The 278,028-nt window shown below is 46.3% G+C and overlaps 3 protein-coding genes, 1 non-coding gene and 2 pseudogenes across 23 annotated transcripts; 3 read left to right on the plus strand and 3 right to left on the minus strand.

The window, feature by feature from the left end:
- Positions 1-25,089: 25,089 nt before the first annotated feature.
- Positions 25,090-182,054, plus strand: ATXN2 (ataxin 2). Of its 18 annotated transcripts, none has more exons than XM_030939954.1 (26): positions 25,091-25,835; positions 69,716-69,752; positions 71,346-71,405; positions 72,596-72,667; positions 73,452-73,602; positions 102,352-102,476; positions 107,065-107,156; positions 107,953-108,150; positions 109,567-109,745; positions 111,592-111,801; positions 114,438-114,620; positions 117,082-117,279; positions 117,667-117,774; positions 118,045-118,115; positions 137,641-137,945; positions 140,238-140,301; positions 141,156-141,308; positions 141,688-141,748; positions 163,468-163,652; positions 163,971-164,103; positions 170,173-170,226; positions 177,236-177,381; positions 178,011-178,238; positions 179,149-179,223; positions 180,418-180,586; positions 181,431-182,054. In XM_030939954.1, the coding sequence occupies exons 1-26, from the start codon at positions 25,135-25,137 to the stop codon at positions 181,457-181,459; spliced, it is 3,987 nt and encodes a 1,328-aa protein (XP_030795814.1). In that variant the 5' UTR covers positions 25,091-25,134; the 3' UTR covers positions 181,460-182,054. The 18 variants fall into 18 exon arrangements, with proteins under 18 accessions (XP_030795803.1, XP_030795805.1, XP_030795814.1 ...); XM_030939944.1 differs by lacking the exon at positions 179,149-179,223 and adding an exon at positions 154,692-154,724 and having other exon boundaries at positions 25,092-25,835; positions 141,688-141,754; XM_030939943.1 differs by lacking the exon at positions 179,149-179,223 and adding an exon at positions 154,692-154,724 and having other exon boundaries at positions 25,090-25,835; positions 117,220-117,279; positions 141,688-141,754; positions 180,418-182,054.
- On the minus strand, positions 41,542-41,942 carry LOC104675117 (annotated as a pseudogene).
- Positions 59,522-59,584, plus strand: LOC115900163. Its single transcript, XR_004059833.1, has one exon. It is a non-coding gene; the product is annotated as a U7 small nuclear RNA (small nuclear RNA).
- A 588-nt stretch (positions 182,055-182,642) lies between the features above and the next one.
- Positions 182,643-228,471, minus strand: SH2B3 (SH2B adaptor protein 3). Of its 3 annotated transcripts, none has more exons than XM_030939956.1 (8): positions 228,212-228,471; positions 215,829-216,587; positions 187,378-187,479; positions 187,199-187,290; positions 187,013-187,110; positions 186,687-186,901; positions 186,419-186,590; positions 182,643-186,266 (listed from the first exon to the last, which is right to left on the minus strand). In XM_030939956.1, exons 2-8 carry the CDS (start codon positions 216,558-216,560, stop codon positions 185,971-185,973), a joined length of 1,707 nt encoding a protein of 568 aa, XP_030795816.1. In that variant the 5' UTR covers positions 216,561-216,587; positions 228,212-228,471; the 3' UTR covers positions 182,643-185,970. The 3 variants fall into 3 exon arrangements, with proteins under 3 accessions (XP_030795816.1, XP_030795815.1, XP_010377285.1); XM_030939955.1 differs by having other exon boundaries at positions 228,106-228,470; XM_010378983.2 differs by having other exon boundaries at positions 187,013-187,107; positions 228,106-228,468.
- A 20,939-nt stretch (positions 228,472-249,410) lies between these two features.
- LOC104674619 lies at positions 249,411-254,250 on the minus strand (annotated as a pseudogene).
- A 14,304-nt stretch (positions 254,251-268,554) lies between these two features.
- On the plus strand, positions 268,555-277,081 carry PHETA1 (PH domain containing endocytic trafficking adaptor 1). Its single transcript, XM_010379007.2, has 3 exons — positions 268,555-268,742; positions 271,417-271,561; positions 274,307-277,081. Exon 3 carries the CDS (start codon positions 274,343-274,345, stop codon positions 275,084-275,086), a length of 744 nt encoding a protein of 247 aa, XP_010377309.1. The 5' UTR covers positions 268,555-268,742; positions 271,417-271,561; positions 274,307-274,342; the 3' UTR covers positions 275,087-277,081.
- The last annotated feature ends 947 nt before the right edge of the window (positions 277,082-278,028 follow it).

Genomic DNA, 278,028 nt, shown 5'->3' on the forward strand with positions numbered 1-278,028 from the left:
CGGTGAAACCCCGTCTCTACTAAAAAAAATACAAAAAGCTAGCCGGCGAGGTGGCTGGCGCCTGTAGTCCCAGCTACTCGGGAGGCTGAGGCAGGAGAATGGCGTAAACCCGGGAGGCGGAGCTTGCAGTGAGCTGAGATCTGGCCACTGCACTCCAGCCTGGGCGACAGAGCAAGACTCCGTCTCAAAAAAAAAAAAAAAAAAAAAAAATTTGAACTTCATTCCATATGGGACAGGGAAACGAGAAATGTGTAAGGCAGTATGATTAGATAGATGTCAGAGAGAGAATTCTGATGTGTGGTGGGCTCATGCCTGTAACCCCAGCACTTTGGAAGGCCAAAGCAGGAGGATTGCTTGAGTTTAGGAGTTTGAGACCAGCCTGGGCAACAAGGTGAAACCCCATCTCTACCAAAAAAAAAAAAAAAGAAAGAAAGAAAAGAAGATTAGCCAGGTGTGGTGATATAAGCACATAGTCCCAGCTACTCTGGAGGCTGAGGTGGGAGGATCACTTGAGCCAGGGAGACAGGCTGCAGGGAGCCAAGATTCCACCACTGTACTCCAGCCTGGATGACAGAGTGAGACTCCATCTCAAAACAAAAAACACGCCTGTAATCCCACCCCTTTGGGAGGCCAAGACAGGTGGATCGCTTGAGCTCAGGGGTTTGAGACCAGTCTGGGCCACATGGCGAAACCCCATCTCTACAAAAAACAAAAAAATTAGCCAGGTGTGGTGGTGTGAAGGTATAGTTCCAGCTACTTGGGAGGCTGAGGTGGGAGGATCACCTGAGCCCAGGGAGGTCGAGTCTGCAGAAAGCCATGATTGTGCCACTGCAGTACAGCCTGGGTAATAGGAGACCCTCTCTCAAAAAAGAAAAGAAAAGAAAAGAAAAGAAAAGAAAAGAAAAGAAAAGAAAAGAAAAGAAAAGAGGCTGGGATCACACCTGTAATCTCAGCACTTTGGGAGGCTGTGGCAGGCAGATCACTTGAGGTCAGGAGTTCAAGACAATCCTGGTCAACATGGTGAAACCTTGTCTCTACTAAAAATATAAAAAATTAGCTGGGCGTGGTGGCGAGTGCCTGTAGTCCCAGCTACTGGGAAGGCTGAGGCATGAGAATCACTTGAACCCAGGAGGTGGAGGTTGCAGTGAGCCGAGATCACACCACTGCACTCCAGCTTGGGCGACAGAGCAAGACTCTATCTCAAAAAAATAACATAGACCGGGCGCAGTGGCTCACGCCTGTAATCCCAGCACTTTGGGAGGCTGAGGCGGGAGGATCATGAAGTCAGGAGATCGAGACCATCCTGACTAACACGGTGAAACCGCATCTCTACTAAAAATAAAAATAAAAAAAAAATTAGCCGGGCATGGTAGCATGTACCTGTAGTCCTAGCTACTCAGGAGGCTGAGGCAGGAGAACGGTGTGAACCCAGGAGGTAGAGCTTGCAGTGAGCCCAGATTGCGCCATTGCACTCCAGCCTGGGCAACAGAGCGAGACTCCATCTCAAAAATAAAATAAAATAAAATAAAATACAATAAAATGAAATAAAATAAAATAAGGCCAAGGTGACTTATGCCTATAATCGCAGCACTTTGGGAGGCCAAAGCAGGGTGGATCACTTGAGGTCAGGAGTTCAAGACCAGCCTGGCCAACATAGTGAAAACTCATGTGTTAAAAATACAAAAATTAGCTGGGTGGCCGGGGCGGGGGCGGGGGGTGGCTCATGTCTGTAATCGCAGCACTTTGGGAGGCCAAGGTGGGCAGATCACGAGGTCAGAAGATAGAGACCATCCTGGCTAACACAGTGAAACCCCGTCTCTACTGAAAAAAAAAAAAAAAAAAAAAAACCCCAAAAAATTAGCCGGGCGTAGTGGCAGGCGCCTGTAGTCCCAGTTACTTGGAAGGCTGAGGCAGGAGAATGGCGTGAACCCAGGAGGCGGAGCTTGCAGTGAGCCGAGATCGTGCCACTGCACTCAGGCCTGGGTGACAGAGTGAGACTCCATTTCACACACACACAAAAAATTATCTGGGCATGGTGGCACGTGCCTGTAGTCCCAGCTACTCAGAAGGCTGAGGCACAAGAGTTGCTTGAATCCAGGAGGTAGAGGTTGCAGTGAGTCGAGATCGCACCACTGCACTCCAGCCTGGCGACAGAGGGAGACCCTGTCTCAACAATAAAATAAAATAAGGCCAAGGACCTGACTGAGCAATGTGAATACCTGGGGAAAGGGCATTCTGGGCAGAGGGAGCCGCAAGTGCAAAGGGCCTGCTCTGCACAAGGTGCACAGTGGAAGATGGTGAAGGCTGAGAAAGTAGTGAAGGACTGGATATCTAGGACCTTCTAAGTCACGTTAAGACAGGTGGCACTGGCCAGGCATGGTGGCTCACGCCTGTAATCCCAGCATTTTGGGAGGCCGAGGTGGGCAGATCATTTGACCTCAGGAGTTCAAGACCATCCTGAGCTAATATGGTGAAACCCCATCTCTACTAAAAATACAACAAATTAGTCGGGTGTGGTGGCACACACCTATAGTCCCAGCTACTCGGGAGGTTGAGGCAGGAGAATCGCTTGAACCCGGGAGGGGGAGGTTGCAGTGAGCCGAGATGGCATGATTGCACTCCAGCCTGGGCCACAAAGTGAGACTCAGTCTCAAAGAAAAAAAAAAAAAAAAGGACAGGTGGCACTGGCCAGGTGCCATGGCTCACGGCTGTAATCCCAGCACTTTGGGAGTCGAGGCAGAGGTTGCGGTGAGCCAAGATCATGCCATTGCACTCTAGCCTGGGCAACGGAGTAAGACTCCATCTCAAAAAAAAAAAAAAAAAGGTGGCATTTACTCTGACAGGTGGCATTTACTCTGACATGGGAGACATTCAGAGGTTCTTAGCAGGGGATGCATGTCCTATGACTGGCAGTTTAAAAGGATTGCTCTGACTGCTGTTTGGAAAATGGACTTAGTGGGGCTAAGATTGGAAACAGGGAAACATGTTAGAAGGCTCCAGCAACCTTCAGTGGGGAGGATGGTGGTGGTTGAACAACGGTGTTAGTGACAGAAGTGGGAGAAATTGCAGAAAGCCAAGCCAATCATATTTGCTGATACATTGGTGAGAGGGAATGAGAAAAAGAGGAGACAAGGACAAGTCTAGGTCTAGGTTGTTGTTTTATTGAGCAACTGGAAGACTGGAGGTAGAGTGTCTTGAGATGGGGAAAGTGGGAAGAGGAGACTGGAGCTCTAAGTCCTAAATTCAAGGAGTCCATTAGAAATCTTAGCGGGGGCTGGGCGTGGTGGTTCATGCCTGTAATCCCAACACTTTGGGAGGCTGAGATGGAGGATTGCTTGAGGCTAGGAGTTCAAGGCCAGCCTGGGCAACATAGCGAGTCCCCATCTCTAAAACAATAATATTTAAATTTAAAATTAAAAAAAAAAAAAGAAATTTCAATAGGAAGACTGGGCATGGTGGCTCACGCTTGTAATCCCAGCACTTTTAGAGGCCCAGGCGGGTGAATCACTTAATCTCAGGAGTTTGAGACCATCCTGGCCAACATAGGGAAACCCTATCTCTACTAAAAATACCAAAAAAAAAAAAAAAAAAAAAATAGCTGGGTGTGGTGGCACATGCTCCAGCTACTGGGGAGGCTGAGGCACCAAAATCACTTGAACAAGGGAGGCAGAGGTTGCAGTGAGCCAAGATCACGCCACTGAACTCCAGCCTTGGTGACAGTGCAAGACTGTCTCAAATAATAAATAAATAAATAATAAATAATAAATTAGCTGGGAGTGGTGGCACATGGCTGTAGTCCCAGTTACTTGGAAGGCTGAGGTGGGAGGATTGCTTGAAACTGGGAGGTGGAGGCTGCAGTGAGCCAAGATTGCACCACTGAAATCCAGCCTGGGTGACAGAGAGAGATCCTGTCTCAAACAAAACAAAATAAAACGAAACAGCTCCTTGCCTCAATGATGTTATTATTACATATTACGTGTCTGTATCAAAATATTTCATGTGTCCAGTCTCAATGGTCCATGCCTGTAATCCCAGCACTTTGGGAGGCCAAGGTGGGTGGATCATTTGAGGTCAGGAGTTTGAGACTAGCCTGGCCAACGTGGTGAAACCCTGACTCTACTAAAAATACAAAAATTAGCCAGATGTGGTAGTGCGCACCTGTAATCCCAGCTACTCGGGAGGCTGAGGCAGGAGAATTGCTTGAACCCGGGAGGTGGAGGTTGCAGTGATCCAAGATCACGCCATTGCACTCAAACTTGGGCAACAAAAGCAAAACTCCATCTCAAAAAAAAAAAAAAAAGAGTTTTGCTTTGTCACCCAGGCTACAGTGCAATGGCACCAACCTCACTCACTCTACCCTCTAACTTCTAGCTCAAGTGATCCTCCTGCCTCAGCTTTCTTTTTTTTTTTTGAGATGGAGTCTCACTCTGTCACCCAGGCTGGAGTGCAGTGGTGCAATCTCCACTCACTGCAAGCTCCGCCTCCGGGGTTCACACCATTCTCCTGCCTCAGCCTCCCGAGTAGCTGGGACTATAGGTGCCCGCCACCGCGCCTGGCTAATTTTTGCATTTTTAGTAGAGACGGGGTTTCACCGTGTTAGCCAGGATGGTCTCGATTTCCTGACCTCATGATCTGCCCGTCTCGGCCTCCCAAAGTGCTGGGATTATAGCCGTGAACCACTGCACCCAGCCTACCTCAGCTTTCTTAGCAGCTGGGACTACAGGCATGCACCCCAATGCCTGGCTAATTTTTCTGATTATTTTTTGTGGAGACAGGGTCTCGCTACATTGTCCAGGCTGATCTTGAACTCCTGGCCTTAAGCAATCCTCGTACCTTAGCCTCTCAAAGCACTGAGATTACAAGGAGTGAGCCACCATGACTGGCAAAAATGTTCTAAAATTATACTGTGGTGATGGTTGCAAAGCTGTGTGAATATACTAAAAGACTCACTGAACTATATACTTTAAATGGGTGAACTGTATAGGGTGTGACTTATACCTGAATAAAGCTGTTTAAAAAATAGTCCATGGTGGCCGGGCATGGTGGCTCACACCTATAATCCCAGCACTTTGGGAGGCTGAGGAGGGTGGATCACAAGATCAGGAGTTCAAGATCAGCCTGGCCAAGATGGTGAAACCCTGTCTCTACTAAAAATACAAAAAAAAAAAATTTAGCTGGGCGTGGTGGTGGGTGCCTGTAATCCCAGCTACTTGGGAGGCTGAGGCAGAGAATTGCTTAAACTTGGGAGGCAAAGGATGCAGTCCAGTTGGGCCAGATGCAGTGGCTCACAACTGTAATCCCAGCACTTTGGGAGGCTGAGGCAGGCGGATCACAAGGTCAGGAGTTCGAGACCAGCCTAACCAACATGGTGAAACCCTGTCTCTACTAAAAATACAAAAATTAGCTGGGCATGGTGGCGTGTGCCTGTAGTCCCAACTACTTGGGAGGCTGAGGCAGGAGAATCGCCTGTAATCCCAGCTACGTGGGACGCTGAGGTAGGAGAACTGCTTGAACACCAGAGGCAGAGGTTGCAGTGAGCCAAGATTGCACCACTGCACTCTAGCCTGGGTGACAGAGTGAGACTCCATCTCAAAAAAAAAATCTGGTTGGGCATGCTTAGGGAAATACTGTAAGTAGATTCTCTTTATTCAGTTGCCTTTCTTCTTTCTTTTCTTATCTTTTTTTTTCTTTGAGTCAGGGTCTTGCTCTGTTGCTCAGGCTGGAGTACAGTGCTGTGATCATGGCTCACAGCAACCTCAACCTCCTGGGCTCAAGGAATCCTCCCACCTCAGCCTCCCAAGTAGCTGGGACTACAGATATGTGCCACCACGTCTGGCTAATTAAAAAAAATTTTTTGCCGGGCACGGTGGCTCAAGCCTGTAATCCCAGCACTTTGGGAGGCTGCGACGGGCGGATCACGAGGTCAGGAGATCGAGACCATCCTAGCTAACATGGTGAAACCCCGTCTCTACTAAAAAATACAAAAAAAAAATCTAGCCGGGCGAGGTGGCGGGCGCCTGTAGTCCCAGCTACTCGGGAGGCTGAGGCCGGAGAATGGCGTAAACCCGGGAGGCGGAGCTTGCAGTGAGCTGAGATTCAGTCACTGCACTCCAGCCCCGGCGACAGAGCGAGACTCTGTCTCAAAAAAAAAATTTTTTGAGGCCAGGCGAGGTGGCTCACGACTGTAATCCCAGCACTTTGGGAGGCTGAGGCAGGCAGATCACCTGAGGACAGGAGTTCAAGACCAGCCCGGCCAACATTGTGAAACCCTGTCTCTACTAAAAAAATACAAAAATTAGCTGGGCGCAGTGGCAGGCGCCTATAATCCCAGCTACTCAGGAGACTGAGGCAAGAGAATCGCTTGAGCCCGGTATGCAGAGGTTGCAGTGAACGGAGATTGTGCCACTGCACTCCAGACTGAGCAACAAAGCAAGTCTCTGTCTCAAAAAAAAAAAAAAAAACTTGGTCTCAAAAAAAAAAAAAAAACTTGGTCTCACTATGTTGCCAGGGCTGCTCTCAAGCTCTTGGGCTCAAGAGATCCTCCCACCTTGGCCTCCCAAAGTGCTGGGATTACAGGCGTGAGTCACAGCACCCAGCCTCCTGGCCTTCATTTATTTGAACATTTTCAAGCATCTACTGTATGACTCTTTCCCATTTAAGCTCTAGTATTATTGAAGACTCTGGTAACTATGAGTATGAGTGCCCTTCAAGCCATGGAGGACAGGAATAACTTCTTTTTTTTTTTTTTTTTTGCGACAGAGTCTTGCTCTGTTGCTCAGGCTGGAATGCAGTGGTGCCATCTTGGCTCACTGCAACCTTGGCCTCCTGAGTTCAATCGATTCTCCTGCCTCGGCCTCCCAAAGTGCTGGGATTACAGGCATGAGCCACCACGCCCAGCTATAACCCCTTGTTTTCGATGAAGAACAATGAGGATGACCTTCTCAAGGTCACACATTTCTGGACAACCAGCTTTGCAGAAACTATACCTGGTGCTATTTTCATCAGGATGGTTCTAATAGTCCAGGGTGAGATGACCAAGAATCTAGAGTTTAGAAGTCATCAGGTTGTCAAAAGAAGGCTTCTCAGCTTTGTTCTGCATTCTGGAAGGCATCTTGTTAAAAGAATAAAAGTGTTTGGCCAGGCGTGGTGGCTTACGCCTGTAATCCCAGCACTTTGGAAGGCCGAGGCGGGCAGATCATGAGGTCAGGAGATGGAGACCATCCTGGCTAACACAGTGAAACCCCGTCTCTACTAAAAATACAAAAAAATTAGCCAGGCATGGTGGCAGGCGCCTGTAGTCCTAGCTACTTAGGAGGGTGAGGCAGGAGAATGTCATGAACTCAGGAGGCAGAGCTTGCAGTGAGCTGAGATCGCGCCACTGCACTCCAGCTTGGGCGACAGAGTGAGACTCTGTCTCAAAAAAAAAAAAAAAAGAAAAAAGTATAAAAGTTTTTGTATTGATACTCAAATATCTCACCTCCAATTGTGATGATTACAGAAAAAAGCCACCAATTGGTTCCTCCCTACATGCCTATCCTTTGCAAAGTTATTTGGCAGTATATTTTCCCACCCTCAAATTTTGTGCTTGGCCACGTCTTGCTTGGGCTAATGTGACATTAGAAAATGTGACACAAGAAAAGACCTGAAAAGTGCTTGTGCAGAGTTCAAGACCAGCCTGGGTAACACAGGGAGACCCTGGCTCTATAACAAATAAAAAATTAGCCAGGCATGGTGGTGCATGCCTGTGGTCTCAGCTACTCGGGAGGCTGAGGCGGGAGGATTGCTTGAGCCCAGGGGATGAAGGATGCAGTGACTGTGATCATGCCATTGTACTCTAGCCTGGATGACAGAGCAAGAACCTGTTTCAGAAAAAAGGCTGGGTGCAATGGCTCATACCTATAATCCCAGCACTTTGGGAGGCTGAAGTGGCAGGATCACCTGAGGTCAGGAATTCGAGACCAGCCTGGCTAATATGGTGAAACCCCGTCCCTACTAAAAATACAAAAATTAGCTGGGCATGGTGGCAAACATCTGTAATCCCAGCTACTGAAGAGGCTGAGGCAGAAGAATTGCTTGAACCTGGGAGGTGGAGGTTGCAGTGAGCCGAGATTGCACCATTGTACTCCAGTCTGGGTGACAAGAGCGAAACTCTGTCTCCAAAAAAAAAAAAAAAAAAGGGCCTGTGCAGTTGGGCAGTGGGTCCTGCCTTTTCTTGCTGTTCTTGGGAACCTAGTATGTACAGCCATGTGAATATGTCCAGGCTAGCCTGCTAGATGACTACAGACCTGTGGCTATGCTACCCCTATCATCCACATGTTGCCCACAGCCAACTGCCAGACATGTCAGTGAGAACATCCTAGACCATCCAACCCCAGTTGAACTAGCTCAGAAGAGAAGTGTCCAGCCAACTCTCAGAAAATTTTTATTTTTTTGAGATGGAGTTTTGCTCTTGTCGCCCAGGCTGGAGTGCAATGGCGCGATCTCGGCTCACCACAACCTCTGCCTCCCGGGTTCAAGCTATTCTCCCACCTCAGCTTCTTGAGTAGCTGAGATTACAGGTATGCGCCACCATGCACGGCTTTTTTGTATTTTTAGTAGTGATGGGGTTTGTCATTGCACTTAAGCCTGGGTGACAGAGTGAATGTTTTTGTATTTTTAGTAGAGACAGGGTTTCTTCATGTTGGTCAGGCTGGTCTTGAACTCCTGACCTCAGGTGATCTGCCCGCCTTGGCCTCCCAAAGTGCTGGGATTACAGGTGTGAGCTACCATGCCTGGCCAACTCTCAGAATTTTTTTTTTTTTTTTTTTTTGAGACGGAGTCTCACTCTGTCGCCCAGGCTGGAGTGCAGTGGCCGGATCTCAGCTCACTGCAAGCTCCGCCTCCCGGGTTTACGCCATTTTCCTGCCTCAGCCTCCCGAGTAGCTGGGACTACAGGCGCCCGCCATCTCACCCGGCTAGTTTTTTGTATTTTTTAGTAGATACGGGTTTCACTGTGTAGACCAGGATGGTCTCAATCTCCTGACCTCGTGATCCGCCCGTCTCGGCCTCCCAAAGTGCTGGGATTACAGGCTTGAGCCACCGCGCCTGGCCTACTCTCAGAATTTTAAGAAAGAAATAACATCTGTTGTTTTCAGCCACTATGTTGGGGATGAGTGGTTTGTTACACAGCAGAAGCTAACGAATACACAAATATTCAGGAAGTTTTTAAAAGGGGTTACATAACTGAAAAATAAATTCACATGTCAAGATCATTAGAAATCACAGTAACGGGATTTCCTGAGTCATTTTCAGGACACCAGGAGACTATAAATTGTTTATTGCTGCATCAAGATTTGTCCTGCGTTGACCCTCTGAGGATAGAAATTAGTCACATGGGCCGGGCGCGGTGGCTCAAGCCTGTAATCCTAGCACTTTGGGAGGCCGAGACGGGCGGATCGCGAGGTCAGGAGATCGAGACCATCCTGGCTAACACGGTGAAACCCCGTCTCTACTAAAAACTACAAAAAACTAGCCGGGCGAGGTGGCGGCGCCTGTAGTCCCAGCTACCTGGGAGGCTGAGGCAGGAGAATGGCGTGAACCCGGGAGGCAGAGCTTGCAGTGAGCTGAGATCCGGCCACAGCACTCCAGCCTGGGTGACAGAGCGAGACTCCGTCTCAAAAAAAAAAAAAAAAAAAAAAAAATTAGTCACACGTACATGGAAAGGAACAAGAACCCTGATCAAAGAAGAGTGAGACCAACTCACAGAGAGCCTCAGTTCTAACCTCTTTCAAGCCTGCAGAAGGCTAGTGACCAAGAGTAGACCCCCGAAGGCTCCTGTGGTTTCTTGGTTCCAGTGTCTTCTGTGAACTTAGAATGATGATTTTCCCAATGCCTGCAAGATGACATCACAAGCTATTAACTAACTGCAAGAAAAATTGGCTTCATCCAGTGGGAGAATGAAAATTCTGGGCCAGGCACAGTGGCTCACACCTGTAATCTCAGCACTTTGGGAGGCCAAGGCAGATAGATCACGTTGGCCCAGGAGTTTGAGACTAGCCTGCACAACAGGGTGAGACCATGTATCTACAAAAAAATACAAAAATTAGCTAGGCATGGTGGTGTGCAACTATGGTCTCTGTCCCTGTGCGCATGTATCTGCTTGGGAGGCTGAGGTGGGCAGATCTTTTGAGCCTGGGAGGAGAAGCTTACAATGAGCTGAGATTGCAGCATTGCACTTAAGCCTAGGTGACAGAGCCAATCCCTGTCTCAAAAAAAAAAAAAAAGGAAACTTCTCCACTGAAATCACATATGATGGAAACGCTTGGGTAAAGAAGGTCTCCTAACTGCCTGGAATTGCTTGGGTCATTGTGGGTAGCGCGGGGTGTTGGCCCCGTCATCCTGGCCCATGGCTGACAGCCATTAGCAGGTGCAAAGGAAGCATGTGCCATTGCAGGTCCAAGTAAACATACTTGCAAAAATTGAGAATTAGTCTCAGATCAAATTATTAAGTACCTACTATGCTCATATTGACTCCATGTAGGTGGCAGTGGGAGCAGAGGGCTCTGCCTGCTTCTGCTGCTCCTATATTTGGCCAATATGACATTTCAGCAGAAAAAAATCCAAATGTGGCAGAAAAGCATGCAGGATTAACTTTCCTGCTGGGCATGGTGGCTCATGCTTGTAATTCCAGCACTTTGGGAGGTTGAGATGGGCGGATCAAGAGGTCAGGAGTTTGAGACCAGCCTAGCCAACACAGTGAAACCCCATCTATACTAAAAATACAAAAATTAGCTGGGCGTGATGGCGCGTGCATGTAATCCCAGCTATTCAGGAAGCTGAGGCAGGAGAATCATTTGAACCCAGGAGGCAGAGGTTGCAGTGAGCTGAGATCATGCCAGCACTCCAGCTTGGGCTGGAGTCTAGACTCTGTCTCAAAACAAACATAACAACAACAACAACAAAAACTTTCTGAAAGTGGCCTTTCCTTTCTATTTCTGTGTGACTTAGGATTTCCTGCCCAGAGTTTGAAAATAGTAGTTTCTGTTTGAATAACACAAAAGTAAAGTGGTATAGACAGTAAGATATTTGTTCTTTTCTTTTTTTTTTTTCTTTTTTGAGATGGAGTCTTGCTCTGTCACCCAGGCTGAAGTGCAGTGGTGTGATCTTGGCTCACTACAACCTCCACCTACTGGGTTCAAGTGAATCTCCTGTCTCAGCCTCCCAAGTAGCTGGGACTACAGGTGCATGCCACCATGCCTGGCTAATTTTTTTTGAATTTTTTGTAAAGACGGGGTTTCACTATGTTAGCCAGGGTTGTCTCGATCTCCCAACCTCGTGATCTGCCTGCCTCAGCCTCCCAAAGGGATTATAGGCATGAGTCAACGCACCTGGTTCTTTTCATTTTTTGAGACGAAGTCTCTCTCTGTCACCCAGGCTGGAGTGTAGTGGCCTGATCTCAGCTCACTAAGCTCCGCTTCCTGGGTTGAAGCAATTCTCTTGCCTCAGCCTCCCAAGTAGCTGGGATTATAGGCACCCATCACCAAGCCCCGCTAATTTTTGTTTGTTTGTTTGTTTTTTGTTTTTTGAGATGGAGTCTCACTCTATTGCCCAGGCTGGAGTGCAATGGCATGATCTTGGCTCACTGCAACCTCTGCCTCCTGGGTTCAAGTGATTCTCCTGCCTCAGCTTCCCAATTAGCTTGGACTACAGGCGTGCAGCACCACATTTGGCTAATTTTTAGTAGAGACAGGGTTTCACCATATTGGCCAGGCAGGTCTCAAACTCCTGACCTTGTGATCCGCCCGCCTTGGCCTCCCAAAGTGCTGGGATTACAGGTATGAGCCACCACGCCCAGCTCTAATTTTCTTTTCTTTTTCTTTTTTTTGAGACAAGAGTTTTGCTCTGTCGCCCAGGCTGCAGTGCAGTGGCGTGATCTCCACTCACTGCAAGCTCTGCCTCCCGGGTTCACGCCATTCTCCTGTCTCAGCCTCCCGAGTAGCTGGGACTACAGGTGCCCGCCACCATGCCTGGCTAATTTTTTTTGTATTTTAGTAGAGATGGGGTTTCACCGTGTTAGCCAGGATGGTCTCGATTGCCTGACTTCGTGATCTGCCCATCTCGGCCTCCAAAGTGCTGGGATTACAGGCGTGAGCCACCGTACCCGGCCTAATTTTTGTATTTTTAATAGAGACATGGTTTCACCACCATGTTGTCCAGGCTGGTCTCAAACTCCTGACCTCAAATGATATGCCCACCTCAGCCTCCCAAAGTGCTGGGATTACAGGCATGAGCCATGGTGCCCAGCCTCTTCTTTTGTTTTGAGACATGGTCTCGCTTTGCTGTTCAGGCTGGAGTGCAGTGGCACAATCATGGCTCACCGCAGCCTTGACCTCCCAGGCTCAAGTGATCCTCCCACCTCAGCCTCCTGAGTAGCTGGGACCACAGGCATGCACCGCCACACCCAGCTAATTCTTTTTCATTTACTTTATTTTTACATATTTTTTGAGATGGAGTTTCACTCTTGTTGCCCAGGCTGGAGTGCGATCACACCATCTTGGCTCACTGCAACCTCCACCTCCTGGGTTCAAGCGATTCTCCTGCCTCAGCCTCCTAGGTAGCTGGAATTACAGGCATGTGCCACTAGGCCTAGCTAATTTTGTATTTTCAGTAGAGATGGGGTTTCTACATGTTAGTCAGACTGGTCTCGTGCTCCTGACCTCAGTTGATCCACCTGCCTCGGCCTCTCAAAGTGCTGGAATTACAGGTGTGGGCCTCTGCGCCTGGCCTATTTTTTTATTTTTATTATATTTTTGAAAGAGTCTCACTTCGTCATCCAGGCTGAAGTGTAGTGGCGCGATCTCGGCTCACTGCAACCTTGGCTTCCCGGGTTCAAGCAATTCTTGTGCCTCAGCCTCCCAAGTAGCTGGGATTACAAGTGCCCACCATCATGCCCAGCTATTTTTTTTGTATTTTTAGTAGAGACAGGGTTTCACCATGTTGGCCAGGCTGGTCTCAAACTCCTGACCTCAGGTGATCCACCCACCTTGGCTTCCCAAAGTGCTGGGATTTGCAGGTGTGAGTCACGTGCCTGGTGTTTATTTATTTATTTATTTTTAATTAATTTTTTTCCTATAGGAACCAACATGCATGCACTGTCAGGTTTTTTTTTTTTTTTTTTTTTTTGAGACGGAGTCTGGCTCTGTCGCCCAGGCTGGAGTGCGGTGGCCGGATCTCAGCTCACTGCAAGCTCTGCCTCCCAGGTTTACGCCATTCTCCTGCCTCCGCCTCCCAAGTAGCTGGGACTACAGGCGCCCGTCTCGTCGCCCGGCTAGTTTTTTGTATTCTTTAGTAGAGACGGGGTTTCACCGTATTAGCCAGGATGGTCTTGATCTCCCGACCTTGTGATCCGCCCGTCTCGGCCTCCCAAAGTGCTAGGATTACAGGCTTGAGCCACCGCGCCCGGCCAGCACTGTCAGTTTTTAAGGCACTGCCAACTTGTCCCCTGCAGGTGGTGAGTTCTACAATAATCACTTATTCCTTGAATCAAGAAACTGGCAGTCATCAGTGGTGCCAGTTCACTAGAGCCCTGTGTTTGATGAGACACAGGAGAGAAGCTGATTTTTTCAAGAGACCCACCTTAGGCCTTTCTTTCTTTTTTTTTTTTTTTTAAGATGGAGTCTCACTCTGTCGCCAGGCTGGAGCACAGTGGCACGATCTCGGCTCACTGCAACATTCGCCTCCTGGGTTCAAGCAATTCTCCTGCCTCAGTCTCCTGAGTAGCTGGGACTATAGGCGCGAGCCACCATGTCTAGCTTATTTATTTTTTTTGGATTTTAGTAGAGATGGGGTTTCACCATGTTGCCCAGGCTGGTCTCGAACTCCTGAGTTCAGGCAATCCTCCTGCCTTGGCCTCCCAAAGTGCTAGGATTACAGGTGTGAGCCACCATGCGTGGCTAGGCCTTTACTATTTCATATAGGAAAGCAGTTTAGAGCCCAGATGTTGGAAAAAGACTTTCTGGGTTTGAATCCCAGCTCTACCATTTACTAAATGTGCCCTTAGACAAAGTGACTCACTTGCTCTATGCCCCATCTCCCCATCTGTAAAAGGGGCATAATAATCCTATCTACTTCTGGCTGGGCGCAGTGGCTCATGCCTGTAATCCCAGCACTTTGGGAGGCCGAGGCAGGTGGATCATGAGGTCAGGAGATGGAGACCAGCCTGGCCAACATTGTGAAACTCCGTCTCTACTGAAAATACAAAAGGCCGGGCGCGGTGGCTCAAGCCTGTAATCCCAGCACTTTGGGAGGCCGAGGCGGGTGGATCACGAGGTCAGAAGATCGAGACCCTCCTGGCTAACACGGTGAAACCCCGTCTCTACTAAAAATACAAAAAACTAGCCGGGCGTGGTGGCGGGCGCCTGTAGTCCCAGCTACTCGGAGGCTGAGGCGGGAGAATGGCGGGAACCCGGGAGGCGGAGCTTGCAGTGACCCGAGATCGCGCCACTGCACTCCAGCCTGGGCGACACAGCAAGACTCCGTCTCAAAAAAAAAAAAAAAAAAAAAAAAAGAAAATACAAAAATTAGCCAGGCGTAGTGGCAGGTGTCTGTAGTCCCAGCTACTCGGGAGGCTGAGGCAGGAGAATTGCTTGAACCCGGGAGGTGGAGGTTGCAGTGAGCCAAGATCGTGCCACTGCACTCCAGCCTGGGTGACAGAGCGAGACTCCCTCAAAATAATAATAATAATAATAATAATAATAATAATAATAATAAGCCCGGCGCGGTGGCTCAAGCCTGTAATCCCAGCACTTTGGGAGGCCGAGACGGGCGGATCACGAGGTCAGGAGATCGAGACCATCCTGGCTAACATGGTGAAACCCCGTCTCTACTAAAAAATACAAAAAACTAGCCGGGCGAGGTGGCGGGCGCCTGTAGTCCCAGCTACTCAGGAGGCTGAGGCAGGAGAATGGTGTAAACCCGGGAGGCAGAGCTTGCAGTGAGCTGAGATCTGGCCACTGCACTCCAGCCTTGGCCACAGAGCGAGACTCCGTCTCAAAAAAAAAAAAAAAAAAAAATAATAATCCTATCTACTTCTTAGGGTTACTGCAGGGTTTCTTAACCTCAGCACCATTGTCATTTTGGGCTGTATAATTCTTTGTGCTGGGGGGTTGTCCTGTGCATTGTAGGGTGTTCAACAGTATAAGGATATAGAAAAAAAAATTTTGGTTTCTCCTACACTCTCACAGTACAACATAGAATGCTTCTGGGCTGGGGCAGTGGCTCACGGCTGTAATCCCAGCACTTTGGGAGGCCGAGGCGAGTGGATCACCTAAGGTCAGGAGTTCAAGATCAGCCTGGCCAACATGGTGAAAATACAGTAATTTTGTGCGTGCCTGTAATCCCAGCTACTCAGGAGGCTGAGGAAGGAGAACTACTTGAACCCGGGAGGCGGAGGTTGCAGTGAGCTGAGATTGCGCCACGGCACTCCAGCCTGGGTGACAGAGGGATACTCTGCCTCAAAACAACAACAACAAAAAAAGAATGCTTTTGACACCAGATGTGTGGGGGCTTTTCCCTGCCACATGTCAAGCAAGCACTTCTGGAGTGCGCACCTGGACACCTCTGATTCAATTCTGGCACTATCGACCTGGAGATGGCATTGGATCACAACCCCGACTTCAAATGCCAGTCACAAAAACAGGCTGTAAATCAGGGCCCCAGTAAGAGACTGGGGTTCCCACGATCCCCTCCTTATGTTTGATTACTTTGCTAGGGTGGGTCACAGAACTGAGGGAAACACTTCCATTATTACAAAAGATACAGCCAGATGGAAGAGAGGTACAGGGCAAGGTATGTGGGAAGGGGCAAGTCACACTCCACGAACCTCCACCTCTTCAGCTATCTAGCAGCTCTCAGGGATGGGTATGGTGGCTCATGCCTGTATACCCAGCACTTTGAACAGTTTAGGCAGAAGGATTGCTCTAGCTCCCAGGAGTTCAAGACCAGCCTCGGCAACATAGAGAGACTCCCAACTCCACAAAACATTAAATAAAAAAGTAGCCAGGCTAATGTTTAGTGGTGGTGTGTGCCTGCAGTTCCAGCTACTAGAGAGGCTGGGGTGGGAGAAATGCTTGAGCCTGGGAGGCTGAGGCTGCAGTGAGTCATGATCATGCCACTGCACTCCACACTGAGTGACAGGGCAAGACCCTGTCTCAAAAAATAGGCCATGCACTGCTGGGCACAGTGGCTCATGCCTGTAATCCCAGCACTTTGGGAGGCCAAGGTGGGCGAACCACCTGAGGTCAGGAGTTCGAGACTAGCCTGACCACCATGGAGAAACCCCTTCTCTATTAAATATACAAAAAATTACCCAGGTGTGGTGGCACATGCCTCTAATCCCAGCTACACAGGGGGCTGAGGTAGGAGAATCGCTTGAACCTGGGAGGCGGAGGTTGCGGTGAGCTGAAATCACACCATTGCACTCTAGCCTGGGCAACAAGAGCGAAACTCTGTCCCCCCTCCCCCCCCCCCCCAAAAAAAAAGCCCAGGCACAGTCGCTCACGCCTGTAATCAAGCACTATGGGAGGCCCAGGTGGGCGATCACAAGGTCGGGAGATTGAGACTATCCTGGCTAACACAGTGAAACCCTGACTCTACTAAAAATAAAAAAAAATAAAAAAAAAAAAAATTAGTCAGGCATGGTGGCAGGCGCTTGTAGTCCCAGCTAGTTGGGAGGCTGAGGCAGGAGAATGCTGTGAACCCGGAAGGCGGAGCTTGCAGTGAGCCAAGATCGTGCCACTGTACTCCAGCCTGGGTGACGGAGCCAGACGCCATCTCAAAGAAAGAAAAAATAATAATAATAATAGGCCAGGCGCAGTGGCTCATGCCTATAATCCCAGCATTTTGGGAGGCCGAGGTGGGTGAATCACCTGAGGCCAGGGGTTCGAGATCAGCCTGGCCGACATGATGAAACCCCATCTCTACTAAAAACACAAAAATAAGCCAGGCGTGGTGGCGCATGCCTGTAATCCCAGCTACTCAGGAGGCTGAGGCATGAAAATCACTTGAACCCAGGGAGGCAGGGGTTGCAGAGAGCCGAGATCACGCCACAGCACTCCGGTCTGTGTGACAGAGCAAGACTCCATCTAATAACAACAACAACAATAATAATAATAATAAATAAAAGCTCTCATAACCCAGCTCTTCTTGGTTTTTATGGAAGCTTCATTCTATTGGCATGATTGATTAAATCATTGGCCAATGGTGATCAAGTTAACCTTCAGCCTCCCTTCCCTCCCCAGAGGCTAGGGGATGGGGCTGAAGAGTCCCAACCCTGTCATTATTGTCTTTCCTGTGACCAGCCCTCATAGTGAGGCTGTCCATCACTTTGGAGATTTTGAGTATTTTAGGAGTTGTGTGCCAGAAAACCAGAACAAACACCAAATACCTATATTTAACAATATCAGGCCGGGCGCGGTGGCTCAAGCCTGTAATCCCAGCACTTTGGGAGGCCGAGACAGGCGGATCACGAGGTCAGGAGATTGAGACCATCCTGGCTAACACAGTGAAACTCCGTCTCTACTAAAAAATACAAAAAACTAGCCGGGCGAGGTGGCGGGGGCCTGCAGTCCCAGCTACTCAGGAGGCTGAGGCAGGAGACTGGCGTAAACCTGGGAGGTGGAGCTTGCAGTGAGCTGAGATCTGGCCACGGCACTCCAGCCCGGGCAACAGAGCGAAACTCCGTCTCAAAAAAAAAAAAAAAAAACAATATCACAAACAGCATACCTGGTCTCCACTCACAAGATGCCAGGAGCATTCCCCTCCAATCGTAACAAACAGAAATGTGTCTAGACATTGCCAAATGTCTCCTGAGGGGCGGTGGAGCTGGAGCAAAACTGTCCTTGGCACTGAGAAGCAGCAGGTTGTTGCAAGGATTCAATGAGCAAGTTATTGTGCAGGAAGCACTTAGAACATGGTTGGCACATAGTAAATGCCATGTAAAGGTCTACAATTACTATTTTCATTATTGTTCTCTACCCCTGCCTTACCTTGTGGAAAAGAAATATTTTTGATAATATGATGGCTTAAGCACAACGGTGTGTATTGTTAAGCCCGTATGTGATTCTACTATGGAACAAGTATCCAAGTCCCTATTCTGAGATCAAAGGTCAGCAATGTCAGTATTCATTAGAGTCTGACTCCTCTGGGGTTCCACTGTAGGACTCACTGTACCCTGTAGCAAACAAACAAGATCCCATGCTAATGGCCAGTTCAGCTGTCACTGGTCTGCACACATCCATTTTAAATCCCTTCCTGCATTCTGCAAATCGTGCATACTTCAGATCTTCGGCTTTCCATAAATCTGTGGCCCTGAAACAACAGGCTGCTCACCAAACTCACCCCCAAAAAGACAGTGAATAAAAACAAAAAAGGGAGAAAGAGGAAAAACAAAAGGCTGAGTTTCTTTAAATTTCTGGCTCTGCAGAGCCCAAGCATTTCCAATGAAAAATAAAGAATTCTTTCTTCTGTGTCTATTTCAGCTGGCAACCAGCTTTTGCCTTGTGAATAATGTTACTGCATCATTATTCTATCCCACAAGGTAAAACAAAACGAGCAACTTAACAACCAGGAGTGTGCTCGTTTGGAGGGAATGGCTCATTTAAAAGCTCTTTAAATAATATTGCTGTGTTCTCTACAATTTTGCAGCCCCCCACCCTCCAGTTTTTTCAAAGCTATGGGAAAGTTATTACTTTGCACACAAGGTATATAAATAATGCCTTCCTGGAAGCCCCTACCCCCAAACATTTTTCCTTTTTATAAAAACAACATTTATTATTGCATTTACTCTTTTGGGATTCCTGGAGTGTCTACAAATAGATGAGCCTCTATGAATTCTGAGTAACTGTGGTTAGGAAAAAAACTTTGGTTTAATTAGCCATGGTCCTATTTTTGAAATTACATCTTTTTTTTTTTTTTTTTTTTTTTTTAAATAAATGAGGATTGGTCTATACAAAAACTTGAAGAGGATGAATTTGGGGGGATGCAAGTTAATTCTGATTTGAATTAATTGTCACACTTTCGAAAGTGAAATCAAGAGTATTTAGTGAATAATATATCATCATACATTAAGCAAGATCAAGTGAAGAGAAATTAAAAGACATGATTGCAGAAATGCGAACTGCCAGAAATACTAGATCACGTGATATGTGCTTCTGTAGTGAGTGCAAGCAAATCACTCTTCACAATTCTGCTTCACATGGCTCCATCAGTTTGTCATCCCCAAATTCCGAGACTCGATTAATCACTGAAGTGATAAAAATTAACGGGCTTGGCCGGGCATGGTGGCTCATGCCTGTAATCCCAGCATTTTGGGAGGCCAAGGAGGGTGGATCACCTGAGGTCAGGAGTTCAAGACCAGCCTGGCCAACACGGCAAACCCCTGTCTCTATTAGAAATAAAAAAATTGCCAGGCGCAGTGGTTCACGCCTGTAATCCCAGCACTTTGGGAGGCTCAGGCAGGCGGATCACGAGGTCAGGAGATCAAGACCATCCTGGCTAACATAGTGAAACCTCGTCTCTACAAAAAATACACAAAACTAGCTGGGTGTGGTAGCGGGTGCCTGTAGTCCCAGCTACTCAGGAGGCTGAGGCAGAAGAATGCCGTGAACCTGGGAGGCAGAGCTGGCAGTGGGCCGAGATCGTGCCACTGTACTCCAAAAAAAAAAAAAAAAAAAATTGGCCAGGTGTGGTGGCGCATACCTGTAGTACCAGCTACTCGGCAGGCTGAGGCAGGAGAATCACTTGAACCCAGGAGGTGGAGGTTGCAGTGAGCTGAGATCGTGCCACTGCACTCCAGCCTGGGTGACAGAGCAAGACTCTGTCTCAAAAAAAAGAAAAGAAAATTATTAACAGGCTAATAAAAGGACCCTGTGGCTTGCTGAAGGGTCAATGAAAATCAGAAAGCAAGTACAGAACCTACAGGACTAGATTCCCAAGTCTGCAGGTCTACGGGACTAGATTCCCAAGTCCGCAGGTCTGTCTCTAAGCTTTCTCACTTGAGATATTTTTTCATTTCTGAAATAGTGGCTGAAATGACCATAGCTATTTTTGAAGTTTAAATTTTAGCAACACTTCCCAATATCAGAACTCTTTCAGGAGAGTACTGTTCACTGCCTTTGCAGACAACTCTCTAACTCTCTGCTTTTGTTTAAAGGGGTGTCTGATGATCATTTGGGGGAAAGGAGAGCATTCTAAATGTTCACTTGTTGGTTGGGTGGTGTGGTGGCTCACACCTGTAATCCCAGCACTTTGGGAGGCCAAGGCAGGCAAATCACTTGAGGTGAGGAGTTCTGGCCAACATTAAAAAATGTTGTCTCTACTAAAAATACAAAAATTAGCTGGACATGGTGGTGAATGCCTATAATCTCAGCTACATGGGAGGCTGAGCAGGGAGGATCACTTGAACCCAGGAGGTGGATGTTACAGCGAACTGAGATTGCGCCACTGCACTACAGCATGGGCAAGACAGCAAGACTCTGCCTAGAAACAAACAAACAAACAAACAAATCCCCAAAACTAACAAAAATAGCTGGATGCCGTGGTGCATGCCTGTAGTCCCAGATACTCTAAAGGCTGAGATGGGAGGATTGCTCGGGACCGCCTGGGAGGCAGAGGCTGCAGTGAGCCAGATTGTGGAACTGCACTCCAGCCTGGGTGGCAGAGTAAGACCCTGTCTCGGGGAAAAAAAAAAAAGTTTTGTTTTAAAATTCAGGTGGGGAGGATTTCACAGTGTCTGGACACCAGGAGGGAAGAATCATTTGGGGCGGCCATAGAGGCTGCCTGACACACCACTTCTTTTAAGGTGCATTACTCTGATCTATATGTGTATATATACATGTATGTATAGATATATATGTGTGTATATATATGTGTGTGTGTGTATATATATATATATTTTGAGATGGAGTGTCACTCTGTTGCCAGGCTGGAGTGCAGTGGCATGATCTTGGCTCACTGCAACCTCACCTGCCAGGTTCATGCGATTCTCCTGCCTCAGCCTCCTGAGTAGCTAGGACTACAGGTGTGCGCCACCATGCCCAGCTAATTTCTATATATATATATATTTTTTTGAGACGGAGTCTTGCTCTGTTGCCCAGGCTGGAGTGCAGTGGCGCCATCTCAACTCACTGCAAGCTCCACCTCCCAGGTTCACGCCATTCTTCTGCCTCAGCCTCCTGAGTAGCTGGGACTACAGGTGCCCGCCACCATGCCTGGATAATTTCTTGTATTTTTAGTAGAGACAGGGTGTCACCGTGTTAGCCAGGATGGTCTCGATCTCCTGACCTCATTATCTGCCCACCCCAGCCTCCCAAAGTGCTGGGATTACAGGCGTGAGCCACCACGCCTGGCCAATTTTCGTATTTTTAGTAGAGACAGGGTTTCACCATGTTGGTCAGAGTGGTCAATCTCCTGACCTCAGGTGATCCACCCTCCTAGGTCTCCCAAAGTGTTGGGATTACAGGCGTGAGCCACCGGCCCACCCTACTCTGATATTTTCATATAAAGCTTAAGCCTCCTGAAGTCCAGAGAAAAGGTAGTTTCCATAAATAAATAAATAAAATAAAAATAAATAAACTTACCACATCACCCAACAATTTTGTTTGTAGAAACCTACCCAAGATAAATGAAAACATATATCCACATGAAGATATATGTTCACAGATGTTCATAGCAGCATTATTATTTTTCTTTCTTCTTTTTCTTTTGTTTTCTGTGTTTTAGCAATTCTATTAACTGAACGAGACAGGGTCTTGATCTGTTGCCCAGACTGGAGTGCAGTGGTGCATTCATAGCTCACAGCAACCTCGATCTCCCGGATGCAAGCGGTCCTCCTGCCTCAGCCTCCCTAGTAGCTGGGACTATAGGTGCATGCCACCATGACCAGCTTTTTTTTTTTTCTTTTTTTTGAGACAGAGTATTGCTCTGTTTCCCAGGCTGCAGTGCAATGGTGCAATCTCGGCTCACTGCAACCTCCGCCTCCCAGGTTCAAGCAATTCTCCTGCCTCAGCCTCCCAAGTAACTGAGATTACAGGTGCCTGCCACCATGCCTGGCTAATTTTTTGTATTTTTAATAGAGATGGGGTTTCACCATGTTGGCCAGGCTGATCTCAAATTCCTGATCTCAGGTAATCCACCCGCCTCAGCCCCTCAAAGTGCTGGGATTATAGGCATGAGCCACCACGCCCGGCCAATCAGCTGATTTTTTATTTTTAAAGTTTTTTTCATAGAGATAGGTCTCTCTCTGTGTTGCCCAGGCTGGTTTCAAACTCCTGGGCATTCAAGTGATCCTCCCATCTCGGTCTCCTAAAGCGTTGTGATTACAGGAATGAGCCACCAATCTCAGCCCCAGCAGCATTTTCATAACAGTCAAAAAGTTGACACAATCTAAACATCACCAATTGGAAAGTGGACACAAAATGTGGTATGTCCATACATGGAGTATGATGTAGCAATAATAAGGAATGAAATACTGCTACATGCAACAACCTTATATAAACCTCAAAAATATGATGACAAATGAAAGAAGGCAGACACAAAAGGCCGCATGCTGTAAGATTCTACTTATATGAAAAATCCGGACAAATCCATAAAGAGAAAATGTAGATGAGTGGTTGCCTAGGGCTGAAGATTGGAACCAAACTGCCCACGGGCAAGAAGGATCTTTTTGGGGTAATGGAAATGTTCTGAAATTAGTGGCAATGGTTGTGCAAATTTACTGTATAAATTTACTGAGAATCTTAAATTGTACACAAAATAGGTGAATTTCATAGTATGTAAATTATATCTTGATAAAACTGTTAAGTTTTTCTTCAATTGTAGTGAGTTAAAACAAGGTTTCTCAGCTACCTCAGCTTCAGGCCTTCTCTTCTTTTTTTTTATTTTTAAAAAACTTTTATGTGGAGGAGTGTCTCACTATGTTGCCCAGGCTGGTCTCCTACTCCTTGGTTCAAAGGATCTGCCTGCCTTGGCCTCCCAAAGTGCTGGGATTACAGGTAGGCCACTGTACCCAGCCTAGGCCTTCTTATTCAACTTCCATTTTCCCTTCCACTGGCCTGAAACTTGTTCTTTTTTTTTTCTTTTTTGATACGGAGTCTCGCTCTGTTGCCCAGGCTGTAGTGCAGTGGCGCTATCTCCACTCACTGCAAGCACCGCCTCTCGGGTTCCCGGGTTCACGCCATTCTCCTGCCTCAGCCTCCCAAGTAGCTGGGACTACAGGCGTGCATCACCACATCCGGCTAATTTTTGTATTTTTAGTAGAGACGGAGTTTCACCACATTGGCCAGGCTGGTCTTGGACCTCAGGTGATCCACCTGCCTCTGCCTCCCAAAGTGCTGACCGGGGTGAGCCACTGCGCCTGGCCAAAACTTGTTCTTAAGATTGTATTCTGGAGACCAGGCGCGGTGGCTCACGCCTGTAATCCCAGCTCTTTGGGAGGCCAAAGCGGGCAGATGAGGAGGTCAGGAGATTGAGACCCTGTTGGCCAGGCTGGTCTTGAACTCCTGACCTCAGGTGATTCACCCGCCTCGGCCTCCCATGGAGCTGGGATTACAGGTGTGAGCCACCGCGCCAGGCCAAGTGATTGTATTTCTATTAAGACCCTTCTATTTTTTTGTTTCCTCAACTGTTTTTTTTTTTTTCCCCAATTTCCTTTAGGTTACTATTTATTTATTTTTTGAGACGGAGTCTCGCTCTGTCACCCAGGGTGGAGTGGGGTGGCGTGATCTCAGCTCACCGCAACCTCCGCCTCCTGGGTTCAAGCAATTCTCCTGCCCCAGCCTCCCGAGTAGCTCAGATTACAGGTGCCCATCACCATGCCTGGCTAATTTTTGTATTTTTAGTAGAGGTGGGGTTTCACCATGTTGACTAGGCTTGGTTACTTTTTAAAGGGTTTTGCAATGGTCCCTTGATCTACTTTCTACCTTAGACGGGAAATAACACTAATTTCCTACATTGGCAGAGTACAATGATCATTTTTGCCCGGACTACCTAGGAGGTTAATTTCATTTGGGCTCCTGAAACTGCTGGTTCAATCATTCTCCACGTTTATCTAAGTCTTTACCTTTATCTGGGCAGTTCTAGGACATTGAGGGGAATTTTGGTGTTTCTTCCCCTATTATTTCCTGAAGTCCTTTCACTTAAAAAAAAAAACAATAGATTCACTGCTAAAAAAAAAAAAAAAAAAAAAAAACAGTTATCTACTTTCTACTTGCTTCAGTTTAATTGCAACACATTTTTAAAAGGGTCTACTGTGCTGGCTGGTAAGTTAAATTAAAACTTCTAAAGGGTGCAAGGTCTAAAGTTCACACATTCTTGTGAGGTCGGCTCTGTCTCTACCGAGGGAGATCCTATTATCCGTGGTTCTACCAGTCCCAGTCCCATATATTTCCTTCAGAATCTCATGAATGAGGAAAAAGAAGTTCAAATGAGGGAACGTAGGTTCAAATGAAGGTCAGATACCTAAAAGAGTTTTCTGGTGACTGTGTGAGGCTGGGGTGGAAAAAGTGGGGAAAAGGTACCCAGATGTGGGTGGCCCCCGAGGGTTGCTCCACTCCAGCCCCGGCAAGGGCAGGACAGCGCGGCCTGCCTGGGAGATGCCCAGAGCCACTGGAGCGCCTACTGTGTGCCGGGCGGGGGACGGCAGGAAAACGGCGGGATGCTGTGTCCCCTGAGTCTGGCAGGGTTCTAGGCGCTTTACACGTAGCAAGACACATTCTCCGCCTCAAGGCACTCGCAGTCCGTTTTCTGGGTTGCATCAGGTGGGGGCAAACGAGGTCCCCGCAGAAGTGAGAACGCTGAAGGAATATAGTGGGGAAAAGCAAGGCTTCCCTCCTGTCCTACACACCAGGCAGGCCCCAGAGGCTAAGACCGACACGCCCTCCCCGAAGGGCAGACCCGCCTCGAGGAGGGCGGATCCGGGCAGGGCCCGCTGCCGGGGCCTCACCCGACCCCCGCGAATGCGGCCCAGCTCGGCGCCCTCTCCTCACGTGTCCCTCCCGGGTCCATCCCACGTTCTGCTTCCGCCCGACCCCTCCGACTTCCGGTAAAGAGTCCCTACCGCACCTCCGCGCTCCTCCGGCGCCTCAGCGCGCCCGGCCTCCGATGCGCTCAGTGGCCGCAGCTCCTCGGACTCCCGCGGCGGGCACCGAGTCTCGCCCCTTCGCCGCAGCCAAGTGTCCCGGGTGGCGCTCGCTCCAGGAGCCGGCGCCGCGGAGCGGGCGGGGCGACGGTGGCGCGAACTCTGGACAGTATCCCTCCGCCGCCCCTCCCCGGCCCGGACCTGGCCCCCCTCCCTCCCGGCAGCGCTCGCCTCCCTCCGCCTCAGACTGTTTTGGTTGCAACGGCAACGGCGGCGGCGAGTTCCGGCCCGGCTCCCCGCAGCTCCTCGGTCTCGGCGGGCCTCCCCGCCCCTTCGTCGTCCTCCTTCTCCCCCTCGGCAGCCCGAGTGCCCCCCCGGCCGCGCCAACCCGCGCCTCCCCGCTCAGCGCCCGCGCGTCCCCGCCGCGCTCCGGCGTCTCCTCGGCGCGCCCGGCTCCCGGCTGTCCCCGCCCGGCGTGCGAGCCGGTGTATGGGCTCCTCACCATGTCGCTGAAGCCCCAGCAGCAGCAGCAGCAGCAGCAGCAACAGCAGCAGCAGCAGCCGCCTGCGGCTGCCAATGTCCGCAAGCCCGGCGGCAGCGGCCTTCTAGCGTCGCCCGCCGCCGCGCCTTCGCCGTCGTCGTCTTCGGTGTCCTCGTCCTCGGCCACGACTCCTTCCTCGGCGGCCGCGGCGACCTCCGGCGGCGGGAGGCCCGGCCTGGGCAGGTGGGTGTCGGCACCCCAGCCCCCTCCGCTCCGGTCCCGGCGTCCCCTCCCCCGCGGCCCGCGCCGCCGTCCCCGCCCCGTGACCCGCCGGGCTGCCCGGGGTGGGCCGGGGGCCGGCAGCGCGAGGGGGATTCGCTTGGGCCTGAGCCCCGAGGCTCGGCCGGGGGGCGCAGCCGGGGTCCTCTAGGATTGTCAGGCTTGTCCAGCCTCCCGCAGCATCCCCGCCCCCTCCCCCAGCGGTCAAGATGGAGGGAGCGGGCGGCCTCCCCTCCCCACGCGTGTTGGGAGGGGTTTTCGGGTAGCGGCGATAGTCAGCCCCGGATCCCCCTGCCGCACGATCCTCCGACCGCAGCGTGGGGATGCTCGGGCAGCGCCCCCACTCACAGTTTAGATGTGAACGTTAAAGGGGTCTAGAGGCTTTGATGTCGTTTTCTGGAACATGTGTCTCCCCCCCCCGCCATGGGAGACATCTCGGGAGGGTAGAAGTTAGGTCTGCGTCCCTCGTGCCGGTTAAAGGGGTAGGCACCGGGCTCCTCCGGAATCATCAGGGTCTGTCGGGCTCTCTCCCCGCCCCCTCCCAGTCCTGGGAAAGATCGGAGGACGGGGTGGAGACAGGTGGGCCTTGGCCCCCGCACCCCTCTGCGTTCTAGTCCGAGGCGGCGGCGGGGGCTCCAGAACTCTCTTGGAATCGTGGGGCTCCGTGTGGCCTCCCGCAGCGTTCCGCCCTCCCCCACCTGGGGAAGGGAAGGGGTGGGGAGTGCCCGGTCCTCTCCCGGCCTTCCTCCTTCCCCCGCCAGGCCTCTCCGGCGCGCGGGTGGTGGCCAATCCGCATTGCTGTTCGAGGCCACGGTGGAGAAGGCGCCTGTGAATAGCGGTGGGCGAGGGCCGGACCCAGGCTGGACCCGGGAGATCCGGGGCGGCGGTGCTGGTGGCAGGGGGCGGGCACCCTGCGCAGTTATCCCAACTCCCGCCCCAATTTCGGAAATGCTAGGAGAGAGAGATTGCAGCAGGGGACGTGGTGGGGATCCTGAAGGCAGAAATGCGGGTGTTTACTGGCGTCTTTTTTCCTCCCAAGCTGGGGTTGTGGTAGGGGCTGGGGGCTCAGTGTTGTCCCGACTAGCTGGGTTTGACTCGAGGGTGTGTTTGTGCAGGAGCGCCTGTTGGGGGTGGCGGGTGGTTGTCAGTTCGTATTTCACGAACTAAGAAAATGCTTAGTGTTCAAAGGGAGAAGCAAACGTCAATAGACTCCATTCCATTGTGGCCGGTGTCCTTAACTTCGGGAGTGCCGCCAGAGCTTACCAAGGGCACGCAAGTCCATTTCCCCTGTGCCTCAAGTCCATCCGTGTTGCGGACACTGCTGTGCTTTCCTTAGGCCTAGGCCGCCGTCTTGACAGGGCCGGTCACCGGCGTCCTCCTTAAATAGGCATCTTGGGCTTTGGAAGGTGAAATAAGAGGATTTTTCATTCACCTGCGTATTCTTTTTGAAAACACATTTTCAGCAACCCCTTTCCAAAGAATTTTTATTTACAGCAGAAATTCCCCATCAAGAGGAATCAGCTGGTTTTTAAGGAATTCTGCTGCTTTCAAAGGGGGCGGAAACAGTCGGTTATTTGACTTTACACGCCCCGCCAACCCTTCCCCTTCTCTGAGTCTGAAGCATCCCAAACACTGCTTAGCCAAACTAGTTCAGATGAAGTAATCATTTCCCCAGGTAGAGGGTAACTTCAGTTTCCTTTTTTCGTTGGCATCTAGCGAAGAACGAAAAAATTTAAAATACAGTGTTTATAGAAAAGGATGCATTGTTTTTACTTTCTTAGGTATTAGCAAGAGATTTGGGAGATATATTCAACATGTTCAAGTATATAAACGTTAAAACTAACGTTAAGTTGCATTGACTATGAGGCTTAAAAATTAGACTACAATAGAATTTGCACCTGAGTAGTTTGAGTGATCAAAGATATTTGGAATGTTTTAGTACTCTAAGGTCTTTTTTTCTGTTCCTTGAGGCTTTACAACAGTTTAAGGTTAATTTAGATTTTTCCTTGCTTTAAGTTCCGTTACTTGAGACCTAAATGGTAGCCCTTATTCTTTTTGATGAATAGGTGAAATTTTGTTTACTGTGTTGGATTTGCATAATGTGAAATTTTATTCTTGTACAGATCGTTAATGTACTTGTAGAATTACTTTGAATTTGAATCACTTTCCTGCGTTCCTTATAAATAAGTTTCAACTTCTAGAATCGTCTCACTTATGTTTGTGTGTATCAACAGTGAAAATAAGTTTCTGAGAGCAAAGGTGAAAAAAGAAAATGCAGCATTGGATTTGACAAGTTTCGAGATAGCAAAATATTTTTGAAAGTCTGGAAATTCACATCTGCTTTAAGAAACATTTCATAATTTGACTTTTTGTATGTGTGAATAGTTTTTCATGACTTTCAGAAGTGATTTATTCTATCTTTGTTATACACATGTTTGAAGGTGGCTGTTTTAGGAAAGATAATGTAAACGCAATGTTAGAACATAATTTTACTTTAACATAATTTTTTTTTTGAGACGGAATCTCACTCTGTTGCCCAGACTGGAGTGCAGTGGCCTGATTTCAGCTCACTGCAGTCTCTGCTTCCTGGGTTCATTCAAGTGATTCTCCGGCCTCAGCTTCCCGAGTAGTTGGGATTACAGGTTTGTGCCACCACACCTGGCTAATTTTTTTGTATTTTTAGTGAGGACGGGATTTTGCCATGTTGGCCAGGCTGGTCTCAAACTCCTGACCTCAAGTCATCCACCTGCCTTGGCCTCCCAAAGTGCTGAGATTACAGGTGTGAGCTACTGCCCCTGGCCAATTTTTGTATTTTTAGTAGAGACGGGGTTTCACCATGTTGGCCAGGCTGATCTCAACTCCTCTAACCTCAAGTGGTCTGCCAGCCTTGGCCTCCCAGAGTGCCAGGATTACAGGCAGGCATGAGCCACTGCCCCCAACCATCTGTCTAATTCTTATTTTTGCTTTTTACCTTTTCGTTTTTATGTAGTAGAGGTGATTGTGTATGTTATTTTGTAGTTAGCTTTTTTCTCCTAAACATTGTATTGTAAATGTAAATTTTTTTTTTTTTGAGACGGAGTCTGTTGCCCAGTCTGGAGTGCAGTGGTATGATCTCAGCTCACTGTAGCCTCTGACTCCTGGGTTCAAGTGATTCTCCCACCTCAGCTTCCTGAGTAGCTGGGGCTACAGGAACATGCCACCACGCTTGACTGATTTTTGTATTTTTAGTAGAGACAGGGTTTCACCATATTGGCCTCAAACTCCCATCCTCAGGTGATCCACCCGCCCTTGCCTCTCAAAGTGCTGGGATTACAGGTGTGAGCCACCGCACCTGGCTGTAAGGTTTTTACTTAACCATTCTATTGTTGGGAATTGGGTTTCCACTTTTTTGTTGTAGATAGTGGTGCAGTGAACATTTTTAAATAGCTTTTTGCTTCAGTGTAATTATTTCCTTAGAGAAAGTTCCCAAGAGTGGTTTTACTAGGTCAAAGGGCTTCAGGATTTTAATGGCTTTTGCTAGCGGTGCTCTATTCTTCTTCTTCTTTTTTTTTTTAAGAGACAGAGTCTTGCTCTGTCACTAAGCCTGGAGTGCAGTGGCGCGATCTCGGCTCACTGCAACCTCCTCCTGAGTTCACGCCATTCTCCTGCCTCAGCCTCCCAAGAAACTGGGACTACAGGAGCCTGCCACCATGCCCAGCTAATTTTTTGCATTTTTTAGTAGAGAAGGGGTTTCACCATGTTGGCCAGGATGGTCTCAATCTCCTGACGTCGTGATCCGCCCGCCTTGGCCTCCCAAAGTGCTGGGATTACAGGTGTGAGCCACTGCGCCTGTCCACAGTGCTCTATTATTCTTTAGAAGACTTGTGTTACTTCCAGTGCCAAGAAGGTTGCTCTTCCATAGAATGGTTTCTTTGTAGTTTCTCAGATATTGTGGGGAATTTTCAAAGGAAAAATTGCATTTTTACTGTCAAGTGCATACATTATTAAGTGCTTTTGTTGCTGGATTATTTATATTTGAGTTTAATTTGGTTCCTCTGAGGATTTAATAAGGTAATATATGTGAAGATGTTTTGAAACCTGTAACCACTGTTATTAATGAGGATACTTGGTTTATCTATTGTTACAGTATTGAGTTAAGTGCAGGAATGAAATTCCTGAGGAACTGTTCTAAAGCTTTGTTGTTGTTAACCTCTCTTTTTCATCTGAAAGTGTTTTTTATTAGCTGCTAGCCTATGACCAAGTTATTTTTGGTAACTTTTATGTAATTTCATGGCACTGTTGGGAATTTTCACTGGTTAACTTGTCTTCTCCTTCTTCTACATTCCCTTCCCCATTAAAAATAAAAATAGGGATTTACAATTCTGTTACTCTATTCCTAAACCTAAATAATACGACATTAGAATTGCTTGGGATACAGGATTCAGTGTGAATACAATATTTTTCTTTTAGTGATTTTCAGCTTAGTATTTTTACTGCTTCTTTCTTTTGAGGCATTGCAACTTAAAAATTGTGCTGTTTAGCCAGGCGCCTGTAATCCCAGTTACTCGGAGGCTGAGGCAGGAGAATCACTTGAGCCCAGGAGGCAGAGGTTGCAGTCAGCTGAGATCGCGCCGCTGCACTCCAGCCTGGGAAACAGAGTGAGACTCTGTCTCAAAAAAAAAAAAAAAACAAGTGTGCTGTGGTTTAATGTAGTTGTTCATCATGCTTTCATTTACATTTCAATGAGACCGTTCATCTTTTGCAGTTAAATATCTTGTAGAAGGACCAAAAATACCTACATTGAACACAGCTCTAGTGAAGCATCTATGTACACAGGGTTTTGGGGAGGAATCAGTGAACAAAGCAAATATATTGTCCTTTTGGAGTTTACCTTCTAATGTGACTAGGCAGACAATGAAACATTAAATTACCAGCCTGTGTATAATAGTGTATAAGAGCTATGGGATTAGAAGAAAGCAGATTAAAGGTATAGGGAGTGTGGGGAGGGGAATGAGTTACAATTTTAAATGGATTAGGGGGAGCTTCATTGAGGAGCTAACATTTGAGCAAAGATTTGAAGGTCGGGTATTTAGCCATTTGCTTTTTATCTAGATTAATTAGTCTTGTGGCCTCATTAGTAATTTATAAGGTTTAAATGGTATTATCTTTTGTTATTCTTTTATGTGGATGTTGATACTAACCATCTCTGAAGTTAGACCAAAAAAGTTAATTGACATTGAGGGTCATTAGAGGTAAATTGTAGATGGCTATTACTAACCAAAGAGGCATGTTTTGTTTTTCTTTTGGGCTTATGTATTTTACCTAATTAGTTTAGTTTTTGTTTCAAGTATGTGGAGAAAATAAACTTTTTAAGTTGCCAAAACTTGTATTGGTTTTCTTTTTCTTTTTCTTTAAGAGAAAAAAGTAAGTCTGTAGTTGCTTAAAGATTTCACATTCTGAAACAGTGAAAACATTTATGGGATCAGTCATGGTGTTCCTTTTTTTGGTTAAATGTAAACTTGTATTTTAAGTGTTACTCTAATTAGCGATGGTATATAATTTTACATAAGGGATATTAACTCATATTGTAGCTATATAGTAGCCGTATGTTTTGACTTAAAGGAGGATCTCATGGCTAGGTGCGGTGGCTCACACCTGTAGTCCCAGCACTTTATGAGACTGAGGCTGGTGGATCACCTGGAGTCAGGAGTTCGAGACTAGCCTGGCCAACATGATGAAACCCTGTCTCTACTAAAAATAAAAAAATTAGCCAGGCATGGTGGTGGGTGCCTGTAATCCCAGCTTCTTGGGAGGCTGAGGTAGGAGAATTGCTTGAACCTGGGAGGTGGAGGTTACAGTGAGCCAAAATCATGCCATTACACTCCAGCCTGGGCAACAGAGTGAGACTTTGTCTCAAAACAAGAAAAAAACAAAGGAGGATCTCATTTTTTTGTCCTAAATAGCTACAGCTGTGTTAGAACTGTCACCTTAGCAAAGTACAGTTTTTTGCTTTGAAAGGAATTTTAACATTTTAGAAGATTGTCCTCTAGAATTACTATTTTCTATTTTGACTAGATAGTGATAGTATTTTGATGTTGTGTAAAAGTTAAGCATGAAGAAAACCCTACTTTTTTTTTTTAGGTATTTCAAGTGATTGTGACAACTTCAGTGGAGATGTAAACAGTTTGTTAACAGGCATACCTGCTACTGTCTTTTTTTTTTTTTTTTTTGAGACGGAGTCTTGCTCTGTCGCCCAGGCTGGAGTGCAGTGGCACGATCTCTGCTTACCGCAACCTCTGTCTTCTGGGTTCAAGTGATTCTCCTGCCTCAGCCTCCTAAGTAGCTAGGACTACATGTGCATGTCACCACGACTGGCTAATTTTTGTATTTTTAGTAGAGACAGGGTTTCACCATGTTGGCCAGGATGGTCTCAAACTCCTGACCTCAGGTGATCCACCCACCTCGGCCTCCCAAAGTGTTGGGATTACAGGCGTGAGCCACCATGCCTGGCTGCTACTGTATCTTTTTAAATGAAAGTACTTGGGTTTTATTTTTTTTGTTATTTTCTTTTCTTTTCTTTTTTTTTTTTTTTTTTTTGAGACAGGGTCTTGTTCTGTGTGAGCCACCCCACCCAGCCTCATGAGCTAAGGTGGTGTTTTTTTTTTTTTTTTTTTTTTTTTTTTTTGAGACAGAGTTTTGCTCTTTCCCAGTTTGGAGTGCAATGGCGAAATCTCAGCTCATTGCAACCTCTGTTTCCCGGGTTCAAGTGATTCTCCTGCCTCAGCCTTCTGAGTAGCTGAGATTACAGGCACCTGCCACCCGCCCAGCTAATTTTTGCATTTTTAATTTTTGCAATTTTGCAACATGGTTTCACCATGTTGGTCAGGCTTGTCTTGAACTCCTGACCTTAGGTGGTCCACCGCCTTGGCCTCCCAAAGAGCTGGGGTTACAGCGGTGAGCCATCGTGTGCGGCCTACTCTGTTCCTTTTTTTTTTTTTTTTGAGGTGGAGTCTCGCTCTGTCGCCCAGGCTGGAGTGCAGTGGCTGGATCTCAGCTCACTGCAAGCTCCGCCTCCCGGGTTCGCGCCATTCTCCTGCCTCAGCCTCCCGAGTAGCTGGGACTACAGGCGCCAGCCACCTCGCCCGGCTAGTTTTTTGTATTTTTTAGTAGAGACGGGGTTTCACCGTATTAGCCAGGATGGTCTCGATCTCCTGACCTCGTGATCCGCCCGTCTCGGCCTCCCAAAGTGCTGGGATTACAGGCTTGAGCCACCGCGCCCGGCCCCCGGCTAGTTTTTTGTATTTTTTAGTAGAGACGGGGGTTTCACCGGGTTAGCCAGGATGGTCTCGAACTCCTGACCTCGTGATCCGCCCATCTCGGCCTCCCAAAGTGCTGGGATTACAGGCTTGAGCCACCGTGCCCGGCCTCTGTTTCTTAAATAACGGTAACATCAACAACAAAAATTGCTAAATCTTAAAAATGGAAGGCAAAAACCCTAAGCTTTGAGAGATTAGGGAACTTGCCCAAAGCAACATTTGTAGGATTTTATTACACCTCTCCATTTATTTTTTTTCTTTTTAGAGTCAAGGTCTCCCTCTGTCACCCAGGCTGGAGTGCAGCCTCAAATTCGAGGCTCAAGCATTTCTCCTGCCTTAGCCTCCTGCGTAGCTGGGACTACAGGTACACACCAGCGGGCTAACATTTAAATTTTTTGTAGAGACAGGGTCCTGCCATGTTGCCCAGATTGGTCTCAAACTCCTGGACTCAAGCGATCCTCCTGTCTCAGTTTCCCAAAGTGCTGAGATTACAGGTGTGAGCCACTGCACCGAGCCCCCTCCCTTTATTTTTATTTTTAAATTTTAAGTTCCAGGGCCCCTCCCTTGAAATAAATGGAGATGTAGTATATACACAAGAGCCTGCTGTGTATTTTAAGGCGGTGGTCCCCAACCTTTTTGACACTAGGGACCAGTTTTGTGGAAGATGGTTTTTCCACAGGGTCAGGGGATGATTTTGAGATGAAACTGTTCCACTGGCCAGGCGTGGTGGGTCACGCCTGTAATCCCAGCACTTTGGGAGGCTGAGGTGGGCGGATCACGAGGTCAGGAGTTCGAGACCATCCTGGTTAACACGGTGAAACCCTGTCTCTACTAAAAATGCAAAAAAGTTAGCTGGGCGTGTTGGAGGGCGCTTGTAGTCCCAGCTACTGGGGAGGCTGAGGCCGGAGAATGGCATGAAACTTGGGAGGCGGAGCTTGCAGTGAGCCGAGATCGAGTCACTGCACTCCAGCCTGGGGGACAAAGTGAGACCCTGTCCCAGAAATAAAAAAACAAAAAAAGAAACTGTTCCACCTCAGATCATTACGCATTAGTTAGGTTCATTCTTATAAAGAGCACACAACCTACATCCCTCGCCATGCGCAGTTCCCAGTAGAGTTTGTGCTCCTATGAGAAGCTAACGCTGCACCTTATCTGACAGGTGGGGCTCAGGTGCTAATGCTCACACAGCTCGTGTTGTGCAGTCTGGTTCCTAACAGGCTTGTGCAGTCTGGTTCCTAACAGGCTTGTGCAGTCTGGTTCCTAACAGGCTTTTTTTTTTTCTCTTCAGACGGAGTCTCACTCTGTCACCAGGCTGGAGTGCAGTGGCGCGATCTCAGCTCACTGCACCTCCGCTTCCCAGGTTCAAGTGATTCTCTTGCCTTAGTCTCCCATGTAGCTGGGACTATAGGTGCAGGGACAGAGGTTTTAACTTGTTGCCCAGGATGGCCTTGAATTCCTGACCTCAAACAATTTGCCCTCCTTGGCTTCCCAAGGTGCTGGGATTACAGGTGTGACCCACTATGCCTGGCTGATTTTTAAAATTATTATTATTATTATTTGTGTGTGTGGTTGTTGTGGGGTGTCATCCTGTCACCCAGGCTGGAATGCAGTGGTGTGATCTCGGCTCACTGCAACCTCTGCCTCCCTAGTTCAAGTGATTGTCCTGCCTCAGCCTCCTGAGTAGCTGGGATTATAGGTATGTGCCACCACGCCTGGCTAATTTTTGTATTTTTAGTATAGATGGGGTTTCATCATGTCGGCCAGGCTGGTCTTGGACTCCTGACCTTAGGTGATCCACCTGCCTCAGCCTCCCAAAGTGCTGGGATTACAGGCATGAGCCACTGTGACCGGCTTGGTTTAGTTTTTGTTTTTGTTTTTATTGTTTTTTTTGAGCCGGGAGTCTTGTTCTGTCATCCAGGCTGGAGTGCAGTGGTGTGATCTCAGTTCACTGTGACCTCTGCCTCCTGGGTTCAAGCAATTCTCCTGCCTCAGCCTCCCAAGGATCTGAGATTACAGGTATATGCCACCACGCCCGGCTAATTTTTGTATTTTTAGTAGAAGCGGGGTTTCACCATGTTGGCCAGGCTGGTCTCGAACTCCTGACCTCAGGTGATCCGCCTACCTCGGCCTCCCAAAGTGCGGGGATTACAGGTGTGAGCCACCGTGACCGGCTTGGTTTAGTTTTTGTTTTTGTTTTTGTTGTTTTTTTTGAGACAGAGTCTTGCTCTGTTGCCCAGGCTGGAGTGGAGTGGCGCCATCTCGGCTCACTGCAAGCTCCGCCCCCCAAGTTCATGCCATTCTCCTGCCTCATCCTCCTGAGTAGCTGGGACTACACGCGCCCACCACCATGCTTGGCTAATTTTGTGTGTGTGTTTTTAGTAGAGACGGGGTTTCACTGTGTTAGCCAGGATGGTCTTGATCTCCTGACCTCGTGATCCACCCGCCTCATCTTCCCAAAGTGCTGGGATTACAGGCATGAGCCACCGTACCCAGCCTGGTTTAGTATTTTTATGAGTCTGGGTTGTTAATTAAAACTTGTCGGCCGGGCGCGGTGGCTCAAGCCTGTAATCCCAGCACTTTGGGAGGCCAAGACGGGCGGATCACGAGGTCAGGAGATCCAGACCATCCTGGCTAACACAGTGAAACCCCGTCTCTACTAAAAAAATACAAAAAACTAGCCGGGCGAGGTGGCGGGCGCCTGTAGTCCCAGCTACTTGGGAGGCTGAGGCAGGAGAATGGTGGTAAACCCGGGAGGTGGAGCTTGCAGTGAGCTGAGATCCCACCACTGCACTCCAGCCCGGGCGACAGAGCGAGACTCCGTCTCAAAAAAAAAAAAAAAAAAAAACAAAAAAAACAAAACTTGTCACAGCTGTTAACCTTAACTTTTTATTTTTTATTTTTATTTTTTTTCCAGACGGAGTCTCGCTCTGTCACCCAGGCTGGAGTGCAGTGGCGCGATCTCGGCTCACTGCAACCTCTGCCTCCCGGGTTAAAGACATTTTTCTGCCTCAGCCTCCTGAGTAGCTGGGACTACAGACATGCGCCATCTTGCCCAGCTAATTTTTGTATTTTAGTAGAGACTGAGTTTCACCATATTGGCCAGGTTGGTCTCGAACTCCTGGCCTCGAGTGATCCACCTGCCTCAGCCTCCCACACCTGGCAACCTTGACTTTTTATTTGCTGGTAATTATCTGTGTTTGTATTCATGTGAAAATTTGAAATTCTCATTAATGTTTAAAGATACTTACATAGATTGCTTGTAATTTAAACCCTGAAATTGTGTCAAGTGACTATAAAATGTCAATTTATTTTATTTATTTAATTTATTTATTTTCGTGATAGGATCTGACTCTGTTGCTAAGGCCGGAGTGCAGTGCTGCAAATACGGCTCACTGCAACCTCTGTCTCCCGGGTTCAAGCCATCCTCCCACCTCAGCCTCCTGAGTAGTTGGAACTACTGGTGTGCCTCACAGTGCCCGCCTGGTTTTTTTGTATTTTCAGTAGATGTGGAGTTTTGACATGTTGATCTTGAACTCACAGCCTCGAGTGATCCACCCACCTAGGCCTTCTAACATGCTGGTGTTACAGGTGTGAGCCACTGTATCCAGCCCGAAAATGTCAGTTTTGTGCCATGATTAATAGCTAACTACATTTTGGGAATGGAGTAAAATGTCATTCTGTAATGAAGTCTTTTTAAAACTCATTAGTTGTGGTATGAGGCTTGTTGGCAATATGAGTGAACATGGTTTATTTTTATTAACTGTATCAGAGCTTTAGAATATTGGTCTCCTGAAGCCATTGCTTTGAGAGGCTTTATTGAACAGTGTTGCCAATGATCATTTTTTTTCCTTTTTTTCTTTTTTTGAGACTGGATCTTACCCTGTTGGCTAGGTTGGAGTATAGTGGTATGGTCATGGCTCATTTGCAGCCTCAATATCCTGGGCTCAAGCAGTCCTCCTACCTCAGTCTCCTGAGTAGCTGGAACTACAGGTGCATGCAGCCATGCCCGGTTTTTGTATATTTTGTAGAGACAGGGTTTAGCCATGTTGCCCAGGATGGTCTCAAACTCTTAAATTGAAGTAATCCATCCACCTAGTTTTCCCGAAGTGCTTTAATTACATGCGTGAGGCACCGTGGCTAGCCAGGTCAATTATTTTTCATTGATATTTTTCATACTGCTTTTTAAAGTCATGTTAAAATATTCTTAATAATTTTTCTAAGTGGAATTAGTCTTGATTATAATTTTAGTTTTTTATAAAGGGCTGGTTTTGAAACAAGTACTGCATTTTTCTTTTCGGGTTTGTAAACATTTATTGTGGACTTTGTGCAGTTAACTATTTTCATTCCTGAAATGCATTTGGAAATCAGTAATTAAAGACTAAATGTCTTTTTCACTGAAGCTTGAGCAGATTATAGAAAGGAGAGTTGTTTTGTTTTTTGTTTTTTTTTTGGTACAAATGGGGGTCTTGTTATGTTGCTCAGACTGGCCTCCAACTCCTGGGCTTAAACTATCCTCCTGCTTCAGCCTCTGGTCTGGAGAGTTCTTTATGGCCTCTTTGAGAACTTACTTTTACTTTACACATGATTCTATCTAGCTTTCTTTTCTGATATACATATTGGCAGCAAGTAGAAAAGTATTATTTTCAGAGGCAGATATATTAACCACAATGAGAAATAACAGTAGCGTGATAGAAAGTTGAAAGACTTGGCTGGGCATGGTGGATCACTTGAGGTCAGGAGTTTGAGACCAGTCTGGCCAATGTGGTGAAACCCTGTCTCTACTAAAAAACAGAAAAAGGGTCGGGCTTGGTGGCTCACCCCTGTAATCACAGCACTTTGGGAGGCTGAGGAGGGCAGATCACAAGGTCAAGAGGTTGAGACCATCCTGGCCAACAGGGTGAAACCCCATCTCTACTAAAAATACAAAAAAATTAGCTGGGCGTAGTGGTGTGCGCCTGTAGTCCCAGCTACTCAGGAGGCTGAGGCAGGAGAATTGCTTGAACCCAGGAGGCAGAGGTTGCAGTGAGCCGAGATCGGGCTACTGCACTCTAGCCTGGCGACAGAGGGAGACTCTGTCTCAAAAAAAAAAAAAAAAAGAAAAAAAAAAGCCGGGCGTGGGGCAGGGCGTGCTCCTGTAATCCTAGCTACTTGGGAGGTTGAAGCAGGAGAATCGCTTGAACCTCGGAGTCCAAGGTTGCAGTGAACTCAGATTCAGATTGTGTCACTGTGCCCCAGCCTGGGTGACAGAGCGAGACTGTCTGAAAAATACAAAAAACACGTTTGGAAGACTGGTGGCTGGGCATGGTGTCTCACACCTGTAATTCCAACACTTTGGGAGGCTGAAGCAGGCAGATTACCTGAGCTCAGGAGTGCAGGTCCAGCCTGGGCCACAAAGGGAATCCCCGTCTCAACAAAAAATATTTATACTAAAAATTTAGCCGGGCGTGGTCATGCACATCTGTAGTCTCAGCTACTTGGGAGGCTGAGGCGAGTAGTTCACTTGAGTCTGGACATTGAAGTGAGCCATGATTGCACCGGTGCACTCCAGCCTGGGCATTAAAATGAGACCCTGTCTCAAAAAACGAAACAAAGAGACTGGAGAATTACTAAAAAACGGACACAAGAGCTCAAAAAATATACCATTCTGGGAGGTTTTTTTGTTGTTTTTGAGATGGAGTTTCGCTCTTGTCACCCAGGCTGGAGTGCAGTGGCACCATCTCTCACTGTAGCTCCGCCTTCTGGGTTCAAGCAATTCTCCTGCCTCAGACGTCTGAGTAGCTGAGATTACAGACGTTGGTCACCATGCCTGGCTAGTTTTTGTATTTTTAATAGAGACGGGGTTTCTCCACATTGGCCAGGCTGGTCTCCAACTCCTGACCTCATGTGATCTCCCTGCCTCAGCCTCCCAAAGTGCTGGGACCACAGGCGTGAGCCAATGCACCTGGCTTTTTTTTTGACATAGAATCTTGCTCTGTTGCCCAGGCTGGAGTGCAGTAGCACAATCTTGGCTCACTGCAACCTCTGCCTCCCAGCTTCAAGCGATTCTCCTGCCTCTGCCTCCTGAGTAGCTGGGATTACAGGTGCCCGCCACCACACACTGTTAATTTTTGTATTTTTAGTAGAGATGGGGTTTTGCCATTTTGGCCAGTCTGGTCTTGAACTTCTGACCTCAAGTGATCTACCCACCTAGGCCTCCCAAAGTGCTGGGATTACAGGCATGAGCCACCACTCCTGGCCTGGGAGTTTTGACTAAGTTTGTAGCTGTATACTTTAGGCCCTAAGGGCATTACTGTTTCATAGCACAATGTAGTTAATTAATGTGCTCATAATGGTGACTCATAACGCCAGGTTAAATGACTTTTTTGTATCTCCCAAAGAAGTATTTTTCAATCTGCAGGTCATGACCCCTTAGTAGATTGTGAAATCACATTAGTGGATTATGACAAGCATTTTAGAAAAAAGAATAGGAAGTGTTAGGACACACTGCATTATTGAAATAATTGTTTTTGAGATGGAGTTTCGCTCTTAGTTGCCGAGGCTGGAGTGCAGTGGCCCGATCTGCCTCCTGGATTCAAGCAGTTCTCCTGCCTCAGCCTCCTGATTAGTTGGGATTACAGACATGGGCCACCACGCCTGGCTAATTTTGTATTTTAGTAGAGACAGGGTTTCTCCTTGTTGGTCAGGCTGGTCTCGAACTCCTAACCTCAGGTGATCCGCCTTCCTCGGCCTCCCAAAGTGCTGGGATTACAGGCGTGAGCTACCATGCCCGACCTAATTTTTGTATTTTTAGTAGAGATGGGGTTTCACCATGTTGGCCAGGATGGTCTTGATCTCTTTTTTTTTTTCTTTTTTTTTTGAGATGGAGTCTCGCTCTGTCGCCCAGGCTGGAGTGCAGTGGCCGGATCTCAGCTCACTGCAAGCTCCACCTCCCGGGTTTACGCCATTCTCCTGCCTCAGCCTCCTGAGTAGCTGGGACTATAGGCACCACCACGTCGCCCGGCTAGTTTTTTGTATTTTTTAGTAGAGACGGGGTTTCACTGTGTTAGCCAGGATGGTCTTGATCTCCTGACCTCGTGATCCACCCGTCTCGGCCTCCCAAAGTGCTGGGATTACAGGCTTGAGCCACTGCGCCCGGCCTAGTTTATTTATTAAAAGAGAAAGAATTCCTTCCTTGGCTGGGCACGGTGGCTCATGCCTGTAATCCCAGCACTTTGGGAGGCCGTGGCGGGCAGATCATGAGGTCAGGAGATCAAGACCAACCTGGCCAACATGGTAAAAACTCATCTCTACTAAAATACAAAAAATTAGCTGGGCGTGGTGGTACGCATCTGTAGTCCCGGCTACTTGGGAGGCTGAGGCAGGGGAATCGCTTGAACCCAGGAGGTGGAGGTTGCAGTGAGCCGAGATTGCGCCACTGCACTCCAGCCTGGGTGACAGAGCGAGTCTCTGTCTCAAAAAATGAAAAGGAAAGAATACCTTCTTTATAAAGCGAGATACTAAAGTCTTAATATTTTCTGTTTTTATGTATTCATTTTTTGAGACGGGATCTTGCTATATTGCCCAGGTTGGAGTACAGTATTGTGATCATGGCTTATTGCAGCCTCAAGTGATCCTCCCGCCTCAGCCTCCTGAGTAGCTGGGACCACAGGCACATGCACCATTACACCCTTCAGGTTTTTTTTTGTTTTCTTGTTTTGTTTTGGAGACACCGTCTCGCTCTGTCACCCAGGCTGGAGTGCGGTGGTGCAATTTCTGCTCACTCCAGCCTCCACCTCCCGAGTTCAAGCAGTTCTCCTGCTTCATCAAGTAGCTTGGTACCACATGCGTGCACCATCATGCCTGGTTAAGTTTTTGTATTTTTAGTAGAGACAGGGTCTTACCATGTTGCCCAGGTTGGCCTCAAACTCTTGAGCTCAAGTGATCTGCCTGCCTTGGCCTCGCAAAGTGCTGCTTCCTACAATTTAAAAAATTTTTGTAGAGACAGTCTCACTGTTACCCAGGCTGGTTTTGAACTTCTGCCCTCAAGTAGTCCTCTTGCCTTGGCCTCCCAAAGTGTTGGGGTTAAGGCTGTGAGCCAGCACACTCAGCCTAGATTATTCTTATGTTCTGTTCTTGGCACATAGTAGATATTCAACAATGTAGAGTCAAACATATTTGGAGTTGGAATGACTCTGGTGTTTTTTTTGTTTTATTTTGTTTTGTTTTGTTTTTTAACCAGAAACACGAGCACTTTATTGAATGCCTTTGTAGAAAAGTGTGTGAGTATAAAGGGCTGATACAGGACTTGGCTCTGGGGGCAGGGCGAGGAATGGAAGGTGGAGTACGTGGGATTCAGATCATGGGCAGAGCTCCTGGCCTAGATGATGCCTCCTGATCTATTGATAGACATGAAAGATCAACACTAGGATGATGATGAGCAGAATGGTCATGATGATGTGCACAATCAGGTCCCAGATGTTCAGGCACTTGGCGTTGGAGGTGTAGGCCTGGGCCCTGGTCAGGTCGCCAACCATTTTCCTGTCCCTAGACTTCACGGAGTAAACCAGTGCTATGAAGCCCAGGCAGCAGGAGTTCATGAAGTGGGTGTTGAACAGGGACCAGACAACATGGTCGGGCATGGAGTTCTTGCTGTGGATGTGTATCACAGTGGACATCAGGGGAGCATGGTTGTGGGGCACCCCCAGCAGAGCCACCTCTTGCTCCTCCTTGAGCATCTCATAGTTAGGGGGATGGCCGATGTTGGTGGGAGTGAAGAGGTTTGGACGGTGTGGTTCATGGTGTCCAGGGAAGACCAGCTGTGGTCGGGTTGCTGGGCTGGTTCTCAGTGGGCCCCTCCCTTTCCCTGATAGTTTGGATTTCTCTGGCTCTGGTGATTTTTTAGTACTCATTCTATTTACAGGTGAAGAAATTGAGACCAAGAGGGTTATTTGCCAGTGTCTCATAACTGGCTGCATAACTGACATTAGAATCTGATGTACTTTTATTTCTAATACATTGCTTTTTTTTTTTTTTTGAGATGGAGTCTCGCTCTGTTGCCGAGACTGGAGTGCCGTGGCGCAACCTTGACTCATTGCAACCTCCCTCTCCCAGGTTCAAGCTATTCCCCTGTCTCAGCCTCCCAAGTAGCTGGTACTACAGGCTCCTGTCACCATGGCCAGCTAGGTTTTGTATTTTAATAGAGATGGGATATCACCATGTTGGCCAGGCTGGTCTCGAACTCATGACCTTAGGTGATCCACCTGCCTCGGCCTCCCAAAGTGCTGAGATTACAGGCATGAGCCACTACGCCTGGCTGCCTGGCCTTTCACTGTCATTTTTCTTTTTCTTTATCCTTCCTTTCCTTTCTTCTTTTCTCCCCTCCCCGCTGCCTCCTCCCTTCCCTCCCTCCCCCCCCTTCCTTCCTTTCTCTGCCTCTTTTTATTTCTTCTTTTGTTTTTCTTTCTCTGTCTCTCCCACCCCTTGCTCTCTATCTCCCTCCCTTCCCTTCTCTCCCCCGCCACCTACTTTCTCCCCCTCCCGTTTTGTTCCTAAGAGACAGGGTCTTGTTATGTTGCTCAGGCCGACCTTTAACTCCTGAGCCCAGATGATTCTGCCTCCTGAAGGTGTAGGGTGTAGCTGGGACTACACCCACCTCCCGTTGTCATCTTTTGTTTTTTTGGAGACAGTCTTTCTCTGTTGCTCAGGGTGGAGTGTAGTGGCACAATCATAGCTTACTGTAACTGTGTAACCTCGAATTCTTGGGCTCAAGCATTCATCCCACCTCAGCTTGCTGAGTACCTGGGGCTACAGGTGTGTATCACCATGTCCAGCTGATTTCTTTTCTCTTTTTTCCCCCGCAGACAGGATCTTGCTCTGTTGCCCAGGCTGGTGTCGAACTCCTGGGCTCAAGTGAACCTCCTGCCTTGGCCTTCCAAAGTGTTGGGAGGGATTACAGGCATGAGCCACTGCACCCAGCCTCCTCTTTCTTCCCATTTAACTCCTAACCACACCGAACTTTCTGTCTGCAAAGAGGAGCATTGGTCAACAGTTCACAAAATGGCTAGGCATGATGGCGTGCACCCATAGTCCCAGCTATTTGGGGAGCTGAGGTGGGAGGATTGCTGGAGCCCGGGAGTTCAAGGCTCTGGGCAACACAGCAAGACGTCATCTCTGACCGGGCCCGGTGGCTCACACCTGTAATCCCAGCTACTCGAGGGGGCTTGAGACAGGAGAATCGCTTGAACCCAGGAGGCAGAGGTTGCAGTGAGCCAAGATTGAGCCACTGCACTCCAGCCTGGGTGACATAGTGAGACTCTGTCTCAATAAAAAAGAAAGTCATCTGTACTATTTCATGTTACTCAATAGTTTCTTTCTCTTTATTGTTGAGTAGGAGTCTATTATATGCATGTACCAGTTTGTTCATCTAGTAGTGGACATTGAGTTAGCAGGTTTTGGCTATTAAAAATAAAGCTAGATGGAGGCAAGGTGCGATGTCTCACGCCTGTGATCCCAGCACTTTGGGAGATCGAGGCAGGCGGATCATCTAAGGTTGGGAGTTTGAGACCAGCCTGACTGACATGGAGAAACCCCATCTCTACTAAAAATATGAAGTTAGCCAGGCGTGGTGGCGCATGCCTGTAAACCCAGCCAGGAGGCTGAGGCAATAGAATTGCTTGAACCCGGGAGGCGGAGGTTGCAGTCAGCTGAGATTGCACCATTGCACTCCAGCCTGGGCAACAAGAGCGAAACTCCATCTCAAAAAAAAATAAAAAATAAAAAAAAATAAAGCTGGTGTGAATATTTATGTACAGGTTTTGTGTGAACATACGATTTTATTTCTCTTGGTTGGCATGCATGGAAATGAGATTGCTGGGTTTTGTGGAAAGTGTTTATTTTTCCAGGGTACATATAATCCTGTGAGTGTTTATTTAATTTTAAAAGTAATTGCTAAACTATTTGCTAAAGTGACTGTACTATATTTTCTTCCCCTAGCAGTGTATGTTTTTTTTTTTTTTTTGAGACAGGGTCTTGCTCTGTCACCCAGGGTGGAGTGCAGTGGTGTGATATTGTCTCACTGCAACATTGACCTCCTAGGCTCAAGTGATCTTCCAGCCTTAGCCTCCTGGCTGGGACCACAGGCATGTACCACCACACCTGGTAATTTGCTTTGATTTTTAGTAGAGAAGAGGTCTCACTATGTTGCCCTGACTGGTGTTGAACTCTTGGGCTCAAGTGATTCGTCTACCTCAGCCTCCCAAAGTGCTGGGATTACACGTGTGAGCCACTGTGCCTGGCCTCATTGTGGGTTTCTTTTGCATTTCCCTAATGCAAAGTGATACTGAGCATCTTTTCATGTGTTTATTTGACATTCATACCATCTTCGGTGATGAGAAACTGTGTTTATGCATTGCTTAATGATGGGGATGTGTTGTGAGAAATTTTTTTTTTTTTTTTTTTTTTTTTTTTGAGACGGAGTCTTGCTCTGCCACCCAGGCTGGAGTGCAGTGGCCGGATCTCAGCTCACTGCAAGCTCCGCCTCCCGGGTTTTGTACGCCATTCTCCTGCCTCAGCCTCCCGAGTAGCTGGGACTACAGGCACCCGCCTCGTCGCCCGGCTAGTTTTTTTTTTGTATTTTTTTTAAGTAGAGACAGGGTTTCACCATATTAGCCAGGATGGTCTCGATCTCCTGACCTCGTGATCCGCCCGTCTCGGCCTCCCAAAGTGCTGGGATTACAGGCTTGAGCCACCGCGCCCGGCCTTTTTTTTTTTTTTTTTGAGACGGAGTCTTGCTCTGCCGCCCAGGCTGGAGTGCAGTGGCCAGCTCTCAGCTCACTGCAAGCTCCGCCTCCCGGGTTCACGCCATTCTCCTGTCTCAGCCTCCCCAGTAGCTGGGACTACAGGTGCCCGCCTCGTCGCCCGGCTAGTTTTTTGTATTTTTTAGTAGAGACGGGGTTTCACCATATTAGCCAGGATGGTCTCGATCTCCTGACCTCGTGATCCGCCCGTCTCGGCCTCCCAAAGTGCTGGGATTACAGGCTTGAGCCACCGCGCCCGGCCGAGAAATTTTTTAGGTGATCACATCATTACACAAGCCTAGATGGTATACCTACTACACACGTAGGCTGTGGTACGCAGTATTACTCTTAGGCTACAAATCTATATAGCATGTTACTGTACTGAATATTGTTGGCAGTTGTAACATAATGTTAAGTATTTGTGTATCTAAACATATCTAAACATAGAAAAGGTAAGTAAAAATACAGCATAGAAGATAAAAGTGGTATATCTGAATAGGTCACTTACCATGAATGGAGCTTGCAGGACAGGAAGTTGCTTGGAATGAGTCATTGTATGAGTGGTATGTGAATGTGCAGGCCTAGGATATTACTGTATACTACCATAGATGAACACTGTACAGTTAGGATACATTAAGTTGATAAATATCTTTCTTAGTTTGTTTTTTGAGACAGAGTCTTGCTCTGTCGCCCAGGCTGGAACGCAGTGACATGATCTCCGCTCACTGCAGTCTTGGCCTCCCAGGTTCAAGCGATTATTCTGCCTCAGCCTCCTGAATAGCTGGGATTACAGGTGTGTGCCACCACGCCCAACTAATTTTTGTGTTTTTAGTAGAGATGGGGTTTCACCATATTGGCCAGGCTGGTCTCGAACTTCTGACCTCAGGTGATCCACCTGTTGCAGCCTCCCAAAGTGCTGGGATTACAGACGTGAGCCACCGCACCCGGCCAGAGATGAGGTCTTGCTGTGTTGCCCAGGGCGTTGAACTCCTGGGCTCCAGCAATCCTTCCACCTCAGCTTCCCAAGAAGCTGGGACTGTGGGTGCACACCATCATGCCTAGCCGTTTTGTGAACTCTTGACCAGTACTCTCTGCAGACAGAAAGTTCAGTGTGGTTAGGAGTTAAGACTTGTAACCTCTGACCTCAAGTGATCTGCCCACCTTGACCTCCCAAAGTGCTGGGATTATAAGTGTGAGCCACTGTGCCTGGTCAAAAATACCTTTCTTTAAGAATAAATTTAATTTAACTTACTAGTTGATCATTGTATATAGGTCTGTTGTTAACTGAAACATGCGGTGCATGTCTTTATTTGGGATCTGACTTATGTGGAAGTATTTGCATTATCTTCCTTCTAGATGTAGAGCATCTTGATAGTAGAAAGAAGTGCCTTTTACAACTTTGTATGCTCAGTAAGTTATCAATTTGCTGTGGCCAGGTGCAGCGGCTCATGCCTATAATCCCAGCACTTTGGGAGGCCGAGGCGGGCAGATCCCCTGAGATCAGGAGTTCAAGACCAGCGTGGCCAACATGGTGAAACCCCGTGTTTGTTTGTTTGTTTATTTATTTTTGAGACAGAGTCTCACTCTGTCGCCCAGGATGGAGTGCAGTGGCACGATCTCGGCTCACTGCAACTTCCAGCTCCTGGTTTCACGCCATCTCCTGCCTCATCCTCCCAAGTAGCTGGGACTACAGGCGCCTGCCACCACGCCCGGCTAACTTTTTGTATTTTTAGTAGAGACGGGATTTCACTGTGTTAGCCAGAATGGTCTCAATCTCCTGACCTCGTCATCCACCTGCCTCGGCCTCCCAAAGTGCTGGAATTACAGGCATGAGCCACTGCGCCTGGCCTACCCTGTGTTTATTAAAAATACAGAAATTGGCTATTTGTGGTGGCACATCTATAGTCTCAGTGACTCAGGAGGTTGAGGCAGGAGATTCTCTTGAACCCAGGAGGCAGTGAGCAGAGATCGCGCCAGGGGACTTCAGCCTGGGCGACAGAACGAGACTACATCTCAAAATAATAATAATAATGTGTTGAATATGTGACTATTGGTTTTATTTTTTTTTTATTTTTATTTATTTATTTATTTATTTATTTTTTTTTTTTTTTGAGACGGAGTCTCGCTCTGCCGCCCAGGCTGGAGTGCAGTGGCCGGATCTCAGCTCACTGCAAGCTCCGCCTCCCGGGTTCACGCCATTCTCCTGCCTCAGCCTCCCGAGTAGCTGGGACTACAGGCGCCCGCCACCTCGCCCGGCTAGTTTTTTGTATTTTTAGTAGAGACGGGGTTTCACCATGTTAGCCAGGATGGTCTCGATCTCCTGACCTCGTGATCCGCCCGTCTCGGCCTCCCAAAGTGCTGGGATTACAGGCTTGAGCCACCGCGCCCGGCCGGTTTTATTTTTTTATTTTTTTATTTTATTTTATTTTTATTTATTTTTTTTTTTTGAGACGGAGTCTCGCTCTGTCACCCAGGCTGGAGTGCTGTGGCCGGATCTCAGCTCACTGCAAGCTCCGCCTCCCGGGTTCACGCCATTCTCCTGTCTCAGCCTCCCGAGTAGCTGGGACTACAGGCGCCGCCACGTCGCCCGGCTAGTTTTTTGTAGTTTTTAGTAGAGACGGGGTTTCACCGTGTTAGCCAGGATGGTCTCGATCTCCTGACCTCGTGATCCGCCCGACTCGGCCTCCCAAAGTGCTGGGATTACAGGCTTGAGCCACCGCGCCCGGCCTCGGTTTTATTTTTATTTTTATTTTTTCAGCTGGAGTCTCTCTGTGTTGCCCAGGCTGAAGTACAGTGGTGTGCAGTGGTGTAATCTTAGTTCACTGCAACCTCTGCCTCCTGGGTTCAGGTGATTCTTCTGTCTCAGCCTCCCGAGTAGCTGAGACTACAGGCATGCACTCCTGTGCCTAATTTTTGTATTTTTAGTAGAAATGGGGTTTCACCATGTTGGTCAGCCTAGTCTTGAACTCCTATTCTCAAGTGATCTGCCTACCTCAACCTTCCAAAGTGGCGGGATTATAGGCGTGAGCCATGGTGCCCAGCCAGACTATTGGTTTTGTTTTGTTTTGTTTTATTTTATTTTGTTTTACTTTATTTATTTTAAGATGGAGTTTGTTTCTCTCTTGTCGCCTAGGCTGGAGTGCAGTGGCATGATCTCGGCTTACTGCAACCTCCGCCTCCCAGGTTCAAGCGATTCTCCTGCCTCAGCCTCCTAAGTAGCTGGGATTACAGGCGCCTACCACCGTGCCTTGCTAATTTTTGTATTTTCAGTAGAAACGGGGTTTCACCATCTTGGCCAGACTGTTCTCGAACTCCTGACCTAGTGATCCACCCACCTCGGCCTCCCAAAGTGCTGGGATTACGGGCATGAGCCACCGTGCCCGGCTGTTGGTTTTATTATTAGGCAGTAGGAGTTGACCCTGTCAAGAAAAAGCTGTCATGTAGAAAGCATGGCATTTAGAGGCATACCACGTTTAATTCCCTCCCCCTTTTTTTTATTTTTGGTGTACCTCCTGCTTGTGAGGCTTGGGAATACAGTAGTGAATAAGCCAGATGAGGTCTCTCTCTTTCTGGAGCTTATGTAGTAGTATAGACAGAAAGTTCACATTACCCCTGCCACCTTATGGTATTGAGGTGTTTGAGATGGTACTGTTTACTTCTGCCTCATAAAATCTTGAAAGGAGTTCTTTTAGATGAAGAGAAAAACAAAACAAAACAAAAAACCAGAAAAAAAAAACCATCCGAAGAATGGGTCTGGGTCATGTCTGTAAACCTCCCCACGTCATGGGGAGACTGAAGTGGGAAGGGCCAGGAGTTCAAGACCAGGCTGAGAAACATAACAAGACCCCATCTCTACAAAAAATATTTTTTAATTAATGGGGGATGGCAGCACACACCTGTAATCTCAGCTACTCACGAGGCTGAAGCTAGATGATTGCTTGAACCCAGGAGTTCAAGATTGCAGGAGCTATAGTCACATCACTGCGCTCCAGCCCCTGTCATCAGCAGTCTGGTATGTTGCTAAGGGTCTTGTTCTTTTTAGTGCTTCAGGGACAGCCACTGGCTAGGCACAGAAATAAGTGTGTTTGAGAAGCTTTCTGACCTCAGCTTGTAAAAATTGATTAGGGTCATAATTAAAAAGGAGGGAAACAGGATTGAGTGGACTGGGCCCTACCCTGAGTTTATTCTCCCAGGGCATACATAATCTCATGTGATTACCACATAGCCCTGTTAGATCATCTGTTATCCTGTCCCCATTTTACCCATGAGGAAATGAAGGCCCAGAGAGGTTAGGTGACCTATTTAAATTCACTCAGAAAGTGGCAGAGACGGAATGAATTGGTTACTATCATTGTGTTTTGGATCTCTGAAAGGTATATGCAAGTAAGAACAGGAGAAGAAAACTAGTGATGGTATTAAAAAATGTTATGATTGGTTTCTTTTAATCAATCAGGAACTTGAGTCACTAGCTTCTCTGGGTGAAGGACTATACTTCAACAATGTGAAAAATGGAAAGAAATGAGGAATTTTGGCTGGGCGCAGTGGCTCACACCTGTAATTCTAGCACTTTGGGAGGCCAAGGGAGGAGGATTGCTTGAGCTTAGGAATTCAAGACCAGCCTAGGCAACATAGTGAGGTCCCATCTCTATAAAAATAAATTAGCTGGGCATGCTGGTGCATGCCTATAGTCTCAGCTACTTGGGAGGCTGAGTCAGGAGGGTCACTTGAACCCAGGAATTCGAGGTTGCAGTGAGCTATGATTGAGCCACTGTTTACCATCCCAGGCGACAGAGACCCTATCCCCCTACCGCCAAAAAAAAGGGAAGAAATAAAGAAAATGAGGAATTCACATTTGTGACACATAGGGAATTTAGTCATTCATAGTCTATAAATGCTATAGGAAGTCTCCATACCTTTTTTTTTTTTTTTTTTTTGAGACAGAGTCTTGCTCTGTTGCCCAGGCTGGAGTGCAGTGGTGCGATCTCGGCTCACTACAAGCTCTGTCTCTCGGGTTCACGCCATTCTCCTGCCTCCGCCTCCCGAGTAGCTGGGACTACAGGCGCCCGCCACCGCACCCAGCTAATTTTTTGTATTTTTAGTAGAGACAGGGTTTCACTGTGGTCTTGATCTTATGACCTCGTGATCTGCCTGCCTCGGCCTCCCAAAGTGCTGGGATTACAAGCGTGAACCACCGCACCCGGCTGGAAGTCTCCATACTTTTTAACCCAATCTAAAAGGGTAAGGAAATATATAAGAATGTCTATTTATTATTAAAATTTTTTCTATATAAAACATTTTAGAAAAAAAAGACTAGCATATCTGAGCCAAGTGGTAGTAGTGGCCATTCTTTCTGAAGAAAAAAACCACATTTAGCTATCTATGATGTGAAAAGAGATGATGAACATTTTATTTATGTAATAAATGTTATGTAATAAAATAAATACCATTTATTGTGTGCCTATTAGGTTTCAGGAGAGCTGTGCCAAGAGCATTACTTGTATATCTTTTAAGTCTTACAACAGCCCTGCCTGTCAGGCTGGTAGTGCCATATCCTTTTTACAGATGAGGAAGTGATGGATATGAGAAATTAAGGAAATTGCCCTTAGGTCAAAGAGATAGGAAGTGACAAAGCTGAGATTTTTAACCTTGTGAGATTTCAAAGTCTTTGCTTTTTAATAACTGTGTTCCACTGCCTGTAATATAGAGATACGACAAAAGCCACTAAAAATCAGTGAAGAAGACTGGGAGTAGTCGCTTACGCCTGTAATCCTAGCACTTCGAGGGGCTGAGGCGGGTGTATCACCTGAGGTCAGGAATTTGAGACCAGCCTGGCCAACATGACTAAACCCCATCTCTACTAAAAATACAAAAAAATTAGCCAGGCGTGGTGGCAGGCACCTGTAATCTCAGCTACTTGGCAGACTGAGGCAAGGAGAATCGCTTGAACCTGGGAGGTGAAGGTTGCAGTGAGCTGAGATCACTCCATTGCACTCCAGCCTGGGCGACAAAGCAAGACTCCATCTCAAAAAAAAAAAAAAAAAAAAAATCAGTGAAGAAAACAATCCAGTCAATATTGTCCACCATAAAATTTCTTCAGTCAACCATGCTTTAGTCCTGGCAGTTCTCTATCAGTGAGTTTCGATCAAAAAAAGTTTATTTATAATTCTTTTTTTTTTGAAATTTGGAAACAGCATCATAAATAATGATTAGTTTTCTGCAGCTGCCTATTTTGGCAGATAGTCCATTGTTACTCATAATTAATTTGAACTAAAAGTAGTGTTGTACGGTATCATGGGCTGTGAATGTGTTCGCGACTTGATCTAAGAACCCACACACCACTTAGGTTGTTTTTGTAGGAAAATTAGAGTATGGAACTCGCTTGCCCACGCTTTCCCTGTCTCAGTCCATTTTGGTAGGCTTCAAAGTCTGGGGCTAGAAGGACACTCAACAAGACTTCAGCAGTACGTGTTAGTCTTCCAGAGGGAATGAATGTAATAGTTGAGGAAATAATTTCTTTCCTCTGTGGCTTTATGCAAATTCCTGGCTATACTGTTACTTATTTGGGCCAAACAATAATATCAGGTGGTTGTACATTTTATTCTTAATTACTACGATACATTGATTTTATCCATGGGTTTAGCCTAGCCTACCTTTTGCTGTTAGGCTTCAACTCTACTTGTGTTGGGTAACCCCTCTGCTTAAAAATCACCCTATTCCCAAGCCTGAGGGAGTCTTCTCCTTCACAGCTTTCTGTGACCTAATCCATGGCCTGGCAAACTTCATAAAGGGCCAGATAGTAAATTTGTGTTTTGTTTTGTTTTGTTTCGTTTTGAGATGGAGTTTTGCTCTTGTTGCCCAGGCTGGCGTGCAATGGTGCCATCTTGGCTCACTGCAACCTCTGCCTCCCGGGTTCAAGCGATTCTCCTGCCTCAGCCTCTCAAGTAGCTGGGGTTATAGGCATGTGCCACCATGCTCGACTGATTTTTTTGTATTTAGTAGAGATGGGGTTGATTCACCATTTTGGTCAGGCTAGTCTCAAACTCCTGACCTCAGATGATCCACCTGCCTCAGCCTCCCAAAGTGCTGGGATTACAGGTGTGAACCACCGTGCCCAGCCCGATAGTTAATATTTTAGGCTTTGCAGGCCATATATAGTCCCCTTTTTGTGAGTGTTTGCATGTTTTACTTTACATACTTTAAAAGCTCTTTTTTTTTTGGAGACAGTGTCTTGCTCTGTTGCCCAGGGTGGAGTGCAGTGGTACAATCTTGACTCACTGCAGCCTCTGCCTCCTGGGTTCAGGCAATTCTCCTGTCTCAGCTTCCTGAGTAGCTGGGATTACAGGTGCATGCTACCACGCCCGGCTAATTTTTGTAATTTTAGTAAAGATGGGGTTTTGCCATGTTGGCCAGGCTAGTCTCCTGATCTCAGGTAATCTGCCCACTTCGACTTCCCAAAGTATTGGGATTACAGGCGTGAGCCACCGCGCCTGACCTAAAAGCTCTTTACAGTGTAAAAAATGTTCCGAGCTTTAAGCCATATAAAAATAGGCCATAGGCCCATGGGCATTTGCTGACCCCTGGTAGAACTCCATTTTATCTTTCTGATCATGTTTCCCATTAACTCTTCAAAAATAAGACCTCCATTTAAATCAAGATGGTCTCCTTCCTCACTGCTTGTGGAGGATCAGTGCCCAATGTCTGCCTCTTGCTTGCTTCTCCATCATTGTTCTGCCATTCGAGATCCTCATACTTACCCTTTAAGATCTATCCCAAATCTTCCATGAAACTAATTCTAATAATTAAAAAAGAGTTCCTGTAGAACTTAACCTTGTCTGCTACAAGTTAGCTTTCTTATTCAATAGTAGCTTACTATGAATTACAAGAATAAAAAGATTACCATTTTCCCTCACACTGTTTTATGGAGAATGCCTAAAGTTATTTTTTCTTTTTACAGATCAGTATTCCTATTTCGCATCCTAATCCCCTTTCCCAAATCTGAATTTTGGGATTGGAAGCTTGCGTTTGAGATCATTATGATTTGACTTCTTTATTGTACACAGGAGCAGGGACTTTACAACTAATATTCGCATCCCTGCTCCTTCATATTTTGTGATGTAAGGTGAGTTATTTTCACTTATGCTTAAGTTTCTTCCCCTGTAAAAAGGGGATGGAAGAGGATTAAATGAATTAAACGTGTAACACGCTTAAATCAGTGTCTGGCAAATAATAAGTGCTCAGTAACTTTTAGCTGTTCTTATTAGCATGTTTGGAAAACAGTAGAAACTACACCAGCAAGTTAAGGTTGAAAAGTGGTATTGATGGGCTTGGGGTAGTACAGTATGAATGGATGCAGTTTAGCATTTCATTGAGTTTGTATATTCATTAATTCATTACACAGTTGACGCTGTCAGACTAGTACAGAGACAAAGATGAATGAAACATTATCTGTGCTTCCAGGTTACCCAATGTAGAGAAGGCAGGCGTGCAGATAGTTTAAACTGGTAGCACTGGGAGGGGACTGCCATGGGTGGGCAGTGAAGAAAAAGGGCTTCAAAATGATGAGAGTTGAGAAGGATCTTCAAGGATGATAAGCAGTTTTCAGTGAGGCCATGTAAGAGAGGAGGAAGTTCAGGCAGAGAAAAGTTTGTGCTAAAGCACAGGGATGCTATACACTTGGTGTATGTAGAAAAAATGGTTCATAGTGTGATAAAAGAATTGGAGGGGGTCCTCACTAAAAGTAAGGAAACACATTTGAAAGAATATGTTTCAGTTAGAAAATGAAATGAGCTTGAAGTAAACACTAATAAGGTTTTTAAAATATAAAATTTCAACGTATTTAAAAAGAAAACAGTTGGATGAATCTTATGTACCTGTCACTCAGCTTTAGCAATTATCAGTAAATGGCCAACCTTGTGTCAGCTATACTCCCCTCTCCTCCACTGATAGTCTTTTGAAGGGGAATACAGTTGTTTTGTGGCCTCCAGGAAGGGATACATTTATGAGCGATGGGTAGATCATTGGGAGAGACTTGAGTTTCCTGTCAGGAAGCGTTGGTGCGTAAGTCAGAGGTAATATGAATGCTGTGGAAGGTGGGTGGCTTGCTATCTGGAGAACTCGAGAAGATGGGAACGGGCACTGTCCAGTACTGTGGCTACTTCCACACATGGTTCTTTAAATTTAAAATTATGTTGATTAAAATTTAAATATTTCAGTTCCTCAGCCATACTAGCCACATTTCAGGTGCTTACCTGCCACATATGCCTAATGGCTGCAGTATTGGAGAACATGACATGGGACATTTTCATCATTGCACAAAGTTCTGTTGGACAGCATGGGACTAGAGCCCTAAGATCCTTTTCTACCGGAGTTGTTTGGATTTTTTGGTGTGTCTAGGTAGATCTAATTGTTCATGGCTTCATGACCAAGCCTCTTATCCCTTTCTCTAGAGGGACTCAAGGGGTAAAGGCACTGAAGGGGTAAAACTTCATATAAAGAGGGGGTGGGTGGTGGTGGTGGTGGTGGTGGTGGTGGTTTAAGACAGCGTCTCGCTCTGTCACTCAGGCTGGAGTTCAGTGGTGTGATCCTGGCTCACTGCAGCCTTGACATCCTGGGCTTAGTGATCCTCCCACCTCAGCTTCCAAATAACTGGGACTGTAGGCATGATCCACCACATCTGCTTAATTTTTAAATTTTTCTGTAGAGACGAGGTTTCGCCATGGTGCCCAGGCTGGTCTTAAACTCCTGGACTCACCTTGACCTCCCAGAGTACTGGGATTGCAGGTGTGAGCCACTGCAACTGGCCTTTTTTTCTCCTTTACTACTCTAGTGTATGCTGGAATATGAGGAAAATAATTATATTAGCTAGCAGTTATTAAGCACTTAACGTACCAGGCACTGTTTTAAGTTGTGCTGTCTGTGTGGAATATTACTTAATTTCCACAACCTTATGAGAAGATACTATTTTTTTTTCTTTTGAGAGGGTACTATTTTTATCTTCATTTCGTAGATGTTGAAATTAAAACACAGAGAGTTGAAGTCACAGGATTAAGGCCACAGAGCTGAGAAGTGATGGGGTCAGAATTTGAACCCAAGCAATTAATGCGGATATAGTTCTTGTGTGAATGGTAATTGTTTTGAAACAATGATCCTAGATGATTATATGACTGGATTAATCTGGCAGTTCTGTGTGAATTTAGAGTTGCCTTCCCACCTCAGTTTGCTAAAAAACAACAACAACAACAACAAAAAACCTCTAGCTTTACTATGTTTGGGTTGTCATGGCCCACCCCCTGCTGCCACTTCATTTGACTCATCTTTTTAGGGAGAAAATATTCAATAAGTGGTATAGGATTTCCCTTTCTAATAATAATTTAAACAACAAGAAGCCTGAAATGGGAAGAACAAAATGACTCACCTAAGTGAATTAACCTTGAGAGGTGGAACTTGATTTCTAGATTTTAGTTAATTGTCTAATTGATGTACTAAATATTAGTTACTTAAGATTAAAACAGGTAGACATAATAGTAGTTAAGGAGCTGCTGTAGATGGTATAGTTTGAGAAGACCTCTCTCAGGGACATTTAAGTTGTTAACTAACAAGAAAGGGGCAGCCGTGTGAATAGCTGGAGGGAAGAGCATTTTTACAGTTTTACTGGAAGGGGGTTAGAGGTATGTAGTACCCTTATGCCAAAGAAAATTAGTTACTTCTATACAACCAGTCTGATTCTAGAAACCTGGATCAATGAAATATTTTGATTATATAAAAAAAACCTGTTACCCAGACCTTGTTGAAATAGCATTAGAAACTACTGAAGGACATACAGAAGAGTAGTGTTGAAAAATGGTGATAGATGAGCAGAATGGTGAAAAATAAAAAGACATGAAGCTCTATACTTATATTGTATGGTGACAGTAACAGTAAAAATTGCAGGGTTTTTCCCCCCCAATTTTTTTTTTTTGTGTTTGTTTTTTTGAGACGGAGTCTTGCTGTGTCACTCAGGCTGGAGTGCATTGTCATGATACTGGCTTACAGCAGCCTCTGCCTCCCAGGCAAGTGATTGTCCTGCCTCAGCCTCCCAAGTAGCTGGGATTACACGCGTGTGCCACCACGCCGGGCTAATTTTTTTTTTTTTTTGAGACGGAGTCTCTCTGTGTCGCCCAGGCTGGAGTGCAGTGGCCGGATCTCAGCTCACTGCAAGCTCCGCCTCCCGGGTTCCCGCCATTCTCCCGCCTCAGCCTCCGAGTAGCTGGGACTACAGGCGCCGCCACCACGCCCGGCTAGTTTTTTGTATTTTTAGTAGAGACGGGGTTTCACTGTGTTAGCCAGGAGGGTCTCGATCTCCTGACCTCGTGATCCGCCTGCCTCGGCCTCCCAAAGTGCTGGGATTACAGGCTTGAGCCACCGCGCCCGGCCCAATTTTTGTATTTTTAGTAGAGAGGGGATTTCATCATGTTTGCAAGGCTGGTCTTGAACTCCTGACCTCAGGCAATCCACCTGCCTTAGCCTCCCCAAATGCTGGAATTACAGGTGTGAACCACTGCGTCTGACATCCCCCAGTTGTTGAAACAATAATGGAAGGTAATTTTATTCTTAGATTATTTAATGTTTTTCAGTTATCAGGATACATTAGATTGTATATATTGTTTTGCTTGTTAATTAACACAGTGAGTAAGACAGACAAACATATGAAAATGTACATTTATGTTTTTGAGACAGAGTCTGTTGCCTAGGCTGGAGTGCAATGGCACAATCTCGGCGCACTGCAACCTCTGCCTCCCGAGTTGAAGCGATTCTCCTGTGTCAGCCTCTTGAGTAGCTGGAGCCATGAGTGCACACCACCATACCCAGCTAATTTTTGTCTTTTTAGTAGAGATGGGGTTTCACCATGTTGGCCAGGCTGGTCTTGAATTCTTGACCTCAGGTTCTTTTTTTTTTTTTTTTTTTTTTTTTTTGAGATGGGGTCTTGCTCTGTCTCCCAGGCTGGAGTGCAATGGTGAAATCTCAGCTTACTGCAACCTCTGCCTTCTGGGTTCAAGTGATTCTCCTGCCTCAGCCTCCCGAGTAGCTGAGACTGCAGGCACATGCCACCATGCCAGGCTAATTTTTGTATTTTTAGTAGAAATGGGGTTTCACCATATTGGTGAGGCTGGTCTTGAACTCCTGACTTCGTGATTTGCCTGCCTCAACCTCCCAAAGTGCTGGGATTACAAGCGTGAGCCACCGCACCTGGCCCGTTTCTTGAATGTTCATAATCTTGTTGTCATTTCAGCAGTGCTCACAGCAGCTTCACCAGGTGTAGATTCCATCTTAAGAAACCACTTTCGGCCGGCCGCGGTGGCTCAAGCCTGTAATCCCAGCACTTTGGGAGGCCGAGACGGGTGGATCACGAGGTCAGGAGATCGAGACCATCCTGGCTAACACGGTGAAACCCCGTCTCTACTAAAAAATACAAAAAAAAAAAAAAAAAAAAAAAAAAGAAACCACTTTCTTTGCTTATCCATAAGGAGCAACTCTTCATCTATTCAAGTTTTATCATGAGATTGCAGCAATTCAGTTACATCTTCTGACCCCACTTCTAATTTTAGTTCTCTTGCTTTTTTTACTACATCTGCAGTTACTTGCTCTACTGACGTCTTGAACCCCACAAAATCATTCATGAGGATTATAAGCAATTTCCTGGCCGGGCACAGTGGCTCACACCTGTAATCCCAGTACTTTGGGAGGCGAAAGAGGGCAGATCAGCTGAAGTTAGGAGTTCAAGACCAGTCTGACAAACGTCGTGAAACCCCGTCTCTACTAAAAATACAAAAATTAGCCAGGCATGGTGGCGGGCGCCTATAATCCCAGCTACTCGGGAGACTGAGGCAGGAGAATCACTTAAACCTGGGGGGCGGAGGTTGCACTCCAGCCTGGGCAACAGGAGCGAAACTCCATCTTAAAAAAAAAAAAAAAAAAAGGCAATTTCCTCTAAAACTCCGTTAATGTTGATGTTTTAACCTCCTCCCATGCTCATGGATGGCATTCTCCATGACATATAGAATGGTGAATACTTTTCAGAAAGTTTTCAATTTATTTTGCCCAGATCCATCAGAGAATGACTATGAATGGCAGCAGTAGCCTTACAGAATGTCTTTCTTTCTCTCTTTCTCTTTCTCTCTCTCTCTCTCTCCCCCCCTCCCCTCCCCTCCCTTTTTTTGAGACGGAGTCTCGCTCTGTCCCCCAGGCTGGAGTGCAGTGGCGCCATCTCAGCTCACTGTAAGCTCTGCCTCCCAGGTTCACGCCATTCTTCTGCCTCAGCCTCCCGAGTAGCTGGGACTACAGGTGCCCGCCACCACGCCCGGCTAATTTTTTGTATTTTTAGTAGAGATGGGATTTCACTGTGTTAGGCAGGATGGTCTCGATCTCCTGACCTCATGATCCACCCGCCTCAGCCTTCCAAAATGCTGGGATTACAGGCGTGAGCCACCGCGCCCGGCCCCCCCCCCCCCTTCTTTATGAGGCAGCATCTCACTCTCTTGTCCATGCTGGAGTGCAGTGGCATGATCTCAGCTCACTGCAACCTCCACCTCTTGGGCCCAAGTGACTTGGGAGTAGCTGGGATTACAGGCGCCCACCACCACTTCTGGCTAATTTTTGTATTTTTAGTAGAGATGGGGTTTCATGATGTGGGCCAGGCTGGTCTCGAACTCCTGGCCTCAAGTGATCCACCTGCCTTGGCCTCCCAAAGTGCTGGGATTATAGGTGTGAGCCACTACGCCTGGCCTAATTGACCTAATTTCAGTATTGTTGTGTCTCAGGGAATAGAGAGGCACGAGGAGAAAGGAGACAGACAGGCTGACTGCTGGTTCGTGGAGTAGTCATAACACGCAACATTTATTAAGATTGCTGTCTTATATGGACAGTTTGTGGTGCCTTAAAACAAATCAGGGTAATGTCAACGATTACTGATTACAGATTAGAGATTACTATAACATACAATAATAACTGTAAATTATTATTTACAATTATTGTAAAATACAATCTGTATTCTAACAGGTACAATAATTGTAAAGTATTACAATTGGGCAAAGTTTGATAATATTGTGAGATTTATGAAAATGTGGGACAGTCGCAAAGAAGGCACATGTTACTGAAAATACGGCACTAATGGACTTGCCCGACTCAAGGTTTCCACAGACCTTCAGCTTGTCAAAAATGCAGCATCTGTGAATTTCAATAAAGCAAAGCAGAATAAAATGAGATGTGCATGTATTGCCATCATATGTACGCTAGTAAAATACCGTTTTTTCTTCAGTAGGTGGATCAACCTCAAATTTTAATATAAAGCATTACTTAAATGAGAACATGGGGACTTTCATGACATTTCTTACTTGTGTGTGCATAAAACTTCCATGAAAATAATTTAATGCTATCCAGCAGTTTATTTTAGAAGTAAGTACTGGGGGCTAGGCATGGTGGCTCATGCCTGTAATCCCAGCACTTTGGGAGGCTGAGGTAGGAGGATCACTTGAGTTCAGGAGCTGCAGACCAGCTTGGGCAATATAGTGCGACCCCGTCTCTACAAAAGAGAAAAGAAGTACTAGAGTGTTACAGCTCTTACAGAATTTGTCTAGCAGGTTTTCCAGTCTTTACCAGAAATGCCCCCATGCAGAAGTAGTAAATACTGATTCATGTAAAATAATAAACAACTTTATCTTTCATTTTTTAAAAGACAGGGTCTTGTATTATTGCCCAGACTGGCCTTTAATTCCTGGGCTCAAGTGATCCTCTCATCTGAGCCTTGTGAGTAGCTGAGACTACAGGCTGCACTACTGCACCTGGCTCTGCTTGATTTTTAATTGTTGTGTTGCTGTTGCAGCTATTGTTTCTTTTTTTTTTTTTTCTTCAGTGCAAGGATGGGCAAACTTTTTATGTGAAGTCTCAGATAATAAGTATTTTAGGCTTTAAGGCCATATAACTTCTCTGTTGCATATCCTTTTTTCTTTAAACAATCCTTACTATTTTTTTTTCCCATTTCCCCTCAAATTCCTTTTACCATAAGCAACTCTTGAAGAACTTAAAAATCATTCTTAGTCCGGAAGCCAGACCAAAACAGGTTGTGAGCTGTAGTTTCCTGACCCCTGACTTAAGGATTGATAGCTTTGAAATGGAAAAATTTTTTTTTTTTTTTTTTGAAATGAAGTCTCGCTCTGTCGCCCAGGCTGGAGTGCAGTGGCACTATCTCGGCTCACTGCAAGCTCTGCCTCTTGGGTTCATGCCATTCTCCTACCTCAGCCTCCCAAGTAGCTGGGACTACAGGCGTCTGCCACCACGCCTGGCTAATTTTTTGTTTTTTTAGTAGAGACGGGGTTTCACTATGTTAGCCAGGATGGTCTCAATCTCCTGACTTCGTGATCCACCCGCTTCAGCCTCCCAAAGTGCTGGGATTACAGGCGTGAGCCACCACGCCTGGCCCGAAACGGAAAGTTTTTAACTTTCTTCTTTTTCTCTTTCCCCTGTTCTGATTGGGCTGTTAATTCATTAGCTATTTACTGAGTATGTATCGTATGAGGCATGATTCCTCTGCTAATTTTGGTAGTGGTAGAAAGATACTTTCGCCAAGCTTGGTTGTTCAGGTTTTCATTTGTCCAAGAGTTCCTGACCAAGTGTGAATGGATGTTGAAATCAAGATGTTTGGCCACACAATGTGCCTTTGGGGCCTATATCTATGTGCTTCTGGTGCCTCCTTTTAATTTTCACAAAGACACTGCTTGCCAACCACACTGTTTTCTCTAATGTGGGGCTATGACCCCCTGGAAGAGGCATCATTTTCTGATTTTCACAGAAGCATAATATGGTCAGGTGATGGTCCTGAGTAGTGGGCATATGACAGATACACTAGTAATTATAATACAGATCTAAACTGGAGAGTTGAAAACAGCATCGTGTAAGGCTTCCTGAAAAGATGGCATTTGAGTTTCAAGGCTGAGTAGGATTAAGTATTATTACTTAAAAAATGCGTTGGACAGTGCACTAAATAGAGTTAACAAGTCACATCACTTATAGTTTCCAATTAAAAATATTTTGCTTACACGTAATTTTAGACTTTTAGAAAAATTGCAAAGATACTACAAATAATTCTCTTATATATTTCACCTACATTCTTCAAGTAACATTTTACCATATTCCCCTTTATGTTTTATCTGTATTGGTATTTGTATATATAAGATTTAATGTAAAATAAAAATTACCTTATTAAACATATGAGAGACATGATACCTCTTTAGCCCTAAATACTTCAAATTGTATTTCCTAATAACAAGGGCATTCTGTTTCAAAACCACAGTACGGTTTAAGGAGATTAATATTTGTGTCAAACTGTTATCCTGTTTACAGACCTTTTCTTCTAATGTCCTTTAAAACAGTCAACAAATCAACATTTTTTTCTGGTCCAAGAACCAGTAAATATATATATTCTACATATATGTATATACGCTATATGTACATATATATGTAGTATATATATATATGTATTCTACATGTACATGTACCTACATATACGTAGAATATATGTATTTACTCCCCTGTCCAAGAACCAATCCAGGATTGTTACCTTTAGTTATCGTGTATCTTTGGTCTCCTTTAATCCAAAGCAGTTCTTTTGTCTTTTATGACTTGACACTTTTGAAGATTACAGGTTATTTTGTAGACTGTCTCTCAATTAGGGTTTATTTTAGGTTTCCTTATCATTAGATTCAGATATTTAGTTTTGGCAGGAATACAACAGAAATGATTTGTGTGTTTTTCTCATTGCATGAGATCAGAAAGTGCATTATATATATTTGTCCCATTACTGGGGTTGTTAACTTTGATCACTTGGTTAGGGTTGTGTCTACTAAGTTTCTTCACTATAAAGTTATTTTTCACTTTGTCATTTCATCAGTATCTTGTGGGGAGTTACTTTGTGGTTATATAAATACTCTGTTTCTGCTTTCCCTTACTATATTTAGCATCTATGGACACTTTTGCCTGAAAGTTATTTACTATGGTGTTACCAAGTGGTGATGCCCCTTTCTTCCATCACTCTGTGTACATTTTTTTTTTTTTTTGAGACGGAGTTTCCCTCTTATTGCCCAGGCTGGAGTGCAGTGGCGCAATCTCAGCTCACTGCAACCTCTGCCCGCTCCCCCCGCCAGGTTCAAGCAGTTCTCGTGCTTCAGCCTCCTGAGTAGCTGGGATTACAAGCATGCGCCACTTCGCCCGGCTAATTTTGTATTTTTAGTAGAGATGAGATTTCTCCATGTTGGTCAGGCTGGTCTCGAACTCCTGACCTCAGGTGATCCGCCCGCCTGAGCCTTCCAAAGTGCTGGGATTACAGGCATGAGCCACCGCACCAGGCCTCCTTTTTTTCTTTTTTAAGAGATAGAGTCCTGCTTTGTCACCAAGGCTATAGTGCAGTGGCATGATGATAGTTCACTGCAGCCTCAAACTCCTGGGCTCAAGTAAACCTCCCACCTGTAGCTGGGACTACAGACACCCACATAACACCTGACTGTTTTTTAAAACTATGTTAGAGATGGGGTCTTGCGAAGTTGATCAGGATGGTCTTGAACTCTGAGTCTCAAGTGGTCCTTCTGCCTCAGTCTTTGGATTAGTTGGCATTACAGGCGTGAGCCATTGTACCTGGCAGGTGAATATTTTCTTTCTTTTTTTTTTTAAGATGGAGTCTGGAGGCCGGGCATGGTGGTTACGCTTGTAATCGCAGCATTTTGGGAGACTGAGGTGGGTGGATCAAAAGGTCAGGAGATCGAGACCATCCTAGCTAGCATGGTGAAACCTTGTCTCTACTGAAAATACAAAAAATTAACTGGGCGTGGTGGCATACGCCTATAGTCCCAGCTACTTGGGAGGCTGAGGCAGGAGAATCGCTTGAACCCTGGAGGTGGAGGTTGCAGAAAGTCGAGATCATAGCACTGCACTCCATCCTGAGCGACAGAGGGAGATTCTGTCTCAAAAAAAAAATAAAAAAATAAAAAAAAAAACGGAGTCTCACTCTGTCACCCAGGCTGCAATGCAGTGGCATGATCTCTGCCTCTGAGTTCAAGTGATTCTTGTGCCTGGGATTACAAGACATGTGCCACCATATGTGGCTAATTTTTGTAGTTTTAGTAGAGATGGAGTTTTGCCGTGTTGGCCAGGCTGGTCTTGAACTCCTGACCTCAGGTGATCCACCTGCCTTGGTCTCTTGAAGTGCTGGGATTACAGGTGTGAGCCACTGTGCCTGGCCAAGTGAATATTTGCTAATGTAGCATTTTTTATTTTTATTTTTATTGTTTTTGAGATGGAGTTTTGCTCTTGTTGCCCAGGCTGGAGTGCAGTGGCACGACCTTGGCTCACTGCAACCTCCACCTCCTGGGTTCAACAGTTCTCCTGCCTCAGCCTCCCGAATAATTGGGGTTACAGGCGTCCGCTACCACACCTGGCTAAGTTTTTGTATTTTTAGTAGTGATGGGAGTTTCAGCATGTTGGCCAGGCTGGTCTTGAACTCCTGACCTCAGGTGATCCACCTGCCTTGGCCTCCCAAAGTGCTGGGATTAAGGCGTGAGTCACCATTCCCGGCCAGAGACTGTTCTTTTTTTTTTTTTTCTTTTGAGGCAGAGTCTCGCTCTGTTGCCCAGGCTGGAGTGCAGTGGCGTGATCTCGGCTCACTGCAAGCTCCGCTTCCCGTTTTCACACCATTCTCCTGCCTCAGCCTCCCAAGTAGCTGGGGCTACAGGTGCCTACCACCACGCCTGGCTAATTTTGTTTTTGTATTTTTAGTAGAGATGAGGTTTCACTGTGTTAGCCAGGATGGTCTCCATCTCCTGACCTCATGATCCACCCGTCTCAGCCTCCCAAAGTGCTAGGATTACAGGTGTGAGCCTCTGCACCCGACCGAGACTATTTATTTTTATTCATACTTTATTCCCTCTGTTCTTTGGATTGCGTAATCTGTCTCAGTCTACAAAATTGTTATTTCGTCAGTTCAAATCTCTGTTTAGCTCTCTAGTGAATTTTTCATTTTAGTTACTGTACTTTTCAACTTGAGGATTTCCATTTGGTTCCTTTAAAATAATTTCTCTTTGTGAACATTCTTTATTTGATGCAATATGATAATCATACCTTCTTTTTTTTTTTGGATGGAGTCTTGCTCTGTCATCCAGGCTGGACCTTGGCTCACTGCAACCTCTGCTTCCTGGATTCAAGTGATTCTCCTGCCTCAGCCTCCCAAGTAGCTGGGACAACAGGTGCATGCCACCACACCCAGCTAATTTTTGTATTTTTAGTAGAGACTGGGTTTCACCGTGTTAGACAGGATGGTCTCCATCTCCAGACCTCATGATCAGCCCACCTTGACCTCCCAGCGTGCTGGGATTACAGGCGTGAGTCACTGTGCCTGGCCAATCATACCTTCTTTTACTGCATTAATTATGGTTTTCTTTCGTTCTTTAAACCTGTTTATAGTGACCACTTTTGAAGTTCTTTTTTTTTTTTTTTTTTTTTTTTTGAGACAGTCTCGCTCTGTCACCCAAGCTGGAGTGCACTGGCCAGATCTCAGCTCACTGCAAGCTCCGCCTCCCGGGTTCACGCCATTCTCCTGCCTCAGCCTCCAGAGTAGCTGGGACTACAGGCGCCTGCCAACCTCGCCCGGCTAGTTTTTTGTATTTTTTAGTAGAGACGGGGTTTCACCGTGTTAGCCAGGATGGTCTCGATCTCCTGACCTTGTGATCCGCCCGCCTCGGCCTCCCAAAGTGCTGGGATTACAGGCTTGAGCCACCGTGCCCGGCCTGAAGTTCTTATTAAATCAGACATCTGGTTATACAAGCAATTTCTATTGCCTACTTTTTTTTCCAGTGGGTGGGTTTATACTTTCCTGTGTCTTAGTTTGTCTTGTCATTTTTTGTTGAAAACTGGACATTTTGAATAATGTAGTAACTCTGGATACTGGTCCTCATTAGCCTATGATGGGAGGGGGGTTGTTACTGTTATTTGCTTATTTGTGTAATGACTGGCTGAATGATTTTAGTGTTCTATCCTTCTTCCCTCCCAGTACAGTGTGACGCGTCTGATGCTGCTTTTCTTGGGATGCAGCCTTGGGTATGCCTACCATCATTCTGGAATCACAGTGATTTTGGCATGGCTTTGTCTCTTTTCCTGACTGTACCCAGCTGTTAATCTACACTAATTACTAGATGATACTATATAGTCATTTTTTGGTGTCCTTGGGGGATTGGTCCCAGGACCCCCCTGTTGGATATAAAAATTTATGGATGCTCTAGTCCTTCATAAAATGGCACAGTATTTGCATATACCTGTGCACATCCTCCTGTATACTTTGTCATTTCTAGATTACTTGTAGTACCTAATATGGTATAAATACTAGGTAAATAGTTATATATTTTTTATGTGTTTGTTTTTATCATATTTATTTTTAAGTGTTTTTCATCTCGAGTGGTTGAATCTGAGGGTGTGAGATCCTCAGATGTGGAGGGCCTGCATTTTTTTTCAGTGATGCTTTGGGGCATAAACTGCTCCACAGACTGATCTGATCAAATTTTAGCTTCTTTGAAGGGATAGTTTCTGAGATCAGTGTTTGAAATTTGTTCTGATCCACGGAGGAGTCCTCCTAGCTCTCTTTCCCTAGTTTTGGCAACCTACAATTTAGCACTTACCTCCAATGATTCTACCAATCTCCTCCTACCAAGTGCCTTTGAAATCATCATGAACTCTTTTATACCTTGTTGCAAATGAAATTTCTTTGGGAAGAGATTCTGAGTTTTTTTCTCCTAAATTTTGGTACAATATATGTAATACACCATTTCAGCAATTTTAAGTGCATTAAGTTTTTTTTTTTGAGATGGAGTCTCGCTCTGTCGCCCAGGCTGGAGTTCAGTGGCCCAATCTTGGCTCACTGGAATGTCCGCTTCCCGGGTTCAAGTGATTCTCCTGTCTCAGCCTCCCCAAATATCTGGGATTACAGGTGCGTGCCACCATGCCCAGCTAATTTTTGTGTTTTTAGTAGAAATGGGGTTTCACCATGTTGGTCAGGCTGGTCTCGAACTTCTGACCTTGTGATCCACCCACCTCGGCTTTCCAAAGTGCTGGGATTACAAGCCTGAGCCATGACGCCCGGCCTATGCATTGCTTTTGTATGTATTTTAAAATTAGTAAGTTCTCCTCCTATGGTGTTTTTGTACGATGTGATTTATTTGTTAAAGAAACTGTCATCTTTGGCCGGGTGTGGTAGCTCACGCAGCACTTTGGGAGGCTGAGGTGAGTGGACCACAAGGTCAAGAGATCGAGACCATCCTGGCCAACATGGTGAAACCCTGTCTTTACTAAAAATACAAAAATTATCTGGGCATGGTGGTGCTCACCTGTAGTCCCAGCTACTTGGAGGCTGAGACAGGAGAATCGCTTGAACCCGGAAGGCGGAGGTTGCAGTGAGTCAAATTGTGCCACTGCACTCCAGCCTGGCGACAGAGTGAGACTCTGTCTCAGAAAATTAAAAAAAAAAAAAAAGAAAAACTGTCATTTTTTATGTTGCATTTACTACATTTTGGATTTAAACTGTGAGTAACCTCATGGTATCGTTAATATATTCTTCCATCTTAATGTTTCTCGTAAACTGGTAGTAGATCCGTAAGCTTGATTAGGTCTATCCTATTGTATTACATCAGAAGGTGTTTTTTCTTTCTTTTTTTTTTTTTTTAAGGGAAATTGTTTGAAAGTAGACAGAATGGTAAAGTGAACCCCTGAACACCTATCACCCAGCTTTAATAGTTATCAGCTCATACCATTCTTGTTTGATTTACAATCCCATTCATTTCTCCCTTCTGTATTATTATTATTTAGTTATTTATTTTTTGAGACAGGGTTTTGCTCTGTCACCCATGCTGGAGTGCAGTGGCATGATCACAGCTCACTGCAGTCTTGACCTCTTGGGCTCAAGTGATCCTCCCACCTCTCCCTACCAAGTAGCGGGGACTACAAACTTGTGCCACCACACCTGGCTAATTTTTCATTTTTTATAGAAATGGGGTCTTGCTTTGTTGCCCAGACTGATCTCAAACTCCTGCACTCAAGTAATCCTCCTGCCTCAGCCTCCCAAAGTCCTGGGATTACAAGCATGAGCTACCACATTCAGCATGTAAATTTCTTTATATTAATTTGACTGACATTTTAAGTCACACTTGAATTTCATATTTGGCAACTATTGAAAGCATAGAGTCCTGGATATTAGTGTTTTGTTAAACCTGATCTATCTAACCATAAATATACTTAGGTCTAAAATGTGCTTTTGGCCTTTTTGTTTATTGCAATTCAGTATTTGTTACTCTATTAAATAGTAAAATACTTGGTTTGAGATACTAATGAAAAGATTAAAAGTGAAGCATAACTTGAAGGGATACAAAAAGAAACAAGAATTTAGACTTTAATGGATTTCAGAGAATACTGCTTCGATATGCTAACATTCTTCTTGGGTGTCCAACCATGTCATAGATCAGTGGAAATCAGTGGTTTCTGCACTCTGTACTGTTTTTATATGATAATACTTTCCTGGTTGAATGATACGTTCTGTTGAGTAAACTCCATGGTCAAACAATTACTTTTTATTAGTCAAAGATGTAACCACATCATCACTAAAAAGAACAATGTGACTTATTTAAAGGGGATTATGTTTTTAAGTCTTTTACATAGCTTTGTAGGGAGGCCATATGAATTTAAGGACAGTTTGTGGCATTTGTTCAAGGTTTTGTAACTTGGCATCTCAGCAACCACCAGGATACCAGATCATCCTAAGTAAGATTTAGGCATTTTTGCCTTCATGTACAGACTATAAGTAACCACCCGCTACCCCCACCAAAGCCATAAATTCAAATGATGTTTGAAAAAGTACATAATTTCTGTTAGGTGAGGTAGTTTATTCCTTGTGATATAGTTTCAAAGAGGCAGCATAACCTAGAAATGAAAAACTTAGACACGGAATCAGATATACCTGGTTTAAATACCAGCTCTACTGCTCATGAACTGGATGATTTTGGTCAAGATATTTGATTGGTAAGACTCAGTTTCCTCACCTGTAAAGTAGAGGTGATAGAGTAGACATGTTCCATGTGAGGTACTTAGTATGGTGTCTTTTTTTGTAGTGAGATCTGTGAAAGATAAATTATTAGTCGTATTCCTTAGACTTCAGGAGTTTATCTCTGTGCCATGTTTGAGGCAAACAGTTACAGAATTAGAACGTTAGAAATGAAAGGAATCCTAGATATCATTTGATTCAAGTCATTGTTTTCTGGATGAGAGAAGAAAGTAAGGAAAGTGACAGAGTTGGAGACCAAGCTGGGACTGGCCTTCAGAATGTTAAGAGTACTCTTCTAGGAATGGACCAGTCATATTACTAGACTTTTTGGACCTGAATTGTGCTTTTCCTTGAATGTTTTGAATTTTGGTTTGAGTGTTATGATTATTTTATTAAAACGAGATTCCAGTCCTATTGTCATGACTAATGTTTATGAGAAATGTAACATTTCACTTTAATGATGTTTTTAAATTATTCTAAGGGGCCTAATCTTTTTCAGTGGAATAAGCTTTAGGTTGTATTATATTCTGTAATTCACTTAAAAATAGAGTTCGTCTTTACTTGACAGCCGAATTTTGTGTACTGCATCTTTTCTGAGGGAGAGAGTTGGCAAGGAAAGGCACTTGTTATAACAATCCACACATATAGACACATATTATTTAGAAATGAAAGTGCTTTGAATGATTTAGCTTATTTTCAGTTTTTTTTTTTCTTGTGGTTGTAATCATATGACTTGTTTTTCTTGTTTGGTTTTTTTTTTTTTTTTTTTTTTTTTTGGAGACAGAGTCTTGCTCTGTCACCCAGGCTGGAGTGCAATGGGGCAGTCGCGGCTCACTGCAACCTCCTTCTCCCAGGTTCAAGTGATTCTTCTGCCTCAGCCTCCCTAGTAGCTGGGAGACTACAGGCGCATGCCACCACACCCAGCTAATTTTTTAATTTTAGTAAAGATGGGGTTTCACTGTGTTAGCCAGGATGGTCTTGAACTCCCGACCTCGTGATCTGCCCACCTTGGCCTCCCAAAGTACTGGGATTACAGGCGTGAGCCACCTTGTCCAGCCCATACGACCTGTTTTTCTTTTATAGATGGGGGAGAAATATGGGAAGTGGCTTGGTGTCAGTCATCTGTGTTGGTTAAATCAAAAATATAATCTGTATTTTGTTTCTGAGTAGCTCTTTATAACAGTAATTGGCTACTTTGGGAGTAAAGATTATTATTTAGAGACGGGGTCTTGCTTTGTTACCCAGGCTAGACTGTAGTGGAATGATCATAGCCCACTGTAGCCTCAAACTCCTGGACTCTGGTGTTCCTGCCTCAGCCTCCTGAGTAGCTAGGACTAGAGGTGCGTGCCAGCATGCCTGGCTATGATTATTATTAATTTACATTTAACATTAGTTTTTTTCTTCCAGTAGACTATTTTACTTTATTTGATTTTGATAAAGTTTGATTATTTCTCGTTTCCTTCCTTCTATGACCCCTACCCATTCTGGGTCTCCAGGCAAGCAGTGCACAGGTAGAACAGCCATCCTTAGGTAGCCTTTAGACTTAATATTAGGTGAGCTCCTCCCACAGATAGCCTCTCCTTTATTTGAATGGAATTATATTTTAAGTTTGGAAATATTTTTCAGCTTATTTAGCTTGTTGAATTTAATAAAAATAATATTTAATCTTTTCAGAGGTCGAAACAGTAACAAAGGACTGCCTCAGTCTACGGTGAGTAACTTTAATGTTACTTATTGGGGAAAATTAGTAGCTAAAACATGATCTCTAACCACAGACCAAATGCCAAGGCAAAAAATTTCCTTCTCTTGAATTTTATCATAGGTAACTTGACTGTTTAAGTATATTATTATTAGCCTACATATGTTTTTTTTTAATGATTCTATGCATAAAATGTAAAATTATTTGTTGAATTAGTCCATTCTCACAGTGCTAATAAAGATATAGCCAAGACTGGGTAACATAAAGGAAAGAGGTTTAATTGACTCATGCTCTGCATTGCTGGGGAGGCCTCAGGAAGCTTACAATCATGGTGGAAGGGGAAGCAAACACATCCTTCTTCACAGAGCGGGAAGAGAGAGAAGTGCTGAGCAAAGCAGGGAAAGCCCCTTATAAAACCATCAGATCTCCTGAGAACTCACTCACTATCATGAGAGCAGCATAGGGGATACTGCTCCCATGATTCAGTTATCTCCACCTGGTCCTGCCCTTGACACATGAGAATTATTACAATTCAAGATAAGATTTGGGTAGGGACACAGAACCAAACCATATCATTTGTAAATAGTGTTTTTTTCATGCATAATAATAAGAACAAGTCATTTGTTTTTTTCTAAATGACTAAGTGTAAATCTAAGTGAAAAACCTCCAAGATACATATTATGAACACCAAGAGTGGAGTCTGCAGAGTTCTTTATGCTTTTTATTTTGAATTAATGTGCTTTTTTTCTGCTGCTTTCATTTTTCTCCTTTGGCTTTCTGGTCCTCAATTTTGGAATGTTATCAATGAAATTGAACTGGACCTAAAGGGCAGAAGGTATAAGTTCCACGTAATGGAAGAAATAAATGAGAAGCTATCACAAATTTTTGAGACGTTGCCTTTATTAGGCAGATTGTTTTACAAGAGTCAGGAAGATACACACGTATATAGTAGTAATATGGAATAGTGTGGTTGATCAGACTTAAGCACTGTCATTGATGCAGATATGCTGGGAGAACCTAGTCAGGGTTTTTCTGTGAAGGTATGACCTGGCTTCCAACCCCGTTTATTTATACTTTACCCTTCTTAGGGTATATTTCTGTGAGTTTTAACAAATGCATACAATCAGTGTAACTACCACCACAATCAAGATAATACAACAGTTTCATTGCCCACCAAAATCCCTCAAATCACTTTTTAGTGAATCCTCCTCTCTCTCCAACCATTGATTTGTCTTCCATCCTTATGGTTTGTGTCCTTCCTCCTTTATGGAAGTTGACTTTTGCTTTTTTATATCACGTTTAGTCAAAATATCATTAGTTGGTATGACTGATAACACTTGAAAACCTGACGTTCTGTTCCTTCTGTTCTTTACAGAAGCAAAATATTAAATAAACAAAATCTTCCTTTAATACACGTAAGATATCATAAACCTAACAACATTTTGCAACAAAATAAACATTAACTTTATATGCAAGTGTAAATACCAGGCTGAGTATCCCTAATCGGAAATGCTCTAGAATTTCACATTTTGAATTAGGGATGTTCAAGCACTAAGTATATACTACTTTCTAATAGTCTTTTTTTTTTTTTTTTTAATATTCCAGATTTCTTTTGACGGAATCTATGCAAATATGAGGATGGTTCATATACTTACATCAGTTGTTGTAAGTTATTAGATTATTGGGGATAAACTGCCTTGGGGGTAGAATAAAGTAATTCCATGAAGTTAAAATATGGATAAATGATTGTCAAAGTAACATTGCTTAGATCATGTTTAGTCAGGATGATTTAGAGAAATAGGTTAGAACTCCCTTTATCCAGTCTAATATAATTCATTGTAAAAGTGCAGTTGATCCTCTGCATCTGTGGGTTCCATATTTATGGATTCAGCCAACCTTGGATCAAAAATATTTGATAAAAAGGCCAGGCACAGTGACTCACGCTTGTAATCCCAGCACTTTGGGAGTTCAAGGTGGGCAGATCGCTTGAGCTCACGAGTTTAAGACCAGCCTGGGCAACATGGCAGAACTCTGTCTCTACAAAAAGTAAAAACACTAGCCGAGCTTGGTGGTGCGTGCCTGTAGTCCCTGTGACTTGGGAGGCTGACGTGGGAGGATTGTTTGAGCCTGGGAGGTGGAGGTTTCAGTGAGCTGAGATCATGCCCCTGCACTCAGCCTGAGCAACAGTGCCAGATTCCTTCTCAAAAAAAAAAAAAAAAAAAAAAAAAAAAAAAAAAAAAAAAAAAAAAAAAAATTTTTTTCTTTTTTTGAGAAAAAAGATGCAAGGTTGCATCTGAACCAAAGATGTACAGACTTTTTTCTTGTCATTATTCCCAAAACAATACAGTATGACAATTTATGTATCATTTATATTATATTAGATATTATAAGTAATTTAGGGATAAAGTATTTGGGAGAATGTGCTTAGTTATATGCAAATACTATTACATTTTATGTAAGTGACTTAAGTATAATGTAATTTGGTATCTGAAGGAGGTCCTGGAACCATTCCCCTACCAATAACAACAGACAACTGTATTCTTGTTAACCCTGCTGTGTGTGTAAAATAATATTAGTAGTTGATTGTCTTTTGTACATTATTTTGTCAAAATAGCTGGGGTCAGAAATGTTTGGCTTCAGTATTAAAATTCGTACTGCAAACTCTGAGTAGAGCCTCCTGAAGAATTTCGAGAGTTCCGTGTATTGTTAATGTTTTGAAATTTTTTTATTGTTTTGTTAGTGAATACCTAATATTGAAGGAAGCCTGATGAGGTATAAAAAGTAAAATGAAAACAATTATCCCTGGTGACCAGATAATATACTGTTTCTTTGAAAAATTAATTATGTGTTTTTAGGGCTCCAAATGTGAAGTACAAGTGAAAAATGGAGGTATATATGAAGGAGTTTTTAAAACCTACAGTCCGAAGGTAATTTTTACTTTTTTTTCTTTTTCTTACAAAGTAAAAGAACATTTTCATAGTCAGTGCTTTACCTAGTTTTTAAAGCCACTTTGAATGATTTTACTCCTCAGTTTCAAATACTGATTATTTTATAGGCTGGTTTGTGTAATCAGAAAGACTTCTTGATGTGTATGCTTATTAAAATATTTCAACCTTTTTTTTTTGAGACGGAGTCTCGCTCTGTCACCCAGGCTGGAGTGCAGTGGCTGGATCTCAGCTCACTGCAAGCTCCGCCTCCCGGGCTCACACCATTCTCCTGCCTCAGCCTCCCGAGTAGCTGGGACTACAGGCGCCTGCCACCTCGCCCGGCTAGTTGTTTGTAGTTTTTAGTAGAGACGGGGTTTCACCGTGTTAGCCAGGATGGTCTTGATCTCCTGACCTCGTGATCCGCCCGTCTCGGCCTCCCAAAGTGCTGGGATTACAGGCTTGAGCCACCGCGCCCGGCCTCAACCATTTTTAAGCATTGTGAACTAATAGAGGGATGTGGTGGTTTATTTTTTCCTCTTAAAAAATTATTATTAATGTACTTAAGACAAACCATAGCAACAAAAAACATTTAGATGTGAAGATTTTTTAAATGATGGAATGGATAATAGATCATATTCCTTGGAAAAAGGATATGATTATCAGGTTTTCTTGAGATTATTTTTGTCAAAGGCATATAAGAACTGGTACCTTGATGAGCTAAAGAATTCCTAACAAATGTTATTTTGTAAATGTTTTGAATACTTACTTGTGTTTTTTATTTTAGTGTGATTTGGTACTTGATGCCGCACATGAGAAAAGTACAGAATCCAGTTCGGGGCCAAAACGTGAAGAAATAATGGAGAGTATTTTGTTCAAATGTTCAGACTTTGTTGTGGTACAGTTTAAAGATATGGACTCCAGTTATGCAAAAAGAGGTGGGTTTTGATTTCCTAAATATGCCTCATGGTTTACTAAATTTATTCAAGCATAGACACAGTGCTGTTACAAACTTTTTTTAAAGAAATATCTGGGCCGGGTATGGTGGCTCATTCCTGTAATCTCAGCACTTAGGGTGGCTGAGGCAGGTGGATCACCTGTGGTCAGGAGTTCAAGACCAGTTTGGCCAATGTACTAAACATATAAAAATTAGCCGGGAGTGGTAGTGTGCACCTGTAGTCCTAGCTACTAGGGAGGCTGAGACAGAATTGCTTGAACCCAGGAGGCAGAGGTTGTAGTGAGCTGATATCACACCACTGCACTCCAGCCTGGGTGACAGAGTGAGACTCCGTTTCAAAAAAAAAAGAAAAAAGAAATATCTGCTTTCTAGAATAACCCAAGTAAGGCAATTTTTTAGAAAAATGGGAATTTTAATGCATTTTTGTTGGAAAACATTTAGAACTTTAGAGAAAAATAGAGTTTTTGTGATCTCTTAAAAAATTGGTTTGTAAAGCATTTTCTACAGTTTTGTGGTCAAGAACGCTACTGATTATATTCAACTGAAAAGTTCTTGTCCCATTTGTCCTACAATGCTTTCGTTTATAAGTGGGCATGTGGTAAATCTGGAAAGAAATCAAAGCATAGGGCTAAGGAAGAAAGGTAGAGAACGGCTGGTAGAAAACAGTTGTCTAATGAAAATGAAAAAGGGTGAAGAAGTAGAACATGTATATTAAAAAAATAGAGTATGAGGCAAGATTTTGAGAAATTAAAAGTGATTATGTGGTTATATTAAAAATTTAGTCTCTTTTTGAAAGTGTCCATTGACGAACAAAGTGGGAATTCCTGTTACTCATTTGCAAAGCATTATTGAGTGTTCAGTAACATGTTGCAAGGCACTTCTGGGCAATCCTGAACTTGGTTCTCAAATTCTTTTTTTTTTTGAGACGGAGTCTTGCTCTGTCCCCGGGGTGGAGTGCAGTGGCGCGATCTCAGCTCACTGCAATCTCTGCCTCCCAGGTTCAGGCGATTCTTCTGCCTCAACCTCCTGAGTAGTTGGGACTACAGGTGTGTGCCACCACACCCAGCTAATTTTTGTATTTTTTGTAGAGACGGGGTTTCACCATGTTGGCCAGAATGATCTCGATCACTTGACCTGATCCGCCCGTCTCGGCCTTCCAAAGTGCTGGAATCACAGGCGTGATCCACTGCGCCCAGCCGGTTCTAAAATTCTTTTATTTATTTGTATATGCCAAATTCTGTAGTGAAATATGTAATTCTGTTGTAAATTGTAATTCAGTGCAATTTGATTTTCAGTATTCAAATCTATACCAAAAGCTGTTTTTATTGTTGGGCTGATTCTTCTACACTGTTACGTGGAAATAATAATATACCAGGATTCTTTCTCTTAGACTTAGGAGTCTTTCTCTTGGCTTGCTTTTTCAGAGGCTAATAGTACTGAGTATTCTTTAACTGTCTTGATATGCTGATGAAAGCACAGTGTTCTGTTTTTGAATCTTCTAAAATGTCCTCCTTGTCTTTGATTCACAACTCTTTGTCTTAAGAGGCCTTCAGCATCCCATACAAAGAACCAAGTCTTTTTTTAGCAGCTACCTTTGGAGTTGATTTCTGTTTATGCCTATGAGTACTAAATTATTTGTACTTCTACTATTGAAATATTCCACTGTTATAAATTCAAAAATTGATTTTGGAAGATAAAATTTTAGTTGAATTTAATACGTATCACTCTAGAAAGAGTATTGGCCACAACAAAAAAAAAAAAAAGGTTCCCTACTCTGTTGGGTATCAGGTCATTTAATAGCCATTTACAGTATGCATTGTCTTTTTGTTTTTATGATGAATTGGTATTTCCCAAATGTGGAAGACTAAATATTACTTTGAGATGTTTGTGATGGTCCATTCCTTGCCCTTCTTCAAAATTAATGTCATTAAATTTTTATTACTTTATGTCTTCATTTCTCAGATAATTTTAGTTCATTATAGAAAGGCAAGAAAATATATATCAGAGTGACAACTTTGAAAATCTCACTATACTCATAAGGGGATGGGTATATTTTGCTATATATTATGAAATTAGTTTTCTTGATGAGTACATCTACCATTGGAGTAATTTCAGGTATCTTATTTCTTCTTTTCTTTTCTTTTTTTTTTTTTGAGACGGAGTTTCGCTCTGTTGCCTAGGCTGGAGTGCAGTGGTCTGATCTCAGCTCACCACAACCTCCACCTCCCGGGTTCAAGCGATTCTCCTGCCTCAGCCTCCCAAGTAGCTGGTACTAGAGGTATGTGCCACCATGCCTGGCTAATTTTTGTATTTTTAATAGAGATGGGGTTTCACTGTGTTGGCCAGGCTGGTCTTGAACTCCTGACCTCGAGATCCGCCTGCCTTGGCCTCCCAAAGTGCTGGGATTACAGGTGCGAACCACCACGCCTGGCCAGGTATCTATTTCAAAACTTAGAGTGCTTTAGTGAATTATACAATTGTGTCCAGTGTATAGTATCCTGAAAATAGTATTAAGTCATGTGTTTAGGACTTTTCAGGTCTCTTAAACTAAGTTAAGACTATCCAGGCAGAAATTGCTCTCTTCTATAAAAGAAGAAAAGTATTAATTTGGAAGTACAATCAGTATGGAGAAATCTGTTTTAGAGTTATTAATTGGCATGATTTTCTCTCTCTTTTTGTTTTTTTCGAGATGGAATCTCATTCTGTTGCCCAGGCTGGAGTGCCGTGGTGCGATCTTGGCTCACTGCAACCTCTGCCTACTGCGTTTAAGCGATTCTCCTGCCTCAGCCTCCCGAATAGCTAGGGTTATAGGCACATGCCACCATGCCCTGCTAATTTTTGTGTGTGTGTGTGTGTGTTCTTAGTACAGACAGGGTTTTGCCATGTTGGCCAGGCTGCATGGTTTCATTAATAACAAAATTAAGGCATTTAGTACTGCATCTGGATTTTTATTATTTTGTGTTAGAGACTTACTCAGGTTACTCCCAAAGTAAAGGAATGTATGGTTTAATCATTGCTTCTTAATGCTGGGTTCACGTTTAGTCACACGGGGAGTTTTTAAAAATGTTTTCACTTCTAAAGATCCTGGTTTAATTATAATTAGCTAGGTGAGGCTCTGGGCAGTCAAGGGTGTGAGCTATGGGTTTCATGTGATGAGATCCCAGGAGTGGCTCTATTCTGTGGCCTTGAGAATTTGTGCTTTCTAGGCCAGGTGCGGTGGCTCACGCCTGTAATCTCACTTTGGGAGGCCAAGGTGGGCAGATCATTTGAGGTCAGGAGTTCGAGACTAGCCTGGCCAATGTGGGGAAACCCCATCTCTACTAAAAAATTAAAAAATTAGCCGGGCGTGATGGGACATGTCTATAATCCCACCTACTCAAGGGCAGGCTGTGGCAGAAGAATTGCTTGAACCTGGGAGGCAGAGATTGCGAGATCGCACCACTGCCCTCCAGCCCAGGCGACAGAATAAAAAAAGTAATTTGTGCTTTTTTTTTTCTTGCCTCACAGTCCCCTTTCTGTCTCAGAATCAGCAACTGCCTGAAATAGTCTCTGCTGTTATCATTTGGTAGTACTTTACTACATCTTGAATGGATAGATGGATTGAGTGTTTTTTATAATAGAGGTGGGTGAATGATTAGTTTCCTAAAAGTTAGGAATTGATTTCATTTCTGAGCTTTTATCTTATAATTCTCTTCTGTAATAGTGCTGTCAAATTCTTAAGGTTGATAATATTACTACAATTTGAGTGCATATTCTATGTACCAGACTCTGTGCTAACAGATTTGCCTACACTTGTTCACATAATCATCACAACTTGTTTCCGTAGCAGGTACAGCTATTATCCACATCATAGATAAGGAAACAGAGGCATATTTAGGAAACTTGCTAAAGTGAGGACACAAATCTAGCTTTTCCACTCTAACTCATGTTCTTAACATTATACTGCAGTGACATAAGTTATGTGGTTTGGTTTGTTGTTTATCTCAGTTGTCATAAGTCGAGTTAATGTTTGTTTGTTTGTTTGTTTTGAGACAGAGTCTTGCTCTGTTGCCTAGGGTGGGTACAGTGGCATGATCTTGGCCCACTGCCACCTCCGCCTCCCGGGTTCAAGCGATTATCTTGCTTCAGCCTCCTTAGTAGCTGGGATTACAGGCACACACCACCACACCTGGGTAATTTTTGTATTTTTAGTAGAGATGGGGTTTCACCATGTTGGCCAGATTTGTCTCAAACTCCTGACCTTAGGTGATCCGCCTGCCTGGGCCTCCCAAATTACTGGGATTATAGGCATGAACCACTGTGCCCAGCCAGTAAGTTGCATGGTTGTTAAAGGGTTTTTCCACAAATAAAACTAAAACTAAAAGTTAAAAAAAAAAAAAAAAAAAACTCAAGAAATACAAGATGCAGACTATTATGTTGTTCAAGATTTTGTGTGTGTGTGTGTGTGTGTGTTTTAAATCTTTGACTTTATTTTTGGGGAAACCTTTTTTTTTCCTTTTCCTTGGGACGGAGTTTCTCTCTTGTTGCCCAGGCTGGAGTGCAATGATGCAGTGTTCGCTCACCGCAAGCTCTGCCTTCTGAGTTCAAGTGATTCTCCTACTTCAACCTCCCAAGTAGCTGGGATTACAGGCATGTGCCACCATGCCCAGCTAATTTTATGTTTTTATAGAGACAGGGTTTCTCCATGTTGGTCAGGCTGGTCTTGAACTCCTGACTTCAGGTGATCCACCTGCCTAGGCCTCCCAAAGTGCTGGAATTACAAGTATGAGCCACCATGCCCGGCCAGGGAAACCTTTATTTTGAGACGGAGTATTGCTCTGTCGCCCAGGGTGGAGTGCAGTGGCATGATCTTGGCTCACTGAAACCTCTGCCTCCCAGGTTCAAGCGATTCTTCTGCCTAAGCCTCTGGAGTAGCTGGGATTACAGGCGCCTGCCACCATGCCCAGCTAATTTTTGTATTTTTAGTGGAGACGGGGTTTCACCATATTGGCCAGGCTGGTCTCAAACTCCTGACCTCGTGATCCCCCCACCTTGGCCTCCCAAAGTGCTGGGATTACAGGCATGAGCCACTGCACCCGGCTGCTGGGGAAACCTTTTTTGCTTTCTTTCCTTTTTTTTTTTTTTTTTGAGACGGAGTCTCGCTCTGTCGCCCAGGCTGGAGTGCAGTGGCGCGATCTCGTCTCACTGCAAGCTCCGCCTCCCAGGTTCACGCCATTCTCCTGCCTCAGCCTCCCCAGTAGCTGGGACTACAGGTGCCCACCACCACGCCTGGCTAATTTTTTGTATTTTTAGTAGAGGCAGAGTTTCACCGTGTTAGCCAGGTTGGTCTCGATCTCCTGACCTCATGATCCGCCCGTCTCGGCCTCCCAAAGTGCTGGGATTACAGGCGTGAGCCACTGCTGGGGAAACCTTTTAACATGAGTAAGGTCAGGGTGACTTTTAAGTTCTTGATGTGAGCATCATTGATTTTAATAAAGTTTAAAAGTTATACTCATGCATATATGCAAATGAGTAAAAGGCTTAGAAATAGTGACTTCTTATGGTACGATGAATAAATTTCATTTGGTCTCTTGAATGTTATACATGTTCTAGTTGATTTACTGACAAACTGAAAGTAGCTTTACGTCTTATGAGCTATGAGAGTCCCCTTGGCACATTCATAATTAGAGGAGACCATCAGATTATCATTGGAAAATCAGTTTGTATTTATCCTTTATTTGAATTCCAGTGCAGACATATCTGAGATTCTCTTCATTTTGCCAGAACTTCTTATCAGCCGCTTTTGGCTCTGTGTTCGTGTACCTTTGGAACTGTCCTGTTATCTCTGCTTATTTTTTACTTGATTTTCCATCCATTTCCAGTATTCCTTTCTCCTCTATTTTTTTTCCTTCACTTTCTTTCTGCTCTTCCTGTTGCGCCATTATTCACGTTTTTCTCTTTACTCCAACTCAACTATGGCTTTACTTCTGTTTCCTTATTCCATTGTTCCTCATACTTTTTCCTACTGCTTCATTTTCTTAGTAGTATTCTCAGCCTAGATGATAGGGGTCAGCAAATCTACCCATCAGTAAATAAATTTTATTGTAGCATAGCTATGCCCATGCATTTGTGCATTATCTATGGCTGTTTTCATGGCTGTAGCCGTAGAGTTGAGTAGTTGTAGCTGACTGTAGGGCTTGCAAAGCCAGAAAATTTGACTGTCTCTTTACAGAAAAGTTTGCCAGCCCTTGGCCTAAATCATGTTTTCTGCTGCATTTAGGGCTATTTACATGCTATACTGGCTTTGGTGAAGTAACACAGAACATGCTCTGTCCTTTAAACTTACAACTAATTGCATGCTTTGATTCTAATACTGTATGATATCCTGCGATTCCTTATTCATGACCATTCTAATTAGATTTAGTCTGAAGAATTACTTTTGCTTAACAGATTCTTTGTCACATTTAGTGAAAAATCATATAAGGAAAAGATTGGTTAATGGAAAAGATCTCCATCAACTGACCATTCCCTTCCTTATCTACAAATTTATCTTCCTCCTCTGTGCCATCTTTTTTTTTTTTTTTTTTTTGAGATGGTCTTGCTCTGTTGCCCAGGCTGGAGTGCAGTGATGCAATCACAGCTCACTGCAGCCTCGACTTCCCAGGCTCAGGTGATCCTCTCACCTTAACCTCCTACATAGCTAAGACTATATGTGCATATTACTATGCCTAGCTAATTTTTTATATTTATATTTTTTGTAGAGATGGAGTTTCCCCATGTTGCACAGGGTGGTCTCAAACTGCTGGGCCTAAGAGTCTTCCAATAGACTTGGCCTCCCAAAATCCTGGGATTACAGACATGAGTCACCGCACCCGGCCTCATTATTATTTTTCCTCTGTTTTTAGTAGAGACAATTTTTAAGCCAACTTCTTCAATCATGCCCTTGACTCTCTCCCTTTTACCTACCTCCTCGCTCTTTTTTTAAGATAGAGTCTCCGTCTGTCACCCAGGCTGGAGTGCAGTGGTGCAATTTCAGCTTACTGCAGTCTCCACCTCCCAGGTGCAAGGGATTCTCCCCCCTCAACCTCCTGAGTAGCTGGAGCTATAGGCACCTGCCACCATTCCTGGCTAATTTTTGTATTTTTAGTAGAGACGGGGTGTCACCATGTTGGCCAGGCTGATCTCGAACTCCTGACCTCAAGTGATCACCTGCCTTGGCCTCCCAGAGTGCTGAGATTACAGGCGTGAGCCACCACACCCGGCCATCTTGTTTTCTCCTTGTTCTTTTATACCACTTCACTGTTTCTGGACTCTTCACCATCCCCCTTTCTACTTAATCTTTCCTTTTAGCCTGAAAACCTATTTGCTTCCTGCTCATCCTAAAAAGGATTTTTTTTTTTTTTTTTTTTTTTTTGAGACGGAGTCTCGCTCTGTCACCTGGGCTGGAGTGCAGTGGCCGGATCTCAGCTCACTGCAAGCTCCGCCTCCGGGGTTCACGCCATTCTCCTGCCTCAGCCTCCGGAGTAGCTGGGACTACAGACGCCCGCCACTTCACCCGGCTACTTTTTTGTATTTTTTAGTAGAGACGGGGTTTCACCGTGTTAGCCAGGATGGTCTCGATCTCCTGACCTCGTGATCCGCCCGTCTCGGCCTCCCAAAGTGCTGGGATTACAGGCTTGAGCCACCACGCCTGGCCTCTTTTTTTTTTTTTTTGAGATGGAGTCTGGCTCTGTTGCCCAGGCTGGAGTGCAGTGGCCGGATCTCAGCTCACTGCAAGCTCCGCCTCCCGGGTTCACGCCATTTTCCTGCCTCAGCCTCCCAAGTAGCTGGGACTACAGGCGCCTGCCACCACACCCGGCTAATTTTTTGTATTTTTATTAGAGACGGGGTTTCACCGTGTTGGCCAGGATGGTCTCGATCTCCTGACCTCGTGATCCGCCCGTCTCAGCCTCCCAAAGTGCTGGGATTACAGGCGTGAGCCACCACGCCTGGCCTTTTTTTTTTTTTTTAAAAGATGGTGTCTCACTCTGTCACCCATGCTGGAGTGCAATGTCGCCATCTCGGCTCACTGCAAGCTCCGCCTGCTGGGTTTGCGCCATTCTCCTGCCTCAGCCTCCCGAGTAGCTGGGACTATAGGCACCCGCCACCTCGCCCGGCTAATTTTTTGTATTTTTAGTAGGGACCATCCGTGTTAGCCAGGATGGTCTCCATCTCCTCACCTCGTGATCCACTTGCCTCAGCCTCCCAAAGTGCTGGGATTATAGGCGTGAGCCACTGCGCCCGGCCCAAAAGGATTCTTTTTAATCCTGAATTCTTCTAGCCATTATCCTGCCTAAGGCTACTGTTAACCTCTAATTGCCAGGTCCTGTGGAATCTTTTTCTGTCTTTATTGCTGCACTTAAATGTTGGTTTCACCCTCCTTCAGAATTTGCTCTTATGTATTTTTTATGTTTATTGATCATTCCTTGCCTGCCTCATTCCTGGGCTTCTTTTCCTTCACACACCCCTTAGATGTGTGTCCCCAGTGTCTGTTTCTTTGCCTGCTGCTCTTGCCACATGACACTTACACACTGCCAGCTACCACACACAAGTTGCTTCCTATCATGTGTATATCATTGCCCTTATTCCATGTTGTATTAAAATTATGTGCTTGTCTCCCCTGTTATACTTTGAGTTCCTTGTGCTCAAAGTAAAGACAGTGATACTGTCTTTATTATTTATTCTCATGGTCTGGTATAGTGCTTTGGCACATAGTACAGGCTCAATATAAATATGTTTGAATAAATGAAATTCAGTGCCTTAATACACTTTTGTAGAAGCATAGCTATAAGTGGTCTTACATATATAGTCATCCAACAGATACTTAGAGAGCTCTGGGATGTGTTCCTTGCTGTGCTTGTTGCTATGTACAGTACAGAGAAATATAAGCATCTATTTTGGGTCCCTTTTGAGAACCTTGTGAAACTGTATACCTAGTGAAACTGTATAGCCTCACCCTAGAAAAATTTACACCACACATGTAGATTTTGCATGTAATGTAATTCTTTTGAAAATTAATTTTTTTTTTTTTAAAGAAACAGGGTCATGTTCTGTCACTCAGGCTGGAATGCAGTGGTGTGATCATGGCCTACTATAGCCTCGACCTCCTGGCTCAAGCAACTCTCCCACCTCAGCCTCCCAAGTAGCTGGGACTACAGGTGCGCACCACTATGCCTGGCTAAGTTTTAAAATATATTTTAGACACTGGTTTTCACTGTGTTTCCCAGACTGGCCTTTACCTCCTGGGTTCAAGCAATCCTCTACCTTGGCCTTGAAAAGTGATGGGATTATAGGTGCAAGCCACTGTGCCCACACTATATGTAATTTTCATGGTGTTCACGGTTTCTTCAGGGAGTTCATGTACGCCACGTACTCTATTCTAAACATTTTTAGAGTTAGAGATACAAAAGCATGTGAATGAATTCAAGAAAAATGGAATACTGAACTGCGTGACATTGAATATCAAATGGAGTCAGTGATGCAAATAATTCTGTAGATTTACAAAAAAAATTAACCTGGTGTGGTGGCGTGCACCTCTAATCCCAGCTACTCAGGAGGCTGAGACAGGAGAATCATTTCAACCCAGAAGGCAGAGGTTGCAGTGAACTGACATCATGCCACTGCACTCCAGTCTGAGCGACAGAGCGAGACTCCGTCTCAAAAATAAAAATAAAAAATAAAAGATTTGTGTAGATTTTAGTAGTTGGAAGAAGTTGGAGTATGAATGTGTAATTATAGAACAGTGAGAAATAAAATTCTACAGATTGTTTTATTCTGGTGCTGTGCTGTTGTGTTCTCATATGGTTGCCTTTTTGGTCTGATAGCTCTTTGTGTTAAGTAACAGAATATGAGTAACAAACAGGGATCTCTTCAGAAGGGCGTGACATTAGAAATGCTGTATCAGTCATATAATGAAGAGGCAGATCGCAGAGCAGGATGTGACCTAGGAAGCCTTGGGGCCTGAGAAGTCTAAATGTGTTTCAAGTTCATTCATGGATGGTGCTTTACTAGGACTAGGGCAGGTAGGCCACAGCCCTGTAGCTAGGCAGGCACATCCTTGTAGCTAGGAGTGCATGCAGTAGGCTCTAGATGTGGCAGGCAGGCAGGCAGCACTAAAGCTGGGCAAGTGATCGGGATGGATAGCCTCTCCTTTGAGGTGCCCTGTGGTACATAGACAGATGAAATAATGGATACGCAGGTAGTCTTGTAGCTAGGTTGGTCCAGATCAGTGGGCAGGAAAGGAGGTTGAGTTGGGGCCATGGACTTTGGGAGTTGTCATTCTAGTGAGCTAGCTAGAACTCTCAGTGGTACAATATTCTTCTCTTAAAACTGACCCATTAGAAAGTTTACAGCCTCAACTTTGCTGTGGTTTATTAAGACACAGATATGTGTTCATTCTGGGGCCAAGCAGTAAATGGAGAGGGGCATTTATTGAGGCCAGTATGGAGGCAGTACAGAGATTACTGAGATAAAAGAAATAAATAGGTGGAACGGAACTATGTGATGGAAAGCTAAACAGAATAGTTGGTGGTACACAGTAGAAAAGTATTACTTGTTTATGAAGATATGGTCATCTTCCATTTATTCAAGTTATGTTTTATATTTTTTAGAGTATATAGAAATTCTCTGCCCTATCGCATGTTTGCCAAAGTCAAAACAATAACTTCATTTATTAAATATAAAAAAAGAAAAACCTCTAACATAAAATAGAATTTTATTTAGACAATAAAAAAATATTGTTTGGTACTAATAAGAGTAAGGTTGATTCAAGATACATGGGAGCAGAATCCAAAGTGTAGAAATAGGCCAGGTGCAGTGGCTCATGCCTGTAATCTCAACACTTTTGGAGGCTGAGGCCATAGGATGAGTTCAGGAGTTCAAGACCCGCCTTGGCAACTTGGCGAAACCCCGTCTCTACAAAAAGTACAAAAATTAGCCGGGTGTGGTGGTGTATATCTGTAGACCCAGCTACTTGGGAGGCTGAGGTAAGAGGATCACTTGCAGCCAGAAAGTCAAGGCTGCAGTGAGCTGTGGTTGTGCCACAGCACTCCAGCCTGGGTGACAAGCAAGACCTTGTCTCAAAAACAAACCAGCCTGGTGTGGCGGATCACCTGAGGTAAGGAGTTGGAGACCAGCCTGGCCGACACGGCTCTACTAAAAATACAAAAATTACCTGGGTGGGGTGGCGGGCACCTGTAATCCTAGCTACTTGGGAGGCTGAGGCAGGAGAATCGCTTGAATCCGGGAGACGGAGGCTGCAATGAGCCGAGATGGCTGTGTTGCACTCCAGCCTGGGTGACAGAGCGAAACTGTGTCTCAAAAACAAAAACAAATAAGCATAGGACATGGGGATAAACTGAAGATTTATGAAGACACTACTGAAGGAGAAATAAAAATATGTTTGGCTAAATGGAGAAACATGCCATACTTTGAATGGAAGTATTTAATACTACAACGTTGTCAGTTTTCCTCAAAGAAATCTCTAAATATATTCAGTTTTGGCTGGGTGTGTTGGCTTACGCCTGTAATCCCAGCACTTTGAAAGGCCGAGGTGGGCTGATCTCTTGAGGACAGGAGATTGAGACCAGCCTGGTCAACATGGTGAAACCTTGTCTGTACTAAAAACACAAAAATCAGCTGGGCGTGGTGACAGGTACCAGCTATTCAGGAAGCTGAGGCAGGAGAATTACTTGAACCCTGTAGGTGAAGATTGCAGTGAGCTGAGATTGCGCCATTGCACTCCAGCCAGGTGACAGAGCGAGACTCCATCTCAAAAAAAAAAAATTATATATATATTTACACACAAACACACACACACACACACACACACACACACACACACACACACACACACACATCTCTGTTTTTGTAGAAACTGACAAAATATTTCTAAAGTTTATTAGATGATGTGTAGTAACAGAAGAATTTTGGAAATTTCTTTTGACAAGAACACACACACATATCTCTGTTTTTGTAGAAACTGACAAAATATTTCTAAAGTTTATTAGATGATGTGTAGTAACAGAAGAATTTTGGAAATTTCTTTCGACAAGAGTCATAAAGGAGGACTTGCCCTACCAAATATTAAAATATATCAGAATTAAAACATAACCGTCAGCCAGGCGCAGTGGCTCATGCCTGTAATTCCAACACTTTGGGAGGCTGAGGTGCGTAGATCACGACAAGCATGACCAACATGGAGAAACCCCGTCTCTACTAAAAATACAAAATTAGCTAGGCGTGGTGGCACATGCCTGTAGTCCCAGCTACTTGGGAGGCTGAGGCAGGAGAATTGCTTGAACCTGGGAGGCGGAGGTTGCAGTGAGCCAAAATCGCGCCATTGCACTCCAGCCTGGGCAACAAGCTCAAAACTCTTGTTTCAAAAAAAAGAAAACATAACTGTCATAGTGGCTACGTATGGAGAATCCATAACTGAATTTATGTGGTATTTTGTTAATATACAATAAACATAGCACTTTAATTCTGGAGGAAAGGTGGATTATTCAGTGAATGATTCTGGGACATTGGGGACAAATTAGATTCCTACTTCACACTGATAAATAAAATCAAATAGATTAATGAGAGGACTGTAATTAAACAAAACAACACTCAAACTACACTGGAGCAGATTTGTGAATCTGTATAATTTTGAGTGGAGAAGGACTTTATAAGCATGACTGCCAGAGCAAAAAATATCAAAAGATTGATATATTTGATTATTAAAAAAGTAAAGATTTAGGCTGGGTGTGGTGGCTCACGCTTGTAATCCCAGCACTTTGGGAGGCCAAGGCGAGTGGATCACTTGAGGTCAGGAGTTTGAGACCAACCTGGTCAACGTGGTGAAACCCCATCTCTACTAAAAATAGAAAAAAATTAGTCAGCGTAGTGACACATGCCTGTAATCCCAGCTACTCAGGAGGCTGAGGCAGGAGAATTGCTTGAATCTGGGAAGGGGAGGTTGCAGTGAGCCAAGATTGTGCCACTTCACTCCAACTTGGGTGACAGAGCAAGACTCCATCTCAAAAAACAAAAACAAAAAAACTTAGATGTGTCCAAAAGTACCTGTACATTTAAAAAGACATGCCACAAACTGGGAAAAGTAGAAAAAAAGTTTTTAAAATAGCCAGTGAACATAAGAAAAGGTGGCCCTCCTCACTTGTGATGATTTGAGAAGTGCAGTTTATTTTTATTTTATTTTTAAGAAATTCAGATTGTCTATCAGCTGGTGCTGAATGGTAAATGTAAGAAAGATTAATACTACTTAGTGGTACTGAGGGAGTTGCAAAACACTTAACACTCTGCTAGTGGGATAGTTTAAGTAAAAAAAGTAGCATTCTTAAACTCTTTTTTTAGGTAAGTAACTCATATGTTTCCAGGACATTTTCAGTAAGACTTTACTGGCAGGGTTGTGTGATGCTAATATACTTACTGTCTGGTTTTAGTATTATTTTTTTCTCTTGCCTTGGATGGTCTCAATGGAGTCTTATGCATAGCAGATATATTAAAACTAGTAATAAAGCAAGAGAAGGAATGTGGATAAATTATCTCAGTTTAATTTCTACTTTGTTCTATTTCTGTTTCATACTCCTGGGAAAGAATATCAAGTGGGCATGTGTACTTGAATAGTTGTTCTGTTTTTTATTAGAGAAGAATCCAAATCTATAAAATGTTTTACATATTTGCCAGGGAAACAAGATACTTGTATAGCTGTAAGAATTGGAATTCGTTTCATTTTACTGACTTTTCCTTAACCTAATTCTGAACACTTTTGCCATAGGTTTGAGAATAAGTTGTTATAAAAAGACTACTATTCGGCCGGGCGCGGTCCCTCAAGCCTGTAATCCCAGCACTTTGGGAGGCCGAGATGGGCGGATCACGAGGTCAGGAGATCGAGACCATCCTGGCTAACACGGTGAAACCCCGTCTCTACTAAAAAATACAAAAAACTAGCCGGGCGAGGTGGCGGGCACCTGTAGTCCCAGCTACTCGGGAGGCTGAGGCAGGAGAATGGCGTAAACCCGGGAGGCGGAGCTTGCAGTGAGCTGAGATCCAGCCACTGCACTCCAGCCCGGGCGACAGAGGGAGACTCCATCTCAAAAAAAAATTAAAAAAAAAAAAAAAAAACAAAAAAGACTACTATTCTTCGCTAATAGTATGGACATTTCAGTTCCTAAGTTCTGTTTTTTTTATTCTTGAACATTTCTAAATTTACTTTTTTTTGTCTTGGTTCTTCTACAGAATCATTTTCTTTTTTTTTTTTCTTTTTAATTTTTGAGCTGAAAATAGTATTTTTTATAAAGAAGTGCTCAATGATTGGAGTAATTTCTCCTTGTTTCTCTCTTTCTCTTTGTCTCTTTTACTCTCTATCTCTATTTTTAGAATTCTTCTTTTTAAAATAGAGACAAGGTCCCACTATGTTGCTCAGGCTGTCTTGAACTCCTGAGCCCAAGTGATCCTCTTGCCTCAGCCTCCCAAAGTGCTGGGATTACTGGCTTAAGCTATCACACCAGGCCTAGGCTAATTTCATATTTTGAGATGGCAGAAATTTCTTTCAGGTAGCTTTTCCTCCTCCTCCCCACTTAAAATAGATCCTGATCCAGAAGCCTAATGGAGAAAATGAAAACAGAATGTTCACCCATAGGCAGTATCTTTGTATTGGAATCTTTTCTAAAACTTCTTTTGATCTTTTTAGGAGATAGTGTGGGAATCAGCAATCTAGTATTACATACGTGGAATCTATCACCTTGTTTTTTTTAATACAGCAAACCTCATGAAGTGAATTTCCGTATTTTGTCTTGTTCTTGTTAGTTTTGCACCACTCACGCTTTGCTGTAGAATTTGATGTATTTTTGATTCTGTAGAGCCTGGGCTATTGATCTTCACTCAGCTTCCAGAGGAACCTCATTAGTAAGTTTGAATTTTTTTTTTTTTTTTTTTTTTTTTTTTGAGACGGAGTCTCGCTCTGTCGCCCAGGCTGGACTGCAGTGGCCGGATCTCAGCTCACTGCAAGCTCTGCCTCCCGGGTTCACGCCATTCTCCTGCCTCAGCCTCCCGAGTAGCTGGGACTACAGGCGCTCGCCACCTCGCCCTGCTAATTTTTTTTATTTTTTTAGTAGAGACGGGGTTTCACCGGGTTAGCCAGAATGGTCTCGATCTCCTGACCTCGTGATCCGCCCGTCTCGGCCTCCCAAAGTGCTGGGATTACAGGCTTGAGCCACCACACCCGGCCGTAAGTTTGAATTTTTTATTTTTATTTTTTAGTTGATTTTGAAGTAAAATGCAGCACCATTTTAAGTGATACCATTTCTAAACAATTTTTAGTTCGAATTTTAAGTTAGCTAATTTAGAGCTTAAGAAAATTGCTTTAAAAACATAAAATTACTGGCTGGGTATAGTGGCTCATTCCTGTAATCTCAGCACTTTGGGAGGCCAAGGCAGATGAATTGCTTGAGCCCAGTAGTTCAAGACCATCCTGGGCAATATGGTGAAACCCTGTTTCTACAAAAAAATACAAAAAGTAGCCAGACACGGTGTTGTGCACCTGTAGTCCCAGCTACTCAGGTGGCTGAGGTGAGAGGATCACCTGAGCCCAGGGAGATTGAGGCTGTGGTGAGCCAAGTGAGACCCTGTCTCAACAACAACAAGAAAAGTTACTAATTGCAGTGCTTTTTTTCTTATTTAGTGGGCTTAGTCAAACTAAGATGATGTATCTTATCTTATAAATGTTTTTCCTTGAATTTTAACTGAAGAATCCAATTTGTACCTCTCACAAACAGAATTTATTAGTAAGGAAAATAAATACTGGTTTTTATTACTTAAACAGTACATATTTTTCGCTTAGGGATTTTTTAAAATTTTATCTCACTTTATCATAGTGCTAGAAAATTTAATCATTCATTTGAGATAGGGAGAAAATTAGGTTTTTTTTTTTCATTCTATTTTGAGACAGGGTCTCGTTTTGTTGTCCAGGCTGGAGTGCAGCGGCACCGTCATAGCTCACCATAACCTCAAACTCATGGGTTCAGGCAATTCTCTCACCTCAGCCTCCTGATTAAGCTGGGACTGCAGACATGCATCACCACTCCTGGCTAATTTTTGTTGTTAATTTTTGTACTGATGAGGTCTCATTATGTTGCCCAATCTGGTCTCAAACTCTGGGCCTCAAATGATCCTCCTGCCCCAACCTCCCAAAGTGCTGGGATTACAGGTGTGAACCACTGCTCCCAGCCCATTTTTCTTTTTAAATATATTCACAGCATTGTGCAACCATCACTACAATCAATTTACATTTTCATCACCCTGAAAAGAAACTCTGAACCCCTTAGCAGTTCCTCTCTGTTTGTTTCAATTTTCCGCAGCTCCAGGCAACTGTTGATCTATTGTCTTCATAGGTTTGCCCATTCTGGACATTGCATATTAATGGAATCATATATAGCCTCTTTTTTTTTTTTTTTTTTTTTTTTGAAACAGAGTCTCACTCTGTTGCCCAGGCTTGAGTGCAGTGGCATGATCGCTGCTCACCGCAACCTCTACCTCCCAGGTTGAAGCGATTCTCCTGCCTCAGCCTCTTGAGTAGCTGGGACTATAGGCTTCTGCCACTACACCTGGCTAATTTTGTGTTTTTAGTAAAGACGGGGTTGCACTGTGTTGGCCAGGCTGGTCTCGATTTCCTGACCTCAAGTGATCTGCCCGCCTCGGCCTCCCAAAGTGGTGAGATTGCAGCCATGAGCTACCGCACCCAGCCATATATATTATGATAGGCTTGTTTCACTTAGTATGTTTCTTCCGTGTTGTGGCATGTATTAGTACTTCTTTTTCATGGCCAAATATTCCATTGTAGAGGTACACAGGCGCACTACATTTTGTTTATTCATCAGTTGGTGGATATTTTCATTGTTTCCACCTTTTGACTTATGAGTAATGCTGCTATGAACAGTGGCTTTTATTTATTTATTTTTTTTAATTTTTTTTTGAGACGGAGTCTCGCTCTGCCGCCCAGGCTGGAGTGCAGTGGCCGGATCTCAGCTCACTGCAAGCTCCGCCTCCCGGGTTCACGCCATTCTCCTGCCTCAGCCTCCCAGGTAGCTGGGACTACAGGCGCCCGCCACGTCGCCCGACTAGTTTTTTGTATTTTTAGTAGAGACGGGGTTTCACCATGTTAGCCAGGATGGTCTTGATCTCCTGACCTCGTGATCCCCCCGTCTCGGCCTCCCAAAGTGCTGGGATTACAGGCTTGAGCCACCGCGCCCGGCCGCGAACAGTGGCTTTTAAAGTTTTTGTGTGGGCCGGGTGTGATGGCTCATGCCTGTAATCCAAGCTCTTTGGGAGGCTGAGGCCGGCAAATTACTTGAGACCATGAGTTTGAGACCAGCCTGCCCAACGTGGCGAAACCCCGTCTCTACTAAAAATATAAAAATCAGCTGGGTGTGGTGGCGTGCACCTGTAATCTCAGCTACTAGGTAGGCTGAGGCAGAGAATCACTTGAAACTGGGAGGCTGAGGCTACAGTGAGCCAAGATCATGCCACTGCACTCCAGCCTGGGTGACAGAGTGAGACTTCATCTCAAAAAAAAAAAAAAATTGTGTGTGGGCATAGGTTTTCAGTTTTCATGGGGATGTGTGTGTATGCATACTCATACATACATACACATACCTGCAAGATAATTGCTGGCTCATATGCTAAATCTGTGTTGAAGCTTTTATGTAACTGTTGGGCTATTTCTTTCCTTTTTATTATTTTTTTGAAAATAGAGGTGAGGTCTCACTGTGTTGCACAGGCTGGTCTCCTGGGCATGGTAGCTATATCATTTTACAATCCTACATAGCTGTTTCCAAAGTAGCTGTATCATTTTACAATCCTACTAGCAGTGTATGAGGTTTCTTATGTTTTTCACATCCTCACCAGCATTTGTTATTGTCTGTCTCTTTGATTATAGCCATCCTAGTGGGAGAGTAAGAAGTAGTATCTCATTGTAGACTTTTTTTCTGTTTACAACTTTACTTTAAAAAATTATATATGCACACATGGTAAAAAGTTCAAAAAGTGTATACCAAAAGATTTAACAGTGAAAATAGAAAATAAGGGTGGTCCCTGTTTTCTTCCACCAAGGCAAATACTGTTTGTTTGTTTGTTTGTTTTGAGACGGAGTCTCGCTCTGTCGCCCAGGCTGGAGTGCAGTGGCCGGATCTCGGCTCACTGCAAGCTCCGCCTCCCGGGTTCCTGCCATTCTCCTGCCTCAGCCTCCCAAGTAGCTGGGACTACAGGCGCCCTCCACCTCGCCCGGCTAGTTTTTTGTATTTTTTTTTAGTAGAGACGGGGTTTCACTGTGTTAGCCAGGATGGTCTCGATCTCCTGACCTCGTGATCCGCCCGTCTCAGCCTCCCAAAGTGCTGGGATTACAGGCTTGAGCCACCGCGCCCGGCGGCAAATACTGTTATAATCTCCTAAACAACTTGTCTGCCAGATTTCTCATTTTCGGTCAGTCTTGTGCATTGAGGTAAAGAACTTCTTAGACATTGCTTTATTAGATCATCTCATCCCTTGCTCAAAATCTTCAGTGGCCACTATTGCTTACAGAATAAAGTTGGGATGCTATACAGGGCTCTTCCCAGTGGAACTTCTCTTTTTCAACCTTATCTCTCATTATTTCCCAATGTTAATCCACTATTGACCTACTGTGGCATGTTCTGTGTGTTAGACATCACCAACTTTGTGCCTTCTTTTTTTTTTTTTTGGAGATGAAGTCTTGCTCTGTTGCCCAGGCTGGAGTGCAGTGGCGCGATCTTGGCTCACCACAACCTCCGCCTCCCGGGTTCAAGTGATTCTCCTGCCTGAGCCTCCCAAAAAGCTGGGACAACAGGCGTGTGCCACCATGCCCTGCTAATTTTTGTAATTTTAGTAGAGACGGATTTCACTATGTTTCCCAGGCTGGTCTCGAACTCCTGACGTTGTGATCCACCTGCCTTGGGCTCCCAAGTTGCTGGGATTATAGGCGTGAGCCACCGCGGCCAGCCTGTGCCTTCTTCTTTTACTCCTGCATTTAATCCTAACTTCAAGAATCTACCTTATTGACTGGAGTTTTAGATACTTTTTCAAAACCAAGACCACATCTGTCCTTTTTAGAGTCTTCTCTCACCTTCCCTGCTTATTGTGGTTTGTTTCTATTGCCTATAACAATGGCTATTAAACTTTACATTTTAAATTAATTTATATTTGTATGTATTTATTTGTTGGGAAAGGGTCTCTGTCACCCCTACTAGAATGCAGTAGTGCAATCATGGGTTACTGCTTCGTGAGCTCCAGCTATTCTCCCATTTCAGCCTCCCAAGTACATGCACCACCCTACCTGGCTAATTTTTTTGTTTGTTTTTTTAATTTAGCTTTTGTAGAGACAGATATCTCACTGTGTTGCACAGGCTGATCTTGAACTCCTGGGCTCCAGTGATCCTCCCATCTCAGCCTCCCAAAGTGCTGGGATTACACGTGTGAGTCATCATGCCCAGACTTTAGTATTTTCTTTTTAGCATAGAATAGGGGTCAGTTCTTTCCCTCTGATGAGATCCCATGCTGACTCTTAGTTAAAACAAGCGTGGTTGGAAGAAGAGCTAGTGGTGTCCTAGCTCCCTACCTACTCAGTTTTCCCTTGTCTTCTGGGGTGCCCTGAAGACATCATAGGATGTCATGAAGTACAGTTGGAGAACCAGTGCTTTCCGTCATGTATCAAACACTCATCTTTACGAAGCAGTGTGTAGTATCTTTTTGCCAGTATATTTTATCTCTCCCAATGCATTAAACTTTTCTGGAGTTCAGAAAACAAATTTATAGAATTAAGGAAATGTCCCCCCAACCATGGTGTCTAGTATATATATACAGTGACTTACAGTTACTAGGTGTTCAACATACATGTATTCCTTTGATTGATTTTTGAAAAGTTTACATATATGTATTTTTTATATACAGGGTCTCACTCTGTCACTGAGGTTGGAGTGTGGTAATACATCCACACTACTCGAGAGGTTGAGACAAGAAATTTGCTTGAATCTGTGAAGTAGAGGTTTCCATGAGCTGAAATTGTGCCACTGCACTCCAGCCTGGGCAACAGAGTGTGAGACTGTCTCAAAAAAAAAAAAGGAGGAAAGAAAGAAAATTATATGGGAAATGAAAAGCATCTATACTGAACATGTACAGACTTTTTTTCTTGTCATTATTCCCTAAACAATGCAGTACAACAGCTGTTTCCATAGCATTTACTTTGTATTAGGTATTGTAGGTAACTTAGAGATTTAAGGTATGCGAGAGTATGCAAATACTATATACCATTTTGTATCAGGGGCTTAAGCATCCATGGATTTTGGTATCCCCAGGGGGTATTAGAACCAATCGCCCATAGATACTGAAAGACGACTGTAGTGTGTGTTGCAATAATTTATTTTCAAATGGATCATTTGGAGAACACTATTCTTTAGGAAACATAGCCTCCTAAGTTCTCTTCCATCCGTCCCTTTCACCTTCACGGCGTTGTAGCATCCTGCTTTCATGACTGTGTCGTCACTCGGAAGGGACTGCTTCTCTTCCAGAATGCCTTCCAAGGTCCACTCTGACCACAGCTATAAACTTTACACTTCTATTCTCTTCTTGCCCCTCACAGCACTCTCTGTTCCTCTGAGATCTTAAACTCTGTCTAGTCCTAATCCAGCCTGCTGGGTGTGGCTGGAGAAAGTCCCACTGGGGGGCTGATTAGTTAGGAATGTAGGGTTTCCAGCTCTTGCCTCAGGAGAGCTCAGCAGACTTTTTTTTTTTTTTTTCCCCTCCCTTAAACCTGTTTCTGCAACCTTGATGACCACTCCTTCTAGTCCCTCACCTATTTGCTTTATTCATGGCAGAGGCTTTTTCTTCCTGCTTGTCAGTACAAAGAGGCAGGATTTTTAACCTCATCTGTGGATTCTCAAAGAATTTGTGGAGAGAATTCAGGGCATTGATGACCTTGGATGAAGAGGAATTTACATCTTTATTTACACTAACCTTCGAGTGAAATTTAGCATTTTTTCCCATTTAAAAATATAGGCAACAAACACTAGTGTTAGCAGTATTTATGACTTAAGCACCTATAGAACTCAGTTAATTTCATATTGCTTGATGTTATGGATATCTCAAATTGTTATATATATATATATACACGTATTTGAGATGGAGTCTCGCTCTGTCTCCCAGGCTGGAGGTGCAGTGGTACAGTCTCAGTCCATTGCAACCTCTGCCTCCTGGGTTCAGACGATTCTCTTGCCTCTGCCTCCTGAGTAGCTGGGATTACAAGTGCACACCACCATGCCTAGCTAATGTTTGTATTTTCAGTAGAGACGGGGTTTCACCATGTTGGCCAGGCTGGTCACCAACTCCTGACCTCAAGTGATCCGCCTGCCTTGGCTTCCAAAGTGCTGGGATTACAGGTGTGAGCCACCGCACCCAGCCTCAAATTATTTTTAGAAACACAATTTTGCTTTGTTATCCACTCTGGCCTTGAACTCGTGGGCTCAGGCAGTCCTCCCACTTCAGCCTCCCAAGTAGCTGGGATTATAGGCATGTGCCACTGCACCCGGCTTCAAATAATTATGTATGTTCATCACCTCTTTGAATTTATAGTAGTTATTAAACCTGTTACTAGGTCTTAGTATTTAATGCTTTAATTAAGAAGCATGTATGTTACTGTGCCAACAGATTTTTTTAGTTTTTGATAACTGCATTTCATTGTTAATTGTTCTCATTTGATTTCCTGTGTATTTTATGAATTTAAGTACATTCTGAATACGGTTACATAGTCTTCCCTAAAATGTCAAAGGGCCCATGTATTAAGAAAAAGGCTAAGAATCCCTAATCTGGAGGCTCCCCACAGTCCTGTTTTGTCATCATACCCGTACCCCATTCTAGCCTGAGGAGCGTGGCTCCACCTGTGCCCTTGGTTTTGTTGTTCCAATTCATACATCCTGCACCGTTACTGTGTTTCTTATCCCCAACTTGTTTATGTTATTCTTCAGTATTATAGTCTTTAATATAATCTGTATAATACATGATGTTTAGTATGTGCTCGTAGTATACAGTGCAGTTAGAACAGATGAGTATACAGTGAAAAGATAATCTCCCCTCTAACCCCCAGTCCCACTTCCCTGGGGCAGCCTGTGGTCTTGTGTACAATTCAGAAAATGTTTATATACATATTTATTTATTTATTTATTTATTTATTTATTTATTTATTTATTTATTTATTTTTTTGAGAGTCTCGCTCTGTCGCCAGGATGGAGTGCAGTGGCACGATCTTGGCTCACTGCAACTTCCGCCTTCCTAGTAGTTCAAGCAATTCAGGTTCAAACAGTTCTCCTGCCTCAGCCTCTCGAGCAGCTGGTACTACAGGCATGCACCACCATGCCTGCCTAATTTTTGTATTTTTAGTAAAGACAGGGTTTCACCACGTTGACCAGGATGGTCTCGATTTCTTCATCTCATGATCCGCCTGCCTCATTCTCCCAAAGTGCTGGGATTACAGGTGTGAGCCACCACGCCCGGCCTATTTAATTTTTAAATGGAGTTTCCCTCTTGTTCAGACTGGAGTGCAATGGCGCAGTCTCGGCTCACTGCAATCTCCGCCTCCCGGATTCAAGTGATTCTCCTGCCTCAGCCTCCCGAGTAGCTGGGATAACAGGCATGCGCCACTATGCCCGGCTATTTTTAGTAGAGATGGGGGTTTCTCCATGTTGGTCAGGCTGGTCTCGAACTCCCGACCTCAGGTGATCCGCCCGCCTCGGCCTCCCAAAGTGCTGGGATTACAAGTGTAAGCCACTGCGCGCCCGCCTATACACACATTTTTAATGCCACTCCAGTCTATGTTGGAATCATTTTACTTCCCCTTTCTTATTTTCTTCTTGTGTTCTTGAAGGCCTCGATCAGCTGCTGCTGATAGGCTGTCACTGTCACTTTAGAAAGCCAGAACCTTTTGTTCCTCAGAACTTTGTTCTTAATTGTATTGTAGCACTCACTGTATTCAATTCTAAAAGATTGCTTTGTTTCTGTAACTAATCTCTCACACCCAGGAGCTCCTACAGGAAATGCTGGGAATTATATCAGTCAAATGTGAATCCCTGCCTTGTCCAGACTTATGAGTGCATTGTAGGTACTCAGTAAGTGCTAAAAATGACTAAGTAGTCCCAGTTGCCAGGTTGTCACCCACTGATACCAATCTATATACTGATACTTTATATAGTATATAGATTGGTCCACATATAACTGATGACACATAATGAGAAACTGTCTTAAAAAGTTGTTGAAAATGCCGCAAGAATAGTAATTGATCAAAACAATATGATTTTTTAGGTTTATCTAGAATTTTGATGTTTGAGAAAAGGCTGATTTAGTTGAATTGAAATGGGTAGCTGAGGATTTTGATGGCTTCTCTGGAAGCACATTTGAGGGTTTCTGATGTTAAATCTGATGTTAATGACTATTTCATCCAATTTTATGTCATTTTATAGTTTTTTTTTTTTTTTTTTTTTTTGAGATGGAGTCTCGCTCTGTCACCCAGGCTGGAGTGCAGTGGCTGGATTCAGCTCACTGCAAGCTCCGCCTCCCGGGTTCACGCCATTCTCCTGCCTCAGCCTCCTGAGTAGCTGGGACTACAGGCGCCCACCACCTCGCCCGGCTAGTTTTTTTTGTATTTTTTAGTAGAGATGGGGTTTCACCGTGTTTGCCAGGATGGTCTCGATCTCCTAACCTCGTGATCCGCCTGTCTCGGCCTCCCAAAGTGCTGGGGTTACAGGCTTGAGCCACCGCGCCTGGCCCATTTTATAGTTTTTATACATTTAAGTTTATATTTATTTCTAATGTTTAAACACTAGCATTTTAGTTATTTGACCATTACTCTGGCACTTTAAGAGATGCTCAGACAAGTTTGAATGGTTTTTCAGAGGCATTATTGGCTCCTAGGTAAAAGAGGAAAGATTGAGAAGCTGAATACATACTCTTGTTTCCTGAGTATGGGGCTGGGGACACTCAGAAGACGTTCACACATTGGTTCAGACATTTCTTTATGACCACCACCAGGTGGCATCACTGGCCCAAAATGACTGGGTTTCTGCCCAGAATCAGAAGGGAAGGTGTTGAGAGCCCACTGCTATGGGGGTAGCATGGAGGTGGGATACAGGGGGTGGAGGTAATACAATTTCGTTCCTTCCTCCATCATCGCCTGCTAGTCTAGAGGCTTTTATAAGTTGGAAAACTAATTCTTTATCATCTCATCTGATGGTTTTTATGTTTTTCCTTTTTTCTCTCTATGCCTGTAGTTCCTTCAGAAACAGGTAACACGTTTCTAATAGTCACTTTGTATTCTTGCATCTTGTTCTTACAGTGCTTTTGTTTCTCACCATAGGGGATGATGGAAAATTAATATACTTTGACTTAGGGCATTGGTAAAATCTGCATGGAAATTCCCACAGTTGCCTGTAGATTAGAGCCAGTTGTTTTTTCTGAACTTTGCAGGAATCCTGGTTACAACATTGTACTATTTACTACCAACAATGTTTTTTTTTTTAAATCCAGACTTGCTGGGCATGGCAGCTCATGCCTGTAATCTCAGTGACTTGGGAGGCTGAAGTGGGAGGATTGCTTGAGCCCAGGAGTTTAGGGCTGCAGTGATGAGGCACTGCACTCCAGCATGAGTGACAGAGCAAGATCCCATCTCTTAAAAAAAAAAATTTAAGAAATACAAACAAAAATCCAGACTTGTAACCATTGTAAAACAAATCAAAATTTACGATAGTGGATATTGGTAATAGTGCAGAATGGATACCCAGATCTTGCTTCCTTTCTAGCTGATGATGCAGTGTTGACCTGAAATGCATTACTTATATAGCCAGGGTTTTCCTCAGCATCCTGATGCTACAGCCTCATTTTGTACTAACTCTCCACTTCTGCACATCTTCCCCTAAGTCTTAACTCATCTTCAGAAAGAGCTACTTTTGGTGAAATTTTAAAATCAAGGAATATTATTCTATATAGAATCACACTTCTGTGTTTTCCCCTTCCCCATTTCTGTCTCAAAACCAGACCAGACTGTTACATAACCTGTGAATACTTTTTTTTTAAAGTTTGGTATTGTTAACAGAAAATTTAAGATTAAAATGTAGCATTGAGAAAAATAGATTTATTAATAATGTCCTCTTAACACAGCTGTTAATTCTGGTCAGTGGAATAAAGCCTGAGCCACTGAAGTTTTAGATGCTTGCTTGCTTTTCCACACTGGCTCTTACTTGGGGATCCTTTTAGAAATTCGTTTATAAAGGCCGGGCGCGGTGACTCAAGCCTGTAATCCCAGCACTTTGGGAGGCCGAGACAGGTGGATCACGAGATCAGGAGATTGAGACCATCCTGGCTAACACAGTGAAACCCCGCCTCTACCAAAAAATACAAAAAAGTAGCCGGGTGAAGTGGCGGGCGCCTGTAGTCCCAGCTACTCAGGAGGCTGAGGCAGGAGAATGGCATGAACCCGGGAGGTGGAGCTTGCAGTGAGCTGAGATCTGGCCACTGCACTCTAGCTTGGGCGACAGAGCGAGACTCCGTCTCAAAAAAAAAAAAAGAAATTCATTTATTATAATATCATAAAAACATATTTAAGCTACTTTGTATGTAAATTTGGGATCTTTTGATTTGAAGACAGCTTGACTCAAGATTTTCTAAATATTTTCACACACATACATATCCTGTAGTGAGAAAAAATAACCATTTATATGGTTCTATAAAAATCTCTAACTGCTTTGAGCTTTAATTTCTTGAATCAAAAGAGTATTGTCTTTGATGCTGAGCTTCTATCTAAATAAATGCTTTATTTACTTAAATGTGTGCTTTTCAAAAACTAGTAAGATTAAAACATTGACAGGATCTTACATGTAAAGAACAGTCCTGTTGCTTCTTCCAGAAGATAATATGACTGGTTTGGAATTTTCCTGTAGTATAGTTTTTTGTCTAGTGTTGTAAGAATTAAAGGAATTTCAGGATCTTAAGGTAGGTTATTATTTGATGTTTTCTTGGAACATTTTACATTCTTGAAAATACACATGGCTAAATTAATTTTTGCCAACAATCCACATAACTTTAAGATAATGTAGAGTAGGACTTGATTCAGGTTAGTATCAAATAAGGTCAGATTTTTAGTGCCATCAGTAGCTTTCAGCAAAGATGAGGTGTTGGTAAGATAGCATTAGTCTCTTGAAATCTCTTACGGAGATTTTCCAAAATTTAGCCATTTCCAGTGAATGCTCCATTCCACCCCCATCTGAGTCCTGCTACTCTGGGGAACTCCCTCAGCACACTCTTGGCTCTTAGAATTGTTAACAGTGGGAGTAGTGCTGCTGGTGGAGCTGGCAGCTAAGCCCAGAGGTGGATTGATGCTTTTATTTCCTGATGTACAGGTACACACACTCATACTTACCCACACCTAGTTTGGGATAAGAAGAGGTTAGAATTAGTTAGGCTTGAAGTTCCATGCTTACATTTGCTGGCTCAAATTTCTTATTTTGGCATCACTTTGCCCATTAGGGAGACAATGACAGTTATATAAGCATTGCCAAATAAAAAATTCCTCTGGAATAACCTCTTGTTAGGAGTATTATTTATTTAGTTGTTGATTCGTCCCTTCCTCCTCTTAGTGGCACCTTGCAGTACTGGGAGGAAACAGTGACTGAGACCTTGATTCCTCAGCAGAGCCAAATCAGCAGAAGTATTACTCCTTAGTTCGTAGTAGGTGGTACCCTATGGGTCCAGTCATTTAAATGCAAACCTATATCTACAGAGCATTTCCTAATGCCGTCATTGCCCAGTGGTCCTTTATTTAGCTGAGTCTAACTCCCAACTAGAGAAAATTTCCTTTGCTAGACAGCAGTATGGTCAGCTAAACATGTGGATGCTACATTTGCTTTCATAAATCAGTACTCTTCAGTAACATTAGTAGAAGAGAAGAGGACACAAAGTGAGAGTGTGTTAATAGGAAGTCCAGATACACCTGCCACCTGAACTTTCTGAGACAGGTAATACTGTAGGGCCTGAACTTTTAGCAGAGTGGTTATATATGAAGAAGTGGGTTCTGGGAGGGGTTAAACTACTTAGAATGGCTTTACTTTATTAATGGCAAGAGTTTGCTTGGATATTGACCACTGCGCATAGACATGAATATGGAAAGTTTAAAACAAAATCCACATATATTTGGCTGCAAGTATTCGGAAGATGTATCTAATTAGTACATCCATTAAACAAAAGAGATATTTTAGGTCAGGCACGGTGGCTCACGCCTGTAATCCCAGCACTTTGGGAGGCCGAGGTGGGTGGATCACCTGAGGTCAGGAGTTCGAGACCAGCCTGGCCAACATGGTGAAACCCTGTCTCTGCTAAAAATACAAAAATTAGCTTGGCTTGTTGGTGGGCGCCTGTAATCTTAGCTACTTGGGAGGCTGGGACAGGAGAATTGCTTGAACCTGGAAGGTGGAGGTTGCAGGGAGCTGAGATGGTGCTGCTGGACTCCAGTCTGGGTGAAAGAACAAGATTCCATCTCAAAAAAGAAAAAAGAGAAAAAAAAAAAAAAAGAGTTATTTCTGATGCATTGATAGAAATTTTCTTTTTTCTTTTCTTCTTCTTTTTTTTTTTTTTTTTTGAGATGAGGTCTCAGCCTGTTGCCAGGCTGGAGTGCAGTGGTGTGATCTCCACTCACTGCAACCTCTACCTCCCGAGTTCAAGCAATTCTCCTGCCTCAGCCTCCTGAGTAGCTGAGACTACAGGCGTGCGCCATGATGCCCAGCTAATTTTTATATTTTTAGTAGAGATGGGGTTGTACCATGTTGGCAAGGATGGTCTCGATCTCTTAACCTCGTGATCCACCCGCCTCGGCCTCCCACAGTGCTGGGATTACAGGCATGAGCCACTGCATCTGGCCAGAAATTTTCTTGATCACTTCTGAGACACACAGAGTAATTATCTGTAATATAATTTAATGAATTATGTCAATACATTAAAATATGCTTCATGTGGACTGGGAACGGTGGCTCATGCCTGTAATCCCAGCATTTTGGGAAGCCAAGGTGGGGGTATCACAAGGTCAGGAGATCAAGACCAGCCTGGCTAACATGGTGAAACCACATCTACTAAAAATACAAAAAATTAACCGGGCGTGGTGGCACGTACCTGTAGTCCCAGCTACTCGGGAGGCCGAGGCAGGAGAACCGCTTGAACCCAGGAGGTGGAGGTTGCAGTGAGCTGAGATTGTGCCACTGCATTCCAGCCTGGGCAACAGAGTGAGACTCCATCTCAAAAAAAAAAAAAAAAAACTTCATGTGGCATTATGGGAAGATAATACCTTTACTGATAGTCATCTATGATTCCATTTGTTAAATTAAATGTGAAAGCATACTCTTACTGAATGTTTTATATTCCGTATCAGTTTAGATAGCAGTTTATCTTCACATATGTACATTTTAAGTTTACCTTCATTACAGTGCATTTGTCTTTTGTTTTCATCAACCTAAATTATGTTGAATAAATGTTTCTGTTAGATTCTAAGTTAAACAATTATGTGAAATTCATTTTTCGTAATTGTTTTTTAACATGTCTTTGTCGGTGATTCATATGTGTGAGTGTAGCTGATTGCCTGACTCTATGAACTTTAAACCAAAACCATTCTTTGCAGATGCTTTTACTGACTCTGCTATCAGTGCTAAAGTGAATGGCGAACACAAAGAGAAGGACCTGGAGCCCTGGGATGCAGGTGAACTCACAGCCAATGAGGAACTTGAGGCTTTGGAAAATGACGTAGTAAGTAAGATCTTTGTAATTAGTGCTAGACTCTGTGGTCAGTGTGGTATGCATATGACATCCTATCACTTGGTTGTAATTTAAGTGTATTTTTGTTGTTGTTGTTATTGTAGTGAGTGTATTTAGAGCAGCAAGTTTGTTGTATAACTAGAGACTTTCTCCTAAGCAGTATATAAAGAAAAATGTTTGTTATTTTACTTGTAGGAATTAAGCAGGAGTACTGTCTGTTCTTGTGGATGCTCATGAATTACTTCTTTGTGATTAAACTAAATAATAATAAGCAACTTAAGTTAAAATTAGAAATCATAGGAAATGCCGGTGTGTTTTGCTTTAACACCCTGCCAAATAAGGTAGCCTAAGGAAAGTGGTGTCTTAATTGTTGACTTCACCTAGAGATGAGGTTGAAGTAGGACATTTTAGGCTTCTTGTCTGAAGAAAAGGTTGTCATTATTAAGATAAATAATTAGGTTACATTGGAATTAAAGCATTACATAAATTTCTTGGTCTTAAATTGGGATTATTCTCTATAGAACTCTTTTATTTCTAAAATGCCTCTTGTCACGTACTAGTTTTGCTTCTCTCTTTAATGCATTATCTGTACTTGAAGTGCTTAGCTGGGTATGCTGGCACATGCTTGTAGTCCCAGCTACTTAGGAGGCTGAAGCAGGAGGATCACTTGAGCCCAGGATTTGGAGTCCAGCCTGAATGACATAATGAGACCCCTTCTCTACGAAATAAAAATAAAAACAAATGCTTAATAAAGACTCTATCTTTAGGATAGAGAGCATAGAGATACAAAGCAGTCTTTTGCCAAAAATGGGTGTTATGGTAGCAAAATTTGAGGAGAATGAAGAACCTTCCATTGAGTAGAAAGAGAATTTGTAACATATCTGTGTTTGATGTTTAAGGCTTCAAACTTAATCAGCTTAATAATGACGCTCTTCCTCCAACAAGAAGCCTAAAATGTCTTACTTTGACCTCAAGTCTAGTAATAAAACTGGACATACACAGGCAACATGTCATTAATTTTCAAACTTTACCGAATCATATATAACCAAATATGATGGTTCTCAAGTCTGTACATCACATCACCTGTATGAAAAATGTGAGGAAACAGAGACTTCTTTTACACTATTGGTGAGGTGGATAAATTGATAGAGGCTTTCTGGAGAGAATCTGGCAATGCTCATCAAAATTTAAAATGCACATACACTTTGTTCCAGCAATTCTACCTCTAGTAATTTATTTTTGTCCTCATATATCCATAAGACATGGGAATAATTATATGTGAGAATTTTTTTTTTTTTTTTTCCTGCAGAGACAGGGTTTTACCATGTTGCCCAGTGTGATCTGGAACTCCTGGGCTCAGGTAATCCACCCACCTCAGCCTCCCAAAGTGCTGGGATTACAGGTGTGAGCCATCGTGCCCGACCAGGATTTTATTTTATTTATTTATTTATTTATTTATTTATTTATTTATTTATTTATTTTTTGCAGCATTATTTCTTTTGTTGTTGTTGTTGTTGTTTTGAGAGATGGAGTCTCACTCCGTCACCCAGGCTGGAGTGCAGTGGTGCGATCTCGGCTCCCTGTAACCTCCGCCTCCTGGGTTCAAGTGATTTTCCTGCCTCAGCTTCCCAAGTAGCTGGGACTACAGGTGTGTGCCACCACACCCAGCTAATTTTTGTATTTTCAATAGAGACGAGGTTTCACTATATGTTGGCCAGGCTTGTCTTGAACTCCTCACCTCAGGTGATCTGCCTGCCTTGGCCTCCCAAAGTGCTGAGATTATAGGTGTCAGCCACCATGCCTGGCCATAGCATTATTTCTAATAGTGAAAAATTGGAAATATTCTAAGGGTCTATCAGTATACTCTGAGTTAGATTTATGATGTTACCATTCAGTTGAAACACTACACATCTCCCAAAAAGAATGGTGTTCCAATATGGAAAGATATCTAAGATTTATTAAAAGAAAAAGCACATTGCAGAACACTGGGATCCTATTTGATTTTTTTTTTTTGAGACAGAGTCTCTCCCTGTCACACTGCAACCTCTGCCTCCCGAGTTCAAGCCTCCTGCCTCAGCCTCCTAAGTAACTGTTGCGATGCCTGGCTAATTTTTGTGTTTTTAGTGGAGATGGGGTTTTACCATGTTGGTTCACCATGTTGGTTCAGGCTGGTCTTGAACTCCTGACCTCATGATCTGCCGTCTCGGCTTCCCAGAGTGCTGCGATTACTGGCATGAGCCACCTCTCTTGGCCATGAATGTTTTTTTAAAAAAGAGCTGTTCATATTCTTATTGCATAGAAGATGTCTGAAATTACACCCAATAAACTCTTTTTTTTTTTTTTTTTTTTTGAGACGGAGTCTCGCTCTGTCGCCCAGGCTGGAGTGCAGTGGCTGGATCTCAGTTCACTGCAAGCTCCGCCTCCCGGGTTTACGCCATTCTCCTGCCTCAGTCTCCCGAGTAGCTGGGACTACAGGCGCCCACCACCTCGCCCGGCTAGTTTGTTTTTTGTATTTTTTAGTAGAGACGGGGTTTCACCATGTTAGCCAGGATGGTCTCGATCTCCTGACCTCGTGATCCGTCCGTCTCGGTCTCCCAAAGTGCTGGGATTACAGGCTTGAGCCACCGCGCCCGGCCAATAAACTCTTTTTGAGACAGAGTCTCGCTCTGTTGCCCAGGCTGGAATGCAGTGGCATGATCTCAGCTCACTGCAACCTCCGCCTCCCTTGTTCAAGCAATTCTCCTGCCTCAGCCTCCTGAGTAGCTGGGACTACAAGTTCCCGCCACCACGTCTGGCTAATTTTTGTATTTTTAGTAGAGACGGGGTTTCACTATGTTGGCCAGGCTGGTCCCAAACTCCTAATCTCAGGTGATCTGCCCACCTCGGCCTCCCAAAGTGCTGGGATTACAGTGTGAGCCATTGTGCCCCGCTGAAACTCTTTTTTTTTTTTTCTTTTGAGACAGAGTCTCGCTCTGTCACCTAGGCTTGCGTGCAGTGGCGCCATCTCAGCTCACTGCAAGCTCTGCCTCCTGGGTTCACGCCATTCTCCTGCCTCAGCCTCCCAAGTAGCTGGGACTACAGGTGCCCGCCACCATTCCTGGCTAATTTTTTGTATTTTTAGCAGAGACGGGATTTCACCATGTTAGCCAGGATGGTCTCGATTTCCTGACCTCGTGATCCGCCTTCCTCGGCCTCCGAAAGTTCTGGGATTACAGGCGCGAGCCACTGCGCCCGGCCAGAACTCTTAGTAGTAGTTATTTACGCGCACTGGGATTGGAAGACATTTACTTTTTACTGGATGTCTTTCTGTATTGTGTGCTTTTTTTTTACGTAGGGCATACATTACTTAAGTAATTTTAAAGCCTCCATAAGTAATTGTAATTTCCTGCCCATGTGTTTGGCAAAAGGAATTGTGTTGGTGGTAGACTTATTTTATAGTCTTACCTGGAGTAGCACAGGAGGACCCAAGGTTAATAGGTGAACTTTGAGGCAAGCCTTAGCATTGAGGTTGCCATCAGCATTGCTTGGTTGATGTGTTCGTTCTTCTGGGATGGATTACAACCTTTACCGGACTTTATACTTTTCACCAGTAAGACTTTAAAAAAGGAGTTGAAACATTAGAGAAGTGATTTTCCAGACATTAATATTCACTGGTAAATAATCTTCCAGCCTGTGGCTCAATTGGTTGATTCTTTTAAGAATGCAGCCTCAGCTGCTGTGCCTATGGAGTAGAATTCTTTTATTTCTTTACTTTCTTAATAAACTTGCTTGCCCCCGGCTCCCCGCCACCAAGAAAAGAAGGCAGCCTCCCTTTTGCGAATGGTAATTTCCTATAGTTTCCTCGTAGAATTGTGGAGTTACCTATGCTGACGTTATAGGTTAGGGTATTGAGATCCAGAGTTGCCACCTCTGAGGTCTCACAACTATTAATGGTAAAACCAGTTCTAAAGCCCAGTTCTTGTGACTTTGTCCAGTGATTGCCTGTTCACCGTTTCATGCTGCCTTCCCATTTGGGCATTCCCAGGAAGAAGGGGAGGTTGCCAGGGACCTAGTACCATGGTCCCACCTTGGAATCGTTGAACATGGGGGAAAGCGTTGGTTTCTCCCTTTTTTCTCCCAAATGTTGGAAATATTTTTGGCTATTAAAAAGCACCCCTTGTTCCATGTGGAATCCCTTGTTTAAAAGAGGTAAAATATGTACCTCCTGTCCTTCACAGACCTGAGGACCAGTGATTTCAAGAAGGTTACAGGTAAACGCAGATGTCTCTACTGAAAGGTGGCTTTTACAGGTTAGAGAAAAGAGAGAACCCTGATCTGAAGGCTATTTTATGAAGTAATTAAAATGTTCTGAACTTTAAAAATAACTGCTCAAATAATTGTGTTGTATAGTTATTTATCAACTGGAAGGGCTGATAAGTATTTTTCTAAAACATTTTTAAGGAAATTTTTTCCTATTTTCTAATTTGCTAATTTTGCTCAAGTAGCTTGTTAGATATTGTTAATATAGATGTTGGTTATAACTGAATGAAAGGGAACAAATACTTTGTCATTTTGAAAAACAAGCTTCATTTTCTTCTAGTCTAATGGATGGGATCCCAATGATATGTTTCGATATAATGAAGAAAATTATGGTGTAGTGTCTACGTATGATAGCAGTTTATCTTCATATACGTAAGTTTAAAAAGTTTGTTTTTATTTTAGTGCATTTGTCTTTGATTTTCATCAACTTAATTTATGATGAATGTTTCTGTTAGTTTTTAAGTTAAACAATTCTGTGAAATAATTTTTCTCTTATTACCACGTGTGATAAATTTCCATTAAAAAAAGGGAATAAATGTAGTTTGCCTATACCTTATTTTTACGCTCTAAACAAATTTTGGTTTTGTTTTTTTTTTTTCTTTTGAGATGGAATCTCGCTCTGTTGCCAGGCTGGAGTGCAGTGGCACCATCTCAGCTCACTGCAACCTCTGCATCCCAGGTTCAAGCGATTCTCCTGCCTCAGCCTCCCAAGTAGATGGGACTACAGGCGCGCGCCACCATGCCCAGCCAATTTCTGTATTTTTAGTAGAGACGGGGTTTCACCATGTTATCCAGGATGGTCTCAATCTCTTGACCTCGTGATCCACCCGCCTTGGCCTCCCAAAGTGCTGGGATTGCAGGTGTGAGCCACTGTGCCTGGCTAGTTTTGTCTTTTAAGTTGTTAAAAAACACAAAATTTGCAATGGTAGAGATTATGGTGAGCAGTTGAATCAGTTTTTGAAATATGTTCCTCTGGAGAAAAAGTTACAGAAAAAAAGTTAGAATTTTGATTTATAAATAAACAGATCACTATAACTTTTAGTTTTAGTGTTTTTTTTTTTTTTAACCAATATTCTAAACTCTAAACTTTCTTAGTAGTTGATTAGGACAGATATATAAACTGTGGCTTTAAAGTACTCATTTTGCTTTTCTTTTCCTCATGTTTCAGGGTGCCCTTAGAAAGAGATAACTCAGAAGAATTTTTAAAACGGGAAGCAAGGGCAAACCAGTTAGCAGAAGAAATTGAGTCAAGTGCCCAGTACAAAGCTCGAGTGGCCCTGGAAAATGATGATAGGAGTGAGGAAGAAAAATACACAGCAGTTCAGAGAAATTCCAGTGAACGTGAGGGGCACAGCATAAACACTAGGTATTTAAAGGAAATCATGATGCAGTATTTTGGATACACAACTCAAGGTCTGTGTGAGACGGTGTATTGTTACTATATTTCCTCTTTCTTTAATATAGCTTAGGTAGAGAATGCAAGTAGAATTGGTTTAAGATCTGTTAGAAGGTTATGGCAATCTTGGAAAATACGCTTTTGAGAGTAAGCTCTGTGGTGTATCACGGTGAGCAATCCAAGGTCTTGAAGAGCTTGTTAAAATAGTGATCTGGTAGGGGATACGTGTAACAATCACAGCAGTACAATATGATTTGCTTGGTTAAAGGCATGTTCAAAGTACTAGGAACATACAGAATGAGGAGGAGCTAGCATAACCTGTAGAGTCAGAGAAAACCTCACTGAGGAGGTGACTTTTTGTGATAATAGGGTCTTTGACATTCAGAGAGGAGTTGGGAGAAGAATTTCTCACCTGATGAAAAGCCATGTACAAGCATGGCTGTGTGAGAAAATTTGGCCAGCTCAGGAAAGGGCTGGTTGTTGCGTGTGTCTGGAACACAGGATCTGTGTCGGGTGCAGCAGTGGCAGTTGATAGTAGGAACTGAGGTCATTGAAGGACTTGGCATGTCATGCTAAAGAGCACCCTGTTGGAAGGAGATGAAGTGAATAAACCCTGGGGCATTGAGGACTGGCTGAGATACAGAGAACAGTTAGTGCCTTGAAATAGTTCAACTGTGAGAATTTGGTAACCACCTAGTTCAGTGGTTTGATAACTAAGTGACTTAATGGATGTACTGGTGAGAGAGAGAGGAAACGTGGAGCAAGTCTGAGGGGAAAAACTATGACTCCATTTGTGCAGCTAATTGTATTTGTGAGGCTTGTGGGTCTTTCATTTATTCATAAACATGTGTTGAGAAATACCCGCTACCTATCTGATAAACTAAGAGATGCATCCTCTCTTCAAGGCAGTCAGCTTAGAGTCTGGTGATTTGAATTGACATGTCCACTGATAGATGTTGACAATGTGAGACTGGTGGTTCAGTTTGAGGTTTCATCAGCATTGCCGATATTGGAGCCATGGAAAACCAAAGAACAGCCAGTGAAAGAAGATACCTCAGAGAAAATAAAATTGAGAAAGTGAAGGACAAAAAATGTTGAAGATAGACCAAGATTGATAGAATCAGCCACAGAGAGGTCAAGTCGGATGAGAATGAGCACACATCTGTTAAACTTTGTGCTTAGGAGCAGAATCTAAGTGAAGGGACAGGCCAGAGGTTAGAACTCAGGGTAAGATGGAAGAACAGGGCATCTGGGAGTGAGGTAGTTTGGTTTAGTGTAGAACCTTTTTGTAACAAGCATTCCCTTCTGTCAAGATGACTTTTAGATATGTTTCATTGACTTGGTACCTTTTGGAATAAAATGATTTAGAGGATCTCTCGTTTTCAGGGAAAATAAATATATTCCTCCTGGACAAAGAAATAGAGAAGTCATATCCTGGGGAAGTGGGAGACAGAATTCACCGCGTATGGGCCAGCCTGGATCAGGCTCCATGCCATCAAGATCCACTTCTCACACTTCAGATTTCAACCCGAATTCTGGTTCAGACCAAAGAGTAGTTAATGGAGGCAAGTATTTTGACCAGACTTGTAAATATCATTGATCAAATAGTTTTCTAAATACTTAAAATAGTTTGCATAACTGATAAGAATGTGCACTTTAATGATTTGGGGAGTAGTTTTTCACTTCAGCATTACTTAAAATTGGCTTTTGTGGATATCACATTAGTAAAACATTGTGTACGTCATTGGCATATACATTATTTAGCATGATGAAATATTCATGATAAAGTGCTGCATTTAACCCAAGACAATCACTTGGCCAAAAACACTCCACATATAAAGAAATTGGAAACTTTGGGTAGGTTCTCAATTGTAAAAACACTGGATGATAAAATTATTTAGACATAGTTTATATGGAAAATTCTAACCTATGTGCAACACTGTAGTTAATATAGATTAATTCTCATTGTTTCTATATTATGCTTCAAGAAAGGATCTGAGGTAGCTTATAATACAAGACATGATCAAGAGTCATGTGAAGAAAGTAATTAAAGAAATGTGCTTAAAAAACAACAAAAACAACCCTTAGTCTAAGGGTGGATGTTACAGTTTAGCAACTTAAGTAAAAGAAACCTGAATCATTAGTAGGAAGACATTTTTTACTCTACCTCTAAATCTAGGTTGAATATGTTTTGTAGGTTGTGGATCTTTTCCATAAATCAGGGATACTGAACAACAGTTCTGTGGATGGTATGGGAATAGTAATAGCAATAGTATGTTACTATCTTTGGGACAAGAGTGGTCATTCAATTTTAGCTATTTAAATTTGGAAAGTTAGAAAGATGAAAATAGAGAACACTCAGTTTCCAATTTCATTTGTTTTCATTGAGTCTTTTCTCCAGAATTCCTCTCCAAATGGACACTCTTGAGTATTTTAAGTGCTTAATATTGGGGGTGAAATTTCTTTGCTCACTGAGGAAAGATTTTAGTTGTTTATAAACAGAATTTTAAAGCTAAAAAACCTGAAGGGGGCTGAAAAATGTATGATACTCAAGTGTGTGGAACCTATGGAGAGGAGACCTGGACTGTTTGATAAGATTAAGGTAAGTGATATGTAATGTTAAATACTACGTGTATCTTTACCTAGGCATATCCATCAATATAAATTTATTTGGTGATGACTGCTTTGTAGTTGCAGTATTTATTAAGCAATCGCTTAGATAACTGTGTAAATTATTTAGAAGGTCTCCCTTTTTCTAGTTTAATGAGGTGAAGACTTTTTTTTTTTGAAAGAGCAATGAATATTATCATTTGATACTCCCGTGACTCTAGAAGAGTAATGTTTTATTTCTACTTAAATGGGACTTGCTTAATGAGATTTCAAACTGAATTTTAGGTTCAAGTGTAAACCTGATGAAAATCATAGATGATTGTAAGGAACCAGCATTTCTAATTGGATATAATAGCTACTGCTTATTTTCATTATGCCTCAGAGTTAAAACTAATACGTAAATAATCTTATTCTTGAGTAGGAATTATTGTGATTTATTATGTGAAATTATCTAGTGTATGTTATATTCCTTTAAACAACTGATTACTGAGAAGCAGTTATAGAAGCAGGATTAATAGGCAAAGTCTTAACTGTCTTCTTTAATAGTGTGTGTAGATCCTAATTAACCCTTTGGGAACGTGTATTCATTTAAACAGACTTAATCTTAAGGAGGTTAAAGTAAAATGTGAATTTATGTCTGTTAAGTTATGCTAAAACTTACCACAAATCAAATGACTGTCCTCAAAGGGTTAAAATGTACAAGAAATCATTTTTGTCATTTTACTTTTTTTTCTGTTTACTTTTTTCCCTCATTTTTTTCTTTAGTTTTTATACTTTCCTTCATATCATTTGTTCTGTCAGGTGTTCCCTGGCCATCGCCTTGCCCATCTCCTTCCTCTCGCCCACCTTCTCGCTACCAGTCAGGTCCCAACTCTCTTCCACCTCGGGCAGCCACCCCTACACGGCCGCCCTCCAGGCCCCCCTCGCGGCCATCCAGACCCCCGTCTCACCCCTCTGCTCATGGTTCTCCAGCTCCTGTCTCTACTATGCCTAAACGCATGTCTTCAGAAGGTACAATACCACAATTTGTTCATGTTTTTGTTTGTCTTTGTTTAACTCCTATGTGAGTTTATAATTACAAAATAGTTTCCTCTTCATTATTTAATAACCTATAATTTCTGTGTTTTAACTTTAGTTTATTAAAACTATTTCTATTAACCTTTTGTTCATTAGAGAGAAATTTGATAAATGTTGTGTGAAGCTATAAACTCTCCTGAATTGTTGTTAAAAAGGGGGTTTATCTCTGCCTGATAATTACGCTTCTTTACAGCCCCAGAAAGGTCTGCCCCACAGCCTTCCCCCTCCTTATTTGCACTGTGTACAGGAGTTAAACAAATGAACTTTCTTCAACCAGTCTTGAACTTTGGTTCATTTTACAGCTCTTTGGTCAAGGTCCTAGTGAACCTTCCTATTGGCCATAAGCAGGAATGGTGTTTTCTGGGTCCTTTTTGAGAGCAACAGCCCATATAGCTGCCTTTGTGTGTCTGCCCTTCGATTAAAGTAGTTTGATTTTTAGAATGCCAGAAGAATTCTAAATTTAACTGAGTAATTTTTTTAAAGTTAGCTTTGCAATCTTACATAGTGAAAGGCTGCTTTAATCTGGGAGAAGTCCTTGATCTGAGATAAAATTATTGATAAGAATGACATGAATTTGAATATTTAGCTATTTTTTTCCTCATCAAAAATAAGAATAAAATCTTGTAATTCTTATTCAGTATTTGGTTCTTAATCCATCATTGCCACATATCGAATACATGGATACGTTGTAGAAAGGTAACATTCTAATTTTAATGCCACCCATGTATATATTAAAAACCTGTTTTCTGAATCATAATGTCCTTTTGATATTAGTTCTGAATATTTGTGTTAAAATTTTAATCTGATTTGTTCATTAAAATTAGTTAATATTGATTATGTTGGGACTAATAAAGTTTTCTGCACAAAATGTGTTTCTCCTGCTTCCCTGGAGAAAACTGTATTGGCTACTTTTAAATAAATTGTTACCATCTAAGCAGGCAGGTCATGTGACCTTGAAGCATCTAACCTTGAAGAGCAAGTTCCACTGATTTTCAAGGTGACTTCTTTGCTCAAAAGGGCCTTAATAGTGGTCACTGAATGCAAAGTTCTGTTGATGTTTTTCTTGCAGTCCATTATTTGAATAAGTGATGTTTATTTAATGAGAATATACTAAATAAGACATGGTCATTAATGACTGTGAACATCTTTATTACATTAAGATATAAGGACTGCTGATAGACTATAACTATTCACATAGAAATATACCTTCTGCGTCATTCAGAGATGTTGAATATTTCCATTTGAAAATTATAGTGCATAACATTAGCATTCTTCTAACGATCATGTTCCTGTTTAAATTCCTGTTGGGAGCCAGGCATGGTAGCTCACGCCTGTAATCTCAGCACTTTGGGAGGCTGAGGCAGGCGGATCACTTGAGGTCAGGAGTTTGAGACCCACCTGGCCAACATGGTGAAACCTCGTCTCTACTAAAAATACCCAGCTACTTGGGAGGCTGAGGCAGGAGAATCACTTGAACCTGGGAGGCAGAGGTTGCAGTGAGTTGAGATCGCACCAGTGCACTCCAGTCTGGGCGACAGAGAGAGACTCTGTCTTAAAAAATAATAATAATAAAAAAAACAATTCTTTTGGGAACACACATTAATTTGAAGTTCTAAAGAGTTTGGCAGCAGGGTGAGAGAGTGAGGAGATTTGGCTTTGACATTAGGAAAGTTTTTGCTTGGTGTTAACACCAGTAGACTTGTCTGATGAGGGCCATTCTGTCCACTCTTCCTAACTAATAGATTGGTCTAATGCACAGTAGGCTGATTTAGAAAGAGTAGTCACTAGTGGCATGGCAGAATCAATAATGCAGAATTTTGACAATTCATGTAGTACTGATTTCTTCCCCAAATGTCAGTTATATTGGTCATCTATTAATAGACTAATAGAAGTCATCTCCTTAATAGAATTTTCAGCTCACAGCCTGCTAAGCCTAAGAAACTGCTTACAGGTTACTGTTACTGCTTACTGTTTTAAGCCTAGTTTTAAAATTGATGATCATGATAGAAGAGATAAATAACCTAAAATTTTAGAGAAATTTAAGAAGGGTATGTACACATATTTTAGTAGTATCGAGTGTATAGGGATTAATAGTCTTCTGTTTAAATTTTTTTTTTTCTAATTTTAGAAGTAATGTAGAAAATTCGGGGTGGGGAAAGGTAAAATATATGGAAAGTTAAAAATATTTTATCATGTAGTCATAATTTCTAGTAACCTATTTCTTTACAAATAAGATATAGTTGAAACAGATTGCTACAGTTATTTTAAGAGTTGACATCTTATTGTTGATTTCTTACCACCAACTTCATCCCTCCCTTTCTTTAAAAATAAAGGGAAATAATAAAATTTATTTACAAAACTTTATGGCATTCCACAAAATAATTCTGAAAGAATTAGTATGGCCAAAAAATATGTAGGGTTTTTTTTTTCTTTCTATTTTTAACCAAGGAAAAACTGTAGAGTGAGTGAGAGTGTGTGTGTGCATGTGTGTGTGGATGGGTGTATTTAGCAGAAAAGTAGTACTGATGAACATCATGGCATTTATGTGATGTTCACTGTTTCTTCCTTAGGGCCTCCAAGGATGTCCCCAAAGGCCCAGCGACATCCTCGAAATCACAGAGTTTCTGCTGGGAGGGGTTCCATATCCAGTGGCCTAGAGTTTGTATCCCACAACCCACCCAGTGAAGCAGCTACTCCTCCAGTAGCAAGGACCAGTCCCTCGGGGGGAACGTGGTCATCAGTGGTCAGTGGGGGTAGGTAACACTTGGGCATAATGACGGTACTCATTTTGTCATTACACTAGATGTAAAGAGGGCTGAGCTACAACTCTGTTTGAGGAAGTGTAAGTATATATATATTAAAAATAGTAGAATCACCAGGAATTGGGAAACCCATATTTTTATTCTGGGCTCTGCCACTTATTCATCATATATTAAAGCAAGTCAGACATTCATTCTGAAGTTGAGATTTCTCAGTGAGTAAAGTGTTAATAATTTTTGCCTAGTCTACATTATGGGGTTGTGATGAGATTCTTGTAAGGTTCATAAATATGGATATATTATAAAACTATGAAGTTTTGTAAAGTACCTCTCGAATACAAGGCAAACACAGTATGTAACACTATTTGTAGGGATCGTATTTCCTTTTTAGCAGCTTTGTTTATCAGTACATTCTGTAAACATTTATTTTTGGCTTACATTGTAGTGTGTTTCTATAGCACCTGTATAGGGCACTAATTCCCAACTATATTTCCATTATAAGGAATATCAAATACAAATGAAGTGTCCAAGTTTTATCTGTGATTAGCATAAGGAATATGCTGACACCAGCTATAAAAGTATAAAAATTAGGCTGGGTGCGGTGGCTCACGCCTGTAATCCCAGCACTTTGGGAGGCTGAGGCGGGCGGATCACAAGGTCAGGAGATCGAGACCATCCTGGCTAACACGGTGAAACCCTGTCTCTACTAAAAGTACAAAAAAATTAGCCAGGCGTGGTGGCGGGTGCCTGTAGTCCCAGCCACTCTGGAGGCTGAGGCAGGAGAATGGCGTGAACTTGGGAAGCGGAGCTTGCAGTGAGCCAAGGTTGCACCACTGCACTTCAGCCTGGACGACAGAGTAAGACTCCATCTCAAAAAAAAAAAAAAAAGTATAAAAATTAGACGTTGACATGATTTTACAATAAGGCTGACTGCTTTTGCTACTTTGCCAATCAATCCTTAGTGCTTTATTCCCATAACTGTGGTGAGCAAGAGCTTAAAAAAACAAAACAAAACAAAAAAACTTAGTCTATTTAATCAGTCCGTAGAACCTTTAAAAGAAACAAGATCGACCAGGTGCGGTGGTTCATGCCTGTAATCCCAGCACTTTGGGAGGCTGAGGTAGGTGGATCACTTGAGGTCAGGAGTTCGAGACTGGCCTGACCAACATGGTGAAACCCCACCTCTACTAAAAATACAAAATTAGCCAAGTGTGGTGGCTACTCAGGAGGCTGAGGCAGGAGAATCGTTTGAACCCAGGAGGTGGAGGTTGCATGAGCCAGCATCGCACCGTTGCACTCCAGTCTGGGTGACAAGAGGGAAACTCCATCTCAAAAAAAAAAGAAAAAAGAAGCAAGATCTTCAAGCCTAAAGGAAAACAAAAACAAAGCAAAACCCAGCTGTTAAATCTGTTTTTAGTTGATATACATTTCTGCTCAGCTTCATGTGATGTACATTCATATAATTGTACCATAAATTCCTTTGTACTTTTTATTTTCTTCTTTGGTCTTCAGTTATCTTAAGACTACCAAGAAAACAAAAATTTTAAAAATGGGCTACAGAGCGAGACTCCATTTAAAAAAAAAAATCTGCTTCAACTATTCCATTAATCTTTAGACATTACTTAGATGGTTTCTGGAAATGAATTTTGAGAATAACATGATTAGAAGTGAAAGAGTATAAGCATAGTTTTGGAGATACACTCAGAATAGCATTATAGATTTGCTCTTTTTACTAATTGGAAAAATGGCAGTTGTTGAAGAGTAGTTTTCTTCTGTGACACTTGTGACTTACAAAAAAAAAAACACTAAAATGAAGTAATCAAACTATTTTCTCTAAACCTTTGAATCTGATCTCTGCAGATAGGTTTATAATGGTATATGAAACCTATTAGATACATACTTGAAAGTCGTATGAGATACAAACCCTGTTTTTATTATCTTCCCCTTTTGACTAACTTGGGTCTCGAGTTTCCTTGATTACTGCACAGTGAACCTTGATGTTGCTATAAAGAATGTATAGAGCTAGGCGTGGTGGCTCATGCCTGTAATCCCAGCACTCTGAGAGGCCAAGGTAAGCAGATCACCTGAGGTCAGGAGTTTGAGACCAGCCTGGCCAGCATGATGAAACTCCGTCTTTACTAAAAATACAAAAAATTAGCTGGATATGGTGGCGAGTACCTGTAATCCCAGCTACGCCAGAGGCTGAGGCAGGAGAAGCACTTGTTAACATTTAGTTAGGAGAGAAAATCATACTTAATGTATTAGTAATTGTTTTTCTTCAGATACTTGTGGTTTTGATTGCCAGCAAATTCCTAACATTTTGGAAAAGAAAACAGTAATGGGATAAAGGAAAAGGGCTAGAGAGGACTGTTTTACCCAGGTCGTAAGAGAAGCCTCTTTGAGGAAGTAACATTTGAACTGAGAATGTAATAAATAAATTTTCCCTTTCTTCTAGTTCCAAGATTATCCCCTAAAACTCATAGACCCAGGTCTCCTAGACAGAACAGTATTGGAAATACCCCCAGTGGGCCAGTTCTTGCTTCTCCCCAAGCTGGTATTATTCCAACTGAAGCTGTTGCCATGCCTATTCCAGCTGCATCTCCTACGCCTGCTAGTCCTGCATCGAACAGAGCTGTTACCCCTTCTAGTGAGGGTATGTAACAAAGGGCTTCTAGATCCATAATCTCAGCTGTGAAATTGAATGTTAGAGGGTAACATTATATGAAAAAATTCTAGCTTATTTTTATTCACAGACAAGTATTTTTAATGCACATTTAAAAGTTTATGTAAATTTTGATGATGTTTAATACTACTAATTTAATATAATGTCTGTGTTAGAAAGGTTAACATTCCTGGGTGTCAAATACCTACGTAAATAAAATTATTGGTGTTTCATATGACATCTGCAAAGGAAAAAAGCGTCTATTTAAATGAAAGCATTCTTTTCCAAAAACATAGGAAATCAAAATTATTGTTGTGTTTTCTTGTTTTACTTTTCTAACTTCTAACTCTGAATTTTTTTTTTTTTAATGTTTTCTAGCTAAAGATTCCAGGCTTCAAGATCAAAGGCAGAACTCTCCTGCAGGGAATAAAGAAAATATTAAGCCCAATGAAACACCAACTAGCTTCTCAAAGGCTGAAAACAAAGGTTAGAGTTTAAAGAGTCATTAGGCTTAACTGTAGAAATAGGAAGGAGTGTGTCTAATTTCATGCCTATACGGAATATTTTTGTTCAACATTTTTTCTTACTATTGTGATAGATAAATGTATTGCTTGACAAATTCCAAAATCCAAATTTAATATTTGAAATTATTTTTTGATCTTATATCTTATTCTAATTTCTATCATCTCATACTAAAAAGAATGCAGTGTTAAAGTTTAAAAATAAACCTGTGTCTAACAGTTCTTAATTTTATAGGTATATCACCAATTGTTTCTGAACATAGAAAACAGATTGATGATTTAAAGAAATTTAAGAATGATTTTAGGGTAAGTGTTGTCCTGACTGATTAATTTGAGTTTTAAAAAATAAACGTTACTAAAGATTTATCATCTATTTATAGAAATACATTATGTATACAATCAGAAACATCAAACCATATATGTAGAAAGCAGAACATTCTTAAAGTGGTCTTCCCTATCCTTTAAGTGGGATAACTAAAATCATGAGATTTGGTAACTAATATGTAGGTATCAAATGAGAGTATAGCCCTGACATTTGAAATCACCATAGCACAACTTAGTATTTGATGGTCATTTGATTACTTTGTTCAATGAAGCTAGATATTAGTAGAGCAAGGCCAAGTCATTAATAATCTAGTGTGGTAAATTGAAGATGTACTGGACTCTGATGTTCTGAAGTAGTTGGAGATTTGTACTTTGTACACAAATATATTATGTCAAAATCTTTCTGTAACATTATTTCTCTATCTTAGGACAGGCTTTGCTTACCATCTCTCCTTGATTGTCATTTCATTCTTTTGCACATTATATATATATATACTATAGATATCAAGGTAGATTTTGAGACCAACCAAGAAATCTTCTGGAAAGTTAACTTCTTAGAAAGGTAAATCTAATTACCAGCCTTTTAAAGAAAGGAGCTGAATTAAAGGATGAGTGAATCAAAGGCAAAGGCAGCCTTTCCTCAGCCTGTGTTTTAGCTTTCTAAATGTTAATAATAGCTTCATTCTTGATTTATTGGTAACATTCAAAATACTACTTATTATTTAATACTTTAGCACATGTATGTATTCAGCTTTAATGCTATTAACAGTTGTTAACTTAAATTTTAATTTGTTGACTGGGCATGGTGGCTCACGCCTGTAATCCCAGCACTTTGGGAGGCCAAGGTGGGCCAGATCACCTAAGGTCAGGAGTTCGAGACCAGCCTGGCCAACATGGTGAAACCCTGTCTTGACCAAAAATAGAAAAATTAGCTTGGCATGGTGGCGGGCACCTGTAATCCCAGCTACTCAGGAGGCTGAGGCAGGAGAATCACTTGAACCCAGGAGACAGAGGTTGCAATGAGCCGAGATCACGCCACTCTACTCCATCCTGGGCGACAGCAAGACTTCGTCTCAAAAAAAAAAAAAAAAAAAAAAGGCGTTTCAATTTGTTAAACAATAGTTAATGCATACACATGATACAAAGAATATTGAATATGATCATGTGCCCACTACCCAGCTTAGTAAGTTAAGCATTCTAACACAGGTACTCCTGTTATGTATTTGCCGCTCCTCAACTGCTTCCCCCTCTTCCCAAAGGAAGGGTTTCTTTTCTGTGCAGTTGTTTATATTTACACTGCATATGAATATATCTGTGAGCAATAGATGATATTTTTGCATAGTCTTAAATTTGCTATAAATGATGTCTTGCTGTAGGTATTCTTCCCCATTTGAGTTTTTTCCTCAGCATTATTTTTTTAACATCATTCAGCCCCCTCTTATACTACACTTGGATTGAATTTAATACCTCATGAAGAAAAAACATTTTTACTTTGAAGCATGTGAATTAGCATGTTTTTGTAACAGCTTTATTGAAATATAATTTACATATATAAATCAACCATTTAAAGTGTATAAATCAGTGGTTTTTAATATATTCACAATTATATTGTACAACCATCTCCTCAGTTGATTTTAAAACATACTCTTCACCCCCAAAAGAAACCCCATGCCCAGTTTAGCAGTTGTTCCACACTGGCCTCCAGCCCTTCTCTTTCCCTTACTCCCATCCCTGAGCAACCATTAATCTACTTTCTGTCTCTATGGATGGGCTTATTTGGGACAAATTTCCACTTCATACAAATGAAATAATAAAATATATGGTTTTCATGACTGGCTTCTTTCTTTTTTTTTTTTTTTTTTTTTTTTTTTTTTTTTTTTTTTTTTTTTGAGACGGAGTCTCGCTCTGTCTCCCCGGCTGAGTGCAGTGGCCGGATCTCAGCTCACTGCAAGCTCCGCCTCCCGGGTTTACGCCATTCTCCTGCCTCAGCCTCCCGAGTAGCTGGGACTACAGGCGCCCGCCACCTCGCCCGGCTAGTTTTTTGTATTTTTTGGTAGAGACGGGGTTTCACCGGGTTAGCCAGGATGGTCTTGATCTCCTGACCTCGTGATCCGCCCGTCTCGGCCTCCCAAAGTGCTGGGATTACAGGCTTGAGCCACCGCGCCCGGCCCATGACTGGCTTCTTTCACTTGGGGTAGTGTTATAAAGGTTCATCCATGTTGGAGCATGTTTTAGTACTTCATTTCTTTTTTTTTACTAATATTCCATGATATGGATAATACCACATTTTGTTTATCCATTCATCAGTTTGTAGCTATTTGTGGTGTTCTCACTATTTGACTATTCTGAATAACGCTGCCACGAACATGAGTGTGCAGTTTTTTTCTTGTCCTATGTTTTCATTTCTTTTGTGTACCTACCTAGGAGTTGAATTGCTGGGTCATATGGCAACAGTGTTTAACCTTTTGAGGAACTACCAAGCTATTTGCCGAGACATCTGCACTATTTTACATTCCCACCAGCAGGGTATGAGGGTTTCTGTTTCTCCACATCCTTGCTAACACTTATTGTCATGTCTTTTTTGATTATAGTGATCCTTGTGGGTGTGAAGTGTTACCTCATTGTGGCTTTAATGTGCAGTTCTTTCATGGCTAATGATGTTGAACATCTTTTGTGTTTATTGGCCATTTATGTATCTTCTTTGGATTGCTGTCTGTTCAGATCTTTAGCCCATTTTAAAAATTGAGTTGTCTTTTTATTATTGGGTTGTAGGAGTTCTTTATATATTCTGTGTACAAGTCCCTGTTAGATACGTGGTTTGCAAATGTTTTCTCCTATTCTGTTGGTTGTCTTTTTACTTTTTCATCCCTTGAAGCACAAAAATTTTTAATTTTGATGAAGTCCAATTTCTCTGATTTTGTTGTTACTTACGCTTTTGGTGTCATATCTAAGAAAACACTGTCTAGTCAGTCATTAAGGTTTATTACTCTTCTGGGTTTTTTTAAGAATTACATTTAGAGGTGTGATCCATTTTGAACAACTTTTTTTTTCTTTTGACACAGAGTCTCGCTCTTTTGCTTAGGCTGGAGGGCAGTGGTGCAGTCTTGGCTCACAGCAGCCTCAGCCTCCTGGGCTTAAGTGAGTAGCTGGTACTACAGGTGTGCACCGCCACACATCGCTATTAATAACTTTTGTATTTTTATTGCAGAGACAGAATTCTACCACGTTGCCCAGGCTGGTCTCAAACACTTGGATGCAAGTGACCCGCCCACCTCAGCCTCCCAAAGTGAAAAATTGCTTTCACTTTGCACTGCAGACTCGCACTGAATTCTTTCTTGTGCAAGATCCAAGAGCCTTCTCTTGGGGTCTGGATCAGGATCCCTTTCCTGTAACAATATTATTAGAATAACGTTTGATTTTTTTTTTAAAGTGAAATTGTTACTAAAAAATTTGAAAAAGGAAAGTTCATAGGAGAGTGACTTGGTGCTCAGCCCATTTTGAGCAGTTATTTAATATAGTATAAAGTGGGGTTCAAATTCATTTTTTATATTAATTTTTTATTTCTAATTGACACATAACCATACATTTATAACCATTTTTACTCTATAGAGTCCAGATTCATTCTTCTGCATGTAGGTATTAGTTGTCCCAGCACCATCTGTTAAAAAGACTATTCTTGGCCAGGCACGGTGGCTCTCAATGCCTATAATCCCAGCACTTTGGGCGTCCCAAACAAGGAGTTCTAAACCAGTCTGACCAACATGGTGAAACCCCATCTCTACTAAAAATACAAAAGTTACCTGGGCGTGGTGGCGCACACCTGTATTCCCACTACTCTAGTGACTGAGGCAGGAGATTCACTTGAACCTGGGAGGTAGAGGTTGCAGTGAGCTGCGATCATGCACTCCAGCCTGGGCAACAGAGTGAGACTCCATCTCAAAAAAAAAGACGACTTTTCTTTCCTTCATTGAATTACCTTCACATGCTTGTTGAAAGTCTGTTGACTACAAATGTGAAAGTTTATTACTGGACTCTGAATTGTCCTCCACTGAATCTCTATGTCTTATCCTTATAACAGTACCATACTGTCTTGATTAGAGTTACTGTATTTTAAAAGGCTATACTTTTTCAGTTAGCAGAAAACATTTTAGCTATCATCACAACTGTCTGTAAACCTTCATTAATGCTTGACTTAAATTCCAAGAAGGAGCAACATAAAAGTCTATCTCTTTGGGAGTTTTAGTCTTACTACCTTTAGGAGCCTGAATAACCAAATGTATTATTTAGCCTCTTACTAATAACTCCTTGATCCGTAGGGGCATACCAAGAAGAAAAGAAATGGTTTTTTTTTTTTTTTTTTTTTTTTTGAGACGGAGTCTTGCTCTGTCACCCGGGCTGGAGTGCAGTGGCCGGATCTCAGCTCACTGCAAGCTCCGCCTCCCGGGTTCACGCTATTCTCCTACCTCATTCTCCCGAGTAGCTGGGACTACAGGCGCCCACCACCTCGCCCGGCTAGTTTTTTGTATTTTTAGTAGAGACGGGGTTTCACCGTGTTAGCCAGGATGGTCTCGATCTCCTGACCTCGTGATCCGCCCGTCTCGGCCTCCCAAAGTGCTGGGATTACAGGCTTGAGCCACCGCGCCCGGCCAAAAGAAATGGTTTTTAAAAAATGAGAGTGGGCCGGGCGTGGTGGCTCATGCCTGTAATCCCAATACTTTGGGAGGCCGAGGCAGGTGGATCACTTGAGGTCAGGAGTTTGAGACCAGCCTAGCTAACATGGCAAAACCCTGTCTCTACTAAAAATATAAAAATTAGCCGGGCATGGTGACACATGCCTGTAATCTCAGCTACTCAGGAGGCTAAGGCAGGAGAATCACTTGAATCCAGGAGGTGGAGGTTGCAGTGATCCGAGGTTGCATTACTGGGTTACAGAGCGAGAATCTGTCTCAAAAAAAAAGAGAGTGGGGAAAAAAAAAGGTATGCCGGAACTTAAATTATAATTAAAAAAAAAAGTGAACTTTATAATTGTTCTCATCAGATAATACAATGTTATTCTCTTATGTTTTATTGCGTACCAGATGCTGTTCTTCGTGCTTGTATGTTAAATCTTTTATTGTCTAACATTTCTTTCAAGCAAGTTCTGTTTGTATCTGCACTGTGTGTATTAGGCAGCTTGGGCAAAGAAAAGTTAAGTAATTTGCCCAAACTCATGTGTCTAGTAAATAACAGGCCTGGCCATCTGGTGTTTAAGCTTCTAGCAGTGCTTTGAATAGTAACTAATGCATAGTGTATGCCTCATTGTTCAATCAGTGATTCATTAGAGCTAACTTCATGACGTGCTCATAGCCCCAAACTGCATTTGTTCACAAATATCTGTAGTCTTTCATTGAGGCAGAAATAGGAATACCTTGTGTGTTTGTTGTTCCTTTCCTTGTGAGTCATATGCAGGGTACAGATAGCTTTATTTGTGTGAGAATTGCTAGTAATTTTATCTGTTTTGGGTTAATATTTTGGGTTTTAGAGGTAAATGGACGTAGGTTTGAATGTTGGCCTCTATACATCATGTGCGTAACATTGTGGCATGCTATCTACTTCCCCAAGCCAAAATGGGTTAGTTTTAGAACCTGCTTCATAGTGTTTCTGTGAGAGCTCAATGAGATACTGCCTTTATAAAGCGTTTAGCATAGTGCCTAGCACATGGTATGTATTCAATACATGTTCATTCTTACTAGCAAAATATAGATGACCCAATCTTGTCATCTATATGACATAAGAATTTCACTTTTCTGCTGGGCACGATGGCTCACTCCTGTAATCCCAGCACTTTGGGAGGCTGAGGTGGATGGATCAACTGAGATCAGGAGTTCGAGACCAGCCTGGCCAACATGGTGAAACCCCATCTCTACTAAAAATACAGAAAATTAGTCAGGCGTGGTGGCAGGTGCCTGTAATCCCAGCTACTTGCGAAGCTGAGGCAGGAGAAACGCTTGAACCCAGGAGGTGGAGGTTACAGTGAGTTAAGATCGTGCCGCTGTACTCCAGCCTGGGCAATAAGAGTGAAACTCTTTCTCAAAATAAATAAATAAAGTAACTTCAGTTTTCCATTAGGTTTAGTATAGTGCAGAGAGGAAATACAGCAGAATGCTGTATTCCATATGTAGCAATATAGCATTATAACAATATATTCCAATATAGCAGAGTGCTATATTCAAATACCAAATAGTGGACTTGCTATTTGTAAGATGGCAATAATAATATCTACATCAAATAGGGCCGTTGTAAAGACTAAATGAATAAGTCTGTAACTAGTTTAGAACACTGTCTGGCCAGATGTAGTGGCTCATGCGTGAATATTAGCACTTTGGGAGGCTGAGACAGGTGGATATCTTGAGCTCAGGCATTAAAGACCAGCCTGGATAACATGGTAAAACCCTATTTCTACAAAAAAGTACACACATTAGCCAGGTGTGGTGGCACATGCCAATAGTACCAGCTACTCAGGAGGCTGAGGTGGGAGAATGGATTGGATTGCAGTGAGGTGAGCTTGCACCACTGTGCTCGTCTGTGCAACGGAGCCACACTCTGTCTGAAAGAAAAAAAGTGTCCATCTTTTTTTCTTTCAGTGAAAAAAAGTAAGAATGCAGATGTGTTTGACATTATAAGAAATGCAGATGTGTTTGACATTATAAGAAAAAGCAACACCAAAAGTCTAATTTTTGCCTTCACTCAAGGACCCTTATGATAATTAAACTCCGAAGTCCTTGGCAATATATATGTAGTTGGTCTATTATGTGGATAGTCTCTACCGAAGATTTTTGTGAACAAATGAAAGTTTAAGCAGTAAGTCCCTACATTGTGACTTACATTGCCAGTGTGCCCACATAAATGCCCTGTCAACATTTGCCCTCAGCCACTTGTCTCTTTTTTTTTTTTTTTTTTTTTGAGACGGAGTCTCGCTCTGTCTCCCGGGCTGAGTGCAGTGGCCGGATCTCAGCTCACTGCAAGCTCCGCCTCCCGGGTTTACGCCATTCTCCTGCCTCAGCCTCCCGAGTAGCTGGGACTACAGGCGCCCGCCACCTCGCCCGGCTAGTTTTTTGTATTTTTTAGTAGAGACGGGGTTTCACCGGGTTAGCCAGGATGGTCTTGATCTCCTGACCTCGTGATCCGCCCGTCTCGGCCTCCCAAAGTGCTGGGATTACAGGCTTGAGCCACCGCGCCCGGCCAGCCACTTGTCTCTTTAGCTATGTTGGTAATGCAGTAAAGCTTGAGATGGGCCTGAGTTGCATAAAGCTGTTTGCCATGACACCAAGAGCCTTGGTAATGAAACCATTGAAATTGATTTGCTCCAATTTTCAGGCAACCTTTTTGGCTGTGTAGGTTTCTCTTTAGTTTGCTTCTCACCACCTGGGGCTGTGGCTTAGGTCCGTTGTCCTAACCTGTGGCTTGGGTTCTGTTTTTGTTGCTTGTACTTGCTCCCCCTTTTCTTCAGCCATTCCTGTTTTCTTTCTTTTTTAGAGGATGCCATGTTAAATCATCTTCAGCCAGTGATAGCATTTATTTTTTCTGGTCTGCAGACTTAAAAACCTCATCATTTATTTCGCTAATATCTTTGTCTTCTGTTCTTTTTGGTGGTCCTTGGTTTTGCAGTCTACTTTAAAGGTTTTTATTTTTATAGTTTTATGGGTACATAGTAGACATATTATTCATGGGGTCTGTGAGATATTTTGATAAAGGCATACAATGTGTAGTAATCACATTAGGGTAAATGGAGTATCCATCACCATCATCATTCATCATTTCTTTGTGTAATGAACGTTGCAGTTTTACTCCCTCAGTTATTCTAAAAAGTACAACAAACTAATGCTGACTGTAATCACCCTGCTTTGCTGTCAAATACTAGATCTTACTCATTCTTTATTTAACTTTTTAAATTTTAAAATTATTTAATTTATTTATTTTAGACGGAGTCTCACTCTGTCACCAGGCTGGAGTGCAGTGGCACAATTTCGGATCACTGCAGCCTCCGCCTCCAGGGTTCAGGTGATTCTCCTGCCTCAGCCTCCTGAGTAGCTGGGACTACAGGCACATGCCACCACGCCCAGCTAAGTTTTGTATTTTTAGTAGAAACAGGGTTTCACTATGTGGGCTGGAATGTTCTCGATCTCTTGACCTTGTGATCCGGCCACCACAGCCTTCCAAAGTGCTGGGATTACAGGCGTGAGCCATCACGCCCAGCCTTTAAAATTCTTTTAAATCATTGTAATATCTTTTTCATTTCTACCTCCAGTCCTGCAAAGTTCTTATTCATTCTTTCTAAATTTTGTTTGTACCCACTAATCACCTCATTTCCCTCCCCCTCCCCACTACCCTTCCCAACTTCTGGTAACCATTCTACTATCTCCATGTGTTCAATTGTTTTTTTAGTGCCCGCAAATGAGTAAGAATAGGCAAAGTTTATCTTTCTGTCCCTGGCTTATTTTACTTAACATAATGTCCTCCAGTGCCATCTACATTGTTGCAAATGACAGGATCTCATTCTTTTTTATGGCTGAATGGTAATCTATTATGTATATATACCACATTTTCTTTCTCCGTTTGTCTGTCGACGAACACAGAGATTGATTCTAAATCTTGGCTGTTGTGTATATAGTGCTGTAGTAAACATGGGAGTGCAGATATTCCTTCAATAAACTGATTTCCTTTCTGAATATATACATGGCAGTGCAATTGCTGGATCATATGGTAGCTCTATTTTTGGTTTTTTGATGAATTTCCATACTGTTCTCCATAGTGGTTGTACCAATTTACATGTCTACCAACAGTGTGTGAAGGTTCCCCTTGATCCACATCCTCACTAGCATTCATTATTTCCTGTCTTTTGGATAAAAGCCATTTTAACCAGGGTGAGATGATATCTTGTTGTAGTTTTAATTTCCATTTTTCTGATGATCAGTAGTGTTGAATACCTTTCATATACCTGTTTGCCATTCATAAATAATGATGAGGTCTTGCTCTTTGGCCCAGGCTGGTCTCGAACTACCGGGCTCAAGCAATCCTCCCACCTTTGCCTCCCAAAATGCTAAAATTATAAGTGTGAGCCACTGTACCTGGCCTTGTATGTCTTCCTTTTTTTTTTTTTTTTTTTTTGAGACAGAGTCTCACTTTTTGCCCTTTGTTGACCAGGCTGGAGTGCAATGATGTGATCGTGGCTCACTGCACCCTCCACCTCCCGGGTTCAAGAAATTCTCCCGGCTGGGCGCGGTGGCTCAAGCCTGTAATCCCAGCACTTTGGGAGGCCGAGATGGGCGGGTCACGAGGTCAGGAGATCGAGACCATCCTGGCTAACATGGTGAAACCCCGTCTCTACTAAAAAATACAAAAAAAAAAACTAGCCGGGCGAGGTGGTGGGCGCCTGTAGTCCCAGCTACTCGGGAGGCTGAGGCAAGAGAATGGCGTAAACCCGGGAGGCGGAGCTTGCAGTGAACTGAGATCCGGCCACTGCACTCCAGCCCGGGCGACAGAGCGAGACTCCGCCTCAAAAAAAAAAAAAAGGAAATTCTCCTGCCTCCCGACACCATGCCCGCCTAATTTTTGTATTTTTAGTAGAGATGGGGTTTCTCCATGTTGGCCAGGCTGGGCTCGAACTCCTAACCTCAGGTGATTTACCTGCCTCAGCCTCCCAAAGTGCTAGGATTACAGGCGTGAGCCCCTGCGCCCGGCCTGTATGTCTTCTTTTGAGAAATGTCTATTCAGATCTTTTGCCCATTTTTAATTGAGTTATTAAAATTTTCCCTATGAGTTGCTTGAGCGCCTTTTATATTCTGGTTATTAATCCCTTGTCAGATAAGTAGTTTGCAAATATTTTCTCCCATTCTGTGGGTTGTCTCTTCACTTTGTTGATGGTTTCCTTTGCTGTGCAGCTTTTTAACTTGATGTGATCCCATTTGTCCATCTTTGCTTTGGTTGCCTATACTTTTGGGGTATTACTCAAGAAATCTTTGCCCAGAGCAATGTCCCTGGGAGTTTAATGTTTTCTTTTAGTGGTTTCATAGTTTGAGGTCTTAGATTTAAATCTTTAATCCATTTTGATTTGATTTTTTTTAATATGGTGGGACACAGGGGTCTAATTTCATTCTTCTGCATGTGGATATCCAGTTTTCCCAGCACCATTTATTGAAGAGACTGTCCTTTCCCCAGTGTATGTTCATGGCGTCTTTGTGGGAAACGAGTTCACTTAGACGTATGGATTTATTTCTGAGTTCTCTATTCGGTTCCATTGATCTGTGTATCTTTTTTTATTCCAGTACCGTGCCGTTTTTGTTGTAATAATTTGAAGTCAGATAATGATTCCTCCAGTTTTGTTCATTTTGCTCAGTATGGCTTTTGCTATTCTGTGTCTTGTGGTTCCCTGCACATTTTGGAATCATTTTTTCTACTTCTGTGAGGAATGTCATTGGTATTTTGATGGGATTGCACTGAATCTGTAGATTGCTTTGAGTATTGTGAACGTTTTAGCAATACTAATTCTTCTAATCCATAAACATGGAATCTCCATGTTTTCTGTGTGTCATCTTCAATTTCAATGTTTTAAAGTTTTCATTGTAGAGATCTTTTACTCATTTGGTTAAGTTTATTCCTAGGTATTTTATTATATTTATAGCTGTTGTAAATGGGATTGCTTTTAAAATTTTTTTCAGATTGTTTGCTGTTAAATATAAAAATGCTCCTGATTTTTGTATGTTGATTTTTATATCCTGCAACTTTACTGAATTTGTCAGTTATAATAGGTTTTTCTTTTTTGGAGTCTATGTTTTTCCAAATGTAAAGTCATATTATCTGCAAACAAGGATAATTTGACTTATTCCATTTCAGTGTGGATGCTTTTTATTTCTTTTGTGTGATTGCTCTAGTTAGGACTTCCAGTATTATGTTGAATAACAATGGTGAAAGTGGGCATCCTTCTCTTCTTCCAGATCTTAGAGGAAAGCCCTTCAGTTTTTCCCTGTTCAGTATGGTACTAGTTACGGGTCTGTTATATATGGCTTTTATTTTTATTTTGTTGAGGCATATTTCTTCTATACCCAGTTCTTTGAGAGTTTTTTTTTTTTTTTTTTTTTTTTTTTTGAGGCTCTGTCACCCAGCTGGAGTGTAGTGGTGTAATCTCGGCTTACTGCAAGCTCTGCCTCCTGGGTTCACTCCGTTCTCCTGCCTCAGCCTCCTGAGTAGCTGGGACTACAGGTGCCCTCCAACATGCCTGGCTAATTTTTTGTATTTTTAGTAGAGACGGGGTTTCACCCTGTTAGCCAGGATGGTCTTGATCTCCTGACCTCATGATCTGCCCGTCTTAGCCTCCCAAAGTGCTGGGATTACAGGCGTGAGCCACCACACCCAGCCGAGGGTTTTAATCATAAGGGGATGTTGCTTTTTGTTGCTTTTTATGTGATATAAATTATATATTTATATCATAATATATATTTATGTCACATATAATATAAATAATATATATATATATTTTGGTCTTGGTCTTTTATTCTGTTAAGATGTACCAAGTTTATTGATTTGCATATGTTGAACCATCCTTGTCCATGGGATTACAGGCGCGTACCACCACTCCCGGCTAATTTTTTTTTGTATTTTTAGTAGAGAGAGGGTTTCACCATGTTGGTCAGGGTGGTCTCGAACTCCTGACCTCAGGTGATCCACCCACCTTGGCCTCCCAAAGTGCTGGAATTACAGGCATGAGCCACCGTGCCTGGCCTCTAGTGTTATTTTTTTGTGATCAGAGAAGATAGTTGATATGATTTCAACTTTTTAAAATTTTTATTTGTTTGTTTGTTTGTTTGTAACAGAGTCTCCTTCTGTTACCCAGGCTGAAGTACATGTCACGATCTTGGCTCACCTGCAACCTACACCTTCTTGGCTCAAGCAGTCCTCCCATCTTAGCCTTCCAAGTAGCTGGGACTACAGGCACGTGCCACCACAAATGGCTGATACTTTTGGATTTTTTTTTTTTTTTTTTTTGTAGAGATGGGGCATCGCCATGTGTCCCAGGGTTGTCTCAAACTCCTGAATTCAAACAGTCTACCCATTTTGGCCTCCCAAGGTGCTGGATTACAGCCATGAGCCGCTGTGCCAGGTCAAATCTTTAGACTTGTTTTGTGGCTTAACATATGGTTTATCTTTGAGAATGATCCATATGTTGAGAAGAATGTATATTCTATAGCTGTTGGACACAGTGTTCTGTAAATATGTATTAGGCCTATTTGGTCTATAGAGCAAATTAGGTCTAATGTTTCTTTGTTGATTTTCTGTCTGAATGATTTTTCCAGTGCTGAGAATGGAGTGTTGAAGTTTCTGACCGTTACTGAGGTCTGTTTCTCTTTTTTGCTCTAGTAATATTTGCTTTGTATATCTGGATGCTCCAGTATTGGTTGCATATATATTTATACTTGTTATAACCTCTTGTTGAATTGATCCCTTTATCATTATACAATGATCTTCTTTGTCTTTTTTTGTAGACTTTGTCTTGAAGTCTGTTTTATCTAAGCATAGCTACTCCTGCTCTTTTCTGGTTTCCATTTGCATGGAATATCTTTTTCCAACTCTTCAATTTTAGTCTATGTGTGATTTCATAGGTAAAGTGATGGATCATTGTTTTTTTTTTTTTTTTTTTTTTTTTTTGGAGACAGACTTTCGCTGTTGCCCAGGCTGGAGGGCAATGGCGCGATCTTGGCTCACTGCAACCTTCGCCTCCTGGGTTCAAGCGATTCTCCTGCCTCAGCCTCCCCAAGTAGCTGGGATTACAGGTGCATGCCACCACGCCCAGCTAACTTTTTTATATTTTCAATAGAGATGGGGTTTCATTATGTTGGCCAGGCTGTTCTTGAACTCCTAACCTCAGGTGATCCGCCTGCCTCTGCCACCCAAAGTCCTGGGATTACAGGCGTGATCCACCGCACCCAGCCTTTTTTAAAAAATCCATTTAACCACTGTATGTCCTTTGATTAGAGAGTTTAGTCAATTTACATTCAGTGTTGTTACTGATAGGTAAGGACTCAACTACTACAACTTACTATCTGGTTGTTTTGTAGTCCTACTCCCTCCCTTCACCCTTCTTTTTTACTTCCTCTTCCCTCCTTTTTTCCCCTCCTTCCCTTCCTTGTTTTGAAAGTGATTTTCTCTGGTGGTACGTTTTAATTTCCTGCTTTATATTTTTTGTGTATCTGTTGTTGTTGTTTTTGATTTAAGATCACCATGACAGCCAGGTGCGGTAGCTCACAACTGTAATCCCAGCACTTTGGGAGGCCAAGGTGGGTGGATCAAGAGGTCAGGAGTTCGAGACCAGCCTGGCTAACATGGGGAAACCCTATCTCTACTAAAAATACAAAAATTAGCCAGGCATGGTGGTGCACGCCTGTAATCCCAGCTATGCAGGAGACTGAGGCAGGAGAATTGCTTGAACTCAGGAGGTGGAGGTTGCAGGGAGCCAAGATTGCCACTGCACCCCAGTCTGGGCGACAGAGCGAGACTCTGTCTCAAAAAGAAAAAAAAAAAAGATCACCATGAGGGTTGCAAATAACATTTTATAATGCATCATTTTAAACCAATGACAACTTAAAACTTATTGCAAAAGCAAGCAAGCAAAGAGAAAACTAATAAAAACTCTACACTTCAACTTAATCTGTCTGCTTTTTAACTTTTGTTGTTTATATTTATACATTTATTTTACTATATCTTAAAAAACTGTAGTTATAGGCCATGGGCAGTGGCTCACACATATAATCCCAGCACTTTGGGAGGCCGAGTTGGGTGGATCACGAGTTCAGGAGTTCGAGACCAGCCTGACGAACTGACCAACGTGGCGAAACCCCGTCTCTGCTAAAAATATGAAAATCGGCCGGGCGCGGTGGCTCAAGCCTGTAATCCCAGCACTTTGGGAGGCCGAGACGGGCAGATCACAAGGTCAGGAGATCGAGACCATCCTGGCTAACACAGTGAAACCCCGTCTCTACTAAAAATACAAAAACTAGCCGGGCGAGGTGGCGGGCTCCTGTAGTCCCAGCTACTCGGGAGGCTGAGGCAGGAGAATGGCGTAAACCCGAGAGGCGGAGCTTGCAGTGAGCTGAGATCCGGCCACTGCACTCCAGTCCGGGTGACAGAGCGAGACTCCGTCTCAAAAAAAAAAAAAAATGAAAATCAGCCAGGTGTGGTGGCACGCACCTGTAATCCTAGCTACTCAGGAGGCTGAGGCAGGAGAATTGCTTGAACCTGGGAGGCAGAGGTTGCAGTGAGCCGAGGTTGCACCACTTCCCTCCAGCCTGGGCGACAGAGCGAGACTCCATCTCAGAAAAAAAAAATTGTAGTTCTTATTTTTGAAAGGTTCATCTTTTATTCTTCCTGCTCAAAATATGAATAGTAGTTTATATACAATGTACTTATTGTTACCTGTCAGTTTTTGCACCTTCAGGTGATTTCTTACTGCTTTTTAACATCCTTTTCTTTCTTTCTTTTTTTTTGTTTGGGACAGAGTGATGCTCTGTCACCAGGCTGGAGTGCAGTGGTGCCATCTCAGCAGTACCATCTTGGCTCACTACAACCTCCGACTCCCAGGTTCAAGCGATTCTCCTGCCTCAGCCTCTCGAGTAGCTGGGATTACAGGCATGTGCTACCACGCCCAGCTACTTTTTGTATTTTTAGTAGAGACGGGGTTTTGCCATGTTTGCCAGGCTGGTCTTGAACTCCTGACCTCAGGGTGATCCTCCTGCCTTTGCCTCCCAAAGTGCTAGGATTATAAGTGTGAGTCATCACGCCCAGCTTGGTTGTTTATTTTCAAATAGCCTGAATTCAAGCTCACTAATGTTTTCTTCTGCTTGATACATTTCTGCTATTGAGAGACTCTGATGCATTTTTCAGTTTGTCAACTGAATTTTTCCACTTCGGGATTTTTGCTTGATTCTTTTTATTAATAATTATTGCAGTCTGTTTTTTAAATTTACAAGATTCTGAATTTGTTCTCTGTATTATCTTGGATTTCGTTGAACTTTCTTAAAGCATCTAGTTTGAATTCTGTCAGAAATTTCACATATCTCTTATCACTTGGGAATTGGTCACTAGTGCCCTTTATTTTTAGTTCTTTTGGTGGGGTCATGTTTTCTTGAATGGCCTTGTTGCTTGTGGATGTTCATCAGTGTCTGGTCATTGAAGAGTTGGGTATTCTATTCTTTGTAGTCTGGTTTTGTTTGTACCCATTTTTTTTTTCTTTTTTTTTCTTTTTTTGAGATAGCGTCTCGCTCTGTCGCCCAGGCTGGCGTGCAGAGCACAATCTTTGCTCACCGCAACCTCCGCCTCCTGGGTTCAAGCGATTCTCCTGCCTCAGCCTCCGTAGAAGCTGGGGTTACAGGCATATGCCACCACGCCTGCCTAATTTTTGTATTTTTAGTAGAGACGGGGTTTCACCATGTTGGTTAGGCTGGTCTCGAACTCCTGACCTCGTGATCTGCCCACCTCGGCATCCCAAAGTGCTGGGATTACAGGCGTGAGCCACTGTGTCTGGCCATTTTTCTTGAGAAGGTTTTTCAAGGATTCAAAGGGAATTAAGTGTTGTCATCTAAGTCTTTGTTCACTGCAGCCATACATGCATTAGAGGGCACCCCAGGCCTAGTAATGCTGTGACTCTGTAGAGGTATCACCTTGGTAGTCTTGGGGAAGATCTGGGAGAATTCCCTGTATTACCAGGCAGTCTCTTGTCCTTTTCCCTGGAGTCTCCAAACAAATGGAGTCTCTGTGATGAGCTGCCTGGAGTTGGGGGAAGGATGACACAAGCACTGCCTTGGCCACCATCACTGGAACTGTACTGGGTCTCACCCAAGGCCTGTGGCAGGTATTTTCTGGCCACTGCTGATGTTAATTCAAGGCCCAAGGGTGCTTTAGTCAGCAGGTGAAGAATCCTGCAAGGGCTGGGTGTTTACTTTCAGTGCAGCAGGTTCCCTTCTGGCCCAGGGTGCATCTAGAAATGCTGCCCAGGAGCCAGGGCCTAGGATCGGGAGCTTTAGGAATCTGCTTTATTTTACTGGGACTGAGCAGGCACCCACTTGCAAGATAAAGTCCTTTTTACTCTTCTCTCACCTCAAGCAGGTGTTTCTCCCCATGGCCACCACAGCTGGGAATGTGCTGGGTCATATCTGAAGCTGGCACAATATGACATGGCACCTTGTTTTTTATTCAAGGCACAAGGGCTCTTTAGTCAGCTGGTGGTAAATCCTACCAGGACTAGGTATCTCCCTTCAAGGCAATGGGTTCCCTTGTGGCCCAGGATACGTCTAGAAATGTCATCTGGGAGCTATGGCCTAGAATCGAGGCTTCAGAACTATGCTTGGTGCTTTATTTTACTGTGGCTGAACTAGTATCCACATTTCTAGACAAAGTCCTCCCTACACTTCCCTCTCCTCCCAGAGCTGAGAGCTGTGAGCTCTGGTACCTGGAGTTAGGGGAGGGCTGGCACAAGCACTCCCTTGGCCACCCTAGCTGGTGTCTCAGTGGGTCACATGTACCCCAAGTCCACTGGCTTTGAGCCCAGCACAGTACCATGACTTGTCCAGGAATAGTGGTCCTTGTGGTCTAGACTGCCTTTCAAGTTTATTTAGGACCCCAGAGCACTTTACTCATAGTGGTAGGGCTTACCAAAATTCAGATTCTTTGTTTTTTTTGGCAGAGTTTCGCTCTTATTGCCCAGGCTGGAGTGCAATGATGCGATCTCGGCTCACCACAGCCTCCACCTCCTGGGTTCAAACAATTCTCCTGCCTCAGCCTTCCAAGTAGCTGGGATTATAGGCATGCGCTACCACCCCGAGCTAATTTTTTTGTTTTTTAGTAGAGGCGAGGTTTCTCCATATTAGTCAAGCTGGTTTCAAACTCCTGACCTCAGGTGATCCGTCCGCCTCAGCCTTCCAAAGTGCTGGGATTACAGGCCACAGCGCCCAGCCCTAAATTCAGATTCTCATCAATGGGATGGACAATTCCCCTCTGACTAGGGCTGGTCTAAATACTCCCTCTGTGGGTGCTGGTTGAATTCTGTCCTGTGCTGCTTTCCACTATGACAGGGCAGCGCTGAGTTTCAATGCAAAATCCCACAGTCTCTCTCTGTCCCCTGAGCACACAGATTCTTTCTCCACCCCACACTGCATTGTGGGGGAATGGCAGGGGTGTTGCGGGGGCAGTTCAAGACTATCTTCCTTATCTTCCTCAGTGCCTTTTTCCTTGATAGGATGTCAAAACCAGGTACTATGATCGCTTACCTAATTTTTGGTTCTTATGAAGGTGCTTTCTTGTGTGGATAGTTGTTCACTTTGGTGCTCCTTGTGGGGGATGATCGCTGGAGGGTTCTGTTTGGCCACCACGCTCTGTCTCCTCTCCCCTGCCGTCTCTTTTTTTACTTAGGGGTTTAGAATGTCTAACTGACCAATATGTATAGTCAGGTCTCATTCTGAATTCATCTACTTATGACCTTCCAAGCCCACTAGGCCCAGTTGTTAGTCCAGCCTCCGTGATGGTCCCTCCACATCCTAATTTGCTTCCCTCCAGTTCATTTCGCACAAAGCTGCTGTGTTAATCTTTCTGAACTATAAATCTGCCCAGTACTCTACCCTACTTAAAATTCCTCATTGACTTCCCATTTGCCTTGAGAATTAAAAGCCAAAGTCCTAAACATAGCTTTTTAATTTTTAATTTTTTTTTTTTTTTTTAATTTTTAGATGGAGCCTTGCTCTGTCACCCAGGCTAGAGTGCAGTGGTGTGATCTTGGCTCACTGCAACCTCCGCCTCCCGGGTTCAAGCAATTCTCATACGTCAGCCTCCCAAGTAGCTGGGATTTACACGTGTGCCCCACCATGCCTGGCTAATTTTTTTTTTTATCTTTATTAGAGACGGAGTTTCACCATGTTGGCCAGGCTGGTCTGAAACTCCTGACCTCAAGTGTTTCCACCCTCCATGGCTTCCCAGAATGCTAGGATTACAGGTGTTAGCCACTGCACACAGCCCTGAACATAGCTTTTAAGTTCCTTTATTGTCGTATTCCTTTTGGCGAGTCTGTCATTTTCTTTCTTTTTTTTTTTTTTTTTTTTATTTTGAGACGGAGTCTTGCTCTGTCGCCCGGGCTGGAGTGCAGTGGCCGGATCTCAGCTCACTGCAAGCTCCGCCTCCTGGGTTTACGCCATTCTCCCGCCTCAACCTCCGGAGTAGCTGGGACTACAGGCACCCACCACCTCGCCCGGATAGTTTTTTTGTATTTTTAGTAGAGATGGGGTTTCACCGGGTTAGCCAGGATGGTCTCGATCTCCTGACCTCAGGATCCGCCCGTCTCGGCCTCCCAAAGTGCTGGGATTACAGGCTTGAGCCACCGCGCCCGGCCGAGTCTGTCATTTTCTTACTCACTTGTACATGTATGTGTCCCACCCTTGGTCCAGCCATTGGTGCTTTTCTTTACTTCTTTATTTTTGTTATTTATTTTATTTTATTATTATTATTATTTTTTAATGAGAACAGGGTATCACTGTGTTGCTCAGGCTGGTCTTGAACTCCTGAGCTCAAGCAGTCTGCTTGTCTCAGCCTCCCAAAGTGCTGGAATTACAGTGATGAGCCACTGTGCCTGGATCATTGGTGCTATCCTTCAACTTTTTTTTTTTTGAGACAGAGTCTCGTTCTGTCGCCCAGGCTGGAGTGCAGTGGCGCAATCTCGGCTCACTGCAAGCTCTGCCTCCCGGGCTCACACCGTTCTCCTACCTCAGCCTCCCGAGTAGCTGGGACTACAGGCATCCGCCACCATGCCCGGCTAATTTTTGTATTTTTAGTAGAGACGGGGTTTCACCGTGTTAGCCAGGATGGTCTCAATCTACTGACCTCATGATCTGCCTGCCTCAGCCTCCCAAAGTGCTGGGATTACAGGCATGAGCCACTGTGCCCAGCCCCCATTGGTGCTATTCTTTTATGTGATAGAGCCATCTTCTCTCTTTTCGTTGGATTTTTAAACATATTCTTCCTTTTACTTAGACTATTCTCCATCCCAAACACCTCTCCTAAACTTCTTTCACACCTTAGACTAGCTGAAACTTCCATTGAGAAACCTTTCTTTTTTATAGGTTGTTTTTTCTACAGAATCTCTTAGCATTTACTCATTTTGTTGTGAAGTGTCTGATCTTATTTAGATGACAAGTATAGGAGGATAGAAATTTTTTCGTATTTTTCTCACCCAGCAAGCACAATTTCTGATATGTGGTAGGCACTCAGTAAATATTGAACTTTAGAGGCTAGGACATTTGAGTGCTTTGGTAACTGTGGTTGTGCTATATAGGTATTCTGTTACTAGTTTATAGTAAAAGCATTACTCTTAAAGTATGAAAAAAGCCTTATTCAGAACATTTCATGCATATAGTTAATATTACTTTGCTTGTGCTCTTGGCAAAAATGGATTACTACAGTTATTTATTTAAGTATAATTGTTTCCTTTATTTAGTTACAGCCAAGTTCTACTTCTGAATCTATGGATCAACTACTAAACAAAAATAGAGAGGGAGAAAAATCAAGAGATTTGATCAAAGACAAAATTGAACCAAGTGCTAAGGATTCTTTCACTGAAAATAGCAGCAGCAACTGTACCAGTGGCAGCAGCAAGCCGAATAGCCCCAGCATTTCCCCTTCAATACTTAGTAACACGGAGCACAAGAGGGGACCTGAGGTCACTTCCCAAGGGGTTCAGACTTCCAGTCCAGCATGTAAACAAGAGAAAGATGATAAGGAAGAGAAGAAAGACGCAGCTGAGTGAGTAAACCTGGGACTTAGACCATCCTGTTACTCAGTTACCTTTTTTTTTTTTTTTTTTTTTTTTTTTTAAAGGCATTTAGGTCCTTCCAACTGTGAATAATCCATCTGGACTTTTAGACTGCTTTATACATTGCCCTTAGTTTACAAACAGCTAGTCCAAACAAATGATATCTTAAGTAAATTAGGTTATTGCACTCTGTGCTACTCTTCTGTTCTTCCCCTTTTTTGCACCCCAGGGCTAGAAAAACAAGGCATAAATTAAGAAAAGTTTTTCTGTAAATGAACAGGAGTTGAAAAATTATCAGTTTGGGAGACCTATCTTTACTGGATTCCACTCATTTGTCACCCTCACTGTGCTGCTAGGATGAAAAACTACCACTGTCAAGGAGAGAAGCATGCGGTGCTTCTACTTGGAATTCAAAATATTTTTCATCAGAAACAGTGTTTTAGTTAATGTTTAGATTTGTTAAGATAGACTTAATTCTGCACATTCCGTATATTTATTAAATGGACTTTCAGGGGCTAACCTCAGAACTTAACTACCATTGACTTAGGTGTTCTGGGTACCAAACAATCCAGTGAAAGCTAAAGTTTTGGAATGCAGCTTATTGATAAATTGGGGACTGCTTATTCTTGATTTGAGGCAAATTGTTTTTAGAGCCATGATTTTCTGCAGGTATGTTATGTAGAAAATACCTTCTCACATAAAAATTACTTCATGCTAGAATATTGGTATGTTGACTGGTGGCTCATACCTATAATCCCAGCACTCTGGGAGGCCGAAGCAGGTAGCTTACTTGAGGTTAGGAGTTGAAGACCAGCCTGGCCAACATGGTGAAACCCTGTCTCTACTAAAAATACAAAAATTAGCCAGGCATGGTGGTAGGTGCCTATAATCCCAGCTACTCGGGAGGCTGAGGCAGGAGAATTGCTTGAACCCGGAAGGTGGAGGCTGCAATGAGCCGAGATCATGCCACTGCACTCCAGCCTGGGTGACAGAGTGAGACTCCGTCTCAAAAAGTAATAATAATAAAAGAATACTGGTATGTTAAGAAGTGCTTTTAAGGATATTTTATAAGTAGCTACTGTCTTTTCAGCTTAAGTGTTTGTTGATTAGCCAGGCATGGTGGCTCACGCCTGTAATGCCAGCACTTTGGGAGGCTGACTCAGGCAGATCACTGAAGGTCAGCCTGGCCAAAATGGTGAAACCCCATCTCTACTGGGGGAAAAAAAAAAAAAATTATCTGGGTGTGGTGGCAGTTGCCTGTAATCCCAGCTACTCAGGAGACTGAGGCAGGAGAATTGCTTGAACTGGGGAGGCAGAGGTTGCAGTGAGCCAAGATTGCACTGCTGCGCTCCAGCCTGAGCAACAGAGTGGGACTCTGAAGGAGAAAATAAAGTATTTTTTGATTGCCTTTGAGAGGAGCAGTTGTATATTACTCAGATTTTTAAAAAATTGTTCTTTTATGGCTATATTCTTTAAGGGATTAAGGAATTGGCAATATAAGTGTGTATGTTTCAATAAAGAGGATTAGTGATCTTCTTTTTTTTTTTTTTTTTTTTTTTTTTTTTTGAGACGGAGTCTCGCTCTGTCGCCCAGGCTGGAGTGCAGTGGCGCGATCTCGGCTCACTGCAAGCTCCGCCTCCCGGGTTCACGCCATTCTCCTGCCTCAGCCTCCTGAGTAGCTGGGACTACAGGCGCCCGCCACCGCGCCCGGCTAATTTTTTGTATTTTTAGTAGAGACGGGGTTTCACCATGGTCTCGATCTCCTGACCTTGTGATCCGCCCGTCTCGGCCTCCCAAAGTACTGGGATTACAGGCGTGAGCCACCGCGCCCGGCCGGATTAGTGATCTTCTAGTGAGAACAGTTTAAATCTATGTTTAGCAGTGTTTTTGTTTTGTTTTGTTTTGTTTTTTGAGACGGAGTCTCGCTCTGTCGCCCAGGTTGGAGTGCAGTGGTGCGATCTCGGCTCACTGCAAGCTCCGGCTCCTGGGTTCACGCCATTCTCCCGCCTCAGCCTCCCGAGTAGCTGGGACTACAGGCGCCGCCACCACGCTCGGCTAGTTTTTTGTATTTTTAGTAGAGACGGGGTTTCACCGTGTTAGCCAGAATGGTCTCGATCTCCTGACCTTGTGATCCGCCTGTCTCGGACTCCCAAAGTGCTGGGATTACAGGCTTGAGCCACTGCGCCCAGCCTAGCAGTTTTTTTTAAATTGTCAGGTATGGAAGATTTTAGAACAACATAAAGTCTATGTAGATTTCACTGGCCTTTTTTTTTTTTTTTTAGGCAAGTTAGGAAATCAACATTGAATCCTAATGCAAAGGAGTTCAACCCACGTTCCTTCTCTCAGGTAGGTTTATTACTTTCTTTGAGGTTATCTAGTCCCCCAAAAGGAAAAATTAGTAGTAGTAGTCCTTCTTCCATACCTGTCATCTGAATTTTGTTTTAGTATGCTAAAACAACCTTCTTTCTTTTTCTTACAAGGTCTTTGTTTTGTCATCAGTTAGATGTGATCTTGGGCAAATCTTTGAATTTCTCTGACCCAGAATTTGACGATGGGTGGCTAGCTAGGCTATCAGGTTTATAAATATGTCCTCTGCACCTGAGGGTTTTCCATCCTGGATTCAACCAACCATGGATCAAAAATATAGTTAGGATAATCTGTACTGAGCACGTGCAGACTTTTCCTTGTCGTTATTCCAAAATGATACAGTAAAGCATTTACCTTGTTTTAGGTGTTATAAGTAATCTAGAGATGGCGTAAAGTGTATAGAAGGATATGCATAGGTTGTATGCGAATACTTCACAATTTTGTATATGGGACTTGAGCATTCTAAGACTTTGGTATCTTCGTAGTGTACTGTAACCAATCCCCCACAGATACCAAGAGATGACTGCTATTATTATTATTCTACTGAGATCGTAAGGCATACTTATTTTTAATTTTTAAAAACACTTCCATCAGTTTCTTAAAAATCACTGCCACTGTTTTTAATATTTTTTTAATTGGCAAAGTTTTAAGTTTCTACTGAAACGTTTTTTCTTTTATTGAAATTGAAAATTGATGTGCTATGTTTTTGTTTTCAATAAAAGGGAAATAGTTAAAGCAAGTAAAATTGGACAGATTGGGAAAATCAGTCTTTAAATTGCAATAATAGTTCATTTGTTACCTTGAAATAATTGAATTTATTGTTGTTTTTGTAGCCAAAGCCTTCTACTACCCCAACTTCACCTCGGCCTCAAGCACAACCTAGCCCATCTATGGTGGGTCATCAACAGCCAACTCCAGTTTATACTCAGCCTGTTTGTTTTGCACCAAATATGATGTATCCAGTCCCAGTGAGCCCAGGCGTGCAAGTAAGTCATAGAATTTGATGTTCACTTAGCCTTCCTAATTGTTTGTATCTGACACCAAGCACTCTTAGGTTTTCAGTGACTTGAGGGTGTGATGGTTATGCATAGGCATTTGAAACAGAGAGGCATGCAGAGATTCAATGTGGTGTTAAGTATAAGGACCTAAATCTGAGAATGTTTTCTGTGAAAAAGATGGTTTAGATTTACTTTAGTTTGGGGTTTGTTCCTTTTAGCTGTGGGTATGATCTAATTTTTAAATGACTAATAGAGAAAATCGGGAAACCTTCTCATGCCTAGCTCTCTAGCAATATAAAACTGAGTGACAGAATACCTTGTTATTATCATAGGAGCCTAATGTTAATTTTTTTTTTATTCTCTCAAGCCTTTATACCCAATACCTATGACGCCCATGCCAGTGAATCAAGCCAAGACATATAGAGCAGGTAAAGGTGAGAATAATCCTGCCTGTGTTTGCTTGTAGTGTGCATGCTGCATGAATTGAGTAACTAAGTTTATAATGAATAAATAGTTGTAGTTTAGCTCTGACTTTTTGATGAGGCTATGCTTTGGCTTTTGATGAACAATATTACATAGATATTCACATGGATTTTATGAACAAAAACAGGAGAGGGGAAATGCCTATCAATTGTGATTGTATAATATCCTCTTCAAAAAGAGTAATTGGAGGCCAGGTGTGATGTCTCACACCTGTAATTTTAGCATTTTGGGAGGCCACGGTAGGAGGGTTGCTTGAGCTCAGGAGTTCAGGATCAGCTTGGACAACAGAGATCTTGTCTCTACTAAAATTCTAAAAAAATTAGCTAGGCATGGTGGCATACGCCTGTAGCCCCTGCTATTTGGGGGACTGAGGCGAGAAGATCACTTGAGCCCAGGAAGTAGAGGCTGCAGTGAGCTGTGATTGCGCCGCTGCCATCCAGCCTGGGCAACAGAGTGAGACCCCGTCTCAAAAATAAATACTGGCCGGGCGTGGTGGCTCATGCCTGTAATCCCAGCGCCGAGGCAAGGCGGGTGGATCACCTGAGGTCAGGAGTTTGATACCAGCCTGGCCAGCATGGTGAAACCCCATCTCTACTAAAATACAAAAATTAGCCGGACACAGTGGCGCCCGCTGCCCGTAATCCCAGCTACTAGGCGGGGCTGAGGCAGAAGAATTGCTTGAACCTGGGAGGCAGGGGTTGCAGTGAGCCAAGATCGTGCCACTGCACTTCAGCCTGGGCAACAGAGTGAGACTCCATCTCAAAACAAACAAACAAACAAAAAACAAACAAAAAAAACCCAGACTAATTGGCTGGATACAGTGGCTCCATGCCTGATATCCCAGCTGGAGGAAGTCTTGAGCCCATGAGTTTGAGAGCAATGTGGGCAATTTAGTGAGACCCTCTCTCAAAAAAAACCCAAAAAAACAAAAAACAAAAAAAAGTAATTCCAAAGCTTTTTAATCTGAAATCTGATTTAAATCTGGACTTAAATTTGAAGAAGAGGGTTCGCTACATTAATTTACTAGATTGCTAACCTTGCTTTATATATACGTACGGTTATTTCCCCAAAGCCAGAATTTCTTTTGAAGCAGAGGGGCAACTAACTTCAACCAATGTTGAAATCCTATTAGAAGGTTGTTTTGGCCAGGCTTGGTGGCTCTGCGTGTAATTCCAGCACTTTGAGAGGCTGAGGTGGGCAGATCGCATGACCTGGGAGTTTTAAGACCAGCCTGGGCAACATGACAAAAACCCGTCTCTACAAAAAAAAAAAAAAAAAAATAGAGATCTTAGCCAGCCGTAATGGTGTGTTCCTCGAGTCCTAGCTACTTGGGAGACTGAGGTGGGAGGATCAATTGAACCCAGAATATCCAGGCTGCAGGGAACTGTGACTGAACCACTGGGCTCCAGCCTGGGTGAAAGAGTGAAACCTTGCCTCAAAAAGAAAAAAAAGATGGATGTTTCTACGTTAAAATGAGGGAGTTGTTGTATAATCTAGTTGCATAAACTAGTATTTTGTGCTTGTGTGGTTAAAGAGCCTTCGTAGAAAAAATCCCCCATTTTTCTTAAAAGGAAATCTTTTGGCCAGGCGTGGTGGCTCACACCTATAAGCCCAACACTCTGGGGTGCCAAGGTGGGCAGATCACTTGAGGTCAGGAGTACGAAACCATCCTGGCCAACATGGTGAAAACCCGCCTGTACTAAAAATACAAAAATTAGCTGGGCGTGGTGGTGCATGCCTGGGTGACAGAACGAGACTCCATCCAAAAAAAAGAGAAAAGAGTTCTTTTAATGTTGGAAAATGCTAAAGGGTTTCGTTTTTGCCAATCAGTTAATTTAGAATGGTTAATTTCTATCAGTTGAGAAACTACAGAAAGTAGAATCATTTATACAGAAAACACATTTCTCAGTCCCCAGTAATTGCCTCTCTGACATAAAGTTTTCATTTTTCCTGAATTAATAAGATTTCCTCAATGCGTTTTTTGGGTGTTTTGTGTGTGTGCATGTGTGTGTGTGTTTTAATTTTTTATTTATTTATTTTTTTGCATACAGGATCTCGCTTTGTTGCTGAGGCTGGAGTGCAGTGGTGCTATCATGGCTCAATGCAGCCTTGACCTCCTGGGCTCAAGCGATCCTTCCCTCTCAGTCCCCTGGATAGCAGGGACTACAGGTGCACACCACCACACCTAGCTAATTTTTCTATTTTTTGTAGAGATGGGTTTTGCCATGTTGCCCAGGCTGGTCTCAGACTCATGGGCTCAAGCTATCAGCTTGGCTCCACTTCCCAAAGTGCCTGCACCCAGCCGATTTTCTCAATGTTTGATGTAATTGTGATTTCATGGATGTTAACTAAAACTCTTAATTTTCGTTTTCTCAGTATGCTATTTTTTTTTTTCTTTTTAGCCTTAGAACATACGAACCTGTTGAAAGAACTCTGCCTGAAATAATGTAATCAAATTACAGAGTTTAATCTTATTTTCAGGGCCTGTAAAAATTCTGAGAAGAAAGTGGGTTTTTTGTTTTTTTTTTACTGCCGTTTTAATGTAATGTTAAGGTGTTCATGTATCACTAGAAGGTGTAGCTGTTTTCAGTGATTACTTAAAACAATGCAATGGGAACTTTTTGTTGTTGTTAAAATATAAAAGATTACTGTAGTAAGAGGAAGCACGACAGTTTGGCTCTGTGATGGGAGAGTCACATTCTAACTTTAGGAGGTGCTGTCTTCTTTTTTTTTTTTTTTTTGAGACGGAGTCTCGCTCTGTCACCCAGGCTGGAGTGCTGTGGCCGGATCTCAGCTCACTGCAAGCTCCGCCTCCTGGGTTCACGCCATTCTCCTGCCTCAGCCTCCCGAGTAGCTGGGACAACAGGCGCCCGCCACCTTACCCGGCTAGTTTTTTGTATTTTTTAGTAGAGACGGGGTTTCACCGTGTTCGCCAGGATGGTCTCGATCTCCTGACCTCGTGATCCGCCCGTCTCGGCCTCCCAAAGTGCTGGGATTACAGGCTTGAGCCACCTCGCCCGGCCACGGTGCTGTCTTTTTAATAGAAATGATACACTCAGAGGCTGGGCGCAGTGGCTTACGCCTGTAATCCCAGCACTTTAGGAGGCCAAGGTGGGCGGATCATGAAGTTAGGAGTTCGAGACCATCCTGGCCAACATGGTGAAACCCCGTCTCTACTAAAAATACAAAAATTAGCCCAGCGTGGTGGTGCGCATCTGTAATTCTAGCTACTCGGGAGGCTGAGGCAGGAGAATTGCTTGAACCCGGGAGACAGAGGTTGCCGTGAGCCAAGATGGCACCATTGCACTCCAGCCTGGGCAACAAGAGCAAGACTCTGTCTCAAAAAAAGAAAAAAAGAAATGATGTACTCAGGATATCTCAGCCAGTTCTATTGAGGCATTTCTTAATTTTTATTTATTTATTTATTTTTTTGAGACAATCTCCCTCTGTTGCCCAGGCTGGAGTGCTGTGGCTCAAGGATTACTTAAAGCAGTGCAATGGGAACCTTTTGTTGTTGTTAAAATACAAAAGGTTACTGCAGTAAGAACAAGCCTGACAGTTTGGCTCTCTGATGGGAGAGTTACATTCTAATTTCAGGAGGTACTGTCTTTTTAATAGAAATGATGTACCCTGGATATCTTAGCCAGTTCTACTGAGGCATTTCTTGATTTTTTTTTTTTTTTTTTTGAGACAGAGTCGCGCTCTGTCGCCTAGGAGTGTAGTGGTGCAATTTTGGCTCACTGCAACTTCCACTTCCTGGGTTCAAGCAATTATCCTGCCTCAGTCTCCCGAGTAGCTGAGATTACAGGCGCCTGCCACCACGCTTGGCTAATTTTTCTGTTTTTTTTTTTTTTTTTTTTTTTTTTTTTTTTTTTTGAGACGGAGTCTCGCTCTGCCGCCCAGGCTGGAGTGCAGTGGCCGGCTCTCAGCTCACTGCAACTTCCACCTTCCGGGTTTACGCCATTCTCCTGCCTCAGCCTCCCGAGTAGCTGGGACAACAGGCGCCTGCCACGTCGCCCGGCTAGTTTTTTTGTATTTTTTTAGTAGAGACGGGGTTTCACAGTGTTAGCCAGGATGGTCTCAATCTCCTGACCTCGTGATCCGCCCGTCTCGGCCTCCCAAAGTGCTGGGATTACAGGCTTGAGCCACCGCGCCCGGCCAATTTTTCTGTTTTTAGTAGAGATGGGGTTTCACCATGTTGGCTAGGCTGGTCTTGAACTGACCTTGTGATCCACCTGCCTCGGCCTCCCAAAGTGCTGGGATTACAGGCATGAGCCACCGCGATCAGCTACTGAGGCATTTCTACTAAGACAGAACAGGTACACAGTCAAAAGTATCAGCTCTGAACATGTGCTGTGTAAGGATTTGGGAAGTAAATAGGGTATTTGCTTTATCCATCATTCAGATTCTATGATTATAAAGATTTTGTTTAACTGACTTCCTTTGTACTTTTTTTTCCTTTGTTGAAGTATTTAAAACAAATCTCAGACATCATGTCATTTAATTCCTACATCCTCAATATGTATCTTTTTTAAAACAGGAATTTTTCTTTGGTACCCATAGTGCTGTTATCACATTTTATAAAATAAATAGTAATTTGGCCGTGCGTGGTGGCTCATGCCTGTAATCCCAGCACTTTGGGAGGCCGAGGCAGGTGGATCACCTGAGGTCGGGAGTTCGAGACCAGCCTGACTAACATGCAGAAACCCTGTCTCTACTAAAAATACAAAAATTAGCTGGGCATGGTGGCGCATGCCTGTAATCCCAGCTACTCAGGAGGCTGAGGCAAGAGAATCACTTGAACCCGGGAGGCGGACGTTGCGGTGAGCCGAGATCAAGCCAATGCACTCCAACCTGGGCAATAACAGCAAAACTCCGTCTCAAAAAAAAAAAAAAAGACCATCCTGGCTAACACGGTGAAACCCCGTCTCTACTAAAAATACAAAAAATTAGCTGGGCCTGGTGGCGGGTGCCTGTAGTCTCAACCACTCGGAAGGCTGAGGCAGGAGAATGGCGTGAACCCGGGAGGCGGAGCTTGCAGTGAGCCCAGATGGCACCCTGCATTCCAGCCTGGGCGACAGAGCAAGACTCCATCTCAAAAAATAAAAATAAATAAAAAATAGACAGATAGATAGCTAGGTAGGTAGCTAGGTAGGTGGGTGGGTGGGTGGGTGGGTGGGTGGATGGATGGATGGATGGATGGATGGATGGATGGATAGATAGATAGATAGATAGATAGATAGATAGATAGATAGATAGTAATTCAGTGGTAACCACACATAGTCAAATCACCCTAATTGAGTCAAGAATATATTTTTGCAGCTGGTTTGTTTTGAATATAGATTACATTTATTGTATCTCTTTGTAGTTCCCCTGCCTTTTCCCTTATTGCTTTGTATCAGAAGCCAGTTGTTCTGTGGTATGTCATGCATTCTCAATTTTTCTGTTTTCTTCTTGGGATGTCATTGATTACATCTGAGTTCATTTTGGGTTGGGGAGACAAATACTAAATGGTTCTGTGTGCGTTGTATCATATGTCAGGAGGCACACAATATCTTTTCCTACTTTTAATTACGAAATGATTGAGAGCTCAATTGGTAATACCCTGCTCCCCTATCCCACCGCCTCCCCATTGTAAGTTTTCTATTAATCTTTTATCGAATTCATTATTAATTTAATCCTTAACATCATTTTTTTCTTTAGGGCTATGGTTCTCAAATTTTGGTGTGCAGTATAAACCCTTGGGGAGAGCTTGCTAAGAACACAGATTGCTTGATCCCATCTCCAGATTTTCTGATTCAGTAGGTTTGGGGCATAGGCTGAGCATTTGCATTTCTATTGCAATTTATAAAACCACCTCCCAAGTAATGCTGCTGGTCTAGGGCTATACACTGAAAACCACTGCAACTGGGGGTTTGTAAAGGGTGATTTCTGAATTTCTAGCTTACTTCTGTGTTTATTAGCTGGAATTATTCTGTAAAGGACTGTTGTTTTCAATTGGGAGTATTTGGTTATCCTGAAATAATTTGTACAAGAAAGACAGGATAAATTCTTAATTCTTTTCAATTTTCAGAGTAAGGAGTTGGTGCCCTTGTTACTTCCCAACAGTGAAGTTTTGCTTTTGTTTTTTTAAAGGGTGTATCCTCTCCCAACATTCTTATTTATTTATTCTTACTGTTTTAAAAAGTATTATGCTGGGCGTGGTGGCTCACACGCCTGTAATCCCAGCACTTTGGGAGGCCAAGGTGGGTGGATCACCTGAGGTCGGGAGATCGAGACCTGCCTGACCAACATGGAGAAACCCCATCTCTACTAAAAATACAAAATTAGCCGGGCGTGGTGGCACATGCCTATAATCCCAGCTACTACGGAGGCTGAGGCCGGAGAATTGCTTGAACCTGGGAGGCAGAGGTTGCGGTGAGCCGAGATTGTGCCATTGCACTCTAGCCTGGGCAACGAGTGAAACTCTGTCTCAAAAAAAAGAAAAAAAAAAAAAGTATTATAAATGCATGGATTTTTATATATTCATTGTATCATGTATTCTTTTTTGTTACTCTCATTGTCCCGTCTTTGATGAATGGGAACCTGTTCAAGTTGGCTCCTGCAAAACTTTTTTGCCTTGATTAGCTATCCCTCCAAGTACCCTGATTTCCTTTTGCTGGCAAATAGTATTTAAAAATCATTATCTGGTCATTGGCACTAATTACTGTTACAGTATTGCTTCTAGGCCTTTTCCAGACTAAACTAGGAAATATCACTGTAGGCCAGGTGCAATGGCACCTGTATCCCAGCACTTTGGGAGGCTGAGGTGGGCGGATCACTTGAGGTCAGGAATTCGAGAGCGTCCTGGCCCACATGATGAAACCCTGTCTCTACTAAAAATGCAAAAATTAGCTGGGTGTGGTGGTGTGCACCTGTATTCCCTGCCACTTGCAAGGCTGAGGCAGGAGAATCACTTGAACCCAGGAGGTTGAGGTTGTGGTGAGCCGAGATTGTGCCACTGCCCTCCAGCTCTGGGCAATAGAGTGAGTTGAGAAAGAAAGGAAGAAAGGAAGATAGAGAACTTTTTAAAATCAGAAATTTAAATTAATATTTCCAAGTCAAGTTAACATTGTAAGATTTTTACTTTTTACTGTGACTTCATGGTTTATCTCTTATTCTTTTACACTGAAGCTTTGGTTACTAAAAATAGTAACTATTATAATATTGCATAACAATTTATCACAAAGCTTAGCTACTAAAACAAACATTTCTTATTTCACACAGTTCCTGAGGGTCAGAAATCCAGGAATAGCTTAGCTGAGTGGTTTCTGTCTCGTCTCTTATGAAACTGTTGACACAATGTTGGCTAGGATTGCAGTTATCCGAAGGGTTAACTGGGGCTGGAGGATGTGCATTCAAATTCGAAACTGTTGGTCGGCCACGTGGACTTCTTCACAGCTCTAGTCATGACGGTGGCAGCTGGCTTCTCCCAAAATGCATAGTTCAGAGAAACAGTCCCAAACAGAAGCTGCAGCATGTTTTACAACCTAATCTTGAAAGTGGCATATCATCAGTTATGTTCTACACTGTTGGTCATACAGAGTGACCCTGGTGTACAGCATGGGAGGGGACTGAAAACAGGAGTTACATCATCAGGGACCATCTTAAGAGGTCTGCGTATTTACATTTTCATACAGAGTATATACAGTATCTTCAAAATTATTATTATCTAATTGTTAGACTACAGAATAAATTTTGAGATGTCTTTGGAGTATTAGTTTTTCTCAGTATCTGTTTCAGTAATTCTTTAAGTGCCAGTTTTCAGTGTGACATCCTTGTTAATTCCACAGTACTAACTTCTAAAGTTGCTAAGTGTTACATCGACAGTGTGATAAATAGGTAGTTAATCCAGTCGAGTTTGTTTTTCATATTTAGAGATAGCTATTTTTTCATCTGCAAATTATTTGTATGCTTTTAAAGTGAAAATTATGTAAAAAGATGCCATTCGTGAAGGCTGGGCTTAGTGTCTGCACGCCTGTAATCCTAACATTTTGGGAGGCTGATGAAGTGAGAGGATCGCTTAAGCACTGGAGTTTGAGATTAGCCTGGACAACATAGCAAAACCCCATCTCTACAAAAAAATTTAAAAATTGGCTGAGCATGTGGCATGTAACTGTAGTTCTAGCTCCTTAGGAGGCTGAGGTGGTGGATCACTTGAGCCCAAGAGGTAGAGGCTGCAGTGAGCTGTTATTGTGCCACTGCAGTCCAGCCTGGGTAGCAGAGCAAGACCCTATCTCAAAAAAAGAAAGATGCATTCAGAGAAGTCTTGCTTATATCCCAGTCCTGTCCACCTGTATCTTCCCTCATCCCGTCATCAGTAGGGGATCATTACAATTTTTAAATTTATCCTTACATGTTTACTTTTGCATATTTACATTTGTTTATTTTTTTAAAACAGCTTTATTTAGACATTATTCACATACCATGAAATTTATCCATTTAAAGTATACTGTTTCATGGATTTTAGTATAATCTTAGAGTTGTGTAGTCATCACCACAATCAACTTTAGTACCTTTTAATCACCAAAAGAAACTTTGTACCCTTTAGCGGTTACTCCCCTTCCCTCCCCTCTTTCCCCCTCCTCCCTACAGCCTAGGCATACGAATCTTATTTTTCTTCTCTACAGATTTACCTATTCTGAATATTTCATTATAATAGTATCATGTTATGTGTAGCCTTTTGTGACTGGTTTCTTTCACCTGTATTCTCAAGGCTCATCCATGTTGTGACATGTGATAGTATTTCAGTCTTTTTTTTTTTTTTTTTTTTTTTTGAGACGGAGTCTGGCTCTGTCACCCAAGCTGGAATGCAGTGGTGTGATCTTGGCTCACTGCAACCTCCACCTCCCAGGTTTAAGCGATTCTCATGTCTCGGTCTCCCAAGTAGCTGGGCTTACAAGTGTCTGCCACTACACCAGGATAAGTTTTTGTTATTATTTTTTTGAGATGGAGTTTCTCTCTTGTTGCCCAACCTGGAGTACGATGGTGTAATCTTGGCTCACTGCAACCTCTGCCTTCTGGGTTCAAGCGATTCTCCTGCCTCGTCCTCCTGAGTAGCTGGGATTACAGTGGCCTGCCATCACACCCAGCTGATTTTTGTATTTTTAGTAGAGACAAGGTTTCACCATGTTGGCCAGGCTGGTCTCGAACTCCTGACCTCAGGTGATCCACCCATCTTGGCCTCCCAAAATGCTGGGATTACAGGCGTGAACCACCATGCCCGACCTAACACTTAAAAAAAAAAATTTTTTTTTAACCTTTTTTTTTACTTTTTCTTTTTTTGAGATAGAGTCTCACTCTGTTGCCCAGTCTGGAGTGCGGTAGTGGGACCTCGACTCACTGCAACTTCCACCTCCTAGGTTCAAGTGATTCTCCTGCCTCAGCCTCCTGAGTAACTGGGATTACAGGCATGCACCACCATGTCCAGATGATTTTTGTAGTTTTATTAATAGTAGAGAAAGGGCTAGCTGGGCGTGGTGGCTCATGCCTGTAGTCCCAGCACTTGGGGAGGCCGACGTCGGCAGATCACGAGGTCAGGAGATCAAGACCATCCTGGCTAACACAGTGAAACCTCATCACTACTAAAAATACAAAAAATTAGCCAGGCGTGGTGGCAGGCGCCTGTAGTCCCAGTTACTCGGGAGACTGAGGCAGGAGAATGGCATGAACCTGGGAGGCAGAGCTGACAGTGAGCCGAGATGGCACCACTGTGCTCCAGCCTGGGCGACAGAGTGAGACTCCGTCTCAAAAAAAAAAAAAAAAAAAAAAAAAAAAAAGTAGACAAAGGGCTTTGCCATGTTGGCCAGGTTAGTCTTGAACTCCTGGCCTCAGGTCATCCATCTCCCTCAGCCTTCCAAAGTGCTGGGATTACAGGTGTGAGCCACTGCTCCTGGCCTGAATATAACACTTTTACCTATCATCAGTTGATGAACATTTGGGTTATTTTGTTTTTCTGGTAATGAGTAATGCTGCTGTGGACATTCATGTACAAATTTTCATATGAGGCTGGGAGCAGTGGCTCTTGCCTATAATCCCAGCACTCTGGGAGGCTGAGGTGGGCAGATGACATGTGGTCAGGAGTTTGAGACCAGCCTGGCCAACATGGTGAAATCCCGTCTCTACTAAAAATACAAAAATTACCCTGGCATGGTAGCGTGCACCTGTAATCCCAGCTATTCAGGAGACTGAGGCAGGAGCATCAGAATCGCTTGAACCTGGGAGGCGGAGGCTGTGGTGAGCTGAAATCACACCACTGCACCCCAGCCTGAGTGAAAGAGTGAGACTCTGTCTCAAAAGAATAAATAAATAAAAATTTTTTTCATGTGGCCTTAGTTTTTCATTTCTCCCGAAGAGGAATTGCTATGTTGGAACTGCCAAACTTTTCCAAAGCAGTTGCATCGTTGTGTATTTCTTCCAGTAATGTACTAGTGTTCCAGTTTCTCCACATCCTCATAAATAACTGATACTGCCTTTGGTTTGGGTTTTGTCCATTCTTGTGGTTATGAAGTGTAATTATGGTTTTTTGTATTTTTGTTTTGCTTTGAGATGAAGTCTCACTTTGTTGCCCAGGCTGGAGCAACCTTCACTTCCTGGGTTCAAGCAATTCTCCTGCCTCACCCTCCCAAGTAGCTAGGGCTACAGGCATACGCCACCACGCCAGGCTGATTTTTGTGTTTTTTGTAGAAATGGAGCTTCTCCATGCTTCCCAGGCTGGTCTCGAATTCCTGAGCTCAAGCGATCCCCCTATTTCAGCCTCCAGAGTAGCTGGGATTATAAGCGTGCACCACTGTGCCTGGCCCATTTTTGTATTTTTAGTAGAGACTGAATTTCACCATGTTGGCCAGGCTGGTCTTGAACTCCTGACCTCAAATGATCCGGCTGCCTCACCTTCCCAAAGCACTGAGATTTTAGATGCGAACCACCGTGCCCAGACTATAGGTTATCTTTTTACTTGCTTGATGGTATTCTTTGTAACACAGTTTTTAATTTTGATGAAGTTCAATTTATCTGTTTGTTTTTTCTTTTCTTGCTTGCATTCCTGATGTCATATCAAACAAAGCATTGCCTAACTCAAGGCCACAGAGATTCACCCCTATGAAACTCCCATAAAACTCCTAGAGTTTTATAGTTTAGCTCTTAACATTTAGGTCTACAATCTCTTTTGACTTAATTTTTGTATATGATACGAGAGTAGTGGTCCAGGTTTTTCCTTTTGCTTGTGGATATCCATTGTCCCTACCTCATTTGTTGAAAAGACTCTTCTTTCCTCTTGTTTGTTTATTTGTGTTTGAGATGGAGTCTTGCTCTGTCGCCCAGGGTGGAATGGAGTGGCGCTATCCAAGCTCACTGCAACCTCTGCCTCCCGGATTCAAGCGATTCTCCTGCCTCAGCCTTCTGAGTAGCTGGGATTACAGGGGTGTGCCACCACGCCCAGCTAATTTTTGTATTTTTAGTAGAGACGGGGTTTCACCATGTTGGTCAGGCTGGTCTTGAACTCCTGACCTCGTGATCTGCCAGCCTCCTAGCACTCTGGGAAGCTGAGAGGCTGAGGTGGGAGGATCACTTGAGCTCAGAAGTTTGAGACCAGCCTGTACCATTACGCCTGGCTAATTTTAGAATTTATCTTAAAGTATAAAATGTGAATCCAATGTATCTTGTTCTAAATGACTATCCAAAATGTTTTAACCAGTTTTATTAGTCTGTAATTTACATACAATAAAATGCTCGTCTTTTTATGTTTACATTTTCATGAGTTTTGACAAATATATTTGCTCATGTAACTACTTGCTTCGTCAGTGAAGATGGAAAACATTGTGCCTGTTCCTCTTCTCTGTCCAACTGTACTTTATTGCCACTAGCTCCAGTTAACCAGTGATCTACCTTCTTTTACTGTAGATTACATTTATCCTCTCTAGATTTCTTTTTCTTTCTTTCTTTCTTTTTTTTTTTTTTTTTATTTAGGGTTTTTTTTTTTTTTTACTTAAAGAAAATTTTTTATGGAAACGTCTCATTATATTCCCCAGGCTGGTCTTGAACTCCTGAGCTCAAGTGATCCTTCCACCTCAACCTCCCAGAGTGCTAGGATTACAGATGTGAGCCACCTCAGCCAGCCCCTAGATTTTTTTTTTAATAAATGGAATCAAACAGCATATAACAGGGGTGTTCAATCTTTTGGCTTCCCTAGGTCACATTGGAAGAAGAATTGTATTGGGCCACACATAAAATACACTAACACACTACTGATAGCTGATGAACAACAACAAAAAAATAGCAAAACTTAATAATGTTTTAAGAAAGTTTATGAATTTGTGTTGGGCCACATTCAAAGCCGTCCCAGGACGCAAGTTGGACAAGCTTGGTATATAATTTCATATGTGTAGTAATTTGAGCTTCATGTTAATATCAGCTTATTCCTTTTTTTGTTTGTTTTTGAGATGGAGTCTTGTTCTGTCTCCCAGAATTGGTCTGCAATTCTATTGCCTCAGCCTCCGAAGTAGCTGGGATTGCTGGCATGCGCCACCACGCCTGGCTAATTTTTGTGGTTTTTTTTTCTTTGTTTAGCAGAGACGGGGTTTCACCATGTTCACCAGGCTGATCTCAAACTCCTGCCCCCAAATGATCCACCCGCCTTGGCCTCCTAAAGTGCTGGGATTACAGGCGTGAGTCATTGCGCCCAGCCAGCTTATTCCTTTTTTTGCTGGGTAGCATTTCATTTTATGATTATACCACAGTTAATTTACCCATTACTAGTCAATGGGCATTTGAGTTATTGCCAACTTTTGGCTATTATGAATGAAGCTGCTGTGAGCATTTGTGTACAAGTATTTGTGTTTTTATTTCTTTTAGTTAAATACCTAGAATTGGAATTGCTGAGGTATGGTAAGTGCATATTTTATTTTTTAAAAAATTTATTTTATTTTATTTTTTATTTTTTTTGAGATGAAGTCTCACTCTGTTGCCCAGGCTGGAGTTCAGTGGCGTGATTTCAGCTCATGGCAACCTTCCCCTCCCGGGTTCAAGCAATTCTCCCGCCTCAGCCTCCCAAGTAGCTGGGATTACAGGCGCGCACCACCACGCCTGGCTAATTTTTTTGTATTTTTAGTAGAGACGGGGTTTTACCACGTTGGCCAGGCTGGTCTCGAAATCCTGACCTCAAGTGATCCACCCGCCTCAGCCTCCCAAAGTGTTGGGATTACAGGTGTGAGCCACCACACACTGCCTGGTAAATACATATTTCAATTAATAAGAAATTAGCAATCTTCCAAAGTGATTGTATCATTTTACATTCCAACTGATAAGGTTCATATGCAAGTTCCAAGTGTTCTGCATCCTTGCCAACACTTGGTATTGTCTTATCTTTTTAATTTCAACAGGTCTAATGGGTGTCATATGGTTACCTCATTGTGATCTTAAATGTGCATTTCCCTGATGATGACTGATGAGGAGCACCTCGTCGTGTGTGTGTGTTTTTGGCTATCAACCTTTTTTTAGTAAATTGTTCAAATCTTTTTTCATTTATTTATTTATGAGGTGGAATCTCACTCTGTTGCCCAGGCTGGAGTGCAGTGGTGCCATCTTGGCTCACTGCAACCTCTGCCTCCCAAGTTCAAGCGATTCTCCTGCCTCTGCCTCCCAAGTAGCTGGGATTACAGGCATGCGCCACCATGCCTGGCTAATTTTGTATTTTTAGTGTAAACGGGGTTTTACCATGTTGGTCAGACTGGTCTCTAACTCCTGACCTCAAGTGGTCTACCCGCCTCAGCCTCCCAAAGTGCTGAGATTACAGGTGTGAGCCACTGTGCCCGTCCTAATGTTTCTTTTTGTCTCAGTGTTTCTGGCTGGGTGCAGTGGCTCATGCGTGTAATTCCAGCACTTTGGGAGGCCAACCTGGATGGATCATTTGAGCCAGGAGTTTGAGACAAGCCTGAGGAACATGACAAAACCCTGTGTCTGAAAAAAAAAAAAAAAAGGAAAAATTAGCCAGGCACAGAAGCATGGTCCCAGCTATTTGGGGGGCTGAGGTGGGACAATCGCTTGAGCGAGGTTGTGAGGGGTTTGAGGGGTGATGGAGGCGAGATTGAGGCTGCAGGGAGCTGAGATTGCACCACTGCACTCCAGCCTGGGCAATAGAGCCAGACCCTGTCTCAAAAAAAAAAAAAAATCATGTTTCTTTTCTTACTGTGAAAAGTAAAGTTACTGCTTTTAGTAAATTATTTTAAGTTATTTATATATTCTGGTTACAAATCCTTTCTCAGATACAGGTATTGTGAATATTTTCTCCCAGTCTGCAGTTTTTTTGAAGAGCCAGTATTGTTAATTTTAATTGAAGCCTTATTTATCAAGCTTTTCTCTTAAGGTTCATGCTTTTTTGTATCATAATAAGAAATCTTTTACCTACCCTAGGTTATGAATGTTTTTATGGTTAGGTGTATGGTTGATTTCAGTTAGGTTTTGTGTAGGGTGTGATGTAAAGGTCAAGCTTCATTTTCTCCACCATAAATATTTACTCAGTTTCTCTGGCACCAGCCTCTGTTTTCCATTGATGGCTTTATTTTTTTTTTCTCTTTTTGAAACAAGACTCTCGATCTTGTCACCCAGGCTGGAGTGCAGTAGTGTGACCTTGGCTCACTGCAACCTCCACTTCCGGGGTCAAGCGATTCTGCCTCAGCCTTCTGAGTAGCTGGGATTACAGGTGCCCTCCACTACAGGCCCAGCTAATTTTTTTTTTGTTTTGTTTAGATGGAGTCTCGCTCTTTTGCCCAGGCTGGAGTGCAGTGGCTGGATCTCTGCTCACTGCAAGCTCCGCCTCCCAAGTTCACGCCATTCTCCTGCCTCAGCCTCCCAATTAGCTGGGACTACAGGCGCCTGCCAGCACGCCTGGCTAATTTTGTTTGTGTATTTCTAGTAGAGACAGGGTTTCACCATGTTGGCCAGGCTGGTCTGGAACTCCTGACCTCAGGTGGTCTGCTCGTCTCAGCCTCCCAAAGTTCTGGGATTACAGGCATGAGCCACTGTGCCCAGCTTTATTGAATTCAGTTGACCATATACATATATATGTCTATTTGTGAACTGTTTCGTTGTATTGATCTTTGTATATATCCTTATGCCAATTCTCTCTTTATTGCTGTTACTTTGTAATCAACCTTTAAGTCAGTTCATACAAGTCTCCCATTTATAGTCTCCTCAAAATTGTTCTTATTCTGCGTTCTTTGAATTTCCAAATAAATTTTAGAATCAGCTTGGGATTGTGCACTGAATCTTTGTATCAGTTCTGAGAGAAATCTTCACAATATGGAATCTTCATTGATGTCATCATATACTGCTCCATTTACTTAAGTCTTAAGTTTCACCAGTGTTTTCTAGTTTTCTTTGTATCAATTTTGTGCCACTTTCTTAAATTTATCCCTTAGTATTTCATCTGTTTTGTGCTGTTATGAGTAGTGATGTTTTAAAAACTTCCGTTTGTTTATTCGTAAATAGAGATGCACTTGATTTTTTAATTTGATCTTGTATCTTGATGTGTTGGTAAACCCACTGTTTCTGGCAGTCCTTTAAGACTTAAACATACAGTCATGATCTAATCCCCATGTTGGTGGTTTTGTTGTTGTTTTTGGCCTTATTATACTGTTGTGTTACTGAAAAAAGCATGAGATTTTGCCATGCTTCCATTCTTAGGGGTGAAACTGTCTTTCACTATGAAGCATAGAGTTAGGTGTTACTTCAGTTCCTAATTTGCAGAGAGGTGGGTTTGTTTTCTTTTTAATCATGAATGGTTGTTGGATTATGTTCAAATACTTTTTTATCATCTACTAAGTATATCATATTGACCAGGTACAGCGACTTATACCTGTAACCTCAGAGCTTTGGGAGGCCAAGGCAGGAGGATCGCTTGAGGCCAGGAGTTCAAGACCAACCTGGGTGATGTAGGAATACCCCATATCTACAAAATAATTTTAAAATTTGCTGAGTGTGGTGGCACACACCTGTAGTCCTAACTACTTGAGAGGCTGAGGAAGGAGGATTGCTTGAGCCCAGTAGTTTAAAGCTGCAGTGAGCTGTGATTGCACCACTGTACTCCAGCCTGGGTGACAGAAGGAGACCCTGTATTTAAAGTGCAAGTGTGTGTGTGTGTGTGTGTGTGTGTATGTGTGTGTGTGTGCGCGCGTGTATGGATAGATAGATAAAATGTAATTCCATTATGGTCATACAAACTGTTATGAAATGTCATTTTATCATATGCCAAGTGTCCATTTGTGGTTGAATTTGTTTCTGGATTTTTCACTCTGCTTCACTAATCTAACAGGACTACCTTCTCCTCCACTCACTGCCAACACTGATTTTTTTGTTTTTTCAGATTACCTTGAATTTTGTTTATTTTCCATATGAACTCTAAAATTACTACTAAAAAAATCAGTTGCCTTTTTAAAACCAACTGATCTGTAAAATATATCTTGGCTGGGCCCGGTGGCAGGCACCTGTAATTCTAACTACTTGGGAGACTGAGGCAGAAGAATTGCTTGAACCTGGGAGGTGGAAGTTGTAGTTGAGCCGAGATCGTGCCCCTGTACTCCAGCCTGGGTGACAGAGCAAGACTCCCTCTTTAAAAAAAAAAAATCTCGGCCGGGCGCGGTGGCTCAAGCCTGTAATCCCAGCACTTTGGGAGGCCGAGGCGGGCGGATCACAAGGTCTGGAGATCGAGACCATCCTGGCTAACACGGTGAAACCCCGTCTCTACTAAAAAATACAAAAAACTAGCCGGGCGAGGTGGCGGGCGCCTGTAGTCCCAGCTACTCGGGAGGCTGAGGCAGGAGAATGGCGTGAACCCGGGAGGCGGAGCTTGCAGTGAGCTGAGATCTGGCCAGTGCACTCCAGCTTGGGTGACAGAGCGAGACTCCGTCTCAAAAAAAAAAAAAAAATAAAAAATAAAAAAATAAAAAATAAAAATAAAAAAAAAAAATCCCACAGAAAAGATAAATGTTTTTACAATTAATTTGTTCCAATTAGGGTCCAAATCAGGCTTGCAAATTGGCTTTGTTTATGTGTTGAAGTCTTTTTTTTTGTAGTTGTTTCATATTGTGGTAACTTTTTTTTTTTTTTTGAGATGGAGTCTTGCTCTGTCACCTAGGCTGGAGTACAGTAGCACAATCTCAACTCACTGCAACCTCCCCTTCTGGAGTTCAAGCAGTTCTCCTGCCTCAGCCTCCCAAGTAGCCCAGCTTTTGTATTTTTAATAGAGATGGGGTTTTACCATGTTGGCCAGCCTGGTCTTGAACTCCTGACCTCAAATGATCCACCCACCTCGGCCTCCCAAAGTGCTGGGATTAGAGGTGTGAGCCACCACTCCCAGCCTTGTGGTAACTTTTTATTATGAACGTTTTGAGACATTAATAACCTAGGCCAGTCATGTTTCATTCCTACCCATTGTCTCTTAAGCTATATGTCCACTGGATTATTTTGAAGCAAATTCTAGACATTGCATCCGTTTATCCACCAACATTTTAATGTGTATCTTGAAGTCGGTTTTGGTTTTGTTTTTTGTTTTTGAGATGGGATCTCGCTTTGTTGCCCAGGCTTGGAGTGCAGTAGTGCAATGCTTCGAATTCCTGGTCTCGAGATCCTCCCTCCTCAGCCTCTCAAGCAGCTGTGACTACAGGCACATGCCACCTTGCCAGCTTTTTTTTCTTGTCTTTCTTCTTCTTTGTTTTTTGTCTGTTTTTTTGAGAGAGAGTCTCACCATCTTGCTATCTTGCCCAGGCTGGTCCTAAACTCCAGGGCTTAAGATATCTTTCCACCTCAGCCTCCTAAAGTGCTGGGATTACAGGCAAGCACTTTAGGAGGTGCTGGATGAGCCATCACACCCAGCCAAGTCATAGGTTTTTTTGTTTGTTTTTTGAGACAGAGTCTAACTCTGTCACCTGAGCTGGAGTGCAGTGGCATGATCTCAGCTCAGTGCAGTCTTGACCAATTGGACTCAGGTGATCCTCCCAAGTAGCTGGGACAAAAGGTGCATGCCGCCATACCTGGCTAATTTTTGTATTTTTTGTAGAGACAAGGTTTTGAATTCCTGAGCTCAAGCAGTCTGCTCGCCTTGGCTCCCAAGGTGCCAGTATTACAGGCGTGAGCCACTGCACTCAGCCCTCATAGTTTTAGTTATAGTTTTTCCCTTAGTTTTTGTCTTCTTCATATCTTTGTACAATCCAACGTGCCTTGTATTTTTTTCCCACCATCTGAATTTTGCTGACTGTATCCTTGTGTTGATATTTAAAGTAGACTTCTGTCCCCTGTAATCTTTGTAAACGGATAGTAGATAATGGAGGCTTGATAAGATTTTTTTTTCCCCAGTGTTTCACAGATGTATGTACTTACAGTGAGGAGTCATGTAATGTAATCAGTCTTTTTCCTGATAGGACTAGCCAGTGAGTTCCTAGATGTTTATTTCCCTTTAGTGCCTTACTTTTTTGTTGTTGTCTTTTAGCAGCCATTGATGATAATTGTCTCGCCCAAGATCCATTATTTCCTTAGGGGTTACAGAATGGTGACATTCTTTTTCTTTCATCCCTTCTTCAATTATTACCTGGAATATTTTTATAAAGAAAAACTTTACCATATCCAGCTGTTTGGTTACCCTGAGGAAGAGTAATTTAAAATGTTAATCATTTCCCTTTTTAAGGCAGTCTTCAAAATAATGAGTTGGTTTTCTGTTGTCCTCCAAAGGTAACCAATGAGATGGGTTTTTTTGTTGTTGATTCTATTGTTTTTTTGTTGTTGATTGTATATTGTCAGTATAAACCTAGGGTTTTTTTTTTTAATTTTTTAATTTTTTGAAGACAAGGTCGCTCTGTTACCTAGGCTGGAGTGCAGTGGGATGATCTGGGCATACTGCAGCCTCACTTCCCAAGCTAAGGCAATCCCCCCACCTCAGCCCCCCGAGTAGCTGGGACTACAGGTGAGCACCACCGTGCCCGGCTTAATTTTTGTGTGTTTTATAGAGACAGGGTTTCACCATGTTGCCCAGGCTGGTGTCAAACTCCTGAGCTCAAGCAGTCTGCCTGTGTCAGCCTTACAAAGTGGTGGGACTACAGGCATGAGCCACCATGGCAGGCTAGAATCACAATAAACTTATAAATTAACTTGAGAAGAAATGATTGATGTCTTTATGATGTTGAGTCTTCCTATTCAAGAACAAAGTATACCTTCAGTAGCATATTAAAGTTTATCCTTGGCTGGATGCGGTGGCTCATGCCTGTAATTCCAACTCTTTGGGAGGTGGAGGTGGGCAGATCACCTGAGGTCAGGAGTTCAAGGCCAGCCTGGCCAACATGGAGAAACCCCATCTCTACTAAAAATACAAAAACAAGTATTAGCCAGGCATGGTGCTCCCCTGTAGTCCCAGATTGCACCACTGCACTTCAGCTTGGGTGACCAAGCGAGACTCTGTCTCAAAGAAAATAAATAAATAAAAATAAAGTTTATCCTTAAGGTTTTGTACATTTTTTTCAGTGTATGCCTTAGGTAGGTTCTTTTTTTTTTTTTTTTTTTTTTTTTTTTTTTTTTTTTTTTGAGGCAGAGTCTCGCTCTGTCGCCCGGACTGGAGTGTAGTGGCCGGATCTCAGCTCACTGCAAGCTCCGCCTCCTGGGTTTACGCCATTCTCCTGCCTCAGCCTCCCTAGTAGCTGGGACTACACAGGCGCCCGCCACCTCGCCCGGCTAATTTTTGTATTTTTAGTAGAGACGGGGTTTCACCGTGTTAGCCAGGATGTTCTCGATCTCCTGACCTCGTGATCCGCCCGTCTCGGCCTCCCAAAGTGCTGGGATTACAGGCTTAAGCCACCGCGCCCGCGCCGGGCCGGTAGGTTCTTTTTTAATGTTAATGTAACCCAGGGAGTTCTCTTCCGTTGCATCTTCTAACTAATTACTTATGAAGTACCACATATGAAGGCTACTGCTGTCTGTATGTTAGTTTTTACCCTGCTCCTTTACTAAATTCCAATCCTTTGAGGTGTTGAATGAAAATATTTTTAACATTTTTCAAATAACAGGCAGAGTCAAGGACTTGGTTTCTTTTCTTCCCCTCCTATCTCCTCCCCTCCCCTTTTTTGAGACAGGGTCTCACTTCTTCGCCCAGGCTGTAGTGCAGTGGTGCAATCATGGCTCACTGCGGCATCTACCTCCCTGGCTGAAATGTTCCTCCCGCCTCAACCTTCTGAGTAGTGGGGACCATAGACGCACAGCACTGCGGCTGGCTAATATTTTTGTATTTTTTGTGGAGACAGGGTCTCCCCATGTTGCCCAGCCTGGTCCCAAACTCTTGAGCTCAAGCAGTCTGCTCGTCCTGGCCTCCTAAAGTGCAGGGATTATAAGCGTGAGCCACTGCACCTGGCCTGGGGATCATGTTTTAACATGAAAATTAGTGGAGACGCACGATATCTAAATAATAGCACCATAGTATACTTGACTAGCTTTTTAATTATTTTTTAAATATACGGGAAGGATATAACTAACAAAGTAATAATAGTGAATAGTTCAAGCTCAGTTAGTGAGCATAATTGGACAAACTTTCATTTGATAAAAGTGATAGTTTTCAGTGGCTTTTTGTCTACCAAAAGGAGGTACTTTTTAATTTAAATATATGCATCCAAGATAAAATGTAAAAAAATTTTCAGGTTTACTTTTCTACATAGATAAAATAATATGTAACGACCTCTCCCAAATTTCAGCAACAGTCAGTGAATGTTTAGCCACAAATTTGCAGTTAATTATATAATCAGTTCTTAGGATTTTATGAACAAGTTCTATATTCTTTGTGCCTTATACCTAGTTGTAAGCAGTCATTCCATAATTCTTTTCCTGAAGTGGCTTGGTTAATGCCACACCAGAAACAGGTCACAGACAATAGTGCTGTAAGAAATGTGGGAGGAAAGAGGCACATGGAAAGTAGCTAGCTTGTGCTGGAGGAACTGGAAAAAAACCTCACATTGGAGACGACAGTTGAGCTGAATTCTTAACTGGAGTTGTAACAGGGAGAGGCCCTTACACGCAGACCACCTGTGTGGATTAAGATAAGACATAGAGTAATCTTTTAAAAGAACTATTATTTAGAAACATGCTGTATGCTACATGGTGCTGTTGTTATACTGGGTTTGAGAAAGAATGGGAAGTGTTACAAGGAATCGGTGGTAGGAAATGTAGGAAGATAGAAAGTTAGCGTTGGATCTGTTTTGGCTCTTTGGTCATACTTTTGTTTTTCTCAAAATGAATGCAGTGCCTGTCCCAGAAAATATCATATGAGAAGTGATTTCAAAATGCTATAAGAGTCTATTCCAGGGACTTGATCAAGTCTGAGGGCCATGAGAGAAAGTCTCTCTGAGGAAGTTGCTTTCAAGCTGACACCTGAAGGATGAGGCAGAATTATCCCAGCTGGGATTTGGGAACTGGTGTTTGAGGCTGAGGACTAGCATGCATGATACGCAAACAACCCAGAGTGGCAGAAGTGGGAGTGGTATGAGATAGCATCAGAGACGCAGATGCAGGGTCAAATCATTCAGAACCTCCTAGACCATGTGAACACATGTATTATGCTGTGGAGATACTGTTTAATAGGCAGTGTGCTTTTTTTCTGCAGTACCAAATATGCCCCAACAGCGGCAAGACCAGCATCATCAGAGTGCCATGATGCATCCAGCGTCAGCAGCGGGCCCACCGATTGCAGCCACCCCACCAGCTTACTCCACGCAATATGTTGCCTATAGTCCTCAGCAGTTCCCAAATCAGCCCCTTGTTCAGCATGTGCCACATTATCAGTCTCAGGTAAGGCTGGTAGGGCTAACTCTTAATTTTTGTACCATTTTGAAAAGCTTTTAATATGGTAAAGGGATTTTCCTTTATAATTTTTGCTTTTGTGTGATGGAAGGGTAGATAGATAGGGACTTGGGGACCCTTTTTAATATATATTCGAAGGTTACTGATCATTGTAACAGGTTCAGAGGAATCAGCCAAGAAAGATTTGAGAGTTCACATTTGTTTCTGGAAATCTGGAAACCATGGAGTTAAAAATCTTTAAACTAAAGTCTGCTTGGCTCTATTTGCAGTATTGATGTTCTTTCTTTATTTTTTGTTTGAACACAGCATCCTCATGTCTATAGTCCTGTAATACAGGGTAATGCTAGAATGATGGCACCACCAACACATGCCCAGCCTGGTTTAGTATCTTCTTCAGCAACTCAGTACGGGGCTCATGAGCAGACGCATGCGATGTATGGTAGGAAGCACTTTGTTTGTCTTTTCCAGTGTGTGTGACTCTTCTTAATTTAAGTTTCTGAAAACATACTCTAAGAATAACCTGACCTTTTATGACATTGAGGGTCAAGAATCTGAAGGAAAAGATGAACTCATTTCTTTGCCTGACTTGGTTTATAAGTCTTGGCAAATAGTTTCTACTTCTGTACCTGGTCTTCAGATCTCTCTCCTGCTTTAACTAAAATGTAATGATGTTTATAATGGCAAAGCATCTTTGTGGAGAAAGGTACCTTTCTCCTCTTCCTCATCAGTATTATGCTTTGGTATATCCTATGACGTGCAAGAGAATTTTATAATAATAAAAGCATAAAAGCGTTTTCCAGCATGAAAACATTCTGCTTCACTACTTGATCTGTGGGTCACGGGCATTCGTTTTTTTTGTTTGTTTGTTTGTTTTGCTGTTTGTTATAATGATAATGCTATGTTTCTACATCATGCTGTATTTTAAGTGGTTGAATATTATGTAATATTAGATATATTTTAGACATGATTCACACTTTTTAACCAATGTAAACAGAATGCTGAAATGAAAATGAGAAGTATTTTATGTAAAACTAAGCAGTATTTATATGTGACAATAATAAGCAAAAACCCATCTTCATTTTGTGACTAAACAGAGAAATTTGTGTAGATCAACTTAGCAGCTGTCTAAAGTACCAAAATAACAGATTTTTCACTGTTGATAATTTAAAATTAAATGTCCACTTGTATATCTTATGATATAGAATTAATGGATTGCTTCAAATGTTTTTCAGAATATACTTTTAAATAGTACTGATTTCATTAAGATATTTTGTTCTGAATATTTCTGAGAACTGTAGTGTCATTTAGTTTTCCTGTTTGCATTTTTGGTTTTTTGGAGTAGGGGATAATTTTGGTTTACTCATACAGTTGAAAAGTGTACTGCTATGAGAATGAGATGACAGTTACATGCAGCTACATGGACGTTTCATTTTTAAAACCTCTTTTAAACTTTTTGAAATACTAAGAATATAACATTTTTATTTTTTAAGTTTAGATGTCCTGAACAAGTATGTCTAGGCAAAACTGAGTTATTTAAGAATTTACAGGCTGGGCACAGTGGCTCACGACTGTAATCCCAGCACTTTGGGAGGCCAAGGCGGGTGGGTCATGAGGTCAGGAGATCAAGACCAGCCTGGCCAACATGGTGAAATCCCGTCTCTACTAAAAATACAAAAAATTGGCCGGGTGCGGTGGCACGCGCCTGTAGTCCTGGCTACTCAGGAAGCTGAGGCAGCAGAATTGCTTGAACCCAGGAGGCAGAGGTTGCAGTGAGCTGAGATCGCACCATTGCACTCCAACCTGGGTGACAGAGCAAGACTCTTATTTAAAAAAAAAAAAAAAAGAATTTACGGATTTCAGGCTGGACGTGGTAGCTCACGCCTGTAATCCTAGCACTTTTGGAGGCCTAGGTGGGCAGATCACCTGAGGTCAGGAGTTCGAGACCAGCCTGGCCAGCATGGTGAAACCCCGTCTCTATTAAAAATACAAAAATTAGCCGGGTGTGGTGGCAGGTGCCTGTAATCCCAGCTACTTGGGAGACTGAGGCAGGAGAATTGCTTGACCCCAGGAGGTGGAGGTTGCAGTGAGCCGAGATTGCGCCACTGTACTCCAGCCTGAGCGACAGAGTGAGACTCCATCTCAAAAAAAAAAAAAAAAGAAAAAAGAATTTACAGATTTCTGGCAAACCCTCTTCTTGAGACATTACTTTTCATATCACCTCTGTCCTTTTTAACAGAATGTTAAAAGTTTTAACATTCTGTAGGTTAATGAGAATAGGACTTGGGCAGCAGCAATCATCCTTCCTGTTACCTGTAACCCACAGCTTATGCTTTCTTCCTGGAGGTTCTTGTCTGTCATAAAGACTCACTGCTGATAGGAATTTGTACATCATCAAAGGTGTTTAGTTTTATAAAACTTAAGCCCAGTCTTAATTTCCCACATTATCACTTTCAACTTTTTATTGTGGATTATACATTTTAAATAAAAAATTGTGTGATTGCTACATTTTGGAAAACATTTTTTTCAAGAAGCCCATCCGTAATTTAATTGTAAAAGATACTGACAAACTGACTTGGTTTATTATTTTGGTTATGACCCCATGTCATTTGACTTGTCTTTAGTTGTCTTAACCAGGACTGAATATGCGTGAAAAGGCATGATTGATTCATCACGCTGGCTTTTATGCAACTTGTATATATTTTAACAATTTTCCAGTTTGCTAAAGGCTTAGGTTAAAAGTTCATTATGATTGTTTGTGCATTTCTGGTGAATACATCATGATTTAACAAGTGGAAAAACATCTCTTTCCTTCCATTTTTTGGCATACTCCCCTTGGAATCAGATGTGAAACTTTTGAGCTAAAATTTCCATTGCATTTAGAGAGTAGATATTTGTGTACCAATGCTTTTGAGACATTGTAGCAATAATACTGTAATGTTAAGCAGAATCTTTCTTCCCATGTGTTCATTCACTGCCAACATCTGGCTTCACCTTTTTAATGAATGTTCATTTGTTTTGAAACAGCCTATATGGTAAATACTGTGTTTGAGGTACGGATGATTTTCATAACTACTTCCCAGAACATGTCCATTTGAAGAGCAGTGGGGCCTTAGACCCCAAAGTCCATTTATGTGTGGGCAAATAGGAAATGTTGCAAATAAAACAAAGCACTAGATCTAAAGTCCAGTGAAATCTGGAACGAACTAGTCATTAGAGCCAGTTCTTTCATGCCAGGAGAAGGTTACTCAGCCAAATATGAAGTACTCTCCTGCAGTTTACACAGGTGGTATTTAATTGCTGTCTGTATGGAGGCAGGCTAGGAGCAAGGCTGTGGACTTATTGTGATTGTCACTAGTTAATCAAGATTCCCTTTGGGGTGCTTAAGACCCTAAAAAGGACACTAGGAGCTGGGCATGGTGGCTCACACCTGTAATCCAAGCACTTGGGGAGGCTGAAGTGGAGGATCGCTTAGCCCAGGTGTTCAAGACCAGTCTCGGCAAGATGGCGAGATCCCATCTCTACCAAAAAAAAAAAAAAGAAAAAAGAAAAAGTCTAGTCATGGTGGCATGTGCCTGTATTCCTACCTACACGGGAGGCTGAGATGGGAGGATCACTTGAGCCCAGGACTTTGAGGCTACAGTGAGCTATGATGGCACCACTGTAATCCAGCCTGGGTAACAGAGCAAGACCCTGTCTCTATTTAAAAAAAGAAAACATCAGAAAGAATTGTTTTGTTCTATGCTATCATAAGCCATAATTTAATCTGCTTAAGCACATTCTTCATTAAATCTTCAGAGATTTATTTGAATTATTAGACTTTCAAAGCCTTATTATATCAAATATAAACAAAATTTTAAGTACATTCTTATAAACTATAACAAACTTACATAGAAGTGTTAATTTTATACTCATCTTCCCTGAAGAATTTATATTTTATAAATATATTAAATATATTGCCATAAATTTTCTCAAAGGAACCAAATACTTTGAGTATGAATTGTGCTTATTTTAAGCTACATCCTATCTAGGTTTTTAAAACATTTAATGCAAACAGAAGAACGTGCACCCAGATGTTGGTGACAATTTTATGTCACCTTTTCTCATTCGTTAATTGTTATGGCCATAGCCAAAGGCATTGAAAACATAAGACCACTAATGACTGCAAAATGAAATCCTGATTATTGTTTTTAAATTTTTAGTTTTTTTTTTTTTTTTTTTTTGAGACGGAGTCTTGCTCTGTTGCCAGGGCTGGAGTGCAGTGGCCGGATCTCAGCTCACTGCAAGCTCCGCCTCCCGGGTTTACGCCATTCTCCTGCCTCAGCCTCCCGAGTAGCTGGGACTACAGGCGCCCGCCACCTCGCCTGGTTAGCTTTTTGTATTTTTCAGTAGAGACGGGGTTTCACCGTGTTAGCCAGGATGGTCTCAAACTCCTGACCTCGTGATCCGCCCGTCTCGGCCTCCCAAAGTGCTGGGATTATAGGCTTGAGCCACTGCGCCCGGCCTAAATTTTTAGTATGTTTAATACAAATATGCTAACATTACTGAACAGTTAAATTGATCAAATAGGAGAATTATTTATTACATTCCAAAAAATTATTGACCTTGTACTCTTTCTAGCTCTCTTAGAAAGGGCTTTTGTCAAAAACCTCATCTCTTTGATGTCTCTCTTTTTTTTTTGTTTTTTTTTGTTTTTTTTTTTTGTTTTTTTTTTTTGAGATGGAGTCTTGCCCTGTCGCCCAGGCTGGAGTGCAGTGGCACGATCTTGGCTCACCGCAGGCTCCACCTCCTGGGTTAACGCCATTCTCCTGCCTCAGCCTCCCAAGTAGTTGGGACTACAGGTGCCTGCCACTGTGCCTGGCTAATTTTTTGTATTTGTTTAGTAGAGATAGGGTTTCACTGTGTTAGCCAGGATGGTCTCGATCCCCTGACCTTGTGATCCACCCGCCTCGGCCTCCCAAAGTGCTGGGGGATTCCAGGCGTGAGCCACCGTGCCCGGCCTCTTTTTTTTTTTTTTTTTCCCTTTTTCTTTTTTATCTTTTTGAGACAGAGTCTTGCTCTGTCGCCCAGGCTGGAGTGCAGTGGCTCAATCTTGGCTCACCGCAACCTCTGCCTCCTGGGTTCAAGCAATTCTCCTGCCTCAGCCTCCTGAGTAGCTGGTACTACAGGTGCCTGCCACCATGCCTGGCTAATTTTTGTATTTTTAGTAGAGACGGGGTTTCACCATGTTGGTCAGGCTGGTGTTGAACTCCCGAGCTCGGGTGATCCACCCACCTCAGCCTCCCAATCCCAGCCTCCCTGCTGGGATTACAGGTGTGAGCCCTGCGCCTGGCCTCTTTGATGTCTCTTAATCTAACTGTCATCATTGCCTCTACCCCATCCCTTCTAAGAAGTTACTTTATTTTTTTTTTTTTTTCCCTATTACATCTATTTTTTTTTTTTTTTTTTTAAGGCAGTTTCACTCTGTCACCCATTCTGGAGTGCAGTGGTGTGATCTTGGCTCACTGCAACCTCTGCCTTCCAGGTTCAAGTGACTTTTCTGCCTCAGCCTCCGGAGTAGCTGGGACTACAGGTGCGCGCCACCACAACCAGCCAATTTTTGTATTTTTAGTAGAGACGGGGTTTCACCATCTTGGCCAGGCTGGTCTCGAACTTCAGACCTCGTGATTTGTCTGCCTAGGCCTCCCAAAGTCCTGGGATTACAGATGTGAGCCACCATGCCCAGCCTCACATCTACTCCTCTAATTCATCTAATTTTGTTTTATGGTGATGCTTTGACCTTTCAGAAAGAGTAATAAAGTTTTCTGACTAACTAGGGCCATTAGGAAGAGTTAGATCCAGAATCCTGTTTTGGTTTGTTTTTGGTAGTTTAATGCAGATTAGTAAGATAAGTAAGAAAATATAGTAAGTAAAAAAAAAAAAAAAAAAATGAAAAGCATCCATAATCCCTCCACCTGACAACTGCCTTTTAACATTTTGGTGTGTATACTTCCAGGTGTATTTAGATTCACTCATATGCCCTACCCCTTTATGTAGACATGTTTTAATAAGAAATGATAATATTCATGTTTATATTCTTGCAATGTTCCTAAATTTTTGGATCCATTGCTAGATAATCTTTCAGGATAATGACATTTCCATTAGTAATGTTTTGCAAAATTGTGTGTCTATTGAATTAAACTTGGTAAATATTGTTTCATTTTGGTACATGATTTATATCAAAGTTGTTCAGTAGAATGCCATGTTGGTCTTTTTATTAGATAATGATTTTATTCCTTTAACTTTTAAGCAAGTCAGCATGACAACTTGACACCTAAGTACAGAAGAACAGTGTCTTCCGGTTTAGTCCTTTCTTTTAAAATTCTGTAACAATGTTTAAAGTGCTTGTCATCTCTTATAAAATAATTATGCATGAATACAAAAAGAAATTACTAATATGTCAACCTTTCCAGAAAATTCGGAAAATGCACACCTCAAAAGGCTAATTTACCTTTCTATTTCCCAAATTCAGCATGTCCCAAATTACCATACAACAAGGAGACAAGCCCTTCTTTCTACTTTGCCAGTGAGTTGGGTTTTTTATACTAATTTTTAATTGTACAGTAAAACACTTTTTAAAGAATACATGTTAAGGGAGTAGACTTGTTGAACAGTATTTTCCTTGTGCCAGTCAAATTATTGAAAGTATTTATATCTGTAAATAATTCAATTTTAAAATGGAAATATAATGCAGTTTAATAAGAAGGCTGGAGTTAATGAAAAATGGAGTTGTTTCAGAAATCAATTTTTGCATACCAAGCAAATGTGACTGGGAAATGCCTAACAATTTCCTTGTTGAGAGAAACTTTTCCTAAACAGCTTTATACATGCACACACGTACACACACACATACACCAAGCCACAAGCTTGGTATAAACTTAAAATGTTTGTTGATATTCTGATAAGAAGAAATTTATGCCTACTAGGATTTTTAATTGAATAGGATTGATGAAATACTAAGGGAAAAACTTTTCAGTCTTGTGCATGGCTAAAGGTTTTAAATATTCAGGAAGGGCCGGGCATGGTGGCTCACACCTGTAATCCCAGCGCTTTGGGAGGCTGAGGCTGGTGGATCATCTGAGGTCAGAAGTTCAACACCAGCCTAGCCAGCATGGTAAAACTCCATCTCTACTAAAAAATGCGAAAATCAGCTGTGTGTGGTGGCATGTGCCTGTAATCCCAGCTACTCGGGAGGCCGAGGCAGGAGAATTGCTTGAACTCCGAAGGCAAAGGTTGCAGTGAGCCGAGGTCATGCCACCAACCTGGGTGGCAGAGCGAGACTCTGTCTCAAAAAATGAAATATTCAGGAAGCAGATCCCTCAGGATGTCTTAAACTGTTAAGCAAGAGATCATGACCTCTCAGGTCATTATCTTGGACAGCACAGGTCCCCTCTCCCCACCTGGCAAAAAGTACAGAAATGGTTGCTCCTTCATGGAGAAAGTCTGGGCAGAGCTTGCTTTCGGAAATGAACTTGTAAGGTACATTTTTCCTATTGGTAAGGCAATTTGTAAAAGTAAGGGCCGGACGCGGTGGCTCACGCCTGTAATCCCAGCACTTTGGGAGGCCGAGGTGGGTGGATCACTTGAGGCCAGGAGTTTGAGAACAGCCTGGCCAACATGGTGAAACCCTATCTCTACCAAAAGCATGGTGGCGCCCACCTGCAGTCCCAGCTACTTGGGAGGCTGAGGCACAAGATTTCCATGAACCCTGGAGGTGGAGGTTACAGTGAGCCAAGATGGCACCACTGCACTCAGGCCTGGGCAACAGAGAGAGACTCTTGTCTCAAAAAAATAAAAATAAAAATAAGGCTAGTCTCTTGGACTTTGGTATTTAAATGGGAAGAGTACTAATATTTGTAGAAATCCTTTAGAAATTTGTGCCATTAATATTGTCACCTTGTATGAAATATTGTTTTCTAGAGGATATTAAGGATTCAAATATTATATTAGGTACAACATTTTGAGTTATTTTGGGGTAGCTCAATGTCTGACTCTACTAAATGCCATATTAGCATTTAAAATGCATTTGATCTTAAATCTTTGTTAATTATACCATGACTTGGTATCCAAAAATAAACTGATACATACATACATATGTATATGTGTGTATATGGTGCTAGAAAATGTTAAATTTAATCCTTTAATAGATGCTCTTTAAAAAGGAGTCTTGCTGTATGTATATACTATTAAAGGGGAAACTATGTCTGTGATGTAGTGTGTAAAAGATAGTGTCAATCGGTGATTTTATTATGTACTTAATTTGAGGTCTCAAATGTAGTTATCCTCACCATCTTACTGTCTCTGTTAGTAGTTTGGTGTCGTTTTCCTGGTAAGTAGCTAAAAGGTCCTTAATCATTACACCTAAGCCTTAATTGCCTTAGCACAACTTCCCTTAAAAGGGAGTATCAGTACTTTTTAAAAGAAACTAACAGTTGGGCTGCTAATTTAGTTTGCTGCTTCACTTTCCCCTATTCTAAGCCATTTTGTGATGGTTTGGTCAAGTTGCCTTTTATTCCCCTTTTGGAGTTTTCAGCTTTCTTTCACTTCCCTTTTTCTGAATTTAACATCAGATTTACAAGTTGGAAGATTTTGTTTTATTTTTAAAGTTTTGCAGTGCTGGTGATCTCTTATGACTTGTGCATCCAAAGTCAAAATGACAAAACCTAGTTACAAATTAAACACACAGCTTTATGTACTGAATTTGCTTCAGTGAGATCACAGCTGAGGAAACTAGTTCTGGAATGTGGTTAGTGTTATTAAGGATTTTTGACTGATCATATGTTTAGAATCTTAAATATTTATGTCAAGGAACACTGAGTGGGAAACTTCTGGACTATGTCTGGACCAAAGAAACATATGTCTTTGATTATCTTTAATCCAAAAGATTTTATGAAGACTTCTTAAGTTTTATAAATAGAAGTTTAACTGATGAATAAATCAGACTTACAAAGAAAATTCACTTTATTTTTAACATCTCTGGGATCTTTAGCCAGAATGAGCATGTATAACAAAAGCAGTGAAATAATATGCGTGGGTAAGAACCCACGGCCCTTCCGCTGCACTCTCCTTTTCCCTGATTCTCCTGTGTTTTTTCCTTGTTTACCTTATCTTGGTTCCTTTTATTATTATTTTTTTTTGAGATGGAGTCTCGCTCTGTCGTCTAGGCTGGAGTGCAGTTGCGCAATCTTGGCTCACTGCAGCCTCCGCCTACTGGGTTCAAGCAATTCTCTGCCTCAGCTTCCAGAGTAGCTGGGATTACAGGAGCCTGCCACCACGTCCAGCTAATTTTTTTGTATTTTTAGTAGAGACAGGGTTTCACCATCTTGGCCAGGCTGGTCTTGAACTCCTGACCTTGTGATCACCCGCCTTGGCCTCCGGTTCCTTTCTTGTCTCTCTTGTCTTTCAAGCTATTTTTTTCATTGACTTTTAAATTTTCTTCCTACCCCACTTTGTATCACTCTTACTTAACAGGCCTATCAAGGAGCCGAACTGTATTTTTGTTATGAGTATTGATTTAAAGTATAAGTTTCACATTTCTCCCAATTTATTATTATTATTTATTTTTTATTTATTTATTTTTTTTGAGACGGAGTTTCACTCTTGTTGCCCAAGCTGGAGTGCAATGGCGTGATCTCAGTTCACTGCAATTTCCGCCTCCTGGGTTCAATCTATTCTCCTGCCTCACTCTCCGAAGTAGCTGTGATTACAGGCGCCGCCACCACACCCAGCTAATTTTTGTATTTTTAGTAGAGACGGGATTTCCCCCTGTTGGCCAAGCTGGTCTCGAACTCCTCGCCTCAGGTGATCCGCCCACCTCGGCCTACCAAAATGCTGAGAAGGGAAATATTTCTAATTAACTTTTTAAATTTTGTTTGCAACATGTGATACATATTTTACACATCCTTTGTGATTTTTGTTCGTCTTGTTTTTAATCAATGCCTTGCAGTTTACTGGCATTTAGGTAGGGAAAAGATTTTGTTTTTGTTTTTTTAAACAAAGCCTATGTACATTCACTCAGCTTGAGTATTTGTGCTGTGCATGCAGATTAGCTATAGATCAGAACACTGTATTATAGTCTTTAGATATTGGTAAACTTAAATTGCAGAGATGCCTTTTAAAAATGCATAGTAAAAATATTTCATCTTTACTTTTCAAATGATTTAGATTTTTACATTTTTCCAGTTGATGAATAACTTAATTATGAGACTTCATGGGCATAATTATTTTCTATATTTATTGTTACTTTTTAATATTCTTAGTACTTTGCTTAGAAAGTAACTAAAAGTGAAATTTACAACTTTTTAGTACAAAATTTCTTGAATAAAGTTAAAAAAAAAACAAAACCCTCTGAGATTCTGTACTGTATCTTTATGAACCTCCATGAACAGAAATTGGGATGTGGAAATTGCTTTTCCTTAGACAGATTTAGTATTGCTACAAATGACATTTTTAAGAGGCTAGGGTGGGGGTAGGGGTTAGTGCTAATGGTTTAACAGTAGGGGACCATGGACAACTGTAGACATCACTATCCAATAGAACTTTTTGTGGCAAGGCGCGGTGGCTCACGTCTATAATCCCAGCACTTTGGGAGGCCAAGATGAGTGGATCACCTGAGGTCAGGAGTTCAAGACCAGCCTGACCAACATGGTAAAACCCCGTCTCTACTAAAAATACAAAAAAAGTTAGCCAGGCGCACATTTGGTCCCATCTACTCAGGAGGCTGACACTGGAGAATCACTTGAACCCAGGAGGCAGAGGTTGCGGTGAGCTGATATCACACCACTGCACTCCACCCTGGGCAACAGAGTGAGACTCCGTCTCAAAACAACAACAAAACTGCACTGTCTACCGTAGTAGCTGCTTAGCTACAAGTGGCTTTTTTATTATTCAAAGATCAGTTTTTAGGCTGGGTGCAGTTGCTCATGCCTGTAATCCTAACACTTTGGGAGGCCAAGGTGGGCGGATCACTTGAGGCCAGAAGTTTGAGACCAGCCTGACCAACATGGTGAAACCCCGTCTCTACTAAAAGTACAAAAATTAGCCAGGTAATCCCAGCTACTTGGAGGCTGAGGCAGGAGAATCTTTAACCCAGGAGGCGGAGGCTGCAGTGAGCCAAGATTGCGCCACTGCACTCCAGCCTGGGTGACAGCAAGACTGGGTCTCAAAAATAAACAGGGCCAGGCGCAGTGGCTCATGCCTGTAATCCCAGCACTTTAGGAGGCCGAGGCAGGTGGATCACTTGAGGCCAGTAGTTTGAGACCAGCCTGGCCAACATGGCAAAACCCATCTCTACTAAAAATAAAAAAATCAGCCAGGCATGGTGATGCTTGACTATAGTCCCAGCTACTCGGGAGGCCGAGGCAGGAGAATCGCTTGAACCTGGGAGACGGAGGTTGCAGTGAGCTGAGATGGCGCCACTGCACTCCAGCCTGAGCAACACAGTGAGACTCTGTCAAAAATTAAATAAATAAATACATTTTTAAGATGAACGTAAGATTTTTACAAAAACAAACAACAAACTCGGGTTCGAAATTTACATCAAATCTTTTAGACCAAGTCAGTGTCTATACAACTTGGGGGAGCTGGAAGTAAACTTAATGAGTATGATGATGATGGAGGGCCTGTTAATAAGCCAGCAAGTTAGAAAAAAAGGACTGTCTTCATAGACTCATGGGACTGAAGCTCAGGAATTGTTCATCGTTTGTACGTTTGTTCTAGCTCCCAGAAGACATTCACTACCCTTAAAAATATTCAGAGAATATGTTGCCACAGTTTTCTTGTTAAAATGTTCTGGCATATGTTAATTCCTACAGTCTGGAAAATTTTCCCAGTGTATAAACAAAGCTGCTGTGTCCAGTCTAAACTGGGTATGAAGGAATATTAATGCCAGCTGTGGCATTGGCAGTGGATGCACAGGTGATCCTAGAACTGGCTCTTTGCCTTGCCCCTTCCTCTACTAAGAGATAGCTTTGCATCTCGAGATGTAACTGGGCTGGAGAGTTGGTGGCCCTTAGCCCTACAGCACCTAGCATTATAGAACTGCTCCATGTGCCTTGCCTAACCCTCTGCACACCATTTACATGGGATATACCCAGAGTCATCTAGTCATCTATGCTGGTGACTTGGCAGCCTTGCTTACCAGACTGCTGGAGCTAGGGTGCCTGGTCCCAAAGCTGTGCTTGCTTCTCTCCCCAATCAGTCCTGCATATATCTTTGTTCGCTAACACGTTATATGAAGAATGTGGGGAACTATTTTGGAATCATTTCTGTGTATGAGCTTATTATCTTGAGGGATTTTAGGATTCATTTCTCAAGAGAGGGCTGGGAACTATGCCTTGCTAGAGTTGTCTTGAGAACGCTCTGTTCTCAGCTCATTGCCACATGGAGGTTAGTTTTGTATCATCAGTGTGCTGTCCATAGTCACTGGAAGCAGTGAACACATCCTACTCTGCTTCTGATTCTCCACTTACTGTTTTTCAAACACATGAACAGGCCGGACACAGTGGCTCATGTCTGTAATCCCAGCACTTTGGGAGGCTGAGGTGGGCGGATCACTTGAGGTCAGGAGTTTGAGATCAGTCTGGCCAACATGGCAAAACCCCATCTCTACTAAAAATACAAAAATTAGCCGGGTGTGGTGTGGCATGCCTGTAATCTCAGCTACTCGGGAGGCTGAGACAGGAGAATTGCTTGAACCTGGAAGGCAGAGCTTGCAGTGAGCCTGGGCAACAGTGAGTGAGACTCATATCTCAAAAAAAAAATGAAAGACATGAAGAAATGGTTTTTGTACCAAGGTTTGGCCCATGCTGCGATTCACAAAGATTGGCTTTCAGTTCTTATCTTTATTTTGACTTAAACTGGCCCATCATGTTGTCCTTTGAAGTTACTCTAATAAATTTCTTTCTAAAGGGCTGAGGCACTCAGAAGGGAGTTTACTTTTCTATATTTTATAAAGCAAAGGTGGGAGATCCTCCATTAGGGCCTGGGAAGTAAACTGAGTGGCAGAGGGGCTGCTGTGATTAGCTGAGGGAGATTGTGGGCCTTCGGCCCTGATGATAGATCCCTGGCCCTGCCACATACCATACACAGTGCCCACACCCCACCACCACCACACCCAATGTAGTCTGTGCCCTCAGGACATTGCTCCAGGGCAGTAGCATGGTGAGGTTAGCCAGATGATGGCCTTGAGCTATAGAGTGTGCGCCTAAAATGCACTTGTTTGAGTAGTTTCTGCCTGTGCCTTCAAGTCGCCTTTTTGGGAAAACATAGTGACTGTTCAGAGTAAAAGCAAACTAATTTGATTTTAATATCATATGTAGAGCTGTATTATATGAACCAAATGCTAGTCTGTTAAGCAATAGCTACACTTATTTTTTCAAGACAATGGATGGTTTAAATGGAGTCACCTATAGAAATTGGTAGTGGCGTGAGTTATGCATTGTAACCATCAAGAAAGTTCAGTTGATGAAGTGTAGAGGAGCGATGCAGGTTGTCACACATCGGTTGTGTACATGCTCCTTTTTCTTTCACTTTAGTTTCCACGGGCTCCCTTGCTCAGCAGTATGCGCACCCTAATGCTACCCTGCACCCACATACTCCGCACCCTCAGCCTTCAGCTACCCCCACTGGACAGCAGCAAAGCCAACATGGTGGAAGTCATCCTGCACCCAGCCCTGTTCAGGTAAGGGCAACTCAGAGGTCTGCATGGAGTGGCTTCCTCATCCTAGGATCTGAGTACTTTCTTCAGGTGCCAGGTATCGCATCGTCAGAACACATGGCATGTCCACTCTCATGAAAACGGATACAGCTATGCCCCTGGGTGGTTGCTTTTTTAAGAATCACATTTAAGATACATATTGATAATAGGTGATTGGATAAGCTCTGGAAACTTGCGTTAATGAAAAATCAAATTTAGCATAAGGTTCATAAGGCAAATTCTTATTTGCTTGGGACTTTTAAATTTTAATTAAGGTTTATGTGATGAGGTTATTTTTCTATGAGCTTCTTGAATTATGTTTGCTAATGGAGGTAAAGATCTTTGATATCTATCAGTTCCCTGGGGCAGTAGTCTTGTTTAGTATGCTTAGAAGCTTCTAACTGCCAGGCTGAGAATCAGGCTTCTGCATCCCAGAAAGGAATGTCCAGATGGGATGCACCTCCATCCTTGCTCTTACCATCCTGTACATTCCCCTGTACTTTCCATTGCCCCTCATCATAGGCCCACGTGTGCAAAGCTCAGCTTTGTGAGTATCCCTTGGCTGCTTTTCATTAAAGTAGTTTTCTTCTCAATTCTTTCCTGTCGCTTTGCAGCACCATCAGCACCAGGCCGCCCAGGCTCTCCATCTGGCCAGTCCACAGCAGCAGTCAGCCATTTACCACGCGGGGCTTGCGCCAACTCCACCCTCCATGACACCTGCCTCCAACACGCAGTCGCCACAGAATAGTTTCCCAGCAGCACAACAGACCGTCTTTACGATCCATCCTTCTCACGTTCAGCCGGCATATACCAACCCACCCCACATGGCCCACGTACCTCAGGTAAACCAGCTTTAGCCAACTTTCTGTGAAGGCCAAGTAGAATGTGAAGATTATCAGTAAGCAGCTAGAGGCTCTCCCAGCTAGGAAACCCTGTGTGTCATGCCATTTGCCTGTCTCCCTTTCCCGCTCAAATACACGTGATCTGGCCCTAAGGGAATGTTTGTGTGGTTTTGTCATGGGATCAGTGAAGGTGCTGATTGGTCAGTCCTTTAGTTTTCCAACTGAGACCTTAAAAATATCTTTGACTCTGGAATGCAACCCAATCTTTCTTTCCTTTCTGTGTCTGCTTTGCTACGTCTATATAGCCTCACTACTATATATATGTGTACATATATATCCTCCTCTACATACTTAACCTCAGAAGCCAGGCGGGGATGATGGCCTTCACAGAGTCTCAGCTCTCTGAGGTGACTACTGGGGCCTGTCAACTTGATTGTTACTCACATGAGTTCCAGACACATCTCTCCAATTGTTTTCCCTGGTTATTCATATATCTGCTTTGACCATAAGTTGTACTCTTGAGAGGGCTTGGCCTTGGACATTGGTGCAGTGTAACTAGAAGCTGGAAGCACCCAGGTGGTCCCATTTTTCTTGAAGAGCAGCCCTGGAAGCACTTGGGAGCTCACCTCCAGTGTCAGCTGCTCCAGGTGAAAGGTGTGCTTGCCATCTCCGTGGTTGCTGTTTGCATCAGCTGCTGACAAGGTCCCTGCACTCCAGGGCCCAGGGGATTGTCTTAATGAGGAGAAGGAGCTGCACTGAAGTTGGGCTCTAACGCTGACCTTGAGGCCCTCCCTGGGGCTGTTACGGGTGAATTGGCTGTATTAGATGTCTCTGCTACTTTCATAACAGAACTCTCTGAGGTGGGTCTAAGTGAGACCTGCCACAATGAATTCCATTTCCTGTTAAATAGTGCGCCAGTGAGGCTCTGGCAAGGTGTGGGCTAGAGATGCGACTCAGTTGGATCTATCTCTCAGAAGGCTACCTTGTAAGTAGAGTTCCACAGCTCTGGGAAGTTTGGGCGTCCTCACCCTGCAAAGTTTAGGTTCTGTGGTGTAGCGCACTGCAGTTGATTTGCTTTTTGATAGTGGGGAGGGAAGCCGGTTTGGTCCGTGGCGGCCAGCGTGGTTTGGTGGAGTCAGCTTCATAAGAGCTGGGGTCCTGTAGGTGTCTAGCAGAGGCTGGTGGCTAAGTAGGCATGTGAACTTACATGTAAGTCAGGGATCCCTAATACCTCACTCTGTTTTTGTGCTGAAAGGGCAAAAAGGTTAACACAGGGAAGCTCGATGCCATGTACCCATTTGAATACGTGAGAGTAAAAACGGCATTTCATCCAAGGCTCATCATAGTCTAGAACAGTGCACAGTGTGGGAAAAAGGAAACAAGGGCTCTTCCTGGCCCTGCCAACCCCCTGCAGAGCTGGAATCCAGCTAGTTTGGGCTGACTAAAATCACCTTTCCAATTTGACAGTGAGTGAGACCAGGTTGAACTTGGTACAGAGACACTGGGCTGGCCCAGATGATTTCAGGTTACTCCTTTCCATCTCACTGGAGCCATTAAAAACTCCAACTCCTCCTCCTGCTCCATCAGCATATCTCTCAGAGAGTCACCGGGGCCTAAGAGTCTCTTTTCACTGCCTGGTGAGCAGGCCAGAAGCAGAGGGAGAGAGGCAAATGAACAGAGGTCCAAGTAATTCACATACTGGACTGTGACAGTCTCTGCTTATTAATGTAGTAATCTGCTTTCCTGTTTGAAAGGGATGTTATCTGCAAAATTGCCTCAGGCCCCACATGGCAGCCTGATTCTGAAGCATCACTGAATCTTGTATGATATTGAGAAAGCTGCCCTTGGATCCGGTGTCTAATCTTTGTGAAGATCTTACCCCATACGTAGAATACAATGATCAGAAATGTCAAGGGCTAGGACAGCACAGCCCTGACTTCTCCCTAGGCTCACTTAGTGCCTGCTCCCTGACCCTTCCTTGCAGGATCTACCCAAAGGTGAAGCACATCTTCAGGTCAATAGATAATCTACTAGAGACTGTCCCCAGAGAACAGAACTGGGCCCTGAGGCCCACCGTTGCCCTTTCCTTGAGAGTCCCAGCCTAGTGAAAGGAACACAGTTGACATGTTGTTGAAGCCGGAGATGTTGCCTGTATGCGTAAAAGAGCTCTCTGTTTCAGGCTCATGTACAGTCAGGAATGGTTCCTTCTCATCCAACTGCCCATGCGCCAATGATGCTAATGACGACACAGCCACCCGGCGGTCCCCAGGCCGCCCTCGCTCAAAGTGCACTACAGCCCATTCCAGTCTCGACAACTGCGCATTTCCCCTATATGACGCACCCTTCAGGTGAGGCGTGTGTGTGCAGGGGCCGCCGGGGCACCCCAAAGCATTCTGCTCGCACAGGTGGAATGGCAGGCAGGGCCAGTGCTTCAAGCCCACATTTGAGAACTAGCAAGACCCATCCAGGAGTGTGCACAGGAGGGACTGTGACGATCAGTTTAGCATCAGGGCCTGAGGCTTCCGGGAGCCGAGTCTGTGTGTGTTCTGATGGTATACAGGATTTGGCTTGATGAGAAGCAGCAGCAGCAGCATTCTGTGTAGCTGATGCATGCCTAGGACTCAGTTGGCCTTCCTTGTTATGATAGGCTGGACAGGGCAGTGTTTTCCTTCCTGAGTCCCAAAAGTCTGACATGTGGGGGGTTATTACCATGGCAGAGTTTGATTGTAGCTCTGGAGAAGATACTGCTGAGAAAGTGCTGTGGATGGACTGGCTTTGAGTGTAGCGTTAGCCCCAGCCTATTCCCTGACCAGGGGAGAGCGCCCTGTGATCGTGCTCTACTACTTGATGGCTGCCATGGCGATACTTCACAGTCTGACCTGTTATTCTGAAAGCAGTACTGGTGCTTGGCTAATATTTGGGGAGGGGGGTTTGTTAAGGCCTTTTTTTCTAACCCATGAACAAGTCTTCTGGGAGTTTTACCTGAAGTGGTTTTACGTCTGACTGGTTTGTTTCTACCCACCCACGCAACCCTCCCCACTTTGGTGCAGATGGGAGGGGGGAAAAGTGAATTCAATTTTGAGTCTTGTTCAGCTAGCACGAGGATAGTTTACAATCATGTGCTGCAGAGACAATAGGCTGATGTGTAGTGTTGCCAGTTTTCTGTTTCAATGTTCGCTTTTCTTTTTACAGTACAAGCCCACCACCAACAGCAGTTGTAAGGCTGCCCTGGAGGAACCGAAAGGCCAAATTCCCTCCTCCCTTCTACTGCTTCTACCAACTGGAAGCACAGAAAACTAGAATTTCATTTATTTTGTTTTTAAACTATATATGTTGATTTCTTGTAACATCCAATAGGAATGCTAACAGTTCACTTGCAGTGGAAGATATTTGGACCGAGTAGAGGCATTTAGGAACTTGGGGGCTATTCCATAATTCCATACGCTGTTTCAGATTCCCGCAGGTACCCCAGCTCTGCTTGCCGAAACTGGAAGTTATTTATTTTTTAATAACCCTTGAAAGTCATGAACACATCAGCTAGCAAAAGAAGTAACAAGAGTGATTCTTGCTGCTATTACTGCTTTAAAAAAAAAAAAAAAATCAAGACTTCGAACGCCCTTTTACTAAACTTGACAAAGGTTCAGTAAATTCTTACCGTCAAACTGACGGATTATTATTTATAAATCAAGTTTGATGAGGTGATCACTGTCTACAGTGGTTCAACTTTTAAGTTAAGGGAAAAACTTTTACTTTGTAGATAATATAAAATAAAAACTTTAAAAAAATTTAAAAAATAAAAAAAGTTTTAAAAACTGATCAAGTTAGTGTGTGTCTGTATAAGCTACTTCTACTGTAGGATACTTAATATCAAAGCAGGTGCACTAAGGGTGTGTTTTTAATATCCCGGAAGGTAGCTGTCAAATGATTTTTCTTCTTCACCTTTAGTTCTGGTTCAAGGTATCTCTAGAAAAAGACAAGACTGAGCTATTCTCTTTGGTGGATTAGAGATCTGCTTCAGGAGGAGGAAGGTTGGCCAGAGTTGGGCAGCACTGAAATTCCACATCCTCAAGCTGACACCAATTCTGTAAGCTTCCTTTTTAATATCTCCTGAACCAAAATGAGTGTCATTAGCTGGAAGTTCCCAATTCAGTCATTTTCCTATTTTACCAGTAGGGGGCAGGAGACACTCAGAAAAAAAATGCAATAAAGAAATCCAGAGGGCATGAAGGCTGAAAAGAAAAGATGTACAAAGCTGCTTATTGACGTAGATGGACTCATAAGCATTTGTTAATATTCCCAGATTGCAGTGGGGAGGACAAAGGGAAGAGCAAGTATTTGGGCAGGGCAAGGATTTTGTAGAGAGACCATGGTCTTAATAGAGCCTTTAAATATTGTGACAGCAAATCAAGATTCTGAAAACTTTTTAATTCACTTATAGCAGTTTATACATTATAGCAAAATTTGCATTATTCAAGAATAAGTTACTTGTACAGTACATAAAACAATACATAAAAATTTGCCAAATACCTTCTGCCTATAATGATAAAAGATGAATCCACTTTGTTATCACAATGTGCTGTAAATTCTAACCAAATACAGGATGTCAGATGTGTCCTTGTTAATATACTCGCAAGTTCCTCTAGTTTGTGGGAGATGTTAGAGCTAACACATTTGCAGTAAGGGACTTAGCCCTGAATAGAAAGCATGAAGGAATCTCAGGCAGCCCTCAGGGAAGAGTCCAAGGCCTTGACTTTAGGTTAAGAAACTGTTATGTAAAAATAGTGTTCTCTGGCCCAAGATTTTAATGATTGCTATTCCTTTTTCCTACGGTCCAGAAATGATCAAAGGCAGAAGATTTATACCAGATAAAGCCATATGGATTGCTGGTCTAAAATTCAAGGCAGGTTAGTTGACTTAATTCTTTGGTGCTGGTGACTGTTAGTTTGTAAAAGTTCAATAAAGTCAGATGAAGGAAGTGATGGTGCCGGGAGCTGTCAAGCTGTACTGGTGGGGTCTGTAATTAGAGCTAACTGGAGGGATCATGATGTCTACTGTCCAGTTTGGTGCTGAGCCATGGCTCTCGGTAGAAGTTGCCGGCTGGGACCTGGTCAGGACTGGAAGGAGAGTGGTGGGATGTGCTGTGCCTATGGTGGGCTAGCTGCAGCCAGTGGGGTGCCTGCCCCACACTGCTGCCCCACCCCTTCATCAGCTGGGTCTGCTCCCGCACAAAGAAAAGGCGTTGGCTTAGTGTCACTTCTTCCTAGGGCCATGAGAGTTTTTTGTCAGCATGTATTTGAGCTGTCCTGGTAACTTGGACGAGTTTAGAAAGGAAGCAGTCTGGAGGTGGGTGCTTTCCAAATCTCTGCCACAGAATCTGAAGTTGTACTTTGCAGCCTGTTAGAGCTGCCAAGCTTGCTCTACCTGGTGTGCCTCTTGGCACCACCTGAGAGATGTGTGTAGAGAGGCTGCTAAGAAATTAGTGCCCCTGGCGTGAAGACGGCATATCCCAGATGTTCAACTTCTGGCTGGAGGGAGGGAACTTAATTTGGTTCATTATCTACTGGGCACCTTTCCTGTGCGGAAGGGAGGACTAATGACTTTTGAGCTTTCTCCTTTAAAAAACTTCAGACTTACTTACTCTTCACTTTTGGTTCACACTAGTTAGCATTCATTTTCCAGAGAAAGCTGCTTGACTTTGAGGAGATAAAGACAGGTGTTCTTAAAAACGGACTGCAAATCTGGATCAGTGTCAGGTCTGCTTTAGGATCCATGAAATCACCCAGGAGTGTTGGTACTAAAGTGGTACAGACTGGGCGCAGTGGCTCACGCCTGTAATCTCAGCACTTTGGGAGGCCAAGGTAGATGGATCACCTGAGGTCGGGCATTTGAGACCAGCCTGGCCAACATGGCGAAACCCTGTCTCTACTAAAAATACAAAATTAGCCGAGCGTGGTGACTGGCGCTTGTAATCCCAGCTACTCGGGAGGCTGAGACGGAATCGCTTGAACCAGGAAGGTGGAGGTTGCAGTGAGCCAGGATCGCACCACTGCACTCCAGCCTGGTTGACAAGAGTGAAACTCCGTCTCAAAAAAAAAAAAAAAAAAAAAAGAAAAACAGTGGCGCAGAGGGGTTTGTTTTCCCACCCTCTGAAAGACCCCAAGAAAATTCTAAAAGCAAAAATCTGACCTCTTGGAGTACAGAGACTAAGTAGAAGGAGCAGACCTAACTCTCCTCCCAGGCAGTCAGTCCTGTGAGTTTTAGGCCAAGGTTTCATTTTAGCCTCTGATTGATGTATCTCTAAAGCTGATCTAAACTCCCAGTTTCCTAGAAGCCACAGCCGTGAGCCTGGGTGTTGTACTGAATGGCTTTGCTGGCACCCAGGAGCAGCTGATTCCACTGTCACTGCTCCCTTGTTTGGAGTGAGCCTCCAGACAAAGATTCTGGGAGGAGCCAGCCCCCCATGAATTGTATCACTTGTATAGATGGAGGTTTGACTTCAGGACCTCCCTGGATGGTGGAGATTGTGTGTGCCCATGTGTGCATGGAGATACATTCTCAAGCCAATGAAGCAGTAGCCAGCTGGAACAGAACACTGATTGTGGGCTATTAAAAGAGTTTCTCATTAGTTATGGCACCAGATTCCCAGCTTCCATTTTGGCTCAAAAAAGGAGCCTAAAACCCACTTGTGGGATAATTTAATAAGCCATTAGATGCTTGGAGGGCACCGAGCCAGCCTTGTTGTTGAAGGATTTACTAGAAAGGGCCCAGGAGTCCTTCTTCCTTTTTTGCTTGTTCTTCCCCCAACCCCAGTTAATTTAACTATCACTGTAAAGCTGCTGTAAACCAGAATCCAGTTTTTTATTCGTAAGGCACCAGGGTAGAACTGTTCCTTGCCACCCTCCTATTTCAGTAATTGCCTGAATTTCCCTGAAAGGGTGACATACTTCACTTCTTGACATTTAGGAAGGACAGTGGCCACTCAGCAGCAGTGACTGTCCCGAGGATGCAGTAGACAAGTCAGCATGCTGGCTCAGACCGTGAATTAGGTAGGGTTTGCATAGCTCTCTCCCACTACAAAAATTGCATGGGTGTTAGTTGAAACAGTGCACTGAAATAAGCAGTGGTTTAGTTTTGAACCTGAATCCTTTAAAGAAATTAGTCTGAGGTAAAATGTTTAAAATCATTTTTGAGCTTCAGCTTGTCCCTCTGACACAGCTTTTGTCCTAAAGCTGAGAGTAGAAGCAGGATTAGGTGTGGTCATCTGTGGCGTGGACACAGTAGACCTGCCACATGGACTGACAGTAGATGGGAGAACCGCTTATTAGTGTTCTGGGCTTCCTGATGACCCCCACTTCCCGTAGAAAGTCTGTCATCTGCTGTGACAGTGTCAGTGAAAAAGAGAACAAGTTTCCACTGCCAGCTCTGGCCCTCACCCCAACTCCTTTCTCTCAGAGTAACAGGGACTGGGCATAGGGACCCCGGGCAGGAGCTAGCGGCATCCTCTAACAAGAACTACATCTGTAAACAATAAGGAGAAAGCCAGGTGATAGATGAAACTTACAGGAGGGCCCTTCAACAGGCCTAATAGAAGGGTCACGTCCAAACTGGCACGAGCAGTTAACAGTGTCCCTTAAATCTCTCTCTGGAAGGAAGGAAAGATCAATTACATTCACAAGTTCACACTTCTGCCTGTGCTCCTCAAGGGCAGCTGAGGCCTGGAATTCCTCACTGGTCAGAGAGGTGTGTACTGATTGTCTATGGCCCGCAGGTGGCTCCGGGAGGATGAGTCCATTTCGTAGTCTGAGTCCCGGGCTCGATTCACAGGCTCAGACTCCAGGTGCCGCAGGCTGTTGGCCAATTCTTCAGGTGAAGGCACCAGGTGGAAGATCTGCTCGGGGGGTGACGATCGCCCTGGGAGACCCTCTGGGCTGAGCCCCCGGGGACAGCCAGAAGAGCTAAGGTGGGGAAGGCCCAACTCTGAATCCCAGTGAGGAAGGGAGAAAGGGAACAGGACAGTGTTGCAGGAACCTAGGACAAGTGACCAAGAGAGACCACACCATCAGTCTTAAGGCAAGTGCTGACAGGACACAGAACAAGATCCCTATACCCTGTACCTTGTCTGCAGCAAGCCTCTACCCAGTGTCAGCCACCCCCTTTAGCAAAGGGCAGTAGGGTCAGACCTGGTGGCTGGGAGACGACTACCACGTAGCTGGAGAGCCGGACGTCACAGGCAGCGCCGCACTCGAGTGGAATGGGCGAGCGCTGGAAGTGGTGGAGCATGTCCACGACCGAGGGAAAGTGGAGGTGCTGCACACGGCACTGGCCCCGCTCAGTCAGCGATAGGCGCAGGTGCTGTGGGAGGAGAGGATGGTGGGCTCGGGCTGTCCCTCTAGGACCCTGAACTCCAGTGGAGAGAAGTGGCGCGGTCTTGCCTGCCCCGCCCCATACCTTGGCTATCCCCTGAAAGTTGAAAGTGAGCACGTATTCCCCACGCCGCGTCTCGCTCTGCCGCACCAGGAACACTCCATGAGCATCAGGGCCCTGCAGCTGAACCAGCTGAGCTGCTTTCACTCTGGAGATGGGGCCATGGAACCAGGGGTAGCAGGACAGGAAATGGTCTGTCTTCTGGCAGGCTGGGTCCAGCAGCCCCCCAAGAGAAGCACCTGTTAGATAAGATGGGTGATGGTGGTCGCAGGGGGGCTACCTTATGTCCTGAGCTGAGTCTGGGTTCCAGCATACCCAGAAGACAATGGCCTAGCCATTGGTTTACTCACCTTGGTTAAGAGAATCTGTGCTGCCCCTTGGGGAGCTGGACGTGCTGGGCTCTAGGGCTGAGGGAATATGCATCTCTGCTTCTGTGCTCTCCAGCCTGCTGGAGAAGAGGCTGAGGTTAAGAATCTGGGCAGGTCAGGGGTGATAGCAGCAAAGGTCGTGCCAGGGACGAGGGCCTGGGACCTCACCCTCGGCCTGTGCACTCCCGGAGCTCAGCCATCCATGAATTCAGCTGCTGCTCATCTCCCACCTCAAAGATGATGTCTGTCCGGTCCTTCACCTGGCAGGAAGGAAGGGAACAGGGTTGGGTCTGATGTATGTGTATGTATTTGTATTGCCCCAGGGTGTGAAAAGCCTTGTCACTCACCTTCAGCACAAAGGTATAGAGGTTGTCAGGCATCTCAAGGCGTGTGCACCGCCGGACCTCCTGGATGCTGGAGCAAGCTGCTTGTAGCTTGGGCCTTGAACTCTACGAGACCAAGATGGGGTACTCAAAGCTTGTTCCTGATGCTCTTTTTTCCAGCCAGGCCTGAGTTTGTCTATAGTCTCCCCAAGAGTCCCCCTTTTAGAGAGAGTATCCATGGTGTTGCTGTGCAGGCTCTGAGCCTGTAGTGAGGTCCAGGGTGCCTTAACCTAGCCTCCTGAACACCATTCACACTGAGGTCCTAAGCAGCGTGTGCTGGCAGAAGGCCAGCCCCTTGGACCTGGACCTGGGGACATTTCCACTCTGCCATGTGTCTGACATCCGTTTCTCTTCCCACTGGTGAGCAAAGAGCTCCCTGCCCAGCCAGGTGATGCCAGCTGCTGACCCTCTCATCACACCAAGCCCAAAAGGGGCAGAGCCTAGCATGGCTAGCCCAAGTTACAGCCACTGTAAAACCACAAAATCTTGGCCCTGGACCTTCCCAGGACACCCGGCACATAGGGCTGCAGGGTGGCTAGGAGTTGGCCACTGTTCCTTTGCCGGCAGGAACTCTGCTCTCAGGTCTTGACTGACCCTGCAGATGCTTCCTGTGCTGGGCACTCTGCAGCCAAGGAGCCAGCTGCTTCAGGTTGGGAATCTGCTCAGGAGGGGGTTTGCCCCTCCCCTTCCTCTTGTGATAAGACTGAAAAGATGGCCGAAAGAAGAAAAGGGGAGAAAGAGATGAGGTGAGGAATGGACAGAAGTGGTCCCACTGGGCCCCCTCCATTCAGGTGTTCCTGGAAAATACTACGGCCCCTAACAAACCGGGAGCAGGGGGATGGAAAGCAGAGGCAGGCCCAAAGGATGTTCCAGCAACTGTGGCTTCAGGTGATCCAACCTCCACCCAAGCCCAAAAGGGCACACCTTGGACTGGAGCTGCTAGTGCTATTGACCCCCAAAAGCTTAACCTTGCTTTAGACACAGAGGTACTAGGTACCTCTGTTGGAAGGATCATGACCCAGTGGCCTGGCTGCCTCCTTTATCCCTCTTCCCCACCTGCAGGGGAGTCAATGAACAGTGAGGTAAGAGGGCATCCTGGCAGGAGCAGGATGACCACCTGGGTCCTCTCAGCAGGTCTCCTGGGAGCTCCCGGGCCTGCTCTGGTTGGCGGACACAACAGGCTGGGGGAGAGTAATGACTGCAAGAACGACCAACACTGGCCACAGCTTACTGCAGCCTCTCACTAGAAAGCTGCATGACTAGAACATTCTATCCTAAAGTGACCAGCACCAGCCAGGGCATTTTCACCTCCCACTCCCAGAGGTCCAGCAGCCAGGAAGGGGCAGGCAGAGGCTTCGCATGGCATCCACACGGGCACTGGACACAGCGCAGTGTGCAGGGAGTGGGGCCTCTGTGCTCTTGCCCGTTTTCACAGCTAGCCAGCCCTGCGGAGCCTTCATTTCTGTCTGCAAGATGGGTAAGGTGCGAGTGGCCACTTCCTTCTGCTACTTTTCCAGTTGGCCCTGCCTGGCCTCCATCCTCCCCACTGGCTGCAGGCCTTAAGGATCACTGGCAGGATACAGGCCAGGCCCGGAGGGGAACGGGCCTGGTCTCCCTTTCAGTTCCGCTCCAGGCCTAGTCCCCAGTATCAGTGCTGAGATTAACCAGCAGAACTGCCGGTTTCACTCTGACTCTGGCCACTACAAGCCAGCTCCACCCACAGCAACTGAGGAACTGCTGAGCAGGCAGGCAGTGGTGAAAAGAGGCTTCCCCTCCTCACCCATAGCCAGCCTGGCTGCCACCTGCCTGCTGGCTGAGCACAACCCAGGGGTTCTTCCCCGACTCCCCACAGCAGTCCGTGAGAGCCGCTCAGGCCTAGAGCCACAATCTCAACCCAAGCCTGCCAAGTATCAGAGCCGGGGTCTACCACTGAGCTACCTGGCGGTATGGGTATCCTATGCCAGAGGCTCCAGCCAGGTTGCAACATGTGGGCACATGGGGGCAGGACAATCCCTGCTGCAGCCGAAACCTCAGCCTGCACAGCCCAGCCTCTGGACTCTGGCTACTGCAGGGAAGGACCACCAGATGCCCATCTGATTAAGCTATATGGGGGGATGGGTGATGGCGGAGCCAAGCTCAAGCCTGGGGGCTGTGTCAGCAGCTGTGGGGGCTTGAGGTTCCCTTCTCTCACATGCCCGCTATTCCACCTCCCTCAAAAGTCAAGCCAGGCCAGCAACAGCTGCTCCCTGGACCCAGCTTAGGCCATACTGGGGTTGGGTAATCAAAGTGGCCAAATCATTTCAGGTATTTGTGGTTTGAACAGAATGTCACCCACCACATCCTGCAGCATCTGTTTCTAGGTAGCAAGTCTTCTCCATTTCCAGCATCCAAATAGTGTGGTTCCAGTGGAAATAATCCATTTCTTTCTTTGTTCTGGCTGCTAGGAAGTCTCAAAGTCAAAGATGCAGGCCAGGTCTGACACTACTCCAACAGTAGGACTTGTATTTATTTCAACAGCTAACTGTATCCCAGATTTTACAGTTCTTTTACCCTCTAGAGTTTTTTGTTTTTGTTTTTGTTTTTTGAGACAGAGTCTCACTCTGTTGCCCAGGCTGGAATGCGGTGGTGTGATCTCGGCTCACTGCAACCTCCACCTCCTGAGTTCAAGCGATTCTCCTGAGTTCAAGCGATTCTCCTGCCTCAGCCTCCGGAGTAGCTGGGATTACAGGCGCCTGCCACTACACCCAGCTAATTTTTGTATTTTTAGTAGAGATGGGGTTTCACCATGTTGGTTGGCCAGGTTGGTCTCGAACTCCTGACATCAGGTCATCTGTCTGCCTTGGCCTCCCAAAGTGCTGGAATTTCATGTGTGAGCCACCACGCCGGGCCCTGCCCTCTGAGTTTTAAAATTCAGCCCTGACCCTGCCACTTACTTCCTATGCAACCCTGGACAAGGGGTTCGGCTCTCCATTCCTTAGTTGTCATTTGTAAGTCAGAGCTCATTTTTTCACAAGGTGAGCTAACACAAGCAAAAGGCCTGACTCGCACAGCTGTTAACAGGCTGGTGAGTAAAGCCTGCTTGGGTCCCACTACAGTACTGACAGCATGACAGTCCCCTCCGAGTGGCCCAGCCACTGGGTACACACCCAGTTTCTCTCAGCCTTACAGAACTATTGCTCCATTTTCTCACATGCTCCCTTACCATCCTGCAATAAATTCCACATAATATAACCAACCTACTACCCTAACTAATCACAAGACAGGGACAACAAAGGAATGTCACTTAGCCAAAATAAAATGTGCTTCAGTGCGACTGCAGACAACACAACCAACTACTTGGCTGCTTCTGAGTTGTGAAAAGAAGGCCAAGAATATAAGGAAGCCAAAGGGCGGGGGAGCCAGGAAAGCCAGCCAGGTTCCAGATCCACCCAGGGCCCACATGGAAATGCAGTCCCAGGCTCCCTTCAGATGGCCCTGTGCAACGATCAGTCCCCTGCCAAGGTCTCTGAGCCACAGTCCCCTCATCTGAGAAGTGGAGATGAAACACCAGCCTCATGAGGGCACGCAGCTCTCCCTGACTCCCGCCTACCTGAGGATCCCTTTTTCTCCCACCTGGCTGTCCATCCCACCTGGAGGGAATGTGATGGGCTGGAGGCAACAGACCCTTCTTCTCTAGGCCTCACTCACTTCCCCTCATGCTGTCACCTGGAAACTGTCTTGCTACCTACTGCCCCTTCCTGTGTGCTGAGGGACAGGGGACCTTCCTTGGCACAAACATTTATAGGGCCAGGATGGTCCTCCTAGAGTCTTCCGAGGTACTGGGCCACACCCCACCCTGCCAGGTCCTCACAACCACCTTGAGGTGGGGTCTGTTACTGGTTTTTCCCTCAGGCATCCAGCAGAGTGACTGGCCAGGCCCTCATGGAGCATCCACCCTAGCAAGGGCTGAGACAGGCAAATCGGGGCAGGGCAGGGTTGCACACACCAGTCAAAGGCCAGAGCTCTGGTGGCATGACCATACCTGCGTGGAGAGCAAGGCTGATGGCACAGCCTCCTCTGGTGAGATAGCAGGAAGAGGCACAGGTGAGGCTGCCACAGCAGCCCCCAGAAGCCACCATGGGGTTTCAGGGCTGTGGGAATCAGCTTGAGCTTTTTCTAAGGTCAGGAAGCTCATAACAGGAGCAGGCCTGCTGGCTGGCCCCCTCCTGGGATGCTGGAGGGCAGGACACAGGATAGCATCTGACACACCCCAGCAGCAAGGGCCAGGCCCAGACCAGCGTTGGGGAGAGACCACCTTCCCCCGGGAACCCCCAGGCCACAGTAGCTCCCTGGTGGTCCTATCTCCCCCAGGGCCTTTTGAGCCCACGTTCATCTGTGTACAGCAGCAGTGGGACAGGCCTCAGTCAACCCTCCAGCACCAGCCACGCCTCTGCCACACCCATGCCCTCAAGGAGGCATCTGGCAGCCTGGGCCTAGCTCTGCAGGTAGTTAGAGGAGCCCTAGCTCTACCACTCACTACCTTTGAAACCTTGGGCAGGACATTAACTGGAGGTTCAGTTTGCTTTCAGTAATAGGGGGCCCGTAAGTAGGTCCTGTTGACCTTCTTACTGGAGGAGGAGAAGAAGAGGGTCTGAAAAGGCGCAGAGCAAATTCCAGATCCTGTCCTGGATGGCTGAATCCCTCACCTCAGCTCAGAACCTGAAGTGGATGCTGCCAGGATGGATGAATGAATGAATGAGCATTATTATGAAAAATACTTAATCCAAGCTTACTGTCTGGTATCAAAAAGTTAACCTGCTTGGGAAGCTGAGGCAGGAGAACTCCTTGAACCTGGGAGACAGAGGTTGCAGTGAGCCGAGATCACGCCACTGTACTCTAGACTGGTCGACAGAGTGAGACCCTGTCTTAAAAAAAAACAAAAGATGCCTTGCCTCCTTCCAAAAATGATTTTAGTCAGGTTAGAGACACCCAGAAAGAGCCGGGAGGGAGATAACTGCTATAAGACAGATAAGAGTCCTTCTTGCCACAGACTTGTCTCTGAGCTTCCTGGCAGCCAATGCAAAGAAAGATTCTCCGAGAAAGGACAGTCATTTTTGGACAGAGAATGCTGCTGCTTAGCTCCATTAAAGACTCTGAGAAGTCCTGCAGCAGAGAAACCTATTGAACCCATACATTACCCAAACTTTGACCTCATTCATAGACCTTATTCCCATCCCAAGGTAATAAGGGATTTAGGTGAGGAAGGTCCTCACCTTGCAAACTCTTCCTAAACATGGTGCCTCTCAGCCATCCTCTGGGCAGCATCAAGACTGAGCCTAGTTGCTAAAAGCCACCCAGTTTCCTGCCCAGAAATACGTCAGGGCTGCAGAACCACCATGCAGCAGTTCCACCACCTTGAGGTTTGGGACAGTCAGTCCTGTGCTTGAGTCCCAACTCTGCCTTCTCTTCCATAGATAAGTGACTCACCTCTCCTAGTCTCAGTCTCCAGTGTTTGTTTTGTTTGTTTGTTTTTAAGAGATAGGGTCTTGCTCTGTGGCCCAGGCTGGCTCACTGCAGCCTCAAACTCCTGGGGGCTCAGGTGAGCCTCCTGCCTTGGCCTCTTAGGTAGCTGGGATTACAGATACATGCCACCACACGTGGCTGATTATTTTCTTGTAGAGAGAGAGGGAGGGAGGATCTCGCTATGTTGTCCAGGCTGGTCTCAAACTCCTGGCTCAAGTGATCCTTCTGCCTCAGCCTCCCAAAGTGAGTCTCCATGCTTATGTGTGTATGTGTGTGTGTGTGTGTGTTGTTTTTGAGGCAAGGTCCCTCTCTGTTGCCCAGGCTAGAGTCTAGTGGCGCATACTGGCTCACTGCAGCCTTGACCTCCTGGGCTCAAGCAAGAGTGCATTTTCTAAGGTGGGATAATAATGCCACTACCCTCCCCTGAGAATATGAGCATAGTGTGTGCAAAAGAGTTCCCGGGGGGGTATGGAAGGCTATCAGGGGAATGGTAGGGCAGGGAGGAGCACAGGGCCTTAGGAGCTCAGTCTTAGGAGAGACTTGGGAGCAAGAAGGCCCCTCCCTGCGCAGCCCTCCTGAGTTGTCACTCCCCTGCTCCCATGCACCAGAGGCTCAAGAAGGCCTCCCTCCTCCTTTTCCATCTTTGGGTCTTGGCCAGGCATAGAGTAAGGGGCAATAGTGTTTACTGAATATTCTACAAAGTGGAGATGGTGGAGAAGAAGGCATTGGAGGTTAAGGGAATAGCAAGAGCCAACACCCAGAGGGCAGAAGGCACAGCCCCAGGCTAGAAGACAACAGGGGCTTGACTGGCTGGAAATGACGCTCACAGACCCCACATCGCCCTTTAGTGAGCATCTGCTGTGTGCTGGGCATTGGAACCTCGGTGACCCGCCAGCAGTTTCCAGATTGTGGAATTCACAGGCCAGCAACATTTCAAGTTTTCCAAGAGGAAGTCACAGAAATGAGTATCACATCATCAAGGAAAGGACACCACGAAACCAAGTAGGAAGGTCACGGTTCCGGAGCAAAGGACAATCCTGGGCATCATGGTCAGTGAGATTTACGAAGGAGAAGCCTCACAACCCTGCCCCAGGCCATCTCTGTGCAAGCAGGTGTGTGAGCCTCACATGGCCTCCTGTGCCTTCACCCACTTCACAGATGAGAAGGCTCAGAGACCTTCAAGGGGGAGTGAACACCGCACAGGATGCTTCTATGACCTGCTGGCACAGGACATCTGGAAGGGAACCTGGAATCTGCATTTTAACATGGGTGGCTTCTGAGCTGGCTGGGGTCTGAAGGAGGTCAAGAGAACTGGGCAGGAAGGCCACTGTCCCCCATTTTCCCCCAGATGACAGAGAGCCACAGAAGACTTGCAGGAGCGGAGGCACGACCCATCTCTCAAAGGCAGAAAGTGGTGGCTGCTGGGAGCCGAGCAGCCAGGATTCCAGTCCCGGACAACCGCTGGGGGAAAAGGGTATTCACAAGGACTCCCAGTGAGGAGAGAGGAGCCAGACTAGAAAACAGTGTGACACCTGGGCCCCCTGAAAGTTGGACAGCATCAAAAACGCATCAGTCCCATCAGACTATGCCCAAGTCTGTCCAGAATTAGCTATTTCCACCTGCAGTACACTGTTCCAGCCTCCCTCCTCTGCTGAAAACTCCCCTGCGGCTACAGGAGGCTGAAGCAGCGAGGTCAAGGCTGCCGTGAACTATGATGGTGCCACTGCACTCCAGCCTGGACAACAGAGCAAAATCCCATCTCAAAAGAAAACTCCTGGCCAGGCGCAATGACTCACGCTTGTAATCCCAACACTTTGGGAGGCCGAGGCGGGCAGATCACAAGATCAGGAGTTCAAGACCAGCCTGGCCAATATGGTAAAACCCTGTCTCTATTAAAAAATACAAAAATTAGGCCAGGTGCCGTGGCTCACGCCTGTAATCCCAGCACTTTAGAAGGCCGAGGCAGGCCGATCACCTGAGGTCAGGGGTTACAGACCAGCCTGACCAACATGGAGAAACCCAGTCTCTACTAAAAATACAAAATTAGCCAGGTGTGGTGGCACATGCCTGTAATCCCAGCTGCTTGGGAGGCTGAGGCAGGAGAATCGCTTGAACCCAGGAGGCAGAGGTTGCGGTGAGCCGAGATCATGCCATTGCACTCCAGCCTGGGCAACAAATGTGAAACTCCATCTCGAAGAAAAAAATATACATACAAAAATTAGTCGGGCATGGTGGCAGGTGCCTGTAGTCCCAGCTACTTGGGAGGCTGAGGCAGGAGAATCACTGGAACCCGGGAGGCAGAGGTTGCAGTGAGCCAAGATCGCACCACTGCACTGCACTGCAGCCTGGGCAACAGAGCAAGACTGTCTCAAAAAAGAAAAAAATTCCCCTGTGGTCCCCATCTGAGAGAGCCCCGTTACCTCCTCAGCCTCTTGGGCCTCCCTCCCTCCCTCTGATCCAGCCACACCGGCCTCCACTCTTCTTCAGTGTACCAAGGGTGCTCTGGGCCTGTGCATCTGCTGTGCCCTCAGAGAGGCAACTCCCCCGACAGTTTCACAAATGTGACTGCTGTTCAAAGTGTCATCTCCTCAGGGAGGCCCTCCCTGACCACAGTATCTAAATCCCCAGTCGCAGAAGCCCCTTCACTTCCTTCCCTGCCTGTTGTCCTATGAGCTAGTCTTGCACATTCCTTGATGCAGGTCTCTACCTTGACTTGGCTTTGCTCACATGGTGTCCTTGGCCACAAGCCAGTGCCTGCTAGGTGGTGGGTGCTCAACATTAATCATAGGCCTTTTGCTGGCCAAGCATCCTTTGTGCTGGGTAATGGGGGGCATAGGGGATGATGGCCCCTACTGCCATACCCCACTCCAGCCAGTGAAGACCATGAGTGATAGGGATGCTACAAGCCAGTGCTATCAGGGCTGGAGTGGGCCTCCCAGGACCCCTCCAGCTGGCCGGGGAAGAAGGCAGGCTGAAAGGCAGGTGCAGGTGTGTCAGCCCCCTGACCTCCCCGCAAGGGCACCATCAGGAGCCCCCATACTACAGACTCTGGGAGGCAAAATCACGCAGTACCCCAGCCACAGGGAAGAGCCAAGTGGAGCCAGGGCTCCAACCCTCATCTGCCCACCTCCAGCCCCAACACCCCCAACACCTGGTCTCCCTCCAGCCGCCTTCTCACCCACACCTTCTCCCGCCACCCAGCCCCTGCATTTGTGATGCCCTGTCTGACCCAAACTGCATGTCCCAGCAGAGAAAACCTCCCCTCCTCCAGGGAGCCTTCCCTGACCACTAAGTCATGGTTAGTGCAATTCCTGTGCCTCTCCCTCAGCACTGAACTTATCGGGCCGGCCATGGTTTCCTGATGACGCAGCTGCCTCCACCATCTGACTGCGAGAGTCCGTCTCAGGGTTGGGGTAGGCACCAAACCTTGCTCCCAGCTGAGGCCCAGCCCTGGGGCAGGTCCAGAGGAGGTACTTGGAGGGTTTGGCAGGTGGATGGATGGATGAGCACTTGGGTAGGTACCTGGGACCCCCAAGCTCTCAAGTGCCTGGGAAGCAGAGGGAGGTATGGGGTGTGATGGGTGATCTCAGCTCCCTTTTCCCCGGCTCCTTGGGGGGCAAACTGAAGGCAGTGAGCCAGTTCCAGCAACTGAATCAGTGTGAGAACTGTAGGCCACAGAGCGCTTCTCTGCTATGCCCCCACCAGGACCCCAAGCCCGGCCCCTCCTTCACAGATCCTTCAAATGCTGGACCCCAATCAAATCACTTTGGCCCGCTGTGCTTCAGTTTCCTCACCTGTAAAATGGAGATGATAATGGAACCCAGTCCTTGGACGTGTGCAACTGGAGCCTGCTTGCTGCCCTCAACATCCAGTGGGCCCAGTCCACAGGGCAGCGGCTTGTAGACCCCTACCTCCCGGTTCATTATGGGCCAGATCCCCCCTTGGTCTGCACCCTGCTGCCTCAGGCCCCCTCTCCCCACAGGGGAGGAGGAAAGAGAAGGGAGAAGCTTCCAGAAAAGCCACATGGATCAAGTCAGCTTTCCCCCTTTCCTGGCAAGAGCCCCTGGTACCAGAAACAGAAACCTCCCCTTGCTTCCCAGACATTTGAGGGCTTTGGGGGTCCCAGGCCCCCACCCAAGTGCTCATCCGTCCATCACCTGGCAAATCCTCCAAGCACCTCCTCTGGGCCCAACCCAGGGCTGGGCCCCCACTGGGAGCAAGGCTTGGTGCCCACCCCAACCCTGAGAGGAATTCTCCCAGTCAGATGGTGGAGGCAGACACAGACAAAGTGAGTGTGACACCCCCAAATACAGAAGCCCTGTTGAGAGTCAGATCCCTCCTCCAGCCAGGCGGCACCCCAGCTCACACTGACTGACTGAGTGTGGTGTGGGCAACAGGACACACACCAGCTTGCTTTTCCCACGTGTGTGTGTGTGTGTGTGTGTGTGTGTGTGTGTGTGTGTGTGTGTGTGTGTGTGTGTGTGTGTGTGTGTGGCGGGAGGGGAACGGGGGGAGTGATTAGCCAGAGATGCTGGGACAGACAGGACTTGGGGACCTGTCTAAAACCCCACCCAGAGTGAATTCCCCCTCAGTTCCCATCACGGTCTTCCTGCATAGAATCACAGGGACACAGACACAAAGACCCCTCTCAGAGAGACAGCGACCACCCCTCCCCACCCCAAAACAGAATCATGATGGCAAGGACACAGAGCCCCTTTCAGAAGCTCGAGTGGCCTCCCTACAGCAACAGACACCCAGAGGAAGACCTTCACGCAGGGAAAGACAGCCCCCACCACACCTGCTTCCAGACCAGCCCCGAGTCCCCAGCAGCGACACGGTCCCCTCCTCAGATGTGGGTGCCGACTCCACCAGGTGGTCAAGGGTGGAGGGACCAGTTACACACGGCCCCTGCAGCCTGCTGTGAGGATGGTGGGACACTTCCGCGCTCGGGTCTGCCGTGGTGGGGCTATGCACAAGGCCTGGGAGCAGTGGCTTATGAGGGATGATGCCTGGAAAGCCCTACACTCCCCACCCCGCAGTGGGCACCTTCCCCATCGCTCATCCCAGTACATGGACAGGAAGTCCAGGCCCCATCCAGCCCACTTGGGAGGAATGTCCTGGGATGGGCCTTGCAGGGGGCAGGATGGAAGGAGGGGAGCCACACTCCCAGGGCCTTTTCCCTCCACACCTTCACTCAAGCCGTACCCTCCGCACAGGGCACCATTCTGGCCAAACCGCTGGGCTTTCAAGTGCCAAATAAGGACAACTGTCAGGCACCGGGAGCTGCACTACAGTGACGGCCAGCGGGCCAGCACACGGCACAAGGCATGCAGCGGCTTCCCTCCACCCGCCCTGTCCCAGCAGGCCTGAGCCACTTCTGAGGACAGGATGGCATCTCTGGGCAGCACTCAGCTCCATACACAGCAGAGCCACCAGACCCCACTCCAGGCCTGGTCCCAGTGCACCTCCCCTGCTGCATGCCAGCTGCCATCAGCCCACACCTCGCACGACCACATCCTGCTCCCAGCTATCCCTGTAGGAATCCTTCCTGCCGCCACTGTGGCCAGCCTGGCTAAGCCCAGCACCCCTGCCCTTGGCCACACCTTTTTCAGGTGACACCTTCTGCTCCTGGCCACCACAAGGCCATGGATGCCCCAAACGACGAGTGCTGGCCTCCAGACAGAAGGGAGAGCAAGCAGCTCCCTTGGCAGGGAGGGGGCGAACCCGGCTCCCTGCAGTGGTTGGGGGTTGTTCACGCCCGTAATGAGCACTTTGGGAGGTCAAGATGGGCAGATCACTTGAGGTCAGGAGTTCGAGACCAGCCTGGCCAACACGGTGAAACCCTGTCTCTACTAAAAACTCAGAAATTAGCCGGGCATGGTGGCGCATGTGCAGTCCCAGCTACTCAGGAGGCTGAGGCACGGGAATCATCTGAACCTGGGCGGCGGAAGTTGCAGTGAGCTGAGATTGTGCTGCTGCACTCCAGCCTGGGCTACTTCAAGACGCCCTCTCAAAAACAAACAAAAACCACCAGTGAGGACCGCAGCCAGGCCCCGCATCTGTGATGATCACCGACAGTATCATGAGGCCCCAGGGCTGGGTCTGTTGTAGCACACACCAGCGGGGCCAGGTCCCCAGGCTTGAATGAGGCACTGATGGCCCAGCTCCCCGCCACAAAGCCAGGACCAGCTCGGGGAAGCCCTGGCCAAGCATATGCTCTGCGCCGGGTGTGGGTGGAAAAAGATGTGGTTAAGAAACAACAAAAAACCTCTGTCGCCCATCTCGGGTGGGGGGAGTGCACCAGAGGAGAGGGGACTCGTCACCACCAAGATCCCCAAAGCCCCAGACGACGGTAGCGACTGCCTGCCTTCGAAGAACGATGATTCAGAAGAAGAGGTGAGAGCAAGGGCTTCTGGGGCGGAGGGGCTCCCAGCCAGCTGTCACAGCCAGGCCACGTCCTCCTCCAGCCACGGCACAGCACCAGGAATCCCACGTCCTTCTGAGCTCTGCCTGGTATGAACTCTCATTACTATCATTTTAGCTCCTATTTACTGAGCGCTTACCATGTTACAGGCCTTGACACACAGCCTCTCACTGACATCACAAAACAACAGGAAATCACACCAGCCACACATAACAAAAGCCAGCTGGATTAAATAATTAAAAGTGAAAAAGGAAACCAAGACAGAACTAGAATAAAACCTAAGTAATTATCTGATCCTGGGTGGGGAAAGGCCTTTTTAAGGTTTAAAAAAAAAAAACAAAAACAAAGAATAAAACCGTAAAGGAAAAGATCACTGGATTTTACTGCCTGGAACTTGCAAACCCCCATAGGTCGAGAAATGCAGGAACAAAATTGAGAAGTCAAATTGGAAACCAGGGAAATGTTTGCAACATGGGACAGAGCTAATATCCATGCCACGTAGTGTTCACAAATCAAGAAAAAGGCAGGCAGTGCAGGAGACAAACATGCTGAGTAAATAGTCTGATAAATCACAAGAAATGTGTATGACCAAGGAACAGAAGAGAAACAGTCGAACTCCACGGGGACAGAAAGATCAGTGGTTGCCAGGGGCTGCAGGCAGGGCATTTTGGGACTGACTGCTCTGAGTTTTTTTTCTAGGGTGATAGAAACGTTCTGGATTAGATAGTGGTGATCACTGCACAATTGTTTAAATATACTAAAAGCCAATGCATTGTACACTTTAAATAAGTGAATTTTATGGTATATGAATCATATCTCAACTTTTAACAAAGAGAAATGGTCATACTTAGGATAAGATAACCACTTTTCATCCAGAAGGTGGCAAAGGTTTTTAAAATAATACCCAGTGCTGGCACCACTGGTGACGAGAAGATATATGGGTATAACCTTTCTGGAAGCCTACTCGAAAATAATGTATCAAAAGAACAAGAAATGGCTATTAGGCGGATGAAAAGATGCTCAAAACCATTTTCCACTGGGGAGATGCAAATCAAAACCACACTGAGGCTAAACCCGGTAGCTCACACCTGTAATCCCAGCATTTTGGGAGGCTGAGGTGGGAGGATTGCGTGAGTCCAGGTGTTCGAGATCAGCCTGGGAAATATGGTGAAACCCCAGCTCTTCAAAAAACAAAAGCAAAACAAAACAAAAAACCACATCAGCGTAGTGTAGTGAAAAACAAAAATTAGCCGAGTGTGGTGGTGTGTGCCTGTAATCCTAGCTACTCAAGAGGCTGAGGTGGGAGGATCACTTGAGCCCAAGAGTTTGAGGCTGCAGTGAGCTGAGATAGTGCCACTGCACTCCAGCCTGTGTGACAGAACAAGACCCCATTTAATAAAAAAACAAAACAAAAAAACACCACACTGAGATACTACTTCACACCCTTTAAGATGGCTAGGATGGCTATAATCAAGAAGACAGACAATAACAAATGTTGGCAAGGACGTGGAGAAATTGGAGTCCTCATGAAATGATGATGGGAATATAAAATGGTGCAGCTGCTTCAGAAAACAGGTTGGCAGTCATATTTATTTTATATACAGACATTTATTGTACATATACACACACACACACACACACACATATATATATATATATATATTTTTTTTTTTTTTTTTTTTTTTTTTTGAGTCAGAGTCTCATTCCAGCCCAGGCTGGAATGCAATGGCACGATCTTGGCTCGCTGCAGCCTCCGCCTCCTGGGTTCAAGCGATTATTCTGCCTCAGTCTCCGAGTAACTGGGATTAAAGGCATCCACCACCAAGCCCCGCTACTTTTTGTATTTTTAGTAGAGACAGGGTTTCACCATGTTGGCCAGGCTGGTCTCGAACTCCTGACATCAAGTGATTCACCTACCTTAGCCTCCCAAAGTGCTGGGATTACCGGTGTGAGCCACCACGCCCAGCCCAATGTAATTAAACATAGAATTACTATATGCCCCAGCAATTCCACTCCCAAGAGAAATGAAAACACAGATCCATACAAAAACTTGTCCACAAATGTTCATAGCAGCATTATTCATAACAGCCAGAAAGTGGAGATAACCTGATGTCTATCAGGTGATAAATAAGCAAAATGTGGCAAGTCCATACAATGGAGTATTTTTCAGCCATAAAAAGGAACAAAATACATGCTATAACCTCAGTGAACCTCGAAAACATGATGCTAAGTGAAAGAAGCCAGACACAAAAGGCTGCATAGTCTATGATTCCATGTATGTGAAATGTCCAGAATAGGCAAATCCCTGGAGACAGAAAGGAGATGACTGGTTGCCAGGGGCTGGGGAGGGAGGTACGGGGAGTGACTGTTCATGGGTACAAGGTTTCCTTTTTTGATGATGAAAATGTTCTAAAATTAGATTATGGTGAGGGTTGCACAACTCTATAAATATACTAAAAACCAATAAATTACATGCTTTACACAAGCGAATTTTATGGTTTGTAAATTATATCTCAATAAAGCTTTGAGAGCAAGAACGGATCAGAAGTGCTTATAAAAACCTTGACCCAGCACTCCCCTTCTAGGAACTGAGCAGAAGAAAATCATCAGAAATGGGCGCCAAGACTGACATAAGGTGTTCATCCCAGGGTCATCTATACCAGCAAAAAAGTTAGAAATGGGCTGGGCACGGTGGCTGTAATCCCAGCACTTTGGGAAGCTGAGGCAGGCAGGTCACCTGAGGTCAGGAGTTTGAGACCAGCCTGGCCAACATGGTGAAACCCCGCCTCTACTAAAAATACAAAAATTAGCCAGGTGTGGTGGCACACGCCTGTAATCCTGGCTACACAGGAGGCTGAGGCACAAGAATTGCTTGAACCTGGGAGGTGGGAAAAAAAAAAAAGAATACAGAAAAATGTTCAGGGCACATAATGAAAAAAGCAGGTGACCAAATAGCATGAGGAATGCCAGGCCTGCAAAGGCTGAAGTTTTTGTCCACAAGCTCCTCCCTGCAAAGGGCTCCAGACAGAATTGTGCAAAAAGTAATCCCTTCCCAGCAACTGCTGAAGGAATTGGAATTTGGGGGTGGAGGCAAAGTTAAAGACAGAAGAGGCTGGGTGTGGTGGTGGCTCATGCCTGTAATCCCAGAACTTTGGGAGACCCAGGCGGAAGGACTGCTTGAGCCTAGGAGTTTAAGACCAGCCTAGGCAACATAGTAAGACTCTGTCTCTACAAAAAAACTTAAAAATTAGCAGGGCATGGTATCCTGCTAATGTCTATGCTAATAGCAGCATTAAACAGTCCTAGCTACTTGGGAGGCTAAGGTGGGAAGATCACTTGAGCCCAGGAGGTTGAGGATGCAGTGAGCCAAGATGGCACCACTGCACTCCAGTCTGGGGGACAGAGTGAGAGCCGGTCTCAAAAACAAAACAAAAATGACGATAATGACATCTACCAAATGGAAATGCTGGTTCTCTATGGGTAGTGAGATTGTGGGAGGTTTTTCTGGTACTGGTTTTTTTTTTTTTTTTTTCTTTAAATAGTTTCTGCCATGAGCTTTATTAATTGAAAAAGCAAAATAAAAAACATTAGAACTCAGACATGGAGGTCCTCGGCAAGTTAGAGACAGTTTCCTAGATTACATGGGGTACTCAGATGAAGACAGGGCAGGGCCCCCTTCCAGGTGGTTCCCTAGAGAGAGGTTTCTATCTCCTCCTACAGTGTTGCCTCTGCATGTAGAGCTGAGGTCAGGGTACAAGTCAGGCATGGGGTGGGGAGTCCCAGGCAGCAGCCACAGCGAGGGAGGTCCAGAGGCCAGGTGGCCCTTAATCGCCCTGATGTACGCTGTCACCCAGTGGTTCCAGAGGCCAAACAGTGGGCAGGGGCCACAGCCTTCTCCTCAACTCAGAGGGGAGATAGGAAAAAGGGGGTATGGGGCCCCAGAAAGGAAGCTGAGGTGGCCCCTCCTGCACTGGGGGAGGAAGCCCCCCCGCTGGGCCAGCACTCGGAGACCTCTTCTAGCACATTCAGTTTCCTTTCCCATTCACAAAGAAGTGGGTGGGGGATTTCCAGCAGCACCAGTGGGGCCAGCCAGGGGTTCCCATGGGGAGCAGCCAGGCTGCTGCCCATCCTGGGGAGGGACCCTGGGGACCTACCTGTGGGATGTGGTAGCCTCCTTCCCCTTTTTCCACCCTTCAGGGTAGGAACACATCATGCCGCCTCCTCCCTAAGCCTGCATTTGGCTCAAAACAACCCACTAAGGCAAGTGCTGGCATCCCATTTTCTGTAATGAGCCATGGAGGCTCAGAGAGGCCAAGTTCTCGGCCCAGAGCCACACAGCAAGGATACAAGAGCCAAGATCTGAACCTGTCCCTGTCCATCTGCCTTTCTCCAGCGTCTACCTTTCGCCCCTAGACCCTGACCCTGACCCTCCAAGCCCACAGCCCTGACTCCACAATGGTCTCATCTCAACACCAGCCCCACAAACAAAACAAAAAAATACCACACCAACTTCCAAGAAGCCAGTAAGAGCAGCCAGGCCTGGTGAGCAGGACCGGGTGGGTACGGACCATAATAACTTAATTACCCGCTCCCCGCCCGCCCTGTTGGATTCAGGGCACTTTCTAGGTTGTGGATTCGCAGAATTTGAGCTGAAAGGAAGCACCCGATACCATCTACCCCCGTGGTTTCAGCGCGGTCGGGGGGGTTCTTCTAAGCGGCAAAGCACTTTTTCAAAAACGATTTTGCATGGAACCCCAATAAGGGGGCAGATGGGGCGGCAATGTGTGTGGCTGGGGCCGCGGGAGCCCTGCCCAACCCCCTCCTCCTTCCCCAGCACTCCCAGAAGGCCACTGCCCCAAGCACCCACTTCATAGCTCAGAGAGGACTGGGACCTACCCCAGTCACATGGCAGCCCACGACACAGTGACAATGGGACCTCCATTCCTACCCCAGGAGCCTCTGTCCCTGGTCCCCCAGGAGAGGTGGGCCCGGGAAAAAATCGGCTTCTTAAGCCTCTGTGCCCGCTAACCTGAGCTCTGTCTGACTGCCAAGACGAGGGCTCAGTCTGCCCTGCCTGCGGGGATACAGGCTCAGTCCGACGGTGGAGAGTGGGTGCTCTCTCTCTGCCTGTTCTGGGGCCTCAACACAAACCCCATGCCCCTGGTGCCCCTGGCCTTGGCAGATCCACCAGGGACTCTCATTTCCTGCCTTGGCCACCTCTCAGTTCTGGGCCCTCGGGCAAGTTTCTGTGCCTCTCTGTGCCTAGTTTTCTTGGCTGTGAGATGGCTTCATCACTGTCCCCACCTCCGGGGTTTGTGGTAAGGATTCCATGGGATGTGGCGGACACAGTGCCTGTCACATGGAAACCAATTAATAAAATCTGGCTGGGCGCGGTAGCTCCCGCCTGTAATCCTAGCACTTTGGGAGGCCAAGGCAGATGGATAGCTTGAGGCCAGGAGTTCAAGACCAGCCTGGCCAACATGGCGAAACCGCATCTCTACTAATAATACAAAAAAATTAGCTGAGTATGTTGGTGGGCGCCTGTAATGCCAGCTGCTCGGGAGGCTGAGGCAGGAGAATTGCTTGAACCCTGGAGGCAGCAGTTGCAGTGAGCCGAGATCACACCACTGTGCTCTAACCTGGGTGCTCTGTCTCTAAATAAATCAATAATAAATAAAAACGACAACGCCAGTGATGCCTGCAGCAGCGAAGGCTTGCTGGGCACTGGCTGTGTTGGGCACAGCTCTAAGTGCTTCCCAGACAGCACTCAGTTGATCCTGGGGTGGGAGCCATCATTCAGCTATTTTTACTTGAGGAAACTGAGGCACAGGGAGGGCAAAGTGCCTTCCTTCCCCTGGGTCACAAGGTTCAGAAAGGCAGGGGCAGGCCAGGCCCGCGCCTGTCAGAGCCCGAGGCGGCGCCCCTCCTGCGGCCGCTTCCTGCCACTGGCCCTCCTCCTCCTCTTCCTCCTCCTCCTCCTCGCACTCCTGCCCCGAGAGGAAACCGCCAGGCCTCCGGCGGACGTCCCTTTCTTTCTGCTTCCTCTTTCCCACACCCGGAGGCATGGGGGTGGCTCCCTGCATCCCCCGGCCCAGGCTCTGGGTCCGAGCTCCACTCCTGTAGCCTCCCCAGGCCTCAGTTTCCTCTTCTTTAAAGGAGGTTTAAGGGTGGTGCTGCCTGGAAGACTCACGGCAAGGACGGATGGGCACAGCCCTCCTGTGCCCAGGCGGGGTCACGGCCCACCCAGAGGGAGCTGCCCACCTGAGCCTCTGCCTCCCCTGCAGACCCAGGCGTGCCCAGCAACTGAGGCCCCCAAGGGCTGGGTCACTCATCGGAGACCCGGGCTCCTGTGCTATCTCTGGGGGGACTTTGTGCTCCCAAAATCAAGGTCAGAGTGGCCTTGTTCCAGGGCTTCTGGGTGCCCCAAATGTCTCCTGCCAGGAGGGTGGGCCCGAGGCTGCCCCTCACCTGCCCAGTTGGTGATTACCGTAGCCTGCCCCCCATGACACTTCCCATTTTACAGACTTCCCATTTTACAGAAAACTGAGGCCTAGCAAGGCCAAGTCACTCACCAGGGACACCTGGCTCGAAAGAGGATGAGTGGGGATGGCTCTGAAGCACATTTGCCCCTGAGTCGCAGCCACTCCCACTCAGACCACTGCCTCCTGGGCACTCAGGCCTGTGATGCAGCGGGGGGCTCAGGGCTGAGGGCTAAATCCCCCTGAGGCATCCCCCAGCCCCTCTTCTACCCCTTCTCCAATCTGGGCATCAGAGGCCATGGATGGGATGTGCCAGGCAGAGTCCTCCATGCCAGGTGAGGGGCACTGGCCAGCCCCTTCCAGGCCTCAGTGTCTGCATCTGTAAAATGGCAGCATTGGATAAAATGGCCACAGGAGCTTTTCCTAGTCCGAGAGCCCAAAACAGGTGCCCCTACCCATGCAGGGCCCCAGTTAACAGCACCATCAATAATACTGACAGTAAGTCCTTCTAAAGACTCACTGCTCACAGGGGCAGCCAATTGCCCAGGTTCCAAGCCCCTCTCGGCCACAGGGGCTGTGAGACCTTGGGAAAGCCACCTAAGCTCTCTCAGACCTAGTCTCCCCATCTGTGAAATGGGCCTAATGGTGCAGCTACCCCTCACATGGCTGCTGTGAAGATAAAAGGAAGCCAGGTCAGTAAAGTGCTTGGTGTATAAGGAAAGCCCAATAAATGGTGGCTTAAAGGGCATTTATCAACAGCTAGAACTCCATCATGTCCTCCACTGTACAGATGAGGGAAACTGAGGTTCAACCTCCAGAACCACCAGGGCTAGCAGGACTTCAAGACCATCTCAGCCAACCCATGCCTGGGCATATATGGAAACTGAGGCCCGGCAGGCTGGGTATGCTACATTTGAAATGGGAGCCCCATCTCCCCAGGAAGGTCTGGGGCCCAAGGCCAGCTACTCCAGTCTAGCAGCTGCTTCTGGAATCTTTCCCTCAGGGTCTCTGCTGTCACCTCCCCGTCAGGCTCTCCCGCTGAACCAGCAGCAGCACAGGCCAGGCTGGGACCCTCTCCAATGCCGGCCTGGCACCACCAGATCCTCTGATTTTTTTTTTTTTTTTTTTTTTTTTTTTCTGAGACGGAGTCTTGCTCTGTCACCCAGGCTGGAGTGTAGTGGCGCAATCTCAGCTCACTGCAACCTCCGCCTCCTGGGCTCAAGCGATTCTCCTGCCTCAGCCTCCCGAGTAGCTGGGATTACAGGCACGTGCACCGCACCCAGCTAATTTTGTATTTTTAGTAGAGACTGGGTTTCACCATGTTGGCCAGGCTGGTCTTGAACTCCTGACTTCAAGTGATCCATCCACCTTGGCCTCCCAAAGTTCTGGGATTACAGGCATGAGCCACCGCGCCCAGCTGATCCCCTGATTTCATAAGAGAAACCAGAAGTCTGGATTCTGTGAAATCTCTCCACTTTAGGTTATAAATGTGGCAACCAGTACAATTTCCTTTTCTGGTAACTGCCAGGTAAGATGCGCACTTCAGGTCCAGCCCAGCCTGGAGCTGGCATTATACACTCTCTGGTTTGAACCAGTTCAGCAGGTGGCCAGGGACTTGGGGTTAGGGGACCCTTGGGATCAAAGGTTCCCGTCTCAGGGTTCAGATCCCCTTCACTTCACAAACCCAAGCAAGTAAGTCTCTGTGCTTGTCCCAGTGCCTCAATTTCCTCATCTGTCAAATGGGTCAGTGAACTCCAGCTCATGGGAAGGTCAAAGAATTTAGGGCAACGCCTGGCACGCAGAGGCACATATTCAGGGCCATGAATGTTGGGGCTCAGAAAACACCCCAAAGAAAGGTGCTGTGGCGTGCTAAGTACTTGAACTAAAGAAGACCAGAAGGGCTCAGAAGGGGCCCTCAGAAGCAAAGTCTCTCTGACCTTCTTCTGCCTTCCTGTCTCTCTCACCCTCCCTTCTCCCCTGAAGCGAGTTATAGAAACTAGGCGGCTGGGCACAGTGGCTCACGCCTGTAATCCCAACACTGGGAGGCCAAGGCAGGAGGATAACTTGAGGCCAGGAGTTCGAGGCCAGCCTGGGCAACATAGCAAATCCCCATCTCTCTTACAAAAAGAAAAGGAAGGGAAGGGGAGGGGAGGGGAGGGAAAGAGAAAGAGAGAGAGAGTGTGTGTGAGAGAGAGAGAGAGAGAAAGAGAGAGAGAGAAAGAGAAAGAGAGAGAAAGAAAGAAAAGAAAGAAAAACGGTACCAGAATTCTTCCTCAAGGTGGGTCATATTTATTTCTGAAAGCCAGAAATAAAACCTGGAACTGGCCGGGCGCGGTGGCTCAAGCCTGTAATCCCAGCACTTTGGGAGTCCGAGACTGGCGGATCGCGAGGTCAGGAGATCGAGACCATCCTGGCTAACATGGTGAAACCCCGTCTCTACTAAAAAAAAAAATACAAAAAAACCAGCCGGGCGAGGTGGCGGGCGCCTGTAGTCCCAGCTACTCGGGAGGCTGAGGCAGGAGAATGGCGTAAACCCGGGAGACGGAGCTAGCAATGAGCTGAGATCTGGCCACTGCACTCCAGCCTGGGTGACAGAGCGAGACTCCATCTCAAAAAAAAAAAAAAACAAAAAACAAAATTTGGAACTACAACTCTAAACCTCCCCTACCTTCCTGGGTAGGAGTCATCCACAAAGAAATTCTCCAACCTACCTTGTCTGAGGGAGGCAGGCTGTAAGTTCCTATACCGGGAGGAAGGAACGCCATGCAGAGGCCAAGAGGAATGGGAGCAGGTAGGCCTTGCTGGGACCCCGCCTCCGTCTAGCTCAGTAGATCATACCCTTTCGTTCCAATTCCATTTTTATGCAGCTATCCCTGCTCCATCAAACCTAAACACCAGACAGACCATTTCCTGGGGTCTTTCGGTCTTCATTCTTGGAGGCTCCGTGTCACATAAAACTTTGATTCAATAACTTTGTGATGCTTTTCTCTTGCTGACCTGTCTTGTTGCAAGAGTATCAGCCGTGACCCCGATGATGGCTGATGAAAGGCATGTCACCTTCCCCCCACATAAACACACTCCTCCCCTGTCCTCGCCCTGCCTCGGGCTCAGCAGTGCCCAGGGGAGGGAGGTCTTCATAAGAAATCATGCCATACTCTCCCATCGCTGGCCTGAGCTGGGAGACCACAGGTAGCCTGGAGGGTCCCTCTCACCCACTCCCACCCCCAGGTGGCCCAGGCAAGTGTCTCAGGCCCTCTAAGCCTAAATCCTCCAATTGTTCCCACTGCCCTTCGTGTAAAATCTAAAGTCCCCACGGTGGCCCACAAGGGCCCCCATAGTCCAGCTCTACCACCTTTGTAGTCTCACCCCTCTTGCTCCCTCGAACCCTAGGATGCCTGGCTATTACCAGCCCCAGGGAAGGCAGCTCCCTCCCACCTGCCAAGGGCCCATGCTGCCCTCCTGCAGTGGCCACTGAGACCAGAGAAAGCTGGGACTTCTCTCCCCTTCTCCTGACCTTGGAAAATACAGACATCTCCTCCACCGCACCCCCACCCCCAGCAGGCTGTGGCCTTTCCCTTGCACACCCCTGGTCCCAGAATGCTCTCTTCCAGGGCAGCCCTCACAGTGCCCCTGGAGGTGCTGTACCATCACCCTGCTCCACAGGCCTGGGGTCACAGGTCAGGGGCGGAGCTGCGGCCCAACTGCAGGTGAGGCTCACCTGTGGGCTGGGCCCACCTGGCCTCAGACTTCTGGGCAGCTGCCTTCTCTTGGCTCTCCCCCTCCAAAGCCTCTTACAGCCCTGGGCAGCAGGGCCTCCTCCAGGCTGCCACTGGGATTACATCTGCTCCCTCTCCTGCGGGGCACCCTTTAAGTGACAGACCGCAGGTGCGAATCCAAAGCTTAAGCCTTTCGCCACCATGCACTGGTTGTCAGAACTTTCTTATCCTTTTGTTTAAAACTGTTCCCAGAGCCAACCCCTAGGTCAGAGGTCAGGGGTCACAGTTGACTACCTGACAGGTACATGCAAAATTTGTGGTCTGAGCACCCTCAGCCCAACGCCTGAACACAGATTCACTGAGGGGATGCTCTGGAACCGCCCGGACTATTCCACCTGATGCTCCGAGGGGCTAGGAGAAGCCTCTCCAGGGCTGCTTGCTTTGCAGGCAACACCCCGGGCCCCGCAGCAACCGCCAAGCCTGTGACAGAGCCCCAGGCAGCCAGGGCTAAGGCAAAGCCCTCTGGGACCTCCCTGGTTCCCTGGATTGGGAAAAGCCCTGGGGAATCTGATGGGGCCCTACCATCAGGGCTCACAGAGAACAGGAGTCTTGGGGATGCCTTCCCCTGAGGGCCCAGCCAGCACTGGAAATAAACCCAGGCTCTCCGCACGAAGTCAAAACCATAACAAACCACAACAACCATGGCAACAACAAAGCAGCACTCATGGAGTGCTCCCAGCGCCAGGCACGCGGCACATGTGCTCTCCCCGCCAAGATATACACAGCCCTATGGAATAGGAACTGAGTACCCTCCAGTGTATACAGGGGGAAACTGAGTCTCAGAAAGGTGATGCCACTTGTCCCAGAGCTGAGAAAGCAGCTCATTCATTATTCAAACCCAGGGCCAGCTGGCTCCCGACACCTGGTCTTCCAAAATTATTTTTATTTTTTATATATTTACTTACTTTTTTGAGACGGAGTTTCGCGCGTCACCTAGGCTAGAGTGCAGTGGTGTGATCTCGGCTCACTGCAACCTCTGCCTCCCGGGTTCAAGTGATTCTCCTGCCTCAGCCTCCCAAGTAGTTGGGACTACAGGCATGCGCTACGACCCCCGGCTAATTTTGTATTTTCAGTAGAGACAGGGTTTCACCATGTTGGTCAGGCTGGTCTCGAACTCCTGACCTCAGGTGATCCGCCTGCCTCAGCCTCCCAAAGTGCTGGGATTATAGGCATGAGCCACACGCTTGGCCACCAAGATAATTTTTAGTAGAGATGGGGTTTCACCATGTTGGCCAGGTGGGTCTCGAACTCCCAATCTCAGGTAATCTGCCTCAGTCTCCCTAAGTGCTGGGATTACTGGCATGAGCCACCACGCCCAGCCACAGAAGTTGTTTTTCAAAGTTAAGAACTCCAGCCCCGCACGGTGGCTCACGCCTGTAATCCTAGCACTTTGGGAGGCCGAGGCGGGCGGATCACAAGGTCAGGAGATTGAAACCATCCTGGCTAACACGGTGAAACCCCGTCTCTACTAAAAATACAAAAAATTAGCCAGGCATGGTGGCGGGCACCTGTAGTCCCAGCAACCCAAGAGGCTGAGGCAAGAGAATAGCATGAACCCGGGAGGCAGAGCTGGCAGTGAACCAAGACCGCACCATTGCACTCCAGCCTGGGCAACAGAGCGAGACTCTGTCTCCAAAAAAAAAAAAAGAACCCCACAGTGTTGCACGGATAAGATCATGTATTGAGACCGTTATTTGTCTTTCATGGTGTCACAGCCTCGAGATTTTAAACAAATGATGAGAAAACCGTTTTTATCTGTGCTTGCGTTTTCCCAACAGCTTCTGATTGTGCTTGGAATAAAACACTAAGTCCTCCCGTTCCCAGTGTCCTCCACCCACATGTACTTCCCTGCTCCCCATCTCCCTCTCTGTGCTCCCACCACACCAGCCTCTTCATATTGTCCTTTCTTCAAAACATGCTAAACACATTCTCTACTCTGGGTCTCTGCCTATGCTGTTCCTTCTGCTTGGAAGGCCCAGTGATTTACTTAGGATGAAAGTAAGTGATTTACTTAGGATTTACTTAGGATGAAAAGTGTCCTCCTGGCCAGGCGTGGTGTTCTTGCACCTGTAATCCCAGCACTTTGGGGGCCAAGGCGGACAGATCACCTGAGGTCAGGAGTTCAAGACCGGCCTGGCCAACATGGCAAAAACCCATTTCTACTAAAAATATAAAAAATTAGCCAGGCATGGTAGCATGCGCCTGTAATCCCAGCTACTCAGGAGGCTGAAGCAGAAGAATCACTTGAACCCAGGAGGCAGAGGTTGCAGTGAGCCGAGCTCACACCATTGCACTCCAGCCTGGGCAACAGAGCGAGACTCCGTCTCAAACAAAACAAAACAAAACAAAAAAAACTGCTTTTCTTGAAAAGCGAGCCCATAAAGGTAGGAAATGACGTTTAAAATGCAAAGAAATTGTCCAAAATATATAACGACTTTTACAAATCAATTTTAAAAAGGATAGACAGACAATAAAAACATGTACTTCACAAATGACCAAATTCCAGTGGCCAATAAACATATGAAAAGGTGCTTAACCTCTGTGAGCCATCGAGGAAATGCAAAGTAAAGCCACCTTGGGATCCGGGAACACACCCACCAGTGACTCAACACCAAGCACCTGGCCAACACCGTGAAACCCCGTCTCTACTAAAAATACAAAAATCAGCTGGGTGTGGTGGCGCACGCCTGTAATCCCAGCTACTGGGGGGCTGAGGCAGGAGAATCAGCTTGAACCCGGGAGGTGGAGCCCATATTGTGCCACTGCACTCCAGCCTGGACAACAGAGCGAGACTGTCTCAAAAACAAAACAAAAAACAAAAAAAACCCACCAAGTGCTCAAGTGCTGGCGGGAGAAGCGGAACCACCCAGAACTCTCGCTCACTGCTGGTGGGACACAAAATGGTGCAGCTGCTTTGGGAAAAGTCTGGCAATTTCTCTAAAGTAAATATGCACCTACTCTATGACTGAGCAATGCCACTTCTAGGAATCCACCTGAGAGAAACGAAAGGACATGTGTTCATACTTAGACCTAGATGCAAACTTCATAACAGCCTTATTCATAAATCAAAATAGAAACAACCCAAATATTCATCAGAGGATGGGATAAATCAGTTGTGGGACATGAAGACATCTGTGCAATGGAATCTATTCAGTACTCAAAAGAAACAAACCAGGCTGGGCACAGTGGTGCATGCCAGTAATCCCAGCACTTTGGGAGGTCAAAGTGGGGAGATCGTTTGAGCCCAGGAGTTCAAGACCAACATTGGCAACATGGTGAAATCCCATCTCCCCAAAAAATACAAAAGTTAGCCGGGTGTGGTGGCATGCACCTGTGGTCCCAGCTACTCAGGAGGCTGAGGTGGGAGGACTGCTTGAGCCCAGGAGGACAGGAGGTACAGGATGCAGTGAGCTGAGATCGAGCCACTGCACTCCAGCTGGGTGACAGAGCGAGATCCTGTCTCAAAAAAAAAAAAAAAAAAGGGCCGGGCGCGGTGGCTCAAGCCTGTAATCCCAGCACTTTGGGAGGCCGAGACGGGCGGATCACGAGGTCAGGAGATCAAGACCATCCTGGCTAACACAGTGAAACCCCGTCTCTACTAAAAAATACAAAAAACTAGCCGGGCGTGGTGGCGGGCGCCTGTAGTCCCAGCTACTCGGGAGGCTGAGGCAGGAGAATGGCGTAAACCCGGGAGGCGGAGCTTGCAGTGAGCTGAGATCCGGCCACTGCACTCCAGCGTGGGCGACAGAGCGAGACTGTCTCAAAAAAAAAAAAAAAAAAAAAAAGGAAGACACCATTGACAAGATTGACAAGTATGATCAATCTCTAAAACATTATGCTGAGTAAACGGAGCCAGACATAAAAGGCAGCCTATTTATTAGCTGGGAGTGGTGGCACGTGACTGTGATCCCAGCTACTGGGGAGGCTGAGGCACGAAGATAACCTGAGGCTGGGAGGTTGAGGCTACAATGAGCCATGATCACACCACTGCACTCCAGCCTAGGCGACACAGTGAGACCCTGTCTCAAAATAAATAATAAAATAAAACAAAGGCAACCAACTGCATGATTCCACTCATGACATTCAAGAACAGAGAAATCGAACCTCTGGTGATAAGAGGCGGTATGTATGGGGGTATGGGGCAGTGGTCTGGGGGAGGCATGAAGGAGCCCTCTGGGGTGCTTGTCACCTGCATTGCACACACACGGAAACACAGAGCTTCAGATGTGTTTCATACTTCACATACTTTCAGGTCTGCATGTTACGCCACAGTCAAGTTTGAAAAGTTTACTTTCAAAGGATTCTTGGATGACTCTCCCAAACCACCAAACCGGGACCCCTCAGTTATCCTCCCAGAGACCCTACTGCTTTTCCTTTAGAACACAATTTACCAGTTTTAACTCCATGTTCATTTGTGGGTTTATTTCCTCAAGAGCCTCCACTAGACCGCCTGGTCCCCTAGAATGTGCCTAACACATAGTAGGTGCTCCATAAATATCTGTCGAATGAATGAAAGAGTAACCGTAAGTTTCCTCCACCCCCATCGTGAGCCCCTCAGGGCCAGTATCACATAGGTTTTGCTCATGCTCTAGAGTAAGACCCTACCATGTAACAGGATCCCAAAGAGAGAGCAATTAGATGAAAGCTATATGGTCCTGTCATGCATACCTGAGTCAAAGATGGAGCCTGTCAGGTGAGTAGAACACAGTGCATTTCAGCCTCAACAGCACAGTAGGAATTAAGCCAGCTGTGAAGGAAAAGAACTTTTTTTTTTTTGAGACAGAGTCTCGCTCTGTCACCCAGGCTGTAGTGCTGTGGCGCGATCTTGGCTCACTGCAGCCTTGACCTCCTGGGCTCAAGTGATCCTCCCACCATAGCCTCCAGAGTAGCTGGTACCACAGGCGTACACCACTATGCCCAGCTAATTTTCGTATTTTTTGTAGCAATGGGGTTTCGCCAAAGGACAAATTTTTTTTTAACTTGCAAAACATCACCAAGGCACAGGAGGTGCAGAGAAATTCTCTGATGGTTTTGAGCCCTCTGGAAATAAAATACCAATCTGTCAACACCAGTCCGAGTCAGGGTTTTCAAGGATCTCAGAGTGACCTGCTACCAGTCCATATGACACCCAAATGGGAAGCCAAAAAGGTGTCCCTGGACATTGTACAAAATCCTTGACTGGTACTCCTCAAAACTCCCAAGGCTATCAACAATAGAGGGTTGGAAACTATTACAGCCAACAGGCCCCTAAGGAGACGTAACGACTAAACTTCATGTGGTGTCCTGGGTGGCGAGCTGGAACAGAAAGGGACATTAGAGGAAAACTGGCAAAGCCAAAGGAACAGTGGCATTTAGCTACAACCAATGTACACAGCAGCATAAGATGTGAACCTTCGGTGAAGCTGGGTACCATGTGTAAAGGAACACTACTATCTTTGCAACTTCCCTGTAAGTCTAAAATTTTTTTTTTTTTTTTGAGACCGAGTCTCACTCTGTCACCAAGGCTGGACTACAATGGTGTGATCTTGGTTCACTGTAACCTTCCCTCCCAGGTTCAAGTGATTCTCCTGCCTCAGCCTCTCAAGTAGCTGGGATTATAGGCGTGCGCCACTGTGCCCAGCTAATTTTTTATATTTTTAGTAGAGACAGGGATTCACTATGTTGCCCAGGCTGGTCTTGAACCCCTGGCCTCAAATGATTTGCCCACCTTGGCCTCCTAAAGTGCTGGGGTTACAGGCATGACCCACTGCACCTGGCCTGTAAATCTAAAATTCGAAAATAAAAAGTTCTTTTTTATTTTATTTATTTAGAGACAGGGTCTACTCTGTCACCCAGGCTTGGAGTGGGGTAGCATGATCACGGCTCACTGCAGCCTCCACCTCCTGGGCTCAAGTCATTCTCCCTTCTCAGCCTCCTGAGCAGCTGGGACCACAGGCACGCACCACCACACCTGGCTAATTTTTTATAGAGATAGGGTCTCGCTAAGCTGCCCAAGCTGGTCTCAAAGTCCTGGGCTCAAGCGATCCTCCTGCCTCGGCCTCCCAAAGTGCTGGGATTACAGGCATGAGCCATTGCACTTGGCCTAAAAGTTCTTTTTTAAGAGGGCCTAGTTCCCTCTGGGCACTCTGTGGCCACCAGCTGAAAAGCCATCACACCTCCCCAGCCGGCGCTCTCCCCAGGGTGAAGGCGAAGGGCGCAGCACGGTGCGCAACCCCGCGAGCAGGGCTTACTTACCTTGGGTGGGTCGAAGAGCTCCAGCACGCGGTCGGGGCCATCGGGGCCTGGCGCCCGGCGCAGAGCCAGCCTACCACGCTGCCAGCGTGCCCCGCTGTCCATGGAGGCCTCGTCGGCCAGGCTGTAGCGCAGCGCCGCCTCCTTCAGCGCCTCGGGTGGCGGCTCCCGGGCCAGGCTCCAGGGCAGGAGCTTCTTGGCCAGGCCGGGCCGGGAGGGGGTCTCAGCAGCCTCTCCGGGGGTCCCGAGGGCGGCAGCGGTGTGGGCCGCTGGCAGTTCCCCTGCCGAGCGGCGGCGGAAGATGTGGCGGAGGCTGCGGCGAAAGTGCTGGAAGGAGCAGGGCCCGGGCGGCCGCGGCGGGGCCAGTTCCTCAGAGCTGCGGGCCTTGGGCAGGCCAGGGGCGGCGAGGCCGGGGCCTGGCTCTGGGGACGCCTCGGCCTTGGCGGGGGGCCCACGGCCTGTGTCCCGGTAGTCGCGGCCCGGCGCGCGGCCGTCACGCACCTCCCGGCAGAAGTAGCGCTGGAAGAGGTCGGTGAACTGCAGCGACACCAGCTCGGCACGCAGCGGCGCGTGCTGCGGATGCTCACGAGCGAACAGCCAGTACTGGCGGGCCAGCTCCCGGGCCGCCGCCACAGCGTGCAGCTCACAGAACTCGCTCCAGCCCCGCGGGGCCGGCGCCAGGGAGGCCGAGGGCGGGGAGGAGGCCGAGGAGGGCTGCAGGGCAGGCCCGTTCATGGTGGAGACCCAGGTGGTGCGGCGGGGCTGAAAGACATGTGGGTGGGGGGCGACAAGGAGTGAGCAGGTGGGCAAGCAGGTGACGGCCCGTCACACACCGTGCACCACAGCAGAAATCCGACACGACCTAACACCCAATGCTGGTGAAGATGCAGGGAAACACACACTCTCCTACCAAGTGGCATTCTGTAAGGGGCATGGCCAACTTGGGAAAATTGATTCTAGACTCTGGAATCTTGCTTTTGAAGGACAAAAACTGTATGATCATCTCAATAGATGCAGAGAGAGTATTTGACAAAATTCAACATAACTTTATTATAAAAACTTTCAACAAATGATATGTTGTACTTAACACACTGAAGACCCTATATAAAGGCTGAGTTCGGAGGCTCACGCCTGTAATCCCAGCACTTTGGGAGGCTGAGGCAGGAGGATCGCTTGAGCCCAGTTTGAGACCAGCCTGGGCAACATGGCAAAAGCCCATCTCTCCAAAAAGACAAACATAAAAATGAGTTCACATTGTAGCACACGCACCTGTAGTCCTAACTACTTGGGAGCCTGAGGAAGTCAGGGCTGCAGTAAGCCATGATCAGCCATTGAACTCCAGCCCAGGCAACAGAATGAGACCCTGTCTCAAAAAATAAATAAATAAATAAAATAAAGACCCTACATGATAAGCACACAGCTAACATTGCACTTAATGGTGAAAAGTTGACAACTTTTCCTTTAAGGCCAGGGATGAGAAAAGGATGCCCACTCTGGTCACTTCTATTTAACACAGTACTGACAGTCCTAGCCAGAGCAATTAGGCTCTAGGAATCCCACTTTTAAGTATTCAAGAGAAACACTTGCTCCCTGCTACATATTTCCTGCCGCAACGTTTATAATGGGGAAAAACTCTAAGAGACAACCTAAATGCCCACCAGTTGGAGACTGGTGAAAGAATCTGGCCCATCTATAGGCTGGAAGACTCTGCAGCAGGGGGAAAGGGTGAGGAAGACCCACGCCACCACCTCTGGGAGAGCTCCAGGGCTATTCACTAAGTGAAAAAGCAAACAGCAGAACAAGACACGCTAGACGATCCCATTTACATGAACATACATAAAACCAAACTACTAACGTTTATGTGTACACAAACATTTTGTAAATGGTGGGCAAGAAAGGTCTGGCAGAAACAAACCCATCCTGAAACAGTGGGTATTTCTGGGGAGGAATCAGAACTGGGGTGTGGGGATGGTGGGGATGGCGGGGAAGTAACCAAGAAGCTTGTTACTGCTTATCTCTAGCAACAATGGCTGAGAACACAGATTCTGGAATGTGGATTCAAATCCCAGCACCAGCCAGACGTGGTGGCTCATGCCTGTAATCCCAGCACTTTGGGAGGCCCAGGTGGGTGGATTACTTGAGTTCAGGAGGTAGAGACCAGCCCGGCCAACATGGTGAAACCCCATCTCTACTGAAAATACAAAAATTAGCTGGCTGTGGTGGCACATACCTGTAGTCCCGCTACTCAGGAGGCTGGGGCGGGAGAAATGCTTGAATCCGGAGGCGGAGGTTGCAGTGAGCTGAGATGGTGCCACTGCACTCCAGCCTGGGTTACAGAGCAAGACCCTGTCTCAAAAAAAAAAAAAAAAAAAACCCAGCAACCACTACTTACTGGTTATGGGACCTTAAGTGACTTATGTGACTACTCTCTGCCTCAGTTTCCCCATCTGTAAGAGGGGAACCATGATCATGACTACTTCATAGGCATATTATAAGCATGAATTGATAGACGTAAAGCCCTAGAACGTAGAAAGTGCTTAATAAAGACTGGCTGCTATTATTGTTATTTCCGTGTTGCAATGAGAGTATATTAATGGTGTCTATAAAATATAAAATGGGCCAGGCGCAGCAGCTCATACCTGTAATCCCAGCACTCTGGGAGGCTGAGGTGGGCAGATCACCTGAGGTCAGGAGTTCGAAACCAGCCTGGCCAACATGGTGAAACCTTGCCTCTACTAAACATACAAAAATTAGCTGAGTGTGGTGGTGCGTGCCTGTAATCCCAGCTACTCGGGAGGCTGAGGCAGGAGAATCACTTGAACCTGGTAGGCAGAGGTTGCAGTGAGCTGAGATCATGTCACTGCATTCCAGCCTGGATGACAGAGCAAGGCTCTGTCCTGGAAAAAAAAAAAAAAAAATCACACACCAAAAACAAAAACAAAAATAAATATAAAACAAAAAATAAAAAGGAATAAATTAACAAAAGTCACAAGGGGTCCAGAGGGATTTCCTGCACTGACAGGGGACCCTCAGGACTGGCAGACCTTTGCCTGCCCATCTCAACTGGGGCATCCTTCTCCTCCCGTGGCCAGAGGACCTTTCCTTAGGCACAACATCACCAGAATGACACTGAGATCCCCCACCCCTCTGCTGTCCGCGGTGCAGAACAGCTGGGACCTCTGTGGGTACTATCCTTCCTTCCTCATGACCCTGGTTGGGCCTGGGCCCCTGCTGGCGACCACATGTCCATGTCTGCTCTTCAAGATGGAGAAGAAAAGCTCTCCCTACTCGGGCACAAAACGGGGCCCCAGATCCCTGATATCAGCACACCCTGAATGAACAGTGGTGCCACTCCAATGACTCTCTCCCTGGGCAGGGGAGGTGGCTGCACAATAGCCAGAGCCACAGGGGCCTGGGTACAGTCACTGTCTCCAACCACGCCCTCCTTCATCCTCCCTTCAGGTATTACTGAGGGCCTACTGTGTGCCAGACACCAAGCTAGGCCCCGGGATACCATGGTGAACAGCACATACGAACACTGCTCTCCCAGGGCTCACATTACAAAGGGGGCCACATATTGGCTGTGTGGCTCCTGACACCTGACTAAACCTCTCTGAACCTGGATTTCCTTATCTGGCACCAAGGTAGCAGCATGGCATCCACCTTGCAAGGTGTCTGTAGAGAACCCATGAAAGGGAAAGCAAGGTGGAGATGCGAACCTGCAAATGGGGTTCTCTCTGCCACACACCCCTCCACAGGCACTGTCTCTGCATGTGGCCATGTCCCACTGGGCATGTCTGCAGGGCAGTGGCAACGAAGGGTCCCCCTGCCATATGAGGCCATGGTGGAGCCCCCATGGCCGATCTCCTCAAGAGACCCCAAAAAGCAGAAGTAGGTGCCTCTGCCCTCGCTGGAAGGGGGCGATGCATAGTCGACAATCATTTGTTTGTTTGTTGTTGTTGTTTTTTTGAGACAGAGTCTTGTTCTGTCACCCAGGCTGGAGTACAGTGGCATAATCACGGCTCACTGCAGCCTAGACCTCCCAGGCTCAAGCTATCCTCATCTTGGCCTCCCAAAGTGCTAGGACTACAGGCATGCACCATGACACCTGGCTAATTTTTGTATTTTTTTGTAGAGATGGGGTCTCACTATGTTGCCCAGGCTGGTCTCAAACTCCTGGGCTCAAGCAGCCCTCCCACCTTGGCCTCTCAAAGTGCTGGGATTACAGGCATGAGTCACTGTGCCCTGCTATAGTCGACAGTTTTGTACATCACAGGGTCCTTGGGACCCGCACACAGTAGGTGCTTTGCAGTAAGTAGTCAGTAAAAGCTGTCAGGCAGATGGGAAGGGAGAGTAAGGGGCCACATCTGCCCTTGGCCATCATGTTCTTCCTGTCCCTGAAGGGGGAGGGTCTTACCCCTGCATGAGGGCACCTGTTCTTGGTCAATCCTACTCTTCCCCATACCCAGCCTTCACACAGGTGAGACAGGCACTGCCCTCGTGGCTTGGAGGATGCCCAGAGAGCTCTGATTCCAGACCCAGGCTCCTGCCCCACCTACACGATCTGCCTCTAGTCACGCCAGCTGCCTGTGGGTGTTGGCATGAGCCATTCCCTCTGCCCTGTCTGCTTCCAATTGCACATGAGAGAAGCCTATTCTGAGCTCCCAACTGAACTTGACCTTCAGCACACTGGTCACACTATCACTTGACAGGATGCTTTTATTAGTGACTATCTCTCTACCAGACTGAGTTCTATGAGTCATTCCCTGCTTCATCTCCAGCTCCTAGCATACAGCAGGAGCTCAATGAATGTCTCTTGAATGAATGAACATATGAATGCAAGAGATCAGTTGGATTTGCAAATTTGTGCTCTCCTGGCAGATGCATGGCAACCAGCATGAACCAACCTCCCCCGCCCCCTGGGCCATCCTACCTTCTGCGCAGCCCTGTACGTCAGAGTCTTGAAGCCCAACTGCAGTGCCAAACTCTGGCAGAAGCCTTCCTCAGAACAGCTGCACCCACTCCAGGTCCTTCACTGTCCAGGCAACGGCTGGGAAACCCCCCTCACTGGGCCCCTTCCACCAGTCCTCCCATAAGAACAATGGCATTTACTGAGCGTCTGTTACACATCAGACATTTTTCTTTCTCTTTTTAGAGACAGGGTCTCACTCTGTCTTCTAGGCTCGAGTGCAGTGGCACAATCATAGCTCACTGCTGCCTCGAACTCCTGGGCTCAAACGATCCTCCTGCCTCAGCCTCCAGAGTAGCTGCGACTACAGGCTCATGGCACCATGCCAAGATCACATTAGGCATTTTTCTAACTACTTTTGCAAAACATTACCTCTCCCAGGGTTCCTAACAGCCTTAGGAGGTAGGTCCAACAATTACTTCCATTTTACAGATGGGAAAACTGAAACAGAGCAGCCCCATAGCTAGTGATCATAGAGACCCCCACACAGAGGGGACCCCCAAAATGTCTGATCAGTGCATAAATGCACACAAGAAGGGCTCACTTTCCAATGAATGCTTATTGGATGAATGAGTGAGTCCCAGAGGAGAGAATATAAAGGTCTCATTCAGCTCCAGTGCGAGTCAGGAGTCGGCAGTAGCTCTGTCCAGGTCCCAGACCGACCAATGATCAGGAAAACAGTCACAGGGCAAAAGGAAGAAAACAAAAATGAGAGGCTGGGCTCAGTGGCTCACACCTATACTATCAATACCTTGGGAGGCCAAGGCGGGAGGATTGCTTGAGCCCCAGAGTTTGCGACCAATCTGGGCAACATGATGAAACCCCGTGTCTACTATAAATACAAAAAACTTAGCCTGGCATAGTGGCTAGGCCTGTAGTGCCAGCCACTCGGGAGGCTGAGGCAGGAAGACGCTTGAGCCCGGGAGGTCGAGGCTGCAGTGAGCTATGATCACACCACTGCACTCCAGCCTGGGTGACAGAAACAGACCATATCTCTGTAAGAAAAAAAGAACTGATGTCTGCAGTGTGCTTGGCACGGGACTTATGAGTGGCTGCTGCTATTTTCTTACTATTACTGTTAGAAAAGAGCTCCAGCCTCGGAGTCAGGCTTGCATGCCACGGGAAGCCACAGGGGGGCCTGCCTCATGGGCTGGGCTGGGGGCGTCACGGGGAGTTGGAACAAAAGACCTTCTCAGGGGAGAGGCGGCTGCTCAGGCCACTCTGGGCAGGAAGTTGCCAGCCCAGAGCAGTCAGCTGCGGCCCAAGCTATGGAAGGGACCGCGCCAGGGAGGTTTTCTGGCCAGGAGGGCAGCCAGGCCACAGGAAGGTGACCCCTCTCTGGCCCTGGCTCTGGCCCAGGCAGTGGCGTTTATTGAATGCTTACTATATGCCAGGCGCAGATAAAAAGCAATTGATCAGATGGTGACAACCCTGGGATCAGGGCTGACAAGCTGTGGACAGGAAGCAATGATGATCACGCCAGGGGGACCTGCAGCCCCCAGGTTTCCACTGTAGGGTATGAGTTGGGGGCAGAGTGTCTTTGGGACACTTCTATCCCAGCACAGAGCTTCGGTGGAGCCTGGTCAGCCAGAGAAATCAACCGCCTTCCCCACAGAGGGGCCCCAGCACCCAGGAGAACCCCTCACCTACACAGGCTTCCTTCTGGGGCAGGAAGCTCCCAGCTATGGGGGTCTCCAGGGTTTCCCTAAATCCTGCAGCCAGGGGAGGGGCAGGATGATGTGGAGAAGGAAGATTTTAGCCTGCTGCCTCCTGGTCCCCCACCCCCAAGTGCCTCCCTGCAGCAATTAACGTGGAGGCAACTAGCTGCACGCCCACCAGCCGGGGCTGGGGGTGTCCGCATCTCAGGACTCCAAGCTCAGAACACAACCAGGTCCACCAGAGGGCTATTGAGGGCCTCAAAGCAGCAGTGGTGCCTGGTGCTCCCCAAGAAGCACAGCCAGCCTGAGGTGCCCTGGAGCCAAGTCAGTGAGAAATCACAGGACCCTGAACAGCTGGGAACCTGGCTGAGCTGTGGGGTCCCCTTAATCCATGGCCCCCCGAGATCAGGGCTTCTCAGTCTCTCCTCTATCTAATCACCCTGGATAATAGTATAATTCCGGGAGGCTAAAATTTTCCTTTTAATGATCAGGCCCACACGCAGAGAAAGCCTTTATCCATGCTAGGAATTCCCCCTGCCGAGGCTTAGAGAGTTTTTTTTTTTTTTTTTTTTTTTTTTTTTGAGACAGGTTTGACTGTCACCCAGGCTAGAGTGTAGTGGCATGATCACAGCTCACTGCAACCGCGACCTTGTGGGTTTAAGCACTCCTCCCAAGTATCTGGGACCACAGCCATGTGCCACCATATCCAGCTTTTTTTTTTTTTTTTTTTGTAGAGAGAGGGTCTCACTGTGTTGCCCAGGCTGGTTTCAAACTCCTGGGCTCAAGCGATCCTCCCACCTTGACCTTCCAAAGTGCTGGGATTATAGGTGTGAACCACTGCTCCCAGCCTGGGGAAGAATTCTTTAAGTGTGGTCAATGAATTTAAATTGGGCCAGTCCAGAGCCTCCACTCTCCCCTGCCCCAGCTCACAGACATAGGCAGGAAGTCTCACACCTTCAGAGGGGACACTTCCTCCAGGGAGCTCTCCCAGTTGAATCTAGGCCACAAGGAACATTTCTATCTTCCCCATGCCTAGCACCAACTGTTCCAGGAGCCCAGACCCTGTGTCCTAAGGAGGCCCAGAGAGTTGTGGGATTCTGACACACACTGCCTGGCAGGTGGCCTGCTGCCCTTTCACAGCATTTAAGTTGCCAGATGCAGAGATGCCCACGGGAAGTGGGGGGTGAAGGCAGGGGCCCTGGGGAGGCAGAGAGGTGGGTTCTACACCAGGCCACGGGGTAGCCGGCAGGGCACTGATGCACCCTTACTGGGGTCACCTTGTGCCCCGGGGACATTTATCAGGCCAGCGCAGTCTGCCAGAACAGGAAATGTCCTCTGGCTTCCTCTGCCCACACTGCCAGCCTGACATCCCAGCCACCGCCCCAGCTAGGTTTCAGGAGGTAGGGAAAACCAGGAACCATCTCCCTGCAGGAAAGGCAGCACCGTTAGAATCCCACACATCCCCCATCCCAAGGCCGTGGCTTCTTCCTTTCACTGCCTCTGGGTTGAGGGCAGACAGGGGAGACCCTAGGGGGGCAGCCTCTGGGTGAACCTCCTCCCCACATGCTGCTTGGGGACATCAGGAGGGACATGCATAAGCCCTCAATTACCTCACTTCTCCCAGCATACACTGCCCTCTCTGGGCCTCTCCTCCTTGAGATGACACCAGTGTATGAGCTCTGAAGGGGCAGATCCCATGTCAGAGGTCCCCTTGTGTGTCCACCTCCCTGATTGATCACATTCCCAGTCCCCCAGCCAGGGCCCCCCATTGGGTGCCCTGTGAGTCAGCCCTTGTGAGCAGGGCATAGACTTCCTCCCTCCCAGGCCTCCCTGGGGACACATGTCCTGGGCAGCAGCCGGCTCCTCCCTGGCCAGACGGGGGGCAGCCACATCCGGATGGGCCCCCAGGGGCTCCAGGCCTGGCTCACAAGGAAGCCTGTGGCCCAGCCCTGCTGGCCGACCCCTGACAGGGTGGCGTGGGAGGAAAAATCTTCTATCCAACTGCTCAGCTGCTGGGTTTCCGGCTGGGGCGGGGAGTGGGGAGGGCGCCAGGAGGACCTGTTCCCCTGGGGAAGTGTCCTTTGCCCCTGCTGGGAGGAAGGACGGCTAGTGGTGGCCAGCAGAATCCTGGAGCCCTGGTAGAGGGACGCTGGTCATCACTCCGGTGGCAGGGCCCCCCTGAGCCCCCAGTGGTGGCCCTGGTCCTGCTGCCAGGCCTCAGGACCTGCTTAGTCTCCAAGGGATCTCAAGCCCCGGGAAGCTGGGGAGTTGGGATGCAGGACTCCTGGGTCCAATAAAGCCTGACTCAGCAAGGGACCCCAGCTGAGTCACTTCCCTTGGGCAGCCTGCCCGCCTCAGTTTCTTCGGGAAGGGTGTCAGTGAGGAGTGGGGTCTTGCAGGGAATGAGCAGCTGGCACTGCACCTCTGGACTCGCCGAGGCAGGCGCCTCCGGTCTGCTAGACGGAAGCACCTTCCTGCCTTGCCTCGTCAAAGATGCTGAACGCCCGCGGGCCCTTAGGGACCATTTTCCCAGGAAACCTGGCAATTAAGGGCCAGCCCCTATTGGACATGAACACCAATGGCTTGCACTTATTGAGTGCCAATTGCATGCCGGGCACTGTGCATGCCTCCTCTTCTCAAAACCACCCTAACAGGGAGTTGGCATCACCCCTATTTCATAGACAAAAAGACCTGTGGCTCAGAAAGGCTAAGGGACCAGTCCAAGATCACACAGCCAGAGCAAGTACAGCCAACACAGTTCCAGTCCTGACACTGTACTTCACACACCCACCCTGGAGAGGCTGGAACTCTTGGCTTCCATCGGGCAGGCGAGGTCCAGACCAGAGACGCCAGGTAAACCTGCCTAGGACCTCACACCTGGAAGCTGGCAGAGCCCAGATTCGGCTCCAAAGCCCATACTGCTACCAGGCAGAAGTGGGAATTTAGCAGGAAAAGCCTCTCGTTTTAATAATAGCAATAATATCTACTATTGTTAATTGAGTGCCAGGCTCAGTGCTCAGTACCTTATGTGCCATGTCACAGCAAGCGCACAGCTGTTAAAGCCTTTCACAGATGTTGTCTCAATTGCCTCAGACAGGTTAAGTGACCAACCCAAGGATTCCCAGCAATGGGAGACCCTTATGAACACCAGCCCTCAGAAGGGTGTGGGGTCATGTAAACTGGGTCCCAAAGGTGTTTTCAGCAAAAGGAGCTGTATTGGCCCAGACTGTGGGACAGCTCCCTACTATGTCCCTGAGACCCCCTACATTGACCCTCCCCACCTTGGCTAGGGAGGGCACCCGGTCTCCCCTCCCCAGAGACAGGTGGCACTGAGACTGGCAGCTAGGAGGTCCTTCCAAGTGCCTCCGGCTCTGCTCCACCCAGGATATGGAGAATGTCCGGGGATTGCACAGCGGGACCCAGAAATCCAAGGGCCCAGCAGTCCTGTGGGATCTGATTTGTACTGAAAAGTTTTATTTATTGGAGAAGGAGGATCAGGTCCAGGTTTGAGAGGCATGGAGGTGGGGGGATGAAGAAGGAAAGCCAGCAGAGCTAACACCCAAAACAAAAAAGATCATTCCACCCCAAGGCTACTTCTCTTTCTCCTGACCAAGCCACTCTGGACACTGCGAATTCACTCATTCATGGTTCCCGTGACCCTAAGAAGTAGGTAATATTAGCACACCCATTTCACAGATGAGAAAACTGAGGTGGGGCAGTTAAGCAAGGCCTCATAGCTAAGGAAGTGCCCAGATCTTCAAAATTTTGCTCCCAAAGACCCAGGAAATTCCAGTGCTATGTATGCAAGAGATGCTCAAGGAAGACCGCTGAAGGAACACCTCATAGCCAATAACAGTAACACTAATGAAGGCGATGATAAAATCACCACTACCACCACCACCACCTGCAACTGAACCCTCTTTGCCAGACAGCAGGTGCTCATTACACACTGGCTCATTAAATCTCCACTGCAAACCTGTCATTCCCCCATTTTACACAGGGGGAAACTGAGGTTCACAAGAGTCACTTGCCCACGCCTTCAGCTGAATGGAGGCAGTAGGAGCAGCAAAACAGTCTCCAGGACCCTCCTCACTATCCTCCTTCGCTTCCTGCCGAGCCCCTGAAGACTCTGAGCCCCCAGCTGCTGATGCTCTGGGCCAGCCCCTTCCCAGCTGGCCATTCTGTGGCCCACGGGGACTCACAGAAGTTCTAAGAATGCTCACCCTTTGGCTCAGAAGGATTTTCCCTCCCAGAGGGGAGTTGTGGGAAAAGGCTCAAGAAAAGTGCACTAAAAACCCTTCCAACTTCCCCCAGTAGGCCCTGGTTCTCATCCCCAGAGCCCAGCCTGCCCAGGTGGCCTCTGCCGGCTCTCCCTCCACGAGGGCAGGTCCCGAGGAGCCTCCAGAGCTGTTTCCACTCAGGCAGCCAGGTCAGTGATGGGAAACCCAGACACAACCTGCGCCTGCATCCCTGGAGATCCACCCGCCCACTGCCCTGGCAGGGGCCCTGAGGCCTGGCTGCTGGCTGGTGTTAGAGAACTGTCATCTCCCCAGCGAGGGGCTGCAGGTCAGATCTCCGTCCCTCCTGCCACCAAAGCAGGCCCTGCAGACATCGCCTTGCCGGGGCCTCTACTCGGAACCCCCGACCAGATTTCACTTCCTCCCACTCAGCCCAGCCTGGCCGTGCCCCTCCCTGGAGGCCCCCAGCTGCAGGCAGTGACCTCCTCACCTACATCATTGTGGCTGGGAATGGGGAAGAGAAACAGGAGAATGAGGAAACTAAAGAAAAAAAGAAGCGGGACAGGCAGGAAGACCCTCCTCTCCAGTTCCTCAAATGCAGTCCCCCTCCCTCAAAACAAAGCTCCCCTGGCCGGAGGGAGGGAAGGGAGGGAAGGGGATTTCTGCACTAGGCATCAGAGGCCTCTGAAATACCCTCCCTACCGTGTGGATCCAGAAGACCAACACACACTCCGGACGTTTTTTGGTCGGGGGATTCCCCGGGAACCCCAGGCCAGAGGTGTGAGAGGATCAATCCCAGAAACCTGTGTCTGGGACGCCTAGCCCTGGTGAACCGCCCAGCTCAGCAGCATGCGGGGGCCTGGCCTGGCCCACCTCGCAGTGCTGGGACTGGGGAGAGGGGCTTCCTGAATCAGGGCGCTACCCTCTTAGCCACATGGTCCGGAATGGGGTGTGGGGAGGACCGGCGCATCCTCCCCCGCTGCCCCCACACCCAAAGGCTCATCTGTGCTCACGGTCTCAGTTTGACTACTTTCACTTTCAGGGTAGCAATGGGTGACCCCCGACCGCTCCTCCCCAGGCACAAGTTGAGGGGAGGGCCGCCCCCAATCGGCGAGGCTACTGTAGGGTGGGCTGGGGGCGTCGGCGATGCCCTCTCCCCCATCCCACGGCCGCAGTTACCCCAACGCTCTCCCCAACACGTGTGTGGGTGGGGTAGTGGCTGAGTGGCTGAGTGGGGGTCGTAGGCGCTGGGAGCCGTCACCCCGGAACGCCTCCATCTGAGTTAGCTGCAGGGCAGTATTTTGGGCTGGGGGTGACGCGCACAGCCCGGACATAACTGGACACCGGGCCTCCTCTTTCCCTACGAAAGCCCGCCCGGCCCCGGAGGAGGGGAGCGCGGGCAAACGCGGGCTCACCTGAGAGACAGGAGCTCTGGGCCCGGCCGGCCCATGGCGTCGCGCGCCCCCGGGCCCCCGAAATCCCGAGGGGGCGGGCGGGCCCCCGCCCTGGGCGCGTCCTCACCCGCGCGCCGGCTCCTCGCTCGCGGCTCGCTCAAGCGGGGCTCAGGCAGGAAACCCGGGCTCGGAAAATGGCCAGCGCCTCATCATTTCCGCCGCCAGCGCTTGACAGTTGCGGGAGGATGCGCCCCCGGGCCGCCGCCGCCGGGGAAACTTTGCAGCGGCCGCCGTCGCCACCGCGGGCCGCGACAGTCCGGGCGGGCAGCCGGGCGGAGGCGGTGGCCCGGGCCCATGCCGCCCCGCGCCGTTATGTAAAGAGGAACCGGCCGTGCGAGCGGAGCCCGGCGGGGGAGGGCGGCCGCGACAGGGGCGGGGCAGGGACACCAGGAGCCACGCCTCAGGCCGCGCGCGAGTCGGAGACTCGGCTGGAGGGGCGGGCCATGAGGGCGGAGCCAGGACTGGCCCCGCCTACCAATTCTGCTAGTCCGCGACTGCCCGGGTCTGAGGGCTCTCCTGGCGCGAGTCTGGAAAAAGACGAGGCCTTGCGAAGCCACGCCCACCACGTGCCCACCTGATTTCGAGTCCCACAGCCTTTAGAAGGAAGGAGGATCGGAGGGGCGGGGCGACCTTAGCCCCACCCACTCAACGCCGGCAGGTCACCAGGTGCCTCAGCGCCTGGAGGCGGGGCCAGATGAAGGGGCGGGGCCTAGGGCGGGCGGGGTCGAGCGGCCTGGCCTCCAGGGGGCGCGCCCTTGCTGACTCCCTCTTGCAGGGCCTTATCAGTGCCCGCAGGGCTGGGCAGTGCAATAGCGACCACGGCTTTCATCATCGCCCGGGGGAGGGAGCCCAGCTCTGCCCGGTGCTGACTATCTGCGATCATGCTGACCTGACCCGCCACGGCCCCAGGCCCCCGATTTGGGTTCTGGTCCCAGCCCTCAGCTTCGCCTTTGCTACAGCCGATGCCCGTATAGACCAGCCTCCCTCCGGCCACCCGTCCTGTCCCCCAGTTCTAGGAGGGGTGCATCTTTCTCCAGGAATTCCTCTCGGACCGCTGGCTTCCGTGGACTCTGCGCCCACCCCCCTGCTCGCCCCCGGGCTACTTACATTTTCTCCAAGGCCTCATGGGGAGCTGAGACTGACAGTGGGGTTCCCCCTAGTCCGGAGTGGGGCATGCTCTCAGCCAGCCTCTCCCCCAACATGTGGGAGGTCGGGGAGGGAGGAATGTACTCTTCTCCCCCTCCCCCAACAGGAAACAAGTCGCCCACGCCCCCAGCTTGGAGGGGCCACCTCAAGCCTTCCCGGGCAGCAAATGTCTCCATTCCACTGCCTCCCCCTCTTCCTACCCAGGCAAATGACTTGACTTCTCCGTACCTCCACTTCCTTGCCTATGAAATGGAAATAATGTGTACCCACTCTCCTGGCAGTGAGAATTAAGTGAGTTAATGCATTAAAGCAGTTATCTCGAGGCTTGGCTCCAGGAAGCGCTCTGTGTTAAACAAACCGGCCCGAGCCCTGGCCTTAGAGCTACAGGAAGGGGTTCCCCATAAGGTGGGGATTTCCAGACTCTAAGTAGATGGGGGAAGGGAGCCAGTCTGCTACAGGATTCCTGGTGTCCAATGACCTTGAAGAAAAGGACCACAAAAATCTGCTTTCCGCGCATAAGTACGAAATACCTACTATGTGCCGAGCACTGTTGTAGGTGCTGGGAACACAGCAGTGAACAACACAAATATCTCTGCCTGCGTGGAGCTGATATTCTAGTGGGGGGACATAAAGGCACGAATAAGTAAGAGGGATCAGTTATGACAATTACAAAACAGTTATGGGATGGAGAGCAGGAAAGGGGTGTCTTAGAGCCGGGACTCAGGAAGGACACCTCTGAGGAACTAACATGTGAACTTAGAATCCCCCCACAAGAAGAAGGATCCAGGTGCTATAACGTCTGAGGGAAGAGCATTCCAGGCCAAAGGAACAGCATGTGCAAAGGTGCTGAGATGGGAATACATGTGGTGCATTGGAAGAAAGTCATAAAGGCAGTGGTGACACCCATACTGATAAGAGATGATGTTTCAAAGGTGGACCCATCAAATGGTGTCTTGAAGGTCTTGGTGGGGACTTTGGGAATTATTCTGAGGGCAGAAGGGTGCGATGGAGGGTTGTGAGGAGAAGGACCTGTTGAGCGTGGGATTCAAGCTGTTCACACAGCATCTGAGGATGTGGGAAGAGGGGTGGGGTGGGGGAATGTCAATGAAGTCTAAACGAGGCCGGGTGCAGTGGCTCACACCTGCAATCCCAGCACTTTGGGAGGCCGAGGCCAGCAGATCACCTGAGGTCAGGAGTTTGAGACCAGCCTGGTCAACATGGTGAAACCCTGTCTCTACTAAAAATATAAAAATTAGCCGGGCATGGTGGCAGGTGCCTGTCATCCCAGCTACTGGGGAGGCAGAGGCAGGAGAATCACTTGAACCCCGGAGGTGGAGGCTGCAGTGAGCCAAGACTGCATCACTGCATTCAAGCCTGGGTAGGCTCTGTCTCAAAAAAAAAAGTCTGAATGGATCATCCCATATTATTTGATCACTTTCTTATACCTGGGGACACTGAGGCCAAGAGAGGACAGTTACTTGTCTGTAGCCATGCACCTGCCAGGCAGCACCCACAGAGCAGCCTGGTACCCAGCCAATGCCAAATGGCTGCTGAAATCTGCCAGCCACAAGCACTTTCCCTCTCACTGCCCAGACAGCAGCTCTGCTGACTTAAATTGGGACTTGTGGTTCTTCCCCTTTTTAATCACGGTTCAAACCTTCTCGCCTGCCAGATTTCTCGGAGGCCCAAATTGGTTTCCTTCCTCACTTAGTCGCTTCTTGCCGGCATCCCCGCCGGAGTCCAGTTTTTTGTTTTGGCGCTCGCTGAGACCCCAAGACTTCTTACTTTTTGTGTTTATTTTCCCTTGGAAAGGCAAAGGGATTCCAACAAATAACCTTCCCATCACCATGCCCTAGATTTGAGAGTGCCGCTGCCACGAGCACAGCGAGGTCGTCATCGCCACTGGGAGGCCGGCGAGCCACGGCTCTTCCCACTAGGCAGGTCACTGGGGCCCAAGGAGTGAAAGAGTTATTCAAATTCCCACGACTGATCGGTAGCTCCCGGAAACAAGTCAGGCCATCTTAGGGGAGTAGGTCCAACCGCCCTTCCTCCTTGCTGTGAAAAACGCCAACACCTCCTGCTGGCCAAGTTCCAGAAAGCCGAAGACTCGCAGGATTAATAACAATTACAACACAAGGGTCAATAGCAATAAATTAACAATGATCAATGCTATTCATATTTCTATTAGCAATTAGTATTAATAATAATTTTAATAACAAAAGTTAATTAGTACAAACACAAATACATAAGTGCTTGAGGTGATGGATACCTCATTTACTCTGATGTGATAATTACATATTGCATGCCTTTATCAGAATACCTCACATATTCCATAAATATATGCACCTACTATGTACTCATAAAAATTCAAAAAGTGGGCTGGGCACGGTGGCTCATGCCTGTAATCCCAGCACTTTGGGAGTCCAAGGCGGTTGGATCACAAAGTCAGGAGTTCAAGGCCAGCCTGGCCAATATGGTGAAACCCCATCTCTACTAAAAATACAAAAATTAGCCAGGTGTGGTGGCGGGTGCCTGTAGTCCCAGCTCCTCAGGAGGCTGAGGCAGGAGAATCACTTAAACCCCGGAAGGGGAGGTTGCAGTGAGCTGAGATCATATCACTGCACTCCAGCCTGGCGACACAGCGAGACTCCGTCTCCAAAAAAAAAAAAAAAAAAAAAGAGTTCTCTGTTCTGTATCTCCTAGCTGTGCAGTCACATAGATTCTCTGGGTCTCAGTTTCCTCATCTGGAAAGTGGGGACAGTGACAGGACGACAGGACTGACCCCACTGGGTCGAAGGGGAGAATTTGGTGAAAAAACACATTAAGGGCTTAGGAGTCGGGGAGGTACTTCCACATAGCAACGACTGATAAAGAATGTTGAATATACGGCCGGGCGCGGTGGCTCAAGCCTGTAATCCCAGCACTTTGGGAGGCCGAGACGAGCGATCACAAGGTCAGGAGATCGAGACCATCCTGGCTAACACGGTGAAACCCCGTCTCTACTAAAAAATACAAAATAATAGCCGGGCGAGGTGGCGGGCGCCTGTAGTCCCAGCTACTCGGGAGGCTGAGGCAGGAGAATGGCGTGAACCCGGAAGGCGGAGCTTGCAGTGAGCTGAGATCCGGCCACTGCACTCTAGCCCGGGCAACAGAGTGAGACTCCACCTCAAAAAAAAAAAAAAAAAAAGAATGTTGAATATAGTGCGGGCGCCATGGCTTATGCCTGTAATCCCAACACTTTGGGAGGCTGAGGCAGGCAGATCACCTGAGGTCAGGAGTTCGAGACCAGCCTGCAATGTGGCAAAACCCTGTCTCTACTAAAAATACAAAAACTGGCCGGGCGCGGTGGCTCAAGCCTGTAATCCCAGCACTTTGGGAGGCCGAGATGGGCGGATCACGAGGTCAGGAGATCGAGACCATCCTGGCTAACACGGTGAAACCCCGTCTCTACTAAAAATACAAAAACTAGCCGGGCGAGGTGGCGGGCGCCTGTAGTCCCAGCTACTCGGGAGGCTGAGGCAGGAGAATGGCGTAAACCCGGGAGGCGGAGCTTGCAGTGAGCTGAGATCAGGCCACTGCACTCCAGCCCGGGCGACAGAGCGAGACTCCTCCTCAAAAAAAAAAATAAAAAATAAAAAAAAAAATAAAATAAAATAAAATAAAAATACAAAAACTAGCTGGGCATGGCAGTAGGTGCCTGTAATCCCAGCTACTCGGGAGGCTGAGGCAAGGAGAATTGTTTGAACCCAGGAGGCGGAGGTTGCAGTGAGCCAAGATTGCACCATTGCACTCCAGCCTGGGTGACAAGAGTGAGACTTCGTCTCAAAAAAAACAACAAACGAAAAATGTGATTATAATCTATGACTGGGTGTGAGAGTCCCATGTCCCTCGAGAGTTGTGAAGAGCAGTGGCCACAAAGACCAGCCCTGTGAACAACAGACCTTCACACCCCTTTCACCGATGCAGACACTGAGGTTTGAGAGCAAAGATCTTGCCCAGGGTCACCCAGCCAGAGTGGAAGCCTTGGTGTCTGCATCTGTAAAATGTGCTTCTGCAGGCCTGGGCCACAGGCGAGGAGGAGGCCCGGGGACCTGGTCTGGCCCCTAGCTGGGCAATGGCTACTGCTGGCGTTTCCCCTGCCCGAGTTTCCATCACAGCACTGCTGTGCAACCTCCAAAGGTCCCCTCTTGCTGCCAGTAAGAGGCTCCCACTTTGTGAGCCTCAGTATCTCTGGCTTTTCAAATGGGCGTGATAGTAGTTGGGTGAAGGGAAATGACATTGTGTAGGACACTTTGTCCCTAGTGACCTTTAGCGAATGTGCAGGGTGCTGAGTGTTATCAAAGGACACTGCAGCACACTGGGCTCCTCCTGGCTGTTCCTCAAACTCACCTTCATGCTCCCACTTCAAGGCCTTAGCACTGGCTGTTCCCTGTGCCCGGAATGCTCCTCCACCAGATGTTTTTGTTTTGTTTTGTTTTGTTTGAGACGGAGTCTCGCTCTGTTGCCCAGGTTGGAGTGCAGTGGCTCAATCTTGGCTCACTACAGTCTCCGCCGCCTCCTGGGTTCAAGTGATTCTTCTGCCTCAGTCTCCTGAGAAGCTGGAATTGCAAGTGAAAGCCACCAGGCGCAGCTAATTTTTTGTAGTTTTAGTAGAGACAGGGTTTCACCATGTTGGCCAGGCTGGCCTCGAACTGCTGACCTCCGGCAATCTGCCCGCCTCAGCCTCCCAAAGTGCTGGGATTACAGGCGTGAGCCACCGCGTCCAGCTGTCTACCCTTGCTTTCCTCACTCCCAGGAGATGTCTGACCGCCCACCAAACCTAAACCAGCCCTGCCTCCATTGCTGACCCTCTCCATCTCTCTTCTGCTCCTGCTTTTTTTCTTTCTTTCTTTCTTTTTGTTAGAGACAGGGTCTCACTCTGTCACCCAGGCTGGAGTGCAGAGGCACAATCATGGCTCATTGCAACCTTGAACTCCTGGGCTCAAGGGATCCTGCTGCCTCAGCCTCTCAAGTAACTGGGACTACAGGTGCATCCCACCATGCCTGGCTAATTGTTTCTATTTTTTGTAGAAACAGGGTCTCTCCATGTTGTCCAGGCTGGTCTCAAACTCCTGGGCTCAAGTAATCCTCCCGCTTCGGCCTCCTAAAGTGCTGGGATTACAGAAGCCACCGTGCCTGACTTGCCTCTGCGTGTTTTTCCTTCCTCACCCTTGTGGTCCCCTGACTTCATACCAGAATCATTCACTCATCTGTTTATTGGCGGTCTCTTTCCCCCACCCCCAGGAGCAGGTCAGCTGCACTCAGCCAGGCATTTGTGTCTGTCTTGCTCACTCTTGTGAGCACAGTTCTTGGCACATAACAGGTGCTCCTGGTGGCTTAAAAACAGTCCACACTTCTTTGACACACCTCCCTTGAAAAGGTGGAACTTGATTCCCCTGCCCTTGAGTGTGGGCTGGACTTAATGACTCATTTCTTTCTTTTTTTTTTTTTTTGAGACAGAGTCTCGCTCTGTCGCCCAGGCTGGAGTGCAGTGGTGCGATCTCGGCTCACTGCAACCTCGGCCTCCTGAGTAGCTGGGACTATAGGCGCGAGGGACCACGCCCAGCTAATTTTTTGTATTTTTAGTAGAAACAGGGTTTCACCGTGTTAGCCAGGATAGTCTTGATCTCATAACCTCATGATCCACCTGCCTTGGCCTCTCAAAGTGCTGTGATTACAGGCGTGAGCCACCGCACCTGGCCTTAATGAGTCATTTCTAACAAAGAGACTAAAGTGGAAGTGATGCTGTGTGACTTCTGAGACTGAGTCATAAGAAGCATTTAGGCTTCTCCTTGTACTCCCTTGAGCCGTCCACTCTGGGAGAAGCCAGCCACGGTGTCTTAAGGACACCCAAATAGCTTTATGAAGGCCCACATGAGGAGGAACTGAGGCTTCCTGCCACCAGCCAGCAAGGAACAGAGACCTGCTGGCAACAGCCAGGACTGAAACCATCACTTCCAACCATCCTGGAAGTGAATCATCCAGCCCCAGTTGGGCCCCAAATGAGAACAGTCCTAACCCATTTTTGTTTGTTTGTTTGTTTGTTTATTTAAGAGATGGGGTCTTGTTACATTGCCCAGACTGGAGTGCAATGGCTATTCACAGGCACGATTCTAGTGCACTATAGCCTTGAACTTCTAGGCTCAAACAATCCTCCTGTCTCAGCCTCTCAGATAGCTGCGACTGCGTGTGCGTGCCACCAGCCCACGTTTTGGACTATAATCTTATGAGTGAGAGACCCGGAACTACAAGCTAAGTCAGATTGCATGTGAATTCCTAAAACCATATGAGATAATAAATGTTTGCTGTTTTAAGCCAGTAAACGTGGGAGTGATTTGTTACCCAGCAATCAATAATTAACACAGAGCTCAAGAAACCTTGGGGGGCCAAGCAACCAACCCTTTTCCCACCCGTTAGGGTCCAACAGAAACCAAGAAGGCTCAGGAAATGGTCCCCCTTTGTCAACACACATCTGCCCCAGGCCAGAAAATAATTACATTACTGGGTCCTTCCCTATTTGCCTGGACGGGCAGAACTCCCACGGCAGATTCCTGGGCTCAGGGTCTGATCTGCTGAGCTCAGGTGCCTGATGTCATCTCTCCCTGTGCTTCCTTCCCTTAGCTTCGGTTCCGTTTTCTGTCCTCCCAGTGCTTTAGAAGCTAAAATTGCCACAAGTCCTTCCCTAAGAAAAGCATGAACAGTATTTACAATCTGGACTCCATTTATGGAAGCGTGCGCCACACTGAGAACATCACAGGCCTTATCTCTTCCACCCCAAATGAAGGGTTTGCTATTCATTTTCCCATTTGTCAGATGAGGGAACTGAGGCACAGGGCAGTGAAGTGAGATGTCCACGTCACATGACTGGTGATGGAGCAGCTGGTGTGGACTAAAGACTGGTCTCACTGCAGCGCCCTACCTCTTAACCACCTACTGAGTCCAAGTAATAATAAAAAATGGTAATAATAACAATTAATGACTGAATTAGTGATTAATTATTATTATTATTTTTTTGAGATGGAGTCTCACTTTGTCGCCCAGGCTGGAGTGCAATGTCTTGATCTTGGCTCACTGAAACCTCCGCCTCCTGGGTTCAAGCGATTCTCCTGCCTCAGCCTCTTGAGTAGCTGGGATTACAGGTGTGCATCACCACGCCCAGCTAATTTTTGTATTTTTAGTAGAGAAGGGGTTTCTTTATGTTGGTCAGGCCAGTCTCGAACTCCTGACCTCGTGATCTGCCTGCTTCGTCCTCCCAAAGTCCTGGGATTATAGGCATGAGCCACCACGCCCAGCCCAATGATTAATGATTAATTAATGTTCTTTTTTGTCTTTTTTTTTTTTTGGAGACAGAGTCTTGCTGTCCCCCAGGCTGGAGTGCAGTGACTCGATCTTGGTTTACTGCAACCTCTGCCTCCCGGGTTCAAACGATTCTCGTGCCTCAGCCTCCCGAGTAGCTGGGATTACAGGCATGAGCCACCACGCCTGGCTAATTTTTTGTATTTTTAGTAGAGATGGGGTTTCCCCATGTTGCCCAGGCTGGTCTCAGACACTTGACCTCAAGTGATCCACCCACCTCAGCCTCCCACCTGCCTCAGCCTCCCACCCACCTCAGCCTCCCAAAGTGCTGGGATTACAAATGTGAGGCACCTCACCCGGCCTAATTAATAATTCTGAGTGATTAATGAATTATTAGAGGATTATGTGCCAGGCACTACTCTGAGGGCTTAGTTAAGGTGGATTACAATGTACTTTGCCCAAGTGTAAGGAGAGAATGTTGTTTTCCCCCATTTGACAGAAAGGAAACTGAGGCACGAAAGATGAAGTGACTTCCCCAACTCACAAGGCTGGTAAATGGCCCCGCAGCAATTAATACCCAGGCTCCCCAGTTCTGATCTTCACCAAAAACAGCAGCGGCCGCGCACCCCAACCCCAGGCTCCCCCTTCCACCTCCCCCCTCACCTCAGCCTGCGAGCCACCCCCTCTTCCGCTAGCCCGGGGAATCTGGTTTCTGGGGGAAGTGACTCAGTGGCCTGAGGCCCAGGAGATAATTATTCACTTCCAATCCCGGTAATTAGAGGCCCTAATAGCTCCGCAGAGGACGTACAACCCAGTTACCCAAGCCGTCCCCACTCCGACCCGGGATCAACGTGGGGCACGGGAGCTCCCCGTGGCCGGGACTTGGCTGCAGTCCCAGGCGGCGGGCCCTGCGGGTGGTAGCGTGCGGTGGCAGCCGCTCGGTGGCAGCCGCTTGCCGCGGGGCTCTGGCGCCCCCTGGTGGCTATGGGGCAATCGAGGGCTGGGAAGCGAACTAAACTCCCCAGCCTGACTCCTCCTCCCGGAAAGAACCCTCCTCCTGGATTCCCCCCAAACCTTCCCGGAAGCTTCCCCGGCTCCAGGTTGGATGCCTCTCATCCACCATCGAGTAGTCATTAACGTTGAGAACACGGGTTTGGGGACGGCTTAATGGCTAGCTTCTCCTTTTAGTGCTGGGTCACCTTGGGCAAATGACTTGGGCTCTCTGAGCCTCAGTCTCCTCATCTGTAAAATGAGAACAAAGAATGGGGAAATCAGTGGGGCGTGGTGGCTCACGCCTGTAATCCCACCACTTTGGGAGGCCGAGGTGGGAGGACTGCTTGAGGCCAGGCGTTCAAGGCCAGCCTGGCCAACATGATGAAACCCTGTCTCTACTAAAAATACAAAAATTAGCCTGACGCAGTGGTGCATGCCTGTAATCCTAGCTACTTGGGAGGCTGAGACAGGAGAATTGCTTGAACCTGGGAGGGATAGGTTGTAGTAAGCTGAGATAGTGCAACTGTGCTCCAGCCTGAGTGTGACTGTCTCAAAATAAATAAATAAATAAATAAATAAACAAATAATGCTGACTATTACTAGCTAAACCTGTTCTCAGGTTTTTTCTTTTACATTGAGGAGTGGATTACTAAGAACAGCTTAATCCTTCCTGCCACATTTAATCTACATTAAAAGAAACATCAAAGCCAGGCGCAGTGGCTCATGCCTGTCATCCCAGCACTTTGGGAGGCCAAAGAGGGTGGATCGCCTGAGGTCAGGGGTTCAAGACCAGCCTGGGCAACATGGCAAAACCCTGTCTCTGCTAAAAATACAAAAATTAACCAGGCGTAGTGGTGCACGCCTGTAATCCCAGCTACTCGGGAGGCTGAGGCAGGAGAATCGCTTAAACAAGGGAGGCAGAAGTTGCAGTGAGCTGAGATCATGCCATTGCACTGTAGCTTGGGCAACAGAGCGAGACCATCTCAAAAAAAAAAAAAAAAGAAAAAGAAAAAAAGAAGCATCAAAATGTTAGCTAGAGCCAGGTGAGGTGGCTCATGCCTGTAATCCCTGCACTTTGGGAGGCTGAAGTGGGAGGATCACTTGAGCTCAGGAGTTGGAGGCCAGCCTGGGCAACATAGTGAGACCCCCATCTCTAAACAAACAAAAATGTTAGCTAAGTATAGAGCCAAAATAATTGAAAACAGGCACACAAACAGATACTTGTACATGAATGTTCATAGCAGTGCCATTCACAATAGGTAAAAGATGGAAACAACTCACATGCCCACCAGTGGATGAATGAATCAGGACAATGCTGTCTATCTATACAATGGAATATTACACAGCCATAAAAAGGAACAAAGCATTGATATATGCTGTAGCATATGTGGATGAACCTTGAAAGCATCATGCTAAGTGAAATAAGCCAGTCATAAAAGGACAAATATTGTATGATTCTGCTTATGTAAAGTATATAGAATAGGTAAACCCATAGAGACAGAAAGTAGACCAGTGGTTGCCATGGGCTATGGGCAGCGGGAATGGGAAGTAACTTCTAATGAGTATGGGGTTTCCTTTAGCAGTGATGAAATGTTCTGGATCTAGACTGAGATAAGTGATGGTTGCACAACATTGTGAATGTACTACATTTAGTTAATTCATGAGGCTGGGTGCGGTAGCTCAAACCTGTTAATTCTAGTATTTGGGGAGGCCAAGGTGGGAGGATTGCTTGAGCCTAGGAGTTAGAGAACAGCCTAAGCAACAGAGTGAGACTCATATCTCTACAAAATAATAATAATAATAACAATAACAACAATAATAATAATATTTGGGCGAGGTATAATGTGCCTGTAGTCTCAGCTACTCAGGAGGCGCGGTGGTGGGAGGGTCACCTGAGTCCAGAAGCTTGAGGCTGCAGTGAGTGGTGATGGTGCCCTTGCACTCCAGCCTGGGTGACACAGCAAGATTCTGTCTCTAAGTAAATTAATACATTTAGTTAATTCATTAACTAAAATTAATTCATTTTGTTATGTGAATTTCACCTTAATTTTCTAATGTGGAAAAAGGCGTTAGGATGCACCCTGCCCTCTCTATTCCTTCAGCCCTATCCCCCCACCCCACCCCCATCCTCCATCCCCCATCCCGTTCCCCAGGTGATCTTGACCCCAAGATGCAGATGTGTGGCAGAGGCTGGGAAGTTCTCCCGCCACACCCCCAGAACCTGGCAAAGACTGGGGCTGCTCCCACAGAGGAGGTGACATATTTATGGGTCATTCCTCGCCTGCAAATCAGCCAGGGTGGCTTCCCAGTCCTAGATCACCACCCTTGAGGCCTCCTGAGCAGCCCCTTGCCAGCCCAAAGAGACTTACGCAGGACTTGAGGCCACAGAAAGGCATGGGGGTGCCAGCCCCTGGAGCTTGTCCACCTGCGCCCTCTGCGCTGGAGGAGGCAGCAAGCAGGGCCTCTCTGGGGAGTAAGATGTCAAGATGCTCAGAGAGGGGCAGAAGGTGTCAGAGGGCACCGGGTGTAGTGGCTCACGTCTGTAGTCCCAGCACTTTGGGAGGCCGAGGCAAGCGGATCGTCTGAACTCACGAGTTTGAGACTAGCCTGGGCAACATGATGAAACCTCCATCTCTCTCTTCCTCTCTCTCTACATATATATATATATGAAAAGAGGGTGCCAGAGGGGGAGGCAGGAGTTGAAGTCATGGCTGGAAGGGCCCTGAGGCAGGAGGTGCCCTGAGCCAGCAAGCGGGGTGCAAGGTGCAAGGAGCTGCACTTTCCTCTGCCCTTTGTGGGGTGGGGTTCTCAGGCCTATCAGACCATCAGTCACCCAGATGGAAGGGGATTATCATCAGAGCCTCAGGCGCCTGAGTCACTTCCTTTCAGAACTCAGACGCCAGCTCCCCTGGTCTGCGCTGGGGATGGGCTTCAGCTTATTCTTGGGCCAAGAGCAGGACACTATGGCCAGCTGCCTGGGTGCGCCTCAGGGCTCTGCCACATAGACCCGCTGTGTGACCTTGGGAGAAATCACTCCATGTCTCTGAGGCAACTGGGGCCACAGGGCCACGGAGAGGAGGAGAAGAGAGAGGGGAGTATTTGGCAACACTGTTAGAAGCAGAAGTAGAAAGAGGAGGGTGGGGCTGGAGGGTGGGGAGCGCAGCTGACCCCACGTTTCCGTGCTGGGAGCCACTCACCGTGAGGCCAAGGTCAAAGTGGACATGGGCTGTGGCTGCCTGACTTCCACTTGTGCTGGTAGAAGCACCTGATTTTCCATCCAGTCGAAGTTCAAGATGTTCTCTGGGGCTAACCCTCCCTCCTATGCCCCAGTGACTGGTTCAGGGGTGGGCAGGTGGCCCCACAGGGCCAATGAGCCTCAATTCCAGGCTTTAACAGCACAGTTGGATAAGAAAATACCTCATTTTGGCTGGGCATGGTGTCTCATGCCTGTAATCCTAGCACTTTGGGAGGTCAAGGCAGGTGGATCTCTTGAGGTCAGGAGTTCGAGACCAGCCTGGCCAACATGGTGAAACCCCATCCCTACTAAAAAGTAAAAAAAAATTAGCTGGGGTGTGGTGGCACGCCTGTAATCCCAGCTACTCGGGAGGCTGAGTCAGGAGAATTGCTTGAACCTGGAAGATGGAGGTTGCAGTGAGCCAAGATTGTGTCACTGCACTCCAGAGGACATGAGCTCGGAATTTCTGAGGGCTGTCTTGCCTGGGAGTGAACACACTCATAGCAGAGCAAAGCCCAGAGACAGAGAAAAACCATCTTGATGACAATGTCTGTGCACCTAGATCCAGCCATACCTGAAAGCAGTCACTCTTGGACTTCTCAGCTCTGTGAGTCAGTCATTTCTTTTTGGCTGAAGCCTGTTTGTGTGCAGCTTTTAGCCACTTGGCAATGGCCAGAGAACAGCACTGGGTCCTCGTAGCAATCATATCACCCAAAGGTCCTTTGTGGGCTCCTCGTACCTGAAACAGGAGACTGGGATGGTCCTGTTTGCATCTACTGGGCTGACTGGAATGGCCCTGGGGTTGAAAGTTTGCAGCACCAGGTGGCAGAGGAAGGCTGAGAGGAGTTGGGGTCCCATAAGGTCAAGAGAATACACTACCCCTCAACTTGAGATTTGCTGAGCCCCTACTATGTGCTAGGACTTTTCTAGGCACTGGGGATACAGTGGTGAACACAACAGACGTGGTGTTTCTTCTCATGATAGGCGGTTGGAAAGTGAATCCTTAAATACAAAGTGACAAGTTAAATACCCTTAAATACAGAGTGACAAGTTCATGGGCCATGAAGCTCACTGAATCCTTTTAACAATCCTTATCATCTCCATTTTTCAGATGAGGAAACGGAGGCTCACAGAGGGGAGGTGTCTTGCCCAAGGTCACACAGCTACTCAGATTCTAAGCTGGGGTTTACTTGCTTGCTGTGTGACTTCAGGCAAGCTGCATCACCTCTCTATTCTGGTTTCTTTATGTTTTAAAACAGAGATAGTAAAGTCTTTCCTAATTCTCAGCATCATGATAAGAAGCAAAACCCGCAACAAGTGCTCAGTAAACATTAGCTATTATTTTTATTTTATTTTATGTCTCTGAGATGGAGTCTTGCTCTGTCACCCAGGCTGGAGTGCAGTGGCGCAATCTCAGCTTGCTGCAAACTCTGCCTCCTGGGTTCAAGTGATTCTCCTGCCTCAGCCTCCAGAGTAGCTGGGATTACAGGCGTGCCACCACACCAGCTATTTTTTGTATTTTTAGTAGAGATGGGGTTTCACTATGTTGGCTAGGCTGGTCTTGAACTCTGGACCTCAGGTGATCCACCCGCTTCAGCCTCCCAAAGTGCTGGGATTACAGGTGTGAACCATCGCACCCAGCCTATTTCCCCTGTTTTACAGATGAGGAGGCCAAGGCACAGAGAGGTAAAGTGACTTGCTGAAGGACACACAGTTTGCAAATGGCAGAGTGGGGATTAGAACCCACTCATGCATATTAAACCCATTAATTTCCAGCCTAAAGCATGGTTACAAGTTGCTTTTTACTATTTTGAATTTTTTTTTTTTTTTTTTTTGAGATGGAGTCTCGCTCTGTCGCCCAGGCTGGAGTGCAGTGGCCGGATCTCAGCTCACTGCAACCTCTGCCTCCCGGGTTTATGCCATTCTCCTGCCTCAGCCTCCCGAGTAGCTGGGACTACAGGTGCCCGCCACCTCGCCTGGCTAGTTTTTTGTATTTTTTAGTAGAGACGGGGTTTCACCATGTTAGCCAGGATGGTCTCGATCTCCTGACCTCGTGATCCGCCCGTCTCTGCCTCCCAAAGTGCTGGGATTACAGGCTTGAGCCACCGCGCCCGGCCTATTTTGAAAAATTTTGAGAGACAATCTCGTTATGTTGCCCAGGCTGCAGTGCAGTGGCTATTCACAGGCACGATCATAGCGCACTATGGCCTTGAACTCCTGGACTTAAGCGATCCTCCCGCCTCAGCCTCCCGAGTAGATGGGACTGCAGACATGCACCACCATGCCCAGCACAAGTTGCTTTATGAGTTTGGGGCTTTACCAGCAAATGAAAGACCTCCTCTGCTCTTCTGCAATCCTGGGTGCCACTCAGGAATCATGCCCGCCAGCCCCACCTCCCTTCAGCTCCTGACCCTGAATAGCCAGAAGGAAAATAAATCCCATGGAATCTATCTACAGAAGGCAGCCATTCTGGGCTTCTGGGCGGGGGTTTGGTTGGTTGTGGGTTTTGCTTAAGCAGTACTTGGATAGGATTCTTTGGATTTGAAGTGGAGGGTACTAGGTGGTTAGGAATACCGGCTTTGCAGGCACCTGTAGTCCCAGCTACTCGGGAGGCTGAGGCGGCAGAATCGCTTGAACCCGGGAGGCGGAGGTTGCAGTGAGCCAAGATCGCGCCATTGCACTCTAGCCTGGGCAACAAGAGCAAAATTCTGTACCAAAAAAACAAAGAATATCGGCTTTGGTGACCAGTAGGCTAGCACCGGCTCTGCCTCTTTTCTGTGAGAACACTGGTGCCTCACTCACCATCTCAGAGCTTTGGGTTGAGGATTCACGGTGAGGCACCGTGTCAAACGAACACGTCCCAGCCCCATACAATACCTCTTCTTTGCTTTGAGCAGGTGAAATTTAGAAATTGAAATTGCCCCGGCCGGGCGCGGTGGCTCACGCCTGTAATCCCAGCACTTTGGGAGGCTGAGGTGGGTGGATCACGAGGTCAGGAGATCCAGACCATCCTGGCTAACCCGGTGAAACCCCGTCTCTACTAAAAATACAAAAAATTAGCCGGGCATGGTGGCGGGCGCCTGTAGTCCCAGCTACTCGGGAGGCTGAGGCAGGAGAATGGCGTGAACCCGGGAGGCGGAGCTTGCAGTGAGCGGAGATCGGGCCACTGCACTCCAGCCTGGGCAATAAGCAAGACTCCATCTCAAAAAAAAAAAAAAAAAGAAAGAAAGAAAAGAAATTGCCCCGTGGGAGAAAATGTCCAGGAATTTGGGGGTCTGTAGCAGGGGTCTGGGGGGAAAATGAGAGGCCCCTTTAAAGGAGGGATGAAAGCATGAAGAGAGAGGTTGGCGATGCCAGCTTTTTTTTTTTTTTTTTTTTTTTTTTTTTTTTGAGACAGGATCTTGCTCTGTCGCCCAGCCTGGAATGCAGTGGCATGATCGCTCACTGCAGCCTTGACCTTCCAGGCTTGAGTGGTCTTCCTGCCTCAGTCCCCCAGTACAGGTGAATGACACCACGGCCACCTAATTTTTAATTATTTTTGTAGAGACGGAGTCTTGCTCTATTGCCCAGACCAGTCTTGAATTCCTGGCCTGAAGCATTCCTCCCACCTCAGCCTCCCAAAGTGCTGGGATTATGGGTGTGAGCCACCATGTCCCACGTGCCACCTTTTAAAGCAGGACTCATAAATGCTGCACTTGCCAGGTGTGGTGGCTCACGTCTGTAATCCCAGCACTTTGGGAGGCCAAGGTGGGCAGATTGCCTGAGCTCAGGAGTTCGAGACCAACCTGGGCAATATGGCGAAACTCTGTCTCTACTAAAAATACCAAAAAAATTAGGCGGGCAATGTGATGCCTGCCTGTAATCCCAGCTACTTGGGAGAATTGCTTGAACCGGAGAGGAAGAGGTTGCAGTGAGCCGAGATCGTGCCACAGCACTCCAGCTTGACGACAGAGACTCTGTCTCAAAAAAAAAAAAAAAAAAAAAAAAAAAAAAAAAAAAAAAAAAAAAATTAACAAACAAACAAAGAAGCAGCCTGCACCTGAGGCAGGGGATGAGCCAGCAGGACCTTCCAGGACTTCGGGACTTCAGCAAACTTCACTCACACACAGCTACCCAACCCTTGGCTGGTGCCTCCTTTCCCCTACATATATACCAGGGGAAGGGGACCCTTGAAGTGGAGGGACTCTGGCCCTCGCTATCGCTCCCCCTTCCTCCATGTCCTACCCAGTGTGGTGCCAGGACTGTGTGTTTGTGGTGGAGGATAATTTCAGTTCCCTCTTGCGAGTGACTGGCTCAGCCCACTTCTTGGGTGGGGTGGCCACGGTGGAAAGAAGCTCTGCCTCAGATCCCATCTGGACCACCATCTGCCCCTGCTGGTGGCTAGGTGAAGAAGAGCATCACTGGAAAGGGTCGGAAGACTGAGATCTGCTTGCTAAACAGCGGGGACAGGGGACACCAGCTCAGCCACTGACTCATGTCCTGGTCATTGAGCACCTGCTATGTCCCGGGCACTGCCAGGTGCTGAGACACAGCAGTGAACAAGGCAGACCAAACCCCCTGCCCTCCTGGACCTGCCTTCCAATGTGGAGAGAGGTCCACCAAGGGTACATCCACAGTTATCAAGGCCGGATACGTGACCTGCAATTGGCTTTTCCTGGTTTTTCTCTTATGTCACTGGCTATGTCTTCTCATCTCCTTTGTGGGTTCCACCTCATCTTCCCAATCTCCTGAGAAAAGCCCACAGGCCTCCCTGATGTCATCTCTCCTCTCCCCTCCTCTCTGCTGCAGCCACATGGCCTCCCGGTTGTGCTTCCTGCCTACGGGCCTCTGCACGTGCTGTTCCCTCTGCCAACAATGTTCTTCCCTGGCTATCTGCATGGTTTGTGCCCTTATTTCCTTCAGGTCTTTGCTCAAAGCCTGCCTTCTCAAGGAGGCCTTCCTTGGTCCTCTCCTAGTAAAATGGCAACCCCCGCAACCCATCCTCATGAATAATTCATATCCTCTTGCCCTGCTTATTTTTCTCCTGGGCTCTTAACTTCTCACTGCAAGCTCCGCCTCCCTGGTTCACGCCATTCTCTTGCCTCAGCCTCCTGAGTAGCTGGGACTACAGGCGCCTACCACCACACCTGGCTAATTTTTGTATTTTTGGTAGAGATGCGATTTCACCATGTTAGCCAGGATGGTCTCGATCTTCTGACCTCGTGATCCGCCTGCCTCGGCCTCCCAAAGTGCTGGGATTACAGGCATGAGCCGCTGCGCCTGGCCTTTTTTTTTTTTTTTAAACATAGAGATGGAATCTTGCTATGTTACCCAGGATGGTCTTGAACTCTTGGGCTCAAGTGATTCTTCTGCCTCAGCCTCCCAAGAGGCTGGGACTACAGGTGTGAGCCACTGTGCCCAGCAAAACTAACCATTTTATTTATTTATTTATTCATTTATTCATTTATTTAGAGACAGAGTCTTGCTGTGTCACCTAGGCTGGAGTGTGGTAGTGGCAGGATCATGGCTCACTGTAGCCTCGACCTCCCAGGCTCAAGTGATCCTCCTGCCTCGGCCTCTGAATAGTGGCACTCCAAAAAAAAAAAAAAAAGAAAAGAAAAAAGCTGAATTTACAGGTGTGAGCCACCGTGCCCTGCAAAACTAACCATTTAATTAATTGATTAATTTTTTTGATACAGAGTCTTGTTCTGTCACCCAGGCTGGTGTGGAGTGTTGTGATCTCAGCTCCCTGCAACCTCTACCTCCTGGGTTCAAGTGGTTCTCCCCCCTCAGCCTCCTGAGAACCCCAGAATTACAGGCAAGCACCGCCATGCCCGGCTAACTTTGTATTTTTAGTAGAGATGGGGTTTCGCCATGTTGGCCAGGCTGGTCTCAAACTCCTGACCTCAAATGATCCGCCTGCCTCGGCCTCCCAAAGTGCTGGGATTATAGGTGTGAGCCACTGTGCCTGGCCATTGCCTGTCTTTTTAACTTGTATCCCTGGTGCTTGGGGCAAAGCAGTGCCCAGTAAATACTGGTTGAGAGAATGGCTAATGGGAAGAAGCGAAGGCCTCTGACTTAGTGGGAGGGGAAGGGTTGGGGTCACAGACCGTCCTGAAAGAGGCAATGGCTGAGTGAAAGCTTAAAGGATGAGGGGTAACTGGGTGAAGGAGGAAGCCTCCTGGGAAGGGAACCAGCACGTGCAAGGGACTGGAGCATGGTGCACTCTGGGAAGAGAGGGAGGTCTGGCAGCTGCAGCGGAGCGTGAGGAGAGTAAACCACGTGTTAAGAGGCTGGAGGGGTAGCCAGCAGCCAGGCTATGGAGGGCCTTGTCACCCATGGGGCAAAGTCTGGACTTGCTCCCAAGGCCATTGGGAGCCATGGAAAGGCTTTGAGCAAGAGGGTGCCATGACTTGATTTCATGAAAGTTCTAAGAGGATCCCTCGGCTGCTCAGTGGAGAATGAACCGCGGAGATGAGGGAGTTGGGAGTGGCAGAAGGGAGGCTGGAGGGGAGGCTGCAGTAGTCGACCTGGGGAGAGATAGCGGTGTCCTGGGATGGGGAAGTGGTGGCAGAGATGGAGAAGTGATGGATTCAAGACATGGTTTGGAGGTAAAATCAGGACTTGATCTCGGTGGCCACAGCCCAGTTCTAGTTCCCAAATTCCCCTTTCTAGTTCTTCTAACTTACTGTCTTCTCTCCACACCTCTCCTGTTCCCAGCCACAAAGATGCTTGGGTGTTCACAGTAGCCCAGAGACACCCGACGGTCGTCAGTGGACGGATGGATGGATAAATCAAAGGTGGCATATCTGGCTGGTTGCAGTGGCTCATACCTGTAATTCCAGCACTTTGAGAGGCCAAGGTGGGTGGATCACTTGAGGTCAGTAGTTCAGTTCGAGACCAGCCTGGGCAACATAGTGAGACTCTGTCTCTATAAAAAATACACACAAAAAAGTTGCCTGGAGTGGTGGCATGCACCTGTAGTCCCAGCTACTCAGGAAGCTGAGGTGGGAGGATTGCTTGAGTCCAGGAGGTTGAGGCTGCAGTGTGCCATGATTGTGCCACTGCACTCCAACCTGGGGAACAAAACGAGACCTTGTCTCAAAAAAAAAAAGTCGGGTATCCATACAAGGGAACATGATTTAGCCATAGAAAATAATGAAGGAATGATACATGCCACAATGGGAGGAGCCTCGAAACCACGATGCTAAGACAAAGCCAGTTACACAGAAACATGTAGTGTTGATTCCATTCATATGACATGTCCGGAATAGGGAAACCCGTAGAGATGGAGAGCAGATGGCTGGCTGCCAGGGGCTGGGGGAGGGGCAATGGGGAGTGACTGCTTAATGGAATCAGGGTTTTTCCTTTTGGGGTGATAAAAATGTTTTGGAATGATCAATGCTTCTAATTATCAAAGTAAAGGTGAAAAATAAGTTTTGGAACTTGATAGAGGTGGTAGCTTCATAATGTTATGAATGTACTAAATGCTGCTGAATTGTTCACTTTATTTATTTATGTATTTACTTCAAGATGGGGTCTCGCTCCATCACCCAGGCTGGAGTGCGGTGGAGCAATCATGGCTCACTGCAGCCTTCAACCCCTGGACTCAAGCAATCCTCCCACCTCAGCCTCCTGAGTAGCTTGGAATACAGGTGCCTGCCACCCAGACAGGCTGTTTTTTGGGGGGTGCCAATTTTAAATAGTTTAATTTAAGACATTGCATTTTCCACTTACAATACAGTGCTTATAAACTACAATGTTACTTTCTTCCCCTGTGCACGTTCCATATAAGTGTTGAGAATGTCCAGTAATTTAGCAGCTCGACTTTATTTATTTATTTATTTAATTTATTTTATTTTTTTTTTTTTTTTTTTTTTTTTTTTTTTTTTGAGGCGGAGTCTCGCTCTGTCGCCCAGACTGGAGTGCAGTGGCTCAATCTCCGCTCACTGCAAGCTCCGCCTCCCGGGTTCACGCCATTCTCCTGCCTCAGCCTCCTGAGTAGCTGGGACTACAGGCGCCCGCCACCTCGCCCGGCTAGTTTTTTTTGTATTTTTTTAGTAGAGACGGGGTTTCACCATGTTAGCCAGGATGGTCTCGATCTCCTGACCTCGTGATCCGCCCGTCTCGGCCTCCCAAAGTGCTGGGATTACAGGCTTGAGCCACCGCGCCCGGCCTATTTATTTAATTTATTGAGATGGAGTCCCACTCTGTCACCTACGCTGGAGTGCAGTGGCGCAATCTCTGCTCACTGCAACCTCCACCTCCCGGGTTCAGGTGATTCTTCTGCCTCAGCCTTCCGAGTAACCAGGATTATAGGTGTGCACCACCATGCCCAGCTAATTTTTGTATTTTTAGTAGAGACAGGGTTTCACCATGTTGGCCAGGCTAATCTCGAACTCCTGACTTCAAGTGATTCACCTGTCTCAACCTCCCAAAGTGCTGGGATTACAGCTGTGAGCTACTACGCCCAGCCCCTAGCAGCTCAGCATTAAAACTGCCACATAATTTGTTACAAATTTGGGTTCTTCAGTGTTTTAGCTATGTGGAATCATGTGATCTTTATACTGGGGTTGGCTTAATCAACCTCTTAAATGGTTGTCCCTGAGGAAGTACCACTAGAGGGAGGAGCTCCATTACCAGGGACTCCCCCAGGTGAGCCTCCTGGCGGTCCTCCAGGACTTGGGTCCAGCTTGGTAATGATGGGGTTGCAGTCTTTCTCCAGCTCTTTCTGCTGATGTTCAATTTCTTCCTTGTCTGCCATCTGATTCTTATGGAGCCAGTTGATAATTTCATTACAGTTGTCAAGAATCTTCTGTTTGTCCTCACCATTAATCTTGCCTTGAATTTTCTCATCTTCAACGGTGGCTTTCCTGTTGAATGCATTGGATTCAAGTGAATTCTTGACCCTCTGCTTCTCATCTTTAGCTTTTTTTTTTTTTTTTTTTTTTTGAGACGGAGTCTCGCTCTGTCGCCTGGGCTGGAGTGCAGTGGCCGAATCTCAGCTCACTGCAAGCTCTGCCTCCCGGGTTTACGCCATTCTCCTGCCTCAGCCTCCCGAGTAGCTGGGACTACAGGCGCCCACCACCTCGCCCGGCTAGTTTTTTGTATTTTTTTTTTTAGTAGAGACGGGGTTTCCCCATGTTAGCCAGGATGGTCTCGATCTCCTGACCTCGTGATCCGCCCATCTCGGCCTCCCAAAGTGCTGGGATTATAGGCTTGAGCCACCGCGCCCGGCCTAATCTTTAGCTTTGTACTGCTCATCTTCCTGGACCATACGCTCAACGTCCTCCTTGCTCAAACGGCCCTTCATTAGGTCAAACGGTCATTCATTAGTGATAGTAATCTTGTTCTTTTTTCCTGTACTATTTTTTGTTTTTTGAGACATTGCTCTGTTGCCCAGGCTAGAGTGTAGTGGTGCAAACTCGGCTCATTGCAGCTTCGACTTCCTGGGCTCAAGTGATCCTTCTGCCTCAGCATCCCCAAGTAGCTGAGACTACAGGTGCACCCTATCATACCTGGCTAATTTTTTTGTATTTTTTTGTAGAGATGGGGTTTCACCATTGTTGCTCAGGATGGTCTCAAACTCCTGGGCTCAAGTAATCCACTTGCCTCGGCCTCTCAACATGCTAGGATTACAGGTGTGAGCCACCACACCCAGCTTCCTGTACTTTTGTCCAGAGCAGAGACACTGAGGATGTCTCTGACATCAGTGTCAAGTGACTTCAGTGTGAGGAACACTGTCACACTGTCACAGGAGGTATGCCCATGAGTTCAAACTTGCCAAGCAGGCTGTTATCCTTGCTCATGGTACGCTGGCCTTCATAAACCTGAGTAAGCATGGCAGGCTGGCTGCCAGGGCAGGTAGTGAAGGTCTGTATCTGCTTGGTAGGAATGGAAGTATTATGCTTAACAAGGACTGTCGTGACTCAGCCAGCAGTTTCAATGAAAGGGAGAGAGGAGTGACATCCAGGAGCAATGAGTCTTGAATGTTTTCTGGTTTGTCTCCAGATCAGATGGCTGCCTGGGTAGCTGGATCGTAAGCAACAGCTTCATCAGGGTCAATGCTCCTATGCAGTTTGGTTTGTTTTTTTGAGACAGGGTCTCGTACTGTTGCCCACGCTGGAGTGCAGTGGCACAGTCATGGCCCACTGCAGTGTCAACCTCCTGGGCTCAAGTGATCCTCCCAGCTCAGCCTCCCAAACTGTTGGGATTACAGGCATGAGCCACCATGCCCAGCCTTCAGTTCTTTTCTATTGAAGAAGTCTTGGGCGAGCTCTGAATCTTGCAGTTAGAAGCTGAACCAGCAACCAGGGTGATGTCATTAATCTGTGACTTGTCTGGTTTGGCATCTCGAAGGGCTTCTTCTACGGGTCCAAGATGCCATGGAACAGGTCAGCATTCAATTCTTCAAATCAGGCATGGAACAGGTCAATATTCAATTCTTCGAATCGGGCATGGTAATGGAGGTATAGATGTCGATTCCTGCCTAGAAAGAATCAGTCTCAATTCTGGCCTGGGTGCTGGAAGAGAGAGGACGCTTTGCACCTTCACAAGCTGCATGAAGGCGTGGGGGCAGCTTTTTTTTTTTTTCTTTTTGAGACAGAGTGTCCCTCTGTCACCCAGGCTGGAGTGCAGTGGCCTGATCTCTGCTCACTGCAATCTCTGCTTCCCAGGTTCAAGCAATTTTCGTGCCTCAGCCTCCTTAGTAGCTGGGATTACGGGCACCCATCACTACGCCTGGCTAATTTTTTTACAATTTTTTTTTTTGAGATGGAGTCTTGCTCCTGTCACCCATGCTGGAGTGCAATGATGCGATCTTGGCTCACTGCAACCTCTGCCTCCTGGGTTCAAGTGATTCTCTTACCTCAGCCTCCCAAGTAGCTGGGATTTCAGGTGCCTGCCACCACACTCAGCTAATTTTTTTTTTTTTTTTTTTTTTTTTTTTGAGACAGAGTCTCGCTCTGTCGTCCAGGCTGGAGTGCAGTGGCTCACTGCAACCTCCGCCTCCCAGGTTCAAGCAATTCTTCTGCCTCAGCTTCCTGAGTAGCTGCGACTACAGGCGCCCACCACCATGCCCGGCTAATTTTTTGTATTTTTAGTAGAGTCAGGGTTTCATCATGTTAGCCAGGATTGTCTTGATCTCCTGACCTCGTGATCCACCCGCCTCGGCCTCCCTAAGTGCTGGGATTATAGGCATAAGCCCGTGCGCCCAGCCACACCTGGCTAACTTTTGAACTTTTGTATTTTTAGTAGAGATGGGGTTTTACCATGTTGGTCAGACTGGTCTCGAACTCCTGACCTCAAGTAATCCATCTGCTTTGGCCTCCCAAAGTACTGAGATTACAGGCATAAGCCACCATGCCCAGCCAGCTCTCCTGTTCTCACTGAGGTCCTTCTTATGCTTGCATGTGAGCTCAGCAGTGCAACGGCTGTCCATTTGGTTGCAAAGTCTTCTCCACCTTCTCCAGCTGTAGATTTGACCTCAAAAATTTCATCCTCAATAGTGAGGACTGACACTTCAAAAGTGCCACCTCCTGCACGCCTATAGTCCTGCTACTCAGGAGGCAAAAGTGGGAGGCTCTCTTGATCCCAGGAGGTTGAGACCAGCCTGGGCAACATAGTGAGACCTCATCTCTACAAAAAATTAACAAATTAGCTGGGCATGGTGGCAAACACCTGTAGTCCCAGCTATTCGGGAGGCTGAGGTGGGAGGATCACTTGAGCTCAGGAGAGCAATGTTGCAATGAGCCAAGATCGTGCCACTGCACTCCAGCCTGTGTGACAGAATGAGACTGTGTCTCAAAAAATAAAGTAAGAATAAGACAAAATAAAAAAATAATAATAATAAATAAAATAAAATAAAGTGCTTGGCCGGGCGCGGTGGCTCAAGCCTGTAATCCCAGCACTTTGGGAGGCCGAGACGGGCGGATCACGAGGTCAGGAGATCGAGACCATCCTGGCTAACACGGTGAAACCCCGTCTCTACTAAAAAATACAAAAAACTAGCCGGGCGACGAGGCGGGCGCCTGTAGTCCCAACTACTCGGGAGGCTGAGACAGGAGAATGGCGTGAACCCGGGAGGCGGAGCTTGCAGTGAGCTGAGAGCCGGCCACTGCACTCCAGCCTTGGTGGCAGAGCAAGACTCCGTCTCAAAAAAAAAAAAAAAAAAAAAAAAAAAAAAAAAAAAAAAAAAAAAAAATAAAGTGCTACCTCCCAGGTCAAAGATCAGCACATTTCTTTCAGCTCCAACCTTTTGGTTGAAGGCAGAAGCAATAGCAGCAGCAGTTGGCTTGTTGATAATTCTAAGTCCATTGAGACAGCAATAGTTCTAGCATCTTTTTGGCAGCCTGATGCTGAGTCATTAAAGTAGGCTGGCCCTGTGAGCACAGCATTGGTAACAGTCTTCCCAAGGTAGGCTTCTGCAATTTCCTTCATCTTTGTCACAACCATAGGGGACACCTCTGGATAGAAGCTTTTTGTTTTGAGACAGGGTCTCGTTCTGTTGCCCAGGTTGGAGTGCAGTAGCGCGATCATGACTCACTGCAGCCTTGACGTCCCAGGTTCAAGTGATCCTCCCTCCTCAGCCTCCTAAGTAGCTGGGACTAGAGGTGCATGCTACCACACCTGGCTAATTTTTGCATTTTTAGTACAGACAGGGTTTCAGCATGTTGCCCAGGCTGGTCTCGAACTCCTGGGCTCAGGCAATCCACCCGCCTCAGCCTGTCAAAGTGCTGGGATAACAGGCGTGAGCCACCACACCTGGCCTGAAGCTTTTTGTTTTTCCCTTGTTCTCTCCTTGGACCTTGGGCCTGCCAGCATCACTCACCACCATGAAGGGCCAGTGCTTCATATCAGACCAGACAATAGCATGATCAAATCCACATCCAATAAGACGTTGGCCATCAAAAACTGTGTTGTTGGGGTTCATTGCAACTTGACTCTTTTTTTTTTTTTTTTTTTTTTTGAGACTGAGTCTCGCTGTGTCGCCCAGGCTGGAGTGTAGTGGCGCGATCTCGGCTCACTGCAAGCTCCGCCTCCCGGGTTCCCGCCATTCTCCCGCCTCAGCCTCCGAGTAGCTAGGACTACAGGCGCCCGCCACCGCGCCCGGCTAGTTTTTTGTATTTTTAGTAGAGACGGGGTTTCACTGTGTTAGCCAGGAGGGTCTCGATCTCCTGACCTCGTGATCCACCCGCCTCGGCCTCCCAAAGTGCTGGGATTACAGGCTTGAGCCACCGCGCCCGGCCGGCAACTTGACTCTTTATGGCATCACCAATCAATCGTTCAGTAGCCACAAAGGTGGCATAGCTTGGAGTGGTTTGGTTTCCCCAATCATTGACAATTAACTTTACCTTTTTGTGCTGGACAATATGCACACAAGAGTTGGTGGTGGCAAGATCAACACTAAATGCAGGTCCCTTAGAAAATGGTTGCTGGCATGCAGGCCTGGCTCGGATTGTGAAGAGAGACACATGAACCCTAAAAGCAGTGGCCATATTCAATGAGACTCTAATTAAAAAAAAAAATTTAAATCCCAGCACTTTGGGAGGCCGAGACGGGCGGATCACGAGGTCAGGAGATCGAGACCATCCTGGCTAACACGGTGAAACCCCGTCTCTACTAAAAATACAAAAACTAGCCGGGCGAGGTGGCGGGCGCCTGTAGTCCCAGCTACTCGGGAGGCTGAGGCAGGAGAATGGTGTAAACCCGGGAGGCGGAGCTTGCAGTGAGCTGAGATCTGGCCACTGCACTCCAGTCCGGGCGACAGAGCGAGACTCCGCCTCAAAAAAAAAAAAAAAAAAATTTAGGGCCGGGCACGGTGGCTCACGCCTGTAATCCCAGCACTTTGGGAGGCCGAGTCGGGCAGATCACGAGGTCAGGAGATCGAGACCATCCTGGCTAACACGGTGAAACCCTGTCTCTACTAAAAATACAAAAAATTAGCCAGGTGCAGTGGCAGGCGCCTGTAGTCCCAGCTACACGGGAGGCTGAGGCAGGAGAATGGTGTGAACCCGGGAGGCGGAGCTTGCAGTGAGCCGAGATTGTGCCACTGCACTTCAGCCTGGATGACAGAGCGAGACTCTGTCTCAAAAAAAAAAAAAAAAAAAAAAAAATTGGAGAGATGGGATCTCACTGTATTGCCCAGGCTGGTCTCTAGCTCCTGGGCTCAAAGTGATCCTTCTGCCTTGGCCTCCCGAAGTGTTAGGATTACAGGTGTGAGCCACCATGCCTGGCCCTAAATTATTCATTTTAAAATGGTTAACTTTTTGTTTTGTGAATTTTACCTTAATTAAAAAAATGAATAAAAGGAACCCCCCACACCCAAACCCCCCCAAAAAAAGCCAGGCTCATGCTCTTTCAGCTCCAGCTGCCTCCTTCACCCAGGTCAACCTTTGACTCCAGCACCAGGGGCTCTGAGAACCAAGATTCGCAGGCCCCCTGGAATTTCCCCCACATTGAGGCCCATATGTCCATATGCCTGGCATTTTCCTTTCCTGGTGAATGTCTAGACTTGGGGACACTCCACCTTGCCCTTCCTGCCCTGGGAATGATGCCAGTGTTAGTGTTGGCCCAGAATCCAGGGGCTCCACTGATGCTGCCCGGTAGCCTTCTCCCTCCACATCTTCCCTCTGCACTGGCTTCACTATCAGGCAGGCTCTGCTCCTCCCACTTAACAGGGTCTCAGGTCTGAGCCTGGCTGGCCATGCATGGGTTACATGTCCATCCTTGAACCCCTCATCATAGCCAGGGGCACAGACCGCTCTGATTGCCCAGGCAGCGGGAATGGGCAATATGCCTTCCATGGAACTGTGTGTGTGTGTGTGTGTGTGTGTGTGTCTTTCTGGGGGTACCACACATCTAATCTCCAAGGTCCACACAGCCTGTCTCCCCTGAACAGAGTGAAGCCCAGAGCAGGGAGGGGCTTCCCTAGGATCACACAGCCAAGAGTCCCTGACCTGACCAGGCATTCATTTCCCCATGCCGTGGGTCAAAGGCTCAGGGACCTTCTCTCTGACTGTGACCAACAACAGATTGAGCCAGGGCAGACCTGTGAAATGTGAGGCATACACAAAGTACGGGATCTGAGTTTGCTGACAGCATGGTAGAAGTGGATAAGAGGTCTTGGGGAAGGGGACAGGGTGTGGGAAGCTCAGTGGGAAACCCTACCCTGCTAGAACATCCATAGCCAGGGCTGGGCTGGGAGCCTGCCTTCCCATGAGAAGGTGGGACTGTCTTTTTGTGGGTACTCTCTTCATCTAATAAGCACATAGCGAAGATCTGCTGTGTGCCATGTGCTAGGAACATGGCAGTGCTAAAACAAAAGCCTCAGCTTTCATGGAGATTACATCCCAGAGGTGTGCTCCATTCATCCCACAAGCATTTACTGAGCACCTACTGTGTGCTAAGTATGGAGACAGGTGTTGGAGATCTGGTGGTGGTCAAGAAGATAAAGACTCCTGTGTTCATGGACACCGAACAGATAAATAGACAAGAAACTTCTCAGGCAGTGATGAGAGCTGTGGAGAAAATGAAATCAGCAAGGGTTGGCAATGATGGGGGTGGCCATAGAGCGGGTAGTCAAGGAGGTCTTCCTAGAAGAGGTGATGTTGGTTATTTCACATGTAATGAGTCTCTCTGCATGTTTAAAACCAAACTTATACTCTTTTCTCTGAATCCTGGTCCTGTCCCCCTGCTCAAGTTGCTGAGATGTTCAGACCAGGAACCTGGCCACTGCCTCGATTCTTCCCATCCCTTCACCTCCCACTTCTAACTTGTGAACATATTGTACAGTTTTTCATAGCTGTTCCCTTTTCCAAGCCACCATCGTCTTTCACTTGGACCCAGTCAGCATCTTTTGCTCAGAATCTCAATGTTTGGGAGGCATCCAGGTTGTTGCATGTACTTCTTCTTCCTTTTTTTGAGATGGAGTTTCGCTCTTGTTGCCCAGGCTAGAGTGCAAAGGCGCGATCTCGGCTCACTGCAACCTCTGCCTCCTGAGTTCAAGCCATTCTCCTGTCTCAGCCTCCCGAGTAGCTGGGATTACAGGCATGCGCCACCACACTCGGTTAATTTTGTATTTTTAGTAGAGACAGGGTTTCTCCATGTTGGTCAGGCTGGTCTCAAACTTCCAACCTCAGGTGATCTGCTTGCCTTGGCCTCCCAAAGTGCTGGGATTACAGGCATGAGCCACTGTGCCCGGCCTCTTCTTCTTTTTTTTTTTTTGAGACAGGGTCTCATTCTGCCACCCAGGCTGGAGTACAGTGGCGTGATCACAGCTCACTGCAGCTTCAACCTCCTGGGCTCAGGCAATCCTCCCACCTCAGCCCCTCAGTACCGGGAACCACAGGTATGTGTCACCAAGCCTGGCTAATATTTTTATTATTTGTAGAGATGGGGGGGGGGGTCTCCCTATGTTGCCCAGGCTGATCTTGAACTCCTGAGCTCAAACAATCCTCCTCTCTTGGGCTCCCAAAGTGCTAGGATTATAGGTGTGAGACACTGTGCCCAGCCACTTTCCTTTTTTTAATTGTGGAAAAATACACATAACATAAAACTTATACCATTTTATCCTGGATCTGGTTTGGTGTTTGACAAACACACACACACACACACACACACACACCCCACACCCCACCTCTGATTTTAACCATTCTAAACTGCTAAACTGTACAGTTCAACGGCATTAAGTACATTCACTTTGCTGGGCAACTATCATCACTATCTAGTTCCAGAACTTTTTCATCCCCGCAAATGGAAACCTTGTGCTGGTTGGCAGTTACTCCTTACCTATCAACCCTGGGCAACCATGAATATTTCTTGCTCTATGGATTTCTCTCTCCTGGTTATTTGTTTTGTTTTGTTTTGAGACAGAGTCTCACTTTGTCACCCAGTCTGGAGTGTAGTGGCACAATCTTGGCTCACTGCAACCTCCACCTCCTGGGTTCAAGCGATTCTCCTGCCTCAGCCTCCCGAGTAGCTGGGACTACAGGCACATGCCACCATGCCCAGCTAATTTTTGTATTTTTAGTAGAGGCGGGGTTTCACCATGTTGGCCAGGCTGGTCTCGAACTCCTGACCTCAGGTGATCTGCCCACCTTGGCCTCCCAAAGTGCTGGGATTATAGGCGTGAGCCGTTGTGCCTGGCTCTCCTGGTTATTTAATGTCAATGGAAACTTTATTTCTTTTCATGGCTAAGCACTATTCCATCATATGGATGTACCATAATTTGTTTCTCCATATATCTGTGGATGAACATTTGAATTGTTGCTAGTTTCTGGTGTTTCTGGATAAGGTTGCTATGAATAGTCATATATAGGTCTTTGTGTGATCATGTTTTCATTTTCTTTTTCATAAGTACTTTGGAGTGGGATTACTGGTGAGTTTCTGTTCATTTTTTTTGAGACAGAGTGTCGTTCTCTCACCCAGGCTGGAGTGCAGTGGTGCAATTTCGGCTAACTGCAACCTCCACCTCCCAGGTTCAAACAACTCTTCTGCCTCAGGCTCCCAAGTAGCTGGGACTACAGGCACACGCCACCATGCCTGGCTAATTTTTGTATTTTCAGTAAAGACGGGGTTTTGCCATATTGATCAGGCTGGTCTCGATCCTGACCTCAGGTAATCCACTCGTCTTGGCCTCCCGAAGTGCTGGGATTACAGGTGTGAGATACTGCACCTGGCCTTTTTATTTTTATTTTTTGAGACGGAGTCTTGCTCCATCACCCAGGCTGGAGTGCAGTGGTGTGATCTCAGCTTACTGCAACTTCCACCTCCCAGATTCAAGCAATTTTCCTGCCTCAGCCTCCCAAGTAGCTGGGATTACAGGCACCTGCCACCAGGCCCAGCTACTTTTTGTATTTTTAGTAGAGATGGGTTTCACCATGTTGACCAGGCTGGTCTCAAACTCCTGACCTCAGGTGAATCCACCCACCTTGGCCTCCCGTAGTGCTGGGATTACAGAGCCACCTTGCCTGGCCGAGTTTCTATTCATTTTTACAAGAAATTGCCAATTTGCTTTCCAGCGTGGTTATACCATTCTACCTTCCCATCAGCGTATGGAAGTTCGGTTGTTCCACATCCTCACCAGCACTTGGTGTTGTCAGTCTTTTTAATTTTGGCCTTTCTAACTGGAACATGGTATTAGCTCATTTGGTTTCAATTTGCATTTCTCTGATGTGTAATGACACTGGGCATCTTTTCATTGCTTATTAGCCAGTATATCATATTATAGCTTTTTTTTTTTTTTTTTTGAGATGGAGTCTCATTTTGTCACCCAGGCTGGAGTATAGTGGCGCCATCTTGGCTCACTGCAAGCTCTGCCTCCCAGGTTCATGCCATTCTTCTGCCTCAGCCTCCTGAGTAGCTGCGAGTACGGGCGTACGCTACCAAACCCAGTTACTTTTTGTATTTTTAGTAGAGACAGGGTTTCACCGTGTTAGCCAGGATGGTCTCAATCTCCTGACCTCGTGATCCGCCCACCTTGGCCTCCCAAAGTGCTGGGATTATAGGCGTGAGCCACCGTGCCTGGCCCATATTATAGATTTTTATAAAATATCTATTAAAACCTTTGTCCTGGGCCAGGCGTGGTGACTCACGCCTGTAATTCCAGCACTTCAGGAAGCCAAGGTGGGAGGATTGCTTGAGTGTAGGAGTTTGAGACCAGCCTGGGCAACATGGTAAAACTCCATCTCAACCAAAAATACAAAAAAAAAAAAAAAAAAAATTAGCCAGGCATGGTGCCGCACACCTGTAGTCCCAGCTACTTGAGAGGCTGAGATGGGAGGATGGTTTGAGCCTGAGAGGCAGAGGTTGTAGTGAGCAGAGATCGTGCCACTGCACTCTAGCCTGGGCAACAGGACCAAACCCTATCTCAAACACACACACACACACACACACACACACACACACACACACACACACACACACAAATACTTTGCCTGTCTTCAGACTGGGTTGCTTTTCTTATTATTGGGTTGTAAGACTTCATTATATAGCTCTGGCATTTAGATTCTGTCAGATATATATATCAATAAATTTTTTTTTCCTCAGGTGGCGGCTTATCTTTTTGTTTCTCTGATGGTATCTTTCCTTTTCCTTTCCCTTTCCCTTTCCCTTTGCCTTCCTTCCTCCCTCCCTCTCTCTCTCTTTTTTAACAGGTTTTAAAAACAACCTTTATCTTTTTTAAAGTCAATATGGGCCAGGTGCGGTGGCTCATACCTGTAACCCTAACACTTCGTGAGGGTGAGGCTGGCAGATCACCTGAAGTCAGGAGGTCAAGACCAGCATGGCCAACATGGCAAAACTCCGTCTCTACTAAAAATACAAAAATTAGCCAGGCATGGTGGCACACACCTGTAGTCCCAGCTACTCAGGAGGCTGAGGCAGGAGAAATGCTTGAACCCGGAAGGCAGAGGTTGCAATGAGCCGAGATTGCACTCCGGCCTGGCCAACAGGGCAAAATCCTGTCTCAAAAAAACAAAACAAAACAAAAAACCCCAAACTTACTGAAGTCCAATTTTTAATGTTTTCTAGTTTATACTCTTTGAATCTTAACAAATCTTTATCCTAAAGTTGTAAACATTTTCTATTTTTTATTTTATTATTTTTATTTCCTTTTTTTTTTTTTTTTTGAGACGGAGTCTTGCCCTGTGGCCCAGGCTGGAATGCAATGGCGCGATCTTGGCTCACTGCAACCTGCACCTCCCGGGTACAAGTGATTCTCCTGCCTCAGCCTCCTGAGTAGGTGGGATTACAGGCATGTGCCACCATGCCTGGCTAATTTTTTGTATCTTTTTTTTTTTTTTTTTTGAGATGGAGTTTCGCTCTGTCGCCCAGGCTGGAGTGCAGTGGCGCAATCTCAGCTACTGCAACCTCTGCCTCCTGGGTTCAAGCAGTTCTCCTGCCTCAGCCTCTCAAGTAGCTGGGACTACAGGTGCACGCCACTACGCCTGGCTAATTTTTTGTATTTTTAATAGAGACGGGGTGGCCGGGCGCGGTGGCTCAAGCCTGTAATCCCAGCACTTTGGGAGGCCGAGGCGGGCGGATCACAAGGTCAGGAGATCAAGACCATCCTGGCTAACACGGTGAAACCCCGTCTCTACTAAAAAGTACAAAAAACTAGCCGGGTGAGGTGGCGGGCACCTGTAGTCCCAGCTACTCGGGAGGCTGAGGCAGGAGAATGGCGTGAACCCGGGAGGCGGAGATTGCAGTGAGCTGAGATCCGGCCACTGCGCTCCAGCTTGGGCGACAGAGCAAGACTCCGTCTCAAAAAAAAAAATAAAAAAAAAATAAAAAATAAAATAGAGACGGGGTTTCAGCATATTGGTAAGGTTGGTCTCGAGCTCCTGACCTCAGGCGATCCACCCGCCTTGGCCTCCCAAAATGCTGGGATTACAGGCATAAGCTACTGTGCCCGGCCCAATTTTTTGTATCTTTAGTAGAGACGAGGCTTCACCACGTTGGCCAGGCTAGTCTCAAACTCCCAACCTCGTGATCTGCCCGCCTCAGCCTCCCAAAGTGCTGGGATTATAGGCATGAGCCATCGTGCCCAACCTTATTTACTTATTTTTTAGAGACAGGGTCTCATTCTGTTCTCCAGGCTGGGGTGTAGTGGCGTGATCCTAGTTCACTGCAGCCTTGACCTCCTGGGCTCAAGTGATCCTCCTGCCTCAGCTTCCTGAGTAGCTGGGACTACAGGCATGTGCCACCACACCCAGCTAATTAAAAAACATTTTTTTTTTTTTTTTGAGATGGACTCTTGCTTTGTTGCCCAGGTTGGAGTGCAGTGGTGCATCTCGGCTCACTGCAAGCTCTGCCTCCCAGGTTCACGCCATTCTCCTGCCTCAGTCTCCCAGTATCTGGGACTACAGGCGCACACCACCACGCTCGGCTAATTTTTTGTATTTTTAGTAGAGACAGGGTTTCACCGTGTTAGCCAGGATGTTCTCGATCTCCTGACCTCGTGATCCGCCCGCCTTGGCCTCCCAAAGTGCTAGGATTACAGGCGTGAGCCACCACGCTCGGCGTTAAAAAACATTTTTTTTTAAGAGATAGATTCTTACTATTTTGCCCAGGCTGGTCACAAACTCAGGAGATCCTTCCAACTTGCTTGGCCTTCCAAAGTGCTGGGATTACAGGCGTGAGCCATTGTGCCCAGCTGCCCCTATTTTCTTTTAGAGATTTTAGAGTTTAGCTTTTATGTGTAAGAGTTTGATTTATTTTGAGTTAATTTTTATGTATGGCATGAGGTAAATATCAAGGCTATTTTTTTCTATATGAATATCCAGTTATTCCAGCTCAATTTGATGAAAAGACTACTCTGGATTTTTCCCTTCAAATCTCCATTTTTCCCATTACTTAGGTCCAAAAGTTGAGAGTCCTTTTCATTTTTATTTTTTATTTTTTTGTAGAGACGAGGTTCCACCCATCTCGGCCTCCCAAAGTTCTGGGACTGCTGGTATGAGCCACTGTGTCCAGCCCTGGGTAATATTTTTATTATTTGTAGAGATGGGGTCTCTCCCTGTGTTGTCCAAGCTGGTCTCAAACTCCCAGGCTCAAGTGATCCTCCTGCCTCAGCTTCCCAAAGTTCTGGGATTACAGGTGTGAGCCATACGTGGCCCTGGAGTTACTCTTTTTTTTTTTTTTTTGAGATGGAGTTTTGCTCTGTGGCCTGGGCTGAAGTGCAGTGGGGCTCACTGCATCTCAGCTCACTGCATCCTCCGCCTCCCAGGTTTAAGCAATTCTCTGCCTCAGCCTCCCGAGTAGCTGGGATTACAGGCGCCCACCACCACGCCTGGCTAATTTTTTTTTGTATTTTTAGTAGAGACGGGGTTTCACCATCTTGGCCAGGCTGATCTTGAACTCTTGACCTTGTGATCTACCCGCCTCAGCCTCCCAAAGTGCTGGGATTACAGGCGTGAACCACCGCGCCCGGCCCGTGGAGTTATTCTTAACTCCTTTTCTTCCTTTCTCTTGTAGCAGGACGAGCTGCAGACAAAACTCCTCAGACACTGAGTTAAAGAAGGAAGGGGTTTATTTGGCCGGGGACAGCGAAAAGACTTCTGTCTCAAGAGCCGAGCCCCCCTTTTAAGGGTTCACAACTCTAAGGGGGTGCTTGTGAGAGGGTCGTGATTGATTGAGCAAGCAGGGGTACGTGACTGGGGGCTGCATGCACTGGTAATTACATCGGAACAAAACAAGATAGGGATTTTCACAGTGCATTTCTATACAATGTCTGTAATCTATAGATAACATAACCGATTAGGTCAGGAGTCGATCTTTAACTACGAGGCCCAGGGTGCGCCGGGCTGTCTGCCTGTGGATTTCATTTCTGCCTTTTAGTTTTTACTTATTCTTTCTTTGGAGGCAGAAATTGGGCATAAGATGATATGAGGGGTGGTCTCCTCCCTTACTCTCTCTCTGTCTCTCATTCCCCACATGCAACATATCAGCAAATCTTACACATATCTTAAATATATATTAATATGGTGTAGCTGTGTCCCCACTGAAATCTCAGCTTGAATTGTATCTCCCAGAATTCCCAAGTGTTGTGGGAGGGACCCTGGGGGAGGTCACTGAATGATGGGGGCCAGTCTTTCCCATGTTATTCTCATGATAGTGAATAAGTCTCATAATATCTGATGGATTTATAAGGGGTTTCTACTTTTGCTTCTTCCTCATTTTCTCCTGCTGCCACCATGTAACAAGTGCCTTTCGCCTCCCACTATGATTCTGAGGCCTCTGCAGCCACATGGAACTGTAAGTCCAATTAAACCTCTTTTTGGCTGAGCGCGGTGGCTCATGCCTGTAATCCCAGCACTTTGGGAGGCAGAGGCGGGTGGATCAAGAGGTCAGGAGTTTGACACTTGGACACAGGATGGGGAACATCACACACTGGGGCCTGTCGTGGGGTAGGGGAAGCGGGGAGGGATAGCATTAGGAGATATACCTAATGTAAATGATGAGTTAATGGGTGAAGCACACCAACATGGCACATGTATACATATGTAACAAACCTGCACGTTGTGCACATGTACCATAGAACTTAAAGTATAATAATAATAAGAAAAAGAATAAAGGGATCAGGAGTTCAAGACCAACCTGGCCAACATGGTGAAACTCCATCTCTATTAAAAATTCAAAAAATTAGCTGGGCGTGGTGGTAGCTGTAATCCCAGCTACTCAGCAGGCTGAGGCAGAAAAATCGCTTGAATCTGGGAGGGAGAGGTTGCAGTGAGCCAAGACTGCGCCACTGTACTCCAGCCTGGGTGACAGAGTGAGACTCCATCTCAAACAAAAACAAAAACAAAAACAAACAAAAAATCTCTTTTTGCTTCCAGTTTTGGGTATATCATTATCAGCAGTGCAAAAATGGACGAATACAGTAAATTGGTACCAGGAGTAGGGTGTTGCTGAAAAGATATGTAAAAATGTGGAAGTGACATTGAAACTGGGTAACAGGCAGAGGTTGGAACAGTTTGGAGGGCTCAGAAGAAGACAGGAAAATGTGGGAATGTTTCAGACTTCCTAGAGACTCGTTGAATGGCTTTGCCAAAATGCTGATAGTGATATCAACAATAAAACTCAGGCTGAGGTGGTCTCAGATGGAGATGTGGAACTTGTTGGGAACTGGAGGAGCGGCGACTCTTGTTATGTTTTAGCAAAGAGACTGGTGGCATTTTGCCCCTGCCCTAGAGATCTGTGGAACTTTGAACTTGAGAGAGATGATTTAGAGTATCTGGTGGAAGAAATTTCTAAGCAGCAAAGCATTCAAGAGGTAACTTGCAGGTTGGAAGTGGTGGCTCATGCCTGTAATCTCAGCACTTTGGGAGGCCAAGGTGGGCGGATTACCTGAGGTCAGGAGTTCAAGACCAGCCTGGCCAAGATAGTGAAACCCTGACAAAAAATTAGCCAGGTGCAGTGGTGCACGCTTGGTGCCACCTACTCAGGAGGCTGAGACAGGAGAATCGCTTGAACACAGGAGGCAGAGGTTGCAGTGAGCTGAGATCACACCACTGTACTCCAGCCTGGGCAGCAGAGTGAGACTCTCTCTCTCAAAAGAGAGAGAGAGAGAAAAAAAGTCACTTGCAATAGAAAGAAAAGCCCATTTTCTGGGGAGAAATTCAAGCCAGCTTCAGAAATTTGCATAAGTAGCAAGGAGCCTAATGTTAATCCCCAAGACCATGGAGAAAATGTCTCCAGACCATGTCAGAGAACTTCCTCGCAGCCCCTTTCATCACAGGTCTAGAGGCCCAGGAGGAAAAGTGGTTTTGTGGGCCAGGCCCCAGGTCCCTGTGCTGTGTGCATCCTAGGGACTTGGTGTCCTGTGTCCCAGATGCTCCAGCCATGGCTGAAAGGTGCCAACACAGAGCTCGGGCTGTGGCTTCAGAGGGTGGAAGCCCCAAGCCTTGGCAGCTTCCACATGGTGTTGAGTCTGTGGGTGCTCAGAAGTCAAGAATTCAGGTTTGGGAACCTCCGCCTAGATTTCGGAAGATGTATGGAAATGCCTGGATGCCCAGGCGAAAGTTTGCTGCAGGGGTGGGGTCCTCATGGAGAACCTCTGCTAGGGTGGTGCAGAAGGGAAATGTGGGATTCAGAGCCCCCACACAGAGTCCCTACTGGGGTACTGCCTAGTGGAGCTGTGAGAAGAGGGCCACCATCCTGTAGACTCTGGAATGGTAGATTCACTGACAGCTTGCACTGTGCACCTGGAAAAGCCACAGACACTCACTACCAGCCTGTGAAAGCAGCCAGGAGGGAGCCTGTACCCTGCAAAGCCACAGGAGTGGAGCTGCCCAAGACCATGGGAACCCTGCTCTTGCATTTGGTGACCTGGATGTGAGACCTGGAGTCAAAGGAAATCATTTTGGAGCTTTAAAATTTGACTGCCCTGCTGGATTTCAGACTTGCATGGGCCCTGTAACTCCTTTGTTTTGGCCAACTTCTCCCATTTGGAATGGCTGTATTTACCCAATACCTCCATCCCCATTGTATCTAGGAAGTAATTAGCTTGCTTTTGATTTTACAGGCTCATAGGCAGAAGGGACTTGCCTTGTCTCAGATGAGACTTTGGACTGTGGACTTTTGGGTTAATCCTGAAATGAGTTAAGACTTTGGGGGACTGTTGGGAAGGCATGATTGGTTTAGAAATGTGAGGACATGAGATTTGGAGGGGGTGGGGCAAAATGATATGGTTTGGCTGTATCCCCACCAAAATCTGAACTTGAATTGTATCTCCCAGAACTCCCAAGTGTTGTGGGTGGGACCCAGGGGGAGGTCATTGAATCATGGGGGCCAGTCTTTCCTATGCTATTCTTGTTATAGTGAATAAGTCTCATGAGATATGAAGGGTTTATCAGGGGTTTCCACTTTTGTTTCTTCCTCACTTTCTCTTGCCACCGCCATGTAGGAAGTGTCTTTCACCTCCTGCCAAGATTCCAAGGCCTCCATAGTCATGTGGAACTGTAAAGTCCAATTAAACCTCTTTTTGTTCCCAGTTTCGGGTATGTCTTTATCAGCAGTGTGAAAATGGACTAATACATATATCCATTAAATATATATCTATAATTAACCACTTCTCTCCACCTCCACTGCTCCACTCTAAGCCACCACCATCGCTTGCTTGACCTACTGCAGTAGTGTCCTCCCTGGTCTCCTGGCTTCTACTCTCATTCCCTGCAGTCCATCCTCCCATAGCAGTTTGGGACTATGTTAAATCTAACACAGACCATGTCCCTCCTCTGCTCAAAACCTTCTCATGGCTCCCCATTCTTCTTAGAGTGAAAGCAAAATCTTTCCTCTGGTCCTTAAGCCCCTAGGTCACCTGGTTTTGCCAATAATCTCTGATCTATTGTTTTTTTTTTTTTTTTTTTTTTTTCTTTTTTTGACAGAGTCTTGCTTTGTCACCCAGGCTGGAGTACAGTGGTGCAATCCTGGCTCAATGCAACCTCTGCCTCCCGGGTTCAAGTGATTTTCCTATCTCAGCCTCCCAAGTAACTGGGATTACAGGTGTACACAACCATGCCTGGCTATTTTTTTTTTTTTTTTTTTTTTTGTATTTTTAGTAGATACCAGGTTTCACCATGTTGGCCAGGCTGGTCTCGAACTCCTGACCTCAAGTGATTGACCCACCTCGGCCTCACGAAGTGCTGGAATTACAGGCGTGAGCCACTGCGTCCAGCTACCTGACCTATTTTCCTACTACTCTTCCGTTTGCTCACCTGGCTCTACTGGTCTCCTCGTTGTTCTTCAAACATGCCCAGGATGGCCCCATTTCAGGGCTTTTGTACTTGCTGTTCCATCTGCTTGGGACATCCTTCTTCCAGATAGTACATGGCTCCCTCTCTCATTCCTCCAGGTCTCTGCTCCTCAGAGAGGCCTTCCCTGACCACCTTGTCTAAAAGCTGCACTTCCAGCCTAGGTAAGATAGCAAGGCCCTCCATCTCTACAAAAAATTTACAAAAAATTAGCTGGGTGTGGTGGCGCACACCTGTAGTCCCAGCTACTTGGGAGGCTGAGGTGGGAGGATTGGTTGAACCCAGGAGTTCAGGTTACAACAAGCTGTGATTGTGCCACAGCACACTCCAACCTGCGTGACAAACAAACGAACAAAAACAGCAACAACAACAACAAAAACTGCATTCCCAGGCTTTCTGCCCCATTGCCTTAGCGTACAGTCCTAGCATGAATAACTTCCAGAACTCATTTGTGTTGTCTTGATTCTTGGCTGCACCTACTTACCTGGTTCAGGAACAGTGCCTGGCACACAGTAGGCGCTTAGTGAGAGGCTGAATGATGGAGAGCTGAGCCTGGTCTGACCTGTTCTTCCTGCTTTCAGGCCAGGACTGAATAGTGATTGGGAGGTGGCGGGTGGTGGAGAAGAGGCGGCAGGAACAGGAAGTAAGGAAGGGTTCAAGGAGCTGGAACTGTGTTATTTTGGGCAGGGCAAAAACAAGCAATTCCTATTTCTTGAGAGCTTTCTTTTGTGCTGTGCACTTTACATATCATGATCGTCTTTATTTTCCGGATGAGGAAACGGAGGCTTAGAGAAGTGAAATGATTTCTCTAAGCTCACACAGTGTTCAGTGGCCTAGTGCGACTCGAACTCAAGTCTGCACCATTCCAGAACTTTCTTCACCTGGAGCCAGGGGAAGCTTGCGAGGCGCCCTGTCCGTATGGAACAATGCTGTATGGAAATGTACTGGATTCAGCTGTTTTCTGCCAATCACACATTTTTCAGGAGTTAGAGCTGTTTTTCTAATATAACTGGGCGTTAAATTTGCTAAACCTGGCAACCCAAGTTTAGCAAATACTTTTATTATTTGTAGAGATGGTGGTCTCCCTATGCTGCCCAGGCTAGTCTTGAACTACTGGCTCCTGCCTTGTCCTAGGGGGAGTTTGGACTTAAGCTTAAGACTTCAGCGAATGGCCCGCCCAGGATCCCCAAATGCTTTTTCCAGGCTAATCCACGACCTGGGCCGGTCCTTACCTTTGGTATCGCAATGAGCTTCCCGGGCTCGAATCCTCTTTTCTGGGCTAGGGCACTGGGGAGTCGCGAGCCACGAGCGGACCCTTTAAGAGTGATTTCGAGGGCGGGCTCACGGGGGCGTGGCGAATCCGGGGGCGTGCCGCTTCGGGGCCGGCCAATCGGGAGGCGGGAAGAACGCGGGGGCGGTCCCGGCGCGAGCAGGCTGGGAAGGGTTAAAGGGGCGCGCCCGTGGGTCGCGGACTGTCCGGTTGCTCCCGCCTCCTTCCGTCGGATCTGAGCTCTCCCGCGGCTGCGCCGGCCCGGCCGCCCAGGAGACAAAGCGCTGCTGCCGCCGTTGCCGCAACCGGGCCAGTCCTGGACCATGGCCGGGCCACCCCCCAGCGTCGCGCCTCCCGTCCCGTCGCCGCCCTAGGCCTGCGCTGCGAGGTAAGGCGGGCCTGGCGGGGAGACCTGCACCGGGACACGGGACCCGGGTCAGGCCGCCCTGGGCCTCGGGGTTCCCCGGCCACCTGGAGAGCGCGCTGCGGGGATCTTCCCTGCTGGGACTTTGCACCAGTGGTCACTAATCCAGCTGCCGAGGCGAACTTGGCCGATGACCACCCTCCCCGCCCTCAGCCCATAGGGACATCTGCCGCTGTGGGGGACTGCGGACAAGCCCCCTATTCTGCCGCTGATCACCCATCTGGGGCCCGGACTGTCCTTTAAGGAACTTAAGAGAGCTGCCACGCACAACACACAAAGGGACAGAGAGCAGCCGGCAGCAGGGCCACACCTGGAGAAGCAGCCCCTGCCGTGGGCAAGGGGGCTGCCTGTGTCTGGACGGCGGTGCTGGCACGTCCCTGGGGTCCCTGCTGGTGCGGTGACGGACAGGCTGGTCTTCAGTGTTCTTGGCACGCATGTTTTTCAGCCTGTGCCTGCCACACCCTCTTCCCCACGCCCGCTGCTGGGGGACACTGAGGGCAGCTGGATTCAACTCCAGGACCTGCGGTTCTGGCTTTCATTAAAGTGAGTGGCAAAATGCCATGCTTCAGTCTCCCCAGAGACCTGGGTTCCAGGGCCAGCTGTGCCCCTGGAGATCTTGGATGAATTATTTGCCTTTTTGACAGCTCTTTCCCTGAAAGCATTTTGCAAAATGACTCTTCAGGAGTAAATTCACTCAGCCCATAGAGGGATGGAAGTTAACATCCCCATTTTACAGATGAGGCCGAGAAAACCCCGACTCACAGCAGCTAATATTTGCAATCCATTTCCCATAGTTTGCCAGTGGGTTTTCCTTCTTTTAGCTCATGAACCCTTGCCACACAGCCCATTTTAACAGACGAGGAAACTGAGGCTTAGAAAGGTGAAACGACTTGTCCAAGGTCCTCCAGCCTGGACCTTCAGAGGCAGGAACTTTGCCTTGGGAGCAGAGCAGGGCCAGGCTCCCTCCAGCTTCCTGTCTGGCCCTGGGCTGTTGAATCAGCAGCAGTGCCCACAATGGACTCTGAACTTCTTGGAAAACAGTGTGGGGAGATAAGGCAGGGACCAGGCCTTTGCTCCAGGCAAGGCTGAAGCCTGTGCCCCTGTAGTTTCCTGCCTTCCCTGTTCTGGTGGAGGCAGGGGTCATGGGCAGAGCTGGGTCCTGTGCCTGCTGGTGACTTTGAAGCAGTTTGGCCTCCATCTGGGCAGTGCAGGGAGGAGGTTTGCTGAGCAGGAGGGAAGTTGCTATTCCTTTGGCCTTGATGGGGTGGAGAGACCCCAAGATCGGCTCCTTTATTTGGGTGGCTTGCCTGGAGCATGTGATTCTGGGCACAGTTGTATGCCTCTGGCCAACTTATTGAACCTCCCTTTGTCCATTTCCACATCTGTGAATGTGGGGTGAGACCCCTTGTCTTGGGGCCGTTGAGAGGTTTCAGAAGATACCTGCAGAATGAATCAAACAGCTATGTGAGCACCTACTGCATGCCTGGCACTGGAATTCAGACCACAAATGCCCCAGCTTTCCTAGAGCAGACAAAAATGACCCAGGTATTAATAATTTCAGGTGGAGGCACAGGAGAGGGACTGGGGGGCCTCTTATGCATAGGGTGGCCAGGGACCTCCTCTCTGAGGAGGTGACAGCTAGGCTGAGACCAAAGGATGGGGAGCTGGCCTTGTGAAGACCTGCAGGCAGACAGCCGGGACCAAGTCTTGGAGGTGGGGATGTGTCTGGTGTATTTAAGGAACAGAAAGGAGGTCAGGATGGCTGGAGCTGAGTGAACAAGGGGGAAAGAGGTAGGAAAAGGGAACTTGGAAGCCATGGGAGGCTTGGACTGTTTTTTTTTTTTTTTTTTGAGGCAGGATCTCACTATGTCGCCCAGGCTGGAGTGCAGTGGCATGATCACTCCCAAGTTCAAGGGGTCCTTCCATGTTAGCCTCCCAGATAGCTAGGACTAGAGGCTTGTGTCAACATGCCCAGCTATTTTTTTTCTATTTTTTGTAGAGGTAGGGTCTTGCTGTATTGTCCAGGCTGGTCTCTAACTCAAGCGATCCTCCCGCCTCAGCCTCCCAAAGTGCTGGCATTACAGGTGTGAGCCACCGCACCCTGCCTAAGGATTTAATTTTATGCTGAGAGAAGTAGGGAGCCATGGGAGGGTTTAGAGCAGAGGAGGAGTGTGATTGGACTTAATTTTCACAGGATCCTTCTGTGGGGAGTGGATTTCAGTGTGGCTCGGAGAAGAGCCTAGGAAGGAGGCTTGGATCTTACCTTGAGGAACACGGACGAGGGGGCAAGGAGACTTGTGTGGAGGCTATAGCGGCCGTTCCAGTGAATGGTGATGGGGCCTAGAATGGGGAGGTGCAGTGGACAGATTAGGCAACTGATTTGGAAGACGCTGGGGAGGGGGGATCAACTGGACTTGATATGTGATCAGATGTGGGGGTGAGAGGGAAACCAAGGGCCATTTGCTGAGATCAGAAGTATGACACGGGGACGTTTGGGGAAAAGCCAAGAAGAATGTGAACTGCAGCTGTGCTCAGCAGGCGTTGTGTGCCTGGCCCTGTGCTCCGCAAAGTCAGTGTAGTCACTGTATCATTGTCACAACAGCCCTGACTTAGGCACTGTTATGATCCCATTTTACAGATGCAGAAACGGAGGCCCAGAGAGGTTAATAGCCTGCCTGGGGTCCCCCAGCCCAGATGCTGCAGAGCTGACATTTGAATCCAGAGAAGAGCAAGCTGAGGCTGGAGCTGAACAGAGGGCAGGGAGGCGAGTGGTGGCCTGAGAGGTAGGAGCGGAACTGGGCGAGTGGGGCGGGAGGGTCCTGTGAGAACTGGGGCCAGCATCCACATGGGAGTTGATGGGTGGTGGTGTGGGGAATGCGTGAATCCCTGTGGCTTAGAGAGGGACAGCTGTATCTGAGAGGCGGGGGGGATTCAACACCTGGAGACTTTGGGGGCTCTGGCCTTGCCCCCCACTAGGTCAGGACAGACTGACCTCAGTTTCTTTTTTTATTTTAAGTTCCGTGATACATGTGCAGAACATGCAGGTTTGTCACATAGGTATACGTGTGCCATGGTGGCCTGCTGCACCTATTGACCTGTTCTCTAAGTTCCCTCCCCTCACCCCCATCATCCAACAGGCCCCAGTGTGTGTTCTGCCCCTCCCTGTCCACGTGTTCTCATTGTTCAACTCCTACTTATGAGTAAGAACATGCGGTATTTGGTTTTCTGTTCCTGTGTTAATTTGCTAAGGATGATGGCTTCCAGCTTCATCTATTTCCCTGCAAAGGACATGATCTCATTCCTTTTTATGGCTGGATAGTTTTCCATGGTGTATATATACCACATTTTCTTTATACACTCTATCATTGATGGGCATTTTCTCAGTTTCTAAGTCACAACTCATGTTCCCTCTTCTAGGAAGCCTTCCCTGACTGCCTATGTGGGTGACAGGAGGTGGCAAGGACAACCCCTTCCACCCTAGGTCAGGTAGTCCAACAGGGCCTCACTGTGGTCAGCTGCTCTTAGGAGAGCCACCACCCTGACCTCATTCCACCAGGCTCTGAGAAAGATGCCACCCAGGCAGGGGAATGAACACTGAGTGCCCACTGCGTACCAGGACTTTATATGCTTTGCCTCTTGAAAAATGTAGCTACCATCCTATGCAGGCTGAGGCTCTGCAGTGGTAGATAAGGTGGGCTCTCAAAATGGCCGTGGAAAACCCCAAGGGAAGGTGGCCAGGCCAGGGACGCAGATGCCACCTCCCGATAAGTCCTTCCTGGCCAGCATTGCCCCATCGTATACTCCTTGGGGGAAGGTGAATGGGGTCACTGTGGCTGACGGCATGGAGTTAGAGTCCTCTATGCTAAATGGCATGGGATGCCCCCCTGCCCTTCCTTCCTGTAAGTCAGCCTAACCCTGGGCTTGCATGTTTCCCCAGATTCTTTCTTCTTTTTGAGACAGAGTCTGGCTCTCTCCCCAGGCAGGAGTGCAGTAGTGCAATCTCGGCCTACTGTAACTTCTTTTTTTTTTTTTTTTTTGAGACGGAGTCTCGCTCTGTCGCCCAGGCTGGAGTGCAGTGGCGCGATCTCGGCTCACTGCAAGCTCCGCCTCCCGGGTTCCCGCCATTCTCCCGCCTCAGCCTCCGAGTAGCTGGGACTACAGGCGCCCGCCACCGCGCCCGGCTAGTTTTTTGTATTTTTTTTAGTAGAGACGGGGTTTCACCGTGTTAGCCAGGATGGTCTCGATCTCCTGACCTCGTGATCCACCCGCCTCGGCCTCCCAAAGTGCTGGGATTACAGGCTTGAGCCACCGCGCCCGGCCAACGGCCTACTGTAACTTCTGCCTCCTGGGTTTAAGCAGTTTTCCTGCCTCAGCCTCCTAAGTATCTGGGATTATAGGCACTCCCCACCAAGCCTGGCTATTTTTTTTTTTTTTTCTGAGATGGAGTCTTGCTCTGTCGCCCAGGCTGGAGTGCAATGGCGCGATCTCGGCTCACTGCAACCTCTGCCTCTTGGGTTCAAGCGATTCTTCTGCCTCAGTCACCCAAGTAGCTGGGATTATGGGTGTGTACCACTACACCTGGCGGTTTTTTTTTTTTTTTTTTTTTTTTTGTATTTTTAGTAGAGATGGGGTTTTGCCATGTTGGCCAGGCTGGTCTTGAACTCCTGACCTCAGGTGAGAAGGATCGGCCTTGGCCTCCCAAAGCGCTGAGATTACAGGCGTGAGCCACTACGCCCAGGCCCGTCTTATTTTCCATAGGACATGAGACTACCTGGCAGACGTCTTATCTGTTTGTTAACTGTCTGCTCCCTTTCACTTGCCAGTGGCATTTTAACACCACAAGGGCAGGGACCCTGTCCGTCTTGTTTTTGCTCTATCCCTAGGCCTGGAACAGTGCCTGGCACACAGTAGATGCTTAATAAACATTCCATGAATGAAGTCAATCTCTACAACTCTCTGAAGTTGGTTCTGCTCATATCCCTATTTCATGGACGGACAAACCAAAGTCGAACCACAAAGTCAGGGCTGGGACCTGGCAGGGACTACAGAAGCCAGCTGGTCTTGTTCTTGGGATGATGGAAACAGCAGCACCTGAAATGAGGCCTGGGTTTGGATTTCAGCCCTGCCCAACCTGCTTTGTGACACCGGGGAAGCAGTTAACCTCTCTGTGCCTGTTTCCTCATCTGTTGAACCAGAGCCAGGCCAGTCCCTGTGACCTAAGGTCTGTTGTGAGATCAAGTGAGTTCATCCCTCTGAAATGTCTGGCATGCAGCAGGAACTCACAACATTATTTCAGGGATACAGGAGGGCAGGAGGTTATGAGGCTATCTGGGGAGGCTGGTGAGACCCAGGTTCCTGTCCTGTCTCTGCTCCTTAGGAGTTGTGGGCACATGGGCTGCCTGCTTCCATCCTGTGTCAGTTTCTTCATCTGTTAAATGGGGATGTAGAGTGGCCACAAGCTCCCCTTGGGGCACTGGGTGACCTAGCATCAGTGGCCTTGTGCATAACAGCCCTTCCATGGGGTCCAGGCCCCGGGCTCCCCTCCAGGCCCGGCGATTGCCGCCATGAAGCTGAACGAGCGCAGCCTGGCCTTCTACGCCACCTGCGATGCCCCAGTGGACAACGCAGGCTTCCTGTACAAGAAGGGCGGGCGACACGCAGCCTACCACCGGCGCTGGTTCGTCCTGCGCGGGAACATGCTCTTCTACTTCGAGGATGCGGCCAGCCGCGAGCCTGTGGGCGTCATCATCCTGGAGGGCTGCACCGTGGAGCTGGTGGAGGCCGCTGAAGAGTTCGCCTTCGCCGTGCGCTTCGCAGGGACCCGGGCGCGCACCTACGTGCTGGCCGCTGAGAGTCAGGCTGCCATGGAGGGTTGGGTCAAGGCCCTGTCGCGTGCCAGCTTCGACTACCTGCGGCTGGTGGTGCGTGAGCTGGAGCAGCAGCTGGCGGCTGTGCGCGGCGGGGGTGGTATGGCCCTGCCCCAGCCTCAGTCCCTGCCCTTGCCCCCGTCCCTGCCCTCTGCTCCGGCCCCAGTCCCATTCTTGCCCTCTGCCCCCGCCCCAGTCCCAGCCCTGCCCCTGCCCCGCCGGCCCAGCGCCCTCCCGCCCAAGGAGAATGGCTGCGCTGTCTGGAGCACTGAGGCCACCTTCAGGCCTGGACCCGAGCCCCCTCCACCACCGCCTCGCCGCCGGGCGTCGGCACCCCACGGGCCCCTAGACGTGGCCCCCTTCGCCCGGCTGCACGAGTGCTATGGCCAGGAGATCCGGGCCCTGCGCGGCCAATGGCTCAGCAGCCGGGTCCAGCCCTGAGGCCACCAGGGCACCTGTTTTAGGGGGACGCAAGCTCCACACCCTCTGGGACAGGCCGGGTCCTGGAGAGACTGGGGGAGCTGGTCCTGAGGGAAATCATGGGCAAAGCTAGCCCCCAGTCCCTGAATGGCCTGGTTTTGGGGGATGCAGGCTCTGAGAAGGTGCTGGATTCTGAATGGGACTTTAGGACCATGTGATTCAGAAGGCCTACCCTTGAGAGGACGTCACATGCGACACTAAGGAGAATCTAGGGCCTGAGGGGTAGGTTTCCTGAGAACTTTGGCCCCAGGCTGGCCTGAGCTGCCTAGCAGAGGCCTTTGCTGGCAACAGGCCTTGCCAAGCCTGCAGCTCAGAGGGTCACTGGGACTGAGGACAATCTGTGGCCTGAAAAGCAAATGCACAGTTAGTGCGGTTCCTGACTGGGCCCTCAGGCTGGACAGAGAGAGGATCGGTCGTGGCAGCCACACCTGGGCCTGGCCTTGCTCCAGGACCTCCCAGAGGAGCTGACCTGGCTCCGTGCCTGCCTATCTCCAGGAGCAGGACAGTGGCTTGGAGGGTGGCGACTGGGGACACAGGTGCAGGTGTTAGTGCAGGACCGGAAGGGTGAGGTGGCCTAGTCACTGGGGCTCCTGGCCTGGGCCGGCTGAGGCAGGACTCTGCCCGGTCCCCTGCCAGGCCTCATGGTGGTGCTCCTGGTGGTAGTGGCTTTCTGGCTGCAGGCCCTGTCTTTGTCTCCGTGGTGGCTCTCACAGGGCTCTCCGGACACTCCTTGACTGCATCCTTCAGTCTTGGCCCCCAGGCCTGGGGCCTCTTGGGAGCTCTCCTGACCTCCCTTTCTGGGCTGGGCAGCCATGGCCCGAGGTGACCTTCTAGCAGGTTCCCTCAGGGAGGGGAGGCCACCAGCTGACTCACCACCTAAGATGGCCCAGGTGCTGACCTAGTGGCAGAGAAAACACAGCCTCACACCGAATGCAACTTCCAGAGCCCCTCTTCAGCTCCAGGCAGCCCCCTCCAACAGGTCCCCTCCTGAGCTCAGCCCCCACCCCCATACTCCCGGTGGGGACCAGGTCTTGCCTGGCTTCGGGGCTGACCGCCGGTCCCCTTTCTTCTCACCACAGTGCCCGTTCTTCATCCAGGGAGAACCTCGGGGCTGGGAATACCCTCTGGCACTCACCCTGGGTCATGTTTACAGTCCTCAATGCCCCACACCAGGGGCCGCCTGAGGACACCTCCACCCTGACCTTGATTTTCCCAAACGCTTCCTCTTGGTGACAAACTCAGCCCAAAACCCCTTCTTTCTGTCTTTGGAGACCCTTGGGCTTGGGGAAATATGGAGGGGGGTGTGTCTGCAATCAAGGCCTCTTCAGCTCACGGCTGGCCCGGTGGGCTGGGACCTCAGTCTGAATTTTAAATACTTAGGGTGCATTTTTTCTTTCTGGCAACAAAGCTTGATGTTTTCACTGCTTTAGTTTCCTGTTTGCTGGTGGGAGGGGACACGATCTGTGACTCTGGGCTTGGCTTGGGGGAACAGTTGTCGCTGCCCCTGAGGAGAGGGGCAGCTTGGGCTGGAGAAGCATAGCCAGATCCCTCGAGAGGGATCCTTGGCTGCTTCATTGTCTTCCCCCCAGCAAGCCCTGCTCTCCTCCACAGGCACCTCTGGGGTCTTGGTACGGTCCCCGCTCACCTCCTTCCAGAGTCCTGAGTGGTGTGGGTGGGGGTGGCACAGGATCTGGGGCCTGGGAGGGGTTCGGAGCTGCCCAGAGCCCCGTGTCCTGGCAGACTCAGCTGGTGGGGTGAGGTGTTAACCCCAGTCCTGGCGTAGGTTTACAGACTCTCAAGGTACGCTGGCCCTGGTCTCCTGGGAGAAAGGGGTGGGGGATGTCCCCTACCAAAGCACAAGGCAGGGTCAGGCTGCCTCCCAGGTTGGGTGTCGGGGGAGCTTTCCGGCAGCCTGGGAGGGAGAGGCAAGGGCTAAAATAAAATTTTGTCAAGTAATGGCTGATCGTGTCATATTTTTCCCCATCAAAATTCTTGATTGATTTCCCTGGCAGAGCCCAGAGCAGGCTGTGCAAGGGCAGGGACTAGTGTGTGATACCATATGGCTGGTGCCCTGCCAGGCGCATTCTCACTTCTCAAGGCAGATGCTGGTCCCATTTTACAGATGTGGGAAACAGGCTCATTGAGGTTATGAAACTTGCCGAAGCCACATAGCTGGAGAGTGTCAGAGCAGGGATGTAAATCTCTGGAATCCCATGACAGGATAGAGTCTTCAGGAGGAATACGAGGGAAAATGGAGCCCAAAGTTCCTTTCAGAAGGGAGAGAAGGCAGGGAAAAGCCAAGGGTTTGAAAGCTAACTGGGCTGAAGGCCTGAGAGTTGGCAGGGACATTAACCATCCCGATTAGGATGGCAGACGGAAGAGTCGAAACCGCATGCTTCTCACTGATAAGTTCATGGAGGCTGTGGAGGGAGCTGGAGTGAAGAGGACTCTGGCACCGATGCAAGTTCAGAAGGAAAGAGCCTGTGATTGATGAGTAATATCTGCCATGAGCACCACGTGCCTGGTAGTGGTGCTCATGCCATGTATCCGCTCTCTAAGTCTTAGGGTGAGACTTACTTAGGGTAAGTCGGCTTACTGCATGTCTACTGGGTTAATGGGGGGTTCACAGAGGGGGCTGGCCCAAGGTGGCCTAGCATGATGGACTTAAGCCCTAGGTCCTCTTCACATGGACTCAGTTTGGGTCACAGGTCTCCCTTGCAGGCCTGGAAAAATCCTGTACATTTAGGAACATGTGGCTTAGGGTGAGCAACCTACAGTCCTCATGTTCAAGAAATGAAAAGTATGAAGATCAGGGAATCATGGCCCTTGTGAGCATCTAGTGCATGCTGAATAATTTTTTCCATCTCTTGTGGGACCACAGCTGACAGATGGGGGCTGGGGAA

The sequence above is a fragment of the Rhinopithecus roxellana genome, chromosome 10, assembly GCF_007565055.1.
Source record: "Rhinopithecus roxellana isolate Shanxi Qingling chromosome 10, ASM756505v1, whole genome shotgun sequence".
Classification (NCBI taxonomy): domain Eukaryota; kingdom Metazoa; phylum Chordata; class Mammalia; order Primates; family Cercopithecidae; genus Rhinopithecus; species Rhinopithecus roxellana.

Excerpts from the sequence above, each read along its gene's own strand:
- SH2B3 (XM_030939956.1), bottom strand. The coding sequence starts at position 216,560 with ATGAACGGGCCTGCCCTGCAGCCCTCCTCGGCCTCCTCCCCGCCCTCG. Across the intron at positions 187,480-215,828 it reads AGCTCTTCGACCCACCCAAG|AGTTCAAGGCCCAAGCTACA; the intron begins GTAAGTAAGCCC and ends TTGGTCTCGTAG. Across the intron at positions 187,111-187,198 it reads CGGGAGTGCACAGGCCGAGG|CAGGCTGGAGAGCACAGAAG; the intron begins GTGAGGTCCCAG and ends CCTCTTCTCCAG.
- ATXN2 (XM_030939935.1), top strand. The coding sequence starts at position 25,135 with ATGCGCTCAGTGGCCGCAGCTCCTCGGACTCCCGCGGCGGGCACCGAG. Across the intron at positions 69,753-71,345 it reads AAGGACTGCCTCAGTCTACG|ATTTCTTTTGACGGAATCTA; the intron begins GTGAGTAACTTT and ends TTAATATTCCAG. Across the intron at positions 114,621-117,081 it reads GTCATCAGTGGTCAGTGGGG|TTCCAAGATTATCCCCTAAA; the intron begins GTAGGTAACACT and ends CCTTTCTTCTAG.
- PHETA1 (XM_010379007.2), top strand. The coding sequence starts at position 274,343 with ATGAAGCTGAACGAGCGCAGCCTGGCCTTCTACGCCACCTGCGATGCC.